The sequence below is a fragment of the Microplitis mediator genome, chromosome 1 (assembly GCF_029852145.1).
Source record: "Microplitis mediator isolate UGA2020A chromosome 1, iyMicMedi2.1, whole genome shotgun sequence".
NCBI classification, from domain to species: Eukaryota; Metazoa; Arthropoda; class Insecta; order Hymenoptera; family Braconidae; genus Microplitis; species Microplitis mediator.
Genome location: NC_079969.1, coordinates 6,910,646 through 7,184,539, shown reverse-complemented (window position 1 = coordinate 7,184,539; position 273,894 = coordinate 6,910,646). Strand labels below are relative to the sequence as shown.

Genomic DNA, 273,894 nt, shown 5'->3' with positions numbered 1-273,894 from the left:
GAAAAAAAAAATTTGAGAGCCAAAAGAGAAAATTTTTAGCTATAAAACAAGTTTACAAAACGATTGGCAATGAAAAAAAAAAAATTATACGCCCTATTTGTTTTAAACTTAATGAAAAAATGTGGGGTAAGTTAGTTACTCCAAATAGTACGACCATATCGAAATTTTGACCAAAGAAAAAATTCTCTCATGTTTATTATCTAAGTTATTTTATTGTATATCGGCAAAAATGCTGATGGGTATAATGGACTTCAAAATAAATTTTTTTTTCACATAATCATTTAAAATTTTCCCACAAAATTACAAAGTTTTTTTTTATTTTTTATTCGAACATTACTATTTTTACCCCTTTCCGTGGTAAAATAACATATGGAGCGTAATGCTGAGAGGGGGTAAAAATATCCCACGATCTGGTCACACTGTTTACGATTATACTTTTTTGAATTTTAGTTAACACGAAAAAATTGTTTTTGATCAAATTCTGAAATCTTCGGACTGACCATCTTACCCCAGACTTTTTCTAGCGATTGTATATAAACATTAACACAAAATAATTTTTTTTTTCATTAATAAGTGATGTCTCATTTTGCCCCGTGCTCCTTTACCTTAAAAAAATCGGACCGAAACCAATAACTTTCCTTTTTTTGAAAATTTTCAATTTTCTTAGCGGGAAATTCAAAAATTTTTATAGATAATAAAAAAATGATTTTTTTGACATTTTTATACGTAATTAAAAATATAATTTAAAAATGATTTCTTATTTCTCTTTTACACTGGAAACAAATATCGTATTTTATGACATTTGTTTTTGAAATGCTTCGATAGAAAATTGATTCAATTTATTGTTATTATTTTCACAACTATTATTATTATTATTTTTTTTTCCTTTTTTTCTATAGAGAGTAAGAATGATATTTCGACACAAGATATCATTTATCAAGCTTCACTTCAAAGATGTCAATTACCGGTGTTGGCTACCCGGAAGTATTTTTTTTTTCTATTTATTTTACTTGACCACTCTACCTCTTCTTAACAAATGATTGACATAAACACATGAACAATTAATAGATAGAACATTAACTCTTGAATGAATCAACACAATTTTTTTTTTTTGACAGCTCAATTGTGGTACTGCGTTTAGTCATCAGAAGAATATAAAAAATATATATGAAATCATGATATACATAATCAGCGTCAATTTCATACGATAGTCGACTTGTAATTTTACTCATTTTTTTTTTTTTATTTCTAGTGTAAAAAAAAAAATTTCAATAGAAATTAAAAAAAATTTTTTTCAGTTTAAATTTCGAAATTCGGAAAAATTAATTTGTCTACATTTTATAATTATATACTAAATATTTCAAATATAGTTAAATTTTATTGCAAATGAGAAACGGACAGTCATCTAATAAAAATTCTATTACGGTCAACATTAAGTGGAATTTGAAATTATTTTTGCCGCGGTAACGGTGCAATTTTTTAATTTTTTTTTTCTCTGAAATTACAAATTTTGAAATTTCATTTATTTTTTGATAACAATTTTTTTGTCTTTTTCATAGATTTTGAATTAAACGTGTACTAAAAATATGAATTTTATACAAAAAAAAAAAAAAAAAAATTTCTTAACGCATAATATTTGACTCGACCAATAAAGTTTTGTAAATTTTGAATTGAAAACAAAAATTTCTTTGGGGTGAAAATTTTTTTTTCTACATAAGAAAAAAAAAATATTAATTTTAATTACAATTTTGAATTTGCTCTGATTTTTTTTTGTAAATTAGTGCAACTAATATTTTGCAGAAAAAAATTCTTACCTGAACAAAATGTTGTATACTTTCTAAAAGCATCCCATACATTATGAATGATTGTATTTTTATTTTTAAACAAAAAATACTTAAATTATTTAAAATAAAAATAAAAATAATTTATTGACTGGAAAAATTCACTTCATAATTAAATATAAAAATTTTTAATTTCGAATTTAAATCCTTTTAAAAATTACAAAAAAAATTTATCACAAAATTTTGAAAATGCAATTTTTTTTTTTAATTTTTAAACAAAATAAAATTTTGTCATATTTTATATAAAATTTTTATGATAATCAAAATTTTTTAATTTTTATACAATTTTTGATAAACTTAATTTTTATAAAAATTTTTGATCCGAATTTCGCAGAAATCAAAATTTTGTAAATTTAACACAATTTCGAATGGAAAATTTTTTCTAATATTTTACAAAATTTTAAACAAAATAAAAATTTGTCATATTTTATATAAAATTTTTATGAAAATCAAAATTCTTTAATTTTCACACAATTTTTGATAAACTTAATTTTTATAAAAATTTTTGATCCAAATTTCGCAGAAATCAAAATTTTGTGAATTTAACACAATTTCGACTAAAATTTTTTTTTGAATATTTTACAAAATTTATAACAAAATAAAATTGACTTAATTTTTGAGAAAAAAAAAAAATGTTATTTTTATAAAAAAAAGTCACTGAAATTAATTACTAAAAAAAAAAATGACACGTGAAACACTTGATTGTATCAATAATAATAACGTTAGCGAAGTGTTCAACTGTACGTCTCGTGAGAGACTCTTGTAGTGGATGTAATACTAGAGTTTCATACTCAAAGAATATAACGTGAAGGGAAGAGCAAAGAAAAGCAGCAGAGAAGAGGAGAAAATGTGGAAAGAAGGAGTAGAAGAGGAGAAAAGCGAGCATATGGGGAAGAAAAGTTTTAGGGTGGAAAGGGCACCGATTCTTTGAACACGGCGCAAGGGTAGTTTTATTATTATAATTATTATTGTTATTATCGTGTGTCCAAATAATGCCAAGAAAAGGTGGAGGGAGAAGTAGACAAAAAAGTCAAATCAAAAAGGGGCAGGATAATATTAGGAATAATAAATCAAATGAGAAAAAAAATTCTAATCGCGTGTATACATTTAATTAACTCAATAAAATTAATAAATAATTATATTGATAAATTTTTTAAATAATTTAGTGATTTATTTAATGACTGACATAATGCACAGATTTTTTTTTTCTTTTGGAAATTTAATTTCTCAGATTTGAAATATTTTTGGAAAAAAAATTCTGGCTGCTTAAATGGAAGGCAGATTTACTTAAATTAATTAATTAAAAAAAAATTTGTATTGGAAAATGTTGGACTCTCTGTACAAAATCAATCTTTATTCCGATATATATTTTATTTAATATTTCTCTATACTAAATATTCTCTTCGAAATATTATTTCGAACAGCGTTACATTTAAGCCGTAATATATATTATTTAACTTAGGTTCAAAATGTGTATATGTTTACTTGAGGAAAAGAAGCTAGTATGGATCAAATTTTATGACCTTATGTACTTGGATCGACGAGAGATTGAGGCCCATGTTCCAAGTAAATGCAAGGCAATATGTTTTTCTTCATTTGCACTCATATATATAAATATAAATATATATATTTTGAACTTAGACATCTTTGTTATACAAAAACAGGAGAGGTTGTCAGACCTCAGTGTTAAGTAATATTAAAAGAATAAGTTAGTCTAAGCTAAATCACTCTACGAGTGAAGACATACCCCGCGCGTATTTTAATAGAAAAATAATTTTCATTTGTTTAATAAATTGATTCGTTACATTCACGACTACCATATCTAAATTCCCAACAGAAAAAAATAGTTAAGTGATTGCGGAAATTTTGTTGTTTGAAAGAAAGTTAAAATAAAAGTTATTTTTAAAAAATTTTACAAATTATGAATTGTCATTGTAAAATTAGAAGTAGATGTAGAAGGATCTGTGAAAAAAAAAATTGTTGAAAAAAGGTTGATTATACAAACTTCAAAACGTGACACACTAATAAACTTTTTTTGAATGTTTTTTAAACTTTTGAAAATTCAAAGGATAAATCACTGATTGCCACTACTATTGAAATATAGCAAAAAAAAAGTTCAGAAGAAGTTGAAATTCAAATTTTTCTGGCCGTACATGGAAAAAAATAGATAGGAATAGTTACTGCGCTACACAAGAATGATCGTGAAGTATGTAGAAACTGATCTTTACATGGTACTAGTTCTCGTTATAATAGGAGCTCCCGAGTCGAAATTCAAGAACCGATTTAATCGTAACAGTTTCCAATCGCTTTGATGTTTCATTTACCGCCTAAAAAGACGCCTGTTTTGACCGTGCAAGATGAAACATAAGAATAAGTACGATCAAACCAGGCCTGAAATAATAATAATAATAATAACTATCTTTAAAAATACCTAGCGAGAGTGGGTACGAATCCCACTTAGTTAAATTCTTTTTTTTTTTAATTTTTTATTCGTTTAAAAATATCTCTTTAATAATCTGTAAGAAAATGAACTTCTAAAATTTCATAGAATTTTAATTTTTTTATAAATTTTTACACAATCTCATAAAATAGCTAAAAATTTTATGATATTTCTTATTCGAATTCGGCATTTTTTTTTTTTGTATTGAACTTCATACTATTTTTTTTGTGGTGATCTTAATTTCATTTAAGCGTAAAATTTGAATGATTTTCATAATAGTCCCCTAAATAGTACGTAATTTTTTAAAATTTTGAACGGCCAGCAAAAAAAAATCGTTATGAAAATCAAAGTTTTTATACATTAGTATGAAATTTTATAAAATTCGCTAAACTATTAATAAATCATATCAATTATGATAACAACATTTGAACTAAAAATATTTTTAATTTATTCTATTTATAAATCTCCCTAAAAGTAGTTTATTAAATAATATATTTTACTCCGAATATGAATTACGGAGTCAACCATGATATCATGATCTTAACGTTTTTTTATAAGTTATTTTTTAATATTTCAATAAATATACCATTTGCTCCAATGCGATCACGCACGTAAGTTAGCGCAGTGGATGTCAGCAAGGACTTAGAATCGCTCCAACCAATATCAACTTCCTCCAAAGGTACCAAAATAAATGTTTAAGACTCATTCTATCTGCAGATAGATACACTAGAATTTCTGAACTACAGAACAAGTCTAAAATACCCTACATAAAAGATTACATAGAACAACTATCAAATAAATTTTATGAAAACCAGCTAAATAATAATGAACTAACAAAAAATATTACTAACATTAGAGCATAATACCGATTGACTTCAAACACAAATTACCTTATCAAAATCTCAGAATTTTTCACGGTATAAAATAAATAAATAACCATAAAATTAAAATATCAACGAAACAGACAGGATTATATATTTCTTGTAGAATCAATTTACTTAAATAGGTTTTTTTTTGCCACAAATTTTTCCTATAACAAAAGCATAATCTAAATATAATACCAGACATGTAATAATTATATAAGACTCAACAGAAATGAAGAAATTAAACTTGAATAACGTATGTATCAAAACCGTAGGTTAATCTGAAAAGAAGGAACTACGATAACTATGTAAAAGAAATGGAAAAAAAATTACTTATATATGTTTGTATGTATGTAAATGTTAAAAAGACTGAAATAAATTATATTATTGTTTAAAAAAAAAAGGACTTAGAATCGGATGGATCCGGGTTCGAGACCAGCAGATACCAGGGATTTTTTCATCAACATCACACATACTCGGTCAATCTCAGTAAATATCCTCACCCAATAGATCCTCAAATTTGTCTAGATGAAATTTTTTTTTTTGCGATTTAAAATTATTTTCAAAAATAATTACTGCCCGTAAAATTCTAGGGAACTCAATAAAATTTATTTGGAATGTATTAAATCTTCAATTATAAGATAATTTTTCCTCGGGTTGTTATAAAATGAAAAAAAAAATATTAAAAAATTTATGTGGGTTTCGAACCCACGCTTGCTCGGTACTTTGAAAGATGGTTATTATTATTATTTCAAGCCTGGTTTGATCGTAAAACAGTCAAAAGTGGACAAAACTCCACTAGTTACGATGAAACCAGGCGTGCTATCGTATAGATACTAATGCAGTAGCGATCCGTTTTAATCGTCAAATATGTATCTGAAATGTATAGAAAAAAATACGATCAAAACAGACTTAAAATTTCGACTCGGGAGTGGGTCGTTTTTACATACGACAGAGTACTATTTAACATAGTAACCATTACTAATTTTAATTTTAATTGTTTTCTAGTATATAGCCGTAGTAACGGCCTTTTACACTTCTTGCCTTTATATCGCAACTGCTTTACTTCTCTTTCTGTCTTCATTGTGCGGCTGTGACCCGACTTGTGCTTATACTGTACTGCATCATTACGGTGATGCCCTACAACCTCTCTTGTGCAATGGAGGTGTAGTGGCGTAGGAAAACCACAGAGAAAACCTAGGACAGTTTCCGAAGTCTATTCTCTTACTGGGACCACAATACTTTATTTTTTTGCGTTTATTATGCACTGAAAAAAAAAGCTAAAATTTATCATGTTTAACCCTTAAATTTATATTGTAGAATGAAGCCTATAATATTTCAAATAAATATATCATTAACAAATACCACAAAAATAATATAATTATTATTTATTTTATTTATTATATTCAATTATTAATACACATATTTTTTCTATAAAATTGTATTTTTTCAACACATAAGTTATAAAATTCTCTTGATCTAATTTTAATTAACTTGACTCACTCATTATCTATTATTTCAATAAAACAAAAAAAAAATAATAATTAAACAATATATATTTTTTTATATATAATTTTTTTAATGTCATTAAATAATTAAATTATCAATCAATCAAATAACCATTGGTTTATTTCAGAGAAACTATTAATTGCTGAGGATGTTATTAACTGAAATGATTAATCAATTAATAAATTAATCAGTTAATAAGTTATGTATTTAATTAACTAATTATTTATTAGATTGATTTATTTAAAAGGATAATTGAAGAAGATATCACAGAAATATATAATTAGAAGTAAATGAGCCTTGCATCCTCGGGATTTTGTTCGACTGGGCAGTACGGGCACTTGAGCCTAGAAACAAATTGGTTTCTATTTTTAAAAAGTGATTTCGATATCATTGCACTCTGTATTAACTCTATAATGAACGACATACTTATTCGAATTTGTTAATTTATTTAATGCGTCACGTGATATTACGTGACCACAGACCAATTTCATCGGAGGATTATTTTCAGTACTCTGCTGTCTTAATATTGGGCATGCGAATACTGAATGATAGCGGCTTTGTTTACCCAAATCTATTTCAATCTAGAAAATTAATTTATTAATTAGTAATTCGTTAATAATAACAAGCAACCTGCAGTCACTACGTGACTGCCCAAATATCACTACTAAATTTATAAAATACGCAACAAAAAAGGATTTCTTGCCGTAAAAAATTTTAATTTGCACCAAGAAATTTTATGCATTATCAATTAAATAAAAAAATTGTCTTGGAGCGAGAAAAGATTTTTTTGGTCAAGAAATAATTCCTTGCACCAAGTAATTTTTTCTAGTTCTAAATAATTTTTTGTTTTCAATTCACAATGCAAAAATTTTTTTGGGGTAAGTAAAAATTTTCTTTAGGCGAGTAAAGATTTTTTGTGTTAATGAATCCTTTTTTTTTCTATGCACACTTTTTTGGCTTTGAGAAGCTTCATAAAACCAAAAGGGAGTAGAAAAATCTGTCATTTTGGAATAAGTAACACGATATAAATAATATAGTTATAAATTCAGTGACATTCAGTCATATTTAGTGACAGAATAATTAAAGTATTAATTTATTTAAAGAAAATAAATACGATCGTCTTTTTTCCCGCGTAATTTAAATGTAATTCGAATGATATAGATAAATCTATTTATCTCAATACTTGGCAATTAAAAAGAGTTTAAACTATGAAAAGGCACACATTCAAGTCAAGACTTATCTAATGATACCGAATTTCAATAACATTAACTAACTCTATCATATAGATATGGCGGGAACAAAATTTTTCTTATTCCCTTAATAATATAGATAATAACAATAATAATTGGACCTAGATAAGCAATAACGAATCATCCGGAAAAAATCGATATTTGTACCAAATGATTTTTTAGAAACTAAAGAATTTTTTTTTAGTACTCTCCCATATACAGGAAAAACTCCGTAATGTGACTCTCGGTGTTACTCTCTCTAAATTTAACGAGATTATCTCTCTAATGTTAACAATCTTGTCTCCCACTTTTTTTTGCGCGACTGATGAAAGAAAAGATTAGCGGTGGGCAATCTAAATCTTCTCACGTCCACCTATATCATTTTATAAAATTGAATCCTAACCTGAAAATGTGTCCCATTTTTTCGCACACCTCGAACACGAAACGAATTTTATTTATTATGTAAAACTAATTTTTTCGATCAAGTCAAGAAGAATTGTCGATATTGTACCGTCAAAAAATATTTCTTTTGGATTTCCCAAATTTTTTTTTTGTACACTACGCATTTTATCGCGCAGATCTGCGTACGTCAGACACAAGTACAGTCGAATTCCATTAACTCGAACAGTTAGACTACGAAGGAGCGGAAATTTCCTGGAAATTCCGATTTATCGAATGCCCCTTCTCCTTTAAAAAGTAAACTACAGCGCATACGATTTTATATCTACATGTATTATGCATAGATAAATATACAAAGATACATGCAAGTTTTTAGCATCGGGTAGGAGACAGAGTAGCTCGTAGTAGCCCTGATAGCCACACTTTGCTCAGCAAGTTCTGCAGTGACTCATTTTTCTATTTTTTTCTATTTTTTAAGCTTACTGGTTCAATTGACCCCACTCTCCCCTACTCACATCTCTACTCAAGGAAAATAGTTATAACTCTACTTATTTACTTCTTTACCCAGCTTCAACTCTACGCATCAAATATTTTTCAACTCAGCTTCATAGAATTCGATTGTTTTGGTATGCTAGGGACGACAGAATTTATTAACATTACGAAATGATCATGTACAGGAGTATTAACATACGGAGATTTATGAGACTGAGGGGAAGTTCCGAGTTAATGGAATTCTACTGTAAATTTTTTTTTTTTTTTTAAGCAAATTATCTAAATTTTAAAATAATTACGAATAATTGTTATCCTACTAGACTTGAATAAATAATCAAAGTACAATTTTTTTTTGTTCCTCAGTTTTACCATCAGTCAAAAAATTTTTTTTCTGAATAAGGTTAAAAAAATCAAAATTTAAGGGCATTCTCCGACAGGGCTCCGATAGAGCCCCCCACTTTTTTAAAATATTCAATGACCTTGAACTTTCATAACAGTATTAAAATTTTATTAATTAATTTTAAAAAAATTGAAGCATTAATTGAAAAAAGGACAACGCAGTTACAATTTTGTCGAAGTATAAATTTTTTAAAAAAATTACTCACAGTTAAAATCAATAAGGACTTAAACGAAATTTATTAAACAAATTTTCGCCTATAAAATTTGACATTCCAAATTTTAAAATCGACATGAAAATTTTGCTGAAATTTATTTTCAAAATTTTGTTTGACTCTTATAATTGATATCAACTGTAAATAATTTTTTTTAAAATCTATGTCTCGGCGAAATTGTAACTGCGTTGCTCTTTTTTAAATTAATGCTTAAACTTTTTTTTAATTAATTATCAAAGTTTTAATACAGTCATTACAATTGAGTCATTGAATATTTTAAAAAAGTGGGGGGCACTGTTTAAGAATGGCCTTAATTAAAAACTTTTAATAATTTTTTGTATCCTAAATTTCTCTTGAGATTTGAAGAGACTTTTGAAGAGACCTAAAATTTAAAAAATATTAAATAATAAAAAATTAATAATAATATAAATACCGGAAGTTCATCTTTCCCATTCCATATGTTGGTAACTTGTCTTTGCTGCATTACTTGTTTTATATTTAATAATGCCGGCAGTGCAGTACATCCCGCATTCACACTATTAAATAATTAATTAATTAGATTAATAATTATAAGTAATTAATAATACTAATTATAAAAAATAATTATTAAAATAAATTTACCAAACAGACAGAGGACTGTCGACACTCAATCCCAGTAGAGTACAGGCTTCTTTAGTAAAAACATCATGAATATCAAGCCAAAGATTTGGATCCAGTAGATGACTGTAAGGTGACGATTGTATACCGTTGGGTAAATATAGAAGTGTTCCCATCAAAGACTGAACTTCTTTCTCGTGACGTGACACAAATTGGGTTAAATTTTTTCTCGCGTACATTACAGCTTCCGCTTGACTACTCGGCCCTTGCTGGACCAGTCTTATGAATTGCAACCGATGTAATTTAAATTCGAGTGATGAATTTTGGGCGAGCAACGCCTCCCGGTGATTTTTAGCCCATTCTAATGCTGGTTCGAGATTACGCTGCTTTAGACAGTCCAGAATTTTATTCAATTCGGTGAATGGTTCTTTCTTGCTGTCATCAGTCTTTATTCCTGTCTCCTATTAAATTTTATTTTATTAATAATTTTAGATAAATTTCGTGAGGAGAGTCAATACATATATTAGAAGAAAAAATTCCTGCCAAATGACTTTGACCTGTCTCCCGAAACGATTGGAAATTTATTAGAAATTAATAGAATTTATATTGGAATCGACCAGAACACTACTTTTTTTATGAGCTTGACATTGAAATAAAAATAACTAGAGAACAATAAGAAATTTCGAAAAATTTTATCAGAGGTAATTTGTTTGGCATAAAATTGTCTATGAAAAAGTTCCTATGACATTTTGTGAAAAGTCTAATAGTTTCGCCGGGAATGTAAAAAGAACTCGGATATAAATAAAACAAAAATTAATTATAATTATAATTAATTTCTGTTTTATTGTAAAATTTGTTTTGTTATGAATTCGAAATAATGTTGAATTCAAAAATTTTTGATGAATAATTAAGTATATCGAGTTAATTAATAAGTTAGACTAATAATTTTTTTTTCTGTTATGAATTCATTAATTATTTTTTTCCTCCTATTCAGCCCTCTGTAACTTCGTTGCTGTTGAGTTTAGGAAAAAAATGGACATAGACAATTTTGTAGAGAATTAAATTTCCTATTCGATAGCCGAAAGCAAAATTTTAAAAAAAATTTTCTTCTTGTAGTTATTTTAAAAATTAAAAAAAAAAAAAATTTTACAATGTTATTTAAATGGGAAAGGAGGCCCCCCTTTGCGCCAGCTCAATTTTTGAGATATTGAGCTTAAACTTTAGAATTTTTTTTTTATATTGAAGAAACTGTTACGATACGTTTAATCGAAAAAAAAAAACTTATTTTGACACAGTCTAATCTATACTTAGTAAAATTTAGTAAATATAGATATAAAAATACATGAGTGGTCGGGTACTAGTTCCCTGACCCTGATCAGGTACTGGGTCTCTTACCATACCTACAAATAAAAATAAACTTACAGAAGCTAATTCTTCAGCAATATCCAACATTCCTTGGCGATAAAAATGCTGACAAATAACTTGATTAAGTAATTGGGTTTTTTCAGCACCATTGAATACATCTTCGCGACTAGTACTGGCAAAATCAGCGATGAAATTTCTATCAATCGCTTTACCAACTTTTGAAACAGCGCTATGTGCTTCGCGATGGTCTGTTGCTAAACGGTGTACAGTATCGCGTACTTTTGTTACCGATTGTTTCAATAATTCGATTTGTTTTGGTGTAAGTTCTTGGTCAGCTGGTGCTGTGAAAAAAAAAATAATAATAATAAATACAATAAGTAGAGTAGGATGTAAATGAATGACGTACGTTCTTTGTTTGTTTGATGAGATATTAAAAAAAATATACTTACCTTGATCTAATTCACGCTTGAACGTCTCGATTTCATTTATCAGATCGCGTAGGACAGCATTCGCTTGATCATTTATGTCCGTAAATTTTAATAAAACTTTATCGAGCTCACGTTCGACTGTATTACAAGCCTCCATTATTATTGTTTTGTCATTTTCTCAATGTTTTTTCTGGGGTTTTTTTTTGTAGTAACGGAATCGAGGTGGGGGTTAGAGAGAGCGATAGTTGGAACTTGAAGTTGGCTGCGGAAATAATTTATCTGACAGAGTAAGAAACATTTAGATATTTTTTTATTGAGGTTACGAGAATATTTCTTATAAGAAATTGCTTAGAGCGCTACGGAGATTTTTGTAGTGGCGCGAAAAGATTTGAAAATTTAAAAAATGGATGTATAATAAGTTGGAGTCTAGGAAATAATTCGAGAGAATAATTCTAGAAAATTTTCCAGAATATAATTCTATAAAATAGAGTCGCGGTTCTCTATGATAATTTAAAATGAAGCTCTTACTATCAATTGAAAATAAATAAGTCTTAAAAATATACAAGAGATGGCGGTGGTCTATAAGAACTAGCAATTTATTATTACTACGGTTGTATAGTCAGGTTCTATTGGTAACTGAACGTAGATATATTTCGTTCTACCCTGATAGCCACCTTTCCACAAGTTAACTTCAAGCTACCCTAAGGGACAGTTTTTCAAACCGAGTTTATTTTTATCCGGGTTTTTATTAATGTTGCCAGTATAGGGGAGGGTGGGGCAGAGCGGCCCCCCTAAGCCAATTATTATTTTTTCTGGCTTTCAACCATAAGATCACTTTACTTTTGTCCTATTTCGAACAAATTTATGGACATTTTGCCAAAATTCTGAAAATTTTTTTTTTTTTGTGGGGCAGAGCGGCCCCCCTTCAAAAAGTGATAAAAAAAATTTTTTTTTCGTTTTTTTTTTTTTAAATTGTTTTCATCATTAAGAATGTATTTCTTTCTCTTGACAACTATTTTTGGTTTTATATTACTCAAAAAAAATTTTTTAAAGCGTAAAAAATCGTTCACTCTCGATTACCTTAATTACTAATTGTTATTTAATAAAAAAAAAATCAATTCTATAATTTTACTTTATTTCAAAAATTTATCAACTAAAAAAAAAAATTTAATTTTTATAAATTTTTAGTGACCAAATTTGCCTCTTACATAGAGAAACGGCCGAAAAATATGAAAAAATAATTTTTTCGGAAGTTTCGGCTGGTCCATTTTGCCCCAGGTGTTATGCGTAGGGCTTGAAATGTGGAATTATAATAATTTTTTTTTAATTTGACGATAAAAATATGAAAAAATCACTTTTTTTTAATTTTGGGCTTGTCCATTTTGCCCCAAATGTCATGCGTAGGGGTAAAAATGCGCACACATATCGGATTTATAGTAATTAGTCGAAAAAAAAAAAATTTTTTTTTTGGTCAAAATTTCAGGGGGGCCGCTCTGCCCCATGGGGGCCGCTCTGCCCCACCCTCCCCTATCTATTAGACTGATTCAAAAAAATCGACTATTTTTTTTTCTTCATTATATCGAAAATATTGTTGGAAATGTCGAAAAAAAAAATACTGTAAAAATTTGAGCTCTTAATATTAATATTAACAGCTGCCGCATCGCAATTTTCTATTTCCCGTTTAATCAACATGGGAAAATTTATTTTTTAAGCTTTGGAATTTTGTAGCTCACGGTGGGACTAATACTTTTAAATGTTCAAGACATATTCTTACGGGAAATTTGACGCTCTACAAAAAAGGTCTCTTATAATTTTTCGATATTTTTATTTTTTCAAAAGTTATTCGAAGTTGAAGTTAGATTGACGATAAATTTTTACACTTTTTAAATTTTTTGACGCAACCATCAACTTTATCGGAAAATTTTATAGGACATTTTTTTTAGGACATTTTATTTCCTATAACTTATGTCGGAGAAAATTTCTGATATTTCTCTCAAGTCGTAAGCTATTTGCGATTGACTAAAAATTTAATATAATTAATTTTAAGCAACAAAATTTAGGTTATTTAAGAAAATTTTCAGTTAATTGCAAATAACTTACGACTTGTGAGAAATATCGAAAATTTCCTCGGAGATAAGTTATAGGAAATGAAATGTCCTACAAAAAATGTCCTATAAAATTTTCCGATAAAGTTGATGGTTGCGTCAAAATATTTAAAAAATGTAAAAATTTATCGTCAATCTAACTTTAACTTCGTATAACTTTTGAAGAAATAAAAATATCGAAAAGTTATAAGAGACCTTTTTTGTAGAGCGTCAAATTTCCCGTAAGAATATGTCTTGAACATTTAAAAGTATTAGTCCCACCGTGAGCTACAAAATTCCAAAGCTTAAAAAATAAATTTTCCCATGTTATTTAAACGGGAAATAGAAAATTGCAATGCGGCAGGTGTTTATATTAATATTAAGAGCTCAAATTTTCACAGTATTTTTTTTTCGTCATTTCCAACAATATTTTCAATATAATGAAAAAAAAAATTAGTCGATTTTTTTGAATCAGTCTAATAATTATATATTAATAATAAATAGATATACCAGCAATGATATTTAAAATCCAGATAAAAATAAACTCGGTTTGAAAAACTGGCCCTAATAGCCACTTTAGCTTGAAATTGACTATAATTTGACATTGAAATTGCCTGAAATTTGCTGCCCGAATTTGCCGAAAATTTGACAGCAAAAGTTGTAAAGAAAAATTTGTGGTTTATTTTTTTCTCAATTTAGAGGTAAATTTTTACTATATAAAAAAAAGTCAGTACTGTTCGTTTCTACCATTTCAGAATGTAAGCAAATTTATGCATAAAATTGTCTACAATTTTACAGTAAAAAATCACTTTACAAATTTTTAAGTCAAATTAACAATAAATTGATGTAAAAATTTGTCTGAAAATTGACAAAATTTTTTCTCGTCCCCCTGGTGAAAATTTTCCTGACTTTTCTCTGAATAATTCTGAAAAAGTCTTCAGAACTTTAGAACTGAGTTTTTCAGAGAAAATTCCGAAAAATTTCCACCAGGGCAACTTTTGAAGTGAATTTGCATTCTAATTCGTGCAGTAAATTTACGTCAAATTGTATAACAAGTTGCATACAAATTGTCGTTAAAAACGGAAAAATTCGGAGTTGACGGAAATTTGACGAAAAATTCAAGGAAACTTTTGTAAAGAAAACTTTTGCTAAAGCAAACTGTGCTATTAGGGTACTGCCGTATTCTAAAGCCAACTTAAAGAAAAGTGTTGGAGAGCAAGCAGTTACCTTTAAGTTGACAGTAAATTATCTGTAACTTAAATTCAATTTGACTACAAGTGTTACTGTCAGACAATGACGTTAAGTTGATTGAAAGTTTCACTTCAAATTGACGGCAAGATTTTCTGTTAAATTGCATTCAGATGACGGCAGTAGATTTGCATTTGTTTAATATCGATTTCAGACTATTAAATTTTATTTGCGTAAATGACAGTTCTGACTTTGTGATTAAATGTCAATACTTGATGATCTCAATCGATTTATATATTGTGATAAAATTGTTATGAATAAACTAATATTTTGTATTTTATAACAAAATTAATTGTTTTTTATTTAATTAACTATTTCTTTACCTATCTCCACCTCTTTTACATCTCCTACAGGTGTCATACCATCACCTACAAAATTTTTTATCGTGGTGAAATAATATTTATACATAAGCATTTACATGCCCCCGTGTAATTATTAATTTTTAAAATTATTATTGTTAGATACACTTATCCAAAAAATTAAAAGAACAAAAAAATTTTATAAATTTTTTAGTGATTTTTTAAAGGCTAAATTTTCGTGATGTATCATTGTCTGTACAATATACATTCTAAAGATGGTAGGGATTTCAAACAGTTAGAGTTTATTCATAAATGAAACTTGGTAGTATTTTTTTCTGGTAGTTATTATATCATGGTAGATTTCGTCATTGGTACAGATTTTGAGATAGTAGATATTTTATTGGAGCGGAAATTTTCTAGGTAGGTATGATGCGGCTGACTTCATTTGGGTAGAGTTTTATTTTTGGTAGGGTCGCTTATGGCTGAGTCGTATACCTGCCATATAAATTACTTATATCTATTAAAAAATATTTATTTTTGAAAATTTGCATACTTTATGTTATTTTTTATAACTTTTGTACACTCAATTGCAAGGTCCGGATAGATATCCAGTGTTAGAGACATAAACACACACAGAAAACTTAATCCGCGGTGTAGTAGAACACGTGGAAAAAGTTTAACTATGGATATTTAAGGTGTAAGCACTTGGAACAATGAAAAATGTGGTGAGCCTGAATATAGACAATTACCAAAATATTTGTTAAATACAAAATATGATGTTTAAGAAATGATTTCTTAAATACTAAGAAATATTTTTAAATGCTAAGAAATCCTTCTACACGGAAAGAAAATTATGGGAAGTTTTCCTATGCATTATGGGAATGGTTCCCATAATGTTATGGGAACCATCCCTATAATATGATAAATTTTTTTTTTGCACATTAGTGTAGAAATTTCCCAAAATTTAAATTTTCTTGAATGTTTTGTGCTGACAAAAAATTCTTATTAAAAATTTTAATGTTTTTTTGCCAAATTCAATTTTTTTTTTCAATGTTTGAATTTTTGTTTTTATCTATAATAATATTTCTGTGTATTGTAGAAGTGATTACCACACTTCTTTAAATTAATTTTTTCATGATAATATGGGAACCATTCCCATAATATTATAGGAATGGTTCCTATAATAGTATGGGAACTATTCCCATAATATTATGGGAATGATTCCCATAATGGTATACGAATCATTCCAATTGCATTATGGGAATCATTCCAATTGCATTATGGGAATCATTCCCATAATATTATGGGAATGGTTCCTATAATTTATGGGAATGGTTCCTATAAATTATAGGAACCATTCCAATAAATTAAAGGAATGATTCCCATAATATTATAGAAAGTATTCCTATAAATTATAGGAACCATTCCTATAATTATAGGAACCATTCCTATAGTGTTATGGGTATCATTCCCATAATTATAGGAACTATTCCTATAATTATGGGAATCATTCCTATAATTATAGGAACCATTCCCATAATTTATGGTCGTAATTCCTATGATGGTATAGGAAAAAATTTCACAAAATTATGGGAACCGCTGCCATAATTTTCTTTCCGTGTATCAGTAAATTGCATTTTTTTATCACTATCGAATGACCCGAAAAATGAGATTATAAACACGGGCCATTAAACTACTCTAATTGCTTTATTGTTGAGTCACCTTGATAGTAGACCAAAATAGTTTTTTTTTTTTTTTTTTTTTTTTTTTTTTTTTTTTTTTTTTTTTTTTTTATAGACGCCCAGTTAAAAAATATCAGTCAATATTTTTCTGATTCTCTAAATTCGCACAGTCAATAAAGTCACCTAATATGAAACGAAAATGGTTAACAGGCATTTTATTTATATTTTACTTGGAAATCTCAAATAGATTTGTAGAAATGTGTCAAAGTCAGTGTAAAACTTATATATATAAACCATATACAGAACGTATTAAATATTTAGTAAGATTGCCAGACGACACGAAGTTATGTGAGCTTGCACTTATTGGTACTCATTCATCGATGTCCTACGGCGTTGATGAAACACATTATCGAACCCAAGATTTGAATCTTGCACAGCAATTAAAATATGGAATTCGTGTTTTGGATATTGGTGTATGTCCACAAATAAGCTTATTTAAAATTTGCCGTAATAATGCTGAATGTGAAATTCGATTTGATCAACTACTATTCGAAGTTGATGAGTTTCTTGATGAAAATCCAGGTGAATTTATAATTATATTTATACGCGAAGTTTATCCCCCGGCATTTAATGTATCCAAAAGCAATTGTGATATTACTGATTTTTATATCGACTTCATCGACGGTGGACGCCGTATTGTCACAAATTGGAAAGCTGAGGACACTATTGGACAATATCGTGGGAAAATATTATTAGCAGGTTTTGATGATTCATTTAGAGGATGTACTTTTGATATTCGTAATAATTGTAAGCTTCAAAGTGATTATTACATGAAAACTAAAAATGATATTTATAATACCGATGATAAATGGAAGAATATTATTGCCTTGATTGATCACAGCCATTCTTATAGTTATCGCTGTTACATCAACGATATAAGTTTTTATAATGGTATCAATAGTCGCCGTGTTATTGCCAAAGACGGTGGTTATTACTGTAATAATGTATGTGCCAGTCCACTAAATCATTTAATGGCGACTTACTTTTATAGGCCTCTGAATGTTTTGAGTATCGTTATAGCTGACTTTGTAACGCAAGAATTGATTGACAAGATTAATGACAAAAATTTTATCAATCAATCATGGCGTCACTGATGACAATTACAACTCGCCGGAATTAAAACCCATGTATTTAAATTTATTAATTATTAGTTTGATTTAAACTCATTTTTAAAAATAAATGTTACTGCCCTGTTTAGAAAATCCCATACACTGTAAAAAATCACCGGGGTAAGTCCAAGAGGTGAAAGTGTTAAAATTATCGGTGTTAAATTTACCCCCGAAAGCGGTGTGAAAATAACGCCGCCACCGGTGTAAATATTCTAGACCGGTGTTAAAATAACGCCGCCACCGGTGTAAATATTCTGTAACGGTGTTAAAATAACGCCGCCACCGGTGTAAATATTCTAGACCGGTGTTAAAATAACGCCGCCGCTGGTGTAGATATTCTTTACCGGTGTTAAAATATTTTACTTTGTGAATATTTTTACTTACTCGATCACTATACTTGTTAATAAATGATATTTTTTATTAATTTTCATAAAGAACTGACATTTTTGGTGTTTTATAATCTTTAAAGTTAATACTCCAAGCGGACGCTATTTACTCCGCTTTTACACCGTTTACCCCGCTTTTACACCGGTTACCCTGCTTTTACACCGGTTTTACTCCGCTTTTACACCGGTTACCCCGCTTTAACACCGGTATTTTTAACACCGGTGTATTACTCCTCCTACACCGGTGTAATTTCATTTTTACACCGGGCGGAGTTAAAACGAGTCCATTTTTAACACCGCTCTTTTTACAGTGTAGAATCCAATAGATTCTCATTAATTCCTATAGAGAATTTATATGAATGAATGAGTTTTAAGAAGTGCTATAGTTAAGTATAAGCCTTTATACATACAGCTATAAAAATCTATCGGACTTTTTAAGCAGGGTGAGTAGAATAGATGTAATTTATTAATTTATTTAAGCTACCGAATTACTAACTCATACCTAAGTAACATATGCTTGAGCAAGATTCTGCTGACAGTGTCTTGAGCAAAACCCCTGGTCACTAGTGTCTTTTTCTACGTATGGGTCTTGCGCACAATCATGTAGCAAGAAATCGTCGTCAAGATTTGCGCATGACTTGCTCGAGGCCTGGTACAAAAGAATATTGAAGAAACCTTAGATACGATGCAGTTTAAAAGTTTCTGGCGCATTTCTTGCACCAGTAACTTACGGCAGGTACTTACGCATGGCTTGCTCAAGATCCACTCAAGGCTCAATATCAATTTTGAGCCTTGAGCAGATCTTGAGCAAACCATGCACAACTATTTTCAACTATAGTCTTCCTCAAAAATTGAGTTATAATCTGGCACGAATTTCTTGTGTAAGGCTTGCACTAGACTTGCAATTGAAATGTAGCTACAAGTATCTGCAGCAAGACACAGGTAGGAAAAGACCTAACGTCTATCGAACGAGACCAGGCTTGCTCAAACCTTGAACAAGATTGTTGTATAGGTACTTAAGATACTTGCAGATAGCAGCCCTTACTTCATTACTTACTGATCCGTGTATTCAGCATTAGTATAGTAAATTCATCCCGGGTCGAAAAATTTGATCTGATTTTAGTCTAACTGGACTGTATTTGGACTACTTGGTCTGTTATTGAACTTCGATAAAAATTTTAATCTGTTTTTAATCTACCCGGACTGAAAAATTTGACCTGATTTTAGTCTGATTGGACTACTCGATCTGTTTTTGATCTTTTATAAAAATTTTAAGCTGTTTTCGACCTGCTACTTTAAAAAACAAACGCGTTACGAGCAGACTAAATTAGATTAATTCGTGAACTTTAAAAAATTTTAGTTCTGAAAATTTACAAGGACAAAACTAGATTAAATCATGGACTTATAAAATTTTTATTTATGGGCAATATTTATGAAAAAATATTAAGTTGCAGAATTGATTATGTTTTATTTACTATTTATTTACTATCTTTTGTTTAAAAATGTCGGCAGTTAATGAAAATTTGACAGCTTAATTTGTCTTCATTGAATATTTATATAATTGACTAAAAGTGATAAAACAACTCTTAAAATGTCAAGAATTTTCTCTTATCTACTGGATAAAATTGAAAATATTTTGGCATAAGAAAACATCAAAATTCTTGTGCTACGGAGAAAAATGTTGGCTCGATATCTACCAATTTTTATTATGCTGTCGACCAAACTTGAAACAGAAAGTAAAGTATCCAAAAAATTACTATACTCTTATAAAAAATTATTATGCTGCATCAAAATTATTATAATGTATGGAAGTAATTGATATTGAAGCTCATCGATAAGTTTCTCGCGCGTAATAAGTAATGTGATACAGTATAATCATTTTTTGTAAGAGCACGATAATTTTTTGGATGCTTTACTCCCTGTTTCAAGTTTAGTCGACAGCATTGTAAAAATTGGTAGGTTTCGAGCCAACATTTTCTCTCTGTGGCATCTTATTATGGAAGCGCATTAGCATGTTTTAAATACCAAGAAAATTAAAGTAAATTAATAAATCTAGATTATTATTATTATTATTTATATTTATAAAAAGTCCTGTATTTGTCCTTAAAAACAATTAAACACAGACTAAATATTATAGAAAATAAAGTCTGTTTTTGTCCTTAAAAACGATTGAACACAGACCAATAATTATAATAAAAAAGTCTGTTTTTAGTCTAAAAACGATTTAAAACAGACTAAATATCATACGAAAATAAGTCTGATATTAGCCTGGATAAGGAATAGTACGGGCAAAAACAGATTACATTCTTATATAAAATAAATACGATTTATAAACTTGAATTAAAGGAAAAACATTTGAATTTATCATTTATTTTAAAACAGATCTAATTTTTTGACCCGGGGCAGAGCTGCTTACTTAATGTTCGATTTAATTTAATCAACCGACAATATTAATAATTTGTAGCGCTATAATTTTGATGAAAACCACTAGGTTGCTATAATTACTGAATTTAAGCCTCGAGCAATGCAACGATATTAATCATTATCATTAATCATCAAAAAACTTGCGGCCCGTAAGCTATATCTACTATCAAAAAAATTATTTTTCACGCACATAATTTACTACGCACTAACACCGACTACTAGGCAGACCACTTTTGAAAAATTAAAGTTAAAATTGGCATAAAAAGGGTCTAATAGAAGAAAATCGAGGGTATGAAATTTAACATGAGCATTTATGTTTATCCAATTCTTGTATATTAATACTTTAAAATAAAACAAAAATTTTAAATTTTAAATTTGATTTTTATTACTTAAGTAATTACTATCACTATTTAGTGATAAGAGTAATGAGATAAAAGAGAGTAATTAAATAAATTAGATTAACGTTGTAATTAACCGTATTGCTGAGTTACTCGAACATCAAAATAAAATAGTCTCCTTTAATAGCCGCCTAGTTAAAAAATATCAGTTATTATTCTTTTAGTTCGATAAATTTGAACAGTTCAAAAAAGTGATCTAACATGAAACCGAAATGGTTGATAGGCATTTTAGTTGCACTTTACTTAAAAGTCTCTAGTAATTTAGTAGAAATGTGTAACAGTCAGTGTAAAACGTATACATACAAACCATATATAGAACGTATTAAATATTTAGTAAAATTGCCAGATACTAAAAAATTGAGTGAACTTGCACTTATGGGTACGCATTCATCGCTATCCTACAGTATTGAGATACTAGAATTTCAAACCCAGGATTTGAATCTTGCACAGCAATTGAGATATGGAATTCGTGTTTTTCATACCGATGTGCGTCTACAGTCGAATTTTATTAAAACTTACAGTTATAATGGTGCGACTAATATTGGATTTGATGAATTCCTGACAGAAGTTGATGATTTCCTTGATGAAAATCCGGGCGAATTTATAATCTTGTTTATACATCAAATCAAACCTCCGGCATTTGATGTCACAAAGAAAAAATGTGACATTATTAACATGTACATCCGTAACTTTTTGGGTGGACGTCGTATCGTCACTAACTGGCGGCTCGAAGACACTATTGGACAACATCGTGGGAAAATATTATTAGCAAGTTTGGATGATTCGTTTGTTGATTGTGTTTTAAATATTCGAAAGTGGTGTACATTTCAAGAAAAAACAAAATTCAATAGTTATGATCTTTCTTCTGCCAATCAAAAATGGTGGCATATTCTAGCTTTAATGAGAATGAGTTATTTTAACAAAAATATTAAATGCTATGTTAATAATTTGAGTTTTGAGGATGGTCGAAATAATCGTCGGAACCTTGCTAAAGACGGTGTTTCTAGTGAAGATGTATGTATCCGTCCAATGAATGACATGATGACAACGGAGTTTATAAATCCACACCATGCTTTGATTATTGTGATGGCTGAGTTTGTAACACAAGAATTGATAGACAAAATAAATGATAGCAACTTTCCTAATTCATCGTGGCATATTCTATGGGAATGACGACACACAAATCCGAATACATGCATTTGAAATTATTTACTGTGGGCAATTATCTATACAAACGACCGAATGTGTTAAAATTTCTGAATGTTTTGTATGTACATTTATTTTAACTATTAAACTTGTAAATTGTCAATAAACAGTATGTTTTATTATTCAATTTATAAAATTATTTTGGCCATCATTGAAAATCTACTGTAGAGTAAATTTATCTTTAATTATCGCTACACTGTAAAAAATCACCGGGGCAAGTCCAAGAGGTGTAAGTGTTAAAATTATCGGTGTTAAATTTACCCCCGAAAGTGGTGTGAAAATAACGCCGCCATCGGTGTAAATATTCTGTACCGGTGTTAAAATAACGCCGCCACCGGTGTAAATATTCTTTACCGGTGTTAAAATATTTTACTTTGTGAATATTTTTACTTACTCGATCACTATACTTGTTAAAAAATGATATTCTTTATTAATTTTCATAAAGAACTGACATTTTTTGAGTTTTATAATTTTTAAAGTTAATACTCCAAGCGGACGCAATTTACCCCGCTTTTACACCGGTTTTACTCCGCTTTTACACCGGTTACCCCGCTTTAACACCGGTATTTTTAACACCGGTGTATTACTCCGTCTACACCGGTGTAATTTCATTTTAACACCGGGCGGAGTTGAAACGAGTCCATTTTTAACACCGCTCTTTTTACAGTGTAATTAAGTTTTTTTAAATTTAATTCAACATATCAGGCTTGGTCAGACATGGCCATGCATGATTAGGGCTCGAATATTTAACGCTTTAGATATAATCATGCATAAATAGGCATGATCATGTCGGAACTTTTTTCCCGGGTAGGTTACATTTTTTACTGTTTAACATCATAATTTTAACAAAGACTTTTTGGATTAAAAATTATTTAAAAACTTACAATGTTAACAACGTAAAAAGAATAAAATAAAAATTACAATTCAAAAACTATATTTATTTCTATATTTATCTTTCTATTTACTTTTGAATAAAATAAATATTACAGTGCTGCCTCTGTTATAATACGATGTAAGCTATAAAAATTACGATGTTACATCGTAATTTTTAAATAGTAACTGTGTCCACCGTAAGAGGCGTTCTCGTGACTCATGACTGTTTATTTATATCGTTTATATGGATCTTAAACACGACCTGAACTTGTGGGCCCTTCTGTGGCCGAGTGGTCCAAGGCCTCGGTCACTTCGCACTCGAAAGGTCTCGTGTTCGAATCCAACACCCGCCCGAGCGATTATTATTTAATACTTTTATTTAAAATTTCTATTACATCAAATTCTCAAATTTTACGAAGTTCACATCGTAATTTATACTAAAGAGCTTAAGACTTTGTGTTATTTGTCTGAAGTATTATTTCTTAAATGAAATTTCCAATGCTACATTGTAAAAATTATGATTTTTAAGGTATAGTCCACCACTACAATCAATAGGAAAATTACGATGTTAGCATCGTAAATTTAACTGGAATTTTTTTTTCCGTGTAAAGGACAATGTATATCTGAATAGTTTTTTCCCAGGATATCTCATTATAATATGCGGTCTCGTTAATAGTCTACTAGTTTAACGAAATGTAGAATAAAGTCGAGTAAAGAATATAGTCATTAAAAAAATGTTTGATAATTTAATAAACATGATAACATTGGAATGACCAAAAATAAAAAGTTATTTAAAAAACATGATTACTTTCTGTGACCGGTTGCACTCTTTTTATCTCAAAGCACACTTACTATAAACTTCTGAAATAGACTTTAATTACATCCTCTGATTATTAAGCTACTTGTAGAAACGATAACTGAAATATCAAATAAATAATAAAATAATTTCATTATTGAGCCATTTTGATATAGAACAGGAATAGTTTCTTTTCGTAAACATCCGGTTAAAAATTTCAGTTATGATTTTTTTTTAGTCTCTAATTTCATGCAGTCAATAAAGCCATCGAACATGCAACTAAAGTGGTTAGCCGGTATTTTATTTATATTTTACTTGAAAATCTCTAATAATTTAGTAGAAATGTGCAGCAGCAGCAGCATTCAGTGTGAAAAATTTACATACAAACCATATATAGAACGTATTAAATATTTAGTAAGATTGCCAGACCATAAAAAGTTATGTGAGCTCGCACTTATTGGTACTCATTCATCGCTATCCTACAGTGTTGAAGAAATAGAACATCAAACCCAAGATTTGAATTTTGCCCAGCAATTGAAATATGGAATCCGTGTTTTTGATATTAATGTGCGTTTAGAATCATATTTAATTGAAACTTACAGTTATAGCTCTAAGACTAACTTTGGATTTCATGATATGCTACAAGAAGCTGATGAATTTCTTGATGACAATCCAGGTGAATTTATAATTTTATTGATGCGTCAAGTTTATTTTCCTGCAACTATCGTAACCAGAATTAATTGTAAAACTATCAATTTTTATATCCGCCATGTCTTCGGTGGGCAACGCATCATCCCGAAATGGCGACTTGAGGACACTATTGGACAGTATCGTGGAAAAATATTATTAGCAGGTTGGGATGATACATTTGATGGATGTATTTTTGATATTCGCACGAACTGTGAGCGTCAAATTGGCATTAAATGGAAAACTACACGTAGTGATTATGTTATTGAAGATAAATGGAATGATATTCTTAACTTAATGATTAAAAGTCATTTTGATAACTATAAATGTTTTATCAATGAAATTAATTTTGATGCTGGTTCATTTCATCATCGTGCTATTGCTAGAGATGGTGGTCATTATCATGGTAAAATATGTGTCACTTCACCAATGAATAAATTAATGGAAAACTCTTTTCAAAATCCACATCGTGCTTTGATTATTATCATGGCCGACTTTCCAACACAGGGACTAATGGATAAAATTAACGACAGCAATTTTCCTAATTCATCATGGCGTATTGGTTGGGAATGACAATACACTTAAATGTTTAGTTGTGCATTCAAAATTTTTCATAAAGTTTTAAGTTTCGAATAAATATTTCTATCAATAATATACTTTTTCTATTATTCAAAAAATTATTACACATATTCAGGGAATACACCCATACAACAATCTTGTTCAAGGCTTGAGCAAGCCTGGTCTCAAGTTTGATAGACGTTAGTGTCTTTTCCTACCTGTGTCTCGCTGCAGATACTTGTCGCTAGATTTCAATAGCAAGTCTAGTGCAAGCCTTACACAAGAAATTCGCGCCAGATTATAACTCAATTTTGGAGGAAGACTATAGTTGAAAAAAGTTGCGCATAGCTGTGTACATCTAAGTATCAAAAATAGATATTCTGTTATAACTGTACCTTTTTAGTAGATTTCATAGAAATCTATCTTTTACATTTGTCCTCGTGGTGGAATTGTCAAAGAATTTTGCCATAATCTATCATAATTCATCGAGTAGGTTCCAAAAATACCATTGGTTCACTGTAAAAAATCACCGGGGTAAGTCCAAACGGTGTAGGTGTTAAAATTATCAGTGTTAAATTTACCCCTGAAAGCGGTGTGAAAATAACGCCGTCACCGGTGTAAATATTCTAGACCGGTGTTAAAATAACGCTGCCGCCAGTGTAGACATTCTTTACCAGTGTTAAAATATTTTATTTTGTGAATATTTTTACTTACTCGATCACTATACTTGTTAATAAATAATATTCTTTATTAATTTTCATAAAGAACTGACATTTTTAGTGTTTTATAATCTTTAAAGTTAATAATCCAAGCGGACACAGTTTACCCGGCTTTTACACCGGTTATCTCGCTTTTACACCGATGTTACTCCGTTTTTACACCGGTTACCCCGCCTTTACACCGATTTCACTCCGCTTTTACACCGATTACCCCGCCTTTACACCGATTTTACTCCGCTTTTACACCGGTTACCCCGATTTAACACCGGTATTTTTAACACCGGTGTAATTTTATTTTAACACCGGGTGGAGTTAAAATGAGTCCATTTTTAACACCGCTCTTTTTACAGTGTTCAAAAGTTTATATATGTATGTATGTATACCGATTTTTAAATATAATGGAAACCTAAACATGCAAATAATCTTCTCAATAAGACAATTTTTAGATAAACTGAGAAAAATATAGATAGCCCGAACTGGGAATCGAACCCAGACCAATTCGGTACCACGCCGAGTGCTCTACCAGTTGAGCTATCCGGCACTATACTATATTCCGTTCAATTTGATCTATAACTTATTGAGCCACACCGTCCATCGTACGGTAATACACCAATTTTTAAATATAGTGGAAACCTAAACATATATATATGTAATATAACGCGCCATGTTGCGACGATCGCGGCCACAATTTTTAACGGATCTTAATGAATCTTGGCACACTTATTCTATAAACTATTATCACGGTTAAGTTCGAAGATGAGCAAAATTGGTCAACTAGTTTAGAAATGGTGGACATTTGAAATTCAAAAAATAACGAAACATCCGACTTTTTCGGTTTTTTTCGTAAATAACTTTTTAACGGGTATGTTTATCCTTCTTATGTAAAAAGAACTTGATAGCCGATAGAAAAAGCTATATTTTTTTTTTTATTTTTTGATTTACGATAATTGTTCCACTTTTAATAAGGGTTCAAAGTCACATAATTGACTCATGTGTTATGGTGATAATGCGATTGTTTATATCTTTGAAAATTTTTGATGGGTGATTATTAAATTATATATACTTATTAAAAGTTGAACAATTATCGAAAGAAATCTACTTCAATTTCGGATGCCAAATGGCCTTTTTTTTTAAACTATTATCACAATAGTTTGTTGAACGAATGTTGAAACATTAATATCGACGAATTTCTAAAATAGACTTTAATTACATCCTCTGATTATCATCTCACATGTAGCAAAGAGGCTTAAAATAACAAAAAAATGGTAGAATAACTTTATTGTCCAGTCACTTTGATAACAGAACATAAATAGTTTTTTCTTTAAAAAATATCGGTTAGGATTTTTATTATTCTTTACATTCGAACAGTCAATACAGTAATCTAAAATGCTACCGAAATGGTTAGTAGGCATTTTATTTATATTTTACTTAAAAATATCTACTAATTTAGTAGAAATGTGCAGCAGCAGCAAGTGTGAAAAATCTATATACAAACCATACATAGAACGTATTAAATATTTAGTAAGATTGCCAGATAATACGAAGTTATGTGAGCTTGCACTTATTGGTACTCATTCATCGATGTCCTATAGTATTGATGAAATGACAGAACATCAAACTCAAGATTTGAATCTTGCCCAGCAATTAAGATATGGAATTCGTGTTTTTGATATTGGTGTACATCCACAATTTTTTTTATTTGAAATTTACAGTTATGATACTAAAATTAATATTGGATTTCATGAATTTCTTCTAAAAGCTGATGAATTTCTTGATGATAATCCTGGTGAATTTATAATTATTTTTATTCGTCAAGTTTATTCTTCTTATTTTACCAATAGAAATTGTGATATTATCAATTTTTACATCCGCCATGTCGTAGGCGGACAACGCATTGTCACAAACTGGCGGCTTGAGGACACTATTGGTCAGTATCGTGGCAAAATATTATTAGCAAGCTTGGATGAATTGTTTAGTGGATGTTCTTTTGATATTCGCAATAACTGTAAGCTTCAAAGTGATATTAATTTGAAAGCTAAAGGTAATAATTATGATGCTGAAGATAAATGGCATGATATCTTAACCTTAATTAAAGACAGTCATTTTGACAACAATAAATGTTACGTCAATGAAATAAATTTTGATGATGGTGAAAATAATCATCGTAAAATTGCTAAATACGGTGGTGATTTTAATAGTACTACATGTATTTCTTTGCCACTAAATAGATTAATGGAAACATACTTCGAAAATCCACATCGTGCTTTGATTATTGTTACGGCTGACTTTCCTACACCAGGATTGATTGATAAAGTTAATGACAGCAATTTTCCCAATTCATCATGGCGTATTGGTTGGGAATGATGATACACTCAAAATTTTAATTGTCTATTCAGAATTACTTAATGTCACTTTTCTGGAAATTTATTCTTTATAATAAATATGAAAATTAATATTATTATGGTGCTTTAATTGTACAACCAGCAGTTTTTTACAATGTTTACCTTCTAACGCCCTAAGCTCTTTTTCCCATTTATATACACCCTAAGCCCTTACTCTCTTTATCTTGCGGCTGTGGCCTGACTTGTGCTCGTACTGTACTGAATCATTACGGTGATGCCCTACTACCTTCCTTGTGCAATGGAGGTGTAGTGGCGTAGGAAAACCACAGAGAAAACTTAGCCAGTACAGTTTTCGGTTTGGGTGAAACTCCAGTGATCGATAAAATTCCCATTTAACCGATCACTGGATCTTTATCCCGTGCCTAACGGTCAGAGACCTCAGTTCGAACCCGACTAATCATGCTCGAAAATAAAGTTCATTTCGTGATCCCTCACTGGCAGATCCGGATTACGGTAAAATACCACAATTTGCGGTAATTTACGGCAATGAGAAGAATTCCGGTAAATAATGATATTCGACGGTTAAGCACAGTATTGTTACGGTGAATTTACGGCACGACATGACAAAACTATGGCATTTTTACCGTAAATTTGTGTTAACAAGCGGTAACTTACTGTAATGTATTGCGCTATTTGCAGAATTGCCATATTTTACCGTGATTCACCACAAATTACTGAACATTATTGTAACTTACCTTAAATTGTAGTCAGTTATCGTCCAATGCGGTAATTTTAGCCGCAGAAACACGGCAATTTACGGTAAATTACCGCGAGGCGCGGTAAATTACCGTAATTTGGATTCGATTAAATTTTAAATTTTCTATGGTTAATACACAGAAAAAAAATTCTTGACTGAAGGTAAATATTCTTGATTCAAGAAATTTTTTTTGAAGACCTAAATTTTCTCAGATAAAGTAGAAACCTTCTCTGACCAAGATGAATTTTTTTTAACCAAGAGAAATTCTCTTGGCTCAAGAAAATCTTGACTTGGTTCTCGAAAACGTTTGTCGTCAAAAATCTTTTCTTGACTCAAGATAACTTTTTTTTTCTGTGTACCAATAGATACCCTTTGATAGACTTTGTTTGGAATTCTATAGAGTAGACGTTTTCACATTTTATACAAATAAATCAGCAGAAAACAATAAGTACAGTCGGACTTCGTCGTAAGCCTATCAATCTGTCTTTTTCATAAACCAGGTATTGCTATAGTTTGAGAGAGAAACTAACAGTCTGATAACGAGGTCCTACGGTGATTATAAAAAAAATATTTTATTACAATCGTAGCACTTTTATTTTACCATCAATTAAAGTATTTGATAGGGATACTTTTATCATCATATAATAACGACAAATTTCTAAAATTATAATTTCGATTACGACCTGCCATTATCTGCTGAAAATAAAATATAGTAACAAGTGATTAAATAAAGTAAATTGATGGTCTAATCACTTAATTATTTAGTTAATTTGGCAATAGAACAGAAATAGTTTCTTTTAGTAACCGCCCACTTAAAAAATATCAGTTATTATTTTTTCACTTTTACAAATTCGTACAGTCAGTAGTGTTATCTAAGATGCTACTAAAGTGGTTGACGGGAATTTGGTTTATATTTAACTTAAAAATATCTACTAATTTAGTAGAAATGTGCAACAGCAGTCTTAAGTGTAAAGAGTTCATATACAGACCATATATAGAACGAATTAAGTATTTAGTAAGATTGCCAGACCATAAAAAGTTATGTGAGCTTGCACTTATTGGTACTCATTTATCGCTATCCTACAATGCTGATATAATAGAATTCCGAACCCAAAATTTGAATCTTGCCCAGCAATTAAAATATGGAGTTCGTGTTTTTGATATCAGTGTGCGCTTTCGATCAAATTTAATTGAGAGCTATAGCTATTATGCTAAAACTAATATTGGATTTCATGATTTTCTGCTGGGAGCTGAAGAATTTCTTGATGATAATCCAGGTGAATTTATAATTTTATTGATACGTCAAGTTTTTCCGCCCGAATTCGATGGAATCAGAAGTGATTGTGACATTATTAATTTTTACATCCGCCATGTCGTGGGCGGACGACGTACTGTCACAAAATGGCGGCTTGAGGACACTATTGGGCAGCACCGTGGAAAAATATTGTTATCAAGTTTTGACGATTCATTTAGTGGATGTGCTTTTGATATTCGCAATAACTGTAAGCTTCAAAGTGATATTACATTGAAAACTAAACGCAATAACTATAATGTTCAAGATAAATGGCATGATATCTTTACCTTAATCAAGGATAGTCGTTTTGATAACTATAAATGTTTTCTCAATGAAATACACTTTAATGATGGTTCATTTAACCACTTCAGTATTGCCAAAGAAGGTGGTAATTTTAATAGTAGTTTGTGCGTTAGTCACCCAATAAATCAAATGATGGAAAATTATTTCGAAAATCCACACCGTGCTTTGATTATTGTTGTAGCTGACTTTGTAACACAAGAATTGATAGATAAAATTAACGACAGCAACTTTCCCGATCCATCATGGCGTATTGGATGGGAATGACGATACACTTTAATTAAACCCGATGAAAAAAGATTTTATACAATTGTATAGAATTATATATCAATTATATATGGACTATATATAATTATATATAGACTATATATAATTGGATAGAAAAAATGGCCCGATCCAATTGTATACAATTTGTATAGAAAATTGTATACAATTCTATACAAATTGTATACAATTCTATATAATTATGTACAATTCTATACAATTCTATATATTGCAATTATATAGAAATGTATATAATTATATAGAATTGTATATAATTTGTATAAAGTTGTATATAATTATATAGACTTGTATACAATTTGTGTAGAATCTTATACAATTTCTATACAGTTATATACAATTGGATCGGGCCATTTTTTGTATATAATTTTATACAATTATATAAAATCTTTTTTCATCGGGAAATTATTCATTGTAACCTTTATCACTTTTTTTTTTTAATAAATACTTCTTTTAATTCTCAATGTTCATATCATTATTTATGAAACTAATTACTCATACATGAAAAAAAACTTGGCTATTTTTCATATATTTATATTGGGGACAGTTTTACGTTGACGTAAAAAGTAAAGGGAACTGGTACCGCGGTTGGGTCTCTCCAAGTATACTTCGACCAGAATCTATTTCTTGAGATGGAAGGAGTGTTAGGCCCACAGAGGTATGGACTCGTGGTGGATGTGGTTAGAATCAGATGTCACTGGGGTGAGTTCTTTGGAATATTTTTTCGATCAAAAGTATCGTCTACGATGGGAGATGATAATGTACGAAACGCGTATATATGTCCATAAAGGGGAGGAAACGGACTCTGTTTAAAAGGCTGAATATTTCAAAGTTACTGATCCCCAGTTAGTTCCGTTACCTTGAACAATCACTGGTGAATCTGAATTACGGTTATAATCGTAATTTACGGCATTCGGAAGAATTATGATATTTTACCGTAAATTACGTATCGACTGCAATTTATAGTAAAATAACGTGATTAACAGTATTAATAATATGGAATTTTTATTGTCAAATTACAATAGGAGAAGCGTAATTTACCGTAAAATTGCTGTGGGTCTGCAGTGTTTTGCCGCAAACTACAGTAAGTTCCCGTATGAAAAAGCAATATATGAGCTTCAGTATAATTCAAAATATATGATAAATTATATGGAACTATAAGAAGTCATATATGGAGCCATATACAAAATTTTGCCGAAATATTATATGATTTTATAATTTGCAACATATATCGGTAATATATTTTTTTTACATGCTAACTTATAAATATTGCTTATAATATTTTATACTATACTTTAAGTTATATGATAAGATATATGATTTAATTATATGACTGACATATAATATTTATACGTGTAAATATATAATTATATAAATATATGTTCACATATATTTGTATAAATGTATGTAAATATATATTTATATAGATATATGTTTATATATATTTGTACAAATATGAAACTAGAGATTTCAAGCTATAAAATGCTTTTTTTTTAATCTTGATACGATTATTTTTCATGAAGTTACAGTCTTGCAAAAACCGGTAATAAATTTCTAAAATTTTTTTGTTCCTTTAATTTTTGGTATGAGTGAATTTTTTACATTATTTATGTATAATAATATCGAAATTATTATAATATTGAAATTATAAGTTTATATATAAAACGAGAATATAATTTGAGATGTAATATCATATGTATACAATTACATATATTATAAATTATATGGATTATAATAAGATTGAAATTATAAATTAATTTATAAGATGAAACATATATTTTACGTTATAAATTAATATATAAAGCGGACATATAATTTTTGATACAATATCACATGAATATAATCACATATATTATAAATGATATGGATTATTATAATATTAAACGTATAAATTATTATATATGATAAATCATATATTAATCAATATTAATTATTTTGCCGCCATATATGTTCAGTTATTTACCATATATTTTTTTATATATTATCGACAGTATATGGTTTTTTTATACGGGTTGTCGTAATTTACCGCAATTAGCTGGTCAATACCATAAATTACCGTATTTTATTGTCAATTGCGGCAAATTTTACGTAGAAATGCCGTATTTTACGGTAAATCACTGCAATGTGCGGCCGCACCGCGTTTAGGTTTCACTATATTCTAAAATTGGTGCATTATCGTACGATAGACGGTGTGCTCAGTAAGTTACAGATCAAATTGAACGGAATATAGCATAGTACCGGATAGCTCAGCTGGTAGAGCACTCGGCGCGATACCGAATTGGTCTGGGTTCGATTCCCAGTTCGGGCTGTCTATATTTTTCTCAATTTATCATGAAATTGTCATATTGAGGAGGTTAATTGTAAGTTTAGGTTTCACTATATTTAAAAATTGGAAAATGCACCGCGACCGCGATAAATTTCCATAATTCGGATCCACCAGGGATCACTAGTAAATAGAGAGTAGTCACTATTTCCACTATTTCAAATCAAATAGAGTATCAGCATTGGAAAAATACGTATCAGTAATAATTGACTCTAAAATTGAAAAAATACTTTTGCAACCGTATACAAAATAGCCATTTTTTACTCTCCGTTTAATTATTAAATAACCCTGATTAAAGAACTGAATTCGATCGAATTAAACAGAATTAAATTTTGAATTCTATTTAATTCAGATAAATTCTGTTATATCGGTACCTAACTTAAAAATGAATTCTGTCTGATTCGGCAGGAAAACCCGAATTTGCCCAAATTAAAACGAATTTAAAGAATTCTATTCGGTATAATTCCGATTAATTCGAAAATAATTCTCCAATTTCTAGTTCTGAATCCGAATTAAACTAAATTAAAACGAATTTGAAATTATTAAATCGGTTTTATTCTGTTTAATTCAAATTCAAATTTTGAATTCATTTGAATTCAGTTGTTTAATCAGGGAAAGTAGTTTTATTGGTACAGTAAGTTTATAATATTTTCCGTTATTAAAATCAATTTTTGAAAAAATAAATTAGTTTTGATTAAAGCCCTTTTTTGCCGATCTTTGTTTAAAGTTTGTTTTTTACAATCGGACGATAAATAAAAATTTATGAAATAGATTTCAATTACTGCCCGCAACTATCGAATGATACAAAAAATCAGTCGTTTAATTACTTACATTAATGCTATAATTACTTTGTTATTTACTCAGTTTCACAACAACCCAAAAATAGACTTTTTTTATTTGTAGAAATCCATTGAAAGAAAAAAACCAGTTATTATTTTTTAAATTTGTGCCGTTAAAAAAGTCATCTAATATGCGATTAAAGCGATTAACATGGACTCTATATACATTTTATTTCATAGTATCTACTAATTTAGTAGAAATGTGTTTAAAACATTGTGTAAAATATATATACAAACCATACATAGAACGTATTAAATATTTAGTAAGATTGCCAGATGATAAGAAGTTACGTGAGTTAGCACTTATTGGTACTCATTCGTCGCTATCTTACAGTGCTGATATAATAGAATTTCGAACCCAAGATTTGAATCTTGCCCAGCAATTAAGATATGGAATTCGTGTTTTTGATATTAGTGTGCGGTTACGATCATATTTAATTGAAACTTACAGTTATAGTTCTACGACTAACGTTGGATTTCATGATATGCTACTAGAAGCTGATACATTTCTTGATGATAATCCAGGTGAATTTATAATTATATTGATACGTCAAGTTTATCCTCCCGAATTCGATGGAACCAGAAGTGATTGTGACATTATTAATTTTTACATCCGCCATGTCGTGGGCGGGCAACGTATTGTCACAAAATGGCGACTTGAGGACACTATTGGGCAGCATCGCGGGAAAATATTATTAGCGGGCTTGGATGGGTCATTTGATGAATGCAGTTTTGATATTCGTTATAATTGCGAGTACCAAAGTGACGTACATTCATATGGTCATAAAAAATATGATCTTGCAGATAAATGGTCGGACATTATTGCCTTAATCAATCATAGTCGGTATTACAGGCATAAATGTTACATTAGTGAAGTTAACTTTGACGATGGTTCAAATAACCATCGTGTTTTTGCCAAAGACGGTGGTTATTATAAAGATAATAACGATAATAACGTATGTCTTCAACCATTAAATCTATTAATGACGATATATTTCAAACATTCGCATAATGCCCTGATTATCGTTATTGCTGATCATGTAACGCAAGAATTGATGGACAAAATTAATGACAGTAATTTTCCAAATTCATCATGGCGTATTGGATGGGAATGATAAAATAAACTTAAATTCAAATTATTCATTATAACTTTTTATGAAATTCCTTGTTTTGAATAAATAATAATTTTAATCATAAACGTTTTCATTATTTTTTAGAATACAGTTTTTAGTTACGAACACTGATTCTTTTTTGAGATTATGTACACGGAAAGAATTTTCGTATGAATATTGCCATGTTATTTATTCTAAAAATTACTCTAAATCGATTAATCTTGGGCCATCACGACTTTTTACTTTCGCATTACGAAATTTTACTCTTTCAGTGAGTAAAAATCAATCAGATTAATTTTTACTCACAATTACGAGTAAAAATTACACCTAGCAGCTGTCTAAATAAATTCTCTCTAATTCAATTTTTACTCGTAGGTTATGATAAAAAGTTGATGATTCAATTTATAAAATTTATATTGAATTACAATAAAAATTACAATTAATAGACTGAAATTTTCATAAAAAATCTAAAAATCATCTAATTGCTTTAGAATATGACTTAAAATAAATATTTTGAAAAATAATAAAAAAAAATTACTCTTATTGTGTTGAAAAAGAAAAGATACAAATTTTTTTTTAATTTTAAAGTAAATATTAAGTTATAGAGAGATACAGAGATCGTCTTTTTTTCCAACCCTACGTTTGTGTGCGTAACATATGTAAGTTGTCGCGAGCAAAATAAAAGACATTTAATTGAAGCCGATATTAACCGAAGATTAACGGAGACTACTGAAATATTACTCTGCAGTTTAGAGTAAAAATTACTTCCATACATAAGAAAATTTATTTGAGTTATAAGCAGTTTTTCATCAAAAAGTTAATGGGTTTAGAAGAATAGTATATTGGGGAGTAAAAATTAATCGCATGGAGTAAAAATGAATAGATTAAGATGAGATATTCACAATAATCGATTAAATATAAGACTTTTATTAAATTACTCAGTAGTAGAGTAGAACATGGTCTAGCAACGTTAATATTTAAACAAAAAATATTAAATTTAAAACAAAAAATACCAATTTTTTGCAACGGCCCAGAATTACTCGAAATTACAGAGTAATTTTTATCAAAAAATTCTTTCCGTGTAGAGTCATGTGGGCCAAGCGTGAGCTGTGGGTAAGTGTGTGCAAGCTCATGCATTCCAGTCCGAAACGAATGGGTTTGCGTACACTTACCCGCTGCACACAGTTGCTCCAAATGACTACTTATATTATATACTTATTCATAGACTTATCTCTAGTAGCATTCTTAAAAAAGTTTTATGTAAATTTGTATCTTAAGTCTTAAGCAACTCTACATGATCAATCTTGGACAAGTCTAAGGTAAAATATTTCTGTAAGATATCTCAAGCAAATCTGTTGCAGTACTTGGCTAAAATACTTGCGTAAGACCCATTAGCTTATACTTGCATGAGTTGAATAAAATAGATGTAGTACAGATCAGGTTAATTGATCAAAGAAAGTCAAAATCAAGTTATTTTTTTAACCCGGGTGCAGCAAGATTGTCGCTTGTGTGTCATCTTGAGCAAGTCTATGTAATATCTATCGAAAAATTTTGGTGATCAATGTCTTAACCAGCAACTTTCTATGTAAATTGTTACTTGAGCAACGTGTTCAATTGCCACGACAGCAGTGTACCATTCTATACTTGAACTCTTCAAAAGCGTCAATTATTTCTTCACGCAATTCACGCGCTTTTACTCTAACATCTTCACGCATCAGGTTGTAGCACATCGCAACCAACCCCAGTCCCAAAAGTAAGTAAACAAAATTAATAACTAATTTAAGGTGGCTTCCACTTTTGGCTTCGACGATATTTGCACCTGGTACAAAGTCACCCATGCCTATCTTGCAAAGAGAAGTCACGCAGAAATAAGCGCTGTCCAGATAGTCCCATTCTTCCCACTGTGCGAACATGATAGTCCCTATCAGGATGTAGCCAAAGATTACCCATAGACATGCTGTTGAGGGGACTATTATCCTTTGTCCTGGTTTTTTACGTCCAGTACACTCGTGGAACCATCTGTATAACCATCTGCAATAAGAGGTTCATTACCAGTTTTATTTTCTTTAAGTCATTGGTTTAGGAGCCGTATCATCCCTAGCAGATCCGGATCACGGTAAATTACGGAAGTGACCATAATTTGTCGTAATTCGGATCCGCCAGGGATTAGAGGTCGGTAGTTCCGAGAACATTTCGGATTGAACCTGGAACGTTTCCGGAGCAGAAAGGAACTAGTTCCTGGAATCATATCCGTGGGACTATTTAATGCTTTTAAATCTCATGAAAGTTCAGTTTTTAGAACGTAGACATACAAAATATTCTAGTATACACAACATTACGCTATGCGACCTATATGTTTAAGACGCATTCACGGCGAACTATATTATTTTATACTGAATAGAGAATGAATTATGATTGGTATTCAACTCAAAGTTCCATAAGAAATCACTAATCAAAAATTATTCTGCTGTTTTACTGCTTGTTGGTAATGACGGCAGTCGCGGACAAAAAAGAACTAGTGAGTATACTAAAATGAATTTTGAGGAACGATCGGATACGTATCCGACAAAAGACATAGTTCATGGAACTATACAGATCCGGAACTATCCACCTCTACCAGGAATTACTAACCTGAATGTTTGGGCGAGAACTTTCCCCATGTTCAAGAAATATAAAACGTATAGAGGAATACCAAAAATGGCGTAGACTACAGTAGCCCCTTTGCCCAACATTGTTCTGGGGACTATGTTACCATATCCAATCATGGTAAAAACTGATAAACAGAACATCAATGCAGCAGGTAGTGACCAAACATCTTGAACAGACTTGCCATTGTAACCAAGTTTAACGGCTTTCACTATTTCTATTTGGAATTCTTTCAACAACCCGTCGGTATGGCGTCTAAATGCCGTTTTATTGAGAATATTAACATGTCGATCAGCAGCAGTTGCTGTCCACAATTTTTCACTGTAATTTTTACGCAGCAGCCGCATTTCTTCAATATGAGGATACTCAACTTGTCTTTCGATGCTGATGAATCCTAGAGCACCGACAATTGCGTAGCCTACGACGAGACCTCCGACACCGACTTGGGTACACATAAATGCGACCAATTTTCGGCAGCAGTCTTTTATTTTCTCACGTGGGTCTCCGTTGACTGAAGTTGTTGATGAGTTACAGGATCGTGATGATGATCGCATTTTAGTCATGATTGTATTTCGTTTTATTTTTTATGTGATGTTGATGTTGAAAAGAATGGGAGTACTGATCTACTGAACGATTCAGTTAATTGAGTTGATGTTAAAAGTCGTGTTGATTAGAAACTCGACTCAGTAGATGTTGACTTTTATAATCTGTTGGTATGAAAACTAATAGAGTTGGTTTTAGAACACTTTTTAGGTAAACATTTTGAAAGATGTTGACAAACGTTTTTAAAGTTGACTTAATCCTGTCGATCGAAGTTGACTCATTAAATTTTGAACTGATATCTTCAATGTTGATAGTCAAGTTGCTGTTATCGTCAGAATGATGATGTTGATTACGTAACTTATGCCATCACGAAACTGAAAAATGTTAATAACTTTTTTTAGAAGTTGATAGGGTAGTTTATAGTTGACTTAAATTTTTTAATTTAAAAAATACTTACTTGAGATGTTGATAACTATGATATCATTTTAAAATCCATGTTGATATTGATAAATAATTGTTAATGTCAATATTGATAGTGACTAAGAAGTTGACAATCAATGTTGATGTTGATTTAAAAGTTAGTCGTCAATTATGATGTTGACTCGAAAATTAAAATAAATGTCAATGTTGACTTAAAAATGGACAATTAATAGTGATGTTGAAAAATAATTGTTGACATCAATGCAGACGTTGACTTGAAAGTTGACAGTCAGTGTTGAGGTTGACTTAAATGTTGACGTTGATTCCAAACTTGACAAACAATGGCGACGTTGACTCAAAAGTCACAATCAATGTTAATGTTGACTTAAAAATTGACAATTAATAGTGATATTGATAAATAACTATCGATGTCAATATGGATGTTGACTTAAAAGTTAAGAGACAATGGCGATGTTGAGTTGGAACTTGACAAGCGATGGAAATGTTGAGTTAAAATTCTACAAGCAATTTCGATGCTAACTTAAAAATTTACAATCAAGTTTGATGTTGACTTACAAGTTCAAACTCTCTGCTGACGTTGATAAATAAACGTTGACGTCAATATTATTATATTTAAAAAACTGTTAATAATTTTCGGTTGACTAAAATATTAATAAGTATTGATTCATAATTAACTAAATGTTGACTCTATTGTAGTTGATGTCAGTACACTTTTGTAACTCAAAAAACATTAATGTTGACTTCTTTTTCTTTGTAAAATTCCATCAATTTTAATAGCAACTTAATAAATAATTATCTTTACCTCAATCGTTTATCATAAAAAACATAAATTTTTAGATGTTAAATGCTAGAGGTTACTAACCGTACTGACTACTGTGAATATTTAAAAGCTTTACTTGTCTATCTTTCTATTTTTGAATTCTCAAATGAGTATTTGCTTCGTACACGTGAACCCACAAATACCCACACGGTTATTTACATTCAACACTTTACTGTTTCATTTCATATGTTTATTCCAATATGATGAGGATCCAATGCTGCTATTGGAATCGTTTTATTACCGGTCATATATATTACCACAAACATTTTCAGCATGTACAGACATTTATCGCGCTCTTATTTAAGTACTTGCTCGTAAAAAAAAATTTTTATATCCTTAGAAATAAACAAAAAAAAAATTTGTCGGAACACTTCAAATATTTAAAATAATTTTTATGGTTTTTTTAATGTTTACCAAATGCTTACCATCAGTATTATAGAAAAATGTTTTTTTTTTCGTTTTTAGTATTTCTTAGAACAAAATTTAATTAGTTTAACTTTTATTATGTTAAAAATAGATTGTAAATTTATAATTAAATAATTTTTCTTTTAATTATAAACTAGGACATGATACAATTGCAACAAAGTGAGTTGACAGTTAATCTTTTTGCGAATGTCAATATCATCATATGAACTTTGCATTCATTCATTCATGCATGCCTATATATTTGTATATATATATATATATATATATATATATATATATATTGGGTATGTGCAAATAAAGTTTTAATCGAATGATTCAAATAATACGAAAAATTCGAATTATTCGTAGTTTTTATAATAGAAAAATTTGATTGATGAATTTTTAAAGAATTTATGAATTTGAAAATAATTAAAAAAATTTGAAGTATTTGTAAATTTTTTAGTTATTCAAAAAATTCGTTATATTAAAAATTATTAGGAAAATTCGAAAAATTTATTAATTTTTAAATTTAATGTAAAATTAGAGGTATCCATAAATTTTTAAATAATTCGAAATTCGAATTATTTGTAATGATTCGAATTAATAACAAAAATTTGGAATATTTATGAATTTGTAAATTAATTCAAAAAAATTGAAGTATTTGTAAATTTTTTAATTATTCGAAAAATTCGAATTATTCGTTCAAAATTATTAGGAAAATTCGAAAAATTTGTGAATTTTTATATTTAATGTAAAATTAGAAGAATCCATGAATTTTGAAATAATTCGAAATTCTAATTATTTGTAATGTTTCGAATTAATAACAAAAATTTTGAGTAATTCTGAATTTTGAAATTAATTCAATAAATTTGAAGTATTTGTAAATTATTTAATTATTCGAAAAATTCGAATTATTCGTTCAAAATTATTAGGAAAATTCGAAAAATTTCTGAATTTTGAAATTTCATGTAAAATTAGAAGTATCCATGAATTTTGAAATAACTCGAAATTCGAATTATTTGTAATGTTTCGAATTAATAACAAAAATTTGGAGTATTTATGAGTGTTTAATTTAATTAAAAAAATTTGAAGTAATTGTAAATTTTTTAATTATTCGAAAAATTCGAATTATTCGTAATGTTCAAAATTATTAAAAAAATTCGAAAAATATATGAATTTTTAGATTTAATGTAAAATTAGAAGAATTCATGAATTTTTAAATAATTTTAAATTCGAATTATTTGTAATTTTTCGAATTAAGAAAAAAAATTTGAAGTATTAATGAATTTGTAAATTAATTAAAAAAATTTGAAGTATTCGATAATTTTGAAGTAAATAAAAAAATTTATAAAATTCGTAACTTTCTTAATTATTTGAAAAGCTCGAATTATTCGTAGGGCTTAGAATTCTACAAAAATTTGAAGTATTCTTAAATTTGAAAATAATTCGAAGCTCGAATAATTTTCTCATTAATCGTAATGCTACGAATTAATGAAAAAATTCAGAGTACTTATGAATTTTTAAATTAATTAAAATATTCAAAGTATTCATAAATTTTGTAAATAATTCAGAAAATTTAAAGTATTGATAAATTTGTTAGTTATTCGAAAACTTTGAATCATTCGTAATATTTCGAATGATAAGAAAAATATGCAGTATTTGTGAACTTTAAAATGGATAAAAAAATTCGAAGTATTCGTGAGTTTGGAAAGTATTCGAAAAATTTGAAGGAATCATAACTTTTCAAATAATTTGAAGTATTCGTGAATTTTCAAATTATAAGTAAAAATTTGAGTTATAGGTCAGTTTTCGAATTATTTAAGTGGAACTTTATAAGATTAAGTTCCACACGAATAATTAGTAAATTCAAATTATTCGCCATCCCTAAGATTTATATAAATATATATAATATGTATACGACACAGAGTGAAAAAAATTGAATTATTAATTATTAATTATTATTAAAAAATAAATAATTATAATTTTGATTAAAAAAATTATAAAAATTGCTCGTAAAAAAAAACTTTTTTATGAAAAATTAAAAAAATACAATGAAAATTTTTAGTTAATTAAAATAATGAATACTGATATTTAAATTGTCTCATTGCCTGTGACATTAATAATGATCTCGTTACAATATATATATCACAAGGGTTGACCACGTAACATGTCATCATCTTCAGTCGCAACTCTGTCGCCGAGCGATACGGACCTATAAACTTTTTTCATTTTTTTATTTGCAATCTTAATTTTTAATTTTTTTTATAAATTCAAACTTGTAATAAATTTTCAAACTATCAAAGTGACGAATCAGAATTTTTCAGTTTTAATTTTCCGTCATAAATTAAAATAAAATTTTTTTTAAGTTTGTAATTATTGACCAAAAATGTTATTAGTTTACATTGTAATTATTGTTGCAAGTAAGTAAATATTATCATGAGTGAAATTTATTAATTGATTTATTTTTTGTTTAAGCGCTCAATGATTAAGGTGTTGGTATAGATTAAAATAATAATAATAAATTGAGGGTAATTGATAAATTATTGTAGCATTGAATTAAATTTAAATTTGGCACAAGGTATTTTAGATGGACTAGTACTATGAGCATTTACCTTCAGTTTATTTTTTGAGTTACATATATTTTTTTTTTAATAATTAAAAATAATTCTTGTATTTTATTAGCAAAATTTTAATTATGATTTTAATTTTTTTACTGAAAATTGGAAAAATTCTATACTAAAAAACTTTTTGATTCTAAATTTTAATTAAAATTATCGCGGTTTTTTTTTAAAGAGAACTTTTTTTTATTCATATATATTTGATATTTAAAAATTTCTTCTATTTTTTAGTTTAAAAAAAACATTTATATATGTGAATATATATATATTTTTTTTTTTGAACAATTGAAAAATAATTCATATATTTCATTAGCAAAATTTTAATTGATTTTAATTTTTTTACTGAAAATTCGAAAAAAATTCGATACTAAAAAACTTTTTTTTTCTAAATTTTAATTTTTAAATTTGAGGTTTTATAAAATGAGAACTTTTTTTTCATTCATATGTATTTGATATTTAAAAATTTTTTCTTAAAAAATTTTTAGTTTCAAAAAAATACATATATATATATATATATATATATACTTTTTTTTGCAATTATTTAAAAAATGGTTTTTATATCAATACTGAATTTTTAAATTTTAATTAAGAAATGACTCATATATATAATTTGAATTTTAATTCAAAAAATTATCAATTTTTTTTTTTCAAAAATTTACTCCTATTTTATAAATGAAAGATAAGAAAAAAAAATTTAATAACATAATTACTAAAAAAAAAAATATATTTCTTTGATCAATTTAAAAGTAATTATCTAATTATACAATTACATATATAAATATATACACATAATAATATAAATAGAATAAAGATCAGTAAATTGAATTGATTAATTTGAATTATAATTAAACTTAAATAGATCAAAGTACTCATCATTTATTAAATTATTAGAATCATACAAATTATTAAATAAGTATACTACGAAAATTTATACTGATAATAAATTTATTGATACAAAATTTTTTTTTTAGATATTTGTGTGAGTAAAAGTCATGACTGGGGTTACACGGCAGAAAATGGTAATTAAAAAAATATATATATATATATATATATTGTCCTTCAATATTAAAGTTCATGTGTCATTGCCTGGCGTTATGCAGAAAATTATTTATATAGTGATATAAAGTCGTGGGTGTAGGGATGGAAAATAAAAAAAGAGTAGAGGTAAAGAGTACAGAGTTTAAAAGAAATATATATACATATCTATATACTTGTTAACATATATAAGTATATGTATGTCAATGTATGCAAATGTGAACGAATGTGTGGGAGTGAATGTAGTTGTATAAGCATAATTATAAAACTAGTGTAGAATAAAATGATCCAGAGAGGGCCAGGCCTTTGAATGATGATATGATACCGCCACTCTACCTACTCTACCTCAACTTATACCGCTACCTCAACCTAAACTCCAACGTTGACTAACTGATTGAGGAAATGATGTACTATAATACAGATTGGATAATTGCCAATTTTACAAATACTCTTCTCATAGTTGTTTGACGCCGTTTTATTGATATCGACTAGTGAATTTTGATTTTTTTTTTTTTAATTTAATTTTTTTAAGATTATTATTATTCCTGATTTAAAAATTCGATTAAATCTAATCGAAATTCAATCGGATTTCTATTGGATGCAATCAGTCAATTGGAATGCACTTAGGAGCGTTTCGATTCATTGATTGAATTTTAATCGGATTCAATCGGAAAATAATGATTTTCTATGGGTCATTTTTCTGATTGAATTTTCCAACAGAAAGTAAATTGGAAATTCCCGATTGAAGTCAATTAGAATTTTTCAATCAGAGTTTCCAATCAGGGATTATTATTACGATCCGGAAGTTAGCAGACATTTAACAATTTTTAAGGTTTTTTTTATCAGGAGACACGGTAGTGTCTCGCGCCAAGTACACGTTCAAATCAAACACATATATGTGTGGTATCATGGCACGAGCCTACCATGTCTCTATACCGTAGACCAAACGGTATTTAGCTCCAATTTTTAAAAACTTTTTTGAAAAATTCTAATTAATTACAAAAAAAAAATTCTAAAAATATGCACATGTTGAAAATTAAGTAAACTATAGGTGCAATTATTTGAAATATACCGTGATTAAACAAAATGATTAAAAATGATTTCACACGTTAAATGTCCATAAGAGACAGGATTAGAAATGATTTGAAGGATTGAAAAGTATTCAAAATGATTAAAAAACAAATCATTTTAAATCTTTTTTAATCATTTTGTTTAATCAGGGTATGTATATTTTTTATTTATCGTTTTGATCAAAATCCAAAAATTATTACACGTCGGCTAACTTCAATATAAATTATTATTATTATTATTTTTAAAAAAATCTTAATTAACAAATAAGATAAATACTTTTTTTTTTAAATTATCAATAAATCAAATACATAATTTTTTGCCATTAAATATAACAATAATATCAATATATGTCATATTAATAACAAAAGCACTTGAAGAATTGATAAGATATAGAAAAATATATATCAAGAGATTATCAAATATCAAAATACATTTTAAATCATTACACAATTACCACTGATTATTATGTTGTGATAAAACCGTTTAATAATTAAAATATTACAAAAAAAAAAAAAAAAAAAAAAAAAATTTTGACACGGATTCGAACTCATGACCTTCAGTCAACTCCAAGATCCTTAATCTCTTATGATTCCGAATCTTATTAACCGATTTTAGTAAACCAAAATTCGTATTATTCCGCGTTAAATTCTTCACTTAATAATACTGGAGCAAAATCATTCATAAAAATTTTACTATCATAACTGTTAATTATTTTACTGTGGCAACTATTCAAAAAATTTTATTCTTCAGTCACCAGACAAAACTTGTATTTTTGAAAAATTAAACTACTAATGAATGATACCTCAATCCTAGTAATTTATAACAGATACAAAAAAATTTTTCTCAAAACCTTGAGCTGGATTTGAACCCACGTCCTCTAGTTCTTCCATAATAACTGTAGCGGCAATATCTCGAAAACTAATGAACCGATTAGAAAAAAAAAAAATTCTCGTTACTCATCATTCCATTCTCCAGTTAACTATAGCGGGGCAAAATGAACCACCCATTAGAATTTTATTTAAAAAAATATTTTTCTACCAAATTGAATTTTTTTTTTTCAAGGTCCAAGCACATGGCCCGGCTTGTGTAAAAATGGTAAAAGACAATCACCAATAAATATTGAGACAGACAATACACTAAAAGATGATTTAGGATCATTAAAATTTTTACATTACGACTATGCGTACACTGGGGTATTAACAAATACTGGGCATAATGGTAATTAATAAATAGATATATTTTTAGAAATTAAGGTTTTATTTGATTATTATTATTATTATTTTTTTTTTTTGAATTAAATTTTTACAAGTACAAATAACATTGTCTGGTGTACCAATATTTTTAAGTGGTGGTGGATTAATGTCGACTTATGTACTTGAGCAAATGCACTTTCATTGGGGTGCTGAGCATACAATTGACAATACACGTGATGCACTAGAACTGCATTTAGTACATCGCGATAAACAATACGAAAATGTGTCAATTGCATCACAGTATGATAACGGGATTGCTGTTGTTGCTGTTTTATTCAAGGTGATTAATTAAAAATTTTTTTTTTTTTTTTTTTTTTTTCAAATTATTGACAGCCGCTTGATTAATTATAGCTTACGGATGATGACAATGACAATCTTTATGCAATATTAAAAGCTGCTGAATCAGTATCGCAGTGGGTCGGAAAGAGTAGTATTCAAATCCAACGTAAAGTTATACCGATCCATCTATTACCTAATGATCGGACAACGTTTTTTCGTTATACCGGTTCATTAACAACTCCTGGGTGTCAAGAGTCGGTTACGTGGTTCGTTATGACGGAAAAATTAACGATATCTGACTCACAGGTGAGTTTAAATATATATTTAATTAGACTCGAAAGAAAAAAAAATAATATATGATAATATATCACCATATCTTATAATATATGATCGATATTAAATTATTTTGACATGGATTCATATGTTTATATATATATATATATCTGTGTCAGTCCATCTATGAGGTATATGCTCATATATGATAGCCATGTAAAGTGTATATGAAAATTAATGCAATGCTTCATATATATTTTATATGAATCATATATGCTCGTATATGTAAATAGTTGAATCACATATTGACATATAGACCGTACATACTCATATATGGGCACAGATGAATCATATGAACTGTATACACTCATATATGTTGACACATGCGTACATATGAATTGTATATACTTATATATGTTGGCATGAATCATATATACTTATATATGAACATAGATGATGTATAGAAATCATATATGCGCACATATGTCTATACATGAATCATATAAATCATATATGCTCATATGTGGATCATATATACTCATATATGAACATGGATGAACATATAAACTATATTTGCTCATATATGTTGATATATGAATCATATAAATCACACATGCTCATATATGGATCGTATATACTCATATATGAACATATAAACCATATATGCCCCTATATGTCTATATTTGAATCATATAAATCATATATGCTTATATATGGATCGTATATATGTTGGCATGAATCATATATACTCATATATGGACATAGAGGAATTATATGAACCGCATATACTTATATATGCTTATATACATCGATCATATATAATCAGTTATATTGAGATAAGGATCACATATGTTCATATATAGTTCATATATTAAGCCATTTTATAATTTTTTTATTTGCAGGTTAAAATTTTAAAAAATGTTCAAACGCACAATGGAACTCTAAATATAAACTATCGTCCGACTCAAGAAATCGGTAACCGTAAAGTATATCACCATCTACTAGGCTACTCATCTTCACCAGTTATTACCTCTAACCTAATAATCCTCGTCTGCACAATAATCTTTACTAAAGTTTTCTAGTCTTCGTCATCCCTTCCATTCCTCCCCTTTATCAATTAATCAAATAAACCAAATATCAATCAAATACATCAATTAATAAACTAATAAATAAAATCTAGTCCACTTCCAACGAAAATAAAATAAACTCAGGTTTTATAAATTTTATTCATCTGGAATACAATTATTAATATAATAATATATTATAATTAATTTACAAAAATTTATTATAAATTTTCTTAATTCTTGCTTTTCTTTTTTTACATTTTGTCATTTTTAAATCATTATTATTATTATTATTATTATTATTATTACGATTTTGACGAATTTTATTACAATTCATGTTTGTTGTCAACTCAATTGATAAATTACGTTCATCATTAATATCTTGCCAATTATTATCATTCTGTCCCAATTCATTATTATTACTATTATTATTATTATTATTATTATTATTATTATTATTATTATTATGATTTATGACACTACGTACATTAACTGCGTACGTACAATTTTTTTCCAAATTTTTTATGTCAAATCTAGTCTTCTGTAAGAACAAAGAAAAAATAAAAAAAAATGAATTTTAATAAAACTCATTTCTATTTTTAAACATAAGTAATTAATTTTACCTGTGTGATATGGGACAGCGAAGAAGGTGCAATAAGATTGGGAGTTATTTTAGAATTATGAAAAGTGCTGCAAGATTCAAGTTTCCAAGATACATTGTAACTATGAGCTTCGGTGTCAATTGGCCAAACTAATCTAGCGTCAACTTCGTCATTGCAATGACAAATTAATCTACGAACTCGTAAGCCTGCATGGTGGCGTTCACATCTGCCTGCATGGCCATCTACGTCGGCTGTAAGTTTATTACTTTTGTCAATAAATCCAATAGAGGTTAATCCATGAACTGTAATATGATAGTGTATTGCAGGTCTAGATTTACACGAAGACAGAAAAAAGAGTAACTGTTGCTGGGTGGAACGATAGTCGAGTCAATATAATATACGAAACTACAGAATCTTGTATAAAACCATGAGGATTAATCTGACGACTGCGATAGCTACTCTAATGTTGCACAGTAATGAGTACTGTTTTTAACTATGGTTGGTTTGGTTTTAAATAGGGTATTTATTTATAACATCCCCAGAAAAATTGGCATGCATGATCATACATAATTCATATCTGATCAAGCAAAATCCATGCCTGATTATGCATGGTTCATATCTGATCGTGCGTAATCTATGCCTGGACATGCATGATTTATATCTCATCATGCGTAATTCATACCTGATCATGCGTGGTTCATATCTGATCATGCACAATCCATGCCTGATTATGCATAATTCATATCTGATCGTGCGTAATCTATGCCTGGACTTGCATAATTCATATCTGATCTGCGTAATTTGCATTTAATCATGCACGATTAATGTCTAAGCATGAATAATTCGCACCTAATCATGCACAACCCATGCATGATTCATTTTTGATCACGCGTAATCCATGCCTGATCATGCGTGGTTCATATCTGATCATGCATGATTCATACCTGACCACGCACAATCCGCGCCTGATCATGTATAATTCATGTATGATCATGCATGATTTATATCCGATCATGCATACTCCATGTCTGATCATGCGTGATTCATGCATGATCATACATGAATTAGGCATGACTCATTTAGATTTATTCATGGTCCAGGCATGGTCATGCATGAGTATTCTTATTCAAAGGATAAGACATGATAATGCATGGTCAAGTAGTATCATGTATGCTCAAGGTTGATCATACATGCTCATTATTGGCCATTATTCAGGCCTGATCATGGATTAGCAAATGATCATGAATGTCATTTTTTTCCCGAACAGTATATCTTTATATATATATATATAAGGAATAAATGTCTTTATCATAACTTATACAGTAACTTAAAATTAAGTCTGCAAAAGAATTGGCTTTTTCCCACCTCTTAACAAGTAACCTAAAGTAATAATATCTGCTTTTACCGTAGTTTAATTAACATAACTCACTGTAGTTAGAGATAGTACTGATTGCTGTGAGAAAAGTCATAAAAAGCTGTCACTGTCGTCAGAGTTATCTTTATGGTTCTGTTTATTTATTTTCGTGTACTACCCTAGCGGATCCGAAATACGGTAAATTTCGGAATTTACGGTATTTTACGGCTAATTACCGCAATTTGCGGTATTTTTACCGTAAATACCGTAGGCTTTTTTATTTTGATAGTTCTTAAAATGCAATACTTTACTTTACGGTAAAATACCTCATGCTTGTCGCAATTTCACCGCAAATTAAAGTTTTATACCGCAAATTTAAGGTAAAAATACAGCAATTTTGCCGTAAAATACCGTAATTCTCCCATAAATACCGCAAATTACGGTGCTGTAAATTACCGTAGTTCGGATCCGGGGTATTTGAATACTAGCAATTAACAAAAATGAATCTTAAGTTTATTTATTATTGAGTCCCTATTAATAATTTTAAAAATATTTATGCATGCCTTATTCTTACCTAATAAATATCCCTACCGTATTTTGAATAATCCGTGCTATTGAAGACCTTAGACGCTTTTTTTGAAGCCATTCTTCTGCCACCGTAGACCGATACCGCCTGTACTTGCAGAAAATACTGACACCCAATTTCCAAATTTTTAATTTCGAAGCAGCTCTTGTCCTTAGAGTATAAAAAAAAGAGAATAAATAAAGTAATAAGTAATGCGATTAGTTAAAAAAATGGCTGATGACAAACTTTCGAAATACTACGATGATAAATGAGAATAGATTCATTGGTAGGTCCGCGTATCAGTTGACTCCAGAACAACTTGTAAAACATGATCGGAACGTCCGAGGGTGGCTGCCTCCAACGAAGAAGTATTCTCAGCTTCCCATCAGCTTGCTGTACACGAGCACCGCTCAAAGACAGGTTACGTGGCTCCCGCGGATTCCTTGGTTCTTTTGTAAACCGCAAAAAGTATACTGAATTACTAAACACACATGATATACTACCTGAAAGGGTCTTTGCACCCAGTTGGTTCATCTACGTCGTGTTAATAACAAAAAACATCGACAATGTTATTCTAATAATTTTATAAAAAAGTTAAATAACTTTGTTATGATAAATTGTTGCTCGACAATTTAAAACAGACATTAATCTTTTACTTTTACTTTCAATTTATTTTTATTTACGAACGATAATTTGATGATTTTGACAAAATTTTGCTGTTCATAACTAGGCTTTAAATTGTCATAATAAATTTTTTCAAGAATAATTTAGGGGTTTGAGACCTCAGATTTTGAAATCTTGAAACGAGTTTTGGATGAACAAATTTTTTTGATCAAATTTTGAAATTTTTAACTCATAGCACTAATTTTGGAAATCATTATTTTTTTTAAAACCTCTATAATTATGACAAAAATTAATTGCTTATATATTTGAACTTTTGGAGCTTAAAGCTGGAGTTTAAAGTTTCAAAATCCATTTTTTGAATTTTTGTATAATAATTTAGTGGGATTTCATGAACTACCAAAGCTCTGCTTTAACTTTGACATTTCATAATTAGGCTTTAAATTATCGTAATAAATTTTTTCAAAAATAATTTAGGGGTTTGAGACTTCAGATTTTGAAGCCTTGAAACGAGTTTTGGAAAAAAAAATTGTGATAATCAAATTTTGAAACTTTTAACTCATGGCACTAATTTCGGATATCATTATTTTTGTTAAAACCTCCATAATTATATCAAAAATTAATTGCTTATATATTTGAATTCTTGGAGCTTAAAGCTGGAGTTTAAAGCTTCAAAATCCATTTTTTGAATTTTCTGTATGATAATTTAATGGGATTTTATGAACTACCAAAGCTCCACTTCAACTTTTACATTTCATAACTAGGCTTCAAATTATCATAAAAAAATTTTCAAAAAAAAAAAAAAATAGTAGTAAAACTATTGAGCTTTTAAAAACGTTTCATGATATTGATACTAAAAATTTTTTTACTAGCCTTTTTGGGTATTAAACTTAAAATCAATGTTCCAAAAATTAGTCTATTTATGTCCCAGGGTCTATATTACTAAAAAAAACTCGACTTTTCATGAATTTGAGTTAAAATATGTGCCCTATAAGCTAGAAAAAATTATTTTTAAAACGCTTACCAGCAGTTTTAAATGGTTTGGAAGGTATCGAGTATCCTCTGGATCCATTTTCATTGACAGCAGCCACCCGGAACTGGTACCAGTGTCCAGTTTTTAATCCCGCCTTGATCGAAGCATACGGTTTACTGCTCATATGCAAAACATCCCAAGAACTAAGCCTCGATTCCAAGTATCTAGGGCCCAAAACATGTCGTTCTTCCACAACATACCAGACTCCATTATCACCATCACTAATCCTCTGGTCCTTCGACATCCAATTAAGCAGGACCATGTTGCTCTTTTCTCTGCGAATTTCGATCCCGTCCGGAACCGGGGGTAAATCTAAAATTCATCTTAAATATTAAGACACTGTAATACTCTATTGGTAAAAATTTTTTCCGAAATTTGCTTTCGTCTCAAGTAGGCAATTACACACGCAGGTTGGAATTTCCGACTTTCCACTCTTGGTGTGCAATATCCTAAATTATATATTTACACAAACTTGCCTTCGTGCTCATGAAGGCCTGTTGGATGCATACAAGTTATTCCACAGTCATTGGCACAACATTTGCCTAAATCAGTGCACTGAGAATCGTTAGTGCATGCAATCAAACAAACGGCTTCGAAAGGTGACATTGAATTTTCTTCAGGACATTGTCCGGGTTTTGTGTAATTTGATAATAGACAATTATCCATACACTAAAAATAAAAATATTATCTATAACAGAATACATTGTAAAACGAAATGGTGTAAGTCCACGCTATTGCGGTATTAAATTTAACCTCGATAACGGTGGTAAATTTTTTCTCGGTGTTTTTCTTAGTGTTAATCTCGCTTATTTCATGCACGGAGAAATTATTCACGTTTGAAATGCTATGGTGTTATAGTAATGCCGGACCATGTCGGCCTTCTGACAGACATTGAAATGCACACATACAAAAATTACTATGGCCATAGTAATATTCCAATTTCCGTCAGGAGGCCAACATAGTCCGGATTTACTATGACACCATAGCATTTCAAACGAGAATAATTTCTCCATGCAGGTAATAAATTTTTTTTCATCTCAACTAACGACAATTTCATAATTAGAATTCCGAATTTCGTGACTAGAATTAAGAAGATCGTAGTTAATTTACTTCACATGTACACCGTTTAGCACTGGTTTGATAACGCCGCTAAGTAGCACCGCTACACCTTTGTGAGTTCATTTTAACACCACTTTTTTTTCAGTGTAATATTATCCTATAATAAAATATAGATGAAATATATGTGAAGCCAAACTATTCGTAACGTGATTGGTCGAAAGCAAAAAAATATATGCAAACGACACGAAAATATACATTCAAATAAATATATTAAAAACGACACGCGCGCGAAACATGTACGCTAGTATATAACAAATTGAAGAGAATTCGGCATAGGCCTCGATAGGTCAACCAGTAAAGCACTCGGTGCGTTACCGCATTGGTCTGGGTTCGATCCCCAGTTCGGACTTTCTAATTATTTTTCTCAATTTAATTGTAAACTATCCTAATTTTCGTATAAAGTGTGGAACGTTTTACGTAATTACTCCCATGTTTACTTTATACTTTTCTAATTCACAGCATTATTTAATAATTAAAAAATTCATTCATTTCATAGACTTAATAGCTCGTTTTAATTAAGGATTTAATCTACACCTATAAATTAGACCGAATCAGATCTAAACATTTTTTTTTTCAGCTTCTATTGCATCTTTACTCCGAAATTTTTACTAGAATCATTATATTCTCATCAGAAAATATATCCTTTATATATATTTCTGTACGGATTCCCACATAGTGTATTCGTATGGATTCTCATATGGCATCCGATACAGAAATCCTAATAGTTTTAATGGTTTTTCCTACTTGAGGACACTGTAAATAACTAAAAACGTTTATGTTATCTAAGGATATTCCTAACAGGACATAAATATACTCTTTGATTAATATAAAAATATATAGACAGTTCGGCTGTCCAATATCAAAACACAGTAACTGACAAAAATTAAATTTTTCAAATATGTATTGAATCATGTCCACAAGACTTCACTGGAACTGAAAATACTAAAAAATTGATTTTGAAAAATTTGTCCCTTACTGTGTTTTGAATTAGGGCAGCTGAGTTATCCGCAGTTCTCAATTATAAGGAATCTTTTAGAAAAAATTTTATCAGAAATTTTAATTATTTTTTCCTACTAGAGGACACTATGAGGAACAAAAAAAATTTGTATTGCAGGAAATTATTTCTAACAGGAAAAATTCTACTCCACTGGCTAACGATTTTTACGATACTGAAGTTAGCCGACGTCTTATAATTTTTGGTTTTTTTTTATAATGATAAATAATAATAAAAAAAATTTTTGAAAAAATTGCACCTATAGTTAATTAAATTTTCTACATGTGCATTTTTTTAGATTTTTGTTTTTTTTATAATTAATCGGTTGAAAAAAAATTTGAAAATTTTTAAGTGTCTGCTAATTTCCGGATCATTGACTTTTTCTGGCCGACCGAAAAAAATGAATTTTGAAAGTATTACCATGGAGTCGTACACGGAGAAAAAAGAAATTTTGCTGCAACAGGATATTCCTGTTACAGCCACAGGTCCATTCCTGTTGCAATCACTTAGCAGCGGCAGGATTATTTCTGTGGCTGCAACAGGACTTAATTCTGTTCCTGCAGCAGAACTAAGTACTGTAGCTGCTACTGGATCATGTCCTGTTGCAGCAACAGTTTTTTTTCCGTATATATTCATATAAAATAGATTCCTATGAATTCCCATATATTACACTATCCCATAAACTTTCTTCAGATTTCCATCTGAAGTTACCGACAACGGAAATTTCTTCCAGAAATTCTCATATAGGATGGACCCTACTACTATTTCATAGACTTCTATCAAAGTCCATAGGAATTTATCAATTCCAATGATGTTTTCCGCAAATTTATATGAATTTTCTTAGAAAATTTACTCATAAATCATAGCTTCCTACAATAATTTCTATATATGAACCCTGTTTCCTATGTACATTCTCACGAGTTTTTATAACAGATACTTGATTTCAAATATAAAATTACGTGATTAATTTGTCGTTTTTAGTTTTTAGGATCATACAAGATTAACTACACAATAAATCTTATAAATAAATAAAGAAAATTATAAAGAAACAGGTTCGTTTACTTATTGGCCTACTTTTTATATGGAACTACCGATTGGCTTCTTTATATATATATATATATATATAATGCAGAGCTTCTTCGAATGAGAAAGAGTTCATCGTGCAATATATATACTTATATATTTATATATATGTACATATATATATATATATGCTTACAAACGATATACAAGGGTCCATCTTTTGCGATTGTTCTTTTGTATATAACAGGCGTGAAAACCTGTTTTTCGATACACGGTCCTTTGTGTTTTTGTTTTTGCTCAACTTTTTTTTATCGGTAATTTTTTTTTCTGCTTTACATTCGCTAATGGGGTTGTTATTTTTATTTTATGTATTTATGTTTTTTTTTTGCATTGTTGTATATTAGTTTTTTTTTTTTTGTTACATGATTTTAAAGAGAAAGGGTAAAGGGAAGAAAAGATTTAAGAAGAGTCATGGGTTTTATGTTGTTGTTTTTTTTTTTTTTTACCTCGTTAATTGAAGGATATCGATCGCATTTTGAGTAACAACGAGCAACTCGCATTGAATCGTAATCTACGGTGTACTTTGTCCAAAAACCAAAACAAGTGGGTAATAATAACCACCATGGCCATAATTCTGTAATAAATATAAATAATATTGTTGTTATTATTGGAAAAAAAAATTTTGATTCATTATAAATTTAATTTACTTGAAAACTATTGAGTTTACGACGAAATATGCTTATATACTTTTTATAGGAAATTTAATTCTCTACAAATTTGGTCTCTTATATTTTTATCATATCTTTGATACTTAAGCTAGTATTTTAATTTAAAAGTTTTTATATACTAAATTAATAAAATCAACTTTCATAATTTTTCAAATCAATATTCCTGGCAAAATATCACAGATACAATAAAAATAATAGAATACAATTTTATAGGAAATTTAATTTTCTACAAAAAAGGTATCTTTCATTTTTTTCATAAATTCAATAGTTTCACAGATATTTCAATTATAAACAAAATCATCAATAATAAATTAAAAACCTAAATAAATCCATAAATAATAAATAAATAAATTAATTAATTAATTAAAAAAAATTAACATACGTTTTATGCAAATTCCAGTCATGTATGAAAACAAAAAAAAAACGTTCGAAAATTTTAATTAAAAATCTCTAATTAAAAAAATTCAAAATTCATCACTTTTACTCTCAATTTAAATTTAATCAAATAAATAAATATAAATATCACATAAAATATGAAAATTTTTTTTTTTTATTTACAAAAATATTTATTAAAATTAAAAAATAATAATAATTAAAATTGACTGGATAAGAGTGGCGCCTATCGAGTCGATGCGTTCGAACTGAGATCGAGTTCACTTTTCTGACCGGTCGATCCTTGCTCAGGCTTCTCCTACTTCTCTTTTACAACCCACACCGTGTTCCCCACCCTGTAAAATACTCCTTGTAATTTAAAAAAAAAAAGTTATATATATAGATATATAAATTAATAATAATAATAATAATAATAAATAAAATGAGCCAACATATGAGAGCGTACATGATATGAGTAATTTCAAAAAGTATTTATAAATTTGTAAAATAATTTTGATTAATTGTTTTTATGGTTTCTGGGAAATTAAAATGCATAAATAATGTAATAAATTAATATGGTGATTTTTGGTAAATTATTTAATAGTGCGGAAGAAATACATTAAGAAACATTAGACTATAAATAACTAGTTGTATGTACGCTTTTACTTGCTGCTATCCGGACGTGTGTGAAGCAGTTGAATGTTAACTTTACTGCGCCAATATCCTGGTTACCTTCAAAACAACCACGTAGATGATTCTTTATACCTTTACTATATATACATGTATATATAGATATATTAACTAGTGCATTATGTATACTTGTACGTTCGTACGCTCGTAAAGACTATAAACAACTTGTTTTAGTTGAGAGAATTAAATTTTTTTTGACATTTCAAAACAATAAAATTTTTTTTTATTTTGATGAATTACTTTGTGGTAATTTACGATTTTTTTTAGACATTTGAAAAGTTCGTATGGAAATTTATGGGGATTCGCTAAAATTATCATGCCACGGAATAGTAGATTACACACCGAGGGAGAAAAGTAGGACATTCCAACCCACGGGTTCAGTTGCTTAGCCGAGACGAAGGCGAGGGTGGCAAACACGCGGATTGGAATTCCCTACCTTCCCCCGAGGTGTGTATACGATTTTTCACCAGATCTGTGCAGAAAGTTTAAATTTTGTCTCTATTTGCGCATGGAAAAAAGTGTAGTCCAAATTACTGCAGTCAGTGGCATATTGACTACTCATACTTGTAATTATTTTACACAAAATTTAGTAAAATTTGAATGACTAATTAGTGTTAAAGTGATCACATTAACAGCAATCGTTGCATATAGTGTAGTTACTAAGGCTAAAAGTCTTTTTTCACTAAACCTGCGCCGAAAGTTTAAATTCTTGCCCTGTTTATCCGGAAGAATGTCGTTCTTTTCTTTCATGCCCAGATCTGGTGAAAAATAGTATGCACACCACGGATAGAACGTTCCAATACGCGTGTTTGCTACCCTCGCTTTCGACTCGGGTAGGCAATTATACACGTGGGTTGGAGTGTCTTACTTTCCTCCCTTGGTGTGTAATAGACTATTTTCGTAATCATAAGCTACGCTCACTTACGATAACAAATGTCTACTTTGAAATACGCGATGATATTGTTATAATTTGTAATAAGTATCATGTAACTGATGTGTTGTGAATTGGAGGTAAGGAAAAACTTTCGTCCAAAAGAACTGAGTTCGAGCCCACCTATGAGCGGGAGGTATTAGTAAGACGCCGATTGGATCGACTGGAATTTTTCATGATTTCAGATCAACTTAATACAAAAGTGTTAAGAATTTCTACAGGGGATATACACTAGGGTGATTCATTTCCGCAAAATTTTTTTTTTTTAAGTGCTCAAGCAAAATCTCAATCTACATCGAAAAAAAAAAATTCTCACTGAATATGAGCTCTTAATTCCAATGCTAAGTACTTAATATTTCAATTTGATTTTTTCCCATTTAAAATGCATGTAAAAAAATTGTTTTTTTTTTTTTTTCAAATTTCTAATGCTGAGCTGCTTTTCATGATATTGAGAAACGAATTGTTGAATCTTGTAGGAGATTCCGTGCTCTTTAAAATTGCTCTTGGACTTTTTAATGTAGCTCACGCTGATTCACCAGTAAGAGCTATCGAACTTAATTTTTTGACGAAAATCGTGATTTTTTCATTTTTTAGGACGAACAACCTAAGTACAGGGAAACAAAGGAAACATATATTTTAAGGAAATTTTATCCTCTTTAAAAAAGGTCCTTAAACCTAAGTTGCTCCAACCGATAGTTTATGAGTTATAGCAATTTTTATAATTGAAAATGTAAAAAAAAGTATAAAAAATGGAAAATAATGAATTTTTTTTTCGATGTAGATTGCGATTTTGCTTGAGCATTTAAAAAAAAAAACTTTTGCGGAAATAAATTACCCTAATGTACACTGCAAACCAAAAATAATAATAAATATTGTACGTTTTCAAAACAAATCGACTTCTTAATTACAACAAAATTACATTTGTTTCTACAACAAGTTTATTTGTTATCGTAACGTTAATCTACAAAAGATCTACGGAGATCTGATTTTTAAAAATTAAATCGATGTTACTTCTAGCAGATCTGCGAATATCAATGTAGATCTCATAATTATCAGACCTTTTTTCCAATGATCTAAAAATTTGCAGAAACTCACGGAAATTGGCGACGTCCGACGACTTCTGCAGCCCTAATAAGAAAAATTGATCATAAATTATCGATCATCATCAAAGACTCGAGATCATTGAAGATCTTTAGAGATCACCATAGGTCTAGTCATTGAAGATCTGCCGAAATCATCAAAGATCTGAGATCTATTAAAAATTTTAGATCTACTTATATCTAAATTACTTTTTCCCGAGGTTTTTCGCTGTCCCGACTGTTGTTATGATGACGAATCTTTTTTTCGTGATTTTTTCCAGGCTCGTATTTTGTCGATCTCATGTGACCCTAAAGGATTGAGTCAACGAAGTGTAAAACTTTTTATTTTTCGAGTCGTCAAAAATACTACAATTAACATTTTTAAAAAAATGATCCTAAAGTTAGCAGACAATTAAAAATTTCCAGATTTTTTTTTTTCATCAGATCAATTTAGAAAAAAAAAAAAAAAAAATATGCACATGTAGAAAATTTAAAAAACTACAAGTGCAATTTTATAAAATATTTTTTTTTTGTAAATCATAATTTTGAATCAATTCCAAAAATTATTAGTCGTCGGCTGACTTCAGTGTCATAAATAAAAAAAAAAACGTAATTACCAGTTACAAAAAAAAAATATTTTTCTGAATAAGAATATAAAAAATTTTAATTTTCTATAACAATGACCTCGATATATGACGTAGACTATATACTGAGTATTGACGAAAATTGACGAAAAAATAAAATAAAGTACTGTAACATGATCTTATTAATACCTGAGTTTAATATTTCAAAATAAAAATTAAAACTTAAGCATCAAATTTACAAAATAAAAATATTTGAATCCACATACACAAAATTATTTTAAAAAATAATTTAAAAACAATTTACTGTTTATGAAAAATCTGCGGAAGTAATAATCTATTATTTTATTAAAACCGGAAGTCTAACAATAAATTTTAAAAATAACCATTAATTTCATTCGAAAAAAAAAAAAAAAATCCTCTAAATACTTCAGTCAAAAAATCAAAAACAATTAAATATTTAAAAACAATGAAATTTATTGAATTTAATTAAAATACATACACATTAAAAATTATAATATAAATATAAATATATATATTTATAAATTTAAAACCATAAAAATTAATTAATCACAATTACGTTCACCTCGACTTATTTTACCCCGTTGTTTTTGACTTTCAAAAATCGGACCAACAATTAACCAATAAACTGCTAATGATATAATAATAATACAAACAACTGTCAATGCTATTGGTTTAGCTCGTGGCCGCCAACAAATACTTTCAGTTTGTTCATTTCTTCCACCAGATAATCCGTGTCGATCTGCGTACGCCTGCATTGTTATTTCAGCGATTCCTATATTTATTTATCAAAAGTTTTTTTAAATTTAAGATGGAAATTTTCAGAAAAAAAAAATAAATAAAATTAAATTACTTTATTTAATTAACTAATTGATTAATTAATAAATTAAAATTACCTGGATTTCTCCAACGACTGTCCATTTTGTAAATTTTTATATAAATAATTTTTTCAAAGATTAAATATAATTATTATTTATTTAAATAAATTTATTGTAATTATTTATGATTTTTTTTGTTAATTAAAATAATTAAATTATTTAAAAAATTGAAATAATTGGATGATGTTAACGTTACTGATGATGATGGTAGACTGGGCAAAAAGTTAAAATACTCAAGTTTATAAATATTAAAAGTAGAGTAAAAAAACGTCTTAGATTTGCTGTAGAGCATTAAGCTTTAAAGCTTGTGGCCATATTGTAGTATTCAATTCTATAGCCTTTTCGTTTTTACTGTATCAGTATATAAGTAACTTCTCTTTATAGATATTTATGTATATAAGTATAATATGTATATTGGGATATGTGGATGTGTATATTATATAGTTATAGAGTATCGTTTTATTATAATACTCAGATGAGTGTATCTGTTTCTTGAGTATGCCTGTTTTTAAACTGATGCAATCATCACTGTTGAAATTTATTTTTATTTTTTTCGGGCTGGAGTAGATTATCGATGTATTGATAATGGTAGTTTATGTATTTGAAATACAGTTATAAATTAGTTAGAGTTATTAGCAAGTTGAAATTTTTTTAAAAGTTTTTTTTTACAATATTGACTACGCGGCAGATTTTTCAAAAACGTTTTCTTTTTATTTGAATCGTTTTTTTGAGAAACCCCATAAGTCATGTTTTTTACGAAATTGGGTGTTTTGCATTTTTGGGTTCTTTGGATGTTCCTCCACAGAAATCAATCAAAATATGTATCAATTCAGCGTTTAAAAAAAAATTAACGGGGTGACAGCAATTTCATTTAATTGAGAAATCTCATAAGTCAATGACTCAAATAAACATATGCAGTTTTAGTTTTACAGAAACCATTTTTTTTTTTTTATTTAAAGTTCGCGCTTTTTTGGGAAATTAATTTCAAATGTTGTTTTATTGTTGACTGTTATATGACTAATTAAAATATTTAAATTAATCATATTTTTTTGTAATTTCTGAGTTTCAGAGTTCAAATACATATTTAATACTTCATTTTATCAGTGTAATAAATGATTTGAGTGGAAACATTTAAAAAAGCAATGATTTTATAACTTTTTTTTCCCGTTTGGTTGAGAAACCCCATAAGTCAATCAACTTTAAATAATTTTTTTAAGTAGTTTCAGTTAAAAAATTGAATTTTTCTTGTTGGAATCTTTTTCAGAGACGCTAACATTATTGTATTCAATTATTTATTTATTATTTTAATGTCAAGTTTTTCCAAAAAAACGTTTTTTGTGTTTCCTGAAAAATTTTGTCTTCTTGACTTATGAGATTTCTCAAAAAAACGATACATTTGTTAGAAGCTGTATATTTCTTGTTTTTTTATCACTAGCGTTAGGTCAATTCAAAAAATAGTTCATTACAGACCAAGGAAGGTCAAAAAATTTATGTCCCGAATGTCATTTCACATTTCAAAATATTTTTTTTTTGTACGGAGACAAAATGACTCGAGATATTTAAAGTTGATAATAGAACTGCGATAAAGATGGACTAGTTTGTCGTAACCATTTCATTGGTCAGTACATGTGTTTTTTTTTTATATCCTACTTAAAGTTACAAACTTTAATATCAAAGACACATGAGATGCGTCTCATGAGACACAAGTTAATATATGCGCGATTACTTCAACTGTTCTCATTACTCATTCGCGTCTTTTTGTTTAGACATCTCGCGCATTAGAATTGAAACCTGACTTTTAATTACTACATATTTGACAATTTTATGGGTTTAAGTTGTGTTTAATCGGGAATAATTACAACTATGGATTATTTTTCTAAAGATACCGTGGGATATTATTTAGAAAGTGGAATTTATTATAATGAAAGTTTTCCGCCGACTCCACCGACATTCAGTCCGAATCAGCAAATTTATCAGACGAATTTTGATAATTTTTCTGAACATTCCAGACAATTGGAAAACTGGAATTATTTTTTTGAAAATCACAAGTGCAATTCTGGAGATTATTTTTTTCAGTACGTAAACTAAATTTTTTTTTATTATTATCACAATTTTTCAAATATAAATAAATAAACTAAAAAAAAAAATTCGAATTCCACCAATTAGACACGAGGGTGAAAATCCATCATGCGGTCAGGGAATATCAGAAAAAAATAAATCAAAAGCATGGGAAAATACGGGAGTGTCATCCTTATCGACATCATCAGAAAATAGTTGCAATTACTCGACAATAAACGGTACTGAAATTCCCTTGGAATCAGCAGATTACTTGACCGAACAAGATCACGAGCTCGTTGCACCAGCAGTAAAGGAAGACCTGACAGTCAAGTCTTCAACCGCCGAATATGGTAAGTTGTCTTTTCCCCATCGTATATCGTAATAGTATATAAAATTTATATTCACATATGTCAATGTATATATATATATACATACATATATATGTACTACACATCATTTTATGTTTTATACATCAACGTGTCCATATGACTATAACTGACCATCTCTTTTACTAAATATTTGCATTAATACATGTTTGTTATTACCTTATATACCACATATATATATACCACATATACATATACACATATATATTTTTTTTATTGTTATTACACAATAAGAATTTTTAAAAAATCAGATAAATTATTATTATTATTATTATTATTATTATTATTATTATTATTATTATTATTATTATTATTATTATTATTATTATTATTATTATTAATATTATTATTATTATTAAGAGAATAAGAAAAATTTTGTTCCCGCCATATCTATATGATAGAATTAGTTAATGTTATTAAAATGGGTATCATTAGATCCCAGACAGCATTAAAGTCGGAATGACTGCATTACGATGTCTTTTTGAAGGCATTCTCAAGAAGTCCAAGACTTCTTAAAGGTATCATTTTTAAGAACTCTCAATAAAGAGTTCTTTAAGACTCCATAAATAAGACGTCAGTTTTGTGACGTCTAAATCTATTCTTTTTTTAACTTCTTAATGAAGTCAAAATTAGGAGCTCCTCAAGACTTCATAGTAAATTCTTACTGAAGTCTTATTTGTGAAGTCAGAAAAAATAACTCTTTGAGAACTCATTTTAAAGACGTCTTAATGGGTTCATTAGGTGGCTCATTCGACATCTTGAGAACTTCTTAAAGACTTCTTTAAGATGTTGATGAGACGTCCAAAGCATAAATAGGAACTCATTCAGAACTCATCAAGACGTCATTTTGCTATCTGGGATAGGTCTTGACTTGAATTTGTGCCTTTTCATAATTTAAACTGTTTTTAATTGCCAAGTATTGAGATAAATAGATTTATCTATATCATTCTGATTACATTTAAATTACGCGGGAAAAAAGACGATCGTATTTATTTTCTTTAAATAAATTAATACTTTAATTATTCTGTCACTAAATATGACTGAATGTCACTGAATTTATAGCTATATTATTTATATCGCGTAACTTATTCCAAAATGACAGATTTTTATACTCCCTTTTGGTTTTCGGAAGCTTCTCAAAGCCAAAAAAGTGTGCATAGAAAAAAAAAGGATTCATTGACACTAAAAATCTTTACTCGCCTAAAGAAAATTTTTACTTACCCCAATAAATTTTTTGCATTGTGAATTGAAAACAAAAATTTATTTAGAACTAGAAAAAATTACTTGGTGCAAGGAAATTTCTTGACCAAAAAAATCTCTTCTCGCCCCAAGACAATTTTTGTATTTAATTGATAATGCATAAAATTTCTTGGTGTAAATTAAAATTTTTTACGGCTAGAAATTCTTTTTTTCTGCGTATTTTATAAATTTAGTAGTGATATTCGGGCAGTCACGTAGTGACTGCAGGTTGCTCGTTATTATTATTATTATTATTAATAATATTACTATTGTTATAAAATACTTGTTCGAGGACAAATCTTGTTTAGTGTTTCTGTATAATGTATATAAATATATATATATATATATATATATATATATATATATAAATAGAGAGAGAGTTTTTTATCGCACTTAAAAACATATATCTTCCGAGATCGTAATATATATAAGTAGTATTTAATGTTATGATTTTAATGTATGATTGTATGATGTCATAAAAGAAATACCGCTTTATTTAAATACAAGACAGATTTCTATCATTTAGAAGAAAAATATAAAATTAAGCATTTAAATTTTGATAATAATTTAAATTAAATTTTTTTTTTATTTTTTTGTTTTAAACAAAAAAAGTATGAACAATAAAAAGTGAATTTTACTATAAATGATTATTGTTATAAATAAAAATTTAAAAAATTTGTACTCTACAAAACTGTTTTCATGCACTTATATTGCTAAAGTGTATTGCTTATATGATACGAGCATTTGAACAACCCTAATATATATATATATATATATATATATATATATAGTAATTTAGTATGAGGTAAAGGACCTGCCAGTCCTATCATATTCTGGTCAAAAACGTTTTTCGGATAATTATTTATTTTTTAACTGACTAGAAAAACTTTTCGTTAAACCAGTTATTTTACAGCCATTAAATTATCATTTTAATACAAAATTATAGTGGACTAAATACAGGTATCATGTTTTGAAAATTCACTCATCTTTATGTATATACTTTGTATTACATTCTTAGCTGCCTATGAAGAATTTTTAAAAAAAGATAAATACTTTTAAACTAAAAAGATACTTTTAAACTAAATATTGTACTTCAATTAAATAAAAATAATTTGCATATTCCAGGTTCAAAGAAAAAGACAAAAAGACCGTCGACTAATAATAATAATAAATTACGTAAAGAAAGGACGGCTTTTAATAAACATCAAATAAACGAATTAGAAGTCGAATTTCTACGCAGCAATTATTTATCACGATTACGTAGATATGAAATTGCTGTTACACTTGATTTAACTGAACGGCAGGTAATATTTTAATATGAATAATATTTAAAATTGGCTGACTAGTCCAGTGGAATTAATTAATTGTTATTAAATTATAATTTTGTAAATAAAATTCTCATCGTAATTTCAATTCAAAAGTATGAGCTAACTAAATTTACATATATATACACAGAAAAAAAATATCTCTTGGCTCAAGAAATATTTTGCATTATAAAATGAAACCAAAAATTTTCTTAAGACTAAAAAAAAATTCCTTGGTACTTACGAGAAATATTTTATCACACTAGTAAATTTTTGTTTTCAATTTATAGTGCAAAAAATTTATTGGGACAAGAAATACTTTTTCTGTATGTATATTTAATTGATTTTAGGTAAAAGTATGGTTTCAAAATCGACGAATGAAATGGAAGAGAACAAAAAATATCAATACTCAACGGCTGCATCAATAAATTATGATAAAATAGTTATGAATTTATTAATAATACAGAAAAAAAAATTTTAATTCAATTGTATAGTTACCTGTAATGACACTATTAAGAATATTTTTGATTTTCAAAGATAATTATCATGGAAAGTAATAAAATTTATTAATTATTAAAAAATTAAAGCATAATCTTTAAAGGAAATCTAAGGTGACTGGTGACTATTTAAAAATATATATTCTATGTAAGTGATCAAAATATTCCCTTGTGGAAATTTTTCGGAATTTTCTCTGAAAAACTCAGTTCTAAAGTTCTAAAATTTTTTTCAAAGTTCTAAAAACATTTTCAGAGAAAAGTCTGAAAAATTTTCACCAGGGTCGAGTTGGGTTTCACTTTAAAAATTTTTCAAATCCAGTACTAATTTAAAAAAAAAAAAAAAAAAAACCTTAAAAACTAGTTTTTGATAATTGTGAGTTAAATCAAGTCTTGTTATTACGTTTATCATATTAAAAAACTAATTTGATGAATGACAACAAATAATTTAAAATTAAAATTTAGATTTTTAAAATAATTATCAGCTTTAAAATTAATACTGACATTTATCACTTGGAAATCTAAAGTTATGTAAAAATAAAGTATATAAATAAATCAACTTATATTTTATATTTCTGACTGTTTTTAAACTGTTAATAATTTCAAGTAATTTGCTTTTAATTTTAATTTCATAGAAAATTTTTAACACGATTCAAATATTTAAATTTAGAATTAGCATTTGGGATTTTAAAACTAAAAAAATTCATAACTTTCCTCCCAAATAGTTTACCATTAGCTAACGAAAAAGTCGTGTTAATTACATTTTCCAACATTAATTAATTAGTCATAAATAATAGAGTCATATTCATGAGTGTCAATGTAGCAGACATCAGACAAATTTAAAATTTTAAATAAATAGAGTAAATAATTTTTAAAAGAATATTTATAAAAAATGCACTTATTAATTTAAAAATTCTTTAAATGCGTATTTTTTTTTAATGTTAGTTCATTAATTATTTACTCTATTTATTAATAATTTCAAATTTGTCTGATGCCTGCTACATTCACACTCATGTTATATTCCTAAATCTTCTCAAATGATTCCCAATTAAAGAAAAATAAATTTATTGTCTGTAAAATATACATTCTAAAGTTGATGGTAGGGATTTCAAACAGTAGAGTTTATTCATAAATGCAACTTGGTAGTGTTTTTTTCTGGTAGTGATTGAACATCCTGCACCGCGACTTGATTTTCTACGGAGGTACCTATGAATCCTTTATGAACTCGGCCAAGAAGCTTATTTTAGTATCCTGATAATATTATATTTCATTTATCCGATATATCTCACTTGTAAACTTTATTTACTATGCTAATCTAAATGTGAAACTTTCAATTTCTTTTGTTCCATTGAAACTATATTTTCTTATAATTATTTATGTATTTTCTCTATTATTGTAATCATATTAAAATGTATATTGCCGATTGGTGTTTTCTAAATAAATAAATAAATAATTAATCATGGTAGATTTTTTCATTGGTAGAGATTTTGAGATGGTAGCTATTTTATTGGAGCGGGAATTTTCTAGGTAGGTATGATGCTGCTGACTTCAATAGGGTAGAACTTTATTTTTGGTACCCTGGCGGTTTCGAATCACCCTGGGAGTGGAAACACGGTGGAATCACGGTGGATCCAGGGTGGTTACACGGTGGGTTTGTGCCATTTTATCACCGTGTATACACCGTGGAATCGGGTAGGTACACCGTGTAATCAGGGTGAATTCACGGTGTACTCACCCTGATTCCACGGTGATAAAATAAAAAAAAGCCCACCGTGATTCCATCGTGTTTCCAGGGTGATTCAAAACCGCCAGGGTAGGGTCACTTATGGCTGAGTCGTATACCTGCCCTTAAATTTATTGAAAAATTGTAAAATGTAATAATTTAAGTTGGTCTGAAGATGTCGGCACGGAGTGGCCGATGAAACGTTACCTAATAAAACTAATAGTGTAAAGGACTGAATTGCAATCATTTCATTAACAAAAAATAAAAAAAAAAAAATCCAAAATTTACAAAAAAACATTAACGTTTATTCAAATATTTACATCTCCCAATTTCATGTCGATTTTCACCCCCTTTTTTTTCAACTTACTCGCCACCAAACTCAAATTCCACAACTTCCTCTTTACCGCCAAATCCTGATCCTCGCGCTTACCCTCCGCCTCCACTATCGCGCCATCTGCGACCAAGCTTTTCAAATTAGAATCCCCAATACTGCTGCCATTGATCCTCTTAATGTGCAATTCCCTATTCCACAGCTTGGGAAAACTTCTTCTGGTGTACGACAATCCTTTGAAATACCAATTGTGCTGTTTCTCTGGGGGAATGTACTCAGTTTTAACCAATCTTCCGAACATCAAATAATTGTTCATTGAATCAGCTGCTATTTTAGCGACTTCTGTGTGCGCAAACTCAATAAAACCGTAGCCACGTGGTTTTCCAGATACTTTGGAACGCGACACCCGCACGTTCGTTACTTTTCCAAATTGTGAGAAAAATTTCTTCATTTGTTCTTCGTAAAATCCATGAGGTATATGTCCAATATATACAACTCCACGTTCGTTTTTATCATCGCCATCACTATTATTATTTTTTAAATTTTTTTTACCAACTGGTTTTTTCAAAATGGCCGCAGGTGAGTCTTTACTGTCGATCTTAATAATATTTTCTTCTTTTAATGTTTTTAATAATTTTTTTTGTTTTTTTACTTTGTTATCATCATTATTCTAGAAATATAATAAATATATAAATATATAAATTAGTTAAATAGTAAATTAAAATTATACTGAAATTACCCGGCATGTAATAATTTGTAATTTTTTTAAAAATGATAAATTTAAAAAAATTGCACTAATAGTTTTTTAAATTTCCTACACGTGCATTTTTTTTTTTAAATTAAATTATAGAAAAAAAAAATCGAAAAATTATCAATTGTCTGGTAACTTGAGGATCATAAATTAAAATTTTCATTTATTTATAAAAATAAATTAATTGTTATATTTATAAATAAATGAAATATATATAAATTGATATATTTTGTATAAATACCTTAAGAATTTCTTTAACATTTTTAACAGCTTTATTTAATGAAGATTCTGATGATTTTGATACTTTTGCAATATTCAAATTTTTCTTATTATTCGTCTTCATTTTTATTAATTATTTATTTAAATAATTATTTATTTCAATTAACTTTAAATCACTTTTTATTATTCACTTTATGTATTATAAATATTTATAAGACACTATTTTCGTGCGTGCACGTGTTCGGTGAAAAATGTTTGTAATGAGGTTAGAGTTAGAAGTATGGAGATTATATATATATATAGTCTCCATAGTTAGTATAGCTCCATAGTTAGTATAGCTTGCAAACTATTCGGCAAATGGCTTCCGGTAAAAAAATATAGATGGCGGGTCGATGTTATTTTTGCCGGTAATGGAGAAAGTCAATTACTTGAGTAAATAACGTAGGGAATGATGTCGAGAGTGTGAAGTTTGTGAATTAGGGCGTGGGAGGTCGCGGAAGTTAGCGCGGTAAATTTAAATTTTGAATTTTAAAATTGCAAGCGGCGGGAAAAATATAGAAGGAAGTAGATACGTATTAAGGTGTCGATTAACATAGACAGCATTTTGAAAAATTGAGTTTGAAGATTTATTAATTTATTTATCGCCTGATTAAACAAAATGATTTACTCATTAATAAATGCATATCTATATGGTTTTAAAATTGATTCGTTTTGAATGGTGTTGAATCATTATGATGGTAAAATTAGCGGGAATCTGAAAATTTTTAAAACTTTTGAGATAATAAAATAAAATGTTTATAAAATAAAAATAAAAAAATTCATGTTTAGACAATTCAAAATTCAGTACATGCATTTTTTAAAATTCTATTATTTTAATTATTTAATTTTTTTATATGTAATTTAAAAATTGTCGTATGTCTGCTACATTTATACTCATCAAATCATTTCTAATTTATATTCCCAAGCGGCATAAAAAAAAATTGTTGACTGTATGTTAAATTTAAAACGACAATATGTTATCATGAATTTAAGTTAATCAATTGTTAACATAAATTCAACAAAAACTCAACAATTTTTTTTTGTGCCGCTTGGGTTATTAAGAGAATAAGGAAAATTTTGTTCCCGCCATATATATGATAGAATTAGTTAATGTTATTGAAATTGGTATCATTAGATAGGTCTTGACTTGAATTTGTGCCTTTTCATAGTTTAAACTCTTTTTAATTGCCAAGTATTGAGATAAATAGATCTATCTATATCATTCGAATTACATTTAAATTACGCGGGAAAAAAAACGATCGTATTTATTTTTTTTAAATAAATTAATACTTTAATTATTCTGTCACTAAATATGACTGAATGTCAATGAATATATAGCTATATTATTTATATCGCGTTACTTATTCCAAAATGACAGATTTTTCTACTCCCTTTTGGTTTTAGGAAGCTTCTCAAAGCCAAAAAAGTGTGCATAGAAAAAAAAAGGATTCATTGACACAAAAAATCTTTACTCGCCTAAAGAAAATTTTGACTTACCCCAAGAAGTTTTTTGCATTGTGAATTGAAAACAAAAATTTATTTAGAACTAGAAAAAATTACTTGTCGCAAGAAATTATTTCTTGAACAAAAAAATCTTTTCTCGCTCCAAGACAATTTTTTTATTTAATTCATACTGCATAAAATTTCTTGGTGCAAATTGAAATTTTTTGCGGCAAGAAATCCTTTTTTCTGCGTATTTTATAAATTCAATAGTGATATTTAGGCAGTCACGTAGTCACTGCAGGTTGCTCGTCGTTGTCAACCGTTTTTTCAATCAGGGTTTAACGCTTTCCGCGAATAAAAAAATACAAAACAAAGAAAAAATACGAGATATAACGTTGAACAGTCATATAGTTTGATTATTGGACTCAGTTTTCAATTTATGTTCCATTTCCACCCAAATTGACTTCATGAATGCATTTAGAGACTCGCCAAAAAAATTTACTGATTTTGAGTAGTCATTAACTAAATTAAAAATTTTATTTCTGGGTCCGTTTTGTATAAATAATTTATTGGAATATAGAATTTCTATTACGAAATCCAAAATAGCCGATCTATTTAAAAATTTGTCATAAGACGACTCGGTTCAGCAAAAAATTTTATCTCTGATAATTTATTTGTGTCAATAATTTTTTTATTTCATGATTTAAACTTTTATTTTAAAAAATCGGATTTTTCTTTGATTTGTCATGTTATTGCTTATCTATGTTCATTCGACTTCTGATTAATGTATCAGGAAATATAATAAATGCATTTATTATATTTTATAAACTAATAACAAAAATTGGTTGGGTATTTATTGATAAATTGAACACACACTAAAATGATTAATCACCGTTATAATTTATAATGATATATAAATATAGTGTATTTAATTACAGAAATACCGGTAATAGTTCAATATGTTATAGTAAGAGGTGATTTATTAAAAACAATGGGCTGGCCAGTTGGTGCAGTAATTGCACAAGCATGTCATGCGTGTACTGCTGTAACCCATTTGTTTTACAACGATCAACATACTCAGAAATATTTATCTGATTTGGATAACATGCATAAAATTGTTCTTGAAGTAAGCCACTTATTTTTTTATCATAATTTAATTATCAATTTATTAAAATAAAAAAAATTAAAACACGAACTCAAGTTTCTTTAAAAAAATCTGGGCAAAATAAGACATTATTTCAGAGAAAAAATTTTTTTTTAATTTTTAAACAAATAAAGAAAATTATCTCTTTAAATCTTGAAAAGTATAATAAATGATCATATATATTCATGGCGATATAGATTTACATATTTTTATATACATGAACGTATATAATTTATGTTTGATCATATATGATTCATTTATGATAATATATGATTGTTTATGACCACGTATGATCATTAGGGTGTTCCATATTTAGGTGATATTTTTTTTTTCTGTCCTACCTGGAAAACTAACAATTTACAGAAGAAAAAAAATATTTCCGCTTAAAAAAAAATTCTAAGTCAATTAGAGGCTTAACGCATCGAAAAATTCGATTTCCCATTTAAATAACATAGAAAAAAAAATTTTTTTAGTTTGGAAATTTTTACCTCAGCAATGGCTCATTGTACGAATAAGCCCAGCATACATTTTTATAGGAAATTTAACCCTCTATGAAAAAAGGCTCTTATTATTTTTTGATAAATCCATCTGTTCAAAAGTTATTGCAGCTCGAAGTCAAGTTAGAGTAAATTTCGAGATCTTTTTATTTTTCTGGCGAAACTATCGGACTTATCATAAAATATCATATAATCTTTTTTGTAGACAATTTTATTTCCTACAAATTATCTCTGATAAATTTTTTTGAAATTTCGTTTTTTTTTTAGTTATTACCATTTTAATGCCAAGCTTTTAAAATCGATCAGCTATTTTTTTAGGAGCTTGGCATTAAAATGAAAATACCAAAAAAAAAAACAAAATTTCAAAAAAATTTATCAGAGATAATTTGTAGGAAATAAAATTGTCTACAAAAAAGATTATATGACATTTTATGATAAGTCCGATAGTTTCGCCAGAAAAGTAAAAAGATCTCGAAATTTACTCTAACTTGACTTCGAGCTCCAATCACTTTTGAGCAGATGGATTTATCAAAAAATAATAAGAGACTTTTTTTGTAGAGCGTTAAATTCCCTACAATTATATGTCTCGACCTTATCTGTGCAATAAGCCATTGCTGAGATATAAAATTCCAAACTTAAAAATTTTTTTTTCCATGTTATTTAAATGGGAAATCAAAAATCACGAAACGCCACCTCTTAATATTAATATTAAGAGCCCAAACTTTACCAGAATTTTTTTTTCATCATCTTTGACAATATTTCCACGGTAACTAAAGAAAAAAAAATTATAATAGACCATATATAATTTTCTTCTGGAAAATGTTTAATTAATTTGCCTCGTGTTTCCATATGTATAAATTCGTTCCACAGTTTTAATAAAAATTAATAAAAATTTTTTTTTCTTAAAGGCGCCAGATGAAAAAAAATTAAATGACTTGCATTTAAAATTAGAAGAATCTAAAATCGACCATAAATTATGGATTGAACAACCAGAAAATATTCCAACTTGTTTAGTTTGTAAGCCATATCCAAAAGATGACGTTGCTAAATTTTTAAAAAAATTCAAATTGTTCAAATAAATTCAAAACTTGTATTTTATAAATCAAAAAAAAAAATTTACAAAATTAATAAAAAACGACAACAGTTAAAATAAATGTCTTAGTATTTATTTATCAATTAAAGATACAATTTTTAAATATATTCATAATTATTATTTATTATTATAATTATAAAATATTAACATGTGTACATATTTTTTAAATTGATAATTCATTATAAAGATTATAATTTATTAAAGTCATACAGTAATAATAGAAATACAAATATATAATATAAAAATATTAATATATAAAATACAATATTAAATAGTATAATAATATTAATAATGGCAATTGGTTACAATGAAACAAAAAATAAAATTACATATATTTAAATATTAATTTTTTTTTTTTAATTTAGAAATTATTATTATTTTTAAATTTCATTATTATATTTTTTATCAAATATATACACGAACTCACGTGCACATTATATTGGTGCACTGTAAGTACATTTATTTACACCACTTACATATTTTTTATTCAAAAGCTTATCAGCTTATTTTATTTTTCATTAAATTATTCAATAGCTCAGCAGCTGAAAATTCAAATTTCGCGGCACGGGATAAAACAAGATAATTTCCGTCACGAAGTTGATTGCCCGAGCCAAAGGCGAGCGCTACCACTCCCTAGTCTGAAATCGCGTTTTATCTCGTGCCCGAATTTTCGTCTCGTACACGGAAAGAAAATTCCACCGAAATTTACGATATTAACACCGTAATCGTGGACTATGCTTTCATTAGCATCAATTTTCGAATGTCTTATTCTAAAATTTACTATGTAGGTTACATTTTTTACTATTTAACATCGTAATTTTAACAAAGACTTTTTGGATTAAAAATTATTTAAAATTTACAATGTTAACATCGTAAAGAGAATAAAATAAAAATTACAATTCAAAAACTATATTTATTCCTATATTTATCTTTCTATTTAATTTTGAATAAAATAAATATTACAGTGCTGCCTCTGTTATAATACGATGTAAGTTATAAAAATTACGATGTTACATCGTAATTTTTAAATAGTAACTGTGTCCACCGTAAGAGGCGTTCTCGTGACTTATGACTGTTTATTTATATCGTTTATATGGATCTTAAACACGACCTGAACTTGTGGGCCCTTCTGTGGTCGAGTGGTCCAAGGCCTCGGTCACTTCGCACTCGAAAGGTCTCGTGTTCGAATCCAACACCCGCCCGAGCGATTATTATTTTATACTTTTATTTAAAATTTCTATTACATCAAATTCTCAAATTTTACGATGTTCACATCGTAATTTATACTAAAGAGCTTAAGACTTTGTGTTATTTGTCTGAAGTATTATTTCTTAAATGAAATTTCCAATGCTACATCGTAAAAATTATGATTTTACAGGTATAGTCCACCACTACAATCAATAGAAAAAATTACGATATTAGCATCGTAAATTTAACTGGAATTTTTTCCCGTGTAAATTGACGCATGCGTTAATTTTTCTTAGAGACAAAAATTTAAACTTTCAGCTGCAGATCTATTGAAAAATAATTTAAACGGAAAAAAATAGAAGGTCCCAATTCCCGTGTTTGCTACCGTCGCCTTCGGCTGCGCAGCCAATGACGCGGCTCGGAATGTTCTATTTTTCTCCCTTAGTGCGTAATATACTAATTAATTACCAGTTTATATTTAACTTACACTAAAATTATTTTTTAAACGACTGTTTTATTTTTACAAAAAAATGGGAGGATTTTAAATTGGATATGTAGAGAAAGGACAATAATTATTTATATTAATAAAAAATATACTATTTTTTTTAAATTTTACTCAGTTACGCAATTTGTGATCGCGTTTTTTTAGATGCTGTTGATGAAATTGTTCTTCTAATAACCACTTTTGTAAAATTTTTGACTGTAAAAAATAAAAATATACAATTATATTATGCAATAGGTCAGTAATATTGTTTATTATTGATGAATATTGTTAATTATCAAGGAGATTACGTGCAAGTGAAACAGCAAATGCATGCATAACTACATCCCATATTGACCCTCTGTGTTATATAATATTACAAAGGGATGCTAAATTACCGGGTGAGTTAGTTTTGACGATAATCATCATTGAAATCCATTGATTATCCTAGTACGCAATTATATAAATATATATTTATTTATAAGGCTGGTAAATAGTATGAGGGATTTTAGTTTGTCGTTAAAAAAATATAGTTATAGAATATGATTATTTATTTAGGTCTATTATTATTTTTCAGCCAAATTCCCGCTCGGGTCGGTGTACTCTTCCTCGTAATCCTCTTCGTGTTCATCATAGTCTGTTTCAGCGGGTTCTGGTCCTTCATGAGCTGGACTCATTGTGCTCACAATATCCTGCTGAATAATAACAATAATATTGCACACATAAAAGCACTAGTTTTTAATATGTTAAATTAAACAACCTTCAGAAAAGACTGCTAGCTTTTAAACGGAGCATTGTTTTGAGGTTAATTTTATAGTCCCTACCCCAGTAGTATGTCTGGTTAAAAACTCCGATTGAATCTGATTAGAAAATTCTAATCGGATTCCAGTGGAAATTTTCAATCGGAAAATGATCGAAAAATAAATCATTTTCCCATTGAAATTAAATCAGATTCAATCGAAGTTTTTAATCAGAGATTATCTTAAGCAAATTACTTGAGGAAAGACCTTCAGGAAGTCTCCTTGCTTAATAAATCCGAGAGATTCTTATAGCTGTGTGTATAAGGCCCTATACTTAACTACACAGAAAAAAAGAAACTCTTGGCGCAAGAAATTTTTTGTGTTATAAATTGAAAACAAAAATTTTCTTAGGACAAGAAAAAATTTCTTGGTTCAAAAAATTTTTTCTTGCTCTAAAAAAATTTATCCTCGCTCCGAGAAATTTGAAATTTTCAATTTATAATTCGAAAAATTTCTTGAGGCAAGTAAAATATTTTTTTGGGACAATTACAAATTTCTTGCACTAAGAAATCCTTTTTTTCTGTGTATAGCACTTTTCATAGAACTCATTCATTCTTATAAAATCTCTATCGGAATTTATGAGAAACTATTGGATTCTATGAGATTCTAAATAGGTCTCTTACGGAAGATTTGAACAAGACTTGAAGAAAATGGGTTTCGTGAGTACAGTCGATCTCCATTAACTCGGACAGTTAGTCTACGGAAAAGCGGAAATTTCCTGAAAATTCTGACTTATCCAATGCCCCTTCTCCTTTAAAGAGTAAACTATGACGCGTGCGCTCTCACACCTACATGAATGATGCATAGATAAATATACATAGACATATACAAATGTATAGCATCGGGTGAGAGACAACGTAGCTCGTAGTAGGGGTCAAGATTGAGGGGAAGTTCCGAGTTAATGGAATTCGACTGGATTGCAACAGATTTTCTTAAGATATCTTATGGAAATATCTTTCCTTTGACTTGGCCAAGACTAATCATACACAGAGAAAAATGTTGGCTCGAAACCTAGCAATTTTTATTACGTTGTCGACCAAACTTGAAACAGGAAGGGAAGCATCCAAATAATTATTATGCTGTATCATAATACTTACTACGCGCGAGACACTTATCGATAAGATTTAATAATAATTACTTCCATAGATTATAATAATTGCGATGCGGCATAATAATTTTTTGGATGATTCACTTCCTGTTTCAGGTTTGGTCGACAGCGTAATAAAAATTGCTAGGTTTCGAGCCAACATTTTTCTCCGTGTATAAACTTACTTATGACTTAAGATACAGATTTACTTAAAAATTTCTTGAGAATGCTACTGGGGTTGAAAATATCGAAAATTTTATTGATAATAACTTTTAGATCGCTAACACTTAGGTGACACCGAGTACCATTTTGACCTTCAACTTATTTCCTTAGAAAATTTATTATTTATCCTTCAGAACAAAATTATTTTTAAAAAAACCCACTTAAGAAACCAAAACTGTTTTTTTTTTATATTGAAAATTAAAACAATGGCACGTACTTAAGAAAAAAAATTTTTTCTTACAGTTTTTTTAAAAGAAAATTTCAAAATTTCTTGTGATCAAAGTTAAGGCTTCTTTGTAAAGTTCAGAAATATGTCGCACAATTTTTTCAAAGACAAATCTTGAAAACTTATAGTTATCATTTTTTCACGCTTGGGTCAAAATGTCACCGTATGGCGCATACGTAATTTCACAGACACATGGCATTTAAGGGTTGAATTTTCTACAGGGGTAGAAAACCGAGGGGGTGGTAAAAACTCCCAACCATTTATAAGCTAGCGATCTTCGTAAATGAAAAAAAAGCACCAAAAATAAAAACCCACAAATAAATTATTTGTAAAAATACCCAAGCACCCAATTAGTTATTTAGGATAAAACAAAAAAAATTATATATAAAAGTATACCTGAGGTGCACGCCAACCGCAACCAGCAAGTGGTAATCCGTCAGCACCAAGTGGACATGGTGCATCAAGCCCCGGAACACCTTGATCACCTTTAATACCTTTGTCCCCACGACGGCCTTTTTTACCTTGCGCGCCCTGTAATTATTAATTATTTCGTTACAAATGATAATAACGATCATAAATACTAATTATTGTCATCGGCAATCATTATCATTATCATTGTCATCACAATCATAATTATCATTATCATGAATAGACGCCTAATAATAAAAGCCAGCTGATTGCTTGCAATTTAATCGCGTGCAATTAGGCCAGGCATTAATTTGCTATGCTAATTTACAATATATACTAATTATGTATATATATATATGTATAATATGTGGGAGATGTGCAAAGTGCTCTCGTCTTATTCAATAAGATGATCTAATGATGTAATAATGATAAATTAAATTAATTTATGTACTAAATATATTGAAAATATTTAAAAAAATTCATATATGATCAGAAATATCATATACGATCAGATAAGAACAATAAATATATCATAAACAATATAACAAACATACAAACAGATAAAAATATAAGTAGGCATAAAAAATCAGACAATCATTATATATGATCATATATGTCATATATGATCATTATCTGACATATGGTTAAAGATAAAATAAAAGAAATTCCTCCACTGGTAAGAGTATTAAATATATGAACAGACAGAAAATATAAGTAGACATAGAAAATCAGATAATAATCATATATGATCAGATACGTCATATATGATTGATAATAGAAGGAAAATAGAAAATTTCATTAGCAATATTACCAAGCTTACAAATGGATAAAATATGTGGACATAAAAAATCAGATAATTATTATATATGATTGAATGCATCATATATGATTATTATCTGATAAATGATTAATTGATTAATGATAAAATAAAGTTAGAAGATATTTTATTGGCAATATTATCAAACTTATATACAAGAAAAAATAAATAGATAACATCAGATATTATAGAGCATCAGATATAAACCATATATGATCATATATTAATTTCTAGGGAAATACAGCACAGGTATATAATATTTTAACTATTCCTGAATATATGTATTAATATAGGCGTTTTGATCAAATTTGTCATATAGAATAATCTTAATCATATATGATCATATACAATAATATGGACGTATTAAATATGAAAAAAGTAACTATATGGTTTTTAAATGATGTTTTACATTTTGTATGAGCATTTATGTTAAATTGAACCAGATATAGATACTATATGAGAATATATGATCAGATACAATATTAACAGTTCCTTACTTATTAAATAAGGTATCAATTTTGTTAAGTAAAACATTTTCCATTTTATTTCTGTAATTTTGTCATATATCAGAATGACGTCATATATTGTTTAATAGTAAAAAACTATATATGATGAAGCAATTGTATCTGATCATATTTTTTTGTTCAACTACACTTGAAAAAACTCGGTAACAATTTTACCAGAATATCGTTTTTGATTGTGTTCAGTTTTCTATAAAATTTATATGATATATCTGGTTCATATCGATAATATATGATGATATATGATTATATTTGATCGTCAATGTACTTTCACATTCAAATAAATAAATCCACGGTATATATGATTATATGGAAATATACTGATCACAGATATTCATATATGATCATAGTGTGGTTTATTAGTCATATAAATGAATATATAATAATAAAAATAGACAAATATTAAACTCTAATGAGAAATATAGGATTTTATCAAGGTAAAAATTCGATAAAAGCTCTTTTCTAGCTCGGCAAAGTAAAAAGAAAAAGGAATTTTTGCTCGCATGCAGAGGTCTCGTGCGAAGGGATGCGTGGCGATTCCCTTGGCAAAAGTCCATACTGCACAAGGGCTCTGACAAAGTAAGAGACAAAGAGACAGACAAAGAGTATGAGAGACAGAGGGCTTTAGTATATAAGGGGGGTTACGACCCTCTCTATTGTCTGGCGTATATGGTGGTGGCAGCGACGTAGCATCGCGTTTCTGGATTCGACAACCGACAGATATAGATATTTATCTTTCTCTCCCTTCCTCTCTTCCTCTCTCTCTCTCTCTTTCTCTCTCACTCACTTTCATCACTGGACATATATATACATATATATATTTGTGAGACGTAGAGAAGGAGAGAGGAAGAGGAAATAATATTAAGAGAGATAGAATAATACGTTTTCATATCCCCCCTCCTTTATTAAAGCCGACATCTTTAAACTACCGCGTACTTAATAACGGGACAATAACTCGTGTTTAGGATACTCACGGTTTCGCCTGGGGCACCTTTGTCGCCTTTGGAACCCTGTAATACGGTCACATTGCAGGAGTGATTAATCGCCAAGGAAGTGTGAAATTGTTGGGAGGAAGAGCCGGATATCCGGCTCCTGATGTTCTCTCTGTATCTCGAGGGCATGCTTGAGGTACACATCTACTCACACATGCACACAAATTTATACACACCTCGATTCGCTCTGGGTTTGAATGTGTACTTGATAACACAACTGACTACGATAGTTGTGTTATGTGTGAATATGGACAAGAATTTTTGAGGGTTCAGAGTTAGAATGTGTGAGAGAATATGAAAATTACGTCAAATATTTGGTTAATTTTAAAAGTACTCTCCTAGCAGCATTGTCTTGAAAATGTTACTTGATAAAAGTCTTTAGCAAATCGTCTACGGCAGATTTGAACAAGACTTGAAGAAGGTGGATTTCGTAAGTATACTTTCTGCAGACTTCATCGTCTTACTTAAGATTCTGTCTGCAGCAATTCTTAACTAAAATACTTACAAGAACAATGTTAAGTAACCCATATAAAAATCTTATTCAAGGCTTGAGCAAGCCTGGTCTCAAGCTCGATAGACTTAAGTGTCTTCCTACCTGTGTCTTGCTGCAGGTACTTGTGGCTAGATTTCAATAGCAAGTCTGGTGCAAGCCTTACACAAGAAATTCGTGCCAGATTATAACTCAATTCTGGAGGAAGACTATAGTTGAACATAGCTGCGCATAGCTTGCTCAAGATCTGCTCAAGGCTTAAAATTGACGAGTCTTGAGCAGATCTTGAGAAAGCCATGCGTAAGTACCTGCCGTAAGTTACTAGTGCAGGAAATGCGTCAGAAACTTTTAAACTGTACCGTATCTAAGATATCTTCAATATTCTTGTGTACAATGCCTTGAGCAAGTCATGCGCAAATCTTGATGACGATTTCTTGCTACATGATCTTGCGCAAGACTCATATGTAGAAACAGACACTAGTGACTAGGGGTTTTGCTTAAAGCACGGGCACCAGAATCTTGCTCGACATGTGTCACTTGGGAAGAATTGCTGCAGAATTCCTCAGATATCGACCCAAGTCACACGTATTTAAGCAAGAGCCTTGTGCAAGGTCCATAGTTACTAGTGTCTCCTACGTATGTGTCTTGCGCAAGATTGTGTAGCAAGAAACTGACTTAAAAATTGTGTATGATTTGCTCATGGTACTGTAGGCAAGAATATTGAAGATATTTCTAACATGGCGCAGCCAAAAGCTTCTGACGCATTTCTTGCCCGAAAAACTTGCGCATGGTTTGATCAAGACGCGCGATACTCCCCATACTATTCCTTCCCTACCAGTTTTAATTTGAGCAGATCTTGAGCAAGCCATGCGCAAGGTAGATTCAACTTGCTTGCTTCTGGCGCCCATTTCCTCCTAAAATTGAATAATAACTTCACCAAAATTCTTGTGCAATCCTAGCATAAGACTTGCAATTCAAGCTGCCCCAAATATCTGGAGCAAGACCCATAGGTAAATGATCGCTACAAATTATTAATATTATCAATTGACAAAATTAAATCGAACATTAAGTGAGTAGCTCTGAATTTACTATAATACTAATGCTGCATACATAGGTCAGAAAGTAGCGAAGTAAGATCTATCATCTGCAGGTATCATAAGTAATTTTATAGCAAGTATGAGCCAATGGGTCTTACGCAAGTATCTTAGACAAGTCTTGCCGCAGATTTGCTTAAGATACCTTATAGAAATGTTTTGTCATCGACTTGTCCAAGACTAATCATGTAGATTTGCTTAAGACTTAAGATAAAAATTTACATAAAAATTTTTCAAGAATGCTACTAGGGTATAATTAAAAAATGGTCTAATCATCATAAGTTTATATGATCATGCCTCTTTTTAACTGCACTACATTATTCAAACAAAGAACTAAATAACAATAATTTACCAAGAGAATATGAAGATAAATGATGTTAAGTTTGTTGTGAAACTAAAAGTTAAGACTTGACAAACAATAGGTAGAAAAAAGTTTTTTATCGAGTTAGTACAAGTGAGTTTGTAAAGTAATTGTGTAAGTGTGCATACTGAGTAATGTTTGGGGTATAAAGATTTATATATGTATATATATGTATGTATATATATACTATAAGGCGAAAGCTATACCTGAGCACCGGGAATACCATCAGTACCCTGAGGACAGAATGCAAATGGAATTAGTGTTAAGCTGTATAATGGTCGAATTGATAAGTAATTCAACCTTTGCTATCATTAATACAATTATTTATAATTATAATTATTCAAATTGACTTACGGGTAGACCTGAATTACCGCGTTCACCTTTGATACCCGGTTCACCTTGTGCGCCCTATTGAAAAAAGACCAAGACAAACCCAATTATTGAATAAATAATTATTATATGTACCTAGATAAGCAACAACGTGTCGATTTACATAGACGCCATTTTGAAAAAATTGCGTTTGAAGATTTGAAATTATTTTTCATACAAGTTATCGGGAAATTAGTCAACCACAAATTGCTTTCATGTGCTTTTGTTAATCGATGGTAAAAAAAATAATTTAATAAGCAGACCCATAAAAAATGAACCGAAATTTTGTATTACAAAATATAAAATAGCCGATCTAATTTTCAAAAAAGTTTCATAAGACTTGACTCGGATTTAAAAAATTTTTTTTAACGCTATACTACTCAAAAAAAATTTTTAGTTACTAAGGAATCATTTGGTACAAAAATCATTTCTTTTGTAGGTTAACACGTTATTGCTTATCTCCACTAATATATAAAGTCCTCCCAGAGAGTAAATCGCCGTCGGGAATTGTCGGAAATTTTCGGTTTGTAATGTTAATGTATAGTAACGGCGTGAGATTAGACTTGTTTTTTCATAGTGGGGGTAAAAACCGACGGCGACTTACTCTCTGGGAGGACTTTACATATGTAGTCGTCCCAACAAAAGCTTGGGATTTTTTTCCCACCACAGTTTCTTCTCCCACCTTTTTTTTGGTTGCTTTGGCACACGCGCACATTTAATGGCGCATGAGCGCATCCTAATCTTATGGTGGTGGGAGGAAGAAACTGGTGGGAAAAAACTCGCAAGCTTTTGTTGGGACGACTATATATATATTATTTATGTCTATTGCTTACCTTCATACCATCTAAGCCCGGCGTTCCCTGAAAGGGAGATTAAAGTTCATATTTAACTAATATAAATGTTTATATGATAAGAATTTGATGGTTGAAAAAAAAAAAATAATATTTTTATGCTAATAACCGACGAGCGCACACTATGCACAGCTGCCTCATATTTTTAATGCTTATTCCCAGTCATCAGTTACTTTATTTCATAATTAAATAGAATAAAAAAAACAATAATAATAATTTCTATTATTTGAATTTCGCGCGCTTGGCGGGAAGCCAACTTCAGGACGCTGAAGACCAACCAGAGCTCAGATGAACATTTCAACGCAACCCTAAAGTTCGTTTGAGATTTTTTTGAGGTTACGTGACCAAACTAACCATAAAAATAAGTCCTGATGACTGAAACAATACTTTTCAAAATTTTAAGGCTTAAATAGATGTCGAGCTGTAGAAAAAAAAGCCTTCAAGTTGCACCAGTTGCATTTTCACATTCTTGTCTCGATCAGGCGAATAAAATCGACTTATTTCTCGTTTATTATCATTATTAATTAGATATTTATAAACTAATTGTTAATTGCAGGATGAGGTAGGGATAAATTTTTTGATTTGATTTGATTTTTTTTTAATAGAAGCAAGAGCAACAGGCACATGCACATTCTCGTTTATTAATCAAGACATTATGAAACAATTTGTTAGTTAATTTTATCTTTTTTTTTGTCTTGTCATGGATTTCCTTCGATTTTTTAAAATTATCGATTAACAAATACATTTTACAGTTTATTTGAGGCATAACCTCGATTAATTGTTTTTTTTCTTACTGTATTAATTAATTAATTAATTAAGTATTTAATCATTAATCTAAAAACGTTTTTTTAAGTAAATCTATGAATTGAGATTACATTTTAAAAAATTTGTTTGTTTGTATGTTACAATTTGTGATGTGTGTAATGTGCGTGTTTTTATTTATAATTATAATATTAATAATTAGTAAATAAATAAAAAAAATTTAATTTTTTATTGTAATGTAGGTAAAAAATTACTATAAACATATAATTAAATACTAATTATAATTACCCTAGTAACAATATCCATTGTAAAGGTCTGCGCAAAACACTGATCTCAAAGATCTTACACAAAAGTTGATTAAGACTTGCGCAATAACTTTTTTAAAAAAATCTTGCCGTAGTTTTTTTACAAATCTTCTGAAATCGGCTTAACTAAAATTGCGACGTGTCTACTTCTTCACAAAACTATAAATCTCTCAGCAGATTGAGTGAAGATTTTACTGCAAGATTTATGTATGACTTGCACGTTATTATACGCAAGTATTGTATATGACATATTATGTAAATCACTTTGGTAGTTTCCGTGAAAAACTTGCGAAAGACATTTTTTAAAGATTCTTACACGTTACTTGCAACAGATTTGCGCAAGACATTTGATGTCATTACTCCTATCACTCTATCCCCTCTTTCGGGTCTAGTATATATATATATCAAGTGGCATTGATAGTTTTATCGAATGTCTTATGCAAATCTGTTGCAAGACATGTGTAAGAATTTTTAATAAATATCTCAGAAAGATTTACCCAGTGTGTTTTTGAAGACAATCTTGCAGCAGATTTGCGCAAGACACTTAATATAAAACTCTGTGGCTATACCCCTTTTTTGAGTCCTTAATATACATATGTATATATTCATAGAGTGACAGAGATAGTTATACCAAGTTTCTTACGCAAATCTGTTGCAAGACATGTGTATAGACCTTCAAAAAAATACTTGCGCAAATTTTGTGCATTAACTACACCCATGAAATTGCAATCAATTAATTAGTCACATATTTTGAATAGAGTTAGATAATTTTTTAAGGAAAATATATCACCCCATACTTGTGCAAGTTCTGCACAAGACTTGTAGTTTCAATCTCTTACCGTAATTTGTTGCGAGAACTGTAGTCATATGAAGAAGCAGACAATTATTATACTACGCTGCTAAAAAAATTATCGTAAGATTCTCACAAGATTGTTATATGGGTAATTATACGAAATGTAAATAATTATTAATATACAATTTAAAAAAAGCCTCGAGAGTACGCCAGCGTAAATTTTTCTTAATTTATTAATTTATAATTTTATTAAATATAAAAAACTCCTAAATAATTTATTTTTTTATAAAAAATTTAAAATAATTATAATTCTAAATAATAAATAAATTTAAAAAATATCTCATCGAGGCTTTGATTTTATTTTTGTTTTTAATTGGCACGGGCCTCACTTTTTAATTACTATTATTATTATTATTATCATTATTATAATTATTATTATTCATATTATTAATTAATTATTTTTTCACTCTTTCTCTCTCTTGCGCACTAGCATTCGTAGTTACATTCTTTTAATTTTACATAAAAATTCAATTCAATTTTTTAATCAATAACGAGTCACTTTTATTTATTTTCAATTCTTGTGTTCTCAGTATTTTTATTTGTTGACAATAGAAGCGTAGGCCATTTTTTTTTTCAGCGGTTATACAGTCAATGTATTTTTATTTTCCTCCTTTTTAATTTTCAGTTTCAATGATTTTATCAATGTTTAGTATTTTTTTTTTTTTTCTTTTTTTTTTAAGTACTCAATTTTTTAACTTTACTGACTAAACATTTGATATTATGATAATACAAATAGCATTTATCGAAAATATTTACAAAAAAAAATTTAATGCTATTTGGTATCAATAAAGTCCTGGTTATTTATTATTATATTTATATTTATATATTTATATGATATTTTATTTAAATTGAAAAAAAATTAAGCTACAAGGGTTAAGAAGGATTTTTTTATATATATATATATAAATTTTCTTTATTTTTTGTAAATATTCATGTTTATAAATAGAATGAGATAAAAATTTGAGATATGATTAAAACGGTTTTTTCGAGTTCGTAGTTTTTTTAGGATTCATAGTTTAAAGGATGGACAATTTAATGCTGAAAATAATGAGCTTTTGAAGAACAAAATCGATTGATTAGTTCTCGAGATATCAATCAAAATAAAATTGTAACTTTTTATTATTGGATTCAAAGTCGCGAGTTCGAATCCACCATAATGTAATTTTTTTTTTTTTTATTTTCTTCGAAATAAATTCAATTTTTCATATTCTCTAAGAAGCTATTTATTCAAAAGCTTTTTTTTTTTTTTTTTTAAACAAAAAACTAATGAATACTGAGTCAAATAAGAATTTGGATCATAACAGTTAAGTCTCCTGAGATTAATAACATCAAAATTTTCAAATGAAAACATTGAACTGCAGGTCGTTGGTTCGAATTCATCTCAGTGCAATTTTTTTTTCCATTGAAATCAAATAAATTCTTGATTAAAAAAAAAAAAAAAAAAAATGAATTTTTTTTCGAATGGAAAAAAAAATCAATGCTGAGTGCAATAAGTTTTTGCCGCCAATAATCGTCCAAAAAGTTTTTAAGATATCAATAAAACTAAGATTTCTAAAATGATAATATTGAACTACAGGTCGCGAGTTCGAATCCACCTCAAGGTCAATTTTTTTTTTCAATTTTAAAAATAAAAATTACCGACTTTATTAATCAAACCATGCTTCTATTTATCTCCAAAAAATTTCCGACTTCAAAAAAAAAAAAAAGTTTTTTTTACACAATTTAATCTTATCTGATATTTTTATCTCATCAAATATTAAATGCTACATAAATATAAAGAAATATCTAGTTAAATTGTTTAATAATATATTTCACACTAGCCTATATAGAACAATTGATCAATTAAACCTCTCAATTAAGTCCATCATATTTCAATAATTATAAATTTAAACTATCAATTCCCGCGGAATTTCAAATAAATTTCTTTCTTTATTAAATTCCGCCATCGTCGCCTTTGTTCAATAGTGGCAGCTATTGTTTACCATTAACACAATTTATTCACAGTATTTTTCAGTTATTATTATTATTATCCTTATTATAAGTACTCATTAAATTATACTGTGAATTTTATTTAATTATTTATTTATTTAATTTTTTTTTTTTTTTTTTAATACTGCGCTTAAATAAGTGACAAAATATATATAAATATATATATTTATGTATATCGACGTGTCCTTAAAAAAAAGGATTCTGGCGTTTCTTAATATTTTTCTAAAGGACTTTTTTGCTTCATTGCAAATATATGGTTGGTATTCTACTTCATTTTTTTATGGTAAGAAATCCCGGGTTATTTTTTTTTCATTTTATTTTATTATTTAATTATTATTATTTTTTTTTTTTAGATAGGTTTTATTGTCGATTCTGTTGGTAGTAGTAGAAGTAGTAGAAGTAGTAGATGAAGATACCTAATCCCATGTTAGTTGTTAGTCGGATCACCACGTGCCAACCTGTTTATTTTCATTACTCTTATTATTATTGTAACACTAATTATTTTTTAAAAAATTTTAGTTAAATGTGCACGGAAAAAAAATTCCACTAAAATTTACGATGTTAACATCGTAATCGTGGACTATGCTTTCATTAGCGTCAATTTTCAAATGTCTTATTCTAAAATTTACTATGTAGGTTACATTTTTTACTATTTAACATCATAATTTTAACAAAGACTTTTTGGATTAAAAATTAATTAAAAAATTACAATGTTAACATCGGAAAAAAGAATAAAATAAAAATTACAATTCAAAAACTATATTTACTCCTATATTTATCTTTCTATTTACTTTTGAATAAAATAAATATTACAGTGCTGCCTCTGTTATAATACGATGTAAGTTATAAAAATTACGATGTTACATCGTAATTTTTAAATAGTTACTGTGTCCGCCGTAAGAGGCGTTCTCGTGACTTATGACTGTTTATTTATATCGTTTATATGGATCTTAAACACGACCTGAACTTGTGGGCTCTTCTGTGGCCGAGTGGTCCAAGGCCTCGGTCACTTCGCACTCGAAAGGTCTCGTGTTCGAATCCAACACCCGCCCGAGCGATTATTATTTAATAATTTTATTTAAAATTTCTATTACATCAAATTCTCAAATTTTACGATGTTCACATCGTAATTTATACTAAAGAGCTTAAGACTTTGTGTTATTTGTCTGAAGTATTATTTCTTAAATGAAATTTCCAATGTTACATCGTAAAAATTATGATTTTAAAGGTATAGTCCACCACTACAATCAATAGTAAAAATTATGATGTTAGCATCGTAAATTTAACTGGAATTTTTTTCCGTGTGTGTTTGTTAAATTAGCTCTTTTTCGGGGCTTTCGGAGGGCAAAAATTAATTTTTAATAGGGGAGCACTTGGTGTTTATAAAGCAAGGCGAGCGTGAATTATTTATTATTTATTAAGTTGTTCGAAAATTTATAAATTTTTATATTTTTAAAAATGGACGTGTTTTTTTTAACTTGTGATGGCTGGACTAGATCTTTTGTAAGAGGTTATGAGGACCACGAGGCCCGATTTCTTACCATCGCCCCGGGTTTTCCAGCATCGCCAGGTCTTCCTGCTTCACCTCTTAATCCCATCGGTCCCTAAACATAAAAATTTTTTTTTTTTTGAGAATTGAGAAGGCAGCTGTGAATTGAATTTTAAGGAGTATAGCACTCGTTTTTTCAACGAGAATTGACAGGGTGTGAATTTAGTATTCTAGGAACTATCTAGAAATTTCTAGTTTTTTTTAAATCCTTGAAAGTCTAGAAAATCCTCTAGATCTAATAGATTTTCTAGTTATCCATAGAGTCCCGGAAATTTTTTAGGGATTCATAGAATTCCTCGAGAATCCTTGGAGGATTTAAAAAATCATCTAGAAGCCCACAAAGCTTTTCGAATCAATAGGAATTTTCTAGAAGCTCATAGAATTTTTGAAGAATCTGTAAAATCCTCTAGGAGTTCATACAATATTCTAAAAATTTACAGAACCTTTGAGAAATCTTTTAGGAATTCCTAGAATCCTAGAAAATTCTAGAAAATTTTCTAGGAGTCTATAGAACCGTTTTAACGCCCATAGACTGCTCTAGGAACTTTTCGGAATTCATAAAATTTTTAATAAATTCATTAGATTCTTTGAAAATCCTCAAAATATCTAGAAAATTTTCTAGGAATTCATCCTCCCAGAATCTAAAAATTTTCCAAAACCTCATAGAATCTTTTAGAAATCCATAAAATCCCTCGACAAACATCACAGAGTTCCATAGAAACCCAAATAAATTCTTACGTAAATTTCCACACGTAATAACTAAAAAATCCTCCAGTTTCTGATGACTCTATTCAGCCTTCAATTTAGTCAAACTAATTTGAACTCAAATGAATTATAAAATATTACGGTTCTCATTAAAATAATCGCAAGGATCCTCAGTTAATTAAACCAGTTTGTAAGAATGAATTTTGAATACAATAATGTGACTAATAAACATAATAATTAATTTAAAAACAGTTCAAAGGCGCGTCTCCCTCTTTTTAAAATTTGAATGCATTATGAAATTTTTTTTTGTCAGCCCATTCGAACCTACTTTCCCCTTACGAAATAAAATTGTTGACTTGATTCAGTACTTACAGGTAGTCCCATTGGACCAGGATCACCCTTGGCGCCTTTCTCACCCTAAAATATAAAACACATCGTATCCATTAGTAATACGTTTTCCGTTACTACTACTACTACTTTCACAAGATAGCCCTTTTATTAACTTGACTCACGATTATCCATTACACGCAGTGAATTTCATAAATATTAAATGAACTACGCTATAAATGAATAATGACTCGTCGAGTTAAGTTACCAAGGGGCTATTTTTTGTAAGCACATAAAATAAAAAAAATGTATGTAAGCAAATAAGATGTAAAAAAAGTAAAAAAACAAAATGCCACTGACAGGTTCGCCTTTAGCGCCATCGTGTCCTCGATCGCCTTTAATACCCGGCGGACCTTGAAGTCCTGGATTACCGGCTGGACCTGGTGGCCCGGGTGGACCCATTATCTAAATGGGAACAGTGAAATAGGATTATTAATTTTCAATAGGCTTTCTCTTTATGCCTTTCCACACCCTACTTCTATACAAAGAGATTGATGGACAATGAATTTGAATTAATGAATTTGTTACTAATGGATATGGAAATAGCTTAACAATAGATATAATCGATAAAATACTGTAATCATACTTAAAACACTCACCACTTCACCCGCGTTAACTTCGAACGTTCCATCACCCTGCCGTCAACAGATAAAAGGATTATTCAATTTTACTGTATTCACTTTTTGACCCTTACCGGTCACCCGGGTCACAGACAATTTCAATTACAAATATCTCAATAGCTATTCAGTTTTTAAAAAAAATATAAGATACCTTTTTTGTAGAGAATTTGAAGCGCTACAAAAAAGATTTCTTACAATTTTTCAAAAAACTCAATACCTCTCGAGATTTTTGACAAAAACCAAAGATACTTTTTTATTGATAACTGCCCGAAAAAAACAGATACATCGAAAATGGTGAAATTTGATTTTAACGGGTAGTCAAAGTGACTGGGGTTCTATTAGACCCTCCGTGACCGTTGAGGGTTAAAAGTAAGTGAATTATACTTTTTTTACCTGTCTTCTTCTGAGTTTTTTGTACTTCTGCAACAACGAAAACATCCATTGTATTAGTTAACAGATTGCTTTTAACCCTTTTTAATTGAATTTATTAAGAGTAAATTAATACTAACCGATTCTCCTTTATCGCCTTTTTCTCCCTTAATACCCGGCGCTCCCTAAAACAAAACCGTTCAATCAGAATCCCTAGCGGCCAACAAAACACCATCGAAAAGGGTTTCAAAAAAATAGTTAGATTATGAGGTTTTACGTACTGGTGGTCCAGGTAAACCTGGTGGACCCATCAAACCTGGTGGACCGATATCCCCATACTCTCCTTTTTCACCTTTAGGTCCAGCTAATCCCTATAAAAATTGTTACTACCATTTTAAATTCTGCTCATTCAAATTCAATTTCTACACGGAACAAAATAGATAGGAATAGTTACTGTGCCACACAAGAATGATCGTAAAGTCTGTAGAAACTGATCTTAGCATGTTACTAGTTATAATAGAAGTGGATAATTTTTACATAAGACTGAGTACGATTCAACATAGCAACCATTACTATGTTATACATTATATCGAAAACACGACTGGTTGTCGTGTTCACAGCCACCGTTCGCTTACCAGATAATATAGGTTCCTTTCAGTAGTAGATGTGTTACTGTCTAAAATAGGTATAGGCTGTGTGAAGATGCGAAAGACTCCCCAGACAAATGCGTTCCATTGTTGTTCAACATCGTTACCATTCCTGTGCTGGGCAGGAACTGGTGTTTTCAGTCACATGTCTGACTACTGTTTGGCGAGAACGAATTTTGTCAACAGTATTTAGACATGTGACTGAAAACAACAGCTCCTGCCCAGCACAGGAATGGTAACGATGTTGAACAACAATGGAACGCATTTGTCTGGGGAGTCTTTCGCATCTTCACATAGCGCCTATACCTATTTTAGCCAGTAACACATCTACTGCTGAAAGGAACCTGTAATATCTGATTAGCAAACGGTGACTGTGAACACGATAACCAGACGTGTTTTCAATATAATGTGTAACAAGTAATGGTTGCTATGTTAAATCGTAGTCTTATGTAAAAACTACCCATCATTCTTGTGTAGCACAGTAACCATTTCTATCTATTTTTTTCCGTGTACGCAAATGAATTTTTCCAACTAATACTTACTGGTAATCCCGGTGGACCCTGTATACCAGCTTCTCCATTTATTCCATCAACACCAGGGGATCCTGGCACACCGGAATCTCCTTTGGGTCCTACAAAACGTTAATATCCAATGATACTCATCATTTATTGGTTAATCGGCTAATTGGACGCGGCAATAACTATTTCAATGTAACCGAATTGTTAAACGTCCTGATAGATTCGTAATAAACTCAATGAATTCGGTTGATGTCTTTAATTAATATGGGTCGCCTTAAAGTTAAATAAACTACCTGGTAAGCCTGGATTTCCAGGACTCCCTTTATCACCTGGTAAACCGGGAAGACCAACTCTCAACGAACGTGGACAACGGCACTCGCCATTGGTCAATGCCTATAGATAAAATAACATAATATTCTGCAAGATTTAGATCCAACACAGGTCCTCCGTTATTATTGTTTTTTTAATAATACCACACTCTGGTGTCTCAATACCAAATAATTTGATAGTATCTATTACTCCATTTGTTAGTTTTATTTTAGACAGACGTTAAAAGTGGATCGGAAGGATAGGAATGGATTTAATGAACAACAGGAAATTTAATACTACTACACGGAAACCAAAAATAGCAACCATTGCTGCGCAGAACAGGAAAATCCACTCAATGCAATATACGAAACAACTAAATATCTTCAAGAACCACAACGATTAGGTGTAACCATAGCTATTGTTGTTATCAAAGTAACCCTTACGGTTCTACATAAGATTTAGTTGTTCTGTATTATCTACTGACTAGATTTTACAGTTTCGCGCCACAATGGTTACTATTTTTTTGTTTCTGCACATAAAAGTGAAACACACAGAGCGTTCTTCAAATGGGGACACTGGGAAGATCTACATAGCAAAAGACAATTAATACGTTACTATTAACTACAGCAGGTAATAATACTTACGTTAAACACAATTACAATACACATACTATTCATTAATTATTGGGCATTGTGGTCACATTTAGCGTCTACTTATTAGTAGTTTTATTATTTTATTAATTATAAATTTAGTTTTTTTGTGAGTACCAATGGTGTCATGGTGACGGTAAATATAAATTAGATCCAGAAAGAGTCTCAGTAATAGAACACTTTGAACAAATTTTGACTAATGATGCCATTGCTGGCAAAATTAAATTCTGATACTTTCTGGTATTAATTAAAGACCAGGACTCCATTTTATGTTACTTTTGGCCATGAAAACGATTGAAATTGTGATACTTTTATACATAAGGTACTCGCGGGTAATACGGCCGGTCGGGCAATAAGGCCTAAGTGACAGAAATGATATTTAAAATAACCGCCTCCGCTAAAGGCTACTCTAGTAAAAGGGTCTTGCATAGAGATGTTACGACAAGTTTATAGAGTCCCGACACCACGTTCCCTGTCTTCTATATTTCATCGTCTGTCATATGTTGTCGTAGCGCAGAAGAAATTATTAAAAACAATCTAGTCTTCTGACTCTTAAGAAGGATACTGATAGTTCTAAGTGCTGTTGAGCAAAGCAATCTATTCTTTTGACTCTTAAAAAGTATTGTTGCTAAATTTAAGTTATGATTTATCTCTAATACCAATTTTATTAAATATAATTAAACTATTCCAGTTTATTTAACCCGTAGGCCTTATTACCCTACCGTAGTAAAATAAGGCCTATACGTCTGGTTTTTGTAAAAGCTTAATTTGTTGTTTATTTATAGTAAAAATTACCATTACTTCATTACATTTTATGGCTAATGTATTGAAATTAAGATTAATGATACTTTTCGATAATTAAATGCAACATTTTCGATTCCATTCAAAATCTCCCTTTAACTAGGCCTTATTACCCACCGGTACCTTATGTATATATATCCCTAGCGGATCTGAATTACGGTAAATGACCTATTTCATTGCAAAATACCGTATTTTACTGCGAATTTGCCGCATTTTACGGTAATTTACCGCAATTTGTGGCATTTTTATTGTAACCGTTAAATATTTCATTTTACGATCATGCCGTAGATTTGCAGTAAATCTGCACATTTATGGAGAAATGCCGCAATGTCACCGCAGATTTGCGGTAAAATATCATATTTTACTGTAAATTATATCCGCCTGGGATTATTATTTGCAATTTTAACAAGTCATTTATTCACAGAAAGTATCTTCCAAATTTAATTTTAAAAAGGTTTTTGTCAACACAAAATTTGATATAAATTATTTAAGCACGACCTAATTTATATTTAGTCACCATAAATAATACGATTTCTCTGTGTAGTAGTAAAATAAATAATTAGATAATTATACGCAACATAAAATACATACGTTAGTTACAAAATCCAACAAAATCTTGATAAACGTCGACTTCACAAAGTGTCATTAATAAGCTCGTGAACATATACATCAAACACCATCATCAAAGCTTTGAAACTACATACTACCACTCGTTAACACTCACACGTACATGTTACTGTTACATTAACCGTTTCTTTATTTCTTTTTTTTCAACACTAGCTTTGATAGTGAGACTCTTATTTGCCTGGGGGGGAATGTTCCAAGAGACTTAACTAGTTCATTAGTTGCCGATTGTACTTACGGTTATTTATCCCCTAAGGGTCTGCTGATTACGAAAGAAAAATGTCATTGAAAATTAATATTGTCTATGACTGCTACGCGCTATAGTCTTTTGATCATTGATCGGAAAAATGAATACAGCTGTGACTTAAAAGTCAATGACATTTTTTTTTCTCAAGTCGGATTAATTATTTGAAATATAGATGTCTATATATATTTTAAACTCGCTGCCACCATATTGATATGAAATAAATAAGCGACGATAAGACAAAAAAAAAATAAGACCATGACGGAAAATATATAAGTGTATATATTGTAAAGCCAGTGCATGTTGAATTTATTAGGTGTCAACACAGCAATCGATTTTAAATTCTCAAGCATTTGACGAATGCCAAGTAGGGTTCTCACCCTGTACTATATTTGTTTGTATATAAGGGATGCCTCTTTCAGCTGTTTGCAACACACATGCATGCCATATGTGACGCGCGTCGGTCATGGTGATTTTAAAGGCACGAGCATTTCTCATTCCTCATACAAATATTTTACTTGTAATATATATATACAAGTATGCTATGTCTATTTAACATGCAGCAGTCACATGCAGTCAACTAGGATTTGGATTTATGGAATTTTCAAGCTCGAAATCTAGGGCATAGTTGGGATTTTTGTTTTTAATGGCCGTAATTAATATTAAGATGAGGAATTTAATTTACTTTTTTTTTTTAAATAAGACAAAGTGAGACGATGTTTGGAAAATTCTTGTGAACAATTAGAGCAAAATGGACAAATGATATTTTTATATTTATTCATTTTTGGTTGTGCGAACATCGGAAAAATTTATATGGATTCTTAGGATTTTTTTCGTGAATTTCCATGGGGATTCCGGTTGGATACTCATGAAAATCTATATATATTTAGACATAGGAATTTATGACAGTTAATACAGGTTGTAATGGAAATCCATGGGAATCCATAGAGACTTTTTTCAACTTAAAAGTAATGATTGTATGGATTCCCATGAATTCCGGAATGGACTCTTTAGAATTCCAATGGATTTCTATGAATTTTCATGGATTTTGAAACTGATTTTTATAAATTTCTATAAATTCTCATGGCTTTTTAAAAACTGTCATGGATTCCTATGGGTTTTTGTAGATTTATTCCAAAATCCTCATGGTATTCGGAAAAAATTCCTATGAATTTCCATCGTTTTTTTCCAAAATCCTATAGGTTCTCATAGAAATTTTTATGATGGTATCAAAAGAATTTTTTGTTAAAACATCATGAAATTTGCGATAGTCCGACAATTTTCGACTGTAAGAATTTATTCTGTTTCATATAAAGTATAGTCAGCCCAAATGGGATACTAAGGAAATATTGAAGACAGCAATAAAAAATTCTACATTTTATTACAAGCATATAAAAGGTAAAAGAAATATGTTTTTATGATTTCCCTTAGATCCAATTGTGGCGAAAAAATTTTATTTCGATGTTACACTTTATAGCAATAGTTTTTTATAGATAACTTTTATGTGCAAGAAGTCCACAAAATTATGCCCGATTTGCGGCAATTTTTTTTACATCTCCCGAGTTTATTTCTAAAAAATTTTTCATATGTCCATTTCACTCACTAGGTCGTAAAAATTACCATTGGATGTCTTTGTCTCACATTTTTCGATAAATAAAAATGTTTTGACCTTTACGGAACCCTTACAGAAAAAACTAACCAGCACTAATGAGAAATTAGCGCATGTAGTGCCATTAGTGCGTTTAGTATCATTAATATGAATTTCATAGTAGAGTAGTACCGACTATTCGAATTACTAATGAACACTATTGAAACCTGGTCAGCACTTGTCACTTCGAGTAATATTGTAAGATTCACTAATCAGAATACTAATGATCATTAATAAAATGATATTCATCACAAATTACTTCTAATAGTGCTGCAAGGATCAGTATTTTGAGTACTAATGATCACAAATACAACACTAATTACTTCCAACAATATTGCAAGATTCATTAGCTAGAGTACTAATTAACACTAATAGAACATTATTCAAAACTCATCACTTCTAATAGTGATGCAAGATTCAGTAGTCGAAATACTAACCAATATTAATAGAGCATTGTTTAAAACTAACCATTTCCAATAGTGTTGCAAGATCCATTAGTCGAAGTACTAACGAACACTAATAGAACATTGTTTAAAACTAGGCATTTCCAATAGTGTTGCAAGATCCATTAGTCGAAGTACTAACGAACACTAATAGAACATTGTTTAAAACTAGCCATTTCCAATAGTGTTGCAAGATTTATTAGAACTCCGACTAATGAACATTTATACCACACTCACTACTTCCAATAGTGTTGCAAGATCCATTAGTCGAAGTACTAACGAACACTAATAGAACATTGTTTAAAACTAATTATTTCCAATAGTGTTGCAAGATTTATTAGAACTCCGACTAATGAACACTTATAGGACACTAACCACTTCCAATAGTGTTGCAAGATTCATTAGTACTCCGACTAATGAACATTTATACCACACTCACTACTTCCAATAGTGTTGCAAGATCCATTAGTCGAAGTACTAACGAACACTAATAGAACATTGTTTAAAACTAATTATTTCCAATAGTGTTGCAAGATCCATTAGTCGAAGTACTAACGAACACTAATAGAACATTGTTTAAAACTAACTATTTCCAATAGTGTTGCAAGATTTATTAGAACTCCGACTAATGAACACTTATAGGACACTAACCACTTCCAATAGTGTTGCAAGATCCATTAGTCGAAGTGCTCACGAACGGTAACCGAACATTGTTTAAGACTAACCATCTCCAATAGTGGTACAAAACTCACTAGTCAGAGTACTAATGGTCACTAATGATCTCTAATAAAACACTTATCAACACTAATGAATTTTCAATAGTGTTCATAAGTGTTAGTTAGTTTTTTTCGTAAGGGAATAGTGTGGCCAAAAAAGTTTAAAGAATCTAACAGTTGAATAACTTTTGGTATCGGTCAGGGGTGAGCATATGCAAAGATCTTATGGATTAAGAGGGATGGTTTCCACGTTACTAGGATCTCGAGATGACAGAAAGGATTTCACAGTCTGTAGTCAAACCCTCTGTTGTCCGTCGAGCATAACCGTGCCGGTAGGTGAATAGCAGTTTTGGTAGTGATGATAGGGACAAGGTACAAGGGTATAAGAGGATGTTTTCCCGTAGCTCAAACATGATCCAGTGCTATGGTCGGAGGACCTTGCTGAAGCTTACCCTCTTGCCTTGTTTGCCCCTGGCGCCCTTCTCGCCAGGCGGGCCGGGTGGCCCGATTGGACCCACATCTCCCTTTTCGCCTTGAGCTCCTGTTTCGATTTACATTCACGTATAAAATAATTACTGGGACATTAACATGTCCCATACATGGGACAATTAACTATACTCTATATGATGATTACATAAATTATAAATTGATGACTTCTTAGTATTACTATTTGAAATATTTATCATTCCTTTCTTCATTTTATATTATCCCTTATTGCCGAGTATTATTCGTGACTCGCAATTATTATTAGCGTTAGTAGGATTCCCGTACAAAAGATTCAGGACAAAGAACGTTAAGCCAAATCGATAGGGAGCTATGGAGACGCGATCTGAGTGAGGGTTCTGGTACAAGTTGGGGCAAAAAAATAGCAAAAGAAAAAAAAATTTGAGTTAAATAAAAGACATGGGTAAGAGAAGACATTTTTCTTGGCCGTGGTGAAATATCGGCATTGATCAGGGTACCAAATGAAAAATAAAAGAGTCTACACGCAGAGAATAAAAAGGACAGAATGTTATTGAGGTACATGGTATAAAATGAACAGGAGAAAAGAATAGAAAGAAAAGGAAAGGAATGGAAAGAAATAAAAAAAAGTATTATATATATATATATATATGTATATAAAACTATGAAGGTAGTCCGTCGGGCGCAATCTAAAAGTTACAATTGAACAAAGTTCTAATTGGCGAGAATACGTGAGCGGAGACGAAAGCCACGATAATCGGTATGGGCTTTTGCCAAGCGCGACTACTCTAAACTCAAGACTTTAAGATAACTTTTTTTAGTTACTTAACTTTTTTACTTATTACTTTTAAAAATAATAATTGGCAACGATGGCCTTTTGATACCGTAGTAATAATCGGGTGATTTTTATTTTATAAACGTCATCAAGTATCGAAATGTCATCATTATTATCATTGTATGGATTAGGATGAAGCAGTATGTTGACATATATTCACTTACCAGGTGGTCCCGGTGGACCCGGTGGTCCTTCAAATGTCCCGAGAGGAATCTGCTTGCCGTCCAGTGAAGTTGTCAATCCACGGTCACCCTTGTCGCCTTTGTCACCCTATTGGCAAGACAATAATGCTGGTGAGTACATTTTTCAAATATTGACTTTGCTAGGTCTAAATGGGGTAGTAGAGTTAGTTGATAAGTAGGCAATAGGGGAACGGGAAATGGGCAATGGGGGGAGGAATGATACATCAAGCGTAAAAACACATTTGACTCTGATTTGAGATTGATTGTCAGCAGCCACAAGGGAACATAAATCCCAAAACACCATCACCATCTAACAACGGCATCAACAAAATTTAGGAACCCAGATGTCGGAGTGCGAAAAGACATTTACGCAAAAGCGAATTCTCCTGTTGTATATTAAGAGCAAGCGACACTGTAATTTAGTTTCGTTAGTTAAGTTAACTTACTTTGTTACTACTATTATTATTGTAATTATTATAATCTTGATTATAACATGAGCGATATTGAAGGAAGCATGGAACCAACACCACGGGAATAAATTACTACAAGAGAGGGTAAAATGAAATTGACGAGATAATTATTTTAGGCTCTTTTATGATTTTATCGATTCTCAAATTTAACTATTATCTAAATTTTAATTTTATACTTCAAAAACTCGCACGTAAAAAAAGGTGTAGTTGAATTTACCACAATCGGGGATTGTATATAAGATCGCTACATATTTAGTAATGACTACTAGCTTATTGTAGTACACAAACTGTAGTACATCTACTACTGTCGTTGGTTAAAACAACTCCTTAGTAAATGACAGCTGTAATTTTTACTACTCCTCATTATAATTTCAATAAGTATTTAATTTTTGTTGATGTAAAATACAAGCACGTAATTTTGAAGGTTATAATTCACACATTTAGAAGTGTTGGGAGAGGATGGGCAAGGGGAAAAATGGTTAATAGATCTAAAGAAATTGAGGAAGGAGAGGGGGGGGGGATATGTAGAAATGGAGCAGCGAAAACGGAGATCAGGGAGTGAGTTAGAGAGGAGGAATGTTAGATGCAGGAGTTTTTTCTTTTGAAAATTTCTTTTTCTCTTTTGGATCCTGGGAGTGGAAGGATGTGTGAGGCGGAATTGTAATGGAATGTAGTGGAATGTAATAGAATGAAGTAGGTTTAAGGAATGAAAATGTAAGGCGGTAGCTGTAAGTTTTTATTTTTTATGTAAGTTTTATTTTTTTCTTTGTTTTATGTTGATTATGTATGTAATTATGGGACGGAAGTCCGGTTTGTAACCCGAAAGAGAAAATGAAGGACCAATAGAAAAAAAAAATTCACACATTTAAAGATGTAGTAATCATAACTACAATTGTGGAGCTAGTACACCCACACAGTGGGGTAAAATAGTTGAAGGTGGCGCTTTTGTTTTCGTTTGTCAGTCATTTTATACCACATTGGAGTAGATTGTACAAATTATGTGATATTATGTACTCCAAAAATAGTAATACCAACTAACTCTTATGAAATTATGTGGCTAAAGAAGCCACAGGATGAGTTTTCCATACTGCATCGTGTAGTTACTTAGTCTACAAATTTTTACCCCAGTCAAATAGTAAATAGAACTACTACAGTAAAAATTAATTTTATACAGTGTCATTCATGCGTCTCTATTTGTTGATACGATGACCACAAACTGTAGTTTAATTGTCAGTAGTTTAGTGTGGAAAATTTAACTCCAGCATTTTTTTACGTGCGGTATCGCTAAATTTAACCCTCAACGGTCACATCGGCACGAATTATGATTGATTTTTTAAAAATATCTCTATAAGTAATGAGTTGTTCGAAAAACTACAAGATACCTTTTTTGTAGAGCTTTAAATTTTCCAGAAAAAAGGTATCTTATAGTTTTTTAAAAAACTCAATAGTTATCGATCCAATGAGGGTTCAAAATTTTTCGGAATCACCGGGACCCCACATGACCGTTAAGGATTAATGGCCTATTTTCTTTAAAGAATCCATTTTACCCTCATCACCGCTGTATATAAATAGAGAGTATCGAACACACCACTAAAGAAAATTTCAACGAGAACTCACACGTCTTCCCGGTAAGCCTCGTGTTCCGTTGCGTCCTGGCATACCCTATACGACAAAAGGAAAAAAGAAGCTATCGAGATAAAAGTTTTTTTTTGAGAATCACGATGTTCTTGAAAGTTGTATGTCTATTTTCTTTTTTTTAAATTTTTTTTTACTAAAAGAGGCAATAGCTCACAGGAATCCCTGGATGTCCTGGTAATCCTGGAAATCCTGAGGGTCCATAATCGCCGGATTTACCCTGTTTCAAGTTATCTAATTGTCATATCTGATTGCACTGATACAAGTCAGAAAAACCTCAATAAGAGGTAGAGTTTGTTAACCAAAGTAAAAAATATCTCACCTTAGGTCCTGGTGTACCAGGCGGCCCAATAGGTCCAGCAGGGCCAACAGGTCCCGCAGGACCACGTTCACCAGGAGGACCTACTTCTCCCGGGATGCCTTGACGTCCATCTTGACCAGCTATTCCTTCAGATCCTTGAGGTCCGGGTGGTCCTGGTGGTCCCGGTTCTCCTGGTTCTCCCTATTCCCCCCAATCAAAGCAAATAAACTTTTAGTTTCTATTTATCTATGCGAGTTATTCAAGATGGTGATTAATCTGGCTATTGTGCATTGTATTCTAGACCACCGCGATCGATAATCTACGGATGGATTATTCAAAAAAAAAAAAAAAAAAAAAAAAGAAAAAAGAAGAAGAAGAAGTGTGCATATTTTATCTAAGCAAATATGTAATCGATCATATAGACAGTGAACTATAATACATAGTGCATACTTCGAAATATTATAAATGTACTCGTTCATGCAGGTTTCAAGTACCAGTCATGCGATTATATATCAGAAATAACCTATTGAAATTGTCATGACATGACGTCTTGTCTATAGATTCTTCAAAGGGTTATTCACCAGGTTTATTCAGCAATTATTTGCACATGCAATATTATGGATCGAGACAAACTAGGCGGAACTAAATTTATGTAATTTTTAAATAATGTACAGAAAAAATATTTTACTTTGATCAATAACTTTTTTTTTATTCAGAACTGAATTCTTGATTCATTTCTTTTTTCTTAATCCGAAAAGATGTTTACTGGCATCAATAATGAAAAAATTATTCGCTTAAGTTTTTTAGTTTTAGTTGAAGAAAATTTATTGTTGAATCAAGAATTGGAATATTTTGAATCGTGATTTTATTCTTTAATTATGAGCGGGATATTTTTGTCCCGAGGATACTATTCTCTTAGTTTGAGACAGCAGGGACTTGATTCAAGACGGTACATTATTTTTTAAAAACACTGGCTTTGGGCGGGATTGAACTCGCGTTCTTTGAGTTAGAAAACTTCTGTTGTCCACTAGGCTGGCATAGTTCCGAAACATTGGAACATAAAATTTGAACTATAAATAATATGAAAACGATATAGAGGTCTATCTATTCTCCATAATTTGGGCAGTTAAGTGGCGGTATTTTGTAACCAAGAAACTGATATTCTTAGATTTAGTTCTTATCTTTCTTAGTTCAAGTCAGTAATACAGTTGAAACAAAAGTTTGAGGTTTCCAAACCAAAAATGTTTTTTTCTTCAGTCTAATAGAATTATACTTGAATCGAGAAATTATTTTTCTCAATTGAAGAAATTTTTACTTGAGTCAAGAATATTAATTTTGAGAAAAAAAATGTTTTCTTGAGTCAAGAGTATCAATTTTGACTCAATAAATTTTTTGTCTTGAGTCAAGAATATCAACTTTGAGAAAAAAAATGTTTTCTCGAGGCAAGAGTATCAACTTTGACTCAATAAATTTTTTTTCTTGAGTCAAGAATGTCAACTTTGAGAAAAAAAATGTTTTCTCGAGGCAAGAGTATCAACTTTGACTCAATAAATTTTTTTTCTTGAGTCAAGAATGTCAATTTTGCGAAAAAAAATTCTTGAATCATGAAAAAATTTATTCAAGTTTTCAATTGTAAGTTTTGTTGCTGAAAAAATTTTCAGTCTTTATTTTTCGAAGAGGGCCATCATGCCCTTTTTCCAACTAATAAATGGACCGTCTTGTCCCCACGCTACCCTATAATTGAATTGATTACGAAGTTATTCAAATAAGTCACCCAATTTGTCTCTCAACTTTATATTAAATTATTTGCGCATGCCATATATTTATATACATATACAACAATGTAGATTGTCAGGATTAGGAAGAACAGAGTTACTTTCTGTCCATGGAGAGGTTTTTGTTAATGTCCACATTAAAATTAGTAAAAGCTCGGTCATCTTCCGCAAGCTTAACAATTCCTTTCGTTTGCATAACTAAACAAACTTACCTTCAATTGTATAATTGTCTGGGCAGATATATTATGTCCGCGTTCTTGGAGTCCCTAAAATAATGTAACGAAACTAAAACCAAATCTACAAGATACAAAACACTAAATTATAAGAAATCAGTCAATAAACAATAATTTTGTCTAATAATATGGGAAATCGTCACGTCCGTTGGAATAGGGATTCATGCGTAATGTACGCAAGCACCGAAAATTAACCCTAGTAGCACATAAAGTTAATGGAGAGGTTAAGATTGAACGAGTATAAGAGCCATTTTTTTTTAACTATAGTAAAGTCTCCAAAAGAACGGGATTTTCTTACACTACTTGGCTATGATGAAGTTCATGACTTTGCACTAACGCGCATGCGCAGTAAAGACTTAATTGTAGAAAAATGGTGGGAGGAAAATTAATCTTCGTAATATGATATGAAATTTTGTTATTTATAAAATCCGCAGGTTAAAAATTTTATTTTTTGTTCTCTTGTTATTTTTAAACTTTTTTAGGCTTTTTATTGGAGGTGTGCAAAGAATTAGAGCATACGATTTACTCATGATGAATTGAATAGTATAATTCAATTTGAAATTCGAAACAATCGAATAATTCGTGTTTTTTCGAAATATTCGTAAATTATCAAATTATTCAGAAACTTACGAATAGTTCGGTTTTCGTTAAATTCGAAAACTTACGAGTACTTCGAATTCTTTGAGTGATTCAAAAACTCAAGAATAAGTCAGTTTTCGAATAATTCGAAAATTTATGAACACTGGATTTTTTGAATTCTTCAAATAATTCAAAAATTTACGAATACTTCGAATTCTTCGAATAATTAAAAGTATTCGTAAGTTTTCAAGTCCTTCGAATAATTTCAAACCTTACAAATAAATCAATTATTGAAAACTTCAAAAACTTGAATTTTTCAAATAATTCGAGAATTTGCGATTACTTTGAATTCTTTGAATAATTGAAAGTATTCGTAAGTTTTCAAGTCCTTCGAATAATTTCAAACCTTCCAAACAAATCGATTTTTGAAAACTTCGAAAATTTGAATTTTTCAAATAATTCGAAAATTTACGAATCCTTTAAATTCTTCGAATAATTTTAAATCTTACAAATAAATCAGTTTTTGAAAACTTCGAAAATTTGAATTTTTCAAATTATTCAATAATTCGAATTATTCATTTCGCGCACTATTCTAGTTTCTTTCCTTCTCTACTATTTTTTTTTCTACAGATCATTACTTAAAGTCCCCGAAACCCAAATTATTATTTTGTCACTTATACCCTTTCAGTTCTAACCTCTCCAAACAATCAAATCTAATCTAATAAAAAAAATATATATGTATCTATAAATATCAACAATTCTACATTAATAATTTGATAATCCACAATAAAGTAAAAAAAAAACAATAAATTTTATTATTGTGCTTTGTAGGGTTACCTTCAATGCGACGATTTCCGCGTATCCAAGTGTCCCACCGCGAAGCGTTGTCACTGACCTCTTTAACCCCAATCCCTGTGCATTGACCCGTAGGGGTAAAGACATTGATTTTATTTATCATGTTTCAAATTCACCTCATTATTTATAATTATTTATTAATAAAGCAGAGTAATCTTCATCTCAAGTTTCGAATAACCCCCAAAATGAATGAAAGGAATGATTTGGGTTTTTAGTTGGATACTTTACTTATGAATGATGATGAAGTAGAAGATTACTTTACTTTTTTTTTATCGACTTGGAATCATTAAGTTTTTTTTTTTTAAATTACAGATGTAATTTATTTGTCATGATAACACGAAATTGAATTAAGAATCGGGTGAATTAGTGTACCGTCTGATACGTTCTTCTGTATAGTAGTATTTTTTTTCTGATAGAGTCCCCATTGTTTATGGTAGCTACCTTTACAGCTGAGAAGACATCAAAGCCGGGGCTTCCTAATTCTCCTTTTTGTCCTTTGTCACCTGGACGACCCTGGAAAATTAATTATGTTCTCATTTAATTTATAGATGAAGCTTATTAGTTTTTTTTATGAAAGACAATATACTGCATAATTAATTTAATAATGATATTAGTTTATATTGAAAATGACCTTCTTTGTGATTGAAAGAGTGATATTAAGAATATTTTTTATAATATAATTCAAGTACATGAAAATAATTAGAGGAGATATATTGTTATTTAGGTGGGATTCAAATAAATTAAGTTTTAATAGTGAGTCGAAATTTATTCGGCTGTAACTCGGGAACTATTGAAGTTATAAAAATTTTTATGAGGATTAAATTTGTAGAAAATTTAATTCTGAATAAATTTTGTACGAATAAAATTTTCTGTAAAGTTAGTATTTAAAAAGTTACGGAGATTTTAAGCTGTAATTGAGAAATTCAAAAAATTAAAATTTTGATCATTATTAAAGTAACTGTTATATGGCCATAACTTTATAAATATTGAGTTTAGGATAACTCTTGTAAGGAACTTATTTGTAGAGAATTAAATTTTGAATAAATTTTGTGTTAATAAAATTTTCTGTGAAGTGAGTATTTAAAAAGTTACGGAGATTTTAAGTTGTAATTGAGAAATTCAAAAAATTAAAATTTTGATCATTATTAAAGTTACTGTTATATGCCTATAACTTTATAAATATTGAGTTTAGAGTAATTTTTAAAAAAACTTATTTGTGGAGAATAAAATTTTGAATAAATTTTGTAAGAATAAAATTTTCTGTAAAGTGAGTATTTGAAAAGTTACGGAGATTTTAAGTTGCAGTCGAGAAATTAAAAAAATTAAAATTTTGATCATTATTAAAGTTACTGTTATATAGCTATAACTTTATAAATATTGAGATTAGGTTCACTCTTGTGAGGAACTTATTTGTAGAGAATTAAATTTTGAATAAATTTTGTTCGAATAAAATTTTCTGTAAAGTGAGTATTTAAAAAGTTACAGAGATTTTAAGTTGTAGTTGAGAAATTCAAAAAATTAAAATTTTGATCATTATCGAAGTTGTCGTCGAATAAATTTTGTTTTTCAATTTTAGCGTTCGATAGGACTAGGTAAGCTTTCTTTTCACTATTCAAAGCATCGATTGAAAAATAAAGTTAAATTTTCTGCGAAGCATTTGCTCCAGAATATTCAGAACAACAGTGACCTGGCTGAGAGTCAATAACTTGGAAACTATTCTTTATATAAAAAAAAAAAAAAAAAAAAAATCGAAGTTACTTATACTTTATAACAGTATTAAATTAGGGCACTTGTCAATTAGTCTATTAATTTTGAACGTAATGATAAAAATTCAATAATAATAATTGTTTTTTATTTTTATCATAACTTTAGAATAGCTCAATATTAATAAATCTTGGGCAATGAAATTTGGTGAAAACTTTAAAAAAGTATTTGTAAGTCGATTGAAATAGTTTAAAACTTTTCACATAAAAATAAAATTTCAAATTTATCAAAATTTAATTTTAAATAAATTATAATGATAATTACCGGATCGCCTTTGGGCCCGTCTAATCCAATTGGACCCTGGAAAAATAAATATATTAATAGAAATATAGCTTATGCTAAAATTATAAGCAAAGCAGATGAAAATGTAGAGTTAAGTGAAGCAAAATGAGACACCATTTTTAACGAAAAAATTTTTATTTTTTTTGTCAACCTTCATATATTTCTGGTAGCATTGTCTTAAGCAAATTACTGGACAAAGTTCTTCAGCAAGTTGCTTACGGAAGATTTGAATAAGATTTAAAGAAGATGGATTTCGTAAGTATTCTTTCTGCAAATTTCATCAAGTCTTGCTTCAGATTTTTCCAGAGATTTTCGTAGATCCGTAGTAAAAGTTTGCAGCAGTTTTTAACCAATATGTCTACTTATATCAATGATAGGTCAGTGTTGCTGTAGAATTGCTTAACCCTTCGTTGGTCGCGCTTCACTACCCGCTTTCGTTGGTCGCGTCGCGGGGAATCGCCGTAATGTTAATTTTCTTACAGTGTTGCCAAATCTATAGACAATTTATGACAGCCATACTAGCTTTCTATATTTCGGTTCCGTATATGTGGCAACGTTGAGAATAAAATTTCACTGTCTATTTTGATCGCGCTCACGGGGAATCGCCGTGATTTGACGTTCATTCGTCATTTCTTATTTAATTCATAATTAACATAAATAATTACAACTTTAGAAACTCTTTTAATATACATATGATAAATAGATCAAAGACGAAATAGCTGAATTGTTGAAAGCTAAAAAAAATAATTTTTTTTTATATTACAAAATAAAGAAAAAAAAAGCGGGGAATCGCTCATAGCGCGACCAACGAAGGGTTAAAAAACTTGCCTTCGACTTGTCGAAGACTGATCATGTTGCTTAAGATTTAAGGTACAAATTTACATAAAACTTCCCTAAGAATGCTACTTAAGGTATATATAATAGTCTCTAGAAAAAGTATTGGCTAAGTTGGTCTCTCCAGTAGTGCGACCATTTTAGAATTTTATCCAAAAACACATTTTCGTGTTTATTAAAATTGAAAATAGCATAATAGTAATGCTTATATAAGAAACAGAAAAAAATTTTCAAATTCTGTGTTAAAATTAAAAATAATTATGTAAAATAAATAAAATATTAGTATTCAGGTCATAGCTGATAGGTAGGGAATAATTATTTCAAAAACTTCTTAAAGTTCTCTTTACCAAAATCAGCTTTTTTGACGATTAGTCATGAAATAATTTGGATAATAAACACAAAAACTGTTTTTTGGTTCAAATTTTGAAACGGTCGTACTATTTGGAGTATCCAATTTACCCCATACTTTTTCTAGAGACTGTAGATAAATATTTTTATTGTAAAAAAGTGGTGTCTCATTTTGTCCCACTCTCTCCTATTATAATAATAATAATAATAATAATAATAATAATAATAGTAATAATAATAATGATAGTATTGGAAATGAATAAATGTAAGTTGGTACAAATGAGTTGAATATAAAAAATGTCGTTATTAAATCGGGAAAAAACGCTTGTAACCATATGACGCACTTTCAATATTGGTAACATGTTGCTGAATGTCGGGTTTGGTATTAGCAAACTTTTTAACGTTAACTTTATAAATTTTTTTTTGCCATGTCGATATTATCCAAGTTTAATTTTATTGGAAATAAAAACATTTGGACCAACTTTCAATGAATCGAAGTATCAGCGAACGTAAATAAGCGTTATGAAGTGATAAAAAAAAAATAAATAAATAAATTAAATGGCTATTGTTACCAAAATTATATTTCACGTGCAGGTAATGATAGCTTTGCAGTTAATAATTTGTTTTATTTCTATCTTCAAATTCTAGGATCTACTATACAATACGAAAGTTGATTGAAAACAAATTCAGTCGCCGAGAAAAATAAAAGTTCATTTTTCGTAATAATTGCAAATTACGTTTTTTACTGCACTAAATTTATTATTACGGGATTTGTAATTTTTTTTGTGACATCAAAGTTTCGTGATCAAAGGACGAGTATAATGATCAATTTAAAGTTTACTCTGCAGAAAAAAGATGATTTTTTTTAACAGTCATCCAGATAATTTAATAATGGTGTACAATTTCTTTTTGTAATGAAAAATAAAATTTATTTATGATTGGGATTTTTTTTATGATCTTTTTCGAAGCGTAATGATTTAGAAATAATTGCAGAAGTTAAATTTGAAAAAAAAAAATTATTTTTATGAAAGATAATAAACTAGTGTCATTATTGTTCCCAAGAAAGAAAAAATTTTGATCTACGGTAGACGGACGGAGATCTGATTCTTACAAAAATTAGATCCGTTTTACTTCTAGCAGATCTACAGAGATCAAGGTAGATCTCATAGTTGCCAGGGCTTTTTTTTCTAAATCTACGAAAATTTATGGAAACTGTCGATCTCCAGCAACTTCTGTAGCCCTAATCAGAAAAATTGACGTTTATCTAATCGATCTTCTGAGATCTACTCCAAATTTTAGATAACCGTTAAGCTATAGCAGATTTACAAAGATCAAAGTGGATCTCATAGTTCCCAGGGCTTTTTTTCAAGAGATCTTCGAAAATTTATGGGAATTTACAGAAATTGTCGGAGATCTCTGTTGACTTGTATAGCTCTGATAAAAAAATTGATATTTCAACTCGTCGATCTGCGTAAATCTGCATAAACCTAGATCTGTAAATATTATTGTGAACTCTTCAAAGATCTGTTGAGATCAATATAGATCTTTAGAAATCATCAAAGGTCTAAAATAATTGACGATCCACCGAAATCATCAGAGATCTGAGATCTATTTCGGATTTAAAATCTACAGAATCTACTGCAGTAGATCTCCAAAGATCTAATTTATTTGTTCCTGGCCTGATACTAATTACTGATATTAATTAATAAATAAACGACCAGGTTTTCGAAAAATTACCCAAAATTTTGAAAGCTCAAAATTTTCTGGTTAAGCCAAAGTTATCCCGTTTACTTTTCAAGTCATAAAAAGATATTTATTTTCCCATTGAAAAATTTAACATTTCAAAATTACAATGAAAATTTACAATAATTAAATAACTCCTATACATTCTACATGAAAAATAACTTTGATGATAAAGAACTGTTGGTTATTTTCGAAATCAATTAAATTCCAGTATCAAAAGATAACTACAAAAACTAATTACAAAGGCTCCAAGTGAAATTACTGCTGAAAATCGAATATTTCGTAAGTAAGCATATTCCTTTTTGAAGGTAACTTTGTTGAGATATAAAATAAAAGGGTATAATTGCTTCAGAAGGTTAATAACGTCTGTTAAATTAATGAAAACACGATTTAATATAACAAAGTTTTGAACGTTAATAAAGTTTAATACCATTGGATTTGCAGATATATCACGATATCAGGAAAGGTAGGATAACGTTTACAAGATTAGCCGAAATTTGATTTCGGTTCGACCGCGAATCTAACGCGAAACGAGGTGACCACTAGTAGTATTAGTTGGAAAGTAGTAAATGGATATAGGAAATACTGGTTAAAATCCATGGAGGGTTGATTTCAACCAAGTTGGCTTACTCACAACACACGAAAAGCTAACGGTTATAGAGCCAGTAACTAGAGATAGTTTGTAAAAGGTACCAGTGGAAAGACACAAATAGAGTGGGAGGACTAAATTCCACGTTGCGTGATTCGGTCGTTTCACTGCTGGTGAAATTGCATTAGTGGCTCGTCCACTGCATGCCAACGTCAAAGCTTGGATTTAAACAACCCCTTTTTTGTTACCCTCATGCTACCACTAAAACGAGGATACATTTACCCATATATATATTTATATATATTGAGAAATTAGGGAAAAATGTTCAACTTAAATTTTTTGGCTAATCAAGTAAAAACCACCGAATTTATCAACCAAAAATTGCTGTAACTTGATAAATAGTGAGTTTGTCACTTTGGATCAGAGGACCGTTTTTGTAGAGCGTTGAATTTACTTGAAAAAAGTAATCTTTGGTTTGTTATGTAAAATGATAATTTGAGAAGCTACACAGTAAAAAAGGATTCGTCGAAATCAACACACACCATGTGTGAAACGAACGTTTTACACTTATTTCTATGTTACTTTAACATGTTGTGAGTGTTAAAAAAGTTACACACGTATACGTTGAAATAAAAATTTTCCAGGAATTCTTTTATGAAGGTCAAGTTTATTTTTAACATATTTTGTGTGTTGATTTGATAGTAACATACAAAAAGTGTTAATTTCGATTAAAATAACATTTTTGTGTGTTAAAAAATCAATCGATTGCGACAGTTCAAACAAGATAAATACTGTGTGTTAAATTGACACACAAAAGTGTTAAAAATTCAACACTCAACAAGAAACTTTTGTTGTTGATAAACTTTAGAAGATAGTGACTTTATTTAGTTAACTTTAGGTATAAAATTTAATTTGTTGAAAAATTAGTTATTTAATAGTAAGAAAATTTATAGGGTATAAAATACGAATTTTTTTTAAATTAAAGTTTTAATTGAAATATTTTTAAAACATATAGAAGGTTCATGAACTAGTAATTGACCATGACCCGGTTGCTGACCTAGTCAACATTACCTCTACTAGCTAAAAAAAATTATAAATAGACCATTCACCCCACACTATAGATGTAAATATACATATATACCCTTACGGGAAAATACTAATGAACACTATTGGAAAACACTAATGAAAAACTAATGGACTAGTATTTTCGCGCACTAAAGCTTTAGTGTCATTAGTTTGTTTAGTGTAATTAGTGCGTTTAGTATCCGTAGTTAGTGTTTTCAGTATTTTTAGCGTCATAAGCGCAATGCACTTATTCCTTAGTATCGATGGTGTAACCCGATAATAAAAATTTGGATCCAATCATATCTACTTGGATTACTATTTGTACTGATTAATTGATGTTTATTAATTTTTTTATCGATGAAAAATTAATGGTCATTAGCGGGGCTCGAACCTGGATCCTTCTGCATATCAGTTGAAGCCTGTACCACTCTGCCAACACCACGGACTCAATAGTTATGATTATTTTGTAGGTCTATATATTTATCACAGAAATCTCAATAATCTTGACAATGCAAATGATACTAATCGCGATGATTGAGCAATTTATAAAATTTCACTGTATTTATATAGAGATTAAATATAAAATTTTAAGGTTAGAGTTTTTTTTATTTGAAACATGATCGATACTGATGTCACTTTCAATAGTGATGTAGACTTACTAATCGGACTACTAATCAACACTATTGTAAGCCTGATCAACACTAATCACTTTCGATAGTGCTATAGACTCACTAATCGGACTACTAATGATCATGAGTAAAAGACTAATCAACACTCATTACTTTCCATAGTGTTGCAAGATTTACTAATCGGACTACTAATGATCACTAGTAAAACACTATTTAACACTAATGAATTTTCATTAGTATTCATTAGTTTTTTCCATAAGGGTATAGTTGAACCAAAAAAAGTAAAAAAGTAGGCATCTATTGAATTTGAATATATATATTTTCGTCCATAAATATTTCTTACCGTCGAACCAGCATCGCCTTTGTCACCTTTGGTACCCTGAAATTCCATTATTTATTGAATTCATTCCTAACTAATTTAAATTATATTATTATTATTATTATTATTATAATTATTGTTAACATCTCAACAAAAACCCATTGTATGAAAATGAACCATAATAACTAAAGATTTGGGAACCGCGGATTAAATACTGACCCATTGTTAATGAATTAAAATTGTAATGGTAAGAAATTAATAGAAAAGTTGTAGATAAGCAGTAAAGCATAAAAAAAAAATTAGAATAACAAAAAAAAAAATAAAACACTACCGGAAAACCATTCTTGCCCGGAGTCCCTGCAACACCCTGGAAAAATTTCGGGTAAATCTAATTAGTTAACACAAAAAAAATCCATGCTTAAAACATAATAATTGTTAAAGTTATTTTTTTTAGACCCATGCACAAAAAAATTATTAGGTTGGAATAAAAAAATGGTTAAGTTAACAAAAAAAAAAAAATAATGTAGAGTTAAAATTAAGAAAAAAAACTTACAGGTGGTCCAGCTTCTCCAGCGTCACCTTTTTTTCCTTTTTTACCCCGTTTTCCTGGCGGCCCTGGTTCACCTGGTGGTCCTGTAACAGAAAAAAAAAAACAGAAGTAAATTAAATGTTGTTGATTTAAATTTGGCGACTTGGATGATAAACAATAAAAAAAAAAAAATGTTGAGAGAAAATGCGTAAAATCTGCAAGACCTTTACTTTAGTGACTTCATTCCTAGTTTAATCTACACCCTCGGGCAATCGTTGAAGTCTACAACGACTCCGACTCTTACTCTGAGCGTTAAAAGGGGCAAAATAGAGGATAATAGTGGGGATGATAAAATGGGAAAAAAGTGGTGAGAGGTTTTGTGTGAAAGTGGGAAAGAAAAGAAAAAACAAATGTATATATATATGATAGAATGGAAGCTAAAACGGGAAAGAAGAAAATTTTTTGGGCTTTAAGAGCCAACGTAAACCTAATTTAAGGTGTGAGCGAGTGAGAAAAAGTTAGTGGATGACGCTTACGACAGAGGGCGAGATAATCGTGCTTTAAAAGCCAAAGCGTTGATCCACGGGATCTCAGCCGAAACTTTCCCCACCGTTTTTTTTTTTCTTTCTAGTGATGTAGGTATGTCAGAGTGAATAAGTGAGAGAAAGAGAGCGAGAAAAAGAGAGTGTCCAATCTCTCTTTTGTGTTTACTTTCGGTGTGTGCCTGTCTCCATTTCTCTTTCCTACTCAATTTTTCGATCTACTTTTCCCGAGGGAAATCGTCTCGTCGGTTAGGAAAAGGCATTTATTGTTTGGATAAACACGGAAAATACGCTCTCAAGATTTTTATATCCTTTTATGTGTATATATATATATATATATATGGAGTATTTATTCTTTACAATAGAGTTAATTTATTTACTTATAATTACAACTGTTGAAAATTCAAATTTATCAGTTTTTCAAAATTATCCAACTTACTATGGAACTATAGGAAATTCTTGAAAATTGTCCAGATAATTTAACATAATTAATGACATGTCTAGAAATTCTAGAAAATTCAAACATCAGATGGAAAATTTAAAAAAAAATTATCTAGAACTTTTTAAAAAATATAAAACTGTCTAAAATATTCGAGAAAATTTTCAAATTGCATGAAAAATTCCACAAAATTGAAATTTATCTAGAACAATTTCTCAAATTATTGAACTGTCTGGGACATTCTAGAATATTCAAAAATCATACAGAAAATTTGAAAAAAATCTTCTATAATTTTTTAAAAATTACTAAACTGTCTAGAATATTCTAGAAAATTCAAAAATCCTACAGAAAATTTTTAGAAATTATCCAGAACATGTTTAAATAGTAAGCTGTCTATAATGATTCAGAAAATTTCACAATTATCTAGAGTATTCTAGAAAATTTTCTAAAAACTGTTTAGTAAATTCAACAGAGTTATAAAATCATCTAAAATCTAACACATTACTGAACTATCTAGAAGACCCAGAAGAGAAAATTAAATAAAGTAATAAATTTACCCAAAATTCTGTAGAATTAAACCTTCAGAAACCTTCTAGTAAATTTACAAATTACAAACAAAAAAAATTAGTTACACAAAAACAAGTAATTTAATTTTCTATCGACTAAATATTAATTTTAAAAACAATTTAATAAAATTTGTGAAATATATAACGTCATTACAATGTCAAAGTATCATAAAACAAGTTAACTATAGTGAACTAAAAATATAATTACTGTAGTTGAATTATTCAACTCAACATTTAAAAAAAAAAAGAATTTAATCAAGTCCTCGCTAAAGCTTGCAGCACTTTGTTACGTAACAAATATATATTTATTTATTATATCTGTATCACAAAGTTATACAATGTTTTATTCTATAAACTGTAATATTAGTTGTAGCGTAAATTCCATCGTAAAAGTAACTCGTTATTTGTCGAGTCGTCTGACTCAGAAGCTCTGAATCTCCTTAGTAGTTTTCTATCTCACTTTTTCACACTCGTTAGCTACATCTGTTTCATTTCATTTCTTACTCTCTCTCACTTATCGCATACATGCATCAGATGTATTCGGTTATTCACGTCTGCAGGATTTTATTCCATCTCTGTTAGTTACACTCAAAAATACCGTGAACACGTTTTCCGTCATGACGGAAGTGTTGCCACTCGGTTTCATCTTAGCAACCGCAAATACGATCGACGTGTCGGGGTGCAAAGTGTTAGCAAACTTTCCTCGTCAATTTATACACGACAAGTTTCTCAACGAGACTAACAATATTTTTTCCTTCTTTATATATATATATATGTATATAAATATATATATTAGGGTGACCAAAAGAAAACCAACTATTTTTCTTTTCCTCACCCGAATTTTCGTATGAAATTTTTTTGGTTGTACATGTTTTGAGAACCCTCTCAAAACAGGAGATCGACAAAAAATTTTTATAGGTCGCTCACAAATTTTGAAAATTTCAAAAATATTCAAATTTCACGAGAAATAAAAAATTCGAAAAAAATCCCGATTTCAATCATTTTTGAAATTTTCCAAATTCTTAATCGACCCCTTAAAAATTTTTTTTGAGCTGATTTTTGGAGAGGGTTCAAAAAATTTTGAACAAACAAATTTTCATATAAGACTCGAAAAAAAAAATGGTTGGTTTTTTGGGCCACCCTAATATATACATACACATATATATTTTTTTTTCTACGACAGAACAGTTATGAAAAATTTTTTTTTTCTGAGCCTAATCGAGCTCAATATTTATGAAAAAAAAAATTAATGAAAATTTTTTGATATTGAAAAAATATAATAAGACTTTTGTAAGCTGTATAATAATAATAAAATTCAAATTACGCTCGCAATAAAGTTTATTTTACCCACATACGTACAAATATTTAATAAAAATTCTTTAAAACAAAAATAAAAAATAGTCAATAATTTTATTCGGACGACAATTTCCGTAATAAAAAACGACAGTTTGAAATTTTTATATACGTATATATATTTATATATAGATGTATTAATATATATTTGTACGGCGTATAGCTTGAGGCATAAGTATAATAAACTCGACGTAAAAGGGAAGGAGTTTATGGTAGGTAACCTGAGGGTGAAAAGAGGATGAAATAGAACAGAACAGAGAGACATTCCTTTGGTCGCGTATTCTCAGTAAATTGCGAATATCGTGACTTCCCGCTCTATATCTTTCTCTACTTTACTTTACTATTTTTTATTCCATTTATAGCCATCTCGTAGCATTAACGAAGGCTCAAAATCTTCTACCTCCAACCCCTAACAATCTTTCCCTCCTTCTATGCTACACCAAACTCTATACATATATAAATATATATGCATTACATCTGGGACGCTGGTTAATCGTTGAAACGAGCATGGAATTTTCGGGGTAAAAGCACGTTCGACCCTCTAGGCATGTCGCTTTTCTATCTAACTATCCTGCTTGCGGCCATCTTGACAATGTCCTTTACAGTTTTATACATTTTGTCTACTTTGTATTATTTAACTTATTAATTATATTATATTATTCACGTAAAAGAAAAGAAAAAAATGTTTCATTTTATTTTTATCATTCTCTTAAGTATATGTTGAGCTGGAATTAATTTTTTTGAGAATCCCAATAATTAGTCTCAAAATTTTTTGGCTAATTTTTAAATATTTTACGGAGAATAAGATATTTTGATAAATCCTGAAAAAGAATAATCATAAATGACTATGGATCATGCACATCAAATATAATCATGTATGATATTATCGATGATCAGACGTATCAGATATGACCATGCATGTTATAATGTATGATTATATTTCAAGCTTTATATGCTGTCATGACTTCACATATGATTATATATGATAATCAGATATAATTGTGTACAATATCAGATATGATCCTACATAATAATAACTATTATGATGCATGGTCATACACAATCATATATTGAACCATATCTGATGAAATATGATCAATATGATCATATATGAACTTATGTTAGATCATAGATAATCATATCTGGTCGCATGTGATCCATCTAATCACACATGGTCATATCTGATCACGTATGATAGTATCTGATCACATGATCTATCTGATCACATATAGTCATATCCAATCACACACGATATATCTGATCACATACTATAGTGTTTGATCACATGTTATAGTATTTGATCACATGTTATAGTAATTGATCATATATGATCTATCTGATCAAATATGATAGTATCTGATCACACATGATCGTATTTGATCACATATGATAGAATCTGATGACACATCATTCATCTGATCACACATCATCCATTTGATCACATATGATCTATCTGATCACATACGGTAATATCTGATCACACATCATCTATCTGATAGCATATGATAGTGTTGGATCATATATGATAGTATCTGATCACACATGATCCATCTGATCACATAATGTCATATCTGATCACACATCATCCATCTGATCACATATGATCTATCATGATCAGACATGGTCATATTCGATCACACATCATACATCTGATAGCATATGACAGTGTTTGATCACACATGATAGTATCTGATCACACATGTTCGTATCTGATCACAAATGATAGTATCTGATCACAAATGATAGTATCTGATCACACATGATTCATCTGATCACATATGTTCATACCTATTTATTCCCAAATATAGTTTCTAATATAAAGTGTTCAAGGTACTCATCGTACGATCACTAGAATCTAAAAAATGAATTGAAAATATGAAAAATTTGATATTGAAGTCTTAGTAACTGCAGTTTTTTTTAACTATCATAATTTTTTATTATAATATCTTTACACTGTACGTTAACGCAGACATCCAAACGAGTAAAATAAGTAACAGATAATAATTATATGGCTCTTGAAAGCCGAGTAATTAATTTAAGATGACCTTTTTTTTTTCATCATTTGAATTTGTTTTTATGAAAATAAATATGGCGTAAAAAAGAATAACGATTATAATAATTTTTTTAGTAACCCTTGAGCTATAAAAAAATGATTATAATAAACGAGTGAGTTCGATGGAGTGAGAAATAGTGTTGTAATGAGAAAGGGGTTGTTATCGATGAGAGAGATAGTTAGATAGATAAAGTGTATGATGATGTACTTTCTACGTTATACTAACTGTCTCTTTTATTCAGCCGTTGTGTGTCATCGTGGAAATTCGATAAGGGTAGTAGGAGGCTTGCTAGTGGAAAAAAGGAGGGGGACGAGCTGCGAGTGGGGTGAATTGAGTGCCGGTTTGAAAAGGGGACGCAAGGGTGCGAAACACGTAGAAAGAGAATTCAATGGCATGGGGTTGATATATAATAAAGCGAGGGAGATAATTTTTGCTGTAATCTCGAACACAGTCCACTAAATGCAATTAAAATGATCAGGCAAGTGTGAATCGAAAGATTTATATACTTTTGTGGTTACTAAATAAGTCGGAATAAATTTTTACAATAACTTGAGTTATTTTTTTTTATTGCATACGTGCTATTGATTATTGAATTTATATTAAAGATGAAGTGAATCTCTCACTTTATTTGAAAAATTTTTTTAATAATGAAAATTTTCAAGTTCTTCATATTTATTGCTAACCATTTATACGTTTTTATATTTTTACGATCACTACACGGAAAAAATCACATATGTTCATATATGAATCACATATTCTTATATAAATTATATATAAATGCTTTTGTTGTATACATTTAATTATCATATATGAACATATGTGATCCATAGATGATCATATGTGTCCAATTTTTAGCTATGTATATATGACCATATATGACAGCATATCTTCAGTTTTTATTTATGATTATATATGTGGCAAGAATGTTGTTGAACTCATCCAAGCATCATATATAAATATATACGATCATATGATCATATATGGTAGACTTTCATATATGTTCAGACATGAATTATATTTGAATGACACATAATCATGTAAGCTCATATATGAGCATATATGTTACAAATACATCTGAATATGAATCATATACGCACATAAATGGTTCATATGTGATCATATATAAGCACATCTGTTGCATGTCCATTTAAATATGAACGTACATAGGCAGTAAAAAAAGTATATGATGATATTAAATCATACAGATCAGATAGGTCAATTTATATATGTGAATCATATATGCACATACATGGATCATATATGAGCATATCTAGAGTACTACTGTTTTTACTGGATGCATCTCAACGTCATATATGAATATATCAACACATATGATCATATTAAATCATATATAAGCACATATGTTACACATACATCTGAATATGAATCATATATGCACATAAATGGTTCATATATGATCATATTAAATCGTACAGATCAAATACGGTCAATTGATATATGTGAATCATATATACATTGATCATATATACATGGATCATATATGAGCATATCTAGAGTATAACCGTTTTTACTGGACGCATCTCAACGTCATATTAGGATATATTAACACATATGATCATATAAAATCATATATGATCATATGTATTTGTTCCGCTGGAAGCTTAGTAGGTATTTTTCAAAAATGGATAAGTTTTTCAATTATAATTCGAGTTGGCAGCAAATAAGGATCTTAAAAATTACAATTATGATCCGACAATTTTCACAATTTTTTCCTTATTAATAAAAATAAATTAACAAGTTAAAAAAATTTTTGTCATAGTTGCATACTCTCAGTCTAAAAAGACTTTTATTCAATTACAAAAAATACAAATGCATTTTTTTACAATCCCTCGAAGCCAAGTAATTAATTACTAATTTCGGGAAAATGAAAATTGTAAATATAAAAAAAGTTTTCATTTCAATTTCTCGTTTTTTATGAACTGTATACATACAATTCCAATGGTTGTTTCTTCTGTTAATAACAAAAAACGAACGCAAACCTCTATTTAATTAAAAATAAAGCCAAAAATAGAAAAAAAGACGCGACATAACGGTGAAAACAAGCTAACCACATTTATATAATTCTTATTTAAATTTTATTTTTATCACATTCATGTACTAAAATTACAAACATATATCCATTTTACCATGTATTCCTTAATTATCACGAATAGGTGGACTAGGAAGCGTGACCTCAGGGGGTTAATTAAACTGCAGCATCGTAAATTCACAAGTGCACTCATGTATGCATGTCCGATGTTTCTTTTTACGTCCTTACACTTTTTAAACTTCCTTCACTTCGCCATTATTTATATTTTTATTTTTTTCCCTCCATTTAACCCAAAAAACTTACAAGCGAGCGAAAAAAAAATTAAGCTCCAGATAAATCTTTAATGCGATAAATTCTCTGCCCAACAAAAGTTAAGCGTAAAAAAAAATTCTTGTACAGAAGACAGCAAATTATAAATCTGAGATCATAGATCATAGATCGCGCATCAGTAATTTTTGTTCTGCGATTAAAAAATATATTTTTTAAAAATTCAACTGATGAAAAATCTGAACACGTGACTTAAAGTTGAATAAAATCGTCGAAGCAATTGATCATTCACGGAAGAACATGAACAATATTTTTTTTCCCACTTTTTTTGGGAGACTCAGAGGTAGGGAGAGAAAATAGTATTTTTTATTCTCACTTAAAGTTAAGTTGATACACAGTGCGTCTTGGCGGATGTAAGAATCGTCTTATTCGTATTCTTCTCTGACTTGTTCACCGCTTTCCGATTTCACGGTTGTATTCCTTGAGTAAATTTATGGCCGAATCGAGTGGGGTATGTAAATTTTTTGTTACGTATTGCTTCGCAGTGTTTGTGTAAATGTTTGTCTGTATGTGTGTGTGAGTGTTTTGGTAAGTGAGAGAGTGTATAACAACTGTATTTGATACTTTAAAGTATCCTTGACACTTGAATAAATCATTCTGATTATTTTATACACTTTATTTATATTTTTATTTTTATTGTTTAAGGTGATAATTTATTATTTTAGTTATTTATGATTTTAGTACTTACTTTTTTTTTTTCATAGTTTTTTTTTGATTTCAGAGATATTTATGTGATAGGGATGTAGGATGTTGTTTAGAGTGTCAGTTTTAAAGGGTGGATATAAAATATGGGCTTTTTATTTTAGAAAATTATTGCGCCAAGTAATTTTACTTGTGAACTTTTTTTATAACAAAAATAAATCGTGTATAGTTAATATTGTAACGAGAAATTTTTTTTTCAGATAAAAATTGACGATTTAATTTTTTACTTGGCATTCTGAAATATTTATTATTTTTTTTTTTTTTTTATGAATTACTAGAGATTTTTGCGATCTTGGTTATTGAGAGAAAAAAAAAATTTTTAATTTTTATAATAATTGACGTGTTGATTTTTTACTTGGCATTTTATATATTATTTTTTACGAAGGAATTACTTGATTGTTTCTCAGAATTGAGAACAAAAAAGTAGAGTTTCGACTTTTTAAACGAAAATTTGTACTAATTAATATTTTACTTGGCGGAAAATTATTATTAGTCATTTTGATACTTGTCAGAGAAATTGTATGCAAAGTAAGAAATTATACAAGTACTTTTTTGGAAGATAAATATATTTGTTACTTGGCATTAGTCACGTTCACTACACATTTTTTTTAAATACAATTTTCATACAAATATTAATAATTATCTTTTTATCGTAGTAAATTCTGTGCCAAGTAAAAATTACTTGGCAATATAATAAAAATTGATGGTAAAAACACTGAATAAATTTTTAATCAAATGCAATTTATGTATTCTTAGACATAATAAATAAATGCCAAGTACATTTTACTTGGCACAAATTTGATTTTTCAAATTTTTGAATAATCAAAACCTCAACATGAATATTTCCTAATCAACGATGTCTCTTTATTTTTAAAGCGCTTACTTGGCATATTTACTGTCAAATAAATGTCTCCTTTATCGTAAACACTCGATATGAAAACAATTTCAATTGAAACGAAACAATCGCGATTTATACATTTTTATCTTTTTTAGATTGAAGAACTGAAGAAAGAATTCGACAAAACTATTTAATTATTTTACAAACAAAAGCACTTCAAAAGAGGATTTTCTAAAGCATACTAGCGAGGGTCCAAACAAGTGGGAGGAGGAAAAGAACCGAGTGTTGCAAGAACAATAGATATCAGTTTTGATCCCTCGCTATCTCTACATTTGGCCCTCGAGGGAGTTGCTTCTGGTCTTGTGTATCAGTGAGGGGGTTGGTCTCTTGATATATGGTCCAAGATATCCACCGCACTCTTACTTTTCCACTCTCTTCAACTCTCAGTTAGGAATCTTAAGCTTCGGGGCACAAATCCTCTTGTTTAACTTTTTTTATACTTCATTTCATTTTTTTCTCTGCTATCTTTATTTTTTATACATATCACCCACAAATGTCAACTATTTACTTTCTTTTATCAAATACATTTTTTGTCATATTTATTTGTTTTTATTCCAATTAAACGGTGCGAGTACAATTTACTTGGCATCATTTGTGAAAGCAATTATTGCAAGAATTCATTTGAAATTACGAAAAAAAAGAATAAAAATAAGTAAGATTTTAAAATAAAATATGAAAAATCAATGCCAAGTACTTAATACTTGGCATTATTCTTAAAAGCTATTACTGCAAGAATTCATTTAATTATGAAAAAAAACATAAATAAGATTTTTAATTAAAAGACATAAAATTAATGCCAAGTACCCAATACTTGGCATGGTTTTCTTACTACAAATTAAGTTACCAAATTTGAATTTAAGTGGCAATTAATTAAATAAATATTCATATTCATTCTTACAAGTAGATATTTGCCAAGTAAAAAACTGCGTCAATTGTACTTGGCACATTATTCATTAAATTTCATGAATTTATTTTTCTATCGTAAAATTTTATCAAAATTTTTATTGAAAAATTTTATGCTTGTCATTATCAGTGCCAAGTAAATTTTACTTGGCCCAAATTGTGTGATGCGATTAATAAAATTTGAATCTAACCATAAAATTTTTGCAAAAATTCCGAAGAATAATAATTTAATTAATTAAAAAAAAAATTAGTAATTAAATTAAAAAAAAAAATTATGAGTAGACTTGGATGTTTTTTAAAGCTGGATTAGAAATCAATTAAATTGATTTAATAAGATCGTTATCAATTGGAGTGTAATGAAATCGTAAAGTAATTAATTTAGACGAATAAAATTGTCAGAAAATTCAATAAAAGTCAATTTACAGAATTGTCAAGAGTAAAAGGACACGATTCAACGTCTCGTGGGATTGCTAATCTGTCTTTTTTTTTACTTTCTATCTTACACAGTTGCAACTCATTTCTTTTCTTTTCCCACTTTATCGTTAATTCTTTCTTACTCCAACTTACACTTTATACTCGATGTACTTTCTTACTTCAACACAGTTATTTTCTCCTAAATCTATCTATATCTATCTGTCTCAGTTTAATAAACCTCTTGGACCAACTCACACTCTGTAAAAAAAAGGGAGATCCCATTAATCCTTTTTGAGGAGAGAGGGATATTCGACTTGTGGCCACTCGAAGATAACTCCCAAGCCGGTTCCTATCTTTTGCCGACCGGCTTCCACCATTCGCGGGTGTTGGACAAAATAAAACCATACGAGATGAAAGTACTCATATATATATATATATATATATATATATATATATATATATATATATTGCTATCTATATAGTGTAGTAAAGAGAGCCAGGAGATCCAGTTGGACCTCCCAACGTCATTCCAATTCCCATTAAATCTATTGGTTATCCGCTCGAGATATAAAGGTGCTGGCTATTTCCTTTAACGCTCGGAAAATTTTTCAAAATAAGTATGTTTACTTGATTTAGAGTAATTGGTTTATTGCTTTCTGAACAATACCGTCGTATATATTTTTAAATTTCATTTCTTTTCATTTCTATCTCAGGCGCGAATTATTTTAATTATTGATTATTTTACTCGGCAGTGGTGACAATCAATTATTCAATTTTTTATTTATATCATCAATTTAATAAAAATATTTTTTGAACTGATAGGTGCCAAGTAAAAGTTACTTGGCATGGAATTAAAATTTCATTTGTGAATTTGATAAATTTTATCATCAAATCTATCAATCAAAGTAACTGGACATTTTATGAATGATGAGAATGCCAAGTAATTTTACTTGGCACAATTTTTTCAAGGTAATAATTTGATTAGCTTGTACTGTATTGAAAAGTCATTATTTGATATTCATTTTACCCTATTGACTATAATGACTTTTCTTTTAAAATCGTGCCAAGTAACTATTACTTGGCAAAGGGTATGGAAAAAAATTTTAATATTTTTGTATTTAAAGCCTGATTTAAAAACTTAACTATAAATAAAGAAATCTTTTTTTTTATTGGAACATTATTCAAATTTAAAGTACTTGGCTCGCCCACAAATTTATTCTTACTTGTTTACAACTCAATTTAATTGTGTAGAAAGTATGAATATGATCGAAATTTGTCACTTAATTTTTTTACTTGGCTGTTATCTTAAATATACTATTTTAAAACAATAATAAAATGCCAAGTACTTTTTAAACAACATAAAAACAATTTTAAAAAATTCTAAAAATTACAATTACAATTTATTACCAAGTAAATATAATTCTTTACTCCAAATGAGAAGTATTTTATTACTTGGCACACAAACCACTTATTACTTAATAATTTTACACTAATTCAATTTTCACAAATCCAATAAAATTCATCTACAATAAAATCCTATCAAATAAATGATAAGATGCCAAGTAATATTTACTTGGCACTCTTCCCACCTCATCTAATTTTTATTAAATCTTAAATCTCATTTTAATCTCCATATACCATCTCCAGCAGATTTTAATTCCATCCCATATTTACTACTTGGCACGGCATTACAGCCTTCTAATATAGAAGTAAAAACAAAATCGCAGTCGTAAATATAATGATATTTTATATCATAGTTCCATAATGAATATAAATCTATATAAGTCTTAAAAAAAGAAACATAATAAAAGTTAAAGTAATCTTGACAACCGAGAATTATTAAACATGTCGCAAAGCCACGTTGGAACTTTTGGCGTCGTCTGTTGGTTGGTACCAACTGTAACATCAGCATCACAACCACCACCACCACCAGTACCAACAGCAACAGCACTATTCTGCACTAGGTAAGGCTTTAGGATACCTTGTCAAATGGCTGACGGGTAACACAAGTGCACTCGACGAGAATGGCGGAAATAACGAGGAAAGTTACGTTAAACAACCAGACAGACATTTTCCCCTTAAACTCGTCTTTTTCACCTAGTTATTCTCTCTCCTTCTTCCTCTTACCCTCTAACTCTTACTTTTCTCTCTTCTTTACTCATTTATATAATTTCTTTTTAACTCTTTTTAACTCTGTTACTTTTCATAACTATTTTATTTTATTATATTTTATTATTACTACAATCTTTACACTAAAGTATAAAATTACTTTTTGCCTTGTGTATTCCCCATTGGTAAAAATTCCCACGATTCCTCTTCCATGTACACATGTGTATATATATTTATATACACAAACTAATTTATTCATCAATTATTCATGAGCTTTTAGTGTTCTTTAATTGATTGTTTTATTCATCAGGCGATAAAGAAATTTTATATGGTAAATATATATAAATTTTTTTCCTTTTGTTGTTTATTGTTTTCTAAAACAATAATAATAAATGTCAACTGCGATTTATCTTGTGAATTATACTTAAGAAATAAAATTGATTTAAATTAACCGATAAATTTTTCTAAGTGATCAAAATTTATAGATATTTATAATTTCTATATATATATATATGTATATAAATTTTAGTGTGTAGGTACACGTAAGCAATTAAGATTTTAGTGATCAATAAATTTGACGTATTCATAAATTTGATGGAAGTCGCGACAGCTATAACACCTAAATATGTTCTGAATTTTCTGTTTCATTAAAAAAAAATATATATGTGTAAATATATAAATAAATGATATTCTTGGAAAACTTTTGGTTTGGAGTAAATTTAATTTTTGATGAGAAGCATCTTGTCGCAACGTGTAATTTAATAGGTTATTTTGTTATAATGTAATTTTTTGGTCGTTAGTTCACGGAAGTAAATGGAGACGTGATGATTAAACTTAGTTCGATAACTATGTTGATTAATTGTATTACTTGTTACAAGTGTCTGGAGAATAACTGATTTTAATTAACTCTCAGTTGCAACACTATATTGATTTCGATGTAAAATATATAGATGCACGTTCTATGTTCTAGATAGAATGTATCGTGTTCTATACAGGGTAAGAAATATTTTGCGGATCACTATGCCAGTATGGGCGTGAACGCCATACTGTATGGTATCGAAGATTTTTATAGGTTATAAAATTATATGCATAGATGATTCAACCATTGCAGGAATAGTAACATTGGCAATAGATGGCGCGGACGCCGCAATGTCAGTATGGCCGTCAGGCCCTTACTGTATTGCCGTATCCACATTGCTTCTGGCCGATAAGCCTAGTCTAACGACATCTATATAGTTTTGGTGGTAATACGATAGTATACATTGATTGACACGCCAGAAATTATGGCGGGAAAAACTAGTAGCATTGTGCTCTCGGCATTGTAGTATGGGTCTCAGGGCCATGCTGTTTCGCCGTGCCTGCTATGCATACGTGTGAGCAATACAATAGCTCCAGTACTATACAGTATAGTAAATAACGCCATACTTCTGGGACTCATTACAATACTGTCTTGGAATATTTCACATACTATTTTGTATCTGATCTTGAGACCATACCAGCATGGTGTTAAACGCTATGCATTTCTTACCGTGTATAATCATACATAGATTATATTTTTGATCATATATGAATGATATATGAACTATATATATTTATGTTTGGATCATACATTATCTTATATGGTCATTGAGTTCGATATATACACATGTATGATCAGATTGGATTCGTACATAATCATATATATTCATCTATGAGTCATAAATACTCACATATATTTATATATGTATCTTAAATTGAGACATATAATCTTATATGCGCAAGTTTTTTTATATATAATTATACATGACCATATATGAACGATATACATTAATCCATGAGCCATACATGTCCATAGATAATCATATATGCTCATAAATTTTCATATATGGTCATATATATTCATCTATAAATCTTAACTCAACACAAATAATCATATAAGCACGTATATTTGTATACATATATATAATCATATATTAACCATATATATTCATCTACGAGTCATATATGCTCATATATGATCATTTGTGCTTATAAATTTTCATATACACTCATACATACTCATATACATTGATATAAATTATATAGATTCTTATATGATGCTTAAACATATATGATTTTTTCTCATGCACAAGCATAAATTAAATTATAAATAAATTATAATCTTCATTAATTATAAAATGGCAATAGAAGTAGAAGAAAATTTACTATCTATATCTATAATATTTTTATATCATTCATCATAAATTCCCCGTATTATAATTGCAGTACTTTCCTCTGCAATAACCTCTATCATTTTATGTGTTGAAAGATAATATATTTTACGTTTATTGATCTCTATAATTACCAGCTCGCCCGTTTTTAATATGAATCACTCATAATCATGAGAAAATGATCTTCATAAAAAAAATAGCACAGGAAATTGAGAAAGTTATAAATTATTAGAAAAAGAAAAAAAAATTAAAATATAAAAGCGTATTACATAAAAAAAACATTAATAATGTTTGGATAATGTTTTATACGTTGTAAATATATTTATATATAGATATTTGTTGAGGACCATTGATCAAACAGAAATTTCAAACACATTCACTACATCACCGGTAATTTAATTCCGTTAGAGTAATCGATACGATCCCCATCATCTGTCTACGTAAAAACCGCTACTACGTCCCATTGGAACCACGAAACCCCACGATATCACCACACACCCACACACACGCTGATACACATACATAGAATTCCATGAGAGAATTTTTCATTTAGTTTAGTTTCTTTTTGCTTAACTTTTGTATTCTCCAACATAAACGGATCGTCGGATCTTTATCCACCCTTGCATTCAAGATCCAAGCAAACCCTAATTTTTTCTTTTCCCAGTTCTCATTCCGTTACACTTTTTTGCAATGAACCATATGCTGCCAAAACTTACCAAGGGACGAGAGAATCTACTTTACCCTTCAACTTGATACTTTGCCCTCAATTTCGGGCTCTGGTCATAAAGCGACAAAACGCTCCAATTTCGGCAAATCCAATAACGGATGAAATCCATCCTCCATTTTGATTTAGGAGATGATCAATCCATTTGCTTATCAAAGTCTACTTTGTCAAAGTGCTTCAACGCAGTAAGTCTGGAAAAACTGATCAAGAAGCCGAAATTATTGGAAGTACTTCCGGAAATCCATTCCCGTCCCACCATCAAAGTAATCATGAAGACAAAGAAGCGTAAGAAATGTGAAGGACTAAATTGAATGGCAATGAATATGCAGAATGAACGTGCCCTTTATCGCGCCTTAGTAATCATCATGATTGCCACAATAATAATAGTATTTAAACCACAAACGCCTTTGCCTAAATAAAGAACTAAGAGAACCTCTTGTTGCTTTTAGTTCAGCGTCAGCATACACTTTCTTACAAGATGAGCTGGGTTGAATTGCATTTGGGTTTTATATAACTCCCAGACAAATAAATCCAAACAGGAGAAACAGGCTTCACCCACGTGCGTGTGTTGGCCAACTTGTGTGTTTGGTTCTCTATTGTACTGCGGTTCGTTGGATGCATTATTGTGGAGCCAAATACTAAGAGAATGCATAAGTTTTAAAGTTACGATTGTTGGAGTGAGAGAGTAAGATAGATCTTGGGATTTTTACCCAACCTAGCCCATCAGACACACAACTGTCGCTTTGTTCAGCTAAATTACCATCACTACACCAAGTGATTCACGGACGATTGTAACGAATTGCATCATTTAATGCTGGTATTCATCAACTCATTCACCGTATCATTCATTTTAATATTTATAGACTGCTTTTTATCAAAACTGGGTTGAATATATTGCGTATAGCTTATGGAAAAAACTAATGAATACTAATGAAAATTCATTAGTGTTGAATAGTGTTTCACTAGTGATCATTAGTAGTCCAATTAGTAAATCTTGCAACACTATGGGAAGTGATGAGTGTTGATTAGTCTTTTACTCATGATCATTAGTAGTTCGATTAGTGAGTCTACAGCACTATTGAAAGTGATTAGTGTTGATCAGGCTTCCAATAGTGTTGATTAGTAGTCCGATTAGTAAGTCTACATCACTATTGAAAGTGACATCAGTATCGATCATGTTTCAAATAAAAAAAACTCTAACCTTAAAATTTTATATTTAATCGCTATATAAATACAGTGAGATTTTATAAATTGCTCAATCATCGCGATTAATATCATTTGCATTGTCAAGATTATTGAGATTTCTATGATAAATATATAGACCTTCAAAATAATCATAACTATTGAGTCCGTGGTGCCGGCAGAGTGGTACAGGCTTCAACTGATATGCAGAAGGATCCAGGTTCGAGCCCCAGTAATGACCATTAATTTTTCATCGATAAAAAAATTAATAAACATCAATTAATCAGTACAAATAGTAATCCAAGTATATATGATTGGATCCAAATTTTTATTATCGGGTTACACCATCGATACTAAGGAATAAGTGCACTACGCTTATGACACTAAAAGTACTGAGAACACTAACTAAGAACACTAAACGCACTAATTACACTAAACAAACTAATGACACTAAAGCATTAGTGCGCGAAGATACTAGTCCATTAGTTTTTCATTAGTGTTTTCCAATAGTGTTTATTAGTATCTTTTCGTGATGCTAAGGAAGCAAATCCAAGCAAATGCTTCTTTGAAAGTTGATTTTTCGTTGCATTGTCTTGACAAAAAAGCAAATGACAATAAGATGTTGGGAGTGTCAGTGACTTGCAAGTGTCATTGTTTCGAATATAGGACTCTCAAAGTTGGTTTGAGTTGGTTATCACGAAGTACGATAGCCTCGATTTAATAATAGACTCTTCCTTGTCTCTTTGTCTTTCTTGTATACATTTAAGTCCCCCTTCAATAGGCACTCGTATAACCTATACTAAGAAAGGCCATCAAACCCTTTATGGTTCAACTACCATTCGAACACTACTATCGGATACTTCGTCACTGTTATAACAAACTTCATGACCCTAGAACTGCTACTGCGATATCCCTGTGTAGACACTGAAGCATGATCCATCAATGCTTATACCCACTATTGCGGCTATTCTACTACTACTTCTCTCTCTATCTCTCAGGAGCTATACACACCCTTTTGTGAAAACCGCGATTGCTGGAAACCTTCTTGGTACTACTCTGTCGTATCATGCGGCCAAACAATCTACCATTAACTAATTAATCTTCGTTAAGAGCCGCTCGGATTACATCGGGATCCAATTCACCCTACTGGTAAAGTGAGAGGGCGATCGCTTTGGCTTCGTCCTTTGATATTTAATTCCATAAAAGTGGACTATCTTGTGTTACTAATTGAACTTTCTTGGAATTCACTCACTATTTCACTTCATATTTATTCAAATAAAAATATATGGGGGAAAACAGCCAACTCAGTCGATCAACGGAATGTTTTCAAATGATGGTTTATTTTAGAAATACTGAAGTCCCGTTAAAAATGACTACTGTACGAATTAAAAAAAAAGGGTTTTAAAGCTTCGAATCTCAACTTTCCAACCCTTATATTTGTAATTTTGTATCATTTATCATGGAAAAGTTATCTGAAGATAAGTAATGAAAGTTAAAGTCATGAATTTTTTTTGGATTCAAAATGCCCTCACTATAAAAAGTTTGGTTGATTAATTCCTACGTCGGGTTCCGTTAGATTAGTTTTTTGAGGTTAATCTAGTTACTTGTTGAACTCTGAAGTTATTTCTCGCTGATTATTAGTTATTGAATAGGGGCGGGCAAATGGTGATCGAAATTAGAATCGAATAATTCCAACTATTTGGAAACTATCGAATCATTCGTAAAGTTTTTGATTATTTGGTTCGGATTTGAATATCCGGTTTGACTTTTGAATAATAAGTTGTGACTCATATTTGATGAATTATGACATTTTTTTAAATAAAATATGAATGATTCGAAAACTAACGAATAGTGTGGAAACTGATGAATAATTTGAACTTTTCAAATAATTCAAATCTTACAAATGCTTCAAAAATCTAGTATCTAGAAAATCATAATTCAAATCTAGGGAGATCTAAAATTTCGAATAGATCTCAGAAGATCTCTAATGATTTTACATCTATGGTGATCTCAAAAGATCTCTACCGACTCCAGCAGATCTTCGAAGATTTCTTAGTAATATTTAGAGATCTATTTAGATTTATGAAGATCTGCGCCGATCGACAAGTTAAAAACATCAATTCTTTTTATTAGGGCTACAGATGTCAGAGATCTCCAACGATCAAAAATTTTCGTGAATTTCCAAAAACTTTCGTAGATCTAAAGAAATGCCAGAGCAGTTATGAGATCTACCCTGATCTTCGTAGACCTGCTAGAAGTACAAAATCTTTTTGTAAAAAATCAGATCGTAGATCTGCTGTAGATCAACGTAGATCTAATTTTCTTTTTCCCGAGTAATAATTCGATTTCAAATAAAATAATTTTGGAATCTACAAATAATTCGAAATTTTCAAAATTATTCAAAATATTCGACTCTTGTATCGAAACTCGATTCAAAACAAATAATTCTTAAGTTCAAGTAGTTCGCACTTCTCCTTCATTGTATAAAACATCGCTTCTACTTCGCTAATCGATAATCGCACACTGACATTCTAGCAGAATTTATAAAACACCCGTCTTCTCTTTCCGCTTATACAGTCATTATTAAAAAAAAAAAACACTATTCTGGACCAATAAAATAAATTCTAAAAAAAGTTACTAATAGAAAGCACTGCATTTATTGATATACTATCGATAATGATCACTCTGATGTTTACATACACCGAGAATGTTGATTAAATGATCAAAAAATGAGTAGAAAGTAATCGACAAGAGCGGCAATTTGGCTAAACATAAAATAGCAATTAAAGTAAACTATAATTTGTCGGTTATTTTATACTCGACGTCATTATTAACAATATTTACATTTTATTTTTATTTTCTGTCGGATTTTTTAATTGATCATGTTAATATATTTTTCTTAAATAATATATTTAACGTATATAACAGGTTAGGTTAATCGATAATCTACGGCGGTCTATAATTGATAATTGGAGGACAAATTGTCGTCGTAAAGGAGGAGGAGAATCATAAAATACAAGACTGGTAGTATGCCAGTAGCTATATTATCATCGAGCAAGCAATTATGTATAATGAACCGATCCTCACGATATAACCTTAAAGTACTGGCCACCAGTCGCGTACTCAGAGTAGACATTGACGAGTTATTGCATGGTAATATTTATGATAAGAGAATAAATAAATTATTTTTAACGCTTTTTTTTTATAACCCGAGACTTTAAAATAAATTAATCAAGATGAGAGAATAATAAGATCAGAAGATCATTTTCTATATTCGTCTCTCAGACTAGCTTATCCATAAATTGGACTAAAAAAACCAGTTTCCTTTTTATTATCCTATTATAACGGATGCTCTTTTGGCCTCATCAATCAGGCTCACAAGACTTTGTGTCATCGTAAATACCCTTGTAAATGTCCGTTAAAAGGTTTCTAACTAAAATCTTAGTAACAATAAGCACATCGGCTCGTATTCAATGACAGTTAAGTCAAAGGAAGGTCAAGAGGATGATCTTGTGTTGATAGATTGTTTCAGTGAGTTTTTTTCTAAGTGTATTAGACGTGTTATATGACATGAAGTCATTGATTATTAGGGATCTGTGGGATGGAAAGAAGGCGGGACTTTTAAATTTTGTCATTTTGTAATTTCAGTGGGTTGAATAAAGCTGGTGTTAGAGTCATTGTTTTTTTGGCCAAATAGTGGTAGGAAATTAATTTTCATGAGAGTTTTTGATAGCCCTTGCGGAAAGAAACAAATGAACACTATTAAAAATACAAAAGTGTTGAATAGTGTTTTACTAGTGATCATTAGTAGTCCAATTAATAAATCTTGCAACACTATGGAAAGTGATGAGTGTTGATTAGCCTTTTACTCATGATCATAAGTAGTCCGATTAGTGAGTCTACAGCACTATTGAAAGTGATTAGTGTTGATCAGGCTTTCAATAGTGTTGATTAGTAGTCCGATTAGTAAGTCTACATCACTATTGAAAGTGACATCAGTATCGATCATGTTTCAAATAAAAAAAACTCTAACCTTAAAATTTTATATTTAATCTCTATATAAATACAGTGAAATTTTATAAATTGCTCAATCATCGCGATTAATATCATTTGCATTGTCAAGATTATTGAGATTTCTATGATAAATATATAAACCTTCAAAATAATCATAACTATTGAGTCCGTGGTATTGGCAGAGTGGTTCAGGCTTCAACTAATATGCAGAAGGATCCAGGTTCGAGCCCCAGTAATGACCATTAATTTTTCATCGATAGAAAAATTAATAAACATCAATTAATCAGTACAAATAGTATTCCAAGTATATATGATTGGATCCAAATTTTTATTATCGGGTTACACCATCGATACTAAGGAATAAGTGCACTACGTTTATGACACTAAAAATACTGAGAACACTAACTAAGGACACTAAACGCACTAATTACACTAAACAAATTAATGACACTAAAGCATTAGTGCGCGAAAATACTAGTCCAATAGTGTTTTCTAATAGTGTTCATTAGTATTTTTCCATAGGGGAGAGATGACCAAATAATTAACACTTCTTGATTATTTGTATCTCAATATTCAAAATTTAACGAAAAATTAAGATTAGAATCAAACTTTTTAATTCAAATATTATTATTAAGTCGACTCAACACTTCTTGCTCGCTCTTAATTTCTAATTATCGAATTGAAGTATCCAATTAGTAAAAAAAAAACTTTTGCACCTCGATATGATAATTCTAATCAAAGTTGCAGCCTTATGCCAATAAATTTATTACGGATTATTAGCTTACACACTTTAATTCTCACCCTTTCATAAAAATAATACCCGTAAGAAATGAGGATAATATGAGAATTTAAATCCAATAACTTTTTTATCCCCAATATGTATATATATACATACTTTTTTCTCTATTCAATCTATTTTTTTATCTACCAAATGCAATAAAGATCGTGGCAGGTTGTCTTTCAACATCAGCATGATCTTCAAAAGCCTCGGCTATTCATTCCCAAGTAATAGGGATAAGCATCAAGTCTTGAAGCTGACGTAGGTCGTACCATAACTCGAGATGAATCCATCTCGAGTCACTGAGAGACACATCCATCGAATCTTAGCTTCCGGCGTTTTCTTCATCGATCCTGCAAGACCAAGATGACATCAGGTACTTGGCTTACGTACTTAACTTTTTATTTTTTATTTTACCCTATAACTATACACACATATATGTCCTCATGTACTATAGAAAAGCTAATGTACAAGCAAGATTTAATCATCGCCAGGTGTTTTATAGTTGTCGAGATGTTGGACATAGTCACCAAGGGAAATTGGTTCGTACTTAAATTGTCCAAGGATTTATGCACCATGAAAGCTATTTATGGATACTGGCTATTTATGACGTCTCTTCTTACGTGAATAAGCTGCTAGCTTTTAACGACTCAATGTCTTTTCATGCCTGTGTTATTAAATTTTTAATAATTTTTAATTTTCAAATATCAATTAGAGAACACGAGACAAGATGGTCATCTTAAGAACTTCATCTCAAGCCCTTACGGAAAAAAAATTGATGAAAATCTAATGGACTAGTATTTTCACGCACTAATGCTTTAGTGTCAATAGTTTGTTAAGTGTAATTAGTGCGTTTAGTGTTCGTAGTTAGTGTTCTCAGTACTTTTAGTGTCATAAGCGTAATGCGCTTATTCCTTAATATCGATGGTGTAACCCGATAATAAAACTTTGGATCCAATCATATATACTTGGATTACTATTTGTACTGATTAATTGATGTTTATTAATTTTTTCATCGATGAAAAATTAATGGTCATTACTGGGGCTCGAACCTGAACCCTTCTGCATATCAGTTGAAGCCTGTACCACTCTGCCAACACCACGGACTCAATAGTTATGATTATTTTGAAGGTCTATATATTTATCATAGAAATCTCAATAATCTTGACAATGCAAATGATATTAATCGCGATGATTGAGCAATTCATAAAATTTTACTGTATTTATATAGAGATTAAATATAAAATTTTAAGGTTAGAGTTTTTTTCATTTGAAACATGATCGATACTGATGTCATTTTCAATAGTGATGTAGAGTTACTAATCGGATTACTAATCAACACTATTGGAAGCCTGATCAACACTAATCACTTTCAATAGTGCTGTAGACTCACTAATCGGACTACTAATGATCATGAATAAAAGACTAATCAACACTCATCACTTTCCATAGTGTTGCAAGATTTACTAATTGGACTACTAATGATCACTAGCAAAACACTATTCAACACTAATGAATTTTCATTAGTATTCATTTGTCTTTTCGTAAGGGGGGCCATCATCTTACCCCCTCTTCTCATTATAATTTAATGCATAGAAAAATCAATCAACTTTGTAGAATTGATTCAAAATAAAGAAGAAAAACAACATAAAACAAAACCAAAGTTAAATAAGGGTGAAAAACAATTGGCAATACAAATAAAATGGTTCGTCGACCTCAACCACCGGAAATTGGGACCCGGCGCGCCGAGGGACTCATGAACCGTCACAATGTTCCGGTCGTCGAGCAATCATGTTTGGATCGGCACTTACGACTCTATTCTATTTTATTTTTATTATTGTTTTTTTTTTTATGTTATTCACTTACAAACATGTTAAGTAAAAATATAAACTAGACTATACAGACTCTTGTAGAACTAAATTTATAAAAAGGGGAAATGTAATGACTTATTTAAGTCTCCTTGTAGCAAGTAATCGATAGATAAATTATAAATAAGCTAGGGGATTCAGAGAAAGCTTTATTCGAGTGATAATGCAAGTCTTACAATTTAATTAAATGGTACTTTGGTTCCATTAATAAACGGTTTGCTTATAGTCATAGTATTCTCTAAATAGATATTTGTACGTATGTATATTTATAAATATATATAGGGTAATAATAACTGGCTGAAACGGATCATTCTATGCTTCATAAAGCCCATTAATAGTTAAATCAATTTCAATTGACGTAATTTATAATGAATGACTTTAAAATTTATATGTGGGGACGGATAAATGTTAAATGCATGATGAATTATTGGAACATGACATTTCATTTTCAGAACTATACAGGTTTCTTTGATGTAAACTCCTCATTAGTGGCAATTTAAAATACTACATTCGAAAAACATATTTTTTTTTTCGAATTTTTTTTAGTTTTTAGAAGCAAAATTTCAAAATTTTGCAATTTGATATTTCCGTATCAAAAAAATCCATACAGGAATCCAGCCTAGGTTTGTATGTTGGTTCCATGGCGTTTTCGGATAGATTCCCATATGGTTTCTTATAGAAACATTAATCTGTTCTTTTATTCATATGGGATAGACGATAGACATAGAAATTCAGATACCCTGGATTCTATAGAAATTACTTCTAGAGAAACCCACGACCATATCAATTTCTTATAAAGAAATCCATATACAGTAGACTAGCGATTTTCTTCCGGTCCTCGGGGATGTTTGGAAGAAAATCGAGAGAAGGTTAAAAAGGCGTGGTAATTGGAAGTGGGGATACGTCTGTGTAAATGTTTCGTGTATATGTGCAAGTATAAAGGATCTTCAAGGAACATAGTGTAATATTCTAATATCTAATATTTATCATTTAACTCATCATATCGATATATGAAATATAGTTATAACTATTTTGATTTTTATTCATTGTAGAATTAGTAACATTATTTGAATTATCGTTACAAATCTTAATTGACAAGGTCCTTATATTATTTCTTTTATCCAAAGTAATGTCAAAACTGTTATTAACCATTTTTTCACGACAAATTTCTGAAAAACTTTTCTTTAAAATGTTAATAGCTATTTTATTTGATCTTTAGGTTTACTAAATAATGCGATAATAGCAAGAGCACAAGAAATACTTTTTAATTTGTTTTTAAATATATCTGTAAATTACTGCAATACGGAAAAATGAAAAATAAAAAAGTAAAAATATAAAAATAATTAAGTTGTAAAATAAGTTACATTTTTAATTGTAAAGATTAGTCTGTTAAGATCATAGTTTGTCAATTACTAATATTTTTTTGAATTTTCGAGTACATTGCTTACTACAAACTAACACTTACATACTGTCAGGTAAACCAGTATGGAAAGGGATCTGCGGGCGGAGCTACAAGGCAGTTAAAGTTAGAAATGACTTAAAAAAAGGGTCAAACGGAAAAAAATTAAAGCGGAAGAAAATCGCGAGTCTACTGTATTCAAATTCTTATGTTAAGTTCCTAAATGAGAATCCAGAGACCTACAGTTTTCTATGTGGATTTTCCATATGGGAAATAAATACCCATGGTTTCCTACATGAATTCTTATATAAATCCATACACTCCTATATTAATTCCTATGGTTTCTTACATAAGTCCATACTTTTCTATATGAATTCTTATAGGTTCCCATGCAATTCACCATGGACTTATTTGATAGGGTTGACTTTATTTAGCTTTTGATCTAGATAGATTTAAATAATGAAAAAATTAGATGCAGGCTTAATATCGTAGATCTAAATTTTTTTCCAGAAATTTTTCGAAAAAAGACAAAAATCAACGTACAAATCAAAACACTAGTTGTTTCGAGTACTCGAGTTTTGATTTTCAACTGAAGGTCGCGAGTTTGAATCCGGATGAAAATTTTGTTCACAATTTTTTTTTTTTTAATTTTTATTTGGTGCTTTTACAGAACTTTTGCTACGATAAATTTGACTAGCAATTTAAAGAATTTTTTACTAAAGTAATTAAATTGAGAATAAAAACTTGACAACTTTAAACAAACGATAAAATTGTTCTTAGCTTGAAAATAAAACTTTTTCAAACTCTTGGGAAAATTGATGATAGAAACGATTGAATTGCAGTATTCAATGACATTTTCAAGCTTTTTTCATTAAAAAAAGAAATAAAAGTAAATAAAAAAAAAAAAAAAAAAATTGATGGATACCATTAATCTAAAAGCGTTTGAAAGCACACGAAACCGGGTGGTTAAACTCGTGAGATTGAAGTTTGTGATGATGGAAAAGGTGTAGTAGTGTGTTGAGAGTCTAGTGTAGAGTTGCAGCATCTAGCCCGCGGTGGTCGTTTGGTTCCGCACGAAAGAATTCAACGAACGATGACTCTTTGACTTTGACGTTACACTGGCTTCAACTTTCTTCGAGTCCACCAGAGCATCGTCAAAGCGCGTACAAGATCCTCTTCGATGTACATATGTATACATACATACATTAATATATATAGATATATAGATATATATTTGACTCGGATGACAGACTAAAGAAAGGATCTGTTCGATCCTCTTTACATTCATCTCATCTTTTCTTACATCAGAGACTACAGACTACTGTCTGCGTCTTTTACCATTTATTTATATATTATTGTTATTTTTTTTATGCGACGTCACATGACGTAAGAAAATACGCCCTCAGTACTAGCCGAAATGACAGTAGTATAAAAAAAAATGTCTTTCAAGTCTACAAATGATTGCTCTATTATTTTACGAACTTTTGACTCTACAAATAAAACCAAATTTTCAAAAACCTGGGGCAAAATAAAACACAAAATTTTTCGCATGTAAATATATGGAAAAAAAATTAACTTTCTAAAAAAATAAATTACTGGTCTATTTTACCTCAGGTCAGTTTTTTTCAGTTCTCAATGAAATAATTCAGAAAAAAAAAATTATTCTATTTACAAAAATTTGAAAATGATTCATTTTTCCTGGCTGATCATCTTGCCCCTATTATTTTAAAACCGTAACTAAGCAACTGCAATAAAAAAAAAATTTATTTCCAAAATCGTGTCTCTTATTGCCCGCATACCCATAAAAAATGTAAGTTTTTATTTCACCCCGTGTTCCTTCTAAAAAAAAAAACTACGAACAGGTCAAAATATGGCTACTTAAATACTCGACCCTAGCCTTCAGCCGACATATAAACTATTTTTCAAAATTCACACATAACTGAATTATTCAAAATTCAAAACAGTACACTACATATTTTTATTGCACTCGTATTATTCTAGGGTTGTTTAAATGCGCGTGATATAACGTAAAAAAAAAAAAAAAAACTATATCATGAGACTGGTGAATGTTTTGAGTGACAGGAACTGAGCAAAATGAATATTTCAAGAACAATAACACCGACAAATAGTATCTTCACATAAAAAAAAAAAATATACATATTATACCATATACGCATAGCAATAAAATTTATACTGCTTTGAAAGCATCATAAAATAAATGGGATAAAAATCCTCTTAATTTATTTATTATTTTTTTTTTTTGTTTCTACCGTTATATATTAACATCCACGCATACATATAAACTACTATGTTTTTGGCTGTTATAACATACAACCGGAACATTTTAATTCACTTGAGAATTTTTTAACGGCTACCAATTTTATTTTAATTTAACGATCGGCGTTAAAATTAATTCAGTAGCAAAAAAAAAAAAATTAATTGCAAAATTATTTCTATGCAAAGTATAGTTCAATTCAATTGTAGGATGTTACGAATTTTATTGAGGCTCGACAATGCTTATTTGTAAATAATGATAATGTGATAAAAAATAAAATATTAAAATCGTTTTATGAAACATTGGGGCTTGAGTTTGGGTTTTAAGAAGGATAAAAATAAAATAAAATAAGTATAGACCTCACGTGTAGTAGCCGTCGGCAAATATACATGGTCACGCCCGGTAGTTTCTGCAAGATTTAGATAGTCTTCGATCAACGGTATAATCTGTATTTGCTGGATACCAAGAGTTGGCTTGCCAATGATCATGTGGATCCGTAAATATAGATGTATGTGATTATAAACTCATGAGTAAGATACATATTTACACATGTTAATCAAAATTTTATTTCTTATGTTCATTTTTATTGTTGAATTATTTTATTTCTTAAAACGTGTTCATTTCTTTCTTTCTTTCCGTGGAATCAAGAAGAAAAGAAAAAAAAAATACACGAATTACCTTAACTACCAGTTAGATGCATTCGGTACGATCGGTAGCACTAAATAACGTTGGGAAAAAAATATTTAAGACCACCCACGATGTTGTGTTCTGACACATTTATGAGATAAAAAAAATATATTTAATTTAAAAATGTTAAAACTATTTTGTTAGATTTGTCAATGAATAGGTGTTAGCTCATTTAGGATTAAGGACACATTTATATAATTAACGTCACGTCGTAAATTTATAAGATAAATATGTATATTTAAAGAGACTAAATAAAATGAGGATGAATTTGTATAAGAAATAAAAAAGCTGATAAGGGTTTTAAAATTAAAGTTTGTACAAGCCGGCTTAGATTAATAAGCTGTTTCTAAAGCAGATCCGAGTGTTAAGAAAGCAGCTAGGTAGTAGGACGATAAATCTTACTCGTCTTGTAGAATTAAGTCATTCAACCGAGTCAAACCCTATCAATATTCAATATCTGTAATATCAGGGCAAGCCCCGGTTACCACCGCTCAAGGCATGTTTCCACAGCTTGTCTTTTTCCTCTACCTACTGCACTCGAGTCTATCTTTCTTGTCGCCTTTTTTTTATTTTTATTTTTACTACTCCCTCTCGGCACCTCATTTTACATTCTATTCCATTATTTATCCGAGCTTAAGGTCTTCATTACGATTTTTTTTTAAAGTAGACTTTAATGTATGCAATAGAAATTGATTTTTGAAAATTTTTTTTTTATAAAGAAAATTATGAGAGATACGTCATAATTATAAGAGTAAAAAAAGTTGATAAATAAGTCACAAATTGTGTAAAAAAATTTTAAATTAATAAATAGATAAAAGAAAAAAAGTTTTCTTTGTTAGATATTAAAAAAATAAGATTTTTGCTTATTCAAAGTGATTTATCTTTCAAATAACTATTGAAATAGAATCAGAATAATTTTTTCTTTGTAGTTTATAAGTAGTACTTGAATTAAGAACGGTTAAATAAATAAAATTATTGAGGTAAATAATTTTTTTTTGCATTTAAATGAAAAAATTCGTTTGAAAATGATGAAAACGCGTGACAATAAGACACTGGTACGTTCTTCAATAAACCGTAACACATTTCAAAGAACTACAGAAAGAGTTGGAAGATTCAAAACCATATTTTTTCATATTATAGAAATATGTACAAGTGCCTTTATATGAGAGTCACTCGATAAAGCTCATACTGGCGTTGAAGTACATGGGGAGAGTGAAAGTACTAGATGTTGTAGTCCTACAATACTAGTAGTAGCAGCAGCAGTAGTAATAGTAGTAGTAGTAGAAGTGGTAGTAGAAAGAGTAATATAAAGCGAGGAAGTATGAGGAATGAAGTAACAGCAAAAAGGGTATGAAGGGGCGGTATAAGCCTGGCATGTCTCACAAGGGGTTGGTAGCATGGGACACGACGTAAAGTGGTCCCTTCAGATAAATAGAAAGGGGTGAAGAGAGTACATCCTACACTTTATTATTATATATACTGTGTATAATATAACTGTGAGAGATACACTGGGGTAATTATCACAAGTGGAGAATTCCTTACCTGGCAGTAATATATAACAACACCCTTGTATATACCCTTCTAGCATTTCCATCACATCTAATCTACCCTTGTTGAATTTACCCTTGTCAAATACTTTGACCATTCACCTTATCAACCTGTCCAATGACACCTGTCCAAATAAAACAATTGTTTCATTTTTTTCCAATTTGTTTACATACAAATAAATCAGTCTAATATATTTCTATAACAACATACAATATTTATTTTCCAATAAATTACGTAGATTTAATTCAATCAAACAATTTAAGTTATGCAGAGCAAGCTATTCCAGTATTAATATCCCAGACTGTTATAATTCTAGGATGTAAACGTTAACTGATAATGAAATTCATCTAAAGTATATATATAATTACAATTACACATCAGGTCAAATAGTTGCTTGATGGGCAAAGCTTAAACTTGAAATACAACATTCCACAACAAATTAACCAGTCTAATGAGCAAATAGTTGCTTTGATGTTATAGGTCTTATCGTTAATCTCAGTTTTTAATTATAATATTATCGTTTCTTACCCAGCGACTTTATTGAACAAAAAAATTTTAAATTTACCAATTAAAATCGTTCTTTTATTAATAAAAAAAAATACTTTTTGTAAACATAACAAAGAAAACTTTTTTATTTTTCATGTTATTGAATATTGAAGTTAAGGATCGTATTTTATAGACAATTTAGTAGAACAAAAATTCTTGTTGTTTTTTAATATGACTAATATTTTATAAGTTATCAGGATTTAAAAATTTGAAGAATTTTTACTTTTTTTACTTTTTAATGAATATTAATATTATTTTTATCAGAGACCGTTGTTTATGTTTTATATATATACACATAAATAGATAAAAAATATGAATATAAAATTGATTAAATTTGAATAAATATGCAGACATTGACATCCAAGTTATATCTTTATATATAGATAAAAATTCCATCGAATGTGAATTTAGTTAGTATTAGTCTTGAGTTATGACTCGGTCTGGTATTTATGACGGCAAACGAATGACATTTTCTTTTCTACCACTTTATTGTATATATATATACATATCTATATATTTCCAACATACACGATGTCAGGTCAAAAGCGTTAGAAAAATGGTTCTCAGTCACTATCCGACATTCTCTACCACATATCACAAAGAACCGATATAGCTGTGTTCAGACAAGAGTTAATTATCGTTTGACGTTCACCTTTTTCTTATCTTTTTTATATATTATTTTTTATTTTATTTATACATATATATATTTTTTTACTTTTTCTTTTTTTAACTTTATTTTTACTTTGTTACTTGAGTGTGGCCCATGAGAATTGTGGAGGCTGCGCAAAGTATAAAGTCGATAGAAAACTCACGTAATGGGATATACTAATACACATATATTTTTTTTTTTTTTTTTTTTATTCACTAGAGCTTTTTCATGTTTGAGAAAAGAAGTTGATCTTGCTTTTATGCAAATTACTGTATGTGGTAAACTGTTTATTTACTTAAGATACAAGAAAAAAGTTAACATTTCATCATAAAATATACTTATGTATAATATATATATTGCTTTAAATGTATGGTTGTTTAGAAATAAACTGTCTTCTAGAGTAAACACTAAGAGTCCAGTAAACTAAGCAAGTAATTTGGCTTTTCATGGTTGAAGGAAAGTAGAAAAGCCAAGTACCCGTAACACGACGGTTGTTGTGTATCCTTAGAGTCTAAAACTATTTTCCTACAGTGGTTTTGTTTCATAGAGAAAATTACTTGACATTTTCCGCTGGAAAAAACCATTTTCTAAACTACTAATGGTTTTAATTAATGGAAATAACGTCCAATCATATTTCCTGAAGCGAATCACAATAAATTGATTTTTTGTAGGTTCAAATATTTCACAAAGAGAATAGAAGGTACGCGGGAAAAAATTTCGTGACCAAAATGAGCAAACAGAATTTCTGTATGTATTGAGCGTAGAGAGATAGCGTAAAAAAAGGTAAAGATTCCCATGGAAAAAATATAAAAAGGGATAGTTGATAAGACAGAGAAAGGTAAAACGCTGCTGATTAAACCGGAAGGCTTTTTTGGTGAAAAGTTCTTTGTGTTGGTGTGTTGGGTGGCTCAGATGGCTAGGTATCAGAGTAAATTTGTGCATTCATGCGGTATATAGTTTTCATGGCACGTTCCGTTGCCAGTCGAATTGACTGCCATGAAATGCCGATTGGTCAATCTTTGGACGGTGCATTCACGATGATCTACACCTGCTATAAAATTTTAAATGGAGTGAGTCTGCAATTGTTGGATTACTTGTTAGTTTGTAATCTGATAAATAAATAACATCGGGTAGTAGATGATAGAGCAGGATAAATTCAGTAAAGAGACAGCGGGAGGTCTTACAGCCAACGAAAAGACCTCACATGGTGCAATACAATGAAGGTGGTCTGGTTTATACTATAGTACGGTTACCAGTAGTAGTTTACTTACTTTTCGTCTGTTACACCAGGGTGCCTTATATGCGCATATATCACAATCATAATATACATAAATATATATGTATGTATATGTGGTTTAATATCAGGGTATGAGTAAATTGAGGGAGTAGAGAAAAACTTCACTCCTGCATTGCCGCAGAGTGAAACCACTAGCAACTACCGCCCGTTGAAAATGAAAGCCACTCGCTGTCACCCTGTCACCCGAGACTAACGGAATTACGCTGAGATCTCTTGTCTGCCAGGGGATCCACGTAAAATGAATAGGTCTCGAAAAAAGTAAAAAGAGATGCTAACGAAAAGGAGACGAAATTATTATCAGATTATCCATTTATAATCACAGATAATCACTTGAACCTTTACCCAACGTAAAAAACTTGGTTAATTTTTCAGCCGGGATAGAAAAGCTTTTAGCTTTTTTTGATAATTATAAAATGAAACCAAAAATGGATTTTAAAACTCTTTTGTTATTTTTTAATCAAACTAAGTGGTTGAGTACTTAGATTTTTTGATGATATATATGTATATATATATGAAATTTATTTAAAATATAAAAAGTGAGATAATGAAAGTATTATAATTAAAAAAAAAAAAAGCACGAAAAGAAAGAAGGACGATATTGCATTTTTCCAAGAGATTTACGCCATGACGACAATGAACTCGTTATCCCGCAGGGTTTTAACGAGCGTACGATCCTGCTGGGATTTTCGGGCAAAAAGTTAGTGGCAGGAGAATGGCAAAAGAGAAGGCAAAGGGAAGCTTATAGTGATACGTCTGGCAATACTGTTATTTTTTTACCATTTAATAGTTTAGTTTAGTTTAGTTTTATTTTTCGTTCATTATACACTTTTTGTTAGCAGGGGAAACGGCTGACAAAAAGCCCTTGGTGGATTCAATTTCAATTGGAATTGAAGCTTGGATGGTTTAGAATTTAAAATTACTTGGTCTGTGTTGAGATTAGGACAGTGGTATCGGATAAATGATAAGCCCTAAGACAATGCTTTGGACAATAAGATCTTAGGGAATGTATGGGGTTTCCAAGGTGGCTGTGCTAAAGTACTTTGAAGAAGCAAGCAAGCAGCAGCTAGTTTGCTTAGGATCGTCTCAAGGAATTTATGAGTGTGTTTGAGGGTGAATAAGGGGCGGATGGCTCTTGTTGTATAAGTTTGTGAAGCTTGTGTTGATGAACGGGCTTTTCTGTCGCACATAGTACGCTATAAGTTGGTTGGCTTACTGGTGCATTAATATAACGTTAACAGACTTGTAACTCCCGCAAGATGAAATAAAAGCTAAAAGACCATACATCTTGCTTTGCATACCAGAAGACTAACTTCATGTAGACTCAATCCATCATCTAGTGAAATGGACACGGCTTGGTTCTTGTATATATAGGCCATCATATATCATAAGCTCAGCTACGGAGTCAAGTTGAGCACAACATCTGGTCGAAAGCTGTGTGTTGAATCCAGAAACTTGAATTGTTCTATACCAAGTACCACCACAAGATACTTTAGTCATCTCTCTTCGTGTACTCGTGTTTCTCCTTATACAACCAAAACCTACATTCATCCAATTCATTTCCCTCCTTTACCTCTCTACGTACTCTGTCATACTTGCATACTACAATTGTAAGCCTTACAAACCTGGACTAAGATACAATTACTTTACCAATTGTTCACAACTACACTCGGTCTTGGATATTGCTTGCACCAAGTTTCTCGAGACGTTTCATTTACGCGTAACCACATTGCGGTATCATGGTGTTAGCTACGAATAAACAACATCCACGGTATGATACTACCAACTGGAAGCACAATGCCAAAAGTCTCTCAAGTCTGGATAAGATATATATATTGCGTTACATCATACGTATCAGATGTCGGATAGTTGGATCAACGGATAAGGTCTTAGAGTTAAATTCAATCTTGAAGAATAAACTTGGGAATCGAAAAAAAAATTTAGTAATCCATTCTCGTGTAGGGTTTCAATGCGATCTTTCAGAGCCTGGAAATAGTAGCACATACGTATAAAGTTCAATGATTCCCTATCAGATTTATGAATCCACCCCATTTTCAACAAAGTAAGCCTTTTTTAACCCTTATTGGTGACATGGGATCTAGAGACCCTAGGAAATGTTTTAATTCCGAGTTTCTATTTATGACTCTTAGAAAGTTCAACTCCAGAAAGGGCGTGTTCAGAAATTTGGTCTGCGACAAAAGTCGGCCGAATAATAGGTATTAAGAGGGGCAGCCCTTAGAAAATAAAAAATTTTGAGTCAAATTTCGATAATTGACTGAGTTACAGTTATTTTAGAAGAAATGATTTTACAGAAAGAGAAATGAACTAAGAACTAAACACGTTTTACTCAAAACCACTTTTTTCGAACTGGATGTATCGATAATTCGAGCAATTATCAACCGATTTTCAACTATTTTATTTTTATTCGTCTTTGCAAGGCTTAGGTTAAGCGTAGCCGATTTTTTTCATTAAAATTTTTACTAATTTTTAAGACTACTTGAATACCGTGGTGGGGGAGGGGGGTAAGGCTCCACAGCAACGCTGTTTATTAAAATTTATTTATCTAAAACCTCGAAAAATTTTAGTTAATTCTACTTATTTTGATATTGTTTATTACACTAGTGTCTTGATGGAATTTTAAATTTATATTCCACAGATCGGATAACATGTTAAAAATTTTTTAGTTTTATTTAAAAATTGATTTTTATTATAAAAGACTTGATTTTTTTCAATTTTCAGTGGTTTTTTTGCCATTTATTTAGATTATTAGAGATTTCTGCGCCATAGAAGCTCGAGATTTATATTCGGCGGATCGAAATACATGAGAATCATGATTGATCTAATTTTATAAAATTTTTTTCAACACGATATCTGGAATTTTTTGCTTTTTTTTGCAATTTTTCAGGGTTTTTTGGAATTTACTTAAACTTTTAACGGCTTATGGTCTAAACAAACTTCAGATGAGTATTTAGCGGGTCGGAATAGTTAGAAATCGTGTTTGGTTTAGGTCAAAAAAAATTTTTAAATCACTTAAATTGCCGATTTTCGTCATTTTTTTCGGTTTTTCAAAGTTTTCTCGAAAATTTGATAGTGTATGGGTCAAATGGACCTCAGATTCGGATTCAGCGGGTCGAAATATTTGAAGATATACCGGTCCCGTCAAAAGTACAGACAACTTTTTTTTTTGTGTGCCGGTGTTATTTATCCCCATATTCCTTAATTATCCCGGTCAAAAAAATTCCCGAAAATCTCTCACTTTTTCGGACGTCACAGGCTATCCCCTTAAAAGCATTGCAATGTTGCATGTGATGGTTCACTATAAAAGTGATTATTGAGGAAGAAAACACTATTAGTGTAAAAGTAGCAGTGTCTTGCCAAGACAAGTCTATTTTTAAAAAAGTAAAATCTTTATTTGAAACTGTAGCAAAAAAAGCAAAAAAAGCATCGATGAAGACTCTGGATGTGTCTACTTACCATGACAATAGCTCGTAAAATATGATACCCAGTCTGGTCTGAAATGTGGTTTCTCTTAGTATTATTTTTTCGTTTTAACTTGTGCGTATGCAAAAGATATAGCCAACATGCATAAACTAACTAGTAGGCTGGGACTATAAGTTGTGTCGTTGGTTCTTTGTCACTTGAATAAGAGTCTGAGGTCATGTCGCTTCACCCGGCGTATAAATATACAACTCTCTCGGTTACCCGTTGCACTGGAGTTTTTTTTCAGTCTATATAGCATGCATTGGACTTTAAAATGGACAAGTAAGTGCTTGAGGCTATTCAGTCGATATCTATTGCCAGCAATTCCTTTTATTTACTATACCAGAGAACCAGAGGCAAGTAATTTGTCGCCGTTTCTAAAGTGCCTACTGACCATGGTAGGTTACAACCAACCAGTACACCAACTAGTATAGGTAAATTCACAGTATCCCTGCAAACTATCGTGTCATTGGTGACCACCAACTGGACAACAACAACAACACTAACAGCAGGAACAGACCGCAACTCGGGATTAAGAGACACCAAGGTCAGGTGTGAATGAAGCCAAGATATTTTATTCAATGAGCTAAAATCTCTTACATTACCCAGGTAGATTTACTGCCCGTAACCCAACTATACTAAGTGTACTAAGATTGTAATGGGTTTGCGTGTTGGAATTTACTTAATGCCTTAAATGCGTGACTACCCGAGTTGAGGAAATTCAATGCTTTTCGCATCTTTCCTTCATTGTGTTATTTTCCCACTGCACTTTATATCCATTTCCATTTAAATTAGATTGCTCGTTTGTACGCTCGGTTATCTGGATCTGTATTCTTCGTTTTACCTATTGCATTACTTTGGAGGAAAGAAAGGCGGGGGCAGGATGGTTTCCTATCCATAATGGCCACCTCGAAAAAATTTTAAGGAAATTGTTTTCCATTTTAGTCTATGTGGAGTTAAGTGGTTCGCAGAAGGAATTCGCGCATTAGGGTAAGTTGGATCCGTGCTCTTTTTAATTTTTGAGACCTATAATGAATTGCGAAAATCTATTTGTTAGTTGATGGTATTCTCAAAAATTAGATCTCCGATACTTCTAGCAGATTTACAGAGATCAAGATACCTCTCAAAGTCCATTGATATTGAGGTGAGCAAGGATCCATTTTCGATTTGTCTCATGAATGGACGAAAATCATCAAGGACAGAACAAATGGATAATAACTTATTTGCGACGTGAATGGTTACAAATAGAGTGGACCCTTTTTAGGGTATTAAAGCGAAGCCACGTTTTATCATTTTGTCACGATGCGGCCTGTTGACCAGTACAGAGAACTGGTGCCACGGGCGGGCCCTTTTGTCCAGAGTCTCTTTATTTCCTGAGATGGACGGAGTGTTCGGCCCTCGAGACTCAGACTCGTGGTGGCTGTGGTTCAACACCACGCGTCAATGGGGCGAGTTCTTTGAACTCCTTCGGTTAACGTCCACCCTTGGTCACTTGATTATGTTTTTCGATTAAAGATGTTATCTGAAGAAGAGATAAGGGTTTCGCAGCGCGTGTATATAAAAGAGGGTGAGAAAATGACCTTCCGTAAAAAGGAAGTGGAAGAAATTATTGATTTCATTGTAAAACTATTGATAATCGGCTGAAATCGTCAGAGATCTTTTAAGATCTATTCCAAATTTAAGATCTAAGCAAATCTAAATAGATCTAAGTTATTTTTTCCCGGGCGTCTTGCACCCTTTTCTTTATTCAGACGAATACGAACTTTCATTTATTAGTTTCTTATTTATTACTCTTAATTAAATGGATTCAGATAATGTATAGATGAGTTAATAAACTGGATACATCAGTTGATTTGAGTTAAGCTCAAAGTGGAGTGTGTGTGTCTTATTGAAAAAGTTATGGCCAAAAGTCTGTAGTATTTATCATCGAAAATAAAAAAAAAAGTTTATACACCCTTAGAGGGTAGCGTGAAAATTTCTTAATGCCCTGCTCTATACAGGATCACTGGGAAAAGACCTCGGTTGAAAAGTTTTTCTTCTCTCGCTCAGCTTTTCTTTTATGTTTTTAACTTGCTTTTTTTATTTCACAAAGACTTTCATAACAAACTTCTCACTCTTTTTTAAATTTTCCTTTAGCTTTTTTTTAACTTGGCCTGATTATAAATCCTGTTTACTAACTTACTTGCTTCTTTTCAAACTGGTCCTTGGAGAGGAAAATACATACAACTAGAATTAAGATCCGGAATTATAAAATAAATTTTTAAAAATATCAATATTTTCAATAACGATTTTGATAATACTATTGTATTTCTCTGTTCTAGTTATTCCGACTTAAATAACTTTCTATAAAAATATCAAATTACGGGACGAAATGAGACATGGGAGAAAAACGGTACAAGTTAGACATTTTAGTTTAGGCAATATGGACCGTTTAGAATTTTTAGTGTCTCATATTGCCCCAGTCTCCCCTATTACTATTATTATTATTGTATATATATTTTTTTATTATTATGTAGATGCTACAGAATAAAATTCAACGAAAAATATATGGGTACAGAGAATAGTATTTTATAGTGACATGCCATGTATGTCGCAGCCAGCAGACAGCTGAGTACTGAAAAACATAACGCATATAATCCGCTGAGAATATATATATATATATATATATATATACATATATATGTATTCCCATTTCTCTCTGTTTTCTGTTTTCTGTTTTCTGTCTCTATCTCTATCTCTGTATCTTTATCTTTTTCGTTTACATCTCCATCCACTATTTTTTTTTATTATTATTTTTAGTTCTTGTATCTCTTTTTAAACTCATCGTCAAGCCCATCAAAAATATTCGTACATTTACAACACGCCTTCCGACAACGTGAGGATTAACCTGTTGACACTTCTTTGACAAGGTCATGCAGAAATATATGAACAACAACAATATATATATATATTAAGAGGTACATAATTATTTTCCACATTTTCATAATGAAAAAAATTTTTTCTACGTTATGTCATGCGTTGCAACTAAAAATGAATACACGGACAAAAAAAAGTTACTAGGAAAGAGAGGGGCAAAATGACATATCATTTTAATCAGAAAAAAAAATTTATATTATTTTAACAAATGTTTACATTTAGTAGACTGGGCCAAAAAAAACGACTATTTTTTTTAACGATACTGTGAAAATATTATTTGGGATGTCAAAAAAAAATTTTTGTGAAAAATTGAGCCCTTAATATTGATATTAAGAGGTGTATCATCGCAATTTTTGATTTTTTTTGAACGAGCGGGTTTTTTTCTCATAACTCTCAAAGTATCGAGATAAACGAAATCGACTTGGATACATTTTTTAAAGGAAATTTGATGCTCTACAAAAAAGGTTTGATTGAAATTTTTTGTCAGATGAACCGTTTCCTTATAATCATGCTTTGAACATTAGTATGATTCCAAAAGTTATTCAAGGTTGAAGTTAAGTAGAACGACTTCAATAATCTTGAATAACTTTTGAAGGAGTGAATTTAGCAAAAATTGTTAAGAGACTTTTTTTGTAGAGCATTCAATTTCCTTCAAGAATATTCATCGGCTCTTTCCAGAAACTTATTTTTACATGAATTACAAAATTCTAAAGTTGAACAATCAAATTTTGAAATCATACTAATGTTCAAAGCATGATTATAAGGAAACGGTTCATCTGACGAAAAATTTTAATCAAACCTTTTTTGTAGAGCATCAAATTTCCTTTGAAAAATGTATCCAAGTCGATTTCGTTTATCTCGATGGTTTGAGAGTTATGAGACAAAAAACCGCTCATTCAAAAAAAAATCAAAAATTGCGATGATCCACCTCTTAATATCAATATTAAGGGCTCAAATTTTCACAATAATTTTTTTTGTCATCCCAAGTAATATTTTCACAGTATCGTTAAAAAAAAATAGTCGATTTTTTTGGCCCAGTCTGATATTTAGTCTCTAGAAAATCCTGGGGTAAGTCGGTCACTCAAATAGTGCGATAATTTAAAAAACTTTTTTTTAAGTTCATTTTACCCATCAGTTTTCTTGCCGATTTGTGATAAAAAAACTTTGACATCAAACACAAATTTTTTTTTCAGTAAAAAATTACAAAATGGTCGGACTATTACTGCTGACCAACTCACCCGATATTTTTTTTAGACTGTAGAGTAACATTTAAAAAAAAAATTTATTAAAAACTGCTGATTCATTTTGCCCCACTCTTTCGTATATAATTCAATAAATTTTTGAATAATTGTTGAATTCAAAATAAAGTACGAGATTAAATCAAAGGAGTGTTGCAAAATGAGCTATTGATTGCGAGTATTGTTGAGTTTAAGTGACGGTTGAAGGACAGTACAATAAAAAAAAAAAAAAAATGAAACGGATAAAAAGAAAATGAAAAGAGAAAAAGAATACATTTTATACAGCAGTAAGAGAAAAGATAAATATACGAATGATGGATGATCTACGTTAAGAATCCGGCAGTGCTGATGAATCGTAGCTTCCTGTATTTCTTCATCTTTATATTTTTTTATTATATTTATTTTTTGTTCTGCTTACTTGCTCACTTGGCTGTTGGTTGCTCTTTGTTGGCTCTTTTCTTTTTCTTTTTATTTTTTTTTATCGTGATTTTACGAGGGGCCAAGCCCCTCCGGTGCAAGGATCAGAGACTTATCTTCTTGATCAAGAAGACACATTGCGTGTGGCTCGTGCTCACTTGGTAGATATACTACCGCCAACTGGTTTTGGTGACTCTAACTGTACAACTTAAACTTTAGTATGTATGTGTGTTTTAGTCTGTAAGAGTGTGATGGCCATAAAAGGATTGATTTTTCGAACCACTCGATTAGTTCGATCTCACCACATTCGCAAACAACAAAACCACTTTTTTAGTTTTGTCTCAAGATATTTATTGGATGCGAGGCTAATTTAATCTTGAGCACGCTTTTAACATCAGTTGTTATCAGGCAGCTTATCATTAATGACATTCTGTACATTAAAAAATTATTGATTGTTTAATAATACGAGAAAGGGGGAGGGACAAAACGAGTTTCCTAAGAAGCAGAAGTGATAATTTTTTCCCTAATTTTACTTTTTCAAGATTACTAATAAGTAATTGGAGCTAAGATGTCCCATTAATGAAAAATAACAAATATGGGACAAGATGGGTCAGTGACAAAATGTAAAAGATTAACTTTTTTCAAGTAATCTCACTTTACTTCAGATGCTAAGTGTAAATTTATTTCATTTTCTGTGTAATTGGAAGCCATTCTGTGACCCCTTGTTCACAGATCAGCCAAGAAGCTATCAAGACTAATGAACTTGATAACTACCGTAATAAATATTATCACGTGTGATAAATCTCAAACATAAATTGATAAGATTTTATTATGAGTATCATCTTAATTGAATACGATTGATTATTTCCAGTTCCGTCGACTAATAGAAGGGCTTATTTTATTAATATACAATTTTGCCGCACAAATATAGGGACATACATATATTTATTTACACTACCTGCATTTTACAATTTTTATATATTGCTTCTATACACGGAAAGAAAATTATGGCAGCGGTTCCCATAATTTTGTGAAATTTTTTCCTATACCATCATAGGAATTACGACCATAAATTATGGGAGCGGTTCCTATAATTATAGGAATGTTTCCCATAATTATAGGAATAGTTCCTATAATTATGGGAATGATACCCATAACACTATAGGAATGGTTCCTATAATTATAGGAATGGTTCCTATAATTTATAGGAATACTTTCTATAATATTATGGGAATCATTCCTATAATAGTATGGGAACTATACCCATAATATTATGGGAATGATTTCCATAATGCAATTGGAATGGTTCCTATACCATTATGGGAATCATTTCCATAATATTATGGGAATGGTTCCCATATTATCATGAAAAAATTAATTTAAAGAAGTGCAGTTATCACTTCTACAATACACAGAAATATTTTTAAACATAAAAAAAAATTCAAACATTGAAAAAGAAAATCGGATTTGGCAAAAAAACATTAAAATTTTTAACAAGAATTTTTTGTCAGCACAAAACGTTCAAGAAAATTCAAATTTTTGGAAATTTCTACACTATTGTGCAAAAAAAAAATTTAATGATATTATAGGGATGGTTCCCATAACATTATGGGAATAGTTCCCATAATATTATAGGAATAGTTCCTATACCAATATGGGAACCATTCCCATAATAGTATGGGAATGGTTCCCACAATGATATGGGAATGGTTCCCATAATATTATGGGAACCATTCCCATATCATTATGGAAACGATTCCCATAATGGTATGGGAAATATTCTCATACTATTATGGGGATGGTTCCCATAATATTTGGGAACCATCCCTATAGTAGTATAGGTACTGTTCCCATACCATTATGGGAACCATTCCCATAATGCATAGCAAAACTTCCCATAATTTTCTTTCCGTGTAGTATTTAATGTCTTTTTTTTATTTAACCAAATTATTGCTTTATTGAAGTTTTTAATTGTAAAAAATTTGAGAACGTATCAACTAAATTGAAGAACTGTTTGCTGGACTTAAGCAATTCATGCCTCTAAAAATTTACTATTAAAGTAAAGCAAAATATTTTTCTCTAAATAAAATCTATTGATTTCACTTTAGAAAAAAATTGCTTATTTTCAGTATTTATGAAAACAAGAAAAATAATTAATTAAATTTTTTTTTCTCTCAGTTTAAAAAAGATGACTTTAATAAAATGGTTTATCCCTACCCGTATGAAAAAACAATATGTGGTTAAAATATATAAAATCATATAGAGATTTCGGCTGATTTAATATAAAATTATATACAGTAGTAAATATATGTATTCATATATGTGACTTATATGTTTCTTATATTGAGCTATATATACATTTACATTTACCTTATAATATATTGTATTGATATATTTCCTTTTATAATCAAAATATATAAAATTTTTATATGAAATGAAATATATGATAGCATATAATTTATATTATATATGGCACCATATATTTTTTTTGTTATATTTAAGCATATATTTTATTCGGTATATGTATATGTATATGGGGATATATATTCGCATCAAATTAACTAATTTTGAATATTTTAACTGCAATTTAAAAAGTATATTAAAATTTAAATCTAATTTAATTGGAGTTGGCCATACGAATAAGAAAGTTTTTTTTCCCATACACAATACAAAATATATGTTTTATATATGATCACAATATATTTTTCGTATACGATAGAAATATATATTTTTATGTATGATAAAAATATAGTTTTCGTATATGACAAGAATATATATTTTCATATATGATAAAAAAATATTTTTTGTATATGATTGACATATATATTTTATATATGCTAAACATATTCGGACTCGTATATGATGAATATTATATTTTTTAATATAAAAAAAACTATATATCAGAAAATATAGTTAAATTGCCCACATATATTCTCTGATATTTATCATATATTTTTACATATATTTTGGCCATATATTTTATTGTCATACGGGAAATCTAAGTGAAAAAAGAGATTTGCACAACAATTAGTAACTAAAGATGTCAAGAAACCAAATTGGAGATAAGAACATGTAGAAAATTTGAGTAAACCCAACAAGACACTTTATGTAGTTTTTGCAGCCAACAATTCATTGAGTCCACTAAAAAATTATTTAAAATATACACCATATATATCGACCATATATTTCTTTTTCATCCGTTCCTCAAAAAACTGGACCCGAAAAATTACCAAAAGTATTTTACATAAAAAAAAAATAAGTAATAATATAAATTAAAAGAATAATATTTGCAAAATAGTTGAAATAAACAAAAGTTTAACGCTTTATTTACGGCTAATTTATTCGTATATTTAAAATGCATTCTATTCTCGACTAAATTCATTTCTTATTCGTCCGCTATAACGCACACCAGACGGAATACAACACCAAAGACAAGACAACACAAACAACCAACAACACAACAGTATAACAACCACAACCACCAAATACTTCCACTATATATATACATATATATACATAATACGTCTGTAGTGTCGCTCGCCAGGAATAAATTCACAGCGAAACGAGAAGACGTTTTGTTTTCTCACTTGTAAAGTCACCAGAGACAGTAAAATATAAAAAAAAAATAGTTAAATTCAAATTCTTAAGATTGTTTTTTTCATTTGTTAAAGTTATTTATTTTATTTACGAGTAAGTATAACTCTATCTTCGCAAACCCTAATCTTAGAAGTGTCTTGGTGACAAGATGAGAAGAACGTTAGTGAAAGTAAATACCGTGAGTTGTTGAGCCGCGGGGTCCATTAAATTGAGCGAGATTCAGCATTCATCGTTTTCAAACTTAATAGTATTGTATAGAAGGGAGTAAGAGAAGAGTTTCCACTTACTGCGTATCTCTAAATACTCTATATACGCGCCTTTTCAAGCTTTCTACACCCTTCTTAACATATAAATATATATATAGAAGACAATTCCCCTGTTGTAAGTGTCTACCGAATGTCGCTATCAGAGAGCCCTTTTCGTCCTCGCATAAATACCTTTTTTTCTTATTTTTTATTTCTGCGTTTTCTTTTATTTTTTCTTTCTTCATTCATTTTTTACTTCACGCTTCTCTTTTTCTCTCTTTACACCCCGTCACTTTTCATTTCTTCTTATTACTTTTCACCCAGTATCATTTCACGAGAAATAAGTTTTTTTCAGATGTATATTATAATCCAGCTGACTCCTGACTCCTGAATCTTACTACTACTCTGTAACCGAGGGCGTTATGGATAAGGTACAAAGTGTGTCTGTGAAATATTATATGTCAGACGACTAAATCAACTCAACACAGTTGCATTTTATTTTATTTCCTATAAGATATCGAATAAAATAGTATTCAAATTTTGAATTGAAATTTAATTTATATATTTCTTAAAAGTTTTTCTTGTTATTTTTTTTTATTAAAAAGTGTATTTATGGGAGTTGTCGAACGGACAGATTGGAAAGGAGATAATGAAAAAAATTGATAAATTGTACAAGTCATATATTTATTGATATTAAAAAATTTCCAAGAGAAATTATATAAAATTAAATTTTCTATGGATTTCCTAGAGAATCTAGCATAGATTTTGACATAGCTCCCCATAGAAATCCACACTATACTGAATCCATATGGGAATCTAATATGAATTCCAATATAGATTTTGACATAGAAATCTACACCATGTGGAACCAATGAGGGAATCAAATATAGATTCCTACAGAAATTTCGACATGGCTTTCCATGGGGATCTAAACCATGTGAAATCTATATGGGAACCAAGCATGGATCTATACGAAAATCCAGATATCCTGTATTCTATTTAAATTGATGGAGATAGCATATACAAACATGTATTACAAGTTCTGAAACTTTTGTTCAAAGGAGACATCGGGCCGTCAGACATAGGAAAGGACTCGCGCGCGGGAGATCAGGGTTCGAATCTCGGTTAAAACAAGTGATTTTTTAAATAACAAAAATCGACACCAACACCAATACAGATGACATAAATAACAATAATAATCAAAATGATAGCAATAATAATAAAAAATTAAAAGCTAATAAAAATTTAATTTTATTTTTTTCCATTCTAATATAGTAAAATTTACTAAATATAACTAAAAATTAATATGCAATATAAGAGATTTTCCATAACCAGTATATGAGAAATTACCAAACGACTTGTAAAATATGCTTATCTGTTTATGATTTTCATATAAATCATAAGCGTTTCAAGATTACTATCCAAATTTATTAATTATTCTCATATTTTTTAGTAAAATTTACCATATTTTTTTCTCCCTGTGGGAATCCAGATATCCGAGTTTCTATATGAGAATCCAGGCACCCATAGTTTCATACATGGATTCCTATATAAATTCATACTTCCCTATGGTAGCTGTGGTTAAGGTTGCTGCAACTTGGACTGAAGAAGTGCCGGCACCAACTTCGAATAACCTCAACCACACGTGTAGTAACGCGACTACATCAATGTTTACACCTAATTTACCACATAAAAGCCTAATTTTCAATTCAATCAATCATTGGCTTCAACCCCTCAGTGCCGAATTCAAACCCATGCTCTAAACAACTAAAATCGTGAATATTTCTATAAGAACCCAGACCGAATCCTGATTAGTACTATTTCTGCATTACCCTTCACTAAATATTGTACCCGCTACAAAAATGTTTTACTACAATACTGTGGTTGGGAGATCCGCAATTTTTTCCGGGTTTATAAATCCATACTTTCCTGCTTGGATCCCTATGGATTTCCATACAATCCATAGGTTTTTGATGAGGATCTAATATTTCTTACAAAGCTAATTTATATTTAATACACTTCCGATCTTAAAACGTACAACGGTATTTATTCCGTCAGTACAATATCATTATATCCCTTCTATTGTAACAAAATACTTAATCCAAATTAATCTCCGAAAAATTTATCCTGAAATAGTCTTTATACCCTCAGCTAATCGCATTATCGACTCAACATAATCCGTAATGATGATACAGTACCTCCGTAAAATACAATTAAAATGTCTGATCATGAATAGCATAGTGATTCATCGTGGAGCATAGGAACTAGAGAATGGCAATTATACTGGCCACAATAGAACCACATAGTAAGCACACTTCCGTCACCTAAATAGCCATGCGTGTCCAGCACACTAGCATATCCACCCAACGACAGAGACTATAACCTCCACCAACTCTAAACTCAATATCGTAAACCGCTAATTTCTAATTCCAACACACCAACGAACCAAGTAGTTGCATTACACCGCATATTCTCTATAAATGTTCATTATGGGAAACTATTCTACCGTCAACATATACCATAACCAATAAAATTTCAAACTGCGTGTAATAATCCCGTAATCATAAGTCAAAGTTTTATCATCTACTTATCAAGTCTCCCAGTTATTTTGGGTAATTTAGTTACAAAATGGTGAAATAGAATACTCTGATGCTTGAACAGTAAATAGTTATAGTTAGTAATGACTCAGTTGTATGTATTTTGTATACGGTGGAGTAAATTTATCCGTGAATTAATGACAATTATAGGTTTTCCACACGGTCCCTTGATGCAAATGTCAACGGGTGTTGATGTGAATCAAGTGGATTTTCAACAGACACACTTGGTAATCGCTAATTCCGAGTTAATTGCCGAATTAACGTTATAACCTCTCGCGAATTCGTGCGCTGGGAAGGGGTTGGAAAAGCACAAGAGACATGGTAGAAACGATAGACATTGTTAGCGGTATTCAAGAGTAGGATAGACAGAGGAAATGGTTTAGGACACACCATGACACTCTCTGCTACCGTCTGACACGTTGTCGATTATAATTGAACGGCTGTCTAACCGATTGTCCCGCTGATTGCACAACCCAACTTCACTTTCTCTATCTCTCTCTTTACTTGCTCCCTTTAGTTCTATCTAGTTCCCTCCATGTACTACTGGGTACTTTGAAGAACATAGGGAAGTGACCTGGACCCTAACTTGGACGTTCATTGCTCCCGGAAATGCCGCCATTACGCTTCCGTGCGGAGATTGCTTCTAGTATTGGTTAATGAGAATGCCGTTGTCTGCCATTTTTTTTAATTGCCTCTATTTCTCATTACACTCGTTGTATTCTCATCAATAGTTATAAGTAAGCTTACTTTTAATCACGTGTATTTACTTTTGGGATTTCGTGATCGTTATAATAAAAGTAAATAGAAAAAAGTTTCAAGTATTTGTTATTAGTAACCCCGGAGGCAAGAATTAAGAGAAGAGACTGTTCTCAGTAGAAAGCGTACTTCCTGAGGGGAGACTATATAGTGTGTATTGTAAGAGCTTCAAGGGGAAGTCAGGGCAATTGTGTCTGTCGGGTGGAAAACATCCGCTGAACGATTCTATTTATCAAATAATCGTTTAATCATATCATTATACTTATTAATATATATAAATTGACTGCATCCTTCATGTAGGATAGACCGGGGTAAAAATTAATCCTTAAATGTTTTGAGTTTTCAATTTAAAGCTTACGAGTAATTAGGATTTTTGGAATTATTTCGGCACTCATACACGGAAAGAAAATTCCACTAAAATTTACGATGTTAAGATCGTAATCGTGGACTATACTTTCATTAGCATCAATTTTCAAATGTCTTATTTTAAAATTTACTATGAAGGTTACATTTTTTACTATTTAACATCGTAATTTTACCAAAGACTTACGGATTAAAAATTATTTAAACAATTACAATGTTAACATCGTAAAAAGAATAAAATAAAAATTACAATTCAAAAACTATATTTATTTCTATATTTATCTTTCTATTTACTTTTGAATAAAATAAATATTACAGTGCTGCCACTGTTATAATACGAGGTAAGTTATAAAAATTACGATGTTACATCGTAATTTTTAAATAGTAACTGTGTCCACCGTAAGAGGCGTTCTCGTGACTTATGACTGTTTATTTATATCGTTTATATGGATCTTAAACACGGCCTGAACTTGTGGGCCCTTCTGTGACCGAGTGGTCCAAGGTCTCGGTCACTTCGCACTCGAAAGGTCTCGTGTTCGAATCCAACACCCGTCCGAGCGATTATTATTTAATACTTTTATTTAAAATTTCTATTACATCAAATTCTCAAATTTTACGATGTTCACATCGTAATTTATACTAAAGAGCTTAAGACTTTGTGTTATTTGTCTGAAGTATTCTTTCTTAAATGAAATTTCCAATGCTACATCGTAAAAATTATGATTTTCCAGGTATAGTCCACCACTAAAATCAATAGGAAAAATTACGATGTTAGTATCATAAATTTAAGTGAAATTTTTTTCCCGTGTAATAAGAACGTATATAATTTTTTACAAACGAGTATCTTAAGCCTCAATGAATGAGAGTTTAAGCAATAAAATATAGAACCTAGTACTAGTAGCAATTAAAGTTACTTTTGATCAGAGCTTTGTATACTCGCTAATACTTTTATGAATTTCTCATCACTATCAAAAGAGAATTTAAATCTGCTTTTAATGGTTTCAGTAAAACGAAGACTTCATAATACAGGTTTGCTTTTACCAAGAATTTGAGTCAAATACGCCATTAATGGATAGCTTGGGCAACATGCGAGGCGCCATTGTCATTCCGAACGGAAATTGCCCTCATTTTGGGTACAGCATATATATAATATATATATATATATATATATACATAGTTATTATCTACATTTGTGATGTCTCAATACGTCTACTGAAATTTCAGTACAATTCTGGCAATGTGGGTCTCATTAAAGGCAACTACGAGCTACATTAACTTTTACTGGTTTATTTAATTACAATTCTACTCCTTGAATAGTTAAATTCGAGTATGGAAATCGTGTTTCAGTAATTTTTATACTCTATAAAAAATCATAAGCGGATCCAGATTTTTTTTCCAATCCGACTTCACTCTAGTCCGGAGTTTTAATACTTGAATAATTTCATATTTATTAGAAATAGCTATTAATGCAAATTTTTTACAGTCTACCGTAAAATAAATTGTAAAAATAAATGTCATTTTCTTCCGGCAGGGCAAATTTTCCTTATCTTAGATGTGTAATTTATAAATAAGGTACCCGCGGGTAATAAGGCCGGTCGGGTAATAAGGCCTAAGTGACATAAATGATATTTAAAATAACCGCCTCCGCTAAAGGCTACTTTAGTAGAAGGGTCTTGCATAGAGATGTTATGACAAGTTCATAGAGTCCTGATACCACGTTCTCTGTCTTCTATATTTCATCATCTGTCATATGATGTCGCAGCGCAGAAGAAATTATAAAAAACAATCTAGTCTTCTGTCTTTAAAAAAGTATTGTTGCTAAATTCAAGTGATGATTTATCTCTAATACGAATTTTATTAAGTACTAGCTGACCCAGCAGACTTCGTACTGCCTCAATCGATAAATAAAAAACCTAAACTTTTGCATAAAATAAATTTGATACAAACAGAAGAAATCTGTGATTCATAAAAAAAAATGCTCGGTATGAATGAAGTTTTATTATTATTTTCGATTAATTACACATGATGTTGCTTACTTACAAAACAGAGTTTTCCTGAAATACTGGCTATTTATAAGATTTCAATTTGATATTGACAGACACACACAGTTATGATAAGTTCGGGCTATCTATATTTTTCTCAATTAATCTATAAATTGTATTATTGAGAAGGTTTGCATGTTTAGGTTTCCACTATACTCGAAAATTGGTTTTCAGATATTTTTTAATATTTGTAATATAGTAAAACCTAAACTTACACTGTAAAAAATCACCGGGGTAAGTCCAATCGGTGTAGGTGTTAAAATTATCGGTGTTAAATTTACCCCCGAAAGCGGTGTGAAAATAACGCCGCCGCCGGTGTAAGTATTCAGTACCGGTGTTAAAAAAAATTCTCCGGTGTTAAAATAACACCGCTGTCGGTGTAAATATTCTAGACCGGTGTTAAAATAAGGCCGCCGCCGGAGTAGATATTCTTTACCGGTGTTAAAATATTTTACTTTGTGAATATTTTTACTTACTCGATCACTATACTTGTTAATAAATGATATTCTTTATTAATTTTCATAAAGAACTGACATTTTTTGTGTTTTATAATCTTTAAAGTTAATACTCGAAGCGAACGTAGTTTACCCAGCTTTTACACCGGTATTACTCCGCTTTTACACCGGTTACCCCGCTTTTACACCGGTTTTACTCCGCTTTTACACCGGTTACCCTGATTTAACACCGGTATTTTTAACACCGGTGAATTACTCCTCCTACACCGGTGTAATTTTATTTTAACACCGGGCGGAGTTAAAATGAGTCCATTTTTAACACCGCTCTTTTTACAGTGTATAATTAACCTTCTCAATAAGACAATTGATAGATAAATTGAGAAAAATATAGATAGCCCGAACTGGGAATCGAACCCAGACCATGTTGGTATCGCGCCGAGTGCTCTACCAGTTGAGCTATCCGGCACTATACTATATTCCGTTCAATTTGATCTATAACTTTTTGAGCCACACCGTCCATCATACGGTAATACACCAATTTTTAAATATAGTGGAACCTAAACATGCGAACCTTCTCAATAAGACAATTTATAGATTAATTGAGAAAAATATAGATAGCCCGAACACAGAATAAACTATTCTTTCAATTTGATTTCTGAACGACGGGGGACACATCCAAGGAAAAATAAAATTGTTGTTTTTATTTATTTCCGAGCATTTTCATATTTATTCACCTTTCAAACCTTTCCTGGACTTCCACAAATAATTCAAGACCAAAATTAGCCAAATCAGTTCAGCCGTTCTCGAGTTTTAGCGAGAGTACCGAACAGCAATTGATTTTTATTTATATAGAAGATAATTAAACTATTCTAGTTTGTTTAACCCGTAGGACTTATTACCCTACCGCAGCAAAATAAGGCCTATTCGTATGGTTTTTGTAAAAGTTTAATTTTTTGTTTGTTTGAGGTATAAATTACCATTACTTCATTATATTTTATGGCTAATGTGTTGAAATAAAGATTTATGATACATTTCGATAAGTAAATGCAACATTTTCGATTCTATTCAAAATCTTCCTTAGCTGCCTTATTACCCGCCGGTACCTTATACTATTCTGAACAAAAGAAAATATTGTCTTTACAATATTTATTTTTTCTCATTTAAAACTGGACATAAAGAAAGCATTACACTAAATTGCACAAAACCTAAATTAAATCTTTAACAGTGAAAACAACCACCAATGTGTAACGTAATCGTACAAAACATTTTCCACAGCTGTTTCAATTCTCTTTAACGTAGATGGTACCATTTTGCTGCAGCATTTTCTGTCGGGTATATATAAACAACAATGAAACCGCCACTGGCAGAATACTTGTGCACTAGGATCTAAAGTATTTTCTATACGGCAAATCTCAACTAAATAGATTGTGAAGATCCAACCAAACAGATTGTTCCCAGGCGTGAGTCCGGATTTTAAATCCTCTATTATATTCTATTATCTGGTTTTCTAAGCCCATACACGGGTTATTTTCATTTATTTCTTTTGTGAATTCTGTCGATGGAGCTCGAGCAGTTTGGGTTTTTTTTTTTTTTTTTCCATGAAACGCGACACTATTTTTCCTGTAGCAATCGACATTGCTCGATCTTTACAGCCCGATGAGCACCAATGCTACAGCTTTGTTATGCGACTATTGCTTCAGCTATCCACGTCCGTTTAAATTTTAGATTCTGTGGTGCGGTCGTTGAAACGGCGACGTGGAAGAAAACGTGGTGTAGTAAAAGGGATGCAAGGAAGGGGTAGAAAACGATAGGGGCATGTAGGGGTTTTTATGCACACCACGGGACACACCAAGGATATTGCGGTTCGTGTAGCCGTTGTATGAAACTTTTGACGGACGATTGGTCCTCGTGGCTAGTCGCGGTCTTTTGCTTCTGCTCTTGATGTTATACAACTTAACCTACTTGACTGTGTATTGTAAATATCAACGACATAAACGAGAAAAATTTTATACATCTACAGTCTTTACTTGCTTCATATATTTCAAATATATAGAAGATATTGTTAGTGGAAAGAAAGTCGCCAGACCAAAAGACATTTCATGGAATTTTATGATTTGGATATAAAGAAATAGAAAATCAAATGGGACACGAATAATTTTCATGAAATGGACACTGGAAATAGTTTAGGAATGTGGTTATAGTAAAACTAAAGGGTTGTGTTTTGAGTTTGTTTTTAAATGAATTGTCGAGGTTTATCGGGTGAACGTTCATTAGTATCCCGAGTCGGAATCTAAGGCATACTTTGACCCTAAATGAGCATTGGAAACCTACATAAGATTTTTTAGGACATAGTAATTGTGGAAGCTTGAAATGGACCTACTTCCTGGGTAAAAATAAAACAATCTACAGCAGACTTATCGAAGATCTACTGCATATCTTTCGTTCACGGATCTATGACAGATCTAGGGTAAGTCTACCTAGGGAGACAATATTCTCGAATAATGAAGAGTATAACAGAGACTTTCGGAAGATCTCTTGCAAATTCGCGAACAACGAATACGCGGTAGGTCTTTAGAAAGTCTGCTGTAGATTTTTCTATAAAGCTTGGTATTGCACACCTCGGACGCGATAGCGAGAGAGGTTGTGCTCTATTTTTAGATTTTGATCTCATGGCTGTTGCAGTTTGTAAATCTTTGAAAATTTATATGAAAGGGCAATCAAACAACATCATAATAAATCGATATATTCTGATCAGATCTGTCATAGATCCGTGAACGAAAGATATACAATAGATCTTTGATGTCTACTGTAAATTGTTTTGTTTTTACCCGGGTTAGAGTTACGAAGGCTTGAATTGAACATACGTAGACTATGGAGACGTGAATTAGACCTACACAGACATAAATCGTGAAACGAACCGATCCAAGTGATCCAGTCATTTCTCAAGTGGGCTGATGACACCTAAGGGTGGGTTGGGTCACACAGGCAGCCTGCGACTAACAGAAAGTCGATTCGAAAAATGCTAAGGCTGGTGAAAAATTGCTGCCAGTGATCCAGCGATTTGGTCAGTAGGTGAATGACACCTAGATGTGGAATAGGACCTAGAAGCAGCCTGAGACCAACAGAGAGTCGGTTTAAAAAATTCTGAGCTCGTTCATTTCACGATTTATGTATTTGTAGGTAATATAGGTTTTCAACGCTCTTTTAGGTTCAAAGTATGCCTTAGATTTCGACTGAGGTACTCAATTACATTGAGATGATTAGTGTAGAGCGAAAATGGACTAATTGGTCTGTCTTTAAATTTTTATAAAAATGTTAAGCTGTTTTTTATCTAAAGACGATCAGACACAGACTAATATAAATAATAAGCAGTAAAAGTCTGATTTTGAAAACTCGATTAGATTTCACATGTTAGAAATTATTTAACTTAAAACAGATCAAATTGTTTGACCCAGGCACATGACTATGGTACGGAATTTTCGGGATATTCAGAGGTACTGAGAGACATTGAAAGAAACGAATGCAATTCAGCGAAGAAAATCCTTTAACTCCAAAGTTTTCTTCTAAAAATAGTCACGAAAGCTACATAACACCGCACTGAAAGTTATTGATATAAGAAAATCTATGTGTGCTTTAAGCGAATCAGCTTTCGGATAGAGGCTTAAAGTTATTTGAAGTTTATCTATAAAAATGTTCATGTCCCAAACTTGAAATTTTTTTTTTGTGATGTTTGTTTAACTTTTTTCACAGAGATATTGATAGCTGTATTTGTATATATTTGTATACATTTATTTATACAAGTGAAACTAGTAGTTTTTTTATATCCTGAGGCTGATGAGAAATATTTATATAGTGCGCTGTCATATAAAGGAGTATGGGAATTCATAGAAAGCTTTTGCAAAATCGATGAGAATTCGTTGGAGTTTATGGAAATATTGTTCATAGATAGAAAATAAACTTCATAGATTCCTATAAATCATATAGATAATATCTACACTGGGGTAAAATGAGCAGTGTGTTTATTATCAAAATTATTCGAGGTCAAAGCGAGAGTCCATCAATGAAAATTTTTTGTAGGGGTAAGGTGAACACCATATAGTTAAACGATATCACGACGGGGTAAAATGGGCTCACTAACAAAAATTGAATACAAGATCACCATATTTTACTATTTTCTACGGCAATTTCTTCAGAAGTTCGTATGTGGGTCCATAATAATCCATATGAATTAGGGTGGTCGTTGAAAATTAAATTTTCTCAGACGCCCCATAAAAAGCTTCTTTTTAGTGAAAAAATACGTGGGTAATTTGGTTTTTTCTTCTTAAGTAAAAACAACATGTGCCGCAGGACAATCAAAGTTCATTTTTCGATACAATTGCGGTTTTTTTTAAATATCTCATGAACTATGCGGATTAAAGGAAAAAATCATAGGAACAATTTTGTAGGAAATTAAATTCTTGACAAAAAAGGTCATATTCATTTTTTTTATAAAATGTATATTCATGAAGATATTTTAAATAGTATATTACACTACAAGGGAAGAAAGTTGAAATTCCTGCCCTGTGTGATATGATGCCCGAGGCGAAGCCGAGGGCATCATGACACACAGGGCAGGGCTTTTAACTATCTTCCCGTGTGGTGTATACGATTTTTCTTTATACCTGGTCGAAAGTACGTTTATTAATTACATTTTTGAATACTATAAACAACACAACCACGTTCTGCCTTCAGCTGACAGGTCGGCCATGTTTTTTTTATTTGCTCCCTATTGACGCGCCTCTTTCGGACATACATAAAACTTTAATTTTTTTCCGTCTCCCTTTTTTTTTTTGTTGCGTTTTTGATGCCTGCCCCGCGACATTTGAAAGCACGAGCGAAGCGAGTGCGTCTGGTCGGCGGGGGCAGGCATCAAAAACAAAACAAAAAAAAAGACATAATTATACTTATAAAAAATAAAAATAAAAAATAATTATTTTTTTTCGAAAGAAATAAATTTATGCCTATGAACAAGATTTTTTTCCTGCCAATAAATAATATATAAATGAATACATAATCTTTCAATAATTAACCTCGCCTCTGCATCAAAATCTTTTATCACCTCATCCTCGTCCATAGAGTCATCAGATGATACTTTTTCAGTCATTTTATTATTGCAAGTACACTGTTTACTTAAAATATCACAAACAACGAGACACGAAAACACTGACGTACATATAAATAAAGCAACGATCTATGATGTTATCGTCAAAAATTTTATTGATAAAGTGGTAGACGTTCAGTAGATGGCAGCAGCCGGCTGTTTCCGTAGGCACGAAAAAATTTTTTGCTCCCGGCGATGTAAGTGGGGCGCGTGTAACTCCACTAGGAGAGGGAAATGAGACTTTAGGCCTTAAAATTAGGGAGGGAAGTGCGTACTTTCGACTAAGGGATAAAGAAAAATACTTTTATAGATTTATCAATTGTGCATTTTCAGGATTACGAATGTTTAAAATAACGTTTTTTCTTAAACATAGACAACTTCGTAACTGGTAATATATCAATCACTAATGCTTACTGCAGTTTCTGTATACTTAGAAAAATGTTATTTTCAAAATTTGTAATCCTTAAAACGCTCAATTCATCAGATCTAAAAAAAGTTTTTTTAAAATATCTTCATAAATACACATTTTATAAAAAAAATGAAAATGATCTTTTTTGTCAAGAATTTAATTTCCTACAAAATTGTTCCTATGACTTTTTCCTTTAATCTGCATATTTCATGAGATATTTAAAAAAAACCGCGATGGTATCGAAAAATGAACTTTGATCGTCCTGCGGCCCGTGTTCTTTTTACTGAAAAAGAAAAAACCAAATTACCCACGTATTTTTTCACTAAAAAGAAGCTTTTTATAGGGCGCCTGAGAAAATTTAATTTTTAATGACCATCCTAATATGGATTTTTTGTATTCTGTGTAAAATATATAAAAAAAATATAAAGCGGCGATGTGTTTAACTTTTCTAGATTATTGAATCTTTCCAAGATTTTACTCTAGTGTTAACCAGCTCAAATGAGGAATTATGGCATTATATTTATGAAGATACACGTAAACTATAACAATATACATATATAAATTAATATGTATATATAATATATTGTAGTTGCTAATTGAATCCATACGGATTTTGTATTCACGCGGTGAACACTAGATAAATTTGCATTTGCTATTTGCATGCACAGTATTCAGTAAATACACGTTACATTCTTCGTGTTATTAGTCTGATGAGTAGCGTGCATTAATGCTACCGTCACAGCTCTGCTGTATGCTCTCTGGTTGGGCGCCAGACTCTACAAACTACTACTACTACCACCAACATCACTTCTACTTACTCCTCTTTACACACTACCTGTTATTTTAAAATTAAATAATAATAACGTAATAATACCAACCGAAAATTCTGTTGGAAACATTTTTTCATGTAATTATCAAGTTGTCGAAACGCGAGTGCATTAATTTAAAATTGAAATGTCATGCATACTTTTTACGGACCTATAATTTAAATTACTGCGTCAACATATTTTTAAGTTATTATTATAATTATTTTTTTTTTATGGAATCGTATTGAGTTGCAGAGTTAAAATCACGTGAAATATAAATATAAATTTAGTTAGAGTACTGAGTAAACGTTTCAGAATATTTTGTTTTTTTTCATGATCAAATATTGGTACATGTCGGGTGCAGACCGCACGATGTTATACGGATATAAAAAGAAATAAAAAAGGGTGTGCTGTTGACGATGTCTTGCTACCCTATCAAATTCCTACTCTTTACTTATACCATACTAACGTCATGTTCACAAGTCTTGACTTAGTATCAATTTTTTAATAGTTAGAGAGAGACGAAGTGAATGAAGAAACGTTGAGTGATAATCCAGGTGACGAAATCCATGGGAATCCATGGACAAATTTCTTATTCTATAGGAAATATCTCCATGGATTTCTATGAATTCTCATGGATTTTGCAATAGACTCTGATAGATTTCCATTGACTCCTATGACGTGTCTAGTCATCAATCACTTCTACGGATATAACTGAGATCCCATGGGAACCCATGATGGTTGGAATTAATGGCGATCCCAATATAGAAAACTATGGGATCTTTTTCTTCTTATGAAAAATATTTCCATGAAATATTAGTTATTAATCATTCCTATGGATTTTATATAGATTTCTATGGAAACCCATGATGATTGTATTGAATGATAATCCAAGTAAAGAAATCCATAGAAATCTATAGGGTCTTTGCCCATCCTATAGGAAAGATCTCCATGAATCCCTAGGAACTGTCATGGGTTTTAGAATAGGTTTCTGTATATTTCCATAAATTTCTATGAATTTTTCTAGTCATCCTTCATTTCTATGGATTTTACATGGATTCCTATGGGAACCTATGATGATTGTAATTACTGACAGTCTACATGAAATCCATAGGAATCCATGGAATCTTTTTCCATCCTATCGGAATTATCACCATGGATTCTTATGGGTTCTTACGGATTTCGCAACAAATTCCTATGGATTTCTCCATCATCAATTATTCCTATGGATTTTATCTGGGTTTCCATAGGAACCCATGATGGTTGTATTGAATGATAATCCAAGTAAAGAAATCCATAGGAATTTATAGGCTTTGCCCATCCTATAGGAAAGATCTCCATGAATTCCTAGGAATTGTCATGGGTTTTAGAATAGGTTTCTGTACATTCCCAGAAATTTCTATGAATTTCTCTAGTCATCCTTCATTTCTATGGATTTCACATGGATTCCTATGGGAACCTATGATGATTGTAATTACTGACAGTCTACATGAAATCCATAGGAATCCATGGGACCTTTTTCCATCCTATCGGAATTATCACGGATTCTTATGGGTTTTTACGGATTTCGCAACAAGTTTCTATGGATTTCTCCACCATCAATTATTCCTATGGATTTTATCTGGGTTTCTATAGGAACCCATGATGGTTGTGTGATGAATAATTTAGATAAAAAAAACCCATAGAAATTCTTAGAGACTTTTTCCATCCTATGCAACATATTCCGGTGCTCCCATGGATTCTCATGGGTTTCGAAATAGGTTTCCATGGTTTCCCATATCAATTTTTTTACTAGTGTAATAGTTTTATTAGTAATCAATTATAACTATATATCGTGAACTGTAATTTCAGCCTCCCACAAAAAAAAAGTTAAGGCCACGCATTTACTCCCGCACGATCTGATAAAATTAATAAAACTGTTAATTTAATTAAATCGCACATCCAATCGATACTTTTAATTAATTTTGCTGTTTTTAATTACAAATGTACCGTTAAGTATTGATTACCGATAATTAATTCATTAGTAAGACAATAAATTAAAATTATAACCGATTAATTCGTCAGCAATGATAATAAGGATGATAAACGTTGTACACGAGTACAGTGTCAAATAGCTTGATCAAAACGCGGGAAATTGGCCGCAACAAATCATAACTCACTACCCCCTTTAGGGCATCGCATCTATTATATCCCGATGCTTCGAATTTTAGTCGAACATACCAAAATATAGACCTGCGTACATTATTCATAACTATGTGTACACATGAACGGATACATGCACGTAGGGCGGGTTGTAAGTGAAAGTCGAGCTAGGCTACATAGTCTACATTATAGGGAAACTAGTGGATAACGAACATAAATTATGATTTATTATCTTTATAATCACAAATCCATTGTAAAATATTGCTATTAAAAACTATATCCATAACTTGGCGCCAGTGTCAAAGGGTAATGTTCAATATTTCGTTATTACTGTTCAAAATAATTATTTGAAATATATTTTAACGGGCTCATATTTATAAATTAATTGAAATTTCTCAGGAAAATATTACTTAGTTTGATGATCGGGAATAATTTGGATCAAAGGAATTCTGAATTTGGCATTCTACCAAAATCAAGTTTTTTCAAATTTTGAGATCTGTGTTTTTGAGGTTTTTTTGGTTAGATCTAAACAAATCTTCAGAAATAAAAATTTGAATTTACTGGAAAACTACAAAATTCATCTAAATATTTACGGCATACGTAGTAATCAACAAATTGTGATGGGAGGGGGTGGGGTAGCCACTACTTTTCAATAAAAAAATTTGTTTCTTGTGAATGTTTGTCTACAGTTTCCAAAAAAAATATATGTACCTGAAGATAGAGACGTTTTTCACGCAACGAAAATAAAAATCATTTATGAAACTTGTGTTTGAAGGTGAATTTAGGGGTAGTTGGAGGTGGCCTGTCATTTTCGGGTGACGTGCGAAATATTTCCGGAATCTAGAACCATTAGATTTTTTACTTTTCATTTCATTTTTCTTATTTTCGTTCCACGAAAAACGTTTCGATCTTCAGGTACATAAAAATATTGGGTGAGTTGGTCAGCACGAATAGTATGACAAATTCGAAATTTTGACCAAAAAGAAAATTTTGTTTAACTTTTTCATAAGTTTTTAAGGAGGTTCGACCGAAACTAGTGAGTCAAAGTAGTGTTTGAATTTTTTCGTTTGCTAAATTCTTCTAATAGTTATAAAAATTCATTATTTTAATTTATAATAACATAACGAATTCGTAAATTAATATTGATTACTTATTTAATTAATGAAAGTAATGAAATTACTTAGTTATTTTTGACTCATATGATTTAATAAAAAAATTTGGCAACAGCGCCTTCTAACTTCTTACACATCGATATTCAAATTAAGGCGGGAAAAATTTATTTCTAATCTCGTCTCTCTTATTAATGTATTTGTATCTTTGTTTTTTTTTCTCAGCTGCTTCCGCGACGTGGCCAAACCCTCAATAATATGTATTTCTGTCGATCAACGAGATTAAATAATAAAGTTTAACTTGAATTATTTAAATAATTACAACGGTAACACTATGTTGTTAAAATCTTATCATATTCTAAAAATATTCAAGTTTATGGCATGTGGTTTTTTATTTCTTAAACTTGGGAGGTTAATAATGAAAAAAATCTAATAAGTCATGACGGAAGCTTGTCCGCCATAAGAGTCCGTGTATAAGAACTTTAAAAACGTCATTTTTAAATCTTTTTTTCTGAAAAAACTTGACGGTGGATCATATTCAAATTTTGAGAATACATAGATGAAGTACTTTTTTAAATGTATACTAAGTTTCAAATCTTAAAGTTGGAAAATTATTTTTACAGTAGATTCGGTCGAACCTCCTTAACATAAATATTCTATTACTATATATATGTATAAATATTTAGACTGGGTCTAATTAAATATATTCTATAGATTAAAATGTTCTACTGGCGTAAGAAAATATGAAATTATATAAGCTATTATATAATTATATATATATATATATATAATCTAAAATCCGATCAGTAAATATCTGGTAACAAATAGCGATTGATAATGAATTTAAAAAAGCCTTATTAGTTTACATAATCAGCTAAAAATATAAGCCTGCTTTGTATAACAGCATTTTATAGAAATATTTATCCCAATAATTGACAGCAACCATTTATATTACATCATGTATAGCTACTTTGGCATACTCATACGGTACACGCTACTTTTATACGTATATATACACATAAGTGTAACAAATAGCATCATATAAGCTAAAGCCTCTAGCCGTTTGTAATTAAGAATACATGATATGAGGATAACAATCACACTATTATATGGAATTATAACAATAGAAAGTTATGTATTATTCCATCAATCCGAAGTTAATAATGCGTGGCCATTAATAATTGGTTCATATGACTTCGATAGCACAATATATGTGGTCATATATTTGTATATTCAATAGGTGGGTTTATGGCTTAAAGTCTTGGCTGAATAATCCAACGTCAGAATATCAATTCGCGTATTGTTTCAACACACGGTTGGATATTTAATCTGCGGTAATAAAATATGAGTTCAAAATAATGTAAACATTTTGAGGTTATCGGATCAAATATCAAGAGGTCATATTCGATGATACATATATTTTTTTTAGAACTGCTTGTATTGGTCATAATTCCACATTTCCTGTGGTAGATCAGGAACCCGGGAAAAAATAAATAAGGTCAACTTTGATCTACGGAGATCTGATTTTTCCGAAGATTAGATTTACGATACTTCTAGCAGACCTATAGAGACCACGGTCAATCTCATGCCAAGGCTTTTTCCCAAGTGATCTATAACGATTCGAGGAAATTTACGAAAATCATCAGAGATCTCTGATGTTTATAACTTGTCAATCTGCGTAGATCTTCTGAAATCTAAATAGATCTCTAAATAATGTTGTGAAATCTTCTTAGATTTATTAGAATTAGTAGGAATCTTTTGCGATTACCATAGATCTAAAATCATCAAAGGTTCAAGATCATTGTAGATCATTAGAGATCACCATACGTCTAAAGTCATTGATGATCTGCCGAAATCATTATAGATTGTTTGAGACATTCCAAATTTTTTATCTACGTAGATCTACAGCAGATCTATAGAGATCTGATTTTTTGAATGATTAGATCTATTTGACATTGAACAGATCTACAAAGATCATGGGAGATCTTTCCCAGGGATTTGCTTTAAGAGATCTACAAAGATTCAAGGAAATTTTCGAAAATCATCGGAGATCTTCAGCGACTTCTGTAGTCCTAAAATGAAAAAATTGATCTGTATCACTTGTCAGTCTGCGTAGATCTGCAATAATCGAAATAGATCTCGATTGATATTATTGTGAAATCTTCGAAGACTTGCTAAGATCATCAGAGATCTTTAGGGATTGCCATAGATCTAAATTCATTGATGATCTGCTGATATCATCAGCGATCTGCTGAGATCTATTTTAATTTTTAAATCTAAGTAGATCTATGTAGATCTGAATTATTTTTCCCTGGGACATGATAACTCGAATGAAAAAATTTACAAATTACTTTACAAGCGAATTATTAGGATTCTAAATCCCAAAGTCAGAGCTGCAATTCCGTAGGAATTTTAAAACGCAGTAGCTTATCAAACATTTGTCTTCATTAATTTTAATGTGCCCGGTATAAAACGAAGTAAATGCTATTTATATTATTCTATTTTTTTTTTCATTTCCAATTGTCGCACACACAAGACAGGTATAAAAAATGCTTACTCTTAACTGCGGCACTTTGTTTGCTCCGTAAGCCAGTAGAGGAGCACGTGGACATGGTCTACCCTCTGTCCGAGGGTAGGAATAATAAAAAACACCAAGTGAAATTGCTGGATTTCAAGCTTTTTTATGTACTTTATTTCTTCTTGTCGCACCGTGTGGTCGTTTCATTTCTTTTTGCTGGGGGTACACATGGCTAGATGCCTGCTAGATTCCTCTCATGGTCGTTAACGGTAATCCTCCGACGAAATACGGGCAAAGCTAAATGCGTAAATTTAAATTGATGTTTCATCCGGTGAAACTAAACTGTTATTAAGGAGCAAGAACGAGGTGAGTTGGGCCATGGGAAAAAATATAAAGGTTCCATTTAAAATCATTACGATTTTGATACTTTTTGCCAAAATTGTTACACAAAAAAGCAAAAAATACTGCACTCTATCATCCAGATCAAAATTTCCATACTGAAAATATTTAACAGGTAAAAAAAATATCCCGTTGATTTTCTTCTCGTCTCTTTCTTCTGTCCTTGGCTCGTCTGTTTTATTTTCATTGGAAAAATTCCGTATGCATGAATATAAAAAAACCTAAAAAAGGTAAAAAAAGTAGGGTATGATCGACGACTGCAATCTTTTTCATGCGCCAACGACAAGTGAGACAGACACGGAATTCACACAGTGAAACGAATGAGCAGTATTCGAGGTGAAGGATTTTCAACAGAGCTCGAAACCGGAATATAGGCTGTCGCAAGCGCATCCTTCCGGTCTTTCCGGGCTTAGAATAGTAGAATATGCCTTGGCTTGTAGTTATATACTCACTCGCCCTCTTGAAATACTTTTTATCTGCCTATTGTGTTGAAGAACATCCGATTTATGGGGAATACAATAAACGGGCTTGTTGAGTTGTACATTCAGAAATTGTTTTGTTTGAGAAAAATGAAATCGGGTAACTTTAGGTCCTTGGTAATCGATCCTTCAACTATAACAACCAACCACAGTCATCTTTCTATTGAATTCCATGACAAAACGGATGAATTTCATTGTACAAATTACCAACATTCATCATTATTTTTATATAAATAGACACGGAATTTTGAACAATTGATTATGAACATACCGCTGTCAAAAATCAATAGGGGTGTTCATAAAAATCTATTTCCAAATCCATAAGAATAAAAATTTATAGGGATTTATGAAGACGTTTTCCGTAGGGTACAAAAATTCTCCATGGGTTCTTATGGAATTTTATCTGGAAATCATTCAGTGCAGCTATTACAGGTTCCATAGGAATGCAGGTAATTTCCATATGAATGATTGATGACTCCATAACCCATAAGTAACCATAAGAACCTATTCCAAAATCCATAAAAGTTTATAGGAATCCATAGCGATATATCTTATAGAATGAAAAAAATTACCATGCATTCCTATAGATTTCTTGTTGTGGATTATCATTGAATACAACCGTTGTGGCTTCCCATAGGAATACAGGTAAAATTTATGGGAATCCATGGGAATTCATAGAAACCTATTCCACACTTCATGAGGGTTCATGGGAATCCACAGAGATTTTTACCATAAGATGAAAAATTACCCCATGGATTCCGATGGATTTCTTCGTCTGGGCTATCGTCCAATACGACCATCGTGGGCTCCTATTTGAATCCAGGCAAAATCCATAGAAATCTAGTAGGACCCACAGGATCTATTTCGTATCGAATTCCCCCTGCATTCTTGCAAAAAACGTAAATTACGTAGATAATATCTACACCATTCATTTGAATCATCAATAGTTATAATTAGTCCACCAATTCTTCATGAAAAGTCGATAACTATGACGGAACACATGTAGGAATGTTCTATAGCGATCTATCTAGTTTCTGTATGGATTTTTTCGATTGTGACATTCGAGATAACGTGAGTACCCGTCCATTAAAAAGATAGCAAATAAAAATCAATGTTGGATTATTTGAAAAGTTATTATCTTTTTCTATGTCCCTAATCTTTACATTGTCCCACGTATCGTACGTTAACAGGCAAACTAGTATGCACATCAACTGAGGGAGTAATATAATCCGCGTGTATTTGCGCGTCAGATTAATGCCGAAAAGCGATGGGACAAATCCGATTTAACGTACCAGTATCTCTCATCTCTAGCTATACACAACACCCAACCGATCTCTATATACGTATAATGGCGGAGGCGCATCAGTGTAATTAGGTTTGCCCATTACGCTTCACGGATTACGCACTGTCTCACTTTCTCATTCTGCTAGTCATTGATATCATCAACCACGAATTCAGACACTGTGACTGTATCCTTTTTCACATGGCTGTCCTCCCGTTTGACTATTTAACATTATGATGGATAGCTTACAAATGTAAACACGTATTCATTTAATTTATTTCGGAATAACAATTAGAATATTGTCGCATTTGATTACTATCAGTAAATTATGTAAATATTTTATTACACCCAGACAACTATCCAACTGAGGGTTCAATGATCAATGATAGATAATTGTTGACATCAAATAGTCGATAGAACATTGAGCTCGGGAATCGTTGAAGTTATCGGGTTGAAAAATTTGATCTGGTTTTAGTCTAACTAGATTTGTTCAGTTCGCGAAAATTGTTTTTTCTTTTTTAACGCGCGAGCTATCTTTACTCTGCGTTTTGCCAAATTTATTTAAGAAATATTTGAATTTTCCTTTTGATTTTATTTAGATCAATTTACATCTAGAACTGTGTTAAGGTGTTTATACGGTAAATGCATGGCGTTCGAACCATGCTGGTATGGTCTCAAGACAAATACTAAACTAGTACGTGAAATATTTCAAGACAGTATTGTAACGAATCCCGGAATTATGGCGTTATTTACTATACTGTATAGTACTGGAGCTATTGCATTGCTCACACGTATGCATAGCAGGCACAGCGAAACAGCATGGCCCTGAGACCCATACTACAATGCCGAGGGCACAATGCTTCTAGTTTTTCCCGCCATAATTTCTGGCGTGTCAATCAATGTATACTATCGTATTACCACCAAAACTATATAGATGTCGTTAGACTAGATTTATCGGCCAGAAGCAATGTGGATACGGCAATGCAGTATAGGCCTGACGGCCATACTGACACTGCGGCGTCCGCGACAACTATTGCAAATGTTACTATTCCCGCAATGGTTGACTCATCTATGCATACAATTTTATAACCTATAAAAATCTTCGATACCATACAGTATGGCATTCACGCCCATACTGTCATAGTGATCTGCAAAATATTTCTTACCGTGCAGTAGTACAAAATGATAGATGTAGACGAGAATCAGTTTTTCATGACTGATTCCTTCAGTGTTTTGTTCTGAACTTGTTCTGAACTTTTTTTAAATCCGGAAAATTGCCGCAAGGACTTCTTGGCCCCACAATCAAGCGTAGGGGCACCAGTGAGAACATGCATCAGAATTGATGAAAATTCAAAAATAGGATGGGCTTAGAAAAGTAGTAGAATGGATCCACAGGTTTTGAGTATGTACAGGTTAAGAAATTAGAAAGAACTAGCATTAAAAAAAATCTTACTTAAGTATGGGATTTACGATGCAATAAACCGGGAAATTTCAGTTGTAAATTTTCTAGGGTTAGAAAAAACTCGAACAAAAATTATGAATTTTAAGTTTTCAAAAGGGATTATGGAGGCAGCCTAAGACGGATAGTAATAAAAACATTTTCAAACAGTAAACGCTGTGACCAAAAACTACTTTAGGTATTCAACAAGGATGTATTTGAACTAATTGGTCTGTATTTAAAGTTTTGTAAAAATTTTAAGCTGATTGTGATCAGAAGACGATCAAAAATGGACTACTTAAAATAACAGGCAGTAAAAGTCTGATTTTGGAAAAATGATCGAAAACAAGTCTGAAAATAGTCTAAGTAAAAAATAGTAAGGGTATAACTCGATTAAATTCCTCATGTTAATTAAATACAAATAAAAAGTAAAATTGAATAGAAATAACTTGAAATTTTCATTTGATTAAAAACAGATCAAATTTTCCGGCTCAGGTTTCTAGTCTAATATTAAGCAAGAATCAGTTATTTCCACGGAATGTTTTACATCGAGCAAGATATTCAATTAAGATTTTATAACGAGTGGTTGTTGTAGAAGGGAACCTTGAGATCTTTACCAGCTTGATAAGGAAACTAGGCTGTGGTGGTACTTGTGCTTCTTCTGGTGCAAGAGGTTCGTTGGTGGTGAAGCTGCTCCTGATGCCGGTGTGTTGGTTGTGTTCGAGGAGGGTGACCAGGGGAAGGTAATTAATGTCATGGCGCATGTTCTGCGAGACCGGGTTTGTGCCTTTGGCAAAGCGGTACCGCGCGACTGGAATATTTATGGGACGCGCTCGGTAGATGGAGATCGATCGTTTCGAAGAGTCCACGAAAAGCAATTAAACCTGGGGTGTAGGAAGCGAATGAAGAACGAACGGTGGAAAAAGAAAGGGAAAGATTAAAAAATGTATAAAAAGAATACAGTGGCCTTGAGATGGTGAAATCGTTTGTGATCTTACCCAGCAAGCTTCTTCTTCGTAATTATTACTAACAATTTGAATAATTTTATTTCATTCCTTCTTTGCTTTAGGGTAAGCAGACTTAGTAATGAAGGTAATGGGGCAATTATCCGTAAGAAATATTCAGCGGAAGATGGGGAAGACCAAGTAGTAGAAAGATTGGGCACAAACGAAATTATGAGACCGAATGTTTGTTCAGTAGATGACTGGGCTCGAATGCCGGATGTTTGTGGTCACTTTTTTCCTTTTTATCTGAGTAATGGATATGGAAGTATTGCTTATTATTTGCTAAGGATACTTGTAGGATCAGATGTCAACTGACATTTGGAGCAGCCTGATACAGATCCATCTTCAAAGAGACGTTTACTGACATAAATGTTGGAAGTTTTGTAAAAAAAAGTCACTTTGATTTATCGTGATCCAGCAGCTTTAAACCACGGAAGCATTTTTATAAATAATTTCCCTAATAACGAACTAAAAACCCATAATTCAAGTTTGAGTTAAGTGTACCGTGAAAAGGCGGGCTCGACCCGGCAGCAGGATCACTAAAAAAAGTTTTAAAAAACAAATGAACGGCAAAAAGCTAGCTCGTTATTGAGGATCACTTACGTTTAAAGGTTTTAAATTTGAGTGGATGCATCGACATTGGAAAAGCTAAAGTTGAACGAGCTACCGTGAATGGGCGATGGGCTGACGGGTTGATGCTCCAATGGGCGTATTTAGTTTATGGGAATAGGAGGATAGAAATTGTGATTCCGATAAGCCGGAAAAGGGGAGATATTGCAGTAACTGAAAGTAGCAAACGGCACGGGCTTTCGGTAATTTATTTGAGTGGCTGTGTTGAAGAGACAGCCGTTTGTGAGGAGCACTTTCCAGCAAGCAGTGGAGTCACTGAAAAAGTGGTTTGCCGGCGTTATGCCGCAGCGTAGTAGCTCTTTCATATTATACACATCGTGACTTTGTTCAAGTGCTTTGATGTTTACCGGCTTGGTTAGTGTTTTAAACTTTTCGGCTCAAGCTTCTGTAAGCTTCTGATAACCACCATTGGCCTCTGACTAAATTCGTGATGGTAGATAGAGATGTTTAGAGTAAATCAATTGGTCAAACGACAAGTTTCCTTAAAGTGGATGCTTTTCACATTAATTTATCGTTTGAGGTTAAGGTAAATCAGATGAGCAGCTTGTGTACAGGCGTGTTCCAACTTTTGGTAAGTCATCTTTGGATTAGATCTAGACGCGAAGCATTTTGGCGAAGAGCGTCATTGCATCAGTTTGAAACTATTTTATTGCTGTGCTTTAAATTTCTATGCTTGATTCAAACAATGAAATGATCCAAAAAGAAAAGGAATGGATTTGATTGTACTTGTTTTTTTTTTTTTAACAATTTAACTTTGTCCATATCCGAAGCGTTGAAAAACAGGTCTTCCAGCCGTCACTTGAGCGGAAGAACCCAAGAGCGATGATTCGCCGACAATCCTGGTAAATTGAATCGCGAGCCGAGTCGTCATCCGGTTGAGGTTGAGTCAGGCTGCTGAGAATGTATACCAGTGGAATAAAGATATGTCTGTGAAAGAGAGAGGAAGAAAGAGAATGAGAGAGATAAAGAGCGCAAAAGCACACGCATGTATGACTACGGCATTACACGGATGCCCGCGTCTCATCTACATGCAAATTTGTGATTGAATGAACGTCGACCCGTGTGCATTACCGCATCTCGTAGTTTAACTTCAGGCCCTTCCGAGTCAAGAGGAGATATATAACAGCTTGAAAATGATGATCAAGTAAAAACAAACGTTTAATTTAAATAGGAAATTAATTCAACAGATTAACGTTTCGTTTTCGACTGCATGTGTGTAAGTCTGTATGTTCATCATCTTTGTGATGACGTCAAGTCTTTTGATAACTGCTAAATCATCTGTTTATAATTTGAACCACTCGAGTTAATTAAAAAAATAATCATCTAATAATGAAGAGGGTTGAAGTGGTCAAGTCGTCGTACTTTAAAAAAAATTATAGTATTCAAATTATTTCTTGACGGTCACGTTGGGTCCAGACAATCCCAGACAATTTTAAACTCTAAATTTTGATAGCTGGTTTTTTAAATTTTAAACTCGAATTATCTCGATAGCTATTCAGTTATTGAAAAAAAGATAAGACACCTTTTTTGTAGAGAATTTAAAGAGCTACAAAAAAGTCTTGGGTAATTTTTCGAATAACTCAGTATTTACAGAGATATTTTCAAAAAACCAATTACCCGGGAAAAAAAATTTAGATCTGTTTTGATCAAATTGGATCAGCTCAGATCGAATTTGATCATAATTTATACTGAACCCAGATCAGAGTAGATCTGATTTGATTTGTTCAGATCAAACTAGATCTGATCAGATATGACATTTTTCTTTGGGGAAAAATAGTCCAGATCTACTCTGATCAAATCTAATCAAGTCAGATCAACCTAGATCAAGTTAGATCAACCTAGATCTAGTCAGATCAAAATAGATCAACATTAAACGATCAATTTATGAAGTAAATATAAATAGATCTAATTGGATCTGTACCGATCAAACCAGATCTGAGCTGATATAACTTTTTCTCGGAAAAAAAAGTTCAGATCCGCTCTGATCAGATTAGATTTGTCCCGATTATAAAGAAATATTTCTTCTTGATCTGTTTATTCTCTATTTGATCTAAACAGATCTGGCCAAAATGCAGATCTGAAACATCAGATCTAATTTGATCTGAATAGATCTAAATTTTTTTTCTCGGGTACACTTTTTTCTTGACGACTTTAAAATTGTCAACGAGAGAGTATTTCACTTGATTTACTAAAATATATATACTTTTTGAAACATCAAACTTTTTCATCGATTCTATGTCATAGAAAAAACATTTTCCAATAATTTCCCCCAGGATTTAGTTAAAAATATTAAAAAATTCATAAAATAATGTCTATTTTTATATGAAAAGTATCATTTTTTTCTTATAATTTATTTTCTATAATTCAAAATTTCGATTTCTACAGCCGATCAAAGCCGCCGGGGTCCTACAGACCCCTCGTAACCGTTACTATTCATAACAGTATGACCATTGAGGGTAACAATACTGTTTTCCATCCACCAAATTTCGACACAAGTTCAGTGAATGATAAAAATTTCTTCCACTGTAACAAGGGGCATTTGTAAAAGTTAATGAAAACATTCCAATCCCGCCACAAATCCATCTTGGAACCCTTAGTGTAACATGTTTTCACCAAAGATGCCATAGAAAAAAAAAAAAAATCAGTTTACTTCCATCACATTGTCTGCGTCAGCTTAAGAGGGTGATGTATAGTACAATGATACGAGCTAAATCCAATGGCAATGGGGAATGTAAAATCAAGATAATCGCTCGATAACTAATAGCCAAAGCTCGTGCTATACTGAGAGTAGGCTAGGCTTGAGGGTGAGATTTGTTGCTCATGGATTATCTCTACAACATGATTTAAATAGGCAATACACTGATTTATTTAAAATACCAGAAGAGGTGCGATCACTGTGCTGTGATATATATGTATATATATAGACATATATATAGATCGTTAATGCATGTGGGTTCGCGTATACTCACTTATACTCTCACTCATTCATTTATATAGATGATCCTGCATATATATATATATATATAGATGTATATGTATAGACTGCCAGCTATTATCATTTGTATGGTGACGTGTCGACATACGTGATATAGAATCCGGTTTTGTGTGTACCCAATAATACAAGTAATGAGGCAGCATTTCGAATTCACAATTGATTGCATTGTATTATCACATATACCCCAGACTAATGATAATAAAATACATATATTTATATATATATATATATATGTATGGATAGATGGATGTATGTATGCATGTATGTATATTATTATGTATATATCGACGTTATATCCCATAAATGATTTATTTTATTTTATTGACATCCAATAAAAATATTTACTATGGAGTTATTAATGAGATACGATACGTTATTAAATGGGGATAATAAAAAATCACTCAGGGGAGATAGAAATAGGATGAGCGATAAATAGACCACGTAAATGTATTTAATTTCGGTGTTATTGAAATATAGGTACGGGTATATCCGTGAGAAATATTTGATCGGAAAATAACAAATAAAAGACCGATTATTAGATTTGATTGGGAATTTTTTAAACTTTTGATAGGAGGGGGGGGAGAGCGAAATTTTTTTTTGTTAATTTTGAGCGTGTGACCCATACAAAGTCGCCGAACTTTAAAATTTTCCCATAGATCGGCCGATGCCTGGTTTGCAATGATTGGCTAATAAATGGCTAACTATACTGGCCCGTGCATGGTGAATCATTGGCCGCCGTCTTTTTGCTTATAAAAACGGCGCACAATTAACCGCCGTTCGTTGGCCAACGGTTTGATACCAAGCTTTGGCCGATGATTGATTACCACGATTGGCCAATGCTTGGCATACCGTTATCATCCGATATTTAGCCGATCTTCGGCCGATGCTTGAAAATTGGCAGCCATTCACGACCCAGTAATGGGCCGATTCTTTTTTTTTTGTATGGAGAATGAGATGACGTCAAAAAGTTGCAATAAGTCAAATATTGTAAAAACTAAAACGATTCAAAAATTTATACATAATTTGAAAACTTACGAATAAATGGAATTTTTAAAATTGTCCGTATGAAATAAAATTTGAATATTTGTTTTGAAATTTGAATAATATGACAGATTTCGAATTATCAATAGATTGTTATGGAAATTTTTTATCACGCACATTAATAAATTTGTTATCAAAAAAATAAATATCTTTACAATAAAGTCACTGAATTACGTGCCCATTTTACCAAATAATTTATTCAAATAAAAAATTAAGACACCCTATTCCTTTTAAAAAAAAACAAACCAATTCATTCCTTCGATTATTTTCTTTAATAAAAAATTATCTCTCTCCCTCAATTCTCTCTTTAGTATTTTAGTAATATAAAAAATCTCTTGTCGTCAAGATAGCAATCTTTCGAATTGTAAAATAGTACAACAGAGAAAACTAAAAGTACTTGTATAGAATCTCATCACGTTTTCTCTCTGATGGCGGTGCGATAGTACTGATGGCAATACTGAAGCCGGCTTGATCTGAAACTCGAGGGTTGTACTGGATAACGTTTTTTTTTTTTTCACCATCACGCTGACGATCGTAGTCTTATCGTTTTACGTTAAAATGTATCAGCAATATATATATATATATATATATATATACTACACAACTATTGAATGGCAAGTCTAGGGGACTTGATCGTTGGGAATACTCGCGTTAAACTCGACATTTTTACGAGCTTCAATCGTGAAACATTGGCATTTGGCCTATCGACACTTTACTTCTATACATTATTGTATTTTTTTTTTTTTATTTGCGTTGTATCCAATAACCTAAAGCCAGATTATTTTTCGAATCTTTATGACGCATAAAAAGTCGTTATTAAAAATGACGTTATAAAAAAGTTTAATTGTTTTTCTTTTATGAAGAATGGGGCTTTTAATTTTATATATATATTTTTTTTGTTTGTATTACGAGTCATGCGACAGGAGGTACGATACGTTTCGATAGTAAGCTTCCAATTAGCGTCTTTAAACGTTATAAACTATAATATACGATGTTATGTGTAAGTATGTAAGTTGTGATTTTATATACGTATATATTTATGTAATATATATGTGAGGGAAGGGTGGGCGAAACGAGACCGCTAAGGAAATAATGAATTTTCGTGCATTTGGTGATTCTTTATTTTTTTGACTTGACGAAAAATTTATAGCCCTAAGTAACTTTTCTTTCGTTCAAAACGTTGATTTTTTGGAGTGAGATGCCTAATTTTCTTTAGCCCAGAATTCATTTTTTTAAATCGAGAAATTTTCAATTTCCCTTCAAAAATAAATTTTTTTGGAGCAAGAGAATTTACTGTCTTGAATCAAAAAAAGTTTTTGAATCAAGTGATTTATTTTTTTTGAATCAAGAAAGAAAATTCGGAAGACGACATTTTTCTTGAACCAAGTTAACTGTTTTTTCTGTGTAGCAAAGAAAACATCGTATGTATTTATTGTGGCCAAAAATTCATTGAGTCTACACGGAAAAAAATAACTGTTGCTGCAACAGGACCTGCCCATGTAGCAGCTACAGGGCCAGTTCTGTTACAATCATAAGAATAAACTTAAAACCGTGACAAGTATAATAAAGTGAATTAGTGGAGTTGGAAATCAACACCGATAAAAATATATATATATATATATATATATATATATATATATATATATATATGTACGAACACGCGCATATGTGTGCGGGCGCGTTTGTGTATGTGTGCGAGTACGTGTGTATGTCTAAGCATGTATTGCGCATGTATGTGCGCGCATTTGCGCGTGTGTGTATGTGTAGAAAAAAATATATATCACCGTCGTGGATTCTCAATTCCACTAATACACATTATTATACTTATTACGAATCTTAGATTATTCCTGTGACTGCAACAGGAAAAACTTGTGGCTGCAACAGGAATAATCCTGTTGCAGCCACAAACTTATGCTACAGGACTGTTCCCGTTGCAGCGACATTTCTTTTCTTTCCGTGTTCAAAAAATTAAAAAAAAAAAAAAAACTTCGGGATTATTACCAAATTTTTGGGGTGATCCGTTTTCCAAACCCAGTCCCGTTGTGCCCACGTTTCGTCTTTATATATGTGGGCTTGAATGTATGTAAGTATGTAAAAGGAAAGGAGAGACCATGAAAATTAACCGAGAAATTTGTACCCAACTTTACCTTAGGGTTATACAAGTAAAGAGAAACGATGAGTAAGCAAAATTATCAAGTTTGTATACAGATAAAAACCTGTAAAAATATATCAGAATTTTTTTTTTATTTATTTAAGAGAGGGTATTGAATTTTAATTAACTGATTATTTTTCTAATGGTTAATTTTAATTTATAATTTGTTAAATTAAAAATTTAAAAAGTTATTTGAAAGTAATAAAATTGAAGAGAAATTTTTGAAGAGTGTATGCTAATGGATTTTATGAGGACGTTAATTGATATTTTACAGGATTTATGTGATGTGAACGGAGAGAATAATTATTACATTAATATTATGATTGAAGGAAAGTATGTAAGAGATATTAATTATTATGATTATAATTATAATGGGGTTAAGTAAGTTTTACTCTCATTTGTTAAGTTTTCATTGATCCATTGAAGGTGAATCCTATCTAAGGTTTGTATGCGATGATAATACGGTACAATAAGGGCGAGGTGAAGAGGGGATTACATTAATAAGGTCTAATGACGTATTTAAAGCGGTTCAATTTGTGCAGGAAAATGAGTAAACGAGTCTCGAAAATCTATTAATATTTAATGTTTTCATTATAAAGCACTAATGTCTACAAATTTATGCTTTACTTTCGTTAATTATTACCAAATGCATGATAAAAATGACTGAATATCGATAATACCATATGTTAATTTGGAAAATTTTTATATTATTACTCTAAAGAGCCTGAAATAATACTAATCGAATTTAAACTACATAGTCGAGTGGTAGGTTCATATGAGGCTCATTAAAGCTTCTTGAGAAATTTAAGATTCATTTGGCTGAGTTTCGTCTTTTGAAATTCAAAGAATCGAAGTTTTTTCTTTTGAAATCAAAAAAAATTTCTTTCACTCAAGTACGCGTCATTTTTTGCATTTACAATATTTCAAAAAGATCTGGGGCTTTCGCTAAAAATATACTTCAAGATTGTTTTGGTCCCATAAGTGGATTTTCAAAAAATGTCATTATTTAAAAGATGAATAATGACTTTTTTTAAGAAAATAAGTCGAAGATCTCAATTGACGGTATCTACCCTGTTTAGAAAATCTTATAGACTTCAATAGATTCTCATAAATTTCTATAGAGATTTTATAAGAATGAATGAGTTCTATGAGAAGTGCTAGGGGAGACCGGGGCAAGACGGCCCACCTAAGCCGGTTATTATTATTTGTGGCTTTTAACCATCAAGTCGATTTACTCTTGTCCAACTTGAACTCAATTCACCAAAATTTTGGTGAAGCTCCTGAAAAAAAATTTTTTTTTTGGGGCAAGACGGCTCCCTCCGAAAAAAAATGAAAAAAAAAATTTTTTTTTTTTAATTGTAAAAAAATTTCCCGCGTAACAAATGTTTATATTTTTCTCTTTAACAACTGTATTTACTTTAATATTACTCGAAATAACCTTTTTTGATATGATACGAATCATTTTTTCACTTCTGCAAAAAAAAATTGAGTGTTTTGGTGAATTGAAAATAAACTTCATTTGACATTTTTAATGAATTTCGATTTCAAATTTGATTTTTGTATACTACGTGACTTATTAGTGAAAGTTAATTAATTTATGGCATAATCTATTAAAAAGTAATGATTGGTCACATTAAGAATTGCTATATTAGATACTGATTTTTCCAGCCGAAAATTGCCCCAATTATATGAACAAATTAAAAGTTATTCAATAAAAAATAACAATTGATTAATAATTATTTTTCTATTGAATAAAAAATTGATTATTGGTTTTTTTAACTTTTTCAAATGCTCTATTTTAATTCAAATCCATATAATTAACCAAAAAATGATATTTCTATTAAATTAATCATGACTAGGTTATAATACTATGAAATACATTTTCTTTAAGAATTTTTGAGTGGTTCATTTTGCCCCAAGTTTCACGTATCGGGCTAAAAATGAGTAAATAATCTAAATTTGTGATAATCAAAAGAAAACAAGAAAAAAAAAATTTTGGTTAATTTTTGAGGTGGGCCTTCTTGCCCCAGGTGGGCCGTCTTGCCCCGGTTTCCCCTATAGTTAAGTATAGGGCCTTATACATACAGCTATGAGAATCTATCGGATTTTGTAAGCAGGGTAGCCTAGCTCGTTCTATTTCCAGCGGGAAAATAAAAAAAAAATCAATTGAAAATTTTTTGGGATCAAAATGGCGCCCAGTTCAATTCATGGGTTAATTTTATTGAATTCTATTCTAATAAAGTAAAACTAACTGTATTAATTAGTGAAATATTTTATGCTATAGTGAAATTCCATACATAGTGAAAATTATGAAATTCCAATATTGCTTCAACATAACAATATAAAATGACTATTCAACCCATAGCTTTTAGTAAAGTTTTCAAAATATTTTTCTCTGTCTATCCAATCTACTGTTTCAAAGTTCGATTAATCCAGTGATCAAGCGAAAAAAATTGAATGCAGATTTTTTAATTTGATTATAGGAAAATATTTGCATCAGCTTTTTAATTTTTTAATGCTTATCGACATATAATATATATGTATATTAATATTTTGAAACAGGATAAAGCGTTGGGTGTATAACCAACCCCTCGGTGTTTACCCAATTAAGTGAAACGTAATGCGACGTGCTTGATAACGAGATAGAGGAAAATATGATGAATAAGAGTGAGAGGTTATTTTATACTACGTTGAGTGTTATATATATAAAGATATAAATATATATACATAGTATAGTATAGTCTAGTGAAAAGCAAATGAGAATGTGAAAAGGGAATAGATGGGATTTACCTTCATGGAATTATCCAGCCTCCAGGCGATCATATTTCATTAACTTGAAAGTACCAGCGTAAATATTATCCTTTACAAAGAAGAACAAGAATAAGAAAACTGAGGAAAAGATACTTGGCGAGAGAAACTCTTTCTTGTTACGAAAAAAAAAAAAAATACGAAAATCGATAAAACTTATGTATTTTAAACGTAATATGTGAATTCTACGAAGTCATAAAAATTATTGCATTTTTATTGGTTTATTTTTAATATTTTACTTCCTCTGTTATTTCATACGTTACGTGCACTGTCACTTTACGCTTAAAGCAATCTTTCCATTTCCTTTGTTTAATTTTTTTTAGTATTTATTTTAAATTTTGTATTGACATTCTCATGTCCTATTTTTAATTTTTATAAAAATAAAAAAAAGTTGTAACTTAAGAATAAAAATTTTTGGACCAGAATTCGAAGCTCCTATTCCTTAATTTCGCCAATAAAATTTTTATGTTGATCGATTTAAATGACAAAATATCGATTTTAACTTTCACTTATTAATTTTGGCTCCCATTAATTCATTTCGATACATCGTTATTTACTTTAACGTGAACTGATAAATCTATAAATCGATTGAAAAATTAATATATAGATTTGAAATTTGAATTGACATCAATTTAAACTTAAATTTGAATAAATCCATTGAAAATTTGATTTAAATTTTGAAAAGTTTATTGCGATTTCAATCCGAACTTTGATCATTCGATGCAAACTTCAATATATCGATTAATTTTGCAACTTGAAAATGGATTAATACTTCATTATATCGATTTCAACTTCAATCAATCGATTGGAACATCAAAATTTTGATTTAAACTCCAGTTAAAATTTCGATTAATCGGTTGCAGCTTTAATTCATGTTTCAAAAAATTGTAAAATGAATTTACTAATTAACTTCGATATAAATTTACACAAATCGATTTAATTTCTATTAAATCGACATCATAGTCTTCCAACATCTCAACTAAACACAACAATGACTCCCATAAAAAATAAAAAAAAGCGATTTTTTCTTTTTATAGACTGTTAATTTACGTCTTAAAAATTTTTTAACAGCTATGGTTAAGCAAACATTTATGTTAGTTATTGAAGTATCTTCACTCACTTGTCTTATTCATCATGTCTTTTTTTAAAACAACTATGAAAAAAAAAGGGTAAAAAGAAGACTCTAAGCTAATTCAGTCCACCAAGAGGAGTCTCAAAGTTTAATAATCCAACCCCTTTATACATAAATATATATATACATACGTATACATACACAAACATAAGAAAGCACTTGACTGCATTAAAGCAGCCAATTTCCGACAGCTGAGATCATTCATAAAATTCTATATGTACGTACTATAGTAGATAGATTATAGAATAGAATAAGAAGCAAGAAGATCTGTTGAATTTCAACGATGACGTTCCGGACATCTTCAAAATCACTATACTAATGTACTTATTTTATTTCCTACTTGTCATTCTCTTTCATCCCACTCCCACTTTATATCTATATATATATATTCTTATAAAGACATATAAGTGTGTATGTGTATAAGAGAGTAAAGAGTCGTCTTCATTATCCAGTAAATTGACGTTAGTACAATGAATAAATGTTATTCACGATGGTAATGCAAATGTTATGAATGTTCGAGGAGAATAAACATAGGGCCACTGAAAGCTGTCCTTAGAAATTCCTGACACGAGTAGGCGGAGTAGTTTACCCGGCTAGTTTGGACGGCACGAGCCTACCTCTTTTTTTTATTCTTTTTTCTGTTGCTCTTTTTACTACGTACATTCGCCTCTTTTAGTTTTTTTTTTTTTTTTATTCTTTTTGTTTGCGTTTGCTCACCCACATAAGTTTCAATTTTTTTTCTCGACGTACCGACTGTTTATTTTCTATCTACAAGAGAGTTAATAAAAAAATCAAGGGATTTATTGAAATTGGGTAAGTGATTTTTTTAAATAATAAAATGGGTTTTTTTTTTTAATTTTATGGGGTATGCAAAGATTTAATTTCAAAAATGAAAGAAAAAAAATTCATTTTTAATGTAAGTACTTATCCTTAATTAATCAAGCAGATTTTGGTTTACTTCTTCGGGTGATTTTTTTTTAAAAACTCTAGAATTTAATTTGATGGCATTCGAAGTGATTTTTTATTGGAAAGTGGGTGAGTATTCGGAATTACAAATTATTAGTGTCGGATCGGAAAATTCAAATTTCGGAGAAAATTCAAAATATTTGAATTAGCTGTCAATTTTGGATCATTTACACAGAAAAAAAGAATTTCTTGGCGCAAGAAATATTTTGTATTATGAATTGAAGACAAAAATTTTTCTTGGCTCAAGAATTTTTTTCTCGCCTAAAAAATTTTTTTCTTGTTCCGAGAAAATTTTATCTTACCCCAAGAAAAGTTTTGTTTTCACTTTATAATACAAAAAAATTATTGGATCAAGTAAAAATTTTCTTAGAACAACAAAAAATTTTTTGCGCCAAGAAATCCTTTTTTTCTGTGTATAAATTTTTTTTTGAAAAATTCAAGTGATTCATAATTTTCCAAATTATTCGAAGACGAATTTTTAAATTTCGTATGACCAACGCCAATTAAATTAGATTTAAATTTTAATATATTCGAAAATTTTTTTTTTTCATTTTCTTCGTTTTAAATGTACTTTTCAGAAAAAAATACAAAAACATTATTCAGAAGGTCCTTCTATTTTTAAACTTAATTTTTCGAACAAAATTCAAATTATTTCGAGGATTATCATTTAAATTTATTGTTTTTATTTTTGTTTTCCAAATTTGAAAGTTTCCTAAGCACTCTCGAAAATTTTAAGCATGGTGTCATGAGAAATAAGGCGAGTTGTAAAAAATTTTTTTTTTCAATTGGAAAAAAAAAATGTAAATCGAAAAAACATTACTTTAAAAAAATTTGAGGATCTGCAGAAAATGTCAGTTTTATATAAAAAAAAAATCTAAAATAAAAAATGGTAAACATCGAAAAATTTTTGATTTTTTCTAAAAATCTACAAAAAAACAATGAAGATAGGTTGCAATAATTTTTTTGTATTTTTTTTAAAAAAGTACATTTAAAAACAAAAATTTTGAAAAAAAGAAACGTTCCAATCAGTCGAATTTTGAAAAAGTTAGAGCTATTTAAAATAAAAAAAGCCATTTTTTTCAAAAATTTATAACTTTTTTTTGGTTGGGTGAAAAAATATGAAAAAATTATGAGTAACGTTTTTGATGGGGTAGAAAAAGAGAAAAAATTTTTAGCCAAATCTAAAGGAGTCGGGTTCAAAAGTGGTCGATTTGGCGTGGAATGCCCCATATATAGCTTAATATATAAAACATATGTTACATATATGGAATATATATATTTACTATTGTATATAATTTTATATTTAATCGGCCAAAATCTCTATATGATTTTTTATAATATACAATATAATATATCATATATTTTTTTGTTGCAAACATATATGATTTTATATATTTTAAACATATATTGTTTTTTCATACGGGCGGCCAATAGGAATGATACGAAATTTAAATTTCTTATATACTCATTTTTAAGTTTGAATTGTAATTAATATGAAATATCGACGTATCAAAAAACATAATTCATAGTAATAGACATTGATGGACACTAATAAACTTTAATAAGCGTTTATTATCAAGTTGTAAACATATACATGTATATATTTCCAAGGGATATAATTTACTATATTTTCTTCTCAATTAGTTTACAGGTTTTAATTAAATAATAAATACACACATTGAGGTAAGGACCGAGGTTAATATGTAGAATAAACTATAGTAATAAAATGTTAATATTCTGTAGTAAAACCACAGACACACATTATTAAAGTTTATTTTTCATCGGTAACCACATAACTGTTGTAAGCTAATATATAACTAGATCTACAGTATAATGATAGAATAATATATATAGGAGGAAAAGCTATGAAGATGAAATTGGAGCAGGATTGCAGAGTTCTCGTACAATTCACCACTACATCATTGGACAGCATGGTCATCTATACACACTATTTCCTCTGCACTTGCCCGTTTATATAGTAGAGTATTATGTAGTAGTATATAGAGTAAGTAGTCGGCAGCATCTTACCAGCTCAAAGGAGCCATTCGTTTTCATTGGGTCTCGTCGCGGAAGAGTTAATTACGCGCCAGGGGTTTTACGGCTCTTGCACTCGCTTAGTTAAGACATCTCTATCCTTTTCTTTATATAATATACAGCATCTTGCCTTCAGGGGATTTCGCAATAAACTATTTTATAGAACAAGTGCGAAAATATACACATTTAATATAGACGCCAGTTCTATATTGCACTCAATAACAAAAAAAATAATAGTTTGTTTAAAGAGGGTTTGTAGTAAGTTTTGTTGAACCTTTTCTCTCAAACTAATCCTCTACACGGTAATAAATATTGTGCGGATCACTATGCCAGTATGGGCGTGAAATCCATACTGTATGGTATCGAAGATTTTTATAGGTTATAAAATTGTATGAATAGATCATTCAACCATTGCGGGAATAGTAAAATTGGCGATAGTTGTCGCGGATGCCGCAATGTCAGTTTGGCCGTCAGGCCCATACTGCATTGCCGTATCCACATTGCTTCTGGCCGATAAGCCTAATCTAACGACATCTATATAGTAGGGTGATTCATTTCCGCAAAAATTTTTTTTTTTTAAGTGCTCAAGCAAAATCTCAATCTACATCGAAAAAAAAAAATTTTCACCAAATATGAACTCTTAATTCCAATGCTAAGTACTTGCCATTTGATTTCAAAGATTTCCCATTTAAAATATGCGTAAATTAATTTACTTTTTTTTTAACTTTCTAATACTCAGCTGCGTTTCATGATATCAAGGCGGTTTTGGTCGCAAATTGTAGGGCATTTGGTGTTCTTCAAAAGTGCCCAGAGTTACTTAGCTGTAATTCCAGCTGTTTCACTTGTGTCCGTTGCGGAACTCATTTTTCCTATGAAATTGACCTTTATTGGCTTGCAGAACGTAAACCAATGAAAGTACACTCAAAATGTTAATAGAAATTTTATAGGAAATTTTATTCCCTTCAAAAAAAGTCTTACGAGTCAAGTCGCTAAAGTCCATAGTTTCCGAGTTATAATCATTTTAATAATTTGAAAAATATAATATAAAAAAAAAAATTATAATTGATATTATGAAAAAAACTTTTGCGGAAATGAATCACCCTACTATATAGTTTTTGTGATAAAACGATAGTACACATTGATTGACACGCCAAAAATCATGGCGGAAAAAACTAGTGGCAGTGTGCCCTCGACATTGTAGTATGGGTCGCAGGGCCATGCTGTTTCGCCGTGCCTGCTATGCATACGTGTAAGCAATACAATAGCTCCAGTACTATACAGTATAGTAAATAACGCCATACTTCTGGGATTCGTTACAATACTGTCTTGGAATATTTCACACACTATTTTAGTATCTGTCTTGAGACCATACCAGCATGGAGTTGAACGCCATGCATTTCTTACCGTGTAAACGCAAAACTAAGAACGAATTTATAAGCTTTCGAAAATTAATACTCTGAACGGACATAGTCTACCCCGCATTTACACCGGTATTATTTCACCCTTACACCCACTTAACACGGCCAAATGACACCACCTACACTGGTGTTATTTTATTTTCATTGAGTCCATTTTAAATGCAATCTCGATGTTAAGGAATCGGTGATAAATTCGAGTTCGAAAACGGTGGTAAAAAAAAAGCTGTCGTTCTCTATGGCAATCAATGGGAAAAAAAAAAAAAAACAATAGTTTGCTTCGGATAATTTTTTAATTGGACAAATTTACTGCATGTACACTTCGCCTTCTACTATTTTTTATAGATCATAAAATACTAACGCCCCTATTTAACTAGTCTTTGTATAACAAGTGATAAAAATCGGAAATACCGTTCACTGCGTAGATAAAAAACGAAGCCTAGCCAAAATGTTTAAATGTTGAATGGGTTTAACTGTATCTAACATTTTTAGGTCTCTGAGTTGTCGGCTATTTATCAGAAATATTTCGTTGAGCATTGCGGCTAGTCATGAATAATCCCTAGCACCCTTGGGGTAAAGAGGGATGAAGATCATACTCCATGTGGTTGTATATGTAACTATACACATATACAACTATACATATATGTGCGTAAAATGTTTGAGTAAAAGAGGGCGTAAGCTTTAAGAAGGGTGACACTGCGGATCTGGTAAACCTCGTGGCAGTCGTTCCAACATCGTCTGGATCCTCGCCAAAACGAATTCAGTAGTAGTATATATCTATCTACCTACAACTATACTATATATATATATATATATATATATATATATAGTTAACGTAACGTCTTGCGACGTTATACTTTTCCCTACGTTTTGGAGTTTACCGACCCTTATACAGCTGGAACATCGCCATACCTTTATATGTATGTATATATATATATCTCGTGTGTGTGAAGGTATATGTATATATATGTGTGAAGAACTCAAAGCGCGAATACGATCTTGTTGCGTCTGCAACGGCACTTGAGAACCCGCTGACGCGAATACAACCCAAGACTTTATGCCACGTGTTGGATATAGCTCTGATGCTTCCTATTCCTTCTTTTCTCTACACCCAACTCCCTTAATATTCTGTTTCATCCTTTATGACGACTGCGGAAAATATGGAAATTTTATCTCACTGATACAATACAATACAAAATAAAATTATCTGTAGATTTGTTATATTTTTATTTTTTTTATGATAGAATTGGCGAAGCTGAAATTGAAATCTGCTTAAGAAATCTGGATGATAATAAAATCGTCGATAATAAGAGAAAGAGGATTCAGACTGAAAGATTGTAAAGTGAGTTTTGAGAAATAAAGAATCTGACAAAGTGATAAAAAAGAGTTTTTTTGTTACCTTTATTGGTTTTGGATTTTTTAGTTTTCTTTGATCTGTTAGAGAAAATTCGTGAATAATTTGCATTATTTTTAATATCGCGGGAAATTATTTTTAAAAAATTGTACTTCTAGAAATTTTGAAAGTGGGGTCAAAAGTCTAAAAGGCGCCAAATATGAAAAAGTCTAAAATTTAATTTTTGGTTCTAGTTCAATTTGTCATCGGAACTTAAAGTAAATTCCGTGAGCTATGACAGCAAAAGGAGCAGCTCAAAAAAAATTTTGATGATCTTTTGATTAGTTTTCAAACTTAAAATGGTATGGCGCCCAATTGAGAAGAACCGAAACTAACATTTAACGTTTTTTACCATTGGGGATAGCAAATAATAAATGAATTTCCGGTTCCTTGGAGCGTGCGAAACGTAATTAGAAAATAATTAGGCGAGGGGGCAAGACGATCCCTATTCTATAATGACCCTCCTTTAAAAGATCCCGAAGACGTTTTTGTTTGTCGTGTTTTTATTTATGCGGGGCTAAATCGATCATCAGTTCAAACTCCCTGGCCGGGGGAAGTTGGACCTATGGACTTTAGTGAACCATTTTTCAGAAAGTATCGTCCCTTCCCCTTTATAAAATTTTCGAGACATCCCGATAAAATGTGCTAGTGAAAAATAAAAAATATCTTGCCCCCTGCCCTATGATTAACTTTTGAACAATCGCAATATAAATTACCATTAGTCTCTTGTTTTTCTTACATCGGGCAAAAAATAACCGAAAATAGCATTAAATGCTTCCCTGGTTCTTCTGCAACAACAAAAAAATTTCCCAGATATCTCCATTACATCCGAAAAAAAACGTATTTTTCGAAGAGTAGAACAAAAAAAAAAACAGTGAATTAGCACCCTCTTCACCGGAGCGTAAATTTTCAATAGAAACTCTGTCGAAAACAATTCTATTGTTCGTCGTCTTCCTATAGCTAAAATAATGTTTTTTTCTTTCTATTCTCTTTTTATTTAAAGTTTCGTAAGCTGATAAACAGCATTTCTTCGTATTCGATGGAGCAAGATTAATGAATTACCTGTCTACACTATTCAGAATGATGCAAGAGGGTAAAGTTAATCACCGATGCTATGCAGTACGCGCCGTGGCATTACTCTTTACCCCGCTTTAGTTGTCGATGGCTAATTAAGATCCACCAAGTGATGCCGTTGCTGATTCAACTCCATCCTACTTCATACTTCCTACTACTTCAGATCCTCTAATAGCAGTAGTTTAACCGAATTCCAAAGCTTTCCATTATTCGACTTAGTTTGCGCTGGATTGTTATGTCGGCCCGCGCACATCCCCATCTATCCTACTACTGTTTAACTTTTTATCTAAAATACTTGCCTACAATTTTACATACAAGTACTTTTGCTTTTCTGAGTTGCCATAGATTCTAACAGAACTCGCGTATTATATATTATTTTCAATAGAAAAAGTATATGAAACTAAAAGCGATAGGTAGATTTACGCATGAAAAATCTCACAAAAATTTTAGATAATATATTATATATATGTATAATATATAATATACAATATAGTGTAGAAGTAAAAGTATAAAAATAAACGAGGAACAACTTTGAACGAAACTCGTAAAGTCTTGGCATTTCCTTATATGTAACATCCCCCTACCCATCGGAGGTCTTTCTCATTTTTTTTTATCCATCTCCGCACAGATGCGGGTGACTATATTCGACCAACTTCTTTCTACTCTTCTCATTCGTCTTGTTGTGCTATGTATTTTTACCTTATTTATTTATTATTTTTTTTTTTATATATATTTTGTTCTTCTTCTTTTATTTTTTCATCATCTTTTTCTTTAACGTATACAGGGACGCACACTTTTGCCCTCATTTTATATCGTCCTTTAAATAAAAACGTCTTTTTCTTCGCTTTTTCATGGTAAATTCATAAACTCTCTTTCGTTTTTCCGACAACGTGCACTTAGTGTCCCTGCCGATGGCATCAATTTTCTTGAGGGGAATAACCAAAGAGAAGACAAGAAAAAAATAATAATAAAAAAAAAAAAGGTTGTAATAACATCGCCGTACTGATGGGTCGTTCCTCCTCGATTCCTTCTGATGATAAATATTTACCTATACTTATTCATTTATTTATTCACTGATTTTGAATTTACGATCTTTATAGATAAGACATAACATCGCTGATACATTTGTCAACACAGTTTTTTTTTTTTTCATGCCTAGTGGCATTAAATAATAAAAGTGATTCTATAATTACAGATTATTTTGTTGCTTTAATCTTAAACATTAATCAAGATATCATCTATTGATTTTAGCTACTTAATATAGTCTTTGAAACCAGAAATGAGATTATATCTACTAATTTTTTATTTGGATAAAAATCCAAACTCTTGATTATCATTTCTGATCTGAACATTATGCGTAAGAATTCAAACTATGGTTCAAAGACTAAAGATAGCGAAAAAATTTCTTTTTTGGCACTAGTGTTTTCACAACCGGGTACTATTATTCGATTATTTACAATCGAATACAATCGGTACTAGACAATCGATGTCATCAATTAATCGTCCATAAGCAATCGATTAATCGATTAATTTTAGCAAAAAAAAAACAATTTTTTTCTTAATTAACTGTATAGTTGTGCGATCGATAACTCAATCGATGGTGAAAATCGATTTTAAAATTTGAATTTGAATTTTAATATTACAATGAAAAAAAAGGTTAATAAATAAAAAAGCTAAAAAATGATGAATGATTAATGAAATAGTAGTAACAACTAAATATTTCAGGTAAAATTTTACTTTCGAATGATATAATGTAATAATTAGAAAAATTTCATTTCATGACCGTTGATTTAATTACAATATTATTAAAGCAACAAATGAACAAGACTAAACCAATTTTTAAAAAATGGGCTGTCGTAATGTAATAACTTATCATTTTAGTAAAATAAAAAATTGTATGGAAGATTCAATTAGTTGAGAGCAGCGTTTTAGTTATACAATCGACTGACCAAAAATCGATTGTAACAATCGAATATTTTAAAGAAAAAACAAATAAATAAAGAAAATATTTACCCTGATTAAAAAAAAATGATTCAAACCGGTAATCGAATCCTTTACAATCGATTAAAAAATATCGACAATCGAAACAAAAACATTGATTGTTCGATTAATCGAATTCGATGTAACAACACTATTTGGCACCTTTTGAAGGTTGTACAGAATCTGAAAACTGCTTACGGTAAGCAAGCTTTCATTATTGTGAGAAAATTTCATGAAAATTGAATTTGACGCTGCATTAGAAATATGCAGATTATGATAATTCGCTTAGTTAGATTATATAATTAGATTTCTGTGGATATTTTATGACAGAATAGCTCTGAGAAGCTGAAATTTAATGATTGTTTGCTTGTTCATAGCAAAAAAAACCGTCGAAAAACGAATTTCGTTGTTTTTTTAGAAAATGGTGACTTTGAATTTCCGCATCTATTTCAAGAATAGATAGAGATATTGTCTTCATTTTTTTTAGCTATTTCTGTAGATAGTACGGAACTCGGAAACTACTTTGCATTTACTAACTTACACCATAATCATAAAAAAAATTACGAAAACCAAATTTATCAAATTTGATCAAATAAGAGCTTTTTAATTTTCATTTCCAAAACTTATTAAGAAATCATGTTGATTATTTCTTAACTACTTGTCAGAAGTGTTAAAGAATCGATATAATATGAATAACGTTGATTAATTTCAATCATAGTACCAAAAAACTACTTGTCTTAGAAATATTCATCAGTCGAATTTTTAGTTTGTTTTGGAAACTAATCAAAATTTCATCATAATTATTTTTTTGCGAACTGTTGGTAATAAGAAAATCACTTGACAATAGTTTATTTTCATTAAAGTATAAAAGAATCTAATAAAAATGAAATTTTTATTAGTTTTCAGAAAACGGCACCTGCCAGTATTCTAACGCAGTCTAAAAAATCAATGAAGACGTAATCGGATATTTTTCCCCGCAACATTTTGCAGATTCTCAGCATCCCAAATAACTCAATAATTCAAGATTTTATCCTAAAAAAATTCAAAATCACCTGACACCGTAATTTAAACAAACCCTAAAAAAATCTGAAAACGCAATATCTACAATATTTATTATTCCGTATATTACAAATACGTAGAATAATATATTGAGGATCAATTTGAAAGTTTCTGGCAGTTAGGGAGAAGGTTATAGAATGAGAGAATTTAGATATTGATGTTACTATATATGTATATATATATACATCCATAATACTATATATATAATACTCATTCCACTTTATCTGTCTATAAGAAGCAACCAAGTGACTATAAGCCGGTTATTTATAGGAATTAAAAGTGTCGCGACAATCGGGGCTGAATGAGGGTGGGCTTTATCCTACAACTACTACCTTAGGGTCGTCTACAAACGATCAACTTTCAAGTTTTCGTTATGAGAAAATAGTTGAGCCAACTTTAAACTTGTGTTTTATAACGTTAAACATTCAGATTGCTTTTCATACACTAAAAATAACAATAATAATAATAATAATATTCAAAAATATACACAGTTAGAAATTTTTTACATGTGTTAGAAAATAATTTGGTTAAATTATTGTACCGACATTCAACACGAAAATCTGTTAATTCAACACAAGCTGTTAATATTATTTCCTTTAACATATTCTTCATGTTGAATGATAAGGAAGTAAGGAATATAACAGACTTTTGTGGGATTCAAAACTCCCGCGCATTTCTTCATGACTAACCTAGCAAAAAGTGACTATTCACTGTTTACTAGTGAAAAGTTTGTCACTAATTCAAAGACTGGTATACTTTTCACTGGCAATCAGTAACTATTCACTGCCAAATAGTGATTGTCACGTGATTTTCACTAATTCGTTTTTAGAGAGTAGATTCATTGGGCGTGTTTGGCCGAAGTAAGTACTTACTTAACTTAGTAAGCCAGTTAGCATAAAAAAATTAAAATCTTACAAGTTGACTATAGCGCTTTTCGGCCAGGACAGACATTATACATTAACATAACACTATATAATAATTATATTGAGTGCTTGTGTATCTGAACAATGACAGGTCTGTTCCTGTCCATTTTGTTTACATCAACGATAAGAAAAATGGCGTCTTATATTAAGCCATGCTTACTGCGTTAGCACTTGTTTTGTGTCCCGGCCGAAAATTTTGTAAGTATAGTGAGTGACTTACTAAATTTAGTAAGTGCTTACTTCGGCCAAACACACCCAATGATTTTTAAACTGTCATTTCATATGATGATTGTTCATAGCTGTTTTTTAGAAAAAATCACAGAAAATCGAACTAATCGATTACTACCCTTTCAGAAAAAATCTAATCAACACTAATGCTTGAGTTTTTTCGCGCACTAATGGATTAGTGTTATTAGTGCATTTAGTCTCATTAATTTTAATTTTACAGTAGATTCTTACCGACCATACGGATTACTAATGATCACTATTAAAACGCTAATCAACACTAATTACTTTCAATAGTGCTGCTAGTCTCACTATTTGGAGTACTGATGATCATAAATACAACACTAATCACTTTCAACAATATTGCAAGATTCATTAGCCAGAGTACTAATGAACACTAATCACATCCAATAGCGTTGCAAGATCCATTAGTACTCCGACTGATGAACACTAATACAATACTATTCAACACTAATCACATCCAATAGTGTTGTAAGATTCACTAATCAGAGTACTAATGATCACTATTAAAACACTTATCAACACTAATGAATTTTTTAGTGTTCATAAGTGTTCACTAAATTTTTTCCGTAAGTGTAAATTGAGAGGGAGGGGGACTTGATAATAAACTGATAAATAAATTTATTAAGCAAACTATCTAGCCCCGACTTCCCTAACAATATAAATTCAAATTTTTTTATTACTTGTTTCTCTCTCTCTCTCTCTCTTCCTTGTTAATTTTCTAGTCTCTTTTGACTCGAACACGAATATCAACTTAATCTTTCTAGAGTATAAAATAAAGTAGGTAAGAATCCTTTCGGAATCTTGTATGAATTTTTCATGTGGTTTATACACGAGCCCAACTAAAGAATTATAGTCACCTCGATCCCGCGAGATACCGAATAGTGAGAATATAACCTCTTCGGCGGTTAGTATATAGTAGCAATGTCCCAGTGAGTGGAATCATGATCCATATGATAATAATGTAAAAAGAAAAAGAAGGGAAGAAGAGGAAAGTAAAAGAAAAAAAAATTGAGAATAAGGAAAATAAGAAAATAAGAAAAAGAAAGATTATATAGCTGGTAAGACGATTAATTTTGTGAAAGATAAGACGTACCGGCTTTCTTTTATAAAACCGCGCTCGTCCAAGAGTAAACGACGAGATATCTCGTGCTAACGTTTTTATATTCTGCGAAATCTAACCATTATCTACAATCATAACGACGCCATTACTGATATATTACAATACAAGTTAAAAAAAAATAATAATAATACATTTCATTAAAATTTAATTGTAATTTTTTTTTTTTAATATTCTTTGAGAGTAAAAGAAAAAAAAATGAGGATAAAGAATATTTTTATTATGAATTAAATAACATTTTTATTTAAATTGAATATTAAAAGTTTCATTAATTATCTGCAAAGAGAAATTAATAAAAAAGAAAAAGATCTGGAAAAAATAATTTGATCTGGACAAATGAAATTTTTGAATGATGTAAATGTATAAAAATCTACAGCAATCAAAACTAAAAAAGGCGGGTCAAATTGTACAAATTTCGAATGCTGATTTGAGAAAAATTTTAAGGCCACATTTTTTTTTTTTTTACGATCTACGGGAGCCTGAGTAAATCTAAATAGATCTATTGATATCAATATGAATCTGAAATTTGAAAATAATGAGATCTGTGTCGCTCTAATTAGATCTCTAAATAATTATTTTTTGCCGTGCGGAGTTAATTAACATTAATATCAATTTTCAAAATTTCTCTGTTTGATTTTATCTTTCCAGATTACAGAGTACAGATCGTGAGTCATACAAATAATTTTTTTTCATTTCTCTACGACAATTTTTCGCAAAGAAATCTATAATCCTAATAATTTATAAAAAAATTATTGAACCGAAAGTCTCGAGTTCGAGCCCAACTCAAGGTAATTTTTTTTCCAAAAAAAAAGACAAATTTTTTTCAACTTCTACTTTTCCTTTTACACATTTCAATCAAAAAAAGTCAATTAAATTAAAAAAAATAATTATTTTTCACAAATTGCTAAATGAATCGAAAATAATGTAATGACGGGGTATAAAATGCACCATTGATCACATCCAATAAATTCATTCGCTTGAATATAACGCTGTTAATGACCACGAGACGTGATTCGTTAACGATTGATTGGTCCATATATATTTATATATATGCCTCAAATATACGGCAAACAAGTGCTCGATATCTATAACTCGTTAATTAATAATAATAATAATTATTATTGTTATTAATTATTTTATTTTATTTTCCATCACATATATTTCGTCATATATTTATTTAAACAACAAAAGCAACACCTGTGATTTTTAGATGAAATTTTAAATCAAAGGTCATTGACACCAAAAAAAAAAAAAAAAATTCGAGGTTCGGCAAATTGATTTTGTAGGATCAATTAAAAAAAACGTTTGTATTGGCTTGCTAATAGACGTACTACAACCGTGCCAACATCAACAGAAATAACAAGAAAAAAAACAAGTGGATTCGTTATTACCAAGCGCGTTGATGCATCACATATGCACAATATTTTTTTTATTTTAGAATTTGTTTTTATACTGGCTACTGGCTATTGGATAAACTAAACGATGACGAGAGATGTACGATAAATAAATATCGATAAATGGTTAAACATTTAAAATATTAAATTTTAAACAATAAAATAGCTGTGGTTATACACGTACTTTTATTTATGTTTTATTATAAATTAAATTAAAGCCGATTTTATATATATGTAGGTGCGGATGTGGGTTTGAGTATGGATGTATAAATTGCGGTATGGTTTTATTTTGAGTTATATAACGGCAATAGAGACGTGAAATCATCTAGAGACCGTGTATTCTCTAGGGTAAATTTAAGTTACCGAGAAAATCGTATACGGACACACGAAAGTATAAAGATAAAGACGTAACGGAGATACATAAAAGTTTAAGGAGTTTGTGTAAAAAAAAATCTTATGTAATGCTTAAGGGACAATTTAGAGTTTTTTTTTTATTTAATATGAGTTTTATTCAGAGTGGAAGACTTGTGAGTGGTTGTTTGACAAGCAATGACGCAAGTTCTTTAATAAATACTGAGAGAAATTTTTTAAAAAACCAACGGGTTAAATGTGGAATAAAATTATAGTGCTCACGGAATGTTAAGGCATATTGGCACTCTTTAAAATTCGTCGTGTTTGACGTGAATAATGCTTTTGATAAAGAGGAGAAAGGGAAGGGGGAATACATTTTTTAATAGTGTAATTGATAATATATTTTTGTGATAGTTTATTAATAGAAAGAACGAATAACTTGTATGAGATTCAAACTTTTCTTTTATATACTGAGAGTGAGACTCGAACCTAGTTCGTCGGGATTCTAAGTAATTTGATTAAAATATCCTTTAAAATACTGTCACGCATCACGTGACGTAAGAAATTTGATCCTTAGACAATAAGGATTTTTAAGTATCGCTACTTTCCGTACACATAAGATACTGATTCAATATGAAATTAAATAAGAATCCATACACGGTAAGAAATATTTTTTGGATATTATATGCCAGTATTGGCGTGAACTCCATACTGTACGGTATCGAAGATTTTTATAGGTTATAAAATTGTATGCATAGATGATTCAACCATTGCGGGAATAATAACATTGGCAATAGTTGGCGCGGACGCCGCAATGTCAGTATGGCCGTCAGGCCCATACTGCGTTGCCGTATCCACATTGCTTCTGGCCAATAAGCCTAGTCTAACGACATCTATATAGTTTTTGTGGTAATACGATAGTATACATTGATTGACAAGCCAGAAATTATGGCGGGAAAAACTAGTAGCATTGTGCCCTTGGCATTGTAGTATGGGTCTCACGGCCATGCTGTTTCGCCGTGCCTGCTATACATACGTGTGAGCAATACAATAGCTCCAGTACTATACAGTATAGTAAATAACGCCATACTTTTGGGACTCGTTATAATACTGTCTTGGAATATTTCCCGTACTATTTTAGTATCTGTCTTGAGACCATACCAGCATGGTGTTGAACGCCATGCATTTCTTACCGTGTACGAAATTCTTATGTTGTTATTTATTTAACTAAAAATGTACGGTCATAATCTATCATATCATTACAACATAACTATTTTATTTCATAAATGGCAAAAACTATTGCTAGTGGATCTAGAAAAACAATTCTTATTCACTATTCACTTTTGGTACAGATAGCTAAAACATTAAATTTTACAAATTCGAAAAAAAAAAAGTAGATCCAATCATTTGCCTATGAAGGGACTGAGCTCAGAAGTTGCGGGGTAAGTAACAGTTTTTTAAAAAAAAATTTCAAGAAAATCGATTTGAAAATTTATATGATTTTATATTCCGAAAATGTCGTGAACAATAAAAATAAAAAAAAAAAAAACTTCCAATCGGCCCATTTATTGCAAAGTTACGGGCATTTGAAAAAAAAAAAAACGATTTTTTAAAATAATTAACATCTCAAAATCGGCTAGACAAAAAAATTGAAGAAAAGTATAGAGGCCTTTCTCAATGGGTACTATAACACAAAAAAATTATCAAAAAAAATCAGAGATGCAAAAGCAGAATGGTGTCCGATTTGGCGTGGAATGCCCCATATCTACCTTTCCAAGAATATAAAATATAAAAATTTGTACATCGATAGTTACTCGTTATAATGTTCCCATTAATATCTTATCAATTATCAGTTTTTGTAACAGGGCTCGGATTATTTTGATCGGTATATTATTAATAGAATATTACACAGAATATTATTAGACAAAATCAATAGTCTTGTTCTGTTAATGTACAACTTGATATGTCTATAGTAAAATATATGCAACAGACCCGTCAAATTCGATACAATTATATACGGCCAATTTTGAGTTAAATACACTGAATTATATAACTAGAAATACGTATATTGTAAATAGAGTTTCATTTCAATGCATCTAAACTAAACACTTTGCCCTAGGTCATAATTAATATCTACCTTTCATTAAATAAATTTTCATCCATATTTCTACTTATATAAAGTATGATAACTATTGGCAGTTACTTATTCATTGCAATGATTGCTTAGGAATATAACAATATATTTATTGATGTAATCATGCTTAATTTCAGTTACTCGATTCATAAATTAGTTTTTAACTTACGTCCGCTAAATAATTTTCCAATTTTTTTTTACTAGAAAATGTATCACGATTTTTAAATATTGATCTAGGGTTTAAAAAAAAAATATCACTAGATAAATTTTATCGTTGATTAAAAAAAAAAAATTCATTGAATAAAATTCCGTTGCTCTAAAAATAATAAATTCATAAATAAATCATCTGGAATATTGAATATAAACCAGCTAAAACCCGTATCTCTAATTAAGGGTGTCTACAAAAAACGTCCCTGTACAAAAGTATTAATAAAAATATTCCAATACTAAAAACCATAAGGTATTCAAACCACGATATTTAGCTTCTTAATTTCACGAGCGTTACCTTGCCTGCATTTAAATTATACGACTAAAAACTAATAATCCCCATCGATATGTCCTCCATATAAATTCATTATTCCTCTTTCACAATTTAATAAAACTTCAATAAATAAAATAAAAATAAAATAAAATAATGATATATAAAAATGGTAAATACTTTAAATGACACTCAGCCTATGACAACATTAAATCAAGATTTCTATCTACCACATTCGCAAAGGCTGAGTGGGTGTGATCGAAAGACTCACGCTATCATATATATTTTTTTATGTTTTTATCATTATTATTATTTGTATTTTACTCACGCGATACCCGCTGAGATGTGATCGCGCGAATCCCGTCGGACTTGAGACGACGGATTCACTCCTTATTTTTGCTACTATCACTTCTACTTTATTTCAACTCTTCCATTTGTTACCTCCTGCTGATTTCGTTTCACCTCTGTATTCATATATGCATATATATATACCATAAAGTCTGGTTTCAATATAAAAATAAATATTTCTGATAATTTTTAATAATTTACTTTATATTTTGTCTCCTACTTTCCGTAAATGGAAAATTGACACTAGTACCCCGTGTAAAAAAAATTCGTTTCAAAAAGATTCCAAAGACTTCCCGCATGTGGAACTTCTAAACATGAGACAGATTAGAAACTTCGAATGGAACGTTAGTAATTTTGATGGTAAAAATCAAGTTTTCATGAGCAAATTTAGAGTAAAAAAAGGACGTTTTTGGAACTTATTTTAAATTTTATATAGAAATTCCAAAAAAGTTCCAGAATCACCACATTTGACTTTTTTATGAACTAAAAGGCATTCCAAAACATTCCAAAATCACTACTTTTGCATCTTTAGTAGACTAAAGACGTTCCAGAAGCATGCCAAAATAGTTCAGAAATCACTACTTTTGAATTTTTTATAGAACAAAAAAAAACGTCCATAAGAAATTCCAAGAACGTCCTTTTTTGACTCTAAATTTGCTGATGAAAACTTTTTTTTTACCATCAAAATTACTAACGTTCCAAAAAAGTTCTTTTTGGAACGAACAGAGTACACGGTAAGAAATGCATAGCGTTCAAAACCATGCTGGTATGGTCTCAAGACAGATACAAAATAGTATGTAAAATATTCCAAGACAGTATTGTAACGAGTTCCAGAAGTATGGTGTTATTTACTATACTGTATAGTACTGGAGCTATTGTGTTGCTTACACGTATGCATAGCAGACACGGTGAAACAGCATGGCCCTGAGACCCATACTTCAATGTCGGGGGCACAATGCCACTAGTTTTTCCCGCCATAATTTCTGGCGTGTCACTCAATGTATACTATCGTATTACCACCAAAACTATATAGATGCCGTTAGACTAGGTCTATCGGCCAGAAGCAATGTGGATACGGCAATGCAGTGAGGGCCTGACGGCCATACTGACATTGCGGCGTCCGCGCCAACTATCGCTAATATTACTATTCTCGCAATGGCTGAATCATCTATGCATACAATTTTATAACCTATAAAAATCTTCGATACCATACAGTATGGCGTTCACGCCTATACTGGCATAGTGATATCCGCAAAATATTTCGTACCGTGTACTCTATACTAAAAATATATGAAATATTAATAGATTTTGAAGAATTATTTTCTCCCTGTAGATTTAAAATAAATTGAAAATTTTTTTTTCTAGCTCGCTTTATTTATTATTTATTGGAACGCTTTATACGGTTTTTTAGCCAGTCTACTTTATATAAAAATTCAATGATGTATGTATTGAGTACGGAATTTAAATTTCATAGCATACTACGGTCGAATGGGCCAGTCATTGATATGCTATCGATAAGTCTATTGTTGGATATTATGCCGGCTAAATTTCTATTACCGTTTTGTAAATTCGACGGTTTTTAGTTTGTAAATTGAGGGATGAAAGTTAGTGTGTGTTTTAGAGCTGATTATTCATATATAATATGTGTTATATATATAAATGTTGTAGGTAGTAGGTAGTACTATTATTATCGATTGGTGAGACAATCATACGCAGATACACACACGTATCATTTCAACAATAAACGCGCCCAACTGACGCCAGGCGTGTCTATTATACATTGTCTACTATATATTATTACTGTTAAAAAATAATAAAAATTTAATGAAGAATATAAAAAAATTTTCTTTTGCAATATTCTACTTTACCTTGAAGTGAAATTTTCCCAGTTTTCAATAAAATGATTAAACGAACGAACACTCGAGAATAAAAAATAATAATTTATACAAATTTTTTTTTGTCGCAATAATAGTGTTTCATTTTGCCTCATGTTCTCTGAAATGTCTATTCAAATTCATAAAATTAAAACTACACAGCAATTATATTTTATATGAAAATTTTGTTAATGAATTTTAAATTTCTTTATTAATAAATTATTAAAACTACTTCATCAATTAAAATCTCTTGGTGAAAATTAATAATGAAGAAGACGAGCGACGAAACAAATATCATAATTAAAAAAAAAATTAATTAAATTTTTATTTTAATCCTTTTCACGACAGCTGAGTGATTAATTATTCCTACTTTATTAATAAGAAAAAAAAATCAAGAGTACGGTCTATTGTTACGTTCAATTCCGATTGTGCGGAAGATATATAACGGTCTCTGAGCCCTTAATTTTTTAACAGAATAATTTTATCGACGAAAAATTAAATTTTTAATAAAAAAAATGTATGAGCAAAATTGTTGAATGAAAAATAATTATTTTTATCGAATTACGTTATGTATAGATGGTAACCGATACAAATATAATAATAAAAAAAAAAAGAAATAAAAAGCTTGAAAACACAAGTAATACGATAAGAGGGTGTTCCGGGTCAAAAAAAAGCTCAACAACACAACAACTCTACACATGGAAAAAAACCCTACAAGAAATAAGAGATCACACAACGTAAAACTTATGTCGCGGTTCGTTACGCTTCGCGATCAATCATCATCGACCCTTTTAACCTTTTTATGACCTCGTCCAAATAAATTTTTTACCCTTACAACGTTTTTCTGTGTTCTCACATTATTTAAACACCCAGAACTTGAATTTCGTTCTTTTATGTGGAAAAAAAAATATTTAAATTAAGAAATTTTTAATTTTTTGTACAACCGAGCAAGGGACAAAATGGACCGTATGAAATTGTTTATAAATGAAATTTTTTTAGGTTAGATAGCCCGGCCATAAATTGAAAAAAAATTGAAATTCAAAATTTAAAATCAGCACTCAGAATTTTTGGAATAAAAATTAAATTAAATTTCTCTCAAATTTCAAACAAAAAAATTAAATTTCGTAATTTTAAGAGGAAAAAACAAAAATTATAAATTCTTCGCATTAGGAAATTATTAAATTTTTGAATGAGAAAGTATGGGGTAAAATGGGCCGTATAAAATTTTTTTGAAGATAAAATGGCCCGGTAATGAAATGAAAAAAAATTGAAATTCGAAATTTGAAATCAGTGATCAGAATTTTTGGATGAAAATTAAATTAAATTTCTCTCAAATTTTGAACAAAAACAAATTAAATTTCGTTATTTTTCGTCAGCTCATTGTCCCTACATACAATTTTTTTTTAATAGCTAGGTCATATTGACGTTTAATACTTTTTTGGTGAGTAAAAAAAAATTTCAAGTAGTAAAACAAAATCACTGTTGACATTTTTTTTAGAGGATTTTTTTTTAAAACCGACACTTTTCCCTAGATATTTAATCGACGTGAACAGTAATAAATTTCAAATGTATAAAAAAAAAGTAAAAAAAAATGTGTTTTTTTTTTAATTGACAAATTTGATATGGTAATAAATAAAAAGTGTAAATGTTGAGTCAAATAAACATTAATCACATTGGGTAAACGAGTCGAGTGGAAGTCGTTTGGACGTATATTGGCAAACGAGACGCATTAATTGCGACTATCGTGAACCAACCTAAATGTATATGTATATATGTAGAGAGAGAGAGAGAGAGAGAGGTAAAAGTAAAAGCAGCCCCTGGAGGATGTGAACGTGCCTAATGACAACGCGTGTGCACAAGTAATACGAGAGAGTCCGCTCATCTGCGTCAGAAACCGAGTGAGCCTCGGGCAAGGTTTATATACTCCCTAAATTTCTGAATACACACAGTATTAAATATATATGTATATATATATGAACACGCTGAAACAGAGATAGTGTAGAGACAAGAAAATCCAAATGCCTGAGATTTACACGTGTCGGATTACATATATATAATCACGACATTACGATTAATTAAAAATGTATATACGTTCATAATTAAGTTAATCTATGAAAGATTTATCAACATAATGATTAATCATGTTAATTATTAATTAGTTTAGTATGAGTTATTGTATTTGCTTAAGATTAATTTAATTAAATAAATGGAATGTACATTTAATAAATTAATACTATAAATTGTGATTAATTTTTTAACTTGAGCTTTTTTTATACTTTTATTAAATCTCGTGTACTCAATTTTATTTTTCGTCCTTTTTCTCCGGAGCTTAGCAATTTTAAATTTATCCGTGAAATATAAATTCGAGTGAAACAAAGATTTTTACAGTTAACCAAATTATTTTTATATTGAAAATTAAAACCGATTTATTTTTTTTGTTGATCATAAAAATTTTATTTTTGATGCGGGGTCTTGTAGATATTGTCAATTAAAGTTGCGAAATAAATAAACACGGAATCGTGGGTGGAAAGTAGATCATTTTTACTAGTCAAATTTACGGAAAAATGACACAGTTAGTTTATTAAAAAATAAACTAATCGACAGATATATATGACACCTCAGATAATTATCTGTTAAATTTTCCAATTGTTTTACCAGCCAGGTATTTTGTTGTGTTTGTCTAAATTAATTTTCCAATACCGCGATCAGAAGCGTGTCTGTATCTTCGCGCAGACATTTTTCCTTGATTTAAAATGCCATTTGGCCCCTCAGTGTGTTTAGTCAAAAATCTGAATTTAATAACAAATATACCATCAGTACTCTACACTATTCCTCTAATTTTACAATTATAAAATTAAATTATTCCCCTATTATTATTGTCTACACACAACTGATTTCACTTATCGTAATTTTGACGTAAAAATCCAGAAATAAAAAAACCAGATTATCATTCAAATTTCCCCAGACCACGTGGTCTAAAAAAAGTATTTTTCAATCTAAAAAAAAATTTTTTAATTAGTATTCGAGTCGCGATAACTAAAAAATAACAAGAGTCAGCTAATAAAAGCTGAGGACTATTTTCGTAGCTTATAAAATAAAGACAAAAAAATGATCACCATCAGAATTTTTATGACCAATCGTTTACAAGTTACGAATTTTTAAACGTCAACTGAAAAAATGTAACTTTTTACTTCACAAAACCTCAAGCATAATTATTAATAATTATCTGTGCACAAGTATAAATAACCTAGAATCTCGAGGATAAATAAAATGAAAAATCGAGTACTTGAGTACACGAGTTAACTGATACAGACGGTGGTCTGAAAGCTCGAGGTATTTTCCGGTCCGATCGAGCGACAAAACGTGTCTCATCTCTTTACTCGGCTTATAACTGGCCAGCAGTACACGACGCGAATTTTTATGTCTTTCACAGCAGGTAATCACACCGCAGGACTTTTTACGATCCTCATTTATTATCTTATCCATATATACCTATATATAAATGTATGCAATTCTCACAGCAGTCATGATTGCTACTCTACTCTACTCTTCTCTACCGAGACTTGACGACTTGACTGCTGATATTTTATACTTCTATTTCTTTCTATCTCTTTATTGTTATTACGTTTGAGACAGAGACCAATTCTATATAATATATATACATATATATATCCAATGTACTCTTGGCTGTAGATATTAAGTATTATGAGACTACTGGACGATTAATCATTCGTTTATTACTCGAATTAGCGTAAATGTGACTAGTTATGCTCACAACAAATTTTTTTTTTCTTTCAAGCATTAAAAGGATTTTTTTTATTATCAACGTGTCAACTTGATTATTACTTTTTTTTGCCAATTATTTTATACACGGAAATTTAATGCTAATTGGTATTATCAGATTGTGGTAAATTTCAATTTTTTTTTTTTTTTTAAGTTAATATCTGTGATATTAAATGCTAATGATTGTAATACGTGTGTATGATTATTCACGATATGTAGTAGGAGAAGGGGAAGGGGCAAAATAGGCTGTCGAAAAAAAATTTGGATACTGGGTTTTTCTAACTTCTCTATGAAAATTGAAACTTTTCAAAAAATGGGAAACTTCCCTTATAGAAAAAAACAATAGGCCCAAGCTTGGCCGAGGCTTGGCGCAAGAATTGTTAACTCTGGGGGAAACTTGAATTCCAAGCTTGGCCCAAGTCTGTCTCAGCATCGAAATGACAACACCGAGTCAAGCTTGAGTGGCAGACTGGTAAACCAGGGCTTGTTACTTGAGTATTGGCTGAATCTTGGCCCAAGACTGGCCAACCAAGGCTTGTCAATTAAATGTCTGTTGAATCTTGGCCCAAGACTGGTGAACCGAGGCTCATCACTTGAACGTTGGTCGGATCTCGGACCAACCTTTGGAGACTGAGCCTGGGTAGCCCAGTATTGTGCCAAGACTGGCCCCGTTGTCAATATTTTTTTTCCTACAACGGTATCGGTCCCGGTCCGATTTTCGAAAATTGAGTTTTTATCAGATCTCATATGATATTTTCGGAACAAATCACCCAATTTGAAATTACTTGGCGGCAATTGAAAGGGATAATCAGGACTTAGATCTGCATAGATTTTGAAGTCGAGTAGTTTACGAGTTATACGAAAAATAAAAATTGGAAAATTTTTTTTTTGAGGTTTTCTTTGTATAAGTTATAGACTACTTGCCCAATTTACCTCAAAGTGTTGTTAGTTTTGTCCTAATGAGCCCTTTTGATTGCCATCAATATGATCCAGCAATGGAAAAATACTTGGAAAATTTGGGGCATAATCGACAACATTTAAAAAAATTTTAGAGTTGAATTTTTTTTTTTTTTTGTAATTTTTCGTGCTTTCAGACGCCGAGAAAGTTTTTAATATGGACATGACCCGGGGATATTTAAAAAAAATTATCATGGACAAAATGAACCACCGGAAAAATTTTACTTTTTTAATGTAACAAAAAAAAAGTTTTTCAGATTTTAGTGAATGCAATTCTAATGAAAGCTCGCTGCAGAACGAGTTATAAAAAAGTGGTCATGTTAGTCTAATTAAACCAAAATGTAACGGTAATCTGGGATTAAACTTCTGGACATTATACAAAACTTCTTCTTCATCAGTACATTAAAATTTATATATTTTTTGTATTAAATTTTAAATAAAATAGTCTGAAAAAAACTAAAAAAAACAAGAAAGTTTGAGGAAGTAGAACAATATTTTAAATTTAATCAAAAGTTTCGTAGAATCGAATTTTTTGTTTAACTTTCTTCTAAAAACTAGCGAATAATAAAAAATTTAAACAAAATTCCGCAGACTTTAGAAAAAACATAGGGCGAGTTTGTTGTCCCGAATAATACGACCATTTTGAAATGTGATCAAAGTAAAAATATTTTGTGTTTATTATTTAATTTATTTCATTACAAATCAGCAAAATCAGCTGATTTGAGGAAAATGAACTTCAATTTTTTTTTTTTTCTTCATTTTTTCATGAATTTTTGAAATGAATATTCTAACTATCAGCTATGACTTGTATATATACATTTGATTTATTTTGCATAATGATTTCTAATTTTCATAGAATTTAAAAATTTATTTCTATTTTTTCCTCAAGATTTATAATTACACTATTTTTAATTTTAGTAAACACGAAAATTTTTTTTAGTCGAAATTCTAAAATGGTCACACTACTCGGGTACCCAGCTTACGTCATACTTTTTTTAAAGCTTATATGCACGTAGATAAGCGGTAACGTGTCAGGAATTATTTAGTGACAATGTATTATTAGCCACAGAAAATACATACGCTGTCTTCTTCATATTTAAATTTTATATTAATTATTTATCTTCAATAGTTTTGTTTTTTGGCATTTTTATTTACTAACAATATTGCAAATCTTTTTTTTCACATAAATTAGATATAAACAATTTTTTCATAGTGAATTTTTTTCCTTTTTTCGGGGTGGTGCGTTTTGCCTGCCCGGGAAAAAAATCTTTTCTATGGCAGCTGAAAATTTGGTTTAATTATTTAAAATGGAAGTAAAAAAAAAATAATCCACGGTATTCAAATGCACATAAATCCATTATTTCTTTAGCGTTCCCGTTCTTCCCGCCTTCTCCTATATATTAATTAAATATACGCCATTCTATAAAAAAAAGTGTTCGCTAATTTAAACGATTGCATTTTAAAATCTAATTTTTTTTTTATTTTTTTTTTTATCAAACTGTATCTATCATCACTCGAGCAATATTCGGATGGAACACTTCTAAGAGCTTGAGAGTGTCAGAGCGTGATAGTAGTAGAATAATTGCATTCCAGTAGATGTATCGATCTTTAGATATACTATTTCACCATTCTCGCCCTTTTGTTCTCCCTTCTCATTCGTCTACATAGCTTTCATGATTATATATATATATATAAAGGATACCTACGTCCATTACCTTTCCAATTCAATTACTCGAGCTTCAATCACGACAAACCGTCTCTCCTTACACACTCTCGCCCAAGTTTTAACTTATCACATTTTCATTTATTTATTCTTTTTAATTTGTTTCACATCAATTACATTAACAGATATTTTTATACCGATTGCACACGATTTATTTTATTTTTCGCTATATCCGCACCGAAAGTTTAAATTCCTGTTCTGTTTAGAGGGAAAAAAAGCCGGACTTTTTCTTATAAAAAACCAATGACAAAAATTAGCATATGCGCCATTTTTCCCGCAAACGGAGGTAACGATTATTAACACACTGTAAAAAAATAAAATTCATAAACCGATGTTTTTTCATTTTAACACCATGCAATGTTAAATTGAGTCCATTTTTAACACCGCTCTTTTCAGAGTGCACTGTCAATATTAAAGAATGTACTGTAAAAAATCACTGGAGTAAGTCCAAGTGGTGTAGGTGTTATAATCGGCGGTGTTAAATTTCAACACCGAAAGCGGTGTGAAAATAACGCCGCCGCCGGTGTTAAAAAAGATTTCCCGGCTTTTACACCGATATCACTCCGCTTTTACACCGGTATTTTAACACCGCCGAATTACACCTCCTACATCGGTGTAATTTCATTTTAACACCGCTCTTTTTTCAGTGTCGGAGTTAATTATTAATAGACTGCTAAAATAGCGGTGTTAAAATGAAATAACGGAAGTGTAATCTGATGGTGTTAAAATACCGGTGTTAAATCGATGTGAAAAAAAATTCAACGTATAGCAACTGGAAGTCAAATATTTTTAACACCGGGAAACGTTTAACACCGAGAAATTTTTTAACACCGGTAAAGAATATTTACACTGGCAGTAGTGTTATTTTCATACCGCTTTCGATGTTGAAATTTAACACCGCCGCCGGTATTAAAAAAAATTCCCCGGCTTTTACCCCGATATTACTCCGCTTTTACACCGGTTTAATACCGGTATTTTAACACCACCAAATTACGCCCCCTACACCGGTATAATTTCATTTTAACACCGGGCGGAGTTAAAATGAGTGCATTTTTAACATTGCTCTTTTTTTAGTGTGGGAGTTAATTATTAATACACTGTTAAAATACCGGTGTTAAATCGATGTAAAAAAAATTCAACTTATAGAAATTAGAAGTCAAATATTTTTAACACTGGGAAACATTTTAACACCGAGAAATTTTTTTAACACCGGTAAAGAATATTTACACTGGCGGCAGTGTTATTTTAACACCGCTTCCGATGTTGAAATTTAACACCGAAAATTTTAACAGCTACACCACTTGGACATACCCTGAATTTTATTTACAGTAAAGTCTAGTTTTAATGAGATTAGTAATTGAATTTGAAGCATTGGAAAAAAAATAACGAAAAATACTTGAGGTTGAATAAAGAAAATGAGATGTATAAGATTTGAATAGCAGGTATAGACAATAAATTTCGTTGTCTCATCATCCTCGAAAATCGAGATGTACCAGCGAGATTATTGCGTCGAGTTTCACGCAGATAAGAATCCACAAGGTACACACTCGTTGTAAAATATCTTGAGATAATAATCACCGGAGGTGTAGGGAATGTCAGTATATTATTTTATTTTTTTTATTATTTTTTTATTGGGGATACTTTTTATTAGTTTTATGGTTATTTTATAAATTAACATGTAATGTGTATTGTAAATATTTTAAAGAATTTAAATTATTTATAGATAGGAACAGGTAAAGTGATAAAATATATATAAGCTTATATGGGAATGAGAATAATCTCACTTGATAACGGTTATCCTGTATCCTTGCTTATTTATATCTTTACAGTGACACCTGAGAATTGATAGTGGTAGTAATAATGATGATATGAATGAAACTTTTTAAAAAAAGTTTAGTCGAATTTTTTTAGTTGACGTTTAAAAATTCGTAACTTGTAAACGATTGGTCATAAAAATTCTGATGGTGATCATTTTTTTGTCTTTATTTTATAAGCTACGAAAATAGTCCTCAGCTTTTATTAGCTGACTCTTGTTATTTTTTAGTTATCGCGACTCGAATGCTAATTAAAATTTTTTTTTTTAAATTGAAAAATACTTTTTTAGACCACGTGGTCTGGGGAAATTTGAATGATAATCTGGTTTTTTTATTTCTTGATTTTTAAGTCAAAATTACGATAAGTGAAATCAGTTGTGTGTAGACAATAATAATAGGGGAATAATTTAATTTTATAATTGTAAAATTAGGGGGATAGTGTAGAGTACTGATGGTATATTTGTTATTAAATTCAGATCTTTGACTAAACACACTGAAGGGCCAAATAGCATTTTAAATCAAGAAAAAATGTCTGCGCGAAGATACAGACACGCTTCTGATCGCGGTACTGGAAAATTAATTTAGACAAACACAACAAAATACCTGGGTGGTAAAACAATTGGAAAATTTAACAGATAATTATCTGAGGTGTCATATATATCTGTCGATTAGTTTATTTTTTAATAAACTAACTGTGTCATCTTTCTGTAAATTTGACTAGTAAAAATGTTCTACGATCCACCCACGATCCCGTGTTTATGTATTTCGCAACTTTAATTTACAATATCTACAAAACTCCGCATCAAAAATAAAATTTTTATGATCAACAGAAAAATAAATTGGTTTTAATTTTCAATATAAAAATAATTCGGTTAACTGTAAAAATCTTTGTTTCACTTGAATTTATATTTCACGGATAAATTTAAAATTGCTAAGCTCCGGACAAAAAGGACGAAAAATAAAATTGAATACACGAGATTTAATAAAAGTATAAAAAAAGCTCAAGTTAAAAAATAAATGACAATTTATGGTATTAATTTATCAAATGTACATACCATTTATTCAATTAAATTAATCTTAAGCAAATGCAATAACTCATACTAAACTAATTAATAATTAACATGATTAGTCATTGTGTTGATAAATCTTTTATTCATTAAGTCAATTATGAACGTATGTACATTCTTAATTAGTCGTAATATGATCATATATATGCATCTACATGAGTTTCTTTTTCATCATCACTTAAAATCATCTACGATATAATTTTCGATACATTTCATTTTTAAGTAATGAAAATTATTTTATACTGTAAGCAAAAAAAAAAAAAAAATTTACCAACCGTATCAAGCTTCGTTTACTTAAATTTATCCTAACAGTGAAAATTCAAAATTAACAAGCTGCAGGTAAAAAGGAATATGAAAAAAAAAAACCGAAAAAGCAAATTAAGCTCAGGAGAATAAAGAAATAAAAGTGTCAAACAAAAAAAAATATGAAAAAAGCAGAGTTTGCTTGAGTCTATGGCAAATGCGAGGCTTCTCAACTGGAAAAGAGTCTTTTGTTTAACGCGAGAAAAACTGCCATTACCCGGAGTTTTATTCTCGTTTAAGTATAAAGTGTCCAAAATTTAAAGTTAATTTTATCCTTCGTCTACTCCAATAAAATTTTTTTTTTCATTTCTGTAAATAAAATTAAAAATTACATAGCGATAGTTTATATCAGTAATCAAATTAAGATTAAAATGATGAAATCATCAGCTGGATTGTAAGCATTTATACAGCCCGTGTATTATATTGAATGAATACTCATCTAAAGTACTCTCTCATTACCTCGCCCACAGGACCGAAATAACGCGAATTTGCTGTGGCTTATGGCAAAAGTTCAGTACTGGGATTCTGAGATTTGAATATCCACTGAAAATGTTCTCACAGTCAACTCGAGTAAACAGGATAAGGATAAAGAGTAAGAGATTGAGGAAGAAAGGGCAATGAGTTTTAAGAAATAAGAGAAAACGGTTTAAGAGAACAAAGACGAACACTAAAAGTTGCCTTCCAAGACTTAAGTCATCTCAAAATCTTATAGATTTCAATGGAATGGGATATAAACTTTTGAAATATTAGATTCCCTCTAATTAAGTGTATCACTGAATTAAAAATAGTTAAATAAGGTTTTAATTAATTTATAAATTGCGTAGAAGAGATCAAATTCGTGACTTGGAATTAAATTCATAATGATCAAATTTGGAAATTTTGTTCAGAAATAATTAGTAGGCTGGCGACAGATTATTTTGCTCATTAGTTCGAGTCTGTTTCTGATCAAATTTAAAAATTCATCCATTAAAAATTCTTAGGCCAACTCTTTCATGGCCAAATTTTTGGATTAGTCTAAAGTTGCTTATATTTAGGAAACTATTTCTTAGATTGGTTCTGAAGCAAACAGACAGTAGGTATTAGCAATGTATTGAAGAAATGTCATCGTGAGACGTCAATTAATGAGTAATAGAAACTTCCAAATCAAATTTCGATTCAAAATTGAAAACAGCCCAATTTAGGGATTAGACTAAAAACGGCTGTGTCTCAAAAAGTGTGTGGATTTGTTTGACATTTCTAGAGAAGATGCATCGTGGTGAACTAAAATAATGGTTAAATTCAATATATAAAGTAGCAAGTAATTAAATTTTCATCAAAAACCAAATAATGACTAAATTAGAAAATGAATCATGGTTTGAAAATAGATAAGCAAAATGATTGTTTATTTCGATAATAGCAAGTGCAGGGTAAATACTAAGCAAATATCATGAAAATCGATCAATTTATGACTAGAGGGCACTTAGAATTGATTTTACATTCCAATGCCTAAAAAGCCCTAATTCAAGGAATTTATTGCCAATGTTCGGATTCGAAAACTAGTTATTGAATCTGTTCAAAATTTTCAGGTAAGATACTTCGAGTGATGAACCAAAATAATGTGGACAATACTTGTTGAATGAAACGTATGCAAGAGCAAATAATCCAATTTTCATCGATAACCAAATAATGACCAATTCAAAAATAGATTATATTTTGGAAATAAATCAATGAATTGTTTTCTTAGTCCATTGATAACTACTTCGGGTGTGGTATTGTAAAACTGTCATCACAAATAGATCAAGTTATGAGTAGAGGCCGTTTGAAATCGATTTTTCATTCAAATGCTTAAAAAGGCCGAATTGGCATCTAACTATTAAATCTGTTTGAAATTTTACTGATGGTTAGTCCAAATAGAGTACTGAAGAAAGATGACTAATAAATTTTGAATAAATTCACAGAAAATATTCGAATTTGGATCATCGTTAAAAACAGACTATCGAATTTTTGAATTTGGCTGCAATGAAGATCTTTTGTAAACTAATTCTTAAATTTAATCCAAATTCAACCGGTAACTAGTTTGGGTTGTTTTGAAGGAATATTGACAAAAAAACTTCGACGAACACCCCTATTGCTTATTCTATTGAAATTTACTGTCTTAAATGATCGAATTCGCGGGCTGGTTCGAAAGTGTTTAAATTTTAACAAAAAAATGCCAAGTTTTGTTAAAAATTATGCTGGTATTCAGCTTGAATATTGCAACGAAGAGTTGTTGACTTAAAAAAGTTGATTTATATCGAGTAATACCTCTTGTTATGATCCCCTTTTGAAAAGGATAGTTTCATAAGCCGTTTAACGAAATAAATAAATTTATAGTCATATGTTTTGAATGTTATCTACGGTGCTTTAAATTTAAATAAGACCTTATGTAAACTATGCATAAACAAAGATCGATGGAAAAGTTAATCTTTCAAAAAAGTATATTTATTTAAATAAATAAAATTCAAAATTTCCTATCGTTAATTTAAAAAGTATCAATCAGTTGCAAAGTGTGATTGGTTTTTTGTAAATATCTATGTAAATATTGAGTTATTCAAAAATTTATAAGAAACCTTCTTTGTAGCGTTTTAAATTATCTATAAAAAAGGTATCTTGTAGTTTTTAAAAAAACTGATTAGCTATTGAGATATATGGAGTTGAAAATAGCCTGAGGTCTTTTGGACCCCAGTGACCATCTAGGGTTGAACAATAAAAAAATTAGCACGTTAGTAATAAAATATAGTGAAATAATAATGTTAAAATAGTGAATGTGCAAAAGATAAAGGCACCCAAAGGATGAATTTAGAGTTAATTTATTACTAATAGCATAGAATTACCAACACCGAAGATCAGATCGTACCGTGTAATTTCGTCACGGCACCCGCATCGACACAACCCAGCAAAGCATATATAACTCCATCATATACTAATATTATACAACGACCGAGTGAGATATTGTAAGTGTAAATGAAGATACAAGATATAAAATGACGGGAAAGCAAATGAGCCCCATTCGTAAGGTTCTCATCCAACTAAACTCACCTTTTTTTATTATCATTATTATTATTTTTTTGCTTTTTCATAAAAAAATACTCTTGATCCGACACAGATTTGACCTCTTCCCTTGCACCCTCTCATCCTAAAATTCCAACCCTAACTAAAAAAAATACCGTACGGTTTTGTTAATGCGTCCCTTTTGCGTGACTGCAAAAAAAAAGGCGTACTGAGGGCGGGGACATGAAAAAGTGGGCAATTCCCAGGATCGAACCCCAAAGAGCCAGCAATAAAACGACAAGTGAAAAAAAGTTAAAAAAAAAATTAGCTTGCTACATCAGCGTCAGTTTGGCAATTCCTCGTTTTTCCTTTTTTTTTTTTTTCCATTCATTTATTTTATTCCATTTTGTTTCTTTTTTTTTTTGTTTGCTATCATGAAGACTCGGATTTAATACAAATTCCAAGAGACAAAATGTAACCCGGCATATTGCCATTCTTGGGTTGGCGTGTCGAGCGACAGATAAGGCGAATAAACCTAGTCAGGCAAGTGTGTAAGACTTCGGTAGTAGTCCACCTTTAGTACTTTCAGAGTATGGGTTTTCTGTGTTCTAAAACCCGTGTGTACCTAATGTTACTGAGTAGTATTCCCACATCTGTAGATATATAGATGCTTAAGAGTTACCCAGTACTCTTGCGAATAGAGATAGAAATAGAAGCAGAGATGAAGAAGAAGAAGAAGAAGAATAGAAATGGAAGATTGAGTAGAATGGGGTTTTAAAGAAAAGGTTGGATAAAAAAAACGCTAAGGGATAAAGTGTCACCGCAGCGCCACCTAGTGTTAGCGTCCCTATAACCAGACACCTCTTGACTACAGTTCGTGTCCTCACTTCTCTTCTCTATACCGCGACTTGCAAGGTGTTCTACCCACCAGCTCTTCAGACTCAAACCCCTTTTGTCTTTTACTATTTTTTGTCCCTCGTATTTCCTCAAACTCACTCTCGAAAACTCACTTTTATCTTTTTTTTTGTAACTACTCTTTTTGGTTGGGCTTTTTTTTGTCAAGAAGCTTTTCTGTATTTTTATTTTTCCGCTACTTCTTTCTTAGTTCTTTTCTAGGACACCATAAGAGACGCGGATAAAATAGAAAATATATAAAAAAAATTTTAAGTGGTAAAAAAAATTTTATATGTACGCTCAAGAAAATTTTTACGACTTCTTCAGCTCTTCTTGTTAGCCTTATTTTGCGTAGTGTCTGGTGTGGTAACAAATTTTTTTTCTTTTTATTTCTTCTCGTTTTCTAAAAGAGCGCATTCGAGGTCATGAGTTTTTACCCCGAGGATGGTTTTACGAACTAGCTATTTAACTTTTAGCTTTTCAACTTCTTTGTCTTTAGCATTAACTTGTAGATTATCGGTAAATTTAACGGAAATGAGTTAAATAAAAATAACTTTGTTAATTACTTTTAAAAATGCTGCAGCAAATTGCAGGCTGATAATTTGATTCCTAACAGTCTACAGGACTTAAGCGTTTTTGATCAGCAGAAATTTAAGTAGTCGATATTTTTAGATACTATTTGAACATTTTTTGAAAATCTATTACTTTATTTTATCGGAAATTTTAATTTTGAATTTTGAAAAAAATGGAAGAAGTGACTTTTTGCATAAAAATAGTGATAACTTTAGTAATTTTAAATATTTTCAACTGAATCTTGCAGCTAATTTTTAGAGAATACATGTACTTTGACATAAGATATATGCATTTTTTTCAAAGTATATAAATTTCAGTAGAGTTAAAAACTATCCATCAAAATTTCAAAATTATCAATAAAAAAGTATGATTGGTTTTTTGGAAATATCTCGATAAATATTGAGTTATTTAAAAAAATACAAGAGACCTTTTTTATAGCGCTTTAAATTTTCTACAAAAAAGGTTTCATATAATTTTTTCAAAAACTTGATAGCTATTGAGATATTTGAAGTTCAAAATTCTAGAAAAAGTATAAAGATTAATAGTTAAAATTCCACGGGTGCGATTAGTTTTTTTACAAATATCTCTGTAAATATCTAGTAATTCAAACCAATGTTGGAAACCATTTTTGTAGCTCTTAAAATTCTCTACAAAAAAGGTATCTTACACTTTTTTCAAAAACTTGATAACTTCTGAGATATTTCCAGTTTATTATTCATAAATGAAATCCTCAAATTTTGAGTCTTTGTCTAGAGTTTTTTGGAGCCTATGTAACGATTAAGAATTGATAATATTCATTCAGATCTAGACAGCTTTAATATTTTCTCATGCAATAAGAGTCACGTGTCAGCTTACAACAAGCCCTCATTACCGCTAGATTATCGTACGAGACGACAAGAATAATACACTTATACATTTGTCTTCCTTCAGCACATGATATCTACAGATAACAACTACTACCAATGAATTCATTGACAGTCAGCTAACTTAATGGTTCCATCATTGGACGTCCAATCGACGTCTGTAATCCTTTGCTTACTGCCCTAATCTGCTTAACCCATTCCATTTGGCTTGTAATCTGCAGTGCAGACCATAGAATAATTTTATTCAATATAGTAAGGAAGAGTGAGGCAAAATGGGACACTTCTGTAGAACAAAATTTTTTTTTTTTGTAAATGGTTATCTATAGTCTCTATAAAAAATATGGGGTGAGTTGATCACTCCAAATAGTACGACTATTTCAAAATAAATTCAATTATTATTAAAATTTTTAGTGTAACCGTCCAAGTTACATTTTATAATGGATCTATTTTGTCACTACCGTCCATCTTACGGCATCAAATTTCGAAATTTTGACCAAAAAAATTTTTATTCGTGTTTATTGTCTGTTATTTTATTACTGATTCAAAAAAAATCTGATGGGAAAATGTTTGAAGTATGACTTAAATATTCATATTTAATTTATTTTTTACTTTCCCACAGAATTTCATAGTTTTTTTCCACTTTTTACGTGAGCATTACTATCATACTTTTTCAAACCCAATAAACACAAAAAACTTATTTTTGATCGAAATTCTAATGGTCGCACTACTCGGAGTACCCAACTTACCCCATATTTTTTGTAGACTATAAACATTTACTAAAGAAAATTTTCTTTGTTAAAAAAATGGCCGTTTTGCCCCACTCTTACTTATATCGAATACTTTTTCGTTGATCAAAAAAAAGAAAAAAAATAAGAAGCATCAATTTTAACATCCCGTTAAAAGATTGAGATTCAATGAAGGTAAGGAGTGTCTAGACATTTTTCATGTTAGTCTATCAGTAGTATTCTCCAATTTCCAATTTGTGAAATCTCGCTAGGTCAATCTCCAATTGAACTTCAATTTCAAGTAATTACAGGAAACTCAGTAAAGCCACAGCCTCAGTACACAATTCTCCAAGTGAGTGAGTAAGTGAGCAAGTAAGTAAGTAAGTAAGTGAGTGAGTGAGTGAGTAAGTGAGTGAGTATCTGATTTACTTGGTTTGGTATCGTATCCAATGTCGTACGTACAGTTCGTCGAGTTGATTCAAGGGCTTGAAATACACCAGCGACCTCATCTTTGGATGAATAAAGCCACACACATGTTAGATGGATACCAATTCTCTATAACATCTGAGGAGCGGAAGCAACCAACCAATGTGGGCGTCTTATCGAGCATCGACATCAAGAATCGAGAACGTCGGATGGATAATTCGATTTCACCTCCAGGATGTACCTTCTACACATATATACATCCTACTGCATATACATATAAGTATATAGATATATATGTGTGTATTTGTGACTTTTGGACGTGAATGCACTAAATGTATACGTGTATATACTTCGTCTGTATTCTTCGTCTGCGGATGAGCAACAAAAGAAACCCGGGGATAATAAAACTCCTGCGGTGAGCAATAATGTCAGACAGGAAAACAAATAGTCACATTGTTAGTAAAAAAAATTATTTTATATTTTTTTTTTTGTTTTTAATGATTTATATACTTGTCTCGCTCGATAATTGATCGGAAAAAATTTTATTGAATTATTTTATTTAACAGTAAATGGTGATTATTAGGAAATTAGATTTATGACTGAGAGCTTCGGTTGGTTTATTATATTTGTAATCGATATTACAAATTTATGATCGATAAATGATTCATTTGTGGTCATTACTATAAGTACTGATTTATAGTATAGATTTTTTTAGTACCAGTAATATTTTACGGTAAAAAATATATTCAGCAGTGAAAATTTAGAGTTAAATTCCATTCACTTCTTACTTCATCCACATTGAAAATGTGTTTAATTTTTTATTGATTCGAATTCAGTCTACACTGAATCTGTATCCACATTTACTCCATTTGATCTGCATTTACTCTGTAGTTGATTCCTATTCACTCCGCATGAAATCCGCACTGGATCCGTAATAAATTTTCATTCATTCTGCACAAAATCCGCATTCACTTCATGTTGAATTCGCGTTCGATTCCCATCTACTCCGTACGAATTCCGCAGGCAATCCGCATTGATTCGCACGTTTTTTTAGTAGAGGAGGAGGGGGAAGAGTGGGTCTTTGGGAGTAAAGTAGGCCCCTTAAAATTTTCAAAACTCAAAAAATACGGGGGCAAAGTGGGCCCTCAAAATTTTCTATACGCTAGTAAATTCGGACGGATAATAAGCTTATCAAAATTTCTTATACACAGAAAAAAAGGATTTCTTGGCGCAAAAAATTTTTACTTGACCCAAGAAATTTTTTGTATTATAAAGTGAAAACAAAACTTTTTTTGGGGTAAGAAAAAATTTTCTCGGAACAAGAAAAAAATTTTTTAGGCGAGAAAAAAATTCTTGAGCCAAGAAAAATTTTTGTCTTCAATTCATAATACAAAATATTTCTTGCACCAAGAAATTCTTTTTTTCTGTGTAGAATGAGGGCTAAAATAGACCACCAAAACTGTTCATTAAATACAATTTATTAAAAAAGTTAAAGATAATAAAACTACGTTTTAAAGTTATATCGCAGCAGACTATTAAAATGACTTTTATATTATTAAAATACAATGGTTCTATAGTTATTTGCAAATATCACACGTGTAAAGAATAAAAAATATAAAACCCGAAATTTTTTGGAGGGCCCACTTTGCCCCTAATCTTCAAATTTTCAATTTTAATAGACGCAGCATAATAAAGTGAAAATAAGTATCAAGGATCTAAAAAGAATAATGAGATAATTATTTTCCTTAAGGGGCCTACTTTGCCCCCCTCTCCCTTACAAAGTTAAAAATAACTTTGTTGTCACCTATATCTCACACTGAAAAAAAGAAATATTTGTCCCAAATAAATCAATTTATTTGTAGCTTTTTTTTGAATATTTCTTAATGACAAATAAATATATTTGGTACAACAAAATATGACAGTTGATTCAAATAATTTTATAATTTGACGGAAATATATAATTTATTTGTGGTAAGTAATTGATATATTTGTGGTAAAGATATTCAATTTGTGACAAATAACCTAAAATTTGGCGATACTATACATATATTTGAAGCCCTTATTTATTTGTAGCAATTGGATCATTTTTTTTACCACAAACAAATCACTTATTTCACGCAATTAAACTACTTAAACATATTATATCTTTCTCACAATTAAATATTTATTTGGCCAAATCCAAATATTCGATATCTTTGGCCCAAATAAATCTTAGTTGGCTCAAATAAATCTTTTTTGCAGTGCATTTAAATTGCTATCGAATAATAAATTTAATTTTTTCAATTATTTACAGTTTATAATAAGCAATGATAACAATACATATTACCGAGCAGTAAAATTTTTATGCCTCCAGCCCGATCTGCAAACTATGACCATAAAGAGGCCTTCAACATTTTTTTTTTTACTAATTAATTTTATATACAATATAGTATTTACTTATATATGCATATATTTATCAAGCATTGAAATTACGATCAGTACTTGAATATATATATTAACATTTTCTTTTATTAAATTTGTATGAGAACTATTATTACTTTGAAAAAAAAAATCGGCATTCATTCCACTTTTTTTTTACGGTAAAAATTACAAATTATTCTGTCATAAAAATTTTTCACTTCTTAATTTAAAAATAAAAAATGTATTCAAATTTTATAATTTGAATTTTGTCACAAAACTCTAGGCCCAAATTTAACTGAACAGTTTCCGACTTTTTTAATTTACTTGTACGCATAACCAATAGATGTTACTTTAATTTTCCTTTTTCCCAGTATAGATAAATAAAAAAAGTAAGAAAATAAACTACGTATAAATAAAATTTATATAAAACTGAATAGTAAACCGCAGACTAAAATCTCATCTACGATCCATTTGCTTGGCTCTGGCACACAGCGACAGAATTTAACGTGAAAGTGATTAACCACATTTGGACTTGTACTAAAATGGTTAAAACCCACTACTATATATAGAATTACTTAGCAGATATATATATGTATGTATGCTAAAGTTAAATTTCACTATTTCTCGTATAGTAAGTAGTAAGGCGGAACATGGATTTTAGTTACGAGGAGCTGCTTTCAGATAACACTCTGATTCTATCTTGATTTAAATCGTTCAATACCGTGGGGACAATTTCCATTCGTTTATTTTAAATACATTTATCCATATATTTGCTTGCACAAAACGTATGTGCATTTTAGATTGTATGTATACATTGATAGAGATAGAAATAGAGAGTTATATGAACAAACTATTGTTAAATGTGCAATCTGGTGGTTTTCAGAGTTCCCGAGTAAAATTTTAACTCTAGAAGTGGATTAGCCGCGGCTGGACGAATTTCCAAATAGTTCACACTCACTAAGCACATTAGGCAAAGTGCAACTACTGTTTTAGCATAATTAACGCTAACGTTAGTTCCTAACTACTGAATACTAGAATTTTAAAATTATATATTTAGTTCACGGGGTATTTGTTTAACCTGATCTACATATACTCTAGTCAAACATCTATGAGGTAAATGAGGGCAGAAATTTATAATGGGAATTATTTAATAAGAAAATAAAATATTTCTGGAGTAAAATTAAATTTGAGATGTTTAAATAATGTATATATATGTATGTATGTATATATATATGCATGGAGGAGAGTCGGGATGAATGAGACGATTTTTCAACGAAAAAAAAATTTTTTTTTTGGTAATGTTTATATATAGTCAGTAGAAGATATATGGGGTAAGTTGGTCACGCTTAGTAGTGCAAATATTTTAGAATTGTGATTAGAGAAAATTTTTTCGTTTACTAGGATCGAAAAAAGTATGATAGTTTGAACGAACAAGTTTGAAATAAAAAAAAATGGTTAGCAAATTCACAGAATTAACTAATTTTCTGAAATAATACAATCTTAGTTACCGAATACCAAATCAAATAAGGCTAAAAATACTCAAAACCGAATGTAAATTAAATCAAAAATTAAATTGTAATTTATCCTTTAAGGCTCGTGAAAAATGACTCAATTAGTAGTAAAAAATTTGTTATATCAATAGGCATTTAGCCTATCTCCTTTTCCCTACCCTATGTACAGACAATCATTTGTCTCTATAGGGATTATATGTAATATGTACTACTATATATGTCATTTTTGGGAAGTAAATAAATAAATAAATAAATAAAATAGTAAGGCTCGTATTAAAAGAAGAAAAAAACTTTTAAATTAGGCAGGAAAATTAAATAGAAATACTCGAGTCATAGCTGACAGTTAGAGAATGTTCATTTGAAAAATTTACGAAAAAATTAAATAAAAAAAGTATTTTTTAAGTTCTTTTGTATGATACTGAAGTTATACATGATCCTGAATTTAGCATACAATTAAAAATTTTTGAATTTAATTTTCGACCGGTCAATTATAAAAATTAAAAAAACTAAAAATATGCACTTGTAGAAAATTAAAAAAACTATAAGTGCAATTTCTTAAAATATTTTCTTTTTTTATAATTTATGATTTTGAAAAATTCCAAAAATTATTAGATGTCGGTTAACTTTAGAATTATAGTTATACGATATCTTATAATTTTTGGATTTTTTTAAAATCATAAATTATAAAAAAAAAAATATTCAAAAAAATTGCACCTGTAGATTTTTAAATTTCCTATATGTGCATATTTTTAGTTTTATTTTTGTAATTGACTTGTTGAAAAAAAAGTCCGAAAATTGTTAATTGTCTGTAAACTTCTGGATAATTTTTATTTTGGTTAAAATTTCGAAATGGTCCGACGATTTGGGGTGACCTACTCGCCTCACATTTTTTCTAGACATGATACATTTACCAAAAAAAATTTTTTTTGTTCAAAAGTGATGTCTCATTTTGCCCCACCCTTCCTTATAAATATCTATAAATATAAACATATTTTTATTTATCTACAAAAAAGACTTTAAAAGTTGAAAGCCGATGAGAAAAACTTGAACTCTTTTTTTTTTTTTTTTAGATTTTATTTCGTTCTAATTTATCCCAATTTTGTTACTTTCGTAAAAAATCTGGTTTCATTCCAGTTGCCAGTGTAAACTTTTTATTTTTATAAAACAAGAAATGTATCTAAATGTAGAGAGAAATAAAAAGATTTATTAAAAACCATAACTCTTATTGTCCCACTTTCCTCATGTTCATCTCATCTCAATCTAATTTCTTAACGTTTAATAATAATTTTTTTTGTTTTATTATTATTTTCTCAAAAGCCATTTTTTACATTTATAATAGAAACACTTTTTCATTCGGTAATGGCATACTAACGTCTCCCAACGTTCCACTGAAAGGTGTACGAGACAGTATTATCTAGCAAAGGGAATAAAAAATAAAAATAAAATAAAACTTGTGACAATTTTTGTAAAACTCAGACTGTGGCAATTTACCAAATGAAACTCTTTACTATCATATCTTGAATCTTCCGGTATTACCTTCACTGTTCACATAAACATGTAAATATATAGGTACAGTCTAACGTATAAAATGTTTAATATATACATACATGTTTTATGTACAAATATATATTAAAAAAAAAAAAAAATATTTCGTCCAGGTGAGAAAATACAACTTGCATATTGTGGATATTCATAGAATGTATCGTGTACACAATTTACTGGAAATACAGTAAGCAGTACGATATAAAACGCCTCCGCACTATCTTATAACCACCATCCATATATAGCAAATACAATATAGCACGTTAAGCAAATAAAAGCACATATACTCTCCAATAAAAATAGAGACAGTACATAATCCCATTAAATTGATCGGATTAAAATGTTATATCCGACGTTGGATCTAATTTTAAATATTTGTTATCACATGATGATTTTTCAGAAAATTTAATTTATCTACAAAGTAGATATTGTTATTTTTATATAAATATAGGGGGGGGAGGCAAAACGGGGTACCCTAATATTTTATAAAAAAAAAAGTTTTGTATTTTAAATAGTTTTAAACATTCCAAAATCACTTTTGTAAATATTATTAAGCGTTCACGGAAAAAATTATCTAATAAATTTTACTCGTCAGTTGTGAATACACAGAAAAAAAGAATTTCTTGGACCAAGAAAATTATAAGGAAGACCGAAGTTATTTTGGAACAAGAATAAAATTTCTTAGCTCAAGAAAGAAAACTTCGTTCAAGAAATTTTCAGTCTTTCTTAAGATTTTTTCGGTTAAAGAAAATTTACCCTTGACTCAAGATTTTTTTCTTTCTGTGTAAAACTGGGCCTGGGTGAATAATTACTCCTCCGCTTCTAGATAATGTTCAATTATCGGGTAGAAAAACCCAGTTTTGAGTAGCTTTTAAATAAAAAAGAGTAAAAAAATGAAACAAAAGCAATCAGATTTACCTGAAGATCAGAACGTTTTTTGCGCAACGAAAAAAAAAAATTGGGCAGTAAAAAATCTACTGGATGACTAGATTTCCATAATGTTTCGAATATAGATGCTGGTATGTCAGACCAAAATCTTAGGCCACTCCCAGCCTCAGGAACTACTCCTTAAGCAGTCGAATTACATAAGTTTTTTTTTATTTTCGTTGCGCGAAAAACGTTTCGATCTTCAGGTACATAGCAATCAGTTCATATTCTTTCCATATTTGTTTTATTTTTGGCCCAGGTTTACTCTAAATTGCAGGGTAAATTTTATCAAAAACATATCTCCGTGTTATTAAAAATTTTTTTGGTAAACTTTTTCAAAAATCAATTGTCAGTTGAAAAATCTTAATGACTTTCATTTTGTGATAAAAACTATTAAAAATTTGTTTTTCTTCTTTTGTATCCAAAATCATGTAAAATATAATTTTTCTTCATGTAAATTACTTACAAAAAAATTTAACTTAATCAAATTCATTTAAAATCCAGAATTTTTTTTAAGGGCTACCCCATTTTGTCCGCAAAAATGAAAAAACTTTTTTTTTTAACTGAAAATTTTTTCTATTTACTTTGAATATCATTAAAAAAAAAAGATTTAGTGTATTTGAGTCCTCGAAAACTTGGTATTTCCTTAAGTACCCCGTTTCGCCCCTCCCACCCCTATATAAAGACACTCAGGAAACAAAATTTAGATCTATGTAGATTTACGTTGATCTAAAATTTGGAATAGATTTCAGATGATTTCGGCAAATCATCAATGATTTTAGATCTGTAGTGATCACAGATCTTCGAAGATTTCACAGTAATATTAATGGAGGTCGATTTTGATTTATACAGATCTACGAAAATCGAAAATAACAAATTTTGTTTGTTAGAACTACGGAGTCATCGAAGACTCTCGATGGTTTCTGTGAATTTTCTCAAAATTTCGTAGATTTCATAGATCTCAGAAAAAAAGCTCTGGCAACTATGAGATCTATCTTGATTGTCGTAGATCTACTAGTATCCAAGATCTGATTTTCAGAAAAATCAGATCATCGTAGATCTGCTGTAAATCGATGTAGATATAAATTATTCTTTCCCAGACATAAGAGAAATTTAAAAAATAAATAAATTTGGCAATTTTTAATGAAATGACAAATTACTACCTGACTATTTATAAAGAAATCGTAATTTTTTTTTACTCAGTGATTTTTTGATTGACTGCAAATTATAATATAATTTTTTCTCAATGTCACTACACCTGATACTCATTAGTAAAAAATTTCCAACATGATGATTTTTATGTCAAAAACTATTAATAATTTTAAACTAGAAAAGCTGATTTATTCGCATCTGTCACTGGACTAAGAGCTAATTATTTAAAACCATCGTGTCATAAATTAAATCTGTTGGAAGAAAATCTAAGAGTGATAGAGTAAAAAAAGTTGATAATCCAAACACAAAATATGGTCACGTCGATAAATTTTACGATTTTTATAAAAAAAAGAAAAAGTAAATCCAATAAAAAAAAAAATATTCATGCTTCACATAATTTATTGCTTAGAATAAATTAAAATTCAATCCCACATGTAATGTATCATAGTTTCATTTTATAAATTATTATTTTTTTTTTTTTTCACTTTTTGGCCATTAGTTCACAGATCATCTTTCAAAGAGCAAAAAAATCGACAAATATAAATGTATCTATATATATGTACATATATATTTATATAAAATTTATCAGTCTATTATTAGCTTGCTTGAGTTTAAAAATAATTACAAATATAAGCTAACAAACTAAAACTATGTCTAATATCAACGTAATACAACTTTAACATTTTATTCATCAAAGACAGTATGAACGTCATTGAAAACTGTTATTACGGTAAATCAATAAGTTTATTTTAAATTTATATATAAAATTGATGATAATATTTATCATAAAATTTTCTCAGAATATTTAATGAGGCAAAAGTAAAATATTGAATAGAATGTGGTTTCTTTTTTCGCACACAATTTAAGTCACTGATTGACATTTAAATTTATTGAAAAACTATTAATTTATTCATTATCTTGTATTTGCGCTTGAATACATCGAGAACATGAACAATAGCCGTTTCACGAAAGGCAAACCGATTTTACCTATATATATATATATATACTTTAATATAATGGATATATCCATAATGTCTGGTTGGGTTGGTCGTAGTCTATAGCTATATTGATACCGTGTTGGTCTTCTCTCTCATATATATATATACATATATATATATACATATATATATATATATATAATTTTACTTTATAGAGTTTCGATACGGTATATCTTGCTATGAGAATATAATAATACTACGCGTTCAACTCTATAGCTTTAATCGCAATCGAAAATTACGAGAGTCATTCATGAGATTATGAACACTTCTGCTTTTGTGATGCTATATTTATTGCACACATATATATTTAGGGAAAGAGCGGGCAGAAGTGAACCAGACGGGTAAGACGGACCACTCCAAAAATTGACAAAAAGTTTTTCTTTTCCACAATTATTTCTAATCGTCAATTACGACTCTTATCATGATTTTTGTACATTTCTGAGTGTCCTAAATTTTATTTTTTTAGGAATTTTTCAGTGGACTCAATGTATTGGTGGCCACTAAAATACCTACTTCCCCTTGTATTTTCGATTTTAGTAAACATGAACAAATTTTCTATCAGTCAAAATTCGAAAATGGTCACACTACTCAGGGTAACTTTACCTCATACTTTTTCTGAAATTTTGTTTTTTTAAATACTGTCTCATTTTGCCCCACTCCCTTGATATATATATATATATATATATATATATATATATATATTAGGGTGGCGCAAAAAAACCGACTATTTTTTTTTTTTCAATCTCGCATGAAAATTTGTTGGTTTACGATGTTTTAAGAAGCCTCTCCACAAATCAACTCGATAAAAAATTTTTAAGAGGTCGCTCACGAATTTTGAAAATATCGAAAATGATCGGAATTCGGATTTTTATTTAAAAAATTTTTTTTTTCTCGTGGCAGCAATAGTTTATATTTGTAAAATCATGACTATGCTGAAAATTTCAGCCCAAAATATAAATATTTAAACGGCGCTCAAGAATTTCGAATATTAACTGATAATATGTAATTAATAGTTTGAATTAGTTTTTATAACTCAATTGTTGTCATTTCACTTAAATATAACTTTTGCATAACCAAAAATATACAGAACAGTCTTAAACAATGAAATTCGGTCAGTTTTGAATAAGCGAAAAAACCTACAAATTGAATTAAAAAATAAAAAAGTATGTAAATAACTTATTATTTCTATTTCTCGGGTTATATTTCCATTCATTGTCATGCAAATTGATGGTGAAAAAATCGAGAAGCTTTATTATTAATATTTAAGGGTCGCTCAAAAACGTCCAAGAGACTGCGCTCGGAAACATTCAAAATTCTTGAGCGCCGTTTAAATATTTAAATTTTGGGCTGAAATTTTCAGCATAGTCATGATTTTACAAATATAAACTATTGCTGCCACGAGAAAAAAAAAATTTTTTTAATAAAAATCCTACTTTCGATCATTTTCGATATTTTCAAAATTCGTGAGCGACCTCTTAAAAATTTTTTATCGAGCTGATTTGTGGAGAGGCTTCTTAAAACATCGTAAACCAACAAATGTTCATGCGAGATTGAAAAAAAAAAAATAGTCGGTTTTTTTGCGCCACCCTAATATATATATATATAGAAAGACCAATATAAAAATTTATACTATTTTTGAAACAAGTAAAAATTCTATTTCTATTTGAATCGTTTATTTGAGATACCCCATAAGTCATGTTTTTTTCGAAATTGGGTTTTTTGCATTTTTGGGTTCTTAAGATATCCCCCCATAGAAACCAATAAAAATATGCATCAAATCAGCGTTTAAAAAAAAATTAACCGGGTGACAGCAATTTCATTTAATTGAGAAACCCCATAAGTCAATGACTCAAATAGACATATGCAGTTTTAGTTTTACAGAAATAATTTGTTTTTGTTTTTTATTTAAAATTCGCGCTTTTTTTGGGAAATTAATTTCAAATGTTGTTTTATTTTTGACTGTTATATGACTAATTAAAATGTTTAAATTAATTATAATTTTTTGTAATTCCTGAGTTTCAGAGTTCAAATATGTATTTAATACTTCATTTCATCAGTGTAATAAATGATTTGAGTGGAAATATATAAAAAAACAATGATTTTATAACTTTTTATTCTGTTTGGTTGAGAAAACCCATAAGTCAATCAACTTTAAATAATTTTTTTAAATAGTTTCAGTTAAAAAATTAAATTTTTCTTGTTGGAATCTTTTTCAAAGACCCTAACATTATTGTATTCAATTATTTATTTATTATTTTAATGTCGAGTTTTTCCAAAAAAATGTTTTTAGTGTTTCCTGAAAAATTTTGTTTTCTTGACTTATGGGGTTTCTCAAATAAACGATTCATTTAAAAATGCTTAATTTGAGTTGGTAAAAAATATGGGGCAAGTTGATCAGTCTAGACAATGAAGTCAATTCAAAATTTTCAGTAAAAAATATTACTTGCTTATTTTTTCAACAATTCGTTATCTGGATCAATTTTTAAAAATTTGAAAAAACTGACTTGAGGTAAAATGGGCAACAATGACGTGAAAAAAATTCGTTTCACTGAAAATTTTTAATTACTCACATTATTTGGGCTGATAAACTCGCCTCATATATCATATATTTCTACAAACTGTAACCAATCTATATATATATATATTTTTTTTTTTTGGAGATTCTTTATACTTAAAAGCTATATAATAATTTTTTCATCCATTTTGCTTAACGGGAATGGGATTAGTGCCAGTGTGACTCAAGCATATCTAACATGTTAATATATATACATATATTTTTTTAGTTAAATCCCTACGATGCCTAACGAGAATAATATACTAAAAAAGTTGGTTTTGGACGGTGACACTTGATACTTGTGACCAATTAGGTCCCTCATGCGTAATACATTTAATTTAGGTTCGTTGCTTTTTACGATATTCCAGATGTATATAATAAAACGTGACATATGTGTGTTGTGCTTTACACGGTATGAATTATGTCTTGGACAGTTGCCAATGACAGGCTAGATAAAAATTGTCACTTAATTTTCACTTGCCATAACAAAGTGACACACAACTTTTAATTTTCAGCATAAAATAAAAAAAAAAAACAAATCGTCTGCCGTCTTCTGCTTTCCGCATTTTATATTAAGCGGATTTCCTCAAATATTATGAATACTATGATTCACTGTACTTCTATAACTATCACAAGTTATGTTCCGTAAAACTGAAATCATGTTTTTCCGATACGTGGAACGTGATTGCCATTCGGCTCCGGCGAATTTGGTTCCAAAAAGATAAATTTATAATAAATAATGTATCAAATTTTTTAAATATTACAATTTTTATGACTCAGTCTGAAATTAAAAAAATTTTAATACTGTATTGTAGGAAAAAATCCGAAAAACCGACATAAGCCCATACTATCCTGGTATTAAACTTAACCCGGAAGTGGTGTTAAAAAAAAAGTAGTTTTATTTTTGAAGCATCAGAAGTCGAATTGTATTTCAAATACAGAAAAAAAACATTTTTACTGTTTCAAAAATTAATCGTACGACAGATGTATTAATTTATGGAGAAATTAAAAAAATATTTGTCCACAGTTACATGCTAATGTCATAGTATAAAATAAGAGAATCAAATTATTACACTGTAAAAAAAGCGGTGTTAAATGTGGACTCAAATGAACACCTTGCGATGTTTAAATGAAATAGCACCGGTGTAGAAGGTATAATTTGGCGGTGTTAAAATACCGGTATTAAATCGGTGTAAAAAAAATTCTACGTATAGAAATTAGAAAAAAAAATGTATTACATATAAAAAAAATAAAAATTTTATGAATGTTATCTAGAGGAAATTTCAATTTTGCTATGTACTCATTTCAATAAATATTCATGTTATACATAATTTATTTAAAAATTACACAATTTTACGCCCACCATTTTAATCACCAATAATTTTATTAATTAATACAAACAGTGCACGGAAAAAAAATATTAGTAAATAATATTCAGATTCTCATCAACAGCGCGCCTTGACCGAATATTAGTAAATATTATGGAGTAGAACGTAAGAAATTAATAACAGATGCATATTTTTTGACAAGTGTCTTGTAGTTTTTTAAAGTTTAAGTAGTAATTTTAAATAGTCAAGCAGTATATTTCAACGATTAACTGTTAATTATAGCAGTTTAAACATTAAAATCATTATTTTACTGATTGAAACGACGTTCGTTATTGAAAATAACATAAATAATTAAAAGTTGAACTACAATTATTGTCAATCATTTTTTTTCGTGCGTTTAACTCTACACTGTTAAAAATAATTTGAAAATTACAATACAATAGGAATTGAATTTTCATAACTAGATATTTGAATTGTATTTTCAATGAAAAAAGCTTTTAATTTAAAATACGTAATTTAATAATCAAGCTGGTATTCAAAATTAAGAAAAAAAATATGAATTTTAATAAACGTCCTTAAAATTCATAATTTTTTAATTTTCAAAGCAAGTATTGAAAATTCTAAAACATATATTGAATTTTAAAAATTCTATTTGAAATTTCATAATACTTATTTGAAAATTCAAAAAAAAGTATTTGAAAATCCAAAGTGTTAATTTGAAAATTCAAAAACGTGAATTTTAAATTCTATATGAAATTAGTAATGAAATTTCAAGCACAAATGTATGTGTCTATTGCGTTATATACAATCTTTGAAAATTCAAACAAATTTTTTTACAGTGTAGTGATCGAGTAAGTACAAGTATTCACAAAGTAAAATATTTTTAACACCGAAAATTTTAACACCTACACCACCTGGACTTACCCCAATTTTTTTACAGTGTAGATAATAAAATTGTTTTCATATCTCTCTTAAAATGAATCAGTAAAAAGTTCTGCAAATCAGTGAATATTCACTGCGAATCAGTCCCAAGTATATCATTGATTGAATTAGTAATATACTTAGAACTATTCGTGTAGTGAATATTCACTGATTGAACTACTTTTCACTGATTCATGTTAAGAGAGCTCAACTACCGATAATTCAGTAATTTCATCGAAACATTATTATTATTTTTTCCGGTTTCGTCGATCTTAAAACACTCATGCACCCTCATATTCCAGAGTTAATCTATTCCACATGTACCATGTACACCGTTTTAGCACCGGTTGGATAACACCGCTAAGTAGCACCACTATATGGGTGTGAGTTCATTTTAACACCACTTTTTTTTCAGCATGTCTTATAATTCTGAAAATCCAAAAAGCTAAAAGTCCGTTTCCAATGATATGACATCCTGTTATGAGTCGTTTAAATGTCAATAATGGATTTCCAAATGTTAAAACCGGTTACTTTATTAAATATACGCTAAAATATATACACAGACTACACATTTAAATGTATGTATATAGGGGAGGGTGGGGCAGAGCGGCCCCCCTAAGCCAATTATTATTTTTTGTGGCTTTCAACGATAAGATCACTTTACTTTCATCCTATTTCGAACAAATTTATGGACATTTTGCCAAAATTCTGAAAAAAAAATTTTTTTTTTTGTGGGGCAGAGCGGCCCCCCTCCAAAAAGTGATAAAAAAATTTTTTTTTTCGTTTTTTTTTTTTTTAAATTGTTTTTATCATTAAGAATGTATTTCTTTCTCTTGACAACTATTTTTGGTTTTATATGACTCGAAAAAAATTTTTTAAAGTGTAATAAATCGTTCACTCGCGATTACCTTAATTAATAATTGTTATTTAATAAAAAAAAAAATCAATTCTATAGTTTTACTTTATTTCAAAAATTTATCAACTAAAAAAAAAAATTTTATTTTTATAAATTTTTAGTGACCAAATTTGCCTCTTACATAGAGAAACGGCCGAAAAATATGAAAAAAAAATTTTTTTGGAACTTTCGGCTGGTCCATTTTGCCCCAGGTGTTATGCGTAGGGCTAGAAATGTGGAATTATACTAATTTTTTTTTAATTTGATGATAAAAATATGAAAAAATCACTTTTTCGAAATTTTGGGCTTGTCCATTTTGCCCCAAATGTCATGCGTAGGGATAAAAATGCGCAAACATATCGGATTTATAGTAATTAGTCGAAAAAAAAAAAAATTTTTTTTTGATCAAAATTTCAGGGGGGCCGCTCTGCCCCAGGGGGGCCGCTATGCCCCACCCTCCCCTATATATATTAACTCAGACGAAATATAAGTAAACTTATAACCACTAAAACAACTACAAATCATCGAGCAACCAAACGGAATATATATATGCACAGAAGCCAAAGTAAATACGTTAAAATTTTCAAACTTGTCTTGATGTATCTTGAATATATATCCTATCTCTTAACGGTAGAGTTAAGTTTGTCGTCTATAACAACTAAGTACTCAATATTAAATATGATAGGTTGTAAAGGTTGATATAAGTACTGCAGTATTAGTGTTCAGTACTAAAACTTCACATGATTTAACTCCTTTACAAGTACACTGACAGTGTAAATATGGGTGTATATTTAATAAAATACTTGACGATATATTTAAAAATATATGCAAAGTTACATCACATGTAATTTATGTTACCAAATTCTAAGATGGCATATATTGATAATGCAATTATAAATTTTTAACAGCCCAAACTAATAACAGTATAAAATATATGAAAAAGTTCGAAAATAGATCAATGAGTTCATCAAAAGATTAATCAGACTAAAAAGAGATCAAATTTTTTAATTTTCGATGAATCTATATATCGTGAAAAATATACAACATTCAAATAATGATATAAGTTACCATATATTTATGAACATATAACACTTTTTGATACTGTAATCAGATCTGCGATACTTCTAGCAGATCTACGGATATCAAAGTAGATCTTATAATAGCGAGGAGATTCTTTTTCAAAAGATCTGAGAAAAAGATTTGAGGAAATTCACGGAAATCGTCTGGAATTTCCGGCGACTTCTGCAGCCCTAATGAGAAAAATCTGTATTTATAACTTGTCGATCTGCATAGATCTAAATAGATCTTCATTAAAATTATCATGAAATCTCCTACGATCTACTGCGATCAATAGAAATCTTTTAAAATCACGGATCTAAATTCACTGAAGATTTAAGATTATTGGGGATTTTGAGATCACCAGAAGTCTGAAGTCATAAGAGATTATTTGAGATCTATTTAAAGTTTAAGATCTTGAATCTACAGTCGTACCCGTATGAAAATAACATGTATGGTCAAAATATATGATAAATATCAGAAAATGTATGTGGCCAATTTAACTATATTTTCTGGTATATTTTTTTTTAAACTAAAAAATATAATATTCGACATATACGAGTCGGCATATGTTTAGCATATATAAAATATATATGCCAATCATATACAAAAAATATATTTTTATCACATATGAAAATATATATTCTTGTTATATATGAAAACTATATTTTTATCATACATAAAAATATATATTTCTATCATATTCGAAAAATATATTCTGATCATATATAAAAACATATATTTATATTGTGTATGGAAAAAAAAACTTTCTTATTCGTAGGACCAAGTCCAATTGAATTAGATCTAAATTTTAATATACTTTTTAAATTGCAGTTACAATTTTCAAAATTAGTTAATTTAATGCGAATATATGTACCCATATACATATACATACACCGAATAAAATATATGCTTAAATATAAGAAAGAAAATATATGGTGCCATATATAATATAAATTATATGCTACCATATATTTCATTTCATATAAAAATTTAATATTTTCTGAATATAAAAAAAAATATATCAATATAATAAGGTAAATGTAAATGTATATATAACTTAATATAAAAAACATATAAGTTACATATACGGAATACATATATTTACTACTGTACATAATTTTATATTTAATCGGCCAAAATCTCTATATGATTTTTTATAATATACAATATAATATATCATATATTTTTTTGCTGCAAACATATATGATTTTATATATTTTAACCATATATTGTTTTTTCATACGAGTAGATTGACCTATAAATTATTTTTTCCTGGCTAATGTGTCTATGAAACTCCTCAATTAGAGCCGACCGAAATCCGCTGACTGAAAGGTTCTGAGGTTCCGAATACTGAGTGTATATTGTAGTATATATTTAGTGCAGCTATAGAAAATAGGATTTCACCCAAACATATATACCTAGTATAGAGCTTATTCCAAACTTTAGTTCCCTAATCCTTACGGCCTTATTGTTTGAATTAACTTGAATTTGAATTCGAATTTGAATTACGTCAATTCGAATGAATGTTAGCAAATCGCATTAGTGGGTTTCGGGAAAACCAATAAAAAATGAAGCTCTAAGGTATTCATTAAAGTTATTTGGGTCAATAATTGTGAATTTATATGTGAATGATAGGCAGAATGAAGTGAATGAGTGAACTGGACAGTAAAATTACCCGTAGTACGGAATAGTTGTTATGGTTGTTGATGGGTACGAATTCACCGCTAATTGTATCATGAAACTGTGTAGGGTAGAAAGAGGAAGTCCATAGCAAAGCTGAAACCTTCACTTGGGGAAATGGGGTTTGGGACTTGGAAGGGAATGAGTGAAAGAGAGATGTTGGTAGTTGAAGGCTAAAGCTGTAAGAGAGGAGACAGGAAGTAACCGTTCAAAGCGCTTGCTAATCGATCAACACCACTCGCCAATGCAATCTCCGCCAGAAACTTGGGGGTTTCGGACTGGTGGTTTGCGTGGCTTTTCAGTACATGCTTTAATAGGGGCTTATGTAAATATCCAATCTATGAGAATTTATACGTAATATGTAGTTTCGTACTCAAAATCTATATTGATTTTTATTTTTATGAGGATTATACCCACTATTTGATGACAATTCTGAACCTAATTATGTAAATATCACGATTGCACGGTTATGAAATAAATATTGTTTGGTTTCCATTGCATTCAAGTATTAATTTACTTTTAGTAATATAGTTATACTGAACTAATAGATTTACGAATAGAGAAATGTAGATCTATGATGTACCTAAAGATCAGAACGTTTTTTCGCAGAGCGAAATGAAAAAAACGCAATGAAAAGTAAAAAAATCTATTGGATCTAAATTTCTGAAATATTTCGCATCGGTGTTCAGATGTCAGCTGAAATTTGCAGCCACCCCCAATTACCCCCCAAGTATTTTAAGCAGTCAAATTACATCAATTTTCCATTTTCGTTGCGCAAAAAACGTTCCGATCGCTAGGTACATGATCTATGGCGGAAAACAATTTAGATCTAACGAAAATCTAAATCTGGCGTTCATTTCGATTTACGGAAATCTATATATCTAGAAGTCTATATAAATCTGAGTAAATTTGATAACCGATTTCGGGTAAAAAAAAAGTGATATGTGAAATTCTAGATTAAAGAATAATTGCGGAAATCTGAAGGTACTTACGGAGATCTGCATAAATCTGAGTAGATCTAAGGAGAACTATGCAAATCTTAGTTAATCTAAGGACATTTACATGCATTCGAGTAGATCTAAATAGATCTATACTTAAATCTGAGTGCATCTAAGGAGCTTTGTTCGAATTAAAGTAAATCTGGGGACATCAACATGAATCTGAGTAGATCTGAAGAAATCTATACATACGAGTGCATCTACATAAATCTGAACAGATCTATTGCTATTATTGAAAATCTAAGATTTGAAAAAAAAGATGTACGTCAACCTGATCAGATTTTATCAGATTTGAATTTTTTTCTCGGTTTTACTACTGGGAAAATGTAAAGCGATTGCTTTCATTTCAATCGATACTAAATATTTATGACATTGATAATTTTACCCCCCATCATCGATCGGTAATAATTATTTCGAATATATATTAATATTTGGTCAATAAAATTCCATTAAACTAAATCTTAAAAGCTGCAGATTAAAAATTTTATTTATTTACATTTTCACAATGGATCCGATTGTAAAAAAAAATCGGATCTTTTATTTTTGTTATTAACAGCACGATAGGGACGTGATTCAATTGAATCAAAAGTATATAGAGAGTGTTCAGTTTATGTCCGTTGTAAAGTTTCATCACTATAGTGTAACTGACCAACCATTTTTGCCAATTACAACTTTGCAGCGCGCTCTTTCGTCCACAAAAATATTTGCTTTACGACCCGTCGGAGTTTTTTAATTAATCCGCACCCTGGGTACGCTGTTGTGTGGATGAAAAAAAATGGAAATGAGTATATGACGATAGTCGGAGGAAGTATAGAGAAAAAAGAAAGGAGGACTGGAGATAGAGGGCTGGTACGTATTCAAATGGTATTGAGTTTCATTTAATTTCTCCATTTTATGATGAGGGCGAAATCGAACTGAAAGGGAATAAAAACTGCATGTATGCAAAAAAAATCATTATAATAATAGTAATAAAAATAATATTTGTTCAAGTGATGCAGAGTTTGTGGATTAAATTTTTTTTTTTTTTTCTAAGTACGTAAATAATGGAAGAGAAATTTATATATTTAATAATGAGAATTCCCAGTTTTTTTTTTACTGTTGATGAAAGCTCTTATACCAAAGGTGGAATGTCGTTGGCACGTGTGATAAAACAAAAAAGCTTTTGACCGAGTTTTTAAGTATGCAGGAATACAATTCAAACGAATTTTTATGAATGGCCCACCCCGGCCCTTTGAATTAAAATTTTAAATTTTCCCGCCCGAAAAATAAATGAGATTTTTTTTATTATCACTTGGAAATTGATATGAGTGAAAATGAGATACGAATAAGTTAGAGTGGGGATTAGAAAATCTGTGGAAAATTTAAGCTCGTAGATGTATGAACTGATCGAACCCTTGATATTCCCTCGAGGCTCTGAATATCGGTGTAAAAAATTTAAAGCACTTTAGCAAGTTTTCTAATACCATTTAGAATGCCAAAAAAAATAAAAGTTTTTCTTTTTTTATTTTCACTGGCAGTGATATCTATTACGTTAAGTAGAAAGTCATCGATCGGTTTTTCTTTTTTTTTTTTTTCGGCAAGTATATAAATTTTGTAACAGAATCGAATTTACGGGGGTTACTTTTGTGAGTGATTTGTTTTTAATTAGAAAGTTTGAAAATTTTTTTTAAAAAGAAAACAGATGCTAGGAAAAAATACGAAAATTATTGGCTATTATACAGAAGGCGAAAAAATGATTTAAAAAAAAATTTTTGTAAAGAATTCTAGATGGAAAACATGGAAAATTTTATCATGGAAGAACCAGATCAATTTTTTTAAATGATAAAATTTTGTGACAAATAAATGTCGTCATAAATTTTCAAAATTCTTTAGCGAGATTTAAAAATTGTTCACTAAAATTTCGTAAAACGGTAAAATTTTCATATACATATATAAATATATATTTTTATAAAAGCTGCGATATAAATATTCTATAATTAATTGAAAACAAAAAAATTGATAGACTTCTCTGTAGAATTTCAAAGATCGAACGTCAGAACTCCATCAATTTAAATTCACTTCAATAAAAAAAAAATTATATACGAAATATAACAATTTAAAGTGAAAAAAATTTCTCACATACTCGCGAATAAAACTTCAAAGCTATTCTATCAATCGTGAATAGTAAAAAAAAAGGAAAAGTGAAATAAAAAAAATTTCCTTGCAAGTCAAAGGAAAAATTTGATAACTTGGCTGTCAGTAAACAGTAAAAATAAAATTCCTCAATAAAGTAAATGTTTATGAATGTAAATACATAAGAAAATGTATGTATGAATTAATAAACTTACCGGCAGGACAATTGCAATCACTAACATCCCTCTTGACTCTAAAGATACCTCCTTCGGGATAAGGAATTTTTTGTCCTAAAAATGCATCTTGTACTTCGCGACGAAGCCTCTTGACAATGACTTCGCTTGTCTCTTGATGATCACACCGTCCCTCTAAACTAGTTAATCTAGATTCAAGTTGAATTTGACGGTAAGCAAGAATACCAGATATACCAATACTACCGATACAAAGAAATAACATTGCCCAATTTAGACCAACAATTTCCGTCCGGTTAGTTTCTTTACGGAATTTTTTAGGTACCGTCGCTTCAATATTTTTTCTACTGCCATCCGGCCAATTCTCATTTGTCTCCATCTCGTTGCTATTTTATCACCCCCGCACACTAAAAAACACGTGACTGTTGCACCTTCAAGATTTTTATTTTCGTTTTAAAACAAAACCCGCGCACAATTCACTCACGTGACTATTAATTTAACTTTACTATTACTATTATTATTTATTTATTTATTTATTTATATTTAAACTTTCAACCCCATGGAATTTTATCGTCCATACTGTCATCGTAAACCACCCTGTCATTTAACATACCCCATTGTGTTAAAATCACTTATTTTAAAAAACTAAAAAATTTCAAATAATTGTAACACTTCACGTTCAAAAAAACAATTTCAAAAATTTATATTTTTTATAGAAAAAAAAAAAAAAAATGACGAAGTTTAAAAAAAAGGAGATTATTATTTTAAAAACTCTAAGGACGTTTGTTTATTAAGATTAATATAATTGAGAATTATTTATTGGAGTACGAACACACTCACAACGCGCACGATTGACGGTCGGAGCACGACTGGATAGAGAACCGTAACTTGAGGGTTTATCTTTTCGGCCAACTTCGGTTTTGTTCGGATAAATTCGTTCAAGGAATATATATGTGTATATGTGTATCCATATAAAATATAGATATATGTGGAAGTTATAATGAATATATATATATTTATATATTCGTCTAATACTACAACAAATATTTTTCGCGACTTTTTTTTTGCAGAAAATTTTTCACACCCAATTGTCATGGATAAGTTTTGAATAATCTAATTAATTACTAGGGGTGTGCGAATGGTGTTCAAATCGAACAATTTGAATTATTCATCAGTTTTTGAGTTGTTCGTAAATTTTTGCAGAGTTCGGAGTATTCCAGTTTTGGAATAATTCCTAAATTTATGAAGAATTTGGAAAAATCGTGTTCTTTGAATTATCCCTAATTTCCAAAGAATTTGAGTATTCGTCAGTTTTCGAATGATTCCTGAGTTGTGGAGTATTTTAAAGCATTTTTCAGTTTTTTGAATTACTCATAAATTTCCAAAAAATTATATACCTGAAGATCGAAACGTTTTTTGCCCAACGAAAATGAAGAAAATTTATGTCATTTGACTGCGAAACATTTCAAAAATCTAGATCCAGTAAATTTTTTTTTTTTTCGTTCCGCGAAAAACGTTCCCATCTTCAGGTACATAAAATTTGTAAATTTCGTAATTATTCATTAGTTTTTGAACTATGGACCAATTTTCAAATTATTAGAACAGTTCTAATATTCGTTAGTTTTCGAGTTATTCGAACTAATCGAATTATACGTCAGCTCTTGAATTATTCGTAAATTTTCGAATTATTCGAATGAATCCTGAATATTCGATTTAAACTTTGAACACAACATTTCGATCTAACTTATGAATAATTGAGATTTTTCTAATAATTAAAAAACTTACGAATATTTCGAAAATTCGTGAATGATTTGAAAACTTACTGATCATCAAACGATTTATGAATAATTCAAAAATTAACAAATGCTTCAAATTTTTCAAATGAATCAAAATCTTACGAATAATTCGAAAACTAACGAATAGTTCAAATATTTCGCATAATTCATAAGTACGAATTATTTCCACACCCCTGTTATTTAACTTTTTTTTATTAGTCCTCAAAAAAATTTTTATAATTCACAACAATGCTGATTTTAATTAAATAAAATTGCTATTGAATTAGTAACTGGAGTGATTGAATTTAATTATTAGTTACAATGGCTATTGTGAACGGTATTTTGAATAAAAATATTTATAAATGTTTAATCGATGGCGGAAAATTTATTTATTTAATTTTTATTTTATACTTTAAGAGGAATTTTTAAATAAACTTCAATCTTTTATCTAAAATAACTATTTCTGAGTAGGAAACTTTTAGTTTGGATTCATGTTAATTGTTGAGTTGAAAAAAGTTTATTTCGGTTGCGTTGCAAAATCTATCTATATATACTTTTTTTTTCATTTTATTTATTTTCTAACGTTAATTAGTTGGGTGAGCGAATTCAAATCGATAATAACGTAAAATAATGAACCTAAATTAAAAACAATCAAACAGACACAAATAATTAATTAACACGGACGTTGAATAATTAATGCGATTGAAAACCAATAAAATAACATTGACTAATTTATTGAAATTAACAATAATAAAAAATTTTAACTAATTAATTGATACAATAATAACGAGTGGAGGAAGGATTTCAACTACGGTATGATTTATGGGTCTGGCCTTTACATGAAAGACATTTAATCTGATTCTATTGATGGGGAGTAAAGCTCAAGCTCGCGATCTCTACAGAAAATACATCGAGTATTTTCGTCATCATCGATATTTTTCTCATCATTATCTGCACTGTTTAAAATTTTCTTTAAAATTACAAGTGAATATTTAGTCAGGGTTATAAATTATGACGATGATCAGGGGAGGGAGGGGTAAAAAGGGGTACTTAAGGAAATACCTAGTTTTCGAGGACTCAAATACGCTAAATCTTTTTTTTTAATGATATTCAAAGTAAATAGAAGAAATTTTCAGTTACCGTTGAAAAAAAAAATTTTCATTTCTGCGGGCAAAGTGGGTACCCCCTAAAAAAAGTAAAAAAAAAAAATTTCTGGATTTTAAACGAATTTGATCCAGTTGAATTTTTTTGTAAGTAATTTACATGAAGAAAAATTATATTTTACATGTTTATTGGATACAAAAGAAGAAAAAAAATTTTAAATAGTTTTTATCATAAAACAAACGTCATTAATATTTTTCAACTGACAATTGATTTTTGAAAAAGTTTACAAAAAAAATTCAAAGTAACGCTTAATTATATTTACAGAAGTGATTTTGGAATATTTAAAAACCATTTAAAATATAAAATTTTTTTTTATCAAATTTTGGGAGTACCCCGTTTTGCCTACCCTACCCCCTTTTGCCCCCCTTCCCCTATAAATTGACTTATTCATATAGTTTATGTTTACTAGAGGTGTGCCAATAGTGTTTAAGGTAAATTGAATTGAATATTACAACTCGATTCGAAATTTGAGTGGAATAATTTGAATTTCGAAATGATTCCGAAAATTCAAATTATTTGTAAGTTTTCGAATTATCCGTAAATTTTTTAATCATTCGTCTCTTTTCAGATGATTCAATTTTTAAATTATTTGAAGAATTAAAAGCATTGGTAAGCTTTCGAATCATTCCAACTATTAGAATGATTTTTCAAATTATGAACAAGTCGATATTTATATATAGTAATAAATTTAATATAATTTTCACAATAATTATCCTTGTAAATCGATAAAAGTATTCTTTTACATATGACATTCAGACTTGGTCGTTTTATATATTTTTTTCTTGACGTTGCATAAGTCGATTATAATTTCGTGAACTTCTGAAAGCTGCTGTTATCTTACGACTATTATCTTAAAAAACGTCAAAAAAGCCTTGAAGCCCTCGTTCTTTAACTTATTGCATTAATTGTACCGAGTAATTAATTAAAAAAAAAAAAAAAAAAAAAAAAAAAAACTAGTTACTAATTTTTTTTAAGCTATCGAATTGATGACTAATAAAAATTTTTGTTACTCTACACGGAAAAAAAGCAGTTGAAAAATTACAGTTTCTACAGTAAAAATAGGCCTTCCGGGAAAAAATCTTTAAAGATTAAAGCTTAAATTGTAATTTTAGAAATTTGTTATAGTAATAAAATTAATACAATTTTAAGCGGCAAATTTTACAGTTTAAATCGACAATATCGAGTTTGAAACTGTAATATTTGTTATTTCTGTAAAATTTACTAATAAAAAATGTAATTTTTACAGTTTCGGACTCGGAGCGCTTTGCTAATATACGAAACTGTAATTTTTCAACTGCTCTTTTTTCCATGTCCCAATTCTCCGGTATTCAAAAAAAAATATATATTGCAAACTGTGTAAAACAAAATCACTAGTTATATAAAAAAAATCTACCAAACAAAACTTTTATTTATTCTAGAATTTCAATGGCTGATTTTTACAGAAGTTAAAATTTCGTTTCAGTACTTTGTACAAATATGATCAAGTTAATTTAAAATTCACAACACACAGTACTACATTTGCGTCAACGTAAATTCATCAGTTTTTTTTTTAGTTTACTATTTTACTGCAGTGTACTCTGCTAACTTTATTATGCGAAGGATTAAAAGCAATTGCTTTATAACTCATTCTAATTTTTTATTAATCTGTATTATTAATTATCTACATTTGGTATTCTATTCTACACGTTTCGTGTATTGTACTCATCATGAAACGTAGAAACTATTAATATTTCTACAAGTTTAAATTTATCATTCTCTATGAAAACAAATGATAAATAAATTCTATTTTAATAAATATTTTACTAGATAATAAATAAACTGCATCAAAAATAAATAGAATTCATTATAAATTTTCAGTCGTGATAAAATAAAATGTATATTAAATTTTTGTTAGTCATATATGACTATTGATATTGCTATTTCAGAGTTCTTATACGGAAACAAGATATAAAATTAGTAGAACAGACCATATATGATAATATATGACCATTAGGGTGGCCCAAAAAAACCGTCGCCTCTCCAATAATCAGCTCGATAAAAAATTTTCAAGAGGTCGCTCCCGAATTTTGAAAATATCAATGATGATCAAAATTCGGATTTTTTTGTTATAAATTTCTTCTTTCTCGTGGCAGCGATAGTTTATATTTATGAAATCATGACTACCTTGAAAATTTCAGCTCAAAATTAAAATATTTAAACGTCGCTCAAGAATTTTGAATGTTTCCGAGTGCTGTCTCTTAGACGTTTTCGAGCGACCCTTGAGTATTAATAATAAACCTTCTCAATTATTTTACCATCAATTTGTATCATAATGAATAAAAATACAACCTGAGAAATATAAATAATAAGTTATTTACATACTTTTTTATTTTTTAATTCAATTTTTAGGTTTTTTTGCTTATTCAAAATTTACCCAATTTTATTGTTTAAGACTGTCGTGTATATTTTCGGTTATGCAAAAGTTATATTTAAGTGAAATGACGATAATTGAGTTATAAAAAAATACAAAAACTAATTCAAAGTATTAGTTACATATTATCAGTTAATATTCAAAATTCTTGAGCGCCGTTTAAATATTTAAATATTGGGCTGAAAATTTCAGCATAGTCATAATTTTACAGATATAAAATATTGCTGCCACGAGGAAGAAAAAATTCAGAAACAAAAAATCCGAATTCCAATCATTTCTTATATTTTCAAAATTTGTGAGCGACCTCTTAAAATTTTTTTATCGAGCTGATTTTTGGAGAGGCTTCTTAAAACATCTTAAACTAACAAATTTTCATTAGGGACTTTAAAAAAAAAAAAAAATAGTCGGCTTTTTTGGACCACCCTAATGACCATACTCTCTTAATTTGAATCAGTGGAATTCTACTGGTTTGCCAGTGAAACCTCACTGATTTACTAGTAAAACTCACTGATTCGACCAGTGATCCTGGCGGCCATTTAATCCCACTCGTTACTCAGTGGACTTCACTGGTAAACTCAGTGAATTTTAATGGCGAACGTAGTCACTGATTTAACAGTGAGAATTTTCACTGATTCATCATTGAGTTTCACTGATTCAACAGTGAGCTGATATAATTTTCATTATCACCCAACTTATACATATAGGGCATAATTATTTACCCAAAATAAATAAATTAAAAACATATTTACGCGAATTTACTCTATTAAACTCCTATTACATCAACTGTATTAAAATTATTCAAAGTAATGTGTAAGAAGGCAACTGCACTTCGAGCTTTCTTCGAAATTTTACAAATATAATGGTCGATTAAATTATAAAAATTATCAAGGCTCGGAGGATAGCTTAAATTAAAAACATAATATAATTTATGTAAAATAGAAAATGCAATAATAGGGCCACAATTTGGCTTAAAATCTATTAATTAATTCAATTGTCATTAACAAACAAACATCAGGTTATGTATAACTTAGTATAACTAATAACTAATTATAGGTCGCTGTTGACAACGGACACTCGAGGTACTTAAATTTCGCACTGGTTTGAATCAGTGAACCCAATACTCACTGGTTTACCAGTGCGCAACTTTTAGTCTCATGGATTCATCAGTGATTTTTTTAATCACTGAATGAACCAGTGGAGTTACGGTCAAAGTAACACAAAATATGTTAACAATAATGTCGACCATCACAAAAGAATCCTCGGAAAATTTGTTACTCTTAATATTTACGAGTGTAACTTTTTCAACACTCACGATATGTTAAAATAACATGTAAATAAGTGTAAAACGTTCGTTTTACACACGATATAAGTTGATGTTGCCGAATCTTTTTTTACTGTGTACCAGATTTAAATACCTGTATTTGCATTTTTTTTTTTTTTCAATTATTTCGGAACATGTAACGTATCGTTAGTTACTATAAAAATAAAAATAATCCAAGGCTAAAAAAAAATAAACATTCAAGTAATGAAAACTTTTCATAACATAAAAATATACACGAGCTCATAACGAACATAAATTCATTTATCTATTGTGCATCGTAATACGATCGAACATTTTACAATTTACATTTATTTTTTATTTTGATATTTTTTTATCCATTTTTATTACATCTATTTTTTATCATCATACATTCTATTGATTTATTTTATTTCTGTATATCTCCGTACCGTCATACTACCTTTATATGTTTTGATAGACTGGATTTAATCCCACGAATATAAAATCTATTTTCATGTAATAAAATATTTTTCTTTCTACCTCTCATCATTTATTTACGTACTTTTTTTTGCGATTCATTTATTTATACGCAAACTCTTAATCAATACTCTAAATAAATGATCAATATAACCAGTGATTAAATTCTCTAAATAATAAATAAATACAAAATGATTCATATTTTTTTGTTTCTTTTCAACATAAAATTTTTATCTAAACAGAATTTCTAATTGAGTGTTATCGAGCGTTAAAAAAAAATTTTAATTATGTGCATAAATTTCCAAGTTAATAAATTCGTTTGAAATAAATATTTATCAACGAATACTCAGTCGTAGACGGAATGAGCCAGTGAGAATTTTTAAAAAGAACAAAAAATTAAATAAATAATAAAAAATATATATAATATTATTATAAATGTATAAAAGCTATTTGCATTGAATGTCGGACCACAATGTCCATACGATTTTTTTTCTATACTTGACGTGACTAATAAAAGCACCGGATATTCCAACTAGATGACATAATATTTAATGGAAAATGACATTTGTACATAAAAATTTTTATGAAAAATTTAATTAAAATGCATGAAAATAAAATGTATCAAATACATATTTTGATTATTATTTTAAAAAAAGCAAAAAGTTCGAAAATTCAAACATGCATATTCCTAATACTCACGACAAAAATTGAAAAAGTGACTTTGCATAAAATAGAAACGACTGTTAATTTTGAAATTCTAAAAATTATCAAAAATTGCACCAGAAAATCGGAACGTTTTTCGCGTAACGAGAATAAAAAAAATTTACGTAATTCGTCTGAGGGCGGCAATGGATGTACCTGAAGATCGGAACGTTTTTCGCGCAACGTAAATGGAAAAATTCATGTGATTCGACTGCTTAAGGGATCGTTCCGGGGATTGGGAGGTAGTCTAAGATTTTTGGCTGACATACCAGCATTTATATGCGAAACATTTCAGAAATCTAGGCATCCAGTAGATTTTTCACGTTCTAATTTTCTATTTCGTTGCGCGAAAAACGTTACGATCACCAGGAACATGGCAATTGATAGTTCCAGAGGTTGGGGGTGATCTAAGATTTTCGGCTGACATACCAGCATCTATACGCGAAACATTTTAGGAATCAATTCATCCAGTAGATTATTTTTATTCATTGCGATAAAAAAGTTGTGATTGATTTTTTACAAATATTTCAGTAAATATTGAGTTTTACAAAAAATTGTGTAAAACCATTTTTGTAGCCCTTTGAATCGACTATAAAAAAGGTATCTCGTACACGGCAAGAAATGCATGGCAACACTATGCTGATATGGTCTCAAGACAGATACTAAAATAGTATGTGAAATATTCCAAGACAGTATTGTAACGAGTCCCAGAAGTATGGCGTTATTTACTATACTGTATAGCACTGGAGCTATTGTATTGCTCACACGTATGCATAACAGGCACGGCGAAACAGCATGGCCCTGAGAGCCATACTACAATGCCGAGGGCACAATGCTACTAGTTTTTCCCGCCATAATTTCTGGCATGTCAATCAATGTATACTATCGTATTACCACCAAAACTATATAGATATCGTTAGACTAGGTTTATCGGCCAAAAGCAATGTAGATACGGCAATGCAGTGAGGGCCTGACGGCCATACTGACATTGCGGCGTCCGCGCCAACTATTGCCAATGTTACTATTCCCGCAATGGTTGAATCATCTATACATACAATTTTATAACCTACAAAAATCTTCGATACCATACAGTATAGCGTTCACGCCCATACTGGCATAGTGATCCGCAAAATATTTCTTACCGTGTAGTTTATTTAAAAAATGAATAATTATTAAGATATTTCGAGTTTAAAAATCTAAGAATTAACCATAGTAATTTTGAGTTTAAAATTACTTAGGATCTTATGGAACTCATATGGGGATCAAGTGTCAAATTATTGAACTATGTAAATATATTCATAATTATATCTATAAGATTTAATGTATGAGAGAAAGTCAGGATTTACTTATCGTTTTAATGTAACAATAGAACACCTTTAGCACATTCGCGATCAAGGTGTGCAAATAAAAAAGAAAAATTGAATCATTAATGACAAAAGTTTATAAATTCAATTCCGGATAAGAAGTTCAATAACTAATTAAAAAGTTCATCTAAGTAACTATGAATGTATTTGAATGATTCCATTATGTCTATTATTGATAATAACTAAGTTAATTCCATTGAAATATCACACCCCTAGAGTGTATATATATATAGTTGATTCTAACTACTACTAGTTGGACGGTTGCTTGCTCTTTGTCTCTGTCCAGTCAACTTTAACCCGATAAATCTCGTTTTTCAAACACGATAAGAAAAATGCATATTTCATAAATCGAGTTTCGAGTTAATCCGTGAATTATAGCATAGCTTTAAAAAAAATATTGACGTGTTATTAATCATATTGATTGTTAAATGAAGTGAAAAAATAAATAAAAAATAAATGTTTAAATTTTTAGCCGACATGAAACGCGTTTATGTTAAACGGCATGATTATAACTTTTTTTTTGATAATAATGTAAACCAAAAAATTATAAAAATTATTCATTTCTGTTAGTCACAATAAGGAATTTTAAAATTAAATGAACTGAAAATAAACTCAATGCTTTCTTCGAGAACAATAACGTTTTTCGAGTCATAGAATTGCGAAGCATTTTAGTAAAAATTAAATTTATAACTTTGATACGGGTTGTGAAATGAAATTATTTCATGTGTTGGAACTTGTAGAACATATTTCTGAAAGCTTCATAAATCGAATAAACTAAAAACCGTTAAAATTCACAAGCTTTGAGAACCAGAGATAACTTTTTAAAACAGAATCTAAGAGTTAATTCCATAAATACTCATTTTTATTTTGAATATTTTAGTTTATAATCGAGAATTTTATGTCACTTGAAACTTTTGAAGGATGTAATTCAATGATTTTTCAGTCAATGAAATTAGAAGAGGTAAATTCGAATTATTCAACGCTCGGAAGGATTAATCATTAAAAGAATCTTATTCTGGTGAATATCCAAGGAAAAATCTATTCTGGATTCTTATCCATTGAATTTTTTAATAGGGATTTAAATTTCTAGTGGCTTATACTGTAACTACTAAATTAGTATTGGAAAATAAATTAGGGAAAATATCACTAATTAAATTACTAATTTCTATTTTCAATGACTAAAAAATTTTTCACACTCAAAATTAACTATTTTGTCAATGGATCAGTTTCTCACTAAAAAATTTCTATTTTCAACTCTCAACCAGTTATAATTTCACTGACTGACTCAGTAGTTATGGTTGCTTAGTGACCTTAAGGTTCCGTATTCGAGCCTCACCGAAAAAAATGCCCTAATTTACTGACACTATTATTGAATTTTCCGTTAGTATTACAGTCCAATCGCGTTATAAGTCCGCTCGTTATAAATCCGCCGACTTATATTTCTTAAAAGACAATCCCCTTCTATGACTACGAAAATAATCGTGTACACACTCACACGCTTGCAAAGTAGGGGAAGTGTCAGTTACGGCGTTCAACTGCTGAGCAGAAGTGGGGGTACAGGAATTCTTAAAATTATATTCCTCTACACCCCTGTAGGCGGACTTATAACGCGATTCAACTGTACTTACGAATTTCACTGACTCGATCAGTGATTTAGTTTCACTGAAAGAATCAGTGAATTTTACTGATGGTTTAGTTACAATTTTACGAAAACAAACAGTAATTTTTACTGATCTAACTAGTGATAGAATTTCACTGATTCAGTCAGTGATTAAATTTCACTGATTCAATTAATAAGTATTCACTAATTCCTAATGGTATATTTATATTATGCATAAAAAAATAGTAAATATTCACTGTGACTCAGTGAAAATACACTATTTTATTCATAGAGATTCGGGATTTCTGTACAAAACTGTACTATGATCCATGAAATTTTGAAAATCAGTCCAATAATCAAATAAACCGTAGGACTAAAAAAACATCCTTTAATACCCTCCAGCGACAGCGCTCCCAACACCCCTCACAAAATAAATCATGCAAAATAACTGTAATGATACACAGTAAATAAATCATTAGTAAACATGTATAGCCAAAATAAAAGTCAAATAAATAAACATAAAATCAATGAAATAAAATGAAGCCGATAGTTGTCTCGATGACTGATCCCGTCGTCGATTAACTGTCATCCGGGAAGCCATGAGGATGCTGGTGATACCTCGAGCTCTGGGTCTGCTGTTGTAACTACGGGTGTTGTTACTGCTGTTGCCCATCACCACCACCACCATCATCCAGTACAATGTCTACTATCACTTGTATACTGGACAAATGGTGATACAAGGCTCGTTAGTATTGCATAACACGTGAGGGGAATATGAGGAAACATGGATCGACAAATCGATCACGTGCCCTCTGGGATATAAAATGAGTCTGTTATAGAAGAGATAGATTCATATATCTATCGATATATATATATATATAGCTATATGTCTACATACATATATATATGTGTTTATGTATAAAAGGGTTTTCAGTGAGTATATATATGGATATATAGAGGAAGAGAAGGAGGAAATGGTGGAAGTACATTCACTCGTGCCGCATTACGGACGTCATGGGGTGCGAGTGTGAGCCCTCGTGTTGGTCAGCCGCTTCTACCGCCGCCACCGTTGGCTGTACAACACTGGAGGAAATGCTCATATAGACTACATCCTGGAACGTCCTCTGCTTGTTCACTCTCACTTTACTCTCCAGTCACCATACAACACACATGGTCACACACACGCACACATACATTATATATGTATATACCCCTTTTCATATTGTATTATCGACGCATAAAAAGTTATTTACGAGTCACTGTACACCAGACACGTGCAAAAAAAAAAATAAATAATAAATCCATCCAAGGGATAGACTTTGTATTGATTCAGATTTGTAATTTTTTAGTCAGATGAATTAATTAACTGATATTGTGTATGCAATTGCGCCTATATAGATGAAATTTAATATATTCAGATTTCTGAATGCAATCGCAAGTTTTAAAATACATGAAACAAAGGGGATCTATCTGTGTTTTATATTTATTTTAAGAAATAAAAGAGATAAAAATAAATAAATGGAATGCAAATCAATAAAAGAAAACTAAACAATACGAATGACATTGACGAGAGTTGAATGTCGATCGCGTCTCCTCATTTATTTTTCACGCAGTCTGCACGATTCGCTGATCGTTTTCTTCATCGTAATGCACCAATAAAAATGAGAGTACGAATAATAAAAAATGAAGATAAAGTTGTAGAAGGTGGAAGGAAAATAGAAGAATGATGTAAAAAATAATGAAAAAAAGGTGGGGAATTGTGAGGATGAGGAAGGAAGGAAGGAAATAAGAAAGGAAGGAAGAAATAAGTATGAAGGGGTGTAATAAGTGAGGCACAACGAAACTGCAATGTTGATCGATTTGCTACCATTTGAATTGTCTCCTACTCAGTCAAGAGTTTGTTGAAATATTTTAAATGAACTTTTATATATTTCAATAGAGTTATTCAGTTTATCATAACAAGAAGAAAGCCAAGTAATGAAGCGTCTAGTTGCTTTGATAGAATTAAGCATTAGACACTATTTTTGAAATTTATATGAATTTTTATGGATTTCTAAGTAAATTTCTATAGTATTTCCAGCCGGTTCCCATCGAGATTCACATAGATTTTCATAGGAATCTGTATTTAGCTACAAATGAACTACTATGGGCTCTAAGCTTTAAAACAGACCCTTGCAGAATTTTACTAAGTATTCAATTTTTGGAAATTAATAAAATTTATGTCTATCCTTATAATTATCTATATAATAATATGCCATGGAAATAAAAAACTTATCTACTCTCCCGTGTAGAAAAAGTTCGTTCAAAAAAGATTTCAAAAATGTTCAACATATAGAACTTCTAAATTTGAGACAGATTTGAACTTCAAGTTAAAATTTTTTTGAAACTTTGAGAACTTTATGGAGACAAATTTTAAGTCAGATGAGAATGCTTTTGAAACATGATTTTCCAACCGTATTTTCACTTCATTTTTCCCTCGTTCAGAAACAGTCAAAAATCTCGCATTTGAAATTTTTATGTTGAAAAGAAAAAATTTAGCAAATATATGTTTTTAGAATTATGTTTTAAATGAAAACCCAGATGGAAAAATCTATAGGAATCCATGAAGATTTTTTCTATTCTCTAAAAAATATTTCCATGGATTTCTATGGATTCCTATAGATTTGTAAATTAGTTAAGTGTTTAAAAATTTAACCTAATTTCGATGAATTAGCAATTAGTGAAAATATTGTGACTAAATTAAATAAACTCTCGAGATAATTCAAGTTAAGTTAGAGAGAAAATAAAGCTGAGTAATAATGATAAAAAATATCGGAGAAAAAGTTTTACTCAAAAGTAGAGTAGAGTAGCTTCTCAACGAGTAGTAACTTCCAGGTCAACGAATCACAAGTTTAAAACGTCAACTAGTCCTTTTCTGGTCTGCAGTTGAAAGCTATTTCTACAAACGTTTTCTTTAGACGACATAAGGGCGAGTACCGCCCATGCAATGGATAACATGACCATATTTTCCATCAACTTCTTTAGGGAAATACTTACGTTCATCTAAAAAACTAAAATTCAACAGTCGTAACATCAGAAGCTAAGGAACTATGTCTTTATGTAAACAATTCAACAAAGTCACAAAGTAACAAAGCACAACTGGGACATTTCCAAGCGATGCAAGAGATTTTATAAAGAATAAGTATACAAACAATGTACGAAAATAAAAATAGGGTAAAATACGAACAAAACGAAAACAAAAAAAAACATTAAGGGTAATGACTTCTTTCACAGTTTGTTTGGCATAAAAAAAAATAACTAGGCAAAAAATATTACCGTCTTACTTAAAGTCTTTCTGTCATTGTCAATTAACTTTAAAGTAACAGTTTGGTACCAGTTCGCGCCTGAGCTTTCATAAAGTTTTAATTAGGTACTTTACGTAAGGTAAATCCCAATGCACTTTGAAAACCGTTAGCGCGGCTAGCCGCTGATTGAGGCCACGACATCTTGAGGTCAAAGTTTATAATTTATACTTGCTAATTTTTTTTTTTTTTTAATAACGTTGATACTTTTAGCAGTAAAAATAATAAATAAATTTACACAGTTGAGGTAAAGATATAAATGAATCTTCTTTTGAAGAAACTTACCCTTACGGGAAAAAACTAATTAAAACTATTGAAAATTCATTAGTGTTGAATAGTGTTTTACTAGTGATTATTAGTACTCCAACTAGTGAATCTTGCAAAACTATTGGAAGTGATGAGTGTTGATTAGTCTTTTATTCATGATCATTAGTAGTCCGATTAGTGAGTCTACAGCACTATTGAAAGTGATTAGTGTTGATCAGTCTTTCAATAGTCTTGATTAGTAGTCCGATTAGTAAGTCTACATCACTATTGAAAGTGATATCAGTATCGATCATGATTCAAATTAAAACACTCTAACCTTAAAATTTTATATTTAATCTCTATATAAATACAGTGAAAATTTATAAATTGCTCAATCATCGCGATTAATATCATTTGCATAGTCAAGATTATTGAGATTTCTATGATAAATATATAGACCTTCAAAATAATCATAACTATTGAGTCCGTGGTGTTGGCAGAGTGATACAGGCTTCAACTGATATGCAGAAGGATCCAGGTTCGAGCCCCAGTAATGACCATTAATTTTTCATCGATAAAAAAATTAATAAACATCAATTAATCAGTACAAATAGTAATCCAAGTATATATGATTGGATCCAAATTTTTATTATCGGGTTACACCATCGATACTAAGGAATAAGTGCATTACGCTTATGACACTAAAAATACTGAGAACACTGACTACGGACACTAAACGCACTAATTACACTAAACAAACTAATGACACTAAAGCATTAGTGCGCGAAAATACTAGCCCATTAGTTTTTTATTTGTGTTTTCCAATAGTTTTCATTAATATTTTTCCGTAAGGGTAGTCTTTGAAAATAAATTACGGTATGATCACTGAATGATAGTGCGTATTCATTATTGTTTTTAGCGATAAGTATTCAATCAGGAATTAGTCAATTCTTATTAATGGAATAGGGGAGGGTGGGGCAAAGTGGGCCCCTGGAGCAAAGTAGGCCCCCCTAAAATTTGGAAAACCTCCAATATTTTTGGGCAAAGTGGGCCTCCCTAAAATTTGAGAGCAAAGTGAGCACCCTGAAATTTTTTATGAACGAGGCTCATAATAAGTCACCTTCACTTTTTTACGACTATGCATTTATTACTTATTAGCTCATTTATGGCTTACCCATTTTTGCCCACTTTGCCCCATATTTTAAAATTCGTAATTTATTATGAACACAGCTTATTCATAACATTTTCAAAGTGAAGAATTTAAAAAAAGTAAAACGAGCAATAAATTTGTCTTACACAATTTTTTTAGATGGGGGCCCACTTTGCCCCTAATTTTCGATTTTTCAATTTTAATGGACACAGCTTATCAATGTTAAATAACAAACAAGGGCCTATAAAGTAGTGTAACGAGTAAAAAAAAGTAAAGATAATCCCATTTCTAGCTTACGGGGCCCACTTTGCCCCACCCTCCCCTAAGTTAAATTCTATCACCAGTCAAATAAAGCAATGACAAATAAAGCAATTTATTTTTCAAACAACCTAGTTACTGTACACTACTCCACATGAAAAGTTATTAATGTCAATAACATACTGTACGTGATTGGGTTTTAAGTTATAAGTAGATACATGCCTCTAGTTTCTTGGACACAATAGAGTTTTGTGAGATCAATAACAATGTCATGGAGAGTGTGTTTGTTGGATACTGATAGGGAAATTTGTTAGCAACATCAAAACTATTATGTATGCATGGAATATTCATATCAAACATATTCCTAGTTTACGAAAGTATCCTTTGATCGAATATCCATCATCGCTTTTACGTTCTCTACATTATCGCTATTATTTTGACCTGCTTAACTTTAATTTATAAAACAAATTACTGTTATTATTATCATCATAATCACTGATGATTATAAAAAAGTAATCAATATAAATTTATAATAAAATTTGACAGATAAAAAGTTATTTATTTATTTTAACGGTTAAAAGCTTGAAAGAGGGTCAATTGTGTAATCTAATTTAATTGGATAATTTAAAAAACCACGAGTGTATTTTGAAAAGTGATACCGAAAAGCCAGGGCTTCATTTCAACAGGAAAAAAATAAATATAAAAATAGGTATACATGTTAAATTAAAGTTCAGGTAGAATTTCAATGGGCTAATTGATTAAAGCAAAGTCCTTTGATGTTTTGAATACAGTCATTCGATCACCCCTCAATTTGAAGCATTACAAAAAAAAACAATCAACATACGATGTATTAACATACTGAAGGACAGAAAATTTTACCAACCTCCAAAAAGGCTCAGATGAAAGTTTTTTAATTAGGAATCACATCAATAATTACCGATAAAAAAACAGTTGTTTTTGTAATTTATGAAATATGTATTAATTTATTAACATCAAAAGTGCAGGTTATGAATACAAATAGGTGAATCTCTGTAATATAAGTACTTGGTAACAAATGAATCTTCATGAAACGGATGGAATACAAACTGCGTCATTGCTTTACAGGGGTTTCCTTTTTTCAACCATTACAGCGTTGAGGTGCAGAGAGTTTAGAGTTTGAGCTTTTTAGAGGTCTGAAATAGTTTCAATATCTTTCTTGCACCACCGCAAACAATGTATTTATGTTTCATTTTAGCATAGAACCCCAGATACACCAACCAGTGTGGTGGCATATACACCCCTAGCACGTGCGGACACGTACGCATTGAGTAGTCGGGGGTGCTCACTCTCGAGTTATATTCTACACTATGGTTCACTGTAGAAGAGTAAAGGGGTTTATGGAGTTTAGGGGGTCAGGGGTATACTAGTAGGTATACTTGTATAAATTCGAATTCAAGCTCAAAATTGGAGTCGCGTTTTGGTGCGTGGGCGTGTTACTATTCTAGAAGGGAGAATATAACTATCTCTTACTCTCTTCTTCTACAAAACCCTTTTTACTTTCTCGCTTGCTCGTTCGCATTTTACCCTTTGTATTTTACGTTACTCTCAGACTAATTCGCTGGCTCGTACGAAAACATCGTGGTCCAGTAACGGATGACGACAACCATGGCAAAGTGCAATTCGGAATTAATTCAAGCTACACAACATACAGACAGCCTTTTAATCATGATCCCACAATTTTGCATTTATAAAATACGTAGAGTGATAAATTTTATGGGTGATTATAATTTAAGATCAACCTAAGATTTTTTCTACATCCTTTTTTGTTATTTTAATAAACTGGTAATGGCTTGGAATAGATAATTAGTTAATATGCATCAGTACTAATGCTAATTTATAGTACATTATTCATCTATTCAGTGATGAGTTATCCCTACCGGCAGCTTAACCAAAATGCTGCCTCAAGGCACTTTATACATTCAAGTATGCCAGTTAGATGCATGTTATCTAGTCACATCCAGAGTCTTGAACCGTAAATAGTTAAATGCTAATTCCAGCTTAAAATCACAGCTGTGATAATAACATATGCATTGATAATTTTACAATAACAGTAACAGTATAAGCAACTTCATTTTGATAATGACTTATTCTTGAGTAGTAATGCCGTTAAATGATGACAAATAAGCAATTTGTTAGTAAGAGATTAAATCTAAGCATCAAAATTTGCCACCGGAGAGTATACGGCTGTAGGGATGGTTGCTATCTAATAGTGAGCCTACATTATAAGGGGGATCTGGCAACCAAGGGGTTCAGCAATTCTCATTGGTTGAATGTTGCTGTGGTTTAGCTGCTAGGAGAGGACTTGGACGTTGAAACACCAGAGAGAGCTCTAGATAAGACCATAGTCAGATCCGTAACGGGTTTACATCCCTCTGATATTCCCCTTGCATCCTCATCCAGGCTTGTATTATAATACAACACAGACCAAAAGCTGCCTAGTTGGACTCCAGCAAGCATATACTACACTGGCTAGTGATAATTACTGGGATGTGAATCGGATGGGACCTGCTGTTGCCGCATTTACCACCATTACACTTATACATAGATACATTATGGCCATGTATATATCAAGTTATACTGCAGTATGTTTTATGTATAAAAGCCCCGTCATCAGCTGGGATATTAATTAACAGCATTATACTGCCTCATTAATATGTTCCTCCTCTTGTGTTAATGAACCCACCTATTATAATTATCTACGCGCAATTTGTGTTTTTTTTTTCTGTTTCAATGCCGCATTCTTCTTATTTTATGTCATTAATTTTTTGAAACACTAATAACACGTAAATTATTTATTAGACAATATTGAACAGGTTCAATTGTCTGGTGGGATGAACGCTTGTTATTTATCGTCTCTCGTTAAATCGTACGGGTTTTTGTACTCCGTAGCCAGTAAAGAAGATATAGGTCTACGGTCTACTCGATTTATGTTATATCCATATATATATATATTGTACTGGGGACTTGAAGAAGAAAAATGATGATAGTAGAAAAGAATGCCACTACAAGCACGTCTGCAGGGGCTTGTTCGTTCGAGCTTTAAAACTTGGATGTGTAGTTGTATATGTACTAGTATGTGTGCAAGAGTTAACAAACTGATTTGCATGCGACCACGCTCTTCTTCACTTATCTTAAAGGTCTAGGAGAGAACGAGACAGGGGAGCCAAAAAATAAAAAATAATTAAAGTGTGTAGATTTGAATGAGATGAATTGTTTTCTGACTTAAATCAGCACCGATTTCACAACATAATGTCATATGAAAGACTAAAATTAACTATAATAATATCATATGCTATTAAATGATTTGATTATAGATGATGAGTAATTGAATCATCATCATCATCGTCATCATCACACGAGACAATCGTGGGAAGTTGAAGTAGACTTTATAACTACGTGATCTATTTGCATCGTCCATAAGTGACTGGCGAGTTGGAGAAAGATCGAGAGAGTAATAGAGAAAGAACACCAAGTACAGAGAGCACAGATTCACTTGACGGACGCGTAAAAAAAGGGTGACTATATAAGTGGATACTTCCCACTCTCAAAACTTTTATATGTACGTAAATGATGTCTGTCTATATATACGTATAAATGCTTTTATCTAGACAAAGGAATCATTAATATCAATTAATTATCAAAGTAGGTCGTTGATAAAAGTATGATCATTTGTTGTTACTTTTATTGTTAATAGTAATTAGGGGAATCTGAGTAAAATAAGAGGCCATATTTTTTGAGAAAGCCTTTTTTTTACATAAAATGGTGTCTCATTTTGCTCATGGTTCTTATAAATTATATATAATGGATACACTGTAGGTTCAGTTGAAAAGGTTTTGAGTGAATTTATACATAATTACAGGAAGATGGATATTGTCTCGTGACTGTGCGAGCCCACACGTGGCTCCGCCTAGGAACATCCGGTATCGCAGTTTCCTGGTTAACCATCAAACGGAAGTAAAAATAGGCATCATATAATTGATAGTTACTCGATCATTATCATAACGATTTATTTAAACAATATATTTTTCGAATTTATGATATTATATAGGTTTTATATGTATAAAACGTTGGTGGGCGAAATAAAACATATGGTTGCTAAGTACTTGTGATGTATATAATATTGTATTTGTTGTAATTTAAAGATATACGAGGCGTGAATTAAATGACGATCGTGTTTCTTCCACGCCGGTCAAGATCGTTCATTAAACGCGCGTTTGGATTATCATCTTGAAGTTTAAAGAGTATATATAAAGAGTAGAACAAGACATTCCACTGGGTCGCCCACACTATTCGTGAGTGTAATCTTGTGACTTGATTTATTGTTAGTGTCGTTTATTATATATACTAGAGAAAAAAAGAGAAGAGAAGGCAAGAGGATCTTCATGATGCCACGTACACGCTGGACATACATACGAGACGATTTTTCTTTATCACTTTTTCAGATACTTGCTGCAGTTAGTTTTTAAATTGTCACGAGATTTACGATAAATTGCTACTGATTTTTTTATGGATGATAAAATGAATTAGTGAAAATTAGACTGATTTTGTCACTTTTTATAGTTTTCAAAATTAATTCGTTGGATTTCACGTTTTTTGGAAGATTCGAATTTCAGATTGTAATGTAATATTCGATTCCTTTACCTTAAAATCTTCAAGAACTGCTTCGTAATAGGGATGGCAAAGTCGATTCCGATTCGAATCGAGAATCGACTTTTCTTTCAAAAGATCGATTTTTTGGAATCGACTTTTAGTTTTTGAAGTCGATCAAGAATCGTTTCTTAACATTCGACTTTTAAATAAATCTATCGCGTTTTTTTACTACCATTGACTATCAAAAAATCCCGTGTTATTAAAATGTGGCATACATTTTGAAAATTACACTTTTATTTTTAAAATTAATAAAAAATAAATGGAAATGACGAAATCCTAATATTTTAAATGCTTTTTGTTGAAAATTTATTTGAAGCTGAAAACAATGATGTACGACTTTATAGAATTATTTATATTTTTGATAAAGTTATAAGCATTCAAATGTTTTTTATCGGAAATTTTCAAAAATTCACAACTTTTCGAAAACGCAATATAAAAATGGAAAAAAGAGATGGATGAGTTTTTCAACAAGACTATATAACATGTGAAATAACCGGCTAAATAAATAATGATCGGGTCCACGACCTCGGCGATTCGGCGTGGAATGCCTCATATGCAATTCTAATTTATATTTTGCTGCATATCACTTTTCACTCAAAAATCGATTAAAATCGACTTTTTGTCGAATAATCGATTCCAAGAATCGAAAGAAACAGACTCGATGTAAGAATCGAAAATTGATTCTTTGATAGACCTTTCCACCCCTATTTCGTAATTTTCAAAATACCCTTTCGCAATAACTAGAATTCCATTTACTTAGAAGGATTCAACAATTAGCTTACATTCTATTATAATTAAACTTCACTCAAGATGGAAAAAAAAATTAATAATTTAAATATCAATCATATGGATCAAATTATTCAAAATTGATTTCGAGATATTCTGAAATTAATGATTCGACATACGGAAATTAGTATTTGTAATTCAATCTATCAATTGTCATGAATGTGTAGTGACATTGATCAAATTCCGTATGATTTGAATCCATAGTAATGCTTTTACTTTAGCTTCATCAATACCAACTTCAGCATTTATATGTATGTGTGCATGTGTATGTGTAGTACCAGTCTGCACACGCTAGCAGTATGTTCATGATTAGTCATTCGAACTTGTATCACGAGATTCTGTTATACGCGACTTGTTTAGCACATGGTAATTCAACATCCAGGAGTAATGTGCCTATGGATCGTGTTCTCTGATTTTCTCTATACGCTATACTCTACATAACCTATAGCGTATAGTATGTTGTACGCCAGCGATTTAACATGACAAATCAGTATGTTCGGAAAAGAGGGAAGAATTTAAAGCTTTAATTTTTGATAATGCTACCAGTGTTACTGTCAACTATTATATTCTGTTCACACGTTTCATTTATACGCATCGAGCGTTAGTTATTCGTGTATTATATATGTAAGCTGCTTCAATCATTCGCAATTATTCCACGGCAATAAAATGTGGATAAATATATGCTGACGGTAATCAAAATAATGTTGATAAATAAAACCATCTGCCCTTCAATTTTTATTAAGAAATTATTCCACATCATTTCCTATGATTTTCCGTTAGCTGATCATTGAAATTATTAGTTGTAACCCCAGTGTAAAAAAGTGGTGTTAAAATAAACTCACACGTGTAGCGGTGCTACTTAGTGGTGTTATTAGTGGGATAGCGGGGACTTACATCGGTTTTGTTTTTAGTGTTACGTCTCACGGAGTCCAGAGCCGTGATTGTTAAGGGTCAAATTTTTAGAAAAGTGAATAAAAAAAAAATTAGGAAGTAACAATGTTAAGCTATTCTATTTTTTAACTAATTATTGGCATTTATCAAGTACTTATCGTGAATACGCCTTTCGTGATGAGATTCGTTGGTACAAAGGCAGCTTTTAGCCGCCTTAGATACTCTAAGTTAATTCAATTTTCTCGTTCAGGCCGATGACATTCAAGTAGACAAGATATTCTACCCGTCAGTTTTGTATTATAATACATCTTCTTCTTCTTCTTTATCTTCAATTTCTTTGTCTGTTTCATTATTACAAATATTTAATCATCTTCCTTCTTCCGTGTGTACTTGCCCACTCTTAGAAGTCTCATTCATTCAACGAGTGGCTCTTGTCATTTTATAACGCCCTCATTTTAATCTAAAATAAATTACCTAAATCTACCTTAAAATATTATACATATAAATAACAATCTCAAAAAGGCCTTTTTATTTATTAAAAAATTTATAGAAATAACGGCATCAATTTTTCACTACGCCAGAAATCTAAATGACACTTTCTTAAGCTGAAAGGTCAAAATCCTTATCATCCAAACGACCTTAATTTATACAATCACAAGTTTTTTTAAAACCCTCACGGTATTTAACTGTCGAAACGCGTTCAACCTCTGGGACATTAATTCTACTTCAGCAGAAATTTATCTCACCGTTTTATTTTTAAAAAATTCCAAAATAAAATTTCTAAATCTACGATCTGTAATTTACAGCACGTGAAAGCAAGTGATCAAATGCCACTCACGATCACCTTATGGTGTTAACACACAAGTAAAATAACCCCCTTTGCGACTATCTCAACATGTTCGTTTATCCGTACCAAAAGTTTCAAACCTTTTTAGGCATTTTTTCCCCTCATTCTTCATCTTCTTCTTTTTCTTATTTCCCTCTACCTCTTCTTCTTTCGCTTCCACTCCCTTTTCTTCTCCTGCAGCATCGTCTTTACTTATAAACCTGGCAATTTCCATCCTCGTTTTATTTCAACGCTCGTTCACTTTTAGCTTGTTTTTGGTCGTCTTGCTCTTCAACAACCTCAACGCAACTCCATCCAATACAAAGTCTTTCCTTATAATACTACCCAGTACCTATACCGGTACATCTCAACGAACTCTTAAACTCACAGATTCACGTCACGTATCGCGCGTGCCGACCAGCTGGCCCCTTCATCCTCGTTCTCTCATACTCTCCAAAGTCCTAATGACGCGAGGTCGAGAACACTTTTTTAGTTTTATTTTCATCTTGCTTCACATTTCACAACTTGTTTTTCACTCGTGTCCTTGTTTTTCTACAGTCAAACCTAACGTCTGCCAAATACAGAGATGAGACACAATAGAAAACAATGATGCCTCAGTATCCAAAACTGTACTTTTGAATACATTAAACAAATTAACTATCCTTCCATTTAATTACAAACCAGAAATTATTCGCAGCAATCATTTGTCGGTATTAAAATATATTAAATTCTTAATTAGCGGTAGCACGAGCCTTCAGCTGGATTCTCAATTATTTTTATTTTGAAAGGTTGGTCAGTAAATTAACCAATGACATGTGCAGAAAAGCAATTTGTCGAAACAGCTTGTCTGAAAGGTCTTTTTTTTTTTCTTTTCTTCTTTTTTATATATTTTATTTTTATTTGTAAGACATTAATGACCGTTTCACGTGTCCTCAAAAAGAATGAAATGCGGTGATGAAGGAAAAATCAAGGAGGATGTACGTCAACAGGCGCGAACATCGGTAGCCTTAGGGAACATTTTGAGTCTGTAATATTTGAGCATCAGAATTACCATCGGAATCATAAGAGAAAGAAAGAGCCAATGGATAACAGGACTGGGTTCTTATGCTAATTCGTAATCTCACGGGTGGGCCTTAAATTGTGTTACGCCCTCATCTTCAGGACTCAATAGCTTTTGCTAATTGCACGTATGCTATATAATAACGTCGTTCGATTAACGTTCATCGTATTATGGGTGAATGTAAAGAGAGTAAGGGGGTGAAGAAGAGTAAAGTAAAAGGGGGATGACAACTAGACAAGTGCCTGAAGCAAGTGATTCCCCAAGATGGGGATGTCAATGAAATAAACGATCAGAATGAGAGAATTTCAAGGGTTTCGCTCTCTCGGCTAAGGGACCGGGAAAATTCAATCGTAATTTCAAATTTCCTTATAACCACAAGGGTGACAAATGTTCAGCCTAATTTATATATTTTTTAAATTGGGTATATGTGAGGCAAAATTAATATATGAGATTTTTTTTCTTAATAAATTGAATCACCATTTCGTAGGGTATTAAAAATTTTTTAATTAAAAAAATTTTTACACCCATTTTGTTTCAACGCCAAGTTCTATTTCTGATGATAAAGTGACATTGACATTGAATAAAAAAAAAAACTGCTTAACATGGCAGAATGGGAATACGTAAGAGATAAAAAATGTAAAAGTATTTTTTTTTCTTTATGAAAGACAATGAAATGTTGGAAGGTATTAAGAAAATTTAGCCGTAAGCGTTTGAGAATGCTGTTCGTGCAAGACTCTAGCATATTATAATACGTTATTTCAAATGAAACGAAATGATTACGAAATTTTACAGCGAGCACGTATTACCTACAAACGTTTTTGGTGTCCAATATTAACGGGCAACAGACTAGCACACAAACTTTATACAAATGGCTTTATATCTCCCTCTCTCTCGTTCTTTCTCTCTTACTCTTATTCTTAGATACACATACACATTGTGAAGTTGTAGAGAATGAAAATGACAATGCACGTCGACAGTCTTTCACTTTAATTAACGGCACACTACTGTCTCTTCTTTCTAGAGAATTTGGATTTTTTCTTTTCGTTATATCACTATTATTACCACTTGCGACAATGTAGATAATGAACTGCATTTTACTATTTTCGCTTTGTCATCATTTAGTCACATATATCCTAGATATATCTGATCATGTAATTATAAAGAAATTTATTTGCTGAGAATTTTATTATTAGAACAATTTATTCATTTTTCCATGTTACCAGCGTCAAAACTTCAAGTTTCAATGTCTCTATAGCCAGTCGAAATAAGCTACAGTAGAATCTCCCTAATGTGACTCCGTAATGTTACACTCTCTCTAAATTTAACAAGATTCTCTCCCTAATGTTAACAATCCTGTCTCCTACTACGATTTTTCACGCAACCAATCAAAAAAAACCTCAGTGGCGGGCAATTCAAACCTTCCAAATTGCACCTATACGATTAAATCCTAACCTAAAAACGATTTTTTTTCGTACATCACGCACTTTGACCGCGCAGACCTGCGCACATACGACACGAGTATTGGTTTGGAAGGGACGACAGGATTTGATAACATTACGGAATGATCTTGGACAGGAGTGTTAATATTACGAAGATTTTACTGTAATTTCAGTCCAATTTCCCGAACAAGTATCAGCAAACGCGTAAATTGCGAGTGCCTTCAATCAACGGGCAAAAACATTTATGTTTCGTTCCTTGGAAGAAATATAGTATATTACACACCTAGGAAGGAAAGTAGGACATTTTAAGCCGGGTGTGCAATTGTCTACCCGAGCCGAAGGCAACGTCCTACCTTTCTTCATGGTGTGTACACAATTTTTCACCAAATCTGCACCTGAAAGTTCAAATTTTAGCCTCTGTTCGTGAGAAGAATGGCGCATGCGCTAATTGTTTTCTCATAAGATAAAAGGAAGACTTTCTTTCCTCTAAACGGGGCAGGAATTTAAACTTTCGGCGCAGGTATGGTGAAAAATAATGTTTCTGCTCGCTGACTGGAAGCATTTGTAATTTAAAATCTGACATTTGTCATTTGTTTAATAGTAATTTCAGATCGTTAATTATATTTACGTAAGTGACAGTTCTGATTTTGTGATTACGTTTTATAAAAATGAGTGTAAATAATAATTAGTATTTATAGTTTCTGCTTAATTATTAATTGCAAATCACAATTTACGCTTACGCTAATAGTTGATCACACCATTGGTCTTAAATTAACTTGTTTCTGACTGGTTGCTGACATTGAAACATTAAGTCCTAATGCAGGCAATCATGACAAATATATTGTGTAACACCGAATGAAACACGATTTCAGACTGCGGGTGATGTCAGTCAACTTCACTCAGGTCTGAAATCGTTTTATTTCATCCCTTGTCACACAATAGACTCTGTAGAAGTAACCGGGGTATAATGGTCCATTTTCAAAATTAAAAAAAGAAAATTTGCTTGAAATTTTTTCATAATTCAGAGCTTGTGAGAAATTTAGGATAATAAAATCCTTTTTTATGAAATCAAAAATTTAGAAAAAAAATTATTTTTTTTAAGAACTAATCGTTCTCCAGAAAAATTTCTTTGCATAGAACGTATTATTACACCATTAATTTAATATAAGTAAAAATATGAAACAGAAATAATTTTTAGAAGTGATCTATCGTGCCCCGGAACCGTTCTAGACCCTGATTATTCGATAAGTTAACAGACATCAAATGAATTTCAAAAAGGAAAAGTTTTTTGTAAAAATATTTCATCGAAAGCATGGAAAATGCTTATTTCTCTTATTTCAATTATTATTATTCTCCATTTTCTTCTTCCTTTAGCAGAATTACAAGTGAAATAGTGCGGCCATATGTGAAATTTGATCGCAGATATCCTCTTATATATAGAAAGCAAAGTACCACGAGAATTCGAGTTTGCCGTCACATTCGAGTGTCCAGGAGTCATGAATTGGACTTTTATCGTCTTTACTGAACATGCGGTACGACCAAAAAGTCATATGTATGAGTTCGTATGTCCGAGAATTTATACGTATATATGTACTCATATATGTATAAATATATAAAAAGAGAGAGTATGGTCTTAATGCGATCAAGAACTACCAACTGGTGTTCTTGGCAAAGCTCAAGAAGTGAGTTGGAGTGAAAAAAAAATAATAAAAAAAGCAGATGCCTAGAAGGCGAGAAAGAGACATGATAAGCTTATAAAGGCTATGAAATACTCAACTAGATAGTTAAAGGGAGTAAGAGTAAAGTCCATTGGCAAACTGATGAGGTTATTCCGCTCTCTTTCTCACACGGGAAATGGACATTGTGTTACGACAAAAGCCGGCCTCGCGGCAATTTTTCCAATCGATCGAATATAACACATACGTATCTTGTCATCTTTACACTACAGAATTTTAATAAAACTTTCAAAATACGTATGAATAAAATCAACACTTCTATATTTTTTTATTATTTAGATCTACGCAGACTTAAGTAAAGGGAAAATCAAACTGTAAAAATTCAAATTTTCAATTTTAAAAGAGATTTCAAAGTTAAACAAAAAACAAAAATTCTAGATCTAAGATTTACACATCTGTAGATCTAAAAGTAGGTCTACAATTTGAAAAATTACGTAAGATTGTGATACGGTCTTTAAGGACGGGGGGGGGGGGGGGCATAATGAAATAATTCCCTTCCCCCTAGATCTGAATGGGTCTCGATCGATCAAATCATTTTTCCCGGGATTTTTAAACAAATGAAGTGGGGGCATAATGAGCCCTATGAATTTTTTGAAAATTCCTATGAAAATTCAACTGTAAATATTCAAAATTTCAAATTTGAATAAGATTTGAGAGTTAAACAAAAAACGATAAGGCTTTTTAGGACAGGGAGGGCATGATGAAATAATCCCCCCCCCTACATCTGACTGAATCTCAATCGATCAAATCATTATTCTCGGGATTTTTCAAACAACCAGACTAGGGGTAAAATGAGCCCTATAAACTTTTTCAAAAATTAAAATTCTAAGTAGAAAAATGGACGACCAAAAATCTCTCAGTCCTTTAGAAAGAGGCAATACGGATACCGTATACATAAAACTCAGTAACGTGGAACAAAATAAAAAAGAAGTTAGTACTTTTTTTTAGCGTAACACCTCATAAAAAATAATAGTAAAATAAGGTTTAGTTAATATATATGAAATTTTATTGAATCCATTTTTAATGAAGAAACTTTTCTCAGCCGTATAATAACACTTGTTACAAAGTTTATGCTCATAAATAAATTTTAAATTATAGCGCGAGTTAATTTATAGCTCCATTAATTACACATCAAGTATACGAAGACTGAATCACTTGATAATGTAATTTGATTGAATAAATAATAATGTTTTTGATGATTATAATCTACAATAATCAACGAAATATTCAAAGCAAACTATATGCTTTGATTAAAAGAAAAATGTTTAATAATTTTCGTTATACGGTTGTATAAAGCTCAATTTGCCCTATGGGGGCTATACGTACAATGTCAATATGTCATCTGGACCGTGGGTACACATTTACATGGGCCCTTGAGTTGAGAGAAATCCCTTGATCGTAATGCCAGGATCCTTTGGGCGATAGGCATACGGGGTGTGTCTATCACACACGGAATATCAAAATCCGTATAACGAAGACAATTTCTGTGTGATAGTAAAGGATAGAATAATGTGAGCCGGTATATCTGTATGAATTCAAATCTAAGGGAGTGAGAAAATAGCGAAAGAGATAAAGATCGAGTGAGAGTAAAAGAGAGAGAATCAGATGGGGTGAATACAG

General features: G+C 30.2%; 11 protein-coding genes across 40 annotated transcripts in view; 5 read left to right on the top strand and 6 right to left on the bottom strand.

The window, feature by feature from the left end:
• The window catches only part of LOC130678290 (soluble guanylate cyclase 89Da-like), a 12,711-nt gene extending 10,686 nt beyond the window's left edge, over nt 1-2,025 (bottom strand). The window contains exon 1 of the mRNA XM_057485437.1: nt 1,815-2,025. Within this exon, the coding sequence (XP_057341420.1) occupies nt 1,815-1,856 (42 nt within the window). The 5' untranslated portion in view covers nt 1,857-2,025. The remainder of the gene's footprint in view (nt 1-1,814) is intronic.
• Nucleotides 2,026-6,633: 4,608 nt separating this feature from the next.
• On the bottom strand, nt 6,634-12,020 carry LOC130672418 (E3 ubiquitin-protein ligase RMND5A). Of its 2 annotated transcripts, none has more exons than XM_057477012.1 (6): nt 11,796-12,020; nt 11,404-11,687; nt 10,006-10,442; nt 9,818-9,920; nt 7,080-7,234; nt 6,634-6,997 (listed from the first exon to the last, which is right to left on the bottom strand). In XM_057477012.1, the coding sequence occupies exons 1-6, from the start codon at nt 11,929-11,931 to the stop codon at nt 6,934-6,936; spliced, it is 1,179 nt and encodes a 392-aa protein (XP_057332995.1). In that variant the 5' UTR covers nt 11,932-12,020; the 3' UTR covers nt 6,634-6,933. The 2 variants fall into 2 exon arrangements, with proteins under 2 accessions (XP_057332995.1, XP_057332987.1); XM_057477004.1 differs by having other exon boundaries at nt 6,637-7,015; nt 11,796-12,018.
• Nucleotides 12,021-24,681: 12,661 nt separating this feature from the next.
• On the top strand, nt 24,682-25,599 carry LOC130662877 (uncharacterized). Its single transcript, XM_057461822.1, has one exon. The coding sequence runs from the start codon at nt 24,682-24,684 to the stop codon at nt 25,597-25,599; it is 918 nt and encodes a 305-aa protein (XP_057317805.1).
• Nucleotides 25,600-30,348: 4,749 nt separating this feature from the next.
• LOC130678792 (1-phosphatidylinositol phosphodiesterase-like) lies at nt 30,349-31,263 on the top strand. Its single transcript, XM_057486275.1, has one exon. It carries the CDS (start codon nt 30,349-30,351, stop codon nt 31,261-31,263), a length of 915 nt encoding a protein of 304 aa, XP_057342258.1.
• A 4,313-nt stretch (nt 31,264-35,576) lies between these two features.
• LOC130675399 (potassium channel subfamily K member 2) lies at nt 35,577-40,260 on the bottom strand. 2 transcript variants are annotated; one of them, XM_057481071.1, is made up of 4 exons: nt 39,199-40,260; nt 38,980-39,115; nt 38,184-38,905; nt 35,577-37,583 (listed from the first exon to the last, which is right to left on the bottom strand). In XM_057481071.1, the coding sequence occupies exons 3-4, from the start codon at nt 38,759-38,761 to the stop codon at nt 37,163-37,165; spliced, it is 999 nt and encodes a 332-aa protein (XP_057337054.1). In that variant the 5' UTR covers nt 38,762-38,905; nt 38,980-39,115; nt 39,199-40,260; the 3' UTR covers nt 35,577-37,162. The 2 variants fall into 2 exon arrangements, with proteins under 2 accessions (XP_057337054.1, XP_057337045.1); XM_057481062.1 differs by having other exon boundaries at nt 38,184-39,115; nt 39,199-39,679; nt 39,738-40,260.
• Nucleotides 40,261-42,581: 2,321 nt separating this feature from the next.
• On the top strand, nt 42,582-48,855 carry LOC130670660 (putative carbonic anhydrase 3). The gene is made up of 6 exons (XM_057474114.1): nt 42,582-42,827; nt 43,997-44,044; nt 46,194-46,349; nt 46,441-46,664; nt 46,736-46,969; nt 47,839-48,855. Exons 1-6 carry the CDS (start codon nt 42,794-42,796, stop codon nt 48,016-48,018), a joined length of 876 nt encoding a protein of 291 aa, XP_057330097.1. The 5' UTR covers nt 42,582-42,793; the 3' UTR covers nt 48,019-48,855.
• LOC130670651 (anosmin-1) lies at nt 48,144-56,692 on the bottom strand. The gene is made up of 8 exons (XM_057474111.1): nt 56,422-56,692; nt 55,818-55,945; nt 52,652-52,844; nt 52,167-52,487; nt 50,768-50,970; nt 50,548-50,692; nt 48,624-48,853; nt 48,144-48,541 (listed from the first exon to the last, which is right to left on the bottom strand). Exons 1-8 carry the CDS (start codon nt 56,441-56,443, stop codon nt 48,209-48,211), a joined length of 1,575 nt encoding a protein of 524 aa, XP_057330094.1. The 5' UTR covers nt 56,444-56,692; the 3' UTR covers nt 48,144-48,208.
• A 5,473-nt stretch (nt 56,693-62,165) lies between these two features.
• LOC130678157 (homeobox protein MOX-2) lies at nt 62,166-67,495 on the top strand. The gene is made up of 4 exons (XM_057485189.1): nt 62,166-62,666; nt 62,758-62,999; nt 65,400-65,578; nt 65,929-67,495. The coding sequence occupies exons 1-4, from the start codon at nt 62,455-62,457 to the stop codon at nt 66,004-66,006; spliced, it is 711 nt and encodes a 236-aa protein (XP_057341172.1). The 5' UTR covers nt 62,166-62,454; the 3' UTR covers nt 66,007-67,495.
• A 583-nt stretch (nt 67,496-68,078) lies between these two features.
• On the bottom strand, nt 68,079-69,371 carry LOC130678156 (MKI67 FHA domain-interacting nucleolar phosphoprotein). The gene is made up of 2 exons (XM_057485188.1): nt 69,119-69,371; nt 68,079-68,796 (listed from the first exon to the last, which is right to left on the bottom strand). Exons 1-2 carry the CDS (start codon nt 69,218-69,220, stop codon nt 68,104-68,106), a joined length of 795 nt encoding a protein of 264 aa, XP_057341171.1. The 5' UTR covers nt 69,221-69,371; the 3' UTR covers nt 68,079-68,103.
• LOC130678160 (putative peptidyl-tRNA hydrolase PTRHD1) lies at nt 68,565-73,374 on the top strand. The gene is made up of 3 exons (XM_057485191.1): nt 68,565-68,705; nt 71,517-71,704; nt 73,128-73,374. The coding sequence occupies exons 1-3, from the start codon at nt 68,696-68,698 to the stop codon at nt 73,296-73,298; spliced, it is 369 nt and encodes a 122-aa protein (XP_057341174.1). The 5' UTR covers nt 68,565-68,695; the 3' UTR covers nt 73,299-73,374.
• A 19-nt stretch (nt 73,375-73,393) lies between these two features.
• Nucleotides 73,394-245,939, bottom strand: LOC130678154 (collagen alpha chain CG42342-like). 28 transcript variants are annotated; one of them, XM_057485157.1, is made up of 29 exons: nt 245,106-245,939; nt 112,812-112,891; nt 112,590-112,625; nt 112,283-112,318; nt 106,714-106,749; nt 105,058-105,198; nt 104,668-104,742; nt 103,231-103,284; nt 101,265-101,444; nt 101,100-101,162; nt 100,925-100,969; nt 98,820-98,925; nt 97,811-97,899; nt 92,217-92,316; nt 91,948-92,036; nt 91,040-91,129; nt 90,899-90,943; nt 90,783-90,809; nt 90,369-90,404; nt 90,070-90,174; nt 89,755-89,799; nt 88,670-88,732; nt 83,202-83,228; nt 82,354-82,407; nt 82,206-82,232; nt 80,037-80,072; nt 77,713-77,847; nt 75,380-75,676; nt 73,394-75,200 (listed from the first exon to the last, which is right to left on the bottom strand). In XM_057485157.1, the coding sequence occupies exons 1-28, from the start codon at nt 245,458-245,460 to the stop codon at nt 75,548-75,550; spliced, it is 2,304 nt and encodes a 767-aa protein (XP_057341140.1). In that variant the 5' UTR covers nt 245,461-245,939; the 3' UTR covers nt 73,394-75,200; nt 75,380-75,547. The 28 variants fall into 28 exon arrangements, with proteins under 28 accessions (XP_057341140.1, XP_057341142.1, XP_057341146.1 ...); XM_057485159.1 differs by having other exon boundaries at nt 75,380-75,673; XM_057485169.1 differs by having other exon boundaries at nt 73,395-75,200; nt 105,127-105,198.
• Between the last annotated feature and the right edge of the window lie 27,955 nt (nt 245,940-273,894).

Coding starts and splice junctions, on each gene's coding strand:
- LOC130672418 (XM_057477004.1), bottom strand. CDS start 11,931: ATGGAGGCTTGTAATACAGTCGAACGTGAGCTCGATAAAGTTTTATTA. Junction 11,688..11,795: donor CAAGCGTGAATTAGATCAAG/GTAAGTATATTT, acceptor TTTTTTTCACAG/CACCAGCTGACCAAGAACTT. Junction 10,443..11,403: donor TTGCTGAAGAATTAGCTTCT/GTAAGTTTATTT, acceptor AAAATTTAATAG/GAGACAGGAATAAAGACTGA.
- LOC130662877 (XM_057461822.1), top strand. CDS start 24,682: ATGTGCAGCAGCAGCAGCATTCAGTGTGAAAAATTTACATACAAACCA.
- LOC130678792 (XM_057486275.1), top strand. CDS start 30,349: ATGTGCAACAGCAGTCTTAAGTGTAAAGAGTTCATATACAGACCATAT.
- LOC130675399 (XM_057481071.1), bottom strand. CDS start 38,761: ATGACTAAAATGCGATCATCATCACGATCCTGTAACTCATCAACAACT. Junction 37,584..38,183: donor GTTCTCGCCCAAACATTCAG/GTTAGTAATTCC, acceptor CTCTTATTGCAG/ATGGTTATACAGATGGTTCC.
- LOC130670660 (XM_057474114.1), top strand. CDS start 42,794: ATGTTATTAGTTTACATTGTAATTATTGTTGCAA. Junction 44,045..46,193: donor GGGTTACACGGCAGAAAATG/GTAATTAAAAAA, acceptor TTTTTTTTCAAG/GTCCAAGCACATGGCCCGGC. Junction 46,970..47,838: donor TAACGATATCTGACTCACAG/GTGAGTTTAAAT, acceptor TTTTATTTGCAG/GTTAAAATTTTAAAAAATGT.
- LOC130670651 (XM_057474111.1), bottom strand. CDS start 56,443: ATGACTGGAATTTGCATAAAAC. Junction 55,946..56,421: donor GACTGGAATTTGCATAAAAC/GTATGTTAATTT, acceptor TATTTATTACAG/AATTATGGCCATGGTGGTTA. Junction 50,693..50,767: donor ATCATCGTAGTATTTCGAAA/GTTTGTCATCAG, acceptor TTATACTCTAAG/GACAAGAGCTGCTTCGAAAT.
- LOC130678157 (XM_057485189.1), top strand. CDS start 62,455: ATGGATTATTTTTCTAAAGATACCGTGGGATATTATTTAGAAAGTGGA. Junction 62,667..62,757: donor TCTGGAGATTATTTTTTTCA/GTACGTAAACTA, acceptor TCCACCAATTAG/ACACGAGGGTGAAAATCCAT. Junction 63,000..65,399: donor GTCTTCAACCGCCGAATATG/GTAAGTTGTCTT, acceptor TGCATATTCCAG/GTTCAAAGAAAAAGACAAAA.
- LOC130678160 (XM_057485191.1), top strand. Junction 71,705..73,127: donor TGCATAAAATTGTTCTTGAA/GTAAGCCACTTA, acceptor TTTTTCTTAAAG/GCGCCAGATGAAAAAAAATT.
- LOC130678156 (XM_057485188.1), bottom strand. CDS start 69,220: ATGAAGACGAATAATAAGAAAAATTTGAATATTGCAAAAGTATCAAAA. Junction 68,797..69,118: donor ATGTTAAAGAAATTCTTAAG/GTATTTATACAA, acceptor TTATATTTCTAG/AATAATGATGATAACAAAGT.
- LOC130678154 (XM_057485157.1), bottom strand. CDS start 245,460: ATGGAGACAAATGAGAATTGGCCGGATGGCAGTAGAAAAAATATTGAA. Junction 97,900..98,819: donor GGGTCCACCGGGACCACCTG/GTAAGTGAATAT, acceptor AAATCGAAACAG/GAGCTCAAGGCGAAAAGGGA. Junction 90,405..90,782: donor AAAAACTCAGAAGAAGACAG/GTAAAAAAAGTA, acceptor TGTTGACGGCAG/GGTGATGGAACGTTCGAAGT.